At 45.8% G+C, this 283,442-nt stretch overlaps 1 protein-coding gene across 3 annotated transcripts; it reads right to left on the bottom strand.

Moving 5' to 3' along the window:
• Positions 1–147,530: 147,530 nt before the first annotated feature.
• RAB17 (RAB17, member RAS oncogene family) lies at positions 147,531–261,710 on the bottom strand. Of its 3 annotated transcripts, none has more exons than XM_085645084.1 (6): positions 261,579–261,710; positions 198,974–199,181; positions 198,194–198,345; positions 185,012–185,137; positions 171,061–171,154; positions 147,531–149,482 (listed from the first exon to the last, which is right to left on the bottom strand). In XM_085645084.1, the coding sequence occupies exons 2-6, from the start codon at positions 199,146–199,148 to the stop codon at positions 149,364–149,366; spliced, it is 666 nt and encodes a 221-aa protein (XP_085501210.1). In that variant the 5' UTR covers positions 199,149–199,181; positions 261,579–261,710; the 3' UTR covers positions 147,531–149,363. The 3 variants fall into 3 exon arrangements, with proteins under 3 accessions (XP_085501210.1, XP_085501208.1, XP_085501209.1); XM_085645082.1 differs by having other exon boundaries at positions 261,191–261,664; XM_085645083.1 differs by lacking the exon at positions 261,579–261,710 and adding an exon at positions 237,729–237,952.
• Positions 261,711–283,442: the final 21,732 nt, after the last annotated feature.

Genomic DNA, 283,442 nt, shown 5'->3' with positions numbered 1-283,442 from the left:
AAACAGGCATAAGTGAATGGAATTCAGTAAAAAAATTAAACTGTTGTCTTAGCCCCTAATTTACGTATTTAGTAAATAAGTGTAAAATTTGGGATTAGAAAATGCACACATTTTTAATTTAACTTTTCAACATTTTATATAACTTAAATATATTATTCCATATTTTCTCTAATGTAATTTCTTCTTTCATCCCCTCTGTGAAATTATGTCAAAAAGCACTAGACTTGTATTTCAGATCAAAAAGTGGCAATGCAATCTTCCATTCCTCGCCGCAATCACTATTGAATACATTTAAGATGAAGTGGGCAACAAGTAGTAGAAACAGAGAACAGGATAAAAGGGAAAACTGAGACAATGGACATCACTTCTCTTCCTCATCACTCTGCTGGGCGCAGAAGTCTGCAGATTCAAATGGATATCTAAAAATAAATTGGATATCCTTCATAATCTGTCATGAATGTTCAGCATATAACTTTCACAGTGACCGCAATAGGCCTTAAAGCTATCTCTGAATAACTAACACTCTGAGTTCTTGATATCAAGGCGACTCTGCTTCAAACATAAAAATGCCTTCTGCTATTGATGTGCTTTAAGTTCTGATTTGCAGGATAACTGAAATAATAGTTCACATTCATTAACTTCCCAATACCGCTAGTAACTTAAATGCACATCATATATATATATATAGATACATATATATCACGCTCCTACTTCCGTCTTCTCTCCCTTCACTCACGGTTGGGTGCTGTGCAGCACGGAGACATACGCCGTGCATTTAACTAAGGCTCCTGGTAAAAAGAAAATTTACCAGCGGTCGTAGGAATAGTTAAACCCCAAACTTTATTGGGTCAAAACAAACACGACAAGACGAGTTTCAGCAACCACCTTTATCAATAGTGGCGGGCGCCGGTTCAAAGCAACATTTAAATACCATGTCTAATGGACATCAACAAAGGACACCGGACTTGCTTCAGTCACTCGGTGTCGGCCATCTTTAAACATGCAAATTCACAATCAGGTGTAAGTGCAAATCCGCTCTATATGAGCAATCCCACCAACATTACTACATACCAATATGTTCTCAATTACGTCATTGAATGTAGGATGTAAGAATTAATCTTGAAAATATGCAGCCCTGAATGGGCATTACAGGTTCATATTCTAGCCCACAGATGGGCAAAAACCACATGACCAAAATCAGTCTCTTACACTTCCGATAGCATATGTTATATTTAGGGTACTTTCAATATACCACCCTGAATGGATCCTGACACATAGATTCAAGATACTACTTTTTCGCAGCTACACCAACTCATCATATTACTTGATGTCACAAAGAAACAAAACTCCCCATTATGCAGCAGTTCGCACCTTCTACTACCCAATTCCTATAAGTGGATCGCCATTTCCTCCCCGCTATTCAAACCATTCCGCACTTTTGTCTGGTTGTCAATGGTATGACTAGACTCCAATATGAGGAGCTGCAGTTGCCTATCTCCTCCTCTCACATTCGGAGGTACATGATCCATACAAAAGAATCGCAACAGATCCCTGTTGCTTTGATGGTATGCCTCAAAGTGCCGAGCCACCGGATATGTAACATCCCTATTAGCAATGGCTCTAAAAAGCTCCAAAATGCGTACCTTCATCTGATGTATGGTACTGCCAATGTATCTCAAGCCACACGGACATACCAAACACTACACCGTGTGGCTTGTGTTACAATTCATGAATTTTTTTATTTTTTCGGTTTTGCTAGACCTGGCACCTCATAGGTTAGAACCTTGTTGCTATTTTTACATGGCCTATACTTCGAACAGGGTAAAAATCCAACTATTTTTCCAAAGGCAGATGGTCTGCTCTCTGAGGCATAGTGACTCTGGAGTAAATAGTCTCCTAATGTCCTCGCTCCCATGAATGACATTAAAGGTGCTTTTGGCAAATCTTCCCCAATAATGGGGTCAGATTTCAAGAAATGCCAATTACTTCTCAATGCCCTCCTAATATAATTACAGTCACTCGAATAGTCCATGACTATCCTGAAATTATTCAGGGTATTTCCCCTCTCACTTCTTCCCCTAGTAGATGTCTCATCACTGATTAGTTCAAGTCTCGATTTCACTTTGGTTTTCGCCTGATTGAGAGTCTCTCTACGATACCCCCTCACCTCAAATCTTTGCATACTCTCCTTGGCTGCTGTTTGGAAGTCGCAATCCCGTGTGCAATTTCTTTTTATCCTTAGCAGCTTGCCATAAGGAATACTGGTAATAGTTTTTTCCAAATGGCAACTGCTAGCATGCAGCAGGGAATTCCCGCAGTTGGTTTCCGGTGCAAGGAAGTGCATAGTCTGCCTTCCGCATGGAATACTGTGAGATCCAGGAAATTCACAGATATCCTGCTAGTCTCACCTGAAAATCTGAGGTTTAAGTCATTCCTGTTGAGCACCTCCAAATATTCACTAGCTGACTGCTCCGAACACTTAAAGATAATGAACAAATCGTCCATGTACCTGTTCCAGCTCATGACCCTACAGGTCCATTCCTTATTGGTCTCTGCCCAGCCACCCCGCTTTTCCCACCAGCCTACGAAAAGTTTTGCGTAACTGGGGGCGAAGCAGGTGCCCATAGTAGTACCGCGTATTTGCCTGAAAAGTTGGTCCTGGAACAAAAAAATATTGTTACACAGACAGTAGTCCACAAATTCAATCAGCATGGTGTTGTGTTCAACCAATGTTATTGATCGTTCTCCCAAAAAGTGGTTCACAGCCTCGAGTCCCTTCTTATGCTCGATACTGGTGTAAAGACTCGAAATATCCAGTGTCATCATCACTAAGTCATCTTCCTAGACACATTTTTCCATCCACTTTAAAAAATCCTTCGTGTCCTTGACATATGAGACCAGTTGTGTAACAAATCCAAACAAAAAATGATCTACAAATCTGGACATGTTCTCCGTCAGACTGCCCAGAGATGAGACTATTGGGTCACCAGGGGGCACGTTGCATTTTTGTGTATCTTAAGGAGGTGATAAAAGGTTGGAAGATGCGGGTATTTACATTCCAAAAAGGCATACTCCTCCTTCTCCAACATGCATCGGTGATACCACTTATTCAGGAGTGTTCGATAGGCCCCAATGCTGTTTTCAAATTCTTTCCGTGCAATCTTCACATACCTCAAGTTGTCACTGAGTTGTTGTAAGGCCTCCTCCTTATAATACTCCGCAGTCAGCGACACCACATTTCCTCCTTTATCAGACGGCTTGCAGACAATAGTATGGTCTTTTTGCAGGCTCTTAATTGCCTTCCTCTGTTCTTCAGTAATGTTGCTTCTTATTCTGCCTGTGCTGTTAATATTGTGTAATTTAATCAGTTCTTTATTTACTACCTCCGTAAATACATCAATGGAGTCCATAGACATCTGAGGAACAAATCTAGATGTTGGTTTAAATGGACTGCCTGGATTGAGTTGAGCAACTCCTATCTGATCCATCCTGAACCTGTAGGCCGGAATCAATTCTCTTGAATCTCCCTCCTTTTGAAGATCCTCCAATACTGCCAATGTCTCCAAATCATTGGCTGTGAGAGTGCAGTTATCTATATCTACAGTGTTCCTTATTCCCCTATGCGTCTGTCTGTTATTTAAAGTATTTCTGCAGTTTCATTTTTCTCGAGAATTTGAATAAATCAATCTTGGTCTGTGTAAATTCATGTCAGGCTGGAGTAGGCAGCAGCAGTGCCTCGCCACAAGTGACCCCGAGCAAGTGAGGGACCAAACGCTAACCACGGAAACGCTTACCATTGTGAACTTGACCCCGAGAATATTAAATCGAGTAGAGGAGACCATATTGCGATTGGGACTCACATTTTGCCCATCCAAAAAATTTGAATTTACCCAGACGAAGATTGATTTGTTCAAATTCTCAAGAAAAATGAAACTGCAGAAATACTTTAAATCACAGAGACAGATGCACAGGGGAAGAAGGAACACTGTAGATATAGATATGGGCACTCTCACAACCAATGATTTGGAGACATTGGCAGTATTGGAGGATCTTCAAAAGGAAGGAGATCCCGGAGAATTGATTCCAGCTAACAGGTTCAGGATAGATCAGATAGGAGTTGCTCAAGTCAATCCAGGCAGTCCATTTAAACCAACATCCAGATTTGTTCCTCAGATGCCTATGGACTCCATTGATGTATTTACGGAGGTGGTAACTAAAGAACTGATTAAAATACACAATATTAACAGCAAAAAGGAGAATGAGAAGCAACATTACTGAAGAACAGAGGAAGGCAATTAAGAGCCTGCAAGGAGACCATACTATTGTTTGCAAGCCATCTGATAAAGGCGGAAATGTGGTGTTGCTGACTGTGGAGTATTATAAGAAGGAGGCATTAGAACAATTTAGTGACAACTTGAGTTATGTGAAGATTGCACGGAAAGAATTTGAAAACCGCATTGGGTCCTATCGAATACTCCTGAATAAGTGGTATCACCCGGCATGTTGGAGAAGGAGGAGTATGCATTTTTGGAATGTAAATACCCGCGTATTCCAACCTTTTATCACCTCCCTAAGATACACAAAAATGCAACATGCCCCCTGGTCGCCCAATAGTCTCATCTCTGGGCAGTCTGACAGAGAACATGTCCAGATTTGTAGATCATTTTTTGTTTGGATTTGTTACACAACTGGTCTCATAGGTCAAGGACACAAAGGACTTTTAAAGCGGATGGAAAACTTTGTCTGGGAAGATGACCTAGTGATGATGATACTGGATATTTCGAGTCTTTACACCAGTATCGAGCATAACAAGGGACTTAAGGCTGTGAACCACTTTTTGGGAGAACAATCAATAACATTGGTTGAACACAACAGTATGCTGATTGGATTTGTGGACTTCTGTCTGTGTAACAATATTTTTGTTCCAGGACCAACTTTTCAGGCAAATAAGCAGTACTGCTATGGGCACCTGCTTCGCCCCCCGTTACGTAAATCTTTTCATGGGCTGGTGGGAGAAGCGGTTGGCCTGGGCAGAGACCAATGAGGAATGGACCTGTAGGGTCATGTCTGTACATAGATGATTTGTTCATTATCTTTAAGGGTATGGAGCAGTCAGCTAGGGAATATTTGGAGGTGCTCAACAGGAATGACTTAAACCTCAGATTTTCAGGTGAGATTAGCAGGATATCTGTGAATTTCCTTAACCTCACGGTATTCCCTGCAGAAGGCAGACTGTGCACTTCCTTGCACCGGAAACAAACTGCCGGGAATTCCCTGCTGCATGCTAGCAATTGCCATTTGGAAAAAACTATTACCAGCATTCCTTACGGCGAGCTGCTATGGATAAAAAGAAATTGCTCACGGGATTGCGTTTTCCAAACCGCAGCCAAGGAGAGAATGCAAAGGTTTGAGGTGACGGAGTATCGTAGAGAGACTCTCAGTCAGGCGAAAACCAAAGTGGATGTGGAATCGAGACTTGAACTATTCAGTGATAAGAAATCAACTAGGGGAAGAAGTGAGAGGGGAAATGCCCTGAATAATTTCAGGATAGTCACAGACTATTCGAGTGACTGTAATGATAGTAGGAGGGCATTGAGAAGGAATTGGCATATCTTGAAATCAGACCCCATTATTGGGGAAGATTTGCCAAAAGCACCTTTAATGTCATTCAGGAGAGCGAGGACATTAAGAGACTATTTAGTACAGAGTCATTATGCCTCAGAGCCTTTGGAATAATAGTTGGATTTTTCCCCTGTTCGAAGTGTAGGGCATGTAAAAATGGCAACTAGGTTCTAACCTATGAGGTGCCAGGTCTAGATAAACCCAAAAGAATAACAAAAATCATTAATTGTAACAAAAGTCACACGGTGTACTGTTTGGTATGTCCGTCTGGCTTTAGATACATTGGCATTAGCATACATCAGACAAAGGTATGCATTTTGGAGCATCTTAGAGCCATTGCTAAGAGGGATGTTACATATCCGGTGGCTCGGCACTTTGAGGCATCCCATCAAAGCAACAGGGGTCTGTTGCGATTCTTTTGTATAGATCATGTACCTCCGAATGTGAGAGGAGGATATAGGCAACTGCAGCTCCTCATATTGGAGTCCAGGCATATCATTGACAACCAGACAAAAGTGCCTAATGGTTTGAATAGCGGGGAGGAAATGGCAATCCACTTATAGGAATTGGATTGTAGAAGGTGGGAACTGCTGCATAATTGGGAGTTTTGTTTCTTTGTGACATCAAGTAATATGACGAGTTGGTGTAATTGTGAAAAAGTAGTATCTTGAATCTATGTTCCCTCTAATTTCTTTCCTGTGTGTGTGGCAGTGCAAGCTCCCTCTGCACTGCAACCAAGGCTATGTGCGCCAACCAACTGGACATGCAAGCGAGTGCTGCGCTCAGCAGTATAAATCTATGGCAATTACCACTTCAAACTTCTGTTTATAACGAGAGCGAAAACAGGTGCATTACACACGCATATAGCTCTATATAATAGGGTCTTTAGACAGTTTTGCAATGTACATACATACCTTTGTGACATGAATTGTTTACTCCTGTAGCACCTACACCCCAGGTTTAGAAAAGGGCTGAACATAGAAGGTTGAACCATTATAATATTTTTTCTGAACAGCAGGGTTGATGCAAGCAGTTAGAAGGAGCCAGTTATTACTGAGTTTGAACCCAGATCCATGCTGGTCATATCTGTGAAATATGCTGACATTTTTCCTAATGTCAATTACCGACACCAAGGCACATTGAGCAGCTCCCGCAGGTTGTCTGATTTATTGTTATGAACAAGAATATGCAGACTGTGAATGGGCTCTCTTATTTACAATTTAAGTTGGCCCAAAACAAAGCCCTCATTCAAAGGGCAATCAGCTCTACTTTTATTAAAAAATAAGCCTGGCTGGGGGTCACTCGAGCCTAATACATATACACAAAGCAATGGAGGGGAAACAAAGGTACATAACTTATCACTTTACAAGTCAAGTATTTAAGAGGAACATTTTGGGCAGGCTTTTGACTTTGTTTTCCCCTTGTATAGGAACTCCTATGCAGGTACTGTAAGAAGGTAGGCATATGTTAAGAGTGCATAGCTGGGAGAAACAAAAAGTCTGGATTTAAAATGTAACAGTGCTGGGGCTATGTCTGTATTTATAAGACTTTACTACTATGCAATTGAACCCTTTTTAGCAGCATTATAAGACAAATTGATAAAGAAAAGTATAAGGTTCCAAACCCATGCCTTTCGGTTTGCAAGCAGCTTCTTTATGATGGTTCATAGCTTACTGAGCTATATTATATGGGTTGCAATTTACGAACTGCAAGTAATAAAGGATATGTGTCAAAAGCAAAAACCCACTTACCTATTTACAATTAATTTTGTAATTTGCATGTCACATAGTGTGCTTCACAGGAGATGCATTAGCCCTCTATGCAGCATAATGCATTAAATCTGTAACTAGACAAAACACAGATCTCTCCAGCAACTGCATTAACCACTAGAGTTCTCCTACCGTTACTATTGCTCCCTGAGATCTTCTGAGCACCCAAATATCTCTGCAGAAGGTGTCTTAACACAATAAGATATTTTAAATTTCAGCCTTAGTAGTCAGTTTAGCCAAAACAAATTTACTGTCACATTTGTCCTTTTAGCCAATTTCTTTGCTGCAGAGTTTGAAAAAAGTAAAGGTATAAGTTGACAGCCAGACTGATTTTCATGACTCCGTTTCTCGAGACTGCACCCCCTTTCTGTTGTCACGTCTTGACCACCAATTTATAGATTGCCACATCTATGAAGTCTTTGTAGTGGGTTCATGGTGAATTGGCAAAAAAAGTGCATGCTGTTCTAAGATCAGCACCCACAGGATAAAAGCCTAACAGCCATCCATTCCCCTACCTCTCTAACAGTAAATGGTATGACTTGGAAAAGGGTTGCACTCTGTATGAGCTGAGTCTTGAAAATATTTGGAATGCAAAACATTCAACAAACATGTTAGAAGATAACAAGGTTGTATATGATAAAGTGGACCAGGTGAGAGGAACCCTTCAAATGGCATGTGATACAAGATGAGCCTTTCACTAATTCAAGGAACTGGTTATGGTCTACCCTATTTTGAACGATCCAGATGAAGGCCTGCTCCTCATTGCTGAACTGATGCATCGTTGCAGTACATCCAGTGGTGTTATTTTCACAAACCTTAACTACTGTAGAGAATAATTTCATAATTTAAGACACTGAACAGCTGATTATCAAGGGTGACTTTTCCCATTAATGACATTACCTTGATGGGGCACTGCATACTGTGGCTGTGTGGAAACATTTGTATAGCATGGCCTTTTTGAAGTTCACAATGTGTCCTAACTCCTGGGGTGCTCAGTAATCTGTTTTTTGTAATATGGCATCTGCTTTGGCTTAGGCAGCAGAGGCCTGCATGGATCTGGGGTGGTAAGGATGTATGATTATAAAAAAAAGAAAGATTCACTTACCTCTTCGCCGCTTTGTCCCACTTTGTTTCTCCTCCACCGAACAGGAAGCAGCTAGGCTCCCCTGAGCCAATCCCAACTCTCCAATACAGTGTTGTGATGGACTCCCCTAAACCAATCACAATGCTGCAATGCAGCGTTGTAATTGGTCTGAGAGTCGTGCTCGGCACTCAGACAGGGACTGGGGGCCTGGGCATGGAGAACATGCTAAAGTGCGCATGACTGTTTGGCCAGCCCGAGAGGGCCGGTCAAAGCATCATGCACACTTTAGTGTGCTCACCACTCCCCCCTGCTCTGTCAGCAAAGCAGACCCACCCTGCCCTCATGCTGCTGCAGCAGGGAAGAATAAAATGATAATAACATCACGTTATTAGCATTTTATTTTTCCTTTCTTTTACTGCTGCACAGCAGCACTGAGGTGAGGCTCTTCCGCCTTGGCAGAAGAGCCGCCACTGGGCTCAGGACAACAGCATGAAAAGGCTGTTTCTTTACCTTTATCTCATCATGAGGACATTGAAGAAGCATACACCACAGCAAATAATTATTAAAAGTAAGTAGTTAAAAACATGAACTGAGAAACATGTCAGTCACATAACATGAGCGACTGTGCGTACTATGGATGAAATATAAACTGCAAAAAATAAATGTTGCGTACAAAAGATTAATGAATGCTTTGTGCCCCCAAATGCTGCTGATAGTTTAAAAAAAAGTTTTATATAACATAAACCTCAGAGTGTTTTACATGAGCACCAGTTTCATTACACAAAGACACATTAATTTTTTTAAATATGGGGGGGATTAAGTGCACACTTTGGCAACATTTTTCCTTGGAGACTAACCCTGCCTTTGGTGATTCTAAAGGCTTTTCAGAAGCTTTTCTGGGGGGGAAGCACCAAAAATAAAATTTGATGCAATCCTGGACTTGAACTTGGCTCCCCTGTTCCAATGACGGAAGCACTGCCACTACTCCACACTGTTGCTGCAAGTGCAAATAGTACCTGACATTAAGTATGTGGTTTCAGGAAAGGGCTCGTTGTGACCTGTGCGCTTTGGAAGTGTGAGCGCGCTGGTGGAAAGCCCTGTGCGCGCACGCACACCCGCGCATGTTAGAGGGAACTATGGTCAGGACCAATTCAGGGAGGTATATTGAAAGTACCCTAAATATAAGATATGCTATTGGAAGCGTAAGAGACTGATTATGGTCATGTGGGTTTTGCCCATCTGTGGGCTACAATGTGAACCTGTGATGCCCATTCAGGGCTGCATATTTTCAAGATTAATTCTTACATCCTACATTCAATGACGTAATTGAGAACATATTGGTATGTAGTAATGTTGGTGGGATTGCTCATATAGAGCGGATTTGCACTTACACCTGATTGTGAATTTGCATGTTTAAAGATGGCAGACACCGAGTGACTGAAGCAAGTCCGGTGTCCTTTGTTGATGTCCATTAGACATGGTATTTAAATTTTGCTATGAACCGGCGCCCGCCACTATTGATAAAGGCGGTTGCCGAAACGCGTCTTGTCGTGTTTGTTTTGACCCAATAAAGCTTGGGGTTTAACTGTTCCCACGAGTGCTGGCAAATTTTCTTTTTACCCGGAGCCATAGTATATATATATTACCTACTGGCGATAGCCAGTAGGTAGTTATAGTTAGGACCACGTTTCCATAGGAAAACCTCAACATTCTATTTTGAATAACTTTGGCGCCGGTCGACGAATCCTCGCGAATTTCTCAAAATAGGTGGGGCGCTACGCTCCGCTCCTACCCTGAAAGTCTCGGGGGGATTCGTCAAGCGGGGGCTGAGATAAAAGGGGGGTCCCAAAACGCGTTTTTCCCATGCATTTTTCCATAGGACCTTTAGAACGAGCTACAGCCCGAATGGCTGAACAGAATTACTCAAAATTTGGCAGAGAGGTAGTCCCTAGGTCAAGGAAGTGCCTTTTGTAGGTTTGGTGTAAATCTGTTCAGTAGATTCTGAGAAAATAGCCTTTAAATCAATATATATATCTGAGCCAGCTTACGGTACGCTTACCGTACGCTTACGGTAAGCGTACGGTGGCGTGCGCGAGCGCGATTCTGATTGGCTCTTAGATCTTAGTAAACATTCGAATCGGCCGAAACCAGGAAGCGGCGGCCGCCATTTTGTCTCTCGCACTGAGAGAGATTTTTAAAATCGGAAGCCCAAAAACATGTAAAGGGGCTGTTTTGACAACTCCCTCCCACATAGTCATGTTGAGGGAGTCCCCAAACATCCCCCAAGTGCAAAAACGGTTTTATTTTTTTTTCGGCAATTTCGCGGGGTACGCTTACCGTACGCTTACGGTAAGCGTACGGTAAAAAAATAAAAATAAAAAAAACACTATCCACACTTACCCCACCCCCTGTGCTTTTGGTGGCCGAAGGCCACCAAATGTGCTGGGCTTATTACAATGGAAAAAAACACTATCCACACTTACCCCACCCCCTGTGCTTTTGGTGGCCGTAGGCCACCAAATGTACAGGGCTTATTATAAGGGAAAAAAACTTAGCATTTAAAAAACCGTACTAATTCACTGAAAAAACCATAGGTTTCACACACGTTATAGTTAGGAATTAGCATTTAAAAAACCTTGCAAATTCACTGAAAAAACCATAGGTTTCACACATGTTATAGTTAGTGGAAATTTTACTGATAAAAAACCAATGAAATTGCCCCGTTATAGTTAGCGCAGGCAACTATAACTCACGCGACCGCAATCCTCTGCTGATGACATATGTGTCTTTATGAAAAAAAAATATTTGTAATATATGTATAGCTAAAAATGTATGGAAGAAGACATGGGCAAATAAGTGTCTAAATACAGTATTAGCATCAGCAGAGGATTGTGGTCGCGTGAGTTATAGTTGCCTGCGCTAACTATAACGGGGCAATTTCATTGGTTTTTTATCAGTAAAATTTCCACTAACTATAACATGTGTGAAACCTATGGTTTTTTCAGTGAATATATATATATATATCGGCAAAGCACTCTCCTCTCTCGTATCCGACCAGCTGAGCAGAAGGGAGCACGGACCACAATGGCATACGGTATATATATATATATATATATATATATATATATATATATATATATATATATATATATATATATATATATATATATATATATATTACAACACCCTCTCCTTGCGGAAAAGTAATGAGCCGCACTCCTACGGTGAGTTTTAAACGTTCCTTTATTTCTGCACATGCTAATTACTTCCGACGCGTTTCGGTCAACCTTTGACCTTCTTCCTGGGTGAGCCTTTAAGCATCCAACACCACATCAAAACATTTGCCTGCATTTAAAAGTTTGTGACCTCTAGTGGCCGCCCTTATGGGACATCCTTTTCTGAAGCATGCTGGAACTTGTGGTGTGATAATAATTCAATCCCTTCGGTGGGTGATGCTTTCGATGTATTTTAAAATAAAGTCAGTTGCTGCTCACCGCTGCTCCCTCGCATCCCTACTATCGAGGTTGCTGGAGACCACACCAGAGACAGTCTCTGGTAGCGCGCTGCTGGACCCTTAACGTTTTCACGGACTCCAAAGGCGGTTCAGGTTTGGGCAGCCATGGCGCATTTTCTGGCGGTGCGTCGCTCCGCGGCAGAACCACGCCGCTGATACATTACAACACCCTCTCCTTGCGGAAAAGTAATGAGCCGCACTCCTACGGTGAGTTTTAAATGTTCCTTTATTTCTGCACAGGCTAATTACTTCCGACGCGTTTCGGTCAACCTTTGACCTTCTTCCTGGGTGAGCCTTTAAGCATCCAACACCACATCAAAACATTTGCCTGCATTTAAAAGTTTGTGACCTCTAGTGGCCGCCCTTATGGGACATCCTTTTCATAGGCATGCTGGAACTTGTGGTGTGATAAGAATTCAATCCCTCCGGTGGGTGATGCTTTCGATGTATTTTAAAATAAAGTCAGTTGCTGCTCACCGCTGCTCCCTCGCAACCCTACTATCGAGGCTGCTGGAGACCACACCAGAGACAGTCTCTGGTAGCGCGCTGCTGGACCCTTAACGTTTTCACGGACTATATATATATATATATATCGTCAAAACAACTCGGCAGAAGTTCCCCAACCAGAGCATCCACGGCACAGAAGGTGTCCACAGCAGTCAAATTAAGGTATTTTTTAATCCTTTAACACATGTGCAAACAAAAGAGGACGGTCGACGCGTTTCGGCAGATGCCTTCAACTGGACCATAGAGTCCCCACCGTCTAGACTGTCTATTTAAAGTGACTAAGTGCAAAGATCCCTTGTTTGTTTCCATTAAGAAATAGACTGCGCTGTCACGTCTCCATCTGGGCCAATCGCATTTCCCCACAAAAGTCCAATTTGGAGATCTCTGTGTCCTTGTCTGCAGAGCTCAGGTCGGAGCTATCATATGTGCCCTGAGTGTCATAGCTAATGCATTTCTCCATTACGGCTCTGTTCCTCAGGGAGTCATATTTCCTTGCGAATGTATAAATTCGGCCATTGGCATAATCTATATACGATCGCGATTGAACTTGCTGGCTATCCTTTTTTCCACATCAATTTCATGTTTCGTTATCTTTTTCCCCATAGCGTCCATCAGCTCTTTTCTCTCATCATTATTCGGTAGTTTATCCAATTCATCCTCCAAAGTTTTAATTTTTTCCAGGATACCTTCTAGTTTCCGCTCAGCATGCAGGATTAATGTTCTCATTAATTTACAGAGCATTCATTTGTGTCCATTTGCCACTGTTTTATCAGATCCAGGTCTAGATCGTTTAGTGTGGGCATAATTAAAATACGTAGACCCCTGGACACTCTTTTAAACTCGATATATTTTTCCAGGGTTGTCTTTTCCCACCATTTATTAATTTCCACTATTTTTGCCTGTTGTAGCTCTTTGATAAGGCTCTGTACAGTCTGTCTTCTCCCTTCCGAATGTATGCTGCTGGAGCTAGGAGGATTCATAGACACCATATTGTCATCCAGGAGCTCATTGGCTCTCTGCGCCCGGCTAGAGTTTCTTTCCGCCATGTTTTAATGTTTATTTTACTGTTTGTCGTTCTATACCTGCCTTTTTTCCCCTTTTTTTCCTTCTCCTTTTGTTTCCTTTTTCTTGTTATATTCTTCTAGAAACCTGTTCACTATTTTTTTTAATTATTTTTTTTAATTTGTGGGATTGATTTCTGTATTGTATTGCACAACGTGTTAATTTCTTTACAGGAGAGATTTATCTCTGATTGTGTGGAAACCCTCCTCTTAGTATCGCTCGTAATTTTCGAGCGTTTACTGATCCACTGAATGCCACAATAAATAATTTTGCAGAGCGGGGAAGCGAGACACTACACGGAAGACAGTTTCATGTTCAAATCCCATCGAACAGGCTCTTCCAAGCGGTTACTCGCTGTAACGGCTTTCTGGCGCAGACAGAGTCGGCTATGCGATACAACTCCCCCGCTGCACCCACAGCGTGGTCGGAATCCGCAGCGCCTCCCCCAATCCCCCGTACTCAACGCACAGTTTTTCACCGCCGCAGCTGTCAGATTTTGTCTCGTCTCGTCCCGCAGTTTACCGATCTTCCTTTGTTGTTTATTTACTGGAAGCAGAGACGTCGATCCAAACACTCCGTTTCTCAAGGGCGGGGCTGAGTCAATGGCATGAAATCGCTTCACCTCGGTAGTGGAGTGCGCGTGGTGTGCAGATCAGCCGCTGCACCAATATCGTCAAAACAACTAGGCAGAAGTTCCCCAACCACAGCATCCACAGCACAGAAGGAGTCCACAGCAGTCAAATTAAGGTATTTTTTAATCCTTTAACACATGTGCAAACAAAAGAGGACGATTGACGCGTTTCGGCAGATGCCTTCAACTGGACCATAGAGTCCCCACCGTCTAGACTGTCTATTTAAAGTGACTAAGTGCAAAGATCCCTTGTTTGTTTCCATTAAGAAATAGAGTGGACCAAAAACCCACACATAAAGGTTGGTAGTTAGTCTTATACTAACTGCCATTTTATATTTTTATTTACATTTTTTTCATTTTGATCAAGATGTTTACTTTTTTATATAATAGTGAACACTTTTTTACAACATATATATATATATCTTATGTATCTTATGAATTGATGCTTTATGATGTAATTCCTTCTGTTACTTCACAAAATAATTTAAGTTCACTAATCAATGCAATAGTCCCAAAGTGTTTGACCACTAAATTGTAACTCCAAATAACATTTCAGAGTTTGCTTTCCATTTGACTTGATATTCCAGAATACCTTTCTAAAAACCTAAAATGTCTCTAAGTGAACCTTATGTAAATGATAGTTCATCCAAAAAATAGAATCACTCATCTACAAAGCAATGTCATGGATACAGCAACTTTAAAATTCAATTATACTCGACTGTTCAAGATGGCCGCTGCGATCACCAACTCTCATGAGATTACAGAGGATTCTAGAGATTTTAGTTCATTGTCAGATGGCTCTGCATTTAAAAACCACCGTGAGCCCACAGCATACCTCCTCCCCATGCTGGCGCCTGCTGTGCGGTGCCAACCTCTTTCCCAAGAATAGCACTTAGCACAAGCAGTCTCAGCATGTCACCCTCAATTCTTGCCTCACAGCTAACAGTAAGGGCTGCGTCTTGTCAAACTCAGGGTTATTGGTGATGCTTCCAACTGTGTAGCGAACAGTTAGATCTGGAGCTTCCAGGTGTAACTTAAATTGAGGCCAATGAATTTACATGTTTGTGAATGTCTTAAAAGTGACAGCAAAGTGGGTAGGTAGCCCATGTGTATGGTATTTCCCTAATCACTCTTCTAACACCCCTCTCAGGATGCTAACAACGTCATATTTCTTAAATTACACACTGCCCAGCCTATTTACAAGGAAAAAACTTGCTCCTTGTAATTCACAGTGTTGTACAATTGCTTGCAACATCTCAAAAATCTTCTTATGAAAATGCATATTGTGTTCGTTTGTCACATCACCTTTGCCAAGAATACAATCAAAGTCAAGAATACACATGCAACAAGTACAGTAGAGAAGTACAGTAGTAGTCAAACCTTTTAACCAAACGTCCAAATCTGTAGATTCCTTAGAAAACATTATCCAACACATGCAAATGTATATGAAAGATATGTAGAGTACGTACCTGATATGTGCCTAATTTACTCATGAGCATGTAAGATATGCTGCTAAATATTAACTGATATGTAATGTACAAATGAGGCATAACAATAGAAGTGGTCTGTCACAATGGAGCTCTTCATATGCACAGACCTGCTAGTTATGAGAGATATTTGGTGAAGTTATGATTATGTGCTGAGAGAGAATAGATTGTGTTGTCTAAATGTTGTGACACAGCCAGAAGCAGGATATAGCCACAAGATCTTAACCTCAGGGTAATTCACAAACGTTTTCAATATGCATCTGGCACCTTACCTAGTCCTAAGGTAAAAGTGTAAATTGGTAGGGTTACGTGAAGGTTACCATGTGTGAGGAATTGACTTCAACTCCATTTTCATAAGGTGGGTGGGGGAAGAAAAGGTGTTTAGTGAAAAAATAATTCTGGGTTTTATCATTTTCAGTTTCATGATTGTAATGTATGCTACTGATGCAAGTTACACATGCCATTAGTTAGGTCACTTTTCATCAGTTGTTATTAATGTACACATGCGCATCATTTAGGGGTCACCAGTTGTCGCAGGTGCTACTCCTAGCTTGCCCCTTATACAGATAAATAGTCGCAGGGTAATGTTCCACCTTACTATCCAAACTTGGAATCGAATAGAGGAATCAATGTCACTCACTTGTCACAGGGAGTCCTATTAATAGGCTGCAATCGTTTTCATCCACCTAGGTGTCATGCTTGGTCATAGAGCTTCTTCTTCACTGGGTGTTCACCCCATCATCCAGTGTGCCCCAGAGGATTTATTTGAAGGGCTAATTCCTTCCCCCAGAGATTTGCTAGGCACAGTTATAATTGGCTTGTTCTGCTCTGTACTAGTAATAGCTTACTTGACTCAAATGATAAACGCCTCTCTGCTACATTAATGACCCCCATGACCCTAATCAAGAAAGAGATTAGGTTGGTATTACTCCATTGGGGGGTATAGTACTTGGGAGCTTCCTCTTTCCCATGTTATCGAAGAAAAGAATCCGCAATTACTGGTTTCCCAATGGGAGTGAAGTAGAAGAAGAAGTAGTAGCTGCCCAACACAAAACACAACTAATTGTACCTTCCATCCAGAAGTGCCCAAGAGGATAAGTGACCCCTTCAGAGTCCAAAGCCAAGAGGGGAGGCCCAGCCTGGCTTCCTCCGAGCAATGAAAGGCGAAGACAGGCCTGGCTTTGGCCGACCCCTGCGAATGAAGAGTCATGCTAATTAGCGCTTCGGTCCCTCCTCCTGGCTGCCACAGGGGAGTCTGGGCTTTGTAGTCCTGGCGGCCCTGCTCCTAAAATGCTTATGGCGTCCCACGCTGTGAGGGAAAGAGCCACACTAAATAGCACTCAAGCCAGGCCTCCTGGCTGCCACAGGGGAGCCTGGGCCTTGTAGTCGTGGTGGCCCGGCTCCCAAAGTGTTTCTGGCGTAATCAAAAGTAAGAGTAAAACGTAGAAAACGCTGCATGTCTAAGGCATGAAACATGTCGACCACAGTGTGAAACCAAAGTCTCATCACCATGCCTGGTTGGTTCACATTTGGCTCTTAACTTTAACACGGACACTTGCCAGGAATAAAATTGAGTCAAACAGGGATTGTCCATAGACAATTTTACCTTTATCCTTACCCAATCTACCTCTCCCTCCCTCAACCCATATTGAAGATCAGTCACTTGTGCTTTGGCACGTACCAGGTCATAGGGAGAAAAAAAAGATCTCCGGTAAAGAGCCTCACCTTTGGGGGCTTGCTGGGTATTGCAGCACCCACACATCGAAGAGCAAGCCCGAAGATGAAGCATGCCACCTAGGTATGGGAGGCTATTGCATCCTATTTACAGGACTCTCCATGACAAATGGGTGACATTGGTTCTACCATAATGATTTAGAGTTTGGTGGAAGGGCAGAACAGCACACCAGGACAATTTATGAATTGATTCTTGCAGAGGATGTGTACTGGACCGCACCAAAGATTTCCTCCCCTTCCCTTCCTTGGTTATTCGAAGACACAGGTACAGCGGTTCAGATGTGGGGATTTTTCTTAAAATAAACTAGCATAGGTGTTACCATCCATCGTAACACCAACACCATGATGGGTGAAATGCAAAGATTCATTTATGACGATCATCTGGTAGCAGCAATACTTCGAACACCCGCCCATGTGGGGAAGAATAACATATGTACTCTATAAGAAATACTAGAAGGATTGAAAGTTGATGTGTTGATGGTGAGACTCTCCCCATCAGCATTAGTCAGGGGCCACTACATAAAATGATATCTCTCCCCATATTTCTGTACACATGACAAAATATCCCCAACTGGGTGCCTCATACCTTCTGCTCATAAGTCAAAGATACACTTTATTAATCAAAATTATGATGGAGCACTTCTAAATCAATGTAAAAATTTCGGGGCTGTCCAACTAATGATTGAGGCATTTTATCCAGGATGAATTTTCTCTCCAAATCAACAGACACACTATGGGGAATTGGGGAATACACTACAATGATATATGGTAAAGAGCCTCCACTCAACTAAATGCAAACAAAAAGCATGATGAGAGCGGCTTGAAAAGCTGCCACACAAGCATTGTTCCCTGTAAGGTGCGTGCTCGCACGCGTGCACACCTCCCTCTCCTCGTGCGCGCAGTGGGGTGTCTGAAGCGCGCACATCGGCAGGTAAGTTCAGCAGAAAGTGCCTCCTGCATTTGCTGCATTGCTTTCGTTAAAAGGGCGCGGCTGCTGGGCATATTGTAAGCCTTTGTGAAAGTATTCATGTTAATCGCAGTGCTCATCATGCAGCTGCAATTAACATGATATCTTTCGCAAAGGCTCAAAATCTGCCCCACAGCCGCACCCTTTTAACAATAGAAATGCAGCAAGTCTACAATCACGGCGTGTGCTTTCAGAATGACCTTAAAGCACATGCTGTGCTTGTAGACTTACTGCATTTCTTTCATTAATAGAGCGGAGCAAATTGTGTGCTGCGCTCTATTAACAAATGAAATCCAGCATGACAACAGGCTTTGAAACACAGAATGTTTAGCCAACGTGAGGCTAGAAGCTGCTTTCTCAGCTCGAAAGTCGATACCACTAGCCTTATGACACAGCCTCGCCCACAAGAATTGAAGCATTTTCAATATTCTATACAACAAAGTCATATTTGTTGCTTATTTATCTTATGCAATTTACAACCATTGACAAAGCCAATAGTCCTGGCTTGTTGTAGTTGTAATGTTACTTGTGTTATACATCTGAATGAATGGACAAAAGCAGCAAAGTACCACTGGGGCGGCACACTATACTAAGTATAGATTTTTCGCTTAAGTGTTTTATGCCACTCCCTTAATTACATTAGCCATGCCCCTATGAGAGACCCCCCAGTTTTTTCATCCCACTTAAAGCCCTGACTACAAGCATGACGTGCTTTGATGTGCTATCCATGGTGTCAAAGGACTTACCTCGTGCCTGTGACTCGCTGCGACAGAGAGCGGACAGACGCAGAAAATAACACCAAACCCAAGGCTTTAAGTGGGCCAGGTCCTGCCGGTGCTCAGCAGGTGCCCCCACCGGTCCCTATCAGGCACTCCCTTTTGCCCTCACCCTCAGGGTGAAAAAACAAAAATCTTAACTCTGTGGCAGTACCACCCTTCACTGCCTTTTATGTAACTACAAAGAGACTCGTTATAGTTCTTTCAGTCTCATCATGTTCATGAATCATTGACAAAGTTAACAGTCCTGGCTTGCTGTAGGTGTAATGTTACTTGTCGTATTTATCTAGTAACAGTACTGCTAGGGATAGACAAGACTCGAACCCGGTTCCCCAACTTCAAAGAGTACCTTCCCATTGATTGCATGTTTGTTTATGATATGCATCCTCCTGGAAAGAGGGGGCGATGGTCGGGCCATGTTAGTCCGGAACCTTGATTATCGACTTCTTCCAGGGAGCTTTGGCTGCATCAAGGGTGCTGTACATTTTATTACATGTTATTGTAGCCTCAGCACCAGGTGTATTGATTAAACAAAGGCTCTTTACTTTCAAACAGTTTGTGGCATTCAGATGTTGATAAAAATTAAAATAGATTTGCCTGGCTAAAATCAGTTGAATTATTTAATAGAAATAATCATGTCAATGCCCCCTGGCATAATCCACCATGTCAATTGGTAGTTCTTTATGGCGTCTGATACTACTGCATCTTTTACTGCTTCATCATTCGAGCACTATATTAACCAGAGAAATAAATGTGTTGATATGGGAAACATACTTTATGATGAAAAGTTGCCCATTGGTAGCTTGCCTACGAGCAGGCAGGCTTAACTACAGAGACAGGTATGTAAAGCATTAAAAACACCAATTCATTCAATAATTAAGACACAATACACAATAAAAATCCAATTTATCAAAATATGAAATATTTTTTTTATATAAAATGACACCAAAATAAAAAAAAATCCAATGTGGGTAACCGCAGATATAAATTTTTTAGGATTTATCACTGTGTAGCACATAGAAACCTATAGCACCTATTAGGACTTCTAGTCACGCTAGACCGGGACACAGTCAAAGTTTCAGGCCAACCGCGATGGAGCCCTGCGTGGCTACCCCTTGCAGCAGGCCTCGGTCAAAGTTTTTACCATCTGACTGGAGCTTTTTCTGATCAATGCTCTTCACCAGTCCTCCAAAGCTTTTCAGTGGGACGAACCAACAGGGCAGGTCGGCTCACGGTTGAGGGTTACCGACTTGGCTTTCCAGGTTGAGTCGGTCCACTTATGAAGTTTTTTTTTTAAGTCGCTAAAAACTTTTCCAAACTTCAGGAACTTCTTCCTGATGTTCTTCTGGGGATTCCAAAGTGTCCAAAACACAATCCAAGGGTCTAGAAGCTCCAAGATGGCCCTTGAAGATTTGGGACTTCAGTTCCCACAATCCAATTGGACAAAACCTTTATAAATCTACTGCATGCACTCCAGGCTGGGGATTCTTTGTGGTGATGGTCCAGGTGAGCTCTGTTAACCTGTAGTTTGCAAAGAGACCACTCTTTACTCCTCGTGAAGCCAGTTAGATCCACAGGGCTGTAGTTCCACATTGTGCAGCAGGCGTAGTCAGTCAAAGTGCAAGACCTGTTTGGTGTATATCAAACTTCCAGCATGGACCCTTCTGCTTCTCTTAGTTTCAAGCAGCAGATCTGAGAGGCTCTGCCCCTCTCCAATACATATTCCGTGTTCTCTAGGATCAAGCAGGAGGGCACTCCTGTCCAATGAGGTGCAGAGCAACACCCCAGAGCATGACTGCTTCCTCCAAAGTGTGGCACAATGGTCTCCCAGAGAGCACTATTTTTCCAAAATTCAATATGGCTGAAATCTTAGTAGAGGAGCAAGTACTAGCTACACCAACCTTCAGTATGGCTCATTTCCATAGGTCTCCTCCTCCTGGCGTCAGCAAATTCCTTTCTTCAGCCTGCCATCTGGCTGGGTTCAGAGGGGATGGGGGTAGATGGGCCTGGCTGTCGCTGCCTGTTCCTTTCTGCCTTTGAAGCTGATGCTTTACCCCCTGCTCTAGCATCCCTGTGTAGCAGAATCTTCTTACAAGAGAAAGCCTTTCTGCCTGGGTGCCACCTATCACTTCATCAAAGCAGCCTGGTGAATCCTCTTAACTTTGACCAATCAGGGGAGACCACAGGAAGGCTGAATTTTGGCTTACAGACAAGAAAAACTTATAACTTCTTTTCTGCATATTTTTGAATAAATTCAACATAGCATATTGTTGGATTTATCAATACCAATCTCCTAAATCCTTGAATCATATTTTTCGTTAACCTCTAGTGGTAATTATGATTTCATAAACTAGTGCAATGTTAACCTATGTGGTTGGGGATCTACAGTGGGGAAAATGAAATGTTCAACACTAGGACCTATAAAACATATTTTATAAGGACCCTGCTTAATTCTACAGGACCACCACCCCTGGGACACCTAGAGAAGACATTAGGGGTTCTGAATATGCAAAAGTAATGTAGATCTTCACTCCAATGTTCTCCTAGCACAAAAGTCGATTTTAGGAAGCACTTTACTACAATGATTGAAGTGAAATGTGCAATTTCTCTATCCCCTAGGGCATATAAAACTTCTTTTATAAGGGTCATCCTTATAAGAACCTGACCCCCCACTCCTGGGACACCTGGGGGAGACCCTGGGGGTACCTAATATGCCAAAATATTGTTGTTTATCAATGTGTAAGTGAACCAAACACGAAAGTTGAGTTTGGGTACAATTTACATTTAAAAGCAGTCCTGCAATACTGGGCTGCTTTTTAAAATGACCTCAGGCTCTCAGCAGTGCACACATGCAAGTGCAGAAAGGGCTGCTGGCCTCTAAACTGCCATACCCTATTATTCTACTAGGGATTTAAAGGTAGTTTTAATCCCCCTGCCCTATTACTAGGGACTAATTGGGTAGGTCATGCCAATCATAGGTGTGCCCTAACATATAGTGTACCCTAATGTGTGTGTTTTCACTGTGTTTTCACCATAGCACTGGACCTGGACCTACTGAAGCAGATCCCAGGGACAGTCAAAGTCAGTTGCCACAAGTACCAGTCAGCAAAAAATGGAGGTGCCCAGGGCACAGGATGACTTTGCAAGATACCAAGCCCCTCCCCCAACGAAAGGCGATGGGTTACTAACCTACATCCTGGTAGTCACATCAGCTAAGTGGGAAAACCTGGAAAGTCATGGGCATCCCCTGGTCTGTGTTCCACTGTAAAGTCCATTTCCTGCATGGAATTGGACCACCCCAATAGCTTGGGATTCTCTCCTCTCATCTGCATGAGTCATCTAAGAGGCCTGTGGTCCGTTGAACACGGAGGTGAGTCCCAAACAAATAGGGTCTCAGGTGTTTCAAGAACCAAACCACAGCAAAAGGCTCTCTCTCTCAATGGCACTCCACCTCTGCTCTCTGGAAAGAAGTCTCCTGCTAATGAAGGCAACTGGCTGATCAAGACCCTCCTCATTCACCTGTGACAACACTGCCCCCACCCATTGTTCTGAAGCATCTGTCTGAACCACAAATTCCTTTGTGTGGTCGAGGGCCAGTAAGACTGGTACTGAACATATAGCATCTTTCAGAGTGTGAAAAGCCTTCTGACACTCTGGGATCCAATACACTTTCTTGGGACTCTTCTTAAAAGTCAGTTGTGTCAGGGGAGCCACAATGGTCCCATAATTCCGAACAAACCTTCTATAATACCCGGTCAGACTAAGGAATGCCCTGACCTGTGTCTGGGTAGTAGGAGCAGTTCAATCCAAAATAGTTTGAATTTTGGCCTCGAGAGGCTGTACATGCCCTGCATCTACCAAGTGGCCCAGATACACCACAGAACTCTGCCCTATTTGGCCCTTACTTGCCTTAATAGTCAGGCACTTCCCTCAGGTGGTTTAAGTAACCCCCCCCCCCAGGTAGAACTGTATGCCGCTATATCATCCAGATGTACTGCGCTGAACTGCTCCTACCCAGACAAGACCCTGTTTACCAACCTCTGGGAGGTGGCATGTGCATTCTTTAAGCCAAAGGGCATTACCTTGAACTGATAATGCCCATCTGGTGTGGACAATGCTGACCTCTCCTTTTCTCCATCTGCGAGGGCAATCTGCTAGTAGCCTGAAGCCAAGTCAAAAGTACTCAGGTACTTAGCAGCCACTAACCTGTCAATGAGCTCATCAGTTCTAGGTATAGTGTGAGCATCGGTCTTTGTGACTACATTAAGTCCTCTGTAGTCCACACAGAACCTTAACTCTTTTGGTCCCTCTTGGGGATTAGGTTTTGGCACCAGCATCACTGGGCTGGCCCATGGACTGTCAGAAGGCTCAATTACCCCCAACTCCAGCGTCTTAACTACCTCAGCCTTAATGCTGGCTCTGACATGGTCAGACAACCTGTACAGTTTGACAGGAGGGCTGTCACCAGTGTCAATGAGGTGCACACACCACCCAGTGATGCCTGGAGTCAAAGAGAACAGGTCAGCAAATTGCCCCAGCACCTGCTTGCAGTATCTGTGCTGCTGGGCTGTCAAGTAGGGAGAGAGAGTAACTCCCTCCACTGACCCATCTTGCACATTGTTGGAGAGGAGGTCGGGCACAGGCTCAGTCTCTTCCTCCACTCCCTCATCTGTGACCAGTAACATGGTCATATCTGCCCTGTCGTGATGAGGTTTCAATATATTCACATGCAGGACCATATGAGGGTTCCTGAGGGTGCCACGGTTAACCTCACCCTTCCTTTCAATGATTGGATAGGGCCCACTTCCCTTGTCATTGAGTATACTCAGGCATAGTAGCTTTCTGATCATACCAGTGCTTCAGGAGCTCCTGGCTAGCCTCCAGTTTCCTGCCTGCCTTAAACATGTACTCTGCCATTCTTGATCTCAGGCCTAGCTCATAATCAAGCACATTGTCCTTTGCTTCTTTGAGAGGCTTCTTCAAAGACTCACTCGGTAGACACAATGGCCCTCTCACAGGGTGTCCAAACAACAGCTCAAAGGGACTGAACCCAACCCCTTTTTATGGAACCTCCCTGTAGGCAAACAGTAGGCATGGGAGGAGAACTCCCATCTCCTTTTTTTGGCAAACAACCCATTGGTCATGCCCTTCAGGGTTTTGTTGAACCTCTCCATCAGACCATTGGCCTGGGGGTGATATGGGGTGGTGAACTTGTAGTTGACACCACATTCATCCCACATCAATCTCAGATAGCTGGATAGGACTTTTGTGTCCTAATCTGAAACAGCCACTTTTGGAAAACCCACTCTGGTGAACACACCAAGCAGTGCCCTAGCAACTGCACGAACAGCTATTGTCCTGAGAGATATTGCCTCAAGTTACCAGGTGGTGTGGTCTACTACCACCAAGATATACCTATTCCCTGATGCAGTAGGTGGGTCCAGGGGACTAACAATGTCCATCCCCACCATCTCAAAGGGAGTTGCAACCTCAGGCAATGGTATCAAGGGAGCCTTTGACTTGCCCCCTGCCTTGCCAATGGCCTGACAGGTGACACAGGAGCTGCAAAACACCTTTATCTTTACAGACATATGGGGCCAGTAGAAATGGTTCACCAACCAGTTCCAAGTTTTTGTCTGTCCCAAATGTCCTGCCAAGTGGATATCAAGACCCAAGATCAGAATGTACTCTCTGTACTTTTGGGGTACCATCGGCCTCCTGGTGGCCCTTTCCTAGAGGTTTCTGGCCTCAGTATAAACAGTCCATTTTCCCAGTAGATTCTGAGAAATCCACTGTCATCCCCCTCCTCTTGCTTAGAGGCAATCCACCTCAAGGTCTCAAGGGTGAGACAGTCTCTCTGTCCATAACAGAACTCCTCTTGAGAAGGTCCTCCTGCTCCTGTCAGTTCTGCCAAATCTGACAGATCTGGCAGTGATGGAATCCCTTCCCCAGGGGTCAGATCCTTCTGCCCCTCTGAAATTCCCTGGACTGGCTCTCCAGACCCAGTGCCCTTGTCCTTGGATGCTTGGCCCCTTCTTCTAGGGTCCAGGCACCAAACCTTTCCCTTCTGGATAGTCTGTGAACTATTCACCGCACATAACCACTCAGGGAGCTCCAATATTTTCATATGGAACCCTCTCTCCACCTCTGACCACTTAGATGCTTCACGATCATTGCCCAGTAAACACTGGACTGGGAGTAGAGGAGACAGCTATTTTCATAGGACGTGTCACTCCTACCCAATCCAAATCCACCATAGCCATAGGATGGAAGTTGGTACCAGGGTATCTGGGACCATAGTCATACTGGCCTCTGTGTCTCTTATAGCCCCAACATCAGTCATATTCACTTGTGGCCTCTGCCTGTACTTATCCATGTTTGGAGGAAAGGCGGCCAGGGTTGAAAAATTCACCTCACCCAGGCACACTAAGGGTGCCTCGCCACTTGCCTACCCCTCTCTGGGCCACTCTCCACCCCCACACTTACACTAGCAATCCCTGTGGATGGCCCACCAGTAGGGGGCTTCTTTGTGCAGACAGCGTCTCCCTTCTTATGCTCTGGCTGATTACAGTCAAAGTACTTAGCCACGTTTGAGGGATCAAAGAACCTACCATTCTTTCCCTGATACTCCCTCCCTTTGAATTTGGGTTGGCTCGCAGCCCCCCTCCATGTTCAGGCTTTTGTGTGTCTTTGGAGGATTCCTGTTTTTTACCTTCTTTCCCTTGGACTTTCCCCTGGGGAGGGGCCTTGTCTTCCTTTCTTCTGGTCACCCCCCTGGCGCTGATTGGAAACCCGGGTTCTCATCCACTCATCAGCTGCTTCCCCCAGCTCTCTGGGATCTGTCAGCTTAGAGTCCAGTAGGTACTGGCATAAATTCTCTTCAGCACAATGAGTCAAAATGTGTTCTTTTAACAACAAATTACACATCCCTTATATGTGACAGCTTGGTTACCAACAATCTAGTCTTCTAGAGCCTTCACTGAGACATCCATAAAGTCCACCCAAGACTTTGCACTCACTTTCTTGGTGTCTCTGAACTTCAGCCTGTACTGCTCTGGAGTCAGACCAAATATCTTGACTAAGCAGGCCCTCATCTGCAGGTTGGAAAGCATAATCCCCTCTCAGGGTCAAGAGCCTATCCCTCCCAGCTACTGAATCAACTCCCACATGAGTGCACCCCAATACTTAGAGTGGGCCCTACTCATCCTAAGGGTCCTCTCAAAGGCTGCTAGCCACTTATCAATACACTTAAGGAATTACGTCCAATGATGATGGCCAGAAAGGACGTGATGTATTTTTTGAAAAAAGAGAATCTGACCACCTTAATTTATTTCCTGCTATTTATTTCAGCAGAGTAAGAACCAATGTAAACCTATTTGTATTGGTCCTGGCAATTTTTTGCCATGTATTTAACATTCAAAAAAAAATTTTTTTGTGTTTTTCAATGTTTGCCTGAACACAAAGCGATACATATAATGGTTTTCACAAATAAACATAATTTGTACAAATTCATAAAACAATACAACTTTTCACTGTTGGTCAAATTTGACAATAGGTACGTTAATCACAAACTGTTATTTAATGTTACACCAGTGTTTTCTCAGACCATTAATCACAAGGAACTCCTTGGAAAAACTATTCCTCTTTCTTTTTCTGAGTTCCTTTTTCCATTGGGGGATTTTCTTCAGGGCAAATGGTGCGCATTGAGGCAGTGCAACAACGCTTTACCAAAAACTTGAACCTATACGAACATAAAAAATTCATTAATAAGAGTCTGACAGAACAAGCTGCCCCTCAACTAAACTCCAGATCATAAAATAAAACAGAATATCGCTTCAGATAAGCTCGGCGCAGATATGAATTATTTTTTTTCCACCAGAAATAAATGCTAAATGCCGCTCGAAATAAATGAAATGAGCTAACATGAGAATACACAAACAGGACCCGAATGCGGCTCCAGCAACTTACGACATTCAAAAACTAAATTGTCAAAATCCTGAGCCCCAACTATAAAAAACAATCCAGATTACACCGCACTATTTGCCCTGAAGAAAATCCCCCGATAAATCTAGGGATTTGAAACGTGTCGGCACTTTTCAAGTTACTCCATGAGGGTGACTAATATAGTCCAATTGGCATGATAGGCAGACCAATTCAACTTTATATCCCCTAATGCCCAGAGCTTAACCCCATGGAAAAAGGAACTCAGGAAAAAGAGGAATAGTTTTTCCAAGGAGTTCCCTGTGATTATTGGTCTGCGAAAACACTGGTGTAACACTAAGTAACAGTATGTGATTAACGCACCTATTGCCAAATTTTACCAACAGTGAATTTTTTTATTGTTTTATGAATTTGTACACATTATGTTTATTTGTGAAAAACATCATATGTATCGCTTGAATGTTAAATACATGGCAAAAAATAGCCAGGACCAATACAAATAGGTGTACATTGGTTCTTACTCTGCTGAAATAAATAGCAGGAAATAAATTAAGGTGGTCAAATCCACTTATCAATGTCACCCCCCTCTGTGTACTTGGGTACTATACCCTTGGGAAGCTCGTGCTCAAATTCACCACCCCTGGACATCTCAAACTCTTCATCATTTTCACCGCCACCATTTCTCCTCCTCCTTATGCCACATCTACTTAAGTAATCCCAGTTTCTCCCTTTCCAAGGCAATGGAAGCTACCTGGGCCTCAAGCTGCCTTTCTGCAAGGGACAGTGGTGGTCCCTGGGTAGGAGACACAGCCCTCCTCCCTCCATCTGGAAATACATAGCTACCACTGGAACTAATGGGGGAGGCATCATCTTTGACCTCCTCCAGGGTGACGTTGGGGGGTCCACCTCTTCCCACCCTTCAATCTCTTTGCTACCCTAGCCCAGGCCTTCGGGGACTTAAACAACCCTGCCTTCCTAATCTTGTTAGATGCAGGCAGCCCCCTGAGCCTTCACTGTGTCCTAAGCTCAGCCATCTTGAGTTTAGTTTAGCTAGGTCCAGCTCCATGGTATCCCTAGTTTTGGCACACAACAACTAGCAAAACAGACTTAAAACAATTTTGGAAATATCAAAACAATGGACTAAAACAGTTTACTCCATATTCCAAAAATCAAACTCAAAAGTTTTGTTCTAAGATAATTTAGAGGATTTTAAGTATCTTAATTCACTTTACTGAAAGGTGTACTTTTTAAACACAAGTTCTCATCCAAACCGCTGAACACCAAATGTTGAAAAGTGGAACATTAGTAGTGGTAAATATTTATCTACCAATTGGCAATTAGGCCACTAACACAGTCTAGGGCTCAGAATAGGTCTCCGCAAATTATTCCCATGCCCACCCCTTGGTAGCTTGGCTGCGAGCAGGTAGGCTTAACTTCAGAGACAGGTATGTAAAACATTTAAAAACACCGATTCAGTAAATAATTAAGACACAACACACAATAAAAATTGAACACCAATTTATAAAAATAGGAAATATTTTAGTCTTTAACACAACACTAAAACGAAAAAAAAAATCCAATATTAGGAACAGGATATGTGGATTTTTAAAGATTTAGCACTATATAGCTCATAGAAACCTATAGCGCCTTTTGGGACATCTAGTCGCGCTGGACAGGACAAAGTCAACTTTTCAGGCCGACCACGATGGAGCCCTGTGCGGCTCCCCCTTGCGGTAGGCCTTGGTCAGAGTTTTTATCTTCTGACTTGGAAACTTTTCTGGACGCCAGACGCTCTTCATTCGGATTTGGGCTCTAGGTTCGGTGAGAGTTTGCCAGCTTGCTTTCCAGGGAGCTCCTGTCAAACTCTGCAAGTCGGTCCTCCAGAGGTTTTCAGAGGGACAAACCAGCAGGGCAGGCCAGCTCGCAATTGAGGGTCGCCTGCTTGGCTTTCCAGGTTTACTCGGTCCACTTATGGAGCTTTTTTCCAAAGTTGCTTCAAACTTCTTGAACTTACTTCCTGAAGTTCCCTTTGTGTCCCAAAGTGTCCAAAACACAATCAAGGAGTCTTGAAGCTCCAAAATGGTCCTTCAAAATTTAGGACTTCAGTTCCCACAATCCACTTGGTCAAAACCATTACAAATACACTGGACACACTCTAGGCTTGGTATTCTTGGTGATGATGGCCCAGGTGAGTTCTGTTAACCTGTAGCTTACAGGGAATCCACTCTTTATTCCTCTTGAAGCCAGTTAGAGCCACAGAGATGTAGTTCCGTATTGTGCAGCAGGTTCAGTCAATCAGAGAGCAGGGCTTGGTTGGTGCAAATCAAACTTCCAGCATGGACCCTTCTTCTCTTAGTTTCAAGCAGCAGATCTGAGAGGCTCTGCCCCTCTCAGATACTTATTCCGTGTTCTCTAGGGACAAGCAGGAGGGCACTCCTGTCAAAATGAGGTGCAATGCAACACCCCAGAGACTGACCACTTCCTCTAAAGTGTGACACAATGGTCTCCCAGAGAGCACAACTCTTCCAAAATTAAAAATAGCTAAAATCTCAGACAAGAAGCAAGAACTAGCTAAACCAACCTCAAGTATGACTCATTTCCATAACTCTCCTCCCTCTGGAATCTGCAAATTCCTTCCTTAAGCCTGCCTTCTGGCTGTGTTCAGAGGGGATGGGGATAGATTGACCTGGCTGTCTCTGCCTGTCCCCTTCTGCCTTCGAAGCTGATGCTTTACAACCCCTCCCCCCTGCTCTGGGATTTCTGTGTAGCAGAGTCCTCTTACAAGTGATAGTCTTTCTACCTGGGTGCCACTTATCACTTCATCAAAGCAGCCTGGTTAATCCTCTTAACTCCGACCAATCAGGGGAGACCACAGGAAGGCTGGAAATTGGCTTACAGACAAAAAAGTCTTATAACTTATTTTCTGTATATTTTTTTATAAATTCAACGATAGCATATTGTTGGATTTATCAGTACCATTCTACTAAGCCATTGAATTATATTTTTCGGTACTCTCTATCGATAGTTATGAGTTCATAAACTATTGCAATGTTAACCTATGTGGCTGGGGATCTACATTGGGGGAAATGAAATGTCCAATTTCTCCATGGGCCTATAAAACATCTTTTTTAAGGACCTTGCTAATTTCTACAGGACCCCCCCACCCCTGGGAAACCTATGGGAGATTTTAGGGGTTCTGAATATGCAAAAATAATGTACTTCCTCACTCCACAGTGCTCCTAGCACAAAGGTGGATTTTGGGAAGCACTTTACGACAAAGAGGGAAGTGAATTGTGCAATTTCTCTATCCCCAGGGCATATAAAACCTCTTTTATAAGGGTCCTCCTTATATATACCTGAACTCCCTCCCACCCCTGGGACCCCTATGGGAGACCCTGGGGGTACCTAATATGCCAGAATATTGTAGTTTATCCATTTTTAAGTGCCCCTATCACCAAAGTCAAGTCTGGGCACAATTTACATTTAAAAGCAGTCCTGCAATACAGGGCTGCTTTTAAAATGACCTCAGGCTCCCAGCAGTACACACATGCAAGTGCAGAAAGGGCTGCTGGCCTCTAAACTGTCATGGCCTATTATATACTAGGGACTTAAAGGTAGTTTTAATCCCCCGGCCCTATTATGTACTAGAGACGTATATGGTAGGTCATGCCAATCATAGCTACCCAAATGTGTGTGTGTTTTTCACTGTGTTTTCACCATAGCACTGGCCCTAGGCCTGGTTACACAGAGCCGAGGGACAGTTAGAGTCAGTTGCCACCAGTACCAGTGTAACCGTAGGGGAACAGACCCAATATACCCTTGAGGGCTTGGGCAGGTTTAAACAAAAAGGTAATGTGCCAACAAGGGATTTCGTTTGAATAAATTATATCTTTTTTGATTTTAGAAAATTCATTTGGAAATGAGTTCAAAACAGATACTCAACAATATATTAATTAGCTGAATTAATCAAATATGAAAAACACACACACAGGGTAGCTATTTCGTGAAAAAATCACAGATCATTTTATATATTCAATCAATAAAAAGGAGTACAAGTAGACAATTGCAGTGTAACATGAAAAGAGACAGAAGTGAATGTTATCCACATTTCATGACACAAAACATCAAATCCAAAAGAGAATACAGAGATCTATCTCGTATTAAGAGAGCAGTCAACTGTACATAAATGTTATGGATATAGATGATAAAGTCGACGTTTCGGTCTGTGGTGGTGTCAATCCGTCAGACCATCTTCAGGACAGTAGAGATTTCTAAAAGACTCCTGTACAAACATAGTATCAATTAGTTACAACAAAGTAAACATAATTGTTCTCTTCTTGCTAATACAAAGAGAAAGAAGATAGCCCGTGTGTGAAGAGCACTCATTTTAACTTTTTATCGTGAGGAAATACCCCAGGAACCAACAATATCTACAGCATACAGATGTCTGCATAATTGAGGTAAAGGAGTGAGAGCATGCTATAGTAAAAATAGCTGGCTGAAGTCTGACGTTTAATACGTTGCTTACTTAAGACTTATTGAACTCAGTCAAAGAAGAAGCAATTTCTTCTCCTTGTCGAATGGATTATGCTGGTTCTATAAAATCAATAGAGAATTGCAGCATATAAAAGATTCAAATGGTGAAAAATTATAATGTGGTAATTTATAAATGAATCTCTTATCAAAACCTACCCGATCCTAGTTGGATGAAGATAATCCTTCCTAGTGTCTATGGAGGGATATAGCAACACTGCAGGGCAGCACCATGAGTGAAGTACTCTTATGTGTCGAAAGGAGGAAACTATCCTTCCTGATTTGCGGGTCTTTATTTGGAACTCTGCAGTGACACTGAAAAACAACATCGTATCAATTTATGTTGTCAAAGCTAAGAGTTGTTATCATAGTGTCAGGAATAGCTGATTACATATGATTTTAGCGAAACATTAGCATGATGTAGTTAGAGTAGTTCGACACTGTAACAGGGAGAGGCAGGACAATAATTTTGATCGTAACTCGATGTCACCTGTTATTGTTTGAACATTGAACCGATCTTACATATGATCAGAAGGGGAATTGCTTAACACAATATCGTTCGACACTGTAGCAGAGAGAGGCAGGACAATAATTTTGATCGTAACTCAATGTCACCTGTTATTGTTTGAACATTGAACCGATCTTGCATATGATCAGAAGGGGAATTGCTTAACACAATATCTGTATTCAGTCCAGTCAATAGTTAAAAAATATCGAGCAATCAAGGTTCTGAGACAAACTTAATCAATCCTACCAAATTTAAATTGCAAACGAAGAAGGGGAGCAACTAAATGAATCCCAGCGTACAACTAACAATCCTCCATGATGATGTTAGAGTTGTCTGTACCCCGGGGGGGGGGAAAGAGAGGGCGTAAGCAGCTTGTCGAAAGATTATTTAAAACCACAAAGACCCGTTGCGTGAAGTAAAACACGTGGAGTCTGAGTTTTACTTACATTTCTGTCCAAGAGTAAGGGAATTTAGCAACCGTCCGCAGGCAGGAACCCGAACATAAGTGCGAGGTTCGCAGCGTTTATTTAAAGGGCAGTGTCAAACTAGGGACTTAAAGGTAGTTTTAATCCCCCGGCCCTATTATGTACTAGAGACGTATATGGTAGGTCATGCCAATCATAGCTACCCAAATGTGTGTGTGTTTTTCACTGTGTTTTCACCATAGCACTAGCCCTAGGCCTGGTTACACAGAGCCGAGGGACAGTTAGAGTCAGTTGCCACCAGTACCAGTCAGCAAAAAAGGGGGATGCCCAGGGCACAGGATGACTTTGCAACAGTTTAGAAAGTTAAGGTAATTTTAAAACGTTTTTAGTTAACGTGAGGAGGACATCTAAATTAGGTAGCATTTCAATGGACATCGATTAACCAAAATACATGGCGTAGCTCCCAAGGCCAGCCTTTAGCATGGCAAACTGGGCCGTTTATAATTAGAGGCGTGCCGGCATCTGTGATTGACTCCGCAGATGCCATTATTATAAGTTCTCAACTGTGCCAAGTAACGGTCTGGCTGTGTAGCTAGTCAGACTCTGCAGGAGTGGACAATGTTAGAGTCCAAGGGTGAGGGATAAGCATGTTGTTGCTGGCAAACCATCTTTCAGAGCACCACTTGTAATGATTTTCAGCTATTAAGGCATTGCAATAATCTTGTATTTATGATTAACAAGAGATATTTTTTTGATTTGTACGAAAACTAAGCCTTTACATTACAATGTGTTCAAATGGTAACTCTCTCCTTTTAAACATGATATTTGTGTTGGTCAATTCACAGTGAACCCAGTAACATAGTAAATACTTACTGTACCAATGCATGCATTAACAAGGCTTTCTCTCGCGTGCTGTTGTTTTTTGGGTTTTTTTTTGAGGGAGTTCCTTGTGAGAACCCTTCGCTGTCAATATTCTGAGGGACGCATGGAGCTGGGGTCATTGAGGTTATTTCAACAGCAGCACCCCGATCATCTTGCTCCAGCCTTGTCCAGGTCCCTGTGTGCTCGTTACTGTCTGATTTGCAAGTTTAAAGCAGTTTTAATCCTTCATTATACCGTGGGCGATTTCTTTAACACCCCACTAGCCCCCTTCCTTGCCCTTCCTTCATCCTCTTACCCCTGCTGGCACACGCCAACAATACCATCATCAGCCTGAGGCAGCTAAGCCATCAGAGATTTAGATGATCTGGGGGAGGTCCGGAGATGTTTGTGTTCAGGGGCCAGTTACTGCTCAGCCAGGGACTGACCAGTGAACAGAAAAGGGGCCCCTGCTGCCTCATTTAGTTCACTAGCATCCAAGGGAGCCAAATCTTTCTCCACCCAGGGCGGTATCTTAGCAAAGGCCAGCTCTGGTCACACCACACACATTTTGTCCTCCATTGTGACATCGCATGAAATGACATCACAGGTCCGTTGGTCACAATGGCATCACAGGACAGGGAGTTTAGTTGATGATGTTTGACACTTATGGCACCACATGTAGCGTCTAAGCGCTATAAGGTGCTATAATGTAGTCCTGGGTGTAGTTTACTATGAGTTAAACTTCTCAGTGAGGAAACCCTTTCATTTTATATTTGACCACATTCTTTTGTTAGGGATTCTGATTAGTAAATTAATCACATAGGTCGCATGGTATGAGGGGTTTTCATTTTATTCGAAACACATCATATGGTCTTACTGTTAAAAACAGTATATTGATCATTGTTATCTGACCGATTTTTTGATTTTGCCTGCACAGCGCTTGCGCCATGGTTGTTTGGTTTGTCCTGTGTCCTTTATCTAATCTCCCCCTGGCTGCACACACTTCAGGTGTGCTTGTTGGTTGCATGTTTTTTTTTCTGTGTCCTCCGCCCTTTACCTAATCTCCCCACTTTATATTACCACCAGTTACTGCACAAAATATTGTCATTCTCAATAAACAAGTCCTAACGCTATTACGAAGTTTCAGTAACTTATTTTACACAACTGCTCAACAAGCTAAAATTTACAACAACAAAAAAAGTATTATTCATCACAGGCGAAACCTGTTGCATTTGCCAATGCTTATTTTAGAAAAGTGACTCTGTGCTCCTTAGTCCGAGACTGAGAGGTGTTGCTAAATGGTCTGCACATGTGCAGAATTTTTTTACTTTGCAGCTAGCTAAAGAACACCAGCAGGAAGTAAATATGCATTGACTGCAAGTTTAGTGTTTAACAAAATATATTCTAAGCACCTTTTGGTTCATCACTAAAAGCAGTTTAAAATTGTAATTTACAAGTTCAACATTTCTGTTTAAAAACAATTGTTGCTTTCAACTATTTCCAAGCAAAGTTGCACCTTTGATATGTGGAAAAACTAAATGTGATTTTGAAAGTAAAGCCAAAAATGTCTTCGAGTAGTTTTATGTGATTATTTAAGTTGTTGTTTCTGTTAACTAGGCCAGTTACCTTGTAAGTAAGGATTGTTATAAGGGCGTGTTATCACTACTTGGCTTGTCACTTCCTGTGTTGTCATTTTTAGGTCTCGCCTGACCCAGCGCATGCGCTGGTCTGGCGAGACTTATTGAGAGGGCTCCAAAAAAAGTGCTACCAGGCCAGCCTAAAGCTACAGTGCACGGGCGCGCGCGCAGCGCTTTACCGCGATTACTTTCGCGGTAGCACAGCCGCAGGGCCGCTTTTTGATGTGTGATCGCGATCACTTTCACTTTCCGCTTTGCATAGCCAATAGGTCTCGCTTTTGGGACCTTATAAGTATTTAGTTTTGCAACTGTTGCATGGCTAAACACTTATAAAGTCCCAAAAGCGAGACCTATTGCCTATGCCAATGCTTGTTAAGAGCTTGTGCCCAGTGTTTCTACGTTGGCGAGGTTGTCAGTTGATTAATTCCGAGCTCGCAATTGTTGAGGCAAATTTGTAACCCTACTTCTGTGTCTGAAGCATGTTCCAGTTTTTGGTTTTCAAACTCACTCTGCACACTCCTGCCACAAAACTGCATGATGCGTTTTCATGGCCTGTGGCACCCTCAGTACTGGAGCCCACGAGCTTTGCACTACCTACCTAACGCACACATCCAGTGACGCATGTCTATACTGGGTTCCGAAGGACACAAATTCAGCAGACGCCTGTCTACTGCAGACTTCTACGAAGCGCCTCCAAATCGGTGGGTGCAGCGAGTCTGCAACACGCTGCTTTCGCAGGGGTCATCGCGTCCATTGATATCGACCACAAGAGAAGGTGAATCGTGAATTATCTCGCGCCGAGCGCGTGCCGTCCCATGATCGTTTTCAATGTGCTCCTCCGCGGGGCGCCACTCTACAAACCCAAACTAACGTGCGTTGGTCAGACTACGCGGACCGGCCACTGGGGGGGGTCTCTAATATGTAGGCTTTCACCATTACTGACTCCATGCAGAGTTAAGATTGTCACTGAAGGGAAACAGTCAAGTTTGCCCCTATGGGGATGAAGTGAACGGAACTGCAAATAATCCCCGCAGGGGGCCGTGTCGAGAGCCGAAGCAGAAAGCGTTCACGACACCTTCGGAAGTGAGAGTGTGCCATCCTTCCATCAGTGTGTATTCATTTCAGCCAAATGCCTTGCCCTTTCTCTATTTCCCACTCTAACTCTTTCTCGAATCTCGCATTTTTTAGGTCTAGCCAGAAACAGCTTTAGTTATCTCGCCAGACTTATGTTTTCAGAAAAATTCATAAATAGCAAAATACACGAGTACCTACATGCTTACAGGAGCTTTCAGTCAGTGGTCTTCTGAACTGGTCTGTTCAGCTGTCATTTGCATTTTGCCTCTGCCCACCGCCAGTATTCAGCATGGGCAATGGGTTAGCCTACTTTAGCTACTGGCTGTTCCCACTGTGAGTGAGTGCATTTTGTCAACTTCCAAAAAAAGCTAGACCGACGGACTTACCCACTATTGTGACCGCTGAAAAAACCTCTACCAATTAATGCCATAATATATTTGCCATATACCATAATAGATTCTACCACATCGTCCCTTCTGATAGCTACCCCCTCGCCAACACTCCTTCTCACTACCCCCAACGCCAAAAACTCTGTCCACACGAGTCCGTGCGCTCGCAGCATAGACTCTGACTGGGAACCGACCGATGATAAGCTGTATCAAGCGATCCCTCCGACTGACCACAACTGAACTGGCATCATCGTCTTCCTCTCCTCCCCCCATGGTGCAAGCCCATGGAACCTCTGCCTCTGGGGACAAGAGAGAGCATAAGCAATCCCTGCAATGTGTCACGCTGTGTGCATCACATTCGATCTCAGGCATTCCAGGACAAAAACTAGCAACAACTGCCAATTCTTTGGCTCTCTCGCTTGTTAACTATATTCACTACAGCCAGGTTATCCACATTGAACATTATGGACTTGTTGGCAAAATGCTGCCCCAGTAGGCACACTGCCACCACCAAGGAAAAAAACTCCAAGAAAGCTGTACTCCGTCCCCCTCTTTTCCAGCCCTCTGGCCACTTTTCCGCACACCACTGCCCTAGCCAAAATATGCCAAATCCCTGTCCCCCCCTGCTGCATCTGAGAAATGCTATAAAGGCCACTACATATGCGCTCCCAAACCCGCCATAGGAATCCCATTGAAGTCTCTCAAATAAGTCTGCCACACCTTCAAATCCACCTTCACCCCTGCCTTCCAACGCACTCTATGATGCAGCTGCGATGTTCCTGACAATGCCATCCCCATACGCCTACAGAACGTTCTCCCAGCACGCACAGCCCAGCAAGCGAAATTAAGATGACCTAGAAGAACCTGAATGTCTTTGACCTGCACTTTGGATTTCAACAACATCCTGTCCAGAAATGCCATCAACTTCTGTTTCTTATCCACACGAAGCCTGACTTCCATGCGCCTTGAATCCTGTTCGATTCCCAAGAAAGTGATCATTTCAACAGTCTTCTCCTGTGCCAACCGGCACACCAACATCCTACATTAGCTCCTGTAACAGGCCCAGCGAATCCACATTCTTCTGAACCATGTGAGCCTACTATGAAGAAATCATCCAAGTAATGAATCATGATGTCCCTCTCCACTGTGTAGTGCAAAAACCTCTGCAAGAAGGAACTAAACATTTTCAACAGTGAACATGAAATATAACAACCCATTGGCAATGCTTTGTCCTCAAAGAAATATCCCATGAACTGCATTGCTTAAAAACTCTTAATCTGAGGAGTGCACAGGAAGTACGCGAAAGGCTGATTTGATGTCACATTTTGCCATCAGCCCCAACTTATTGACCAGGGTAATTGCTGAATTTACTGAAGCATAGTGAACTCTACTGCATGCCTCCGTAATAGAATCGTTGACCAACATACCTCATGGCCATATATCGAAAGACACAAAAGCGGCTGACCAAATGTCCCGCACATTAATCCCTATTCAAATTAAATATAAAGTTCTGTGCAAAAACACCTCCGGAACCCGCCACAATATGATTTTACTGACATCCAGAGCCAAGCAATTTTTCACAAAGGAGGGTGCACCAGAAACGAAGTCACAGTTATCCAAATGAGTCCTTGCAATTTCTTTTATTCGTCAAGTGTAATCAAAACAGGACATCAGCCAACGCATTTAGTTCCATACAATGGAACTTCGTCAGGGCAATGGAATACGCAATGAGCGATGCAAGTAGTCTCCAATTATCAAAGGAACCCGAATCAGTTTAGGCAGTAAGACTTCACTGACCTTGATATATATACACCCAAGCAGTCGGAATCCTCAATTAGTAATCCCTGAGAGAAATATAGAATTTTCCTGACACAAGATGATCAAATCAAGCTGTTCTTGAGAATCAATAATGAAAAAGGTCCCACAATCAAAGGTCCAATATTGTAACGTCCAGCCTTGCAAGTGATCTGTGTGAAGGGACTGACACTTTACTGTCTGCGGGGCACTAGCCTGGAGGTTGAACCATTTGCCTGCACCCTCTTCTTCCACAATTTCCTGTTCGCAATTCCCCTTCCAAGACTGATTAAAGAAAAAGAGTATCAAGGCTGGACGTTACAATATTGGACCTATGATTGTGGGACCTTTTTCATTATTGCTTCTAAAGAACAGCTTGATTTGATCATCTTGTGTCAGGAGAATTCTATACTTCTCCCAGTGATTACTAATTGAGGATTCCGACTGCTTGGGTGTATATATATCCAGGTCAGTGAAGTCTTACTGCCTAAACTGATTCGGGTTGCTTTGATTATTGGAGACTACTTGGATCGCTCATTGCGTATTCCATTGCCCTGACGAAGTTCGATTGTATGTAACGAAACCCGTTGGCTGATGTCCTGTTTTGATTACACTTGACGAATAAAAGAAATTGCAAGGACTCATTTGGATAACTGTGACTTCGTTTCTGGTGCACCCTCCTTTGTGAAAAAAAAAATACCTTATGGCCATGATAGGTGTTGAATCAGACAGAATTCACCCAGTTCTTTTTGAGAGATGGCTCCAATCCGTTATACCATCACATTTTCTAATGGGCAATCCTCAAATGGGCCTTCCATACACCCTTCCGTGACTTTTTACAAATGTTTCTTCAAAACCAGCTTTTCGTGTCCCCTAATAGACTTCAAATTCTCCACCTATCTTCTTTCTCATGGCCCGTCATACCACAACATAAAACCATGCTCGAAATTATCCAGCAGCAACTCCTACTCATCCTGCATCCTAAACTTTGACAGCCAGTGACAAGTAAGTTTAAAGGACAAATGTGGAATCTGGGGGATTCTCTTCCAGAGAAAAATTGAAAAAGGTTTGGCAATTGTTGCATTTTAAGCAAATTAATTTAGTGAGAAAGCAAGGTTTATAAAGCAGTGCGACCATATAGCAGCATCCACTCCTGTTAAGGAGGCAAGGGTGATGGCCCGCTGCTTTCCATTGTGAATTACAATGTTTTTTTGGTATAGCAGGGGCATATAAAACTGACTGCATGCTGTTTGGTGGATACTGAGGAAGGCTGGACTGCAATTCCTCGTAGTTGTGGCATTAATAAAGAATCAGGGAGTGTCAAATGTGTTGTGTCTCTAGGAGTCATAGGGTGCATGTGGTCACTCCCTCCTGCCTGGTGTGTCGGTCAATGTACATCCATATGCAAGGCTGAGCCAACCAGTTCCATGAACCTCTTACTCCACGAGGCATAGCCTTTAATCAGTCTCCATCCAGCTATCAATAGGTTTTCCATTCAGGGGTATTCTTTTATGTAGCAAACAGGATGACTGAGTGAGAGGAGTGTTCATCACTGAATCATGCAGTCATCTGAAAGCCACAAATTCATATCCTGCAAAGGCTGATAATCTGTCTTTCTGAGGTAAACTGAGTGCCATTTAATTGGCTACTAGTCGCACCTGTTGTTTACAGTGCTTAGAAGCAGCAGGTATAAAGCGCTATATAGAGACAAGATATTATGACAGAAAGTAATGGTACAGGTTGCGACTGTGAAAATGTCTTCTCTGAAGTGAGTAGTTATGAGAGACACGGCTTCCATAACAACTTAAATACTAGGGCTGTGATGAGATGCTCTTATAATGAGAATGATTTTACACTAAGTCTTACTGCCAGTGTAGGCCCTGTGGAAATGAAGCACTTAGGAAATATTTAGGGTGGATTCTCCATACCTATGAATCGATGGCGGGCCAATCACACTCATACCTCGTGACTCCACTTTCCCTTCACACCAACCAATGTTTTACTGCCCAGTACCAGGCAGTGCCTAGAGTCAATGGCATCAATTTGCAGTCTCTGCAGCTTCTCAGCTCTGATGGGCAGGAAGAAAAGCAATGGATCACCTATTAACCTCACTCATATCCAGGCCAGAGAAGCTGAGAGCCGGCCGGAACCCACGACCTATTCCTGGGCCATTGCTACTTTTCTAGGACTCGATGTGGGGTCAAGACTAGGCTGGAGGAACCCACCCTTTCTTATTCTCCCAGAGATGGCCTCAGCCATCCTCGTGGGACTTCCAATGTTCCCAAGATGTCGTGACCTTCCAGTAATGGTTTTCTGTGTGTTATCGGTGACACCATCCCATACACATTGCACAAACGTTTGCCTGGAGCTTCGGAACGCTGCCAGTGTTTCCTTGGGAGCACCGGAAGCTTGAGGGCAGTTTTCAGTATCTGACCCTGACAACTTCTGAGAATATAAGGGGCATATTCTCAAGGACTTATCGCCGAGTTATCACACTTTATTGCAGCCAAAGTGGTGATAAATTCATCGCCCCATTCACAAGCTGGTGCTAACAGCTAATATCACCATTTAACCTACGATAGCAGCCGTAAAAAACATCACCACAGATGACACCGGCAACTAACGCTAATGAGTTGCAGAGTAGGCGTTCCCATGCAAAAAGCCGCGACAACACCACTTCAAAACATTCACAAAGACCAGGCAGATCGGCGATAAGATCACAAAACAGGCGATAAGGCGCGTTAGCAGCAGGGATTTAACACCTGCTCTTACCTGGTGTAAAGTCGGACGACAACCTGCACCATAAAAAGGGAGCCCAGCCCAGAGCCACACCTGAAGAACAACAGATGCCATGGAGCTACTGATCATGCAGCTCGGAGCCCCAAGAGGGCAACAATACCCACTGCCACCACCCCCAGGCCTGCCCCCCCCGGACCTCCATGTTTCCCCCCGGACTACCACAGAGGCAGCGCAGACAAAGACAGCGGACCCTCAGAAAACGCACCAGTCTCACAGACTTAACACAAGAAAATGTCAAAGCCCACTACAGGCTCAAAAGGACAACCGTCCTCCTCATCCTGACCATCATTGCCCACAGGCTGACGGTACTAACACAGCGGACAACCAACATCCCACCTCAGACAAAGCTGCTGGCTGTGCTGCACTTGTTGGCCTCTGGTACCTTCCAACCTACAACCGCCAGAGTCGGAGGAGTCTCACAGCCAGCCCTATCCAAGTTCCTCACACCTGTCTTGGATGCCATCATCAGCTTGGTACCCCAGTACCTTTACTTCCCCCATACTGCACAGGAACAGCTGGAGACCAAGCAAGGCTTCTACGCCATAGCAGGCTTCCCACACATGTTGGGGGCAATTGACTGCACACATGTCCTACTTGTGCCCCCTGCCGACACTGCTCACAATTACCGCAACAGAAAGCACACGCATTCCATCAATGTGCAGGCAATAGTGGACCACCCAGGACTCCTCACCAATGTCGTTGCCAACTACCCAGGCAGTGTGCATTATTCCTTCATCTTCCGACAGTCCATCATCAACCAGCGCTTTGAGGCGAACACCTATGGGAATGCATTGCTTGTTGGCAAGTACCAAATGAACACACCACACACCTCAACTCCACAATCATGCAACTCACTACACTGGAAATGCACACATTACAAACTCACATACAACATGCCAAACAACATGCACACCTACCAGACACAACAGCACAACGTACTGAGGTAACCTTGGTTAGCCATGTACACAAGCCATCAACGGCATGGCACCTCAACCATACAATAGCAGAATGTGTGGAGAGGTGGGAACCAGGCATGTGTGAAGGAGGCAAGTGACACACAAATGAGAATGAGCGCAATGTCAAGTGTGGCGTTGATGTGCTGGCCAGACTGCAGTATGCAGACCACAGATATGCCATGTCGACACATACTGCTGGTGTCTGGAGTGTAGTGAACAGTGGATGCAACCATGTAACCCCAGGCAGTGGGGAAGATCGCAGAAATGTAGCTTGTTACGTCCCCCCTTGTAAGCGTGATCGGAGTGGGCTGGCCCAGCGTACGCTCTGCCAGCGTAGGGGTGTGAATAAGAAGCACGTTGCACTAGGCGTGGTTCTCTTTCGGAATGGCCAATGTGTCTGCCAGGGTGGCGCCTCCCAGCCCGCCACGAGGCTGACGCCGTGAGCTGCGGTGCCTGCGATAATGTGTGCCTGCTGCGCCCCAGGCTGCAGGTCTCCAGACCCGTCTTGGCCGCCCCTGCTCAACCAGGCCACACCACTCACCTGCCGACACTGGCGTGTGTAAAAGAGGGCCTACCACGTGCCTGTGCAAGCCCCAAGCCCGAGGCCCACGACCTTGTCAGCCTCCTCAGACCATCACAGCCTCCGTGACACAAGGCACCCAGCACTCCTTTTTCGTTGACGTACACTGGCCTACACTGCGGTCAAGTAGGTCACACATCTGCAACTGAGTCTTGATTATATGATGGCCGAGTACACATTTTAAGGCAGAGTTTAAATCACTGCACTCCCTTCGATGTGGTGCCACCAACTCTGTGCATAGCATTCGAACAACACCTGTCTGTGGTCCCTTGCTGACTACTGCCTTTGGCCTACAATGTGGTCGAGTAGGTTACACATTTGGAACGGAGTCTTGATTTCTTTATGGCAGAGTTCATATCATTGCACGCAAGGAGAGGGGTAAGAGGGCGACGCGGTTCAGTCCGGAGGAAAAAAGGATCATCGTTGCGGAGGAGATCGAACACTACCAACAACTACTCTGGTGCCACTGACTCTGTGCATTGCAAGCCAACGACACGTGGCTGTGGGCCTCTGCTGACCCCTGCCTCCAGCCTACACTGCGGTCGAGTAGGTCACACATTTGGAACTGAGTGTTGATTTCTTCATGGCATAGTTTATATCATTGTACAGGCATCATCGCAGACTGCATCCCCTTCCAGCTCTGGTGCCACTAACTCTGTGCCCCGTACTTCATGGGCACTCTCTGGTTGAACTTTGGTGGCATCTGAGTATCTGGCCAGGGGGTTGTGTTCATCATCATTTAGCTGATACTGACTTGGTGTTAAGAATGAGTCTGTAGCATTCACCTCCTCCATATTGCCTGTTTCTGCTCGGTTCTGCCCTCTGCATCATGCGCTGGAAGCACACCTTCCTCTGTCCCCTGAAACCGTCCGCGACATTCACCTTGGACATCGACGAGGACCTGCTCAGCTCTCGTGGTCCTACCTCAGTGCACCACAAGTCACTGCCCCGCGGCGGTGTGCCTGTGCCGGCCGCAGTTCATCCCCGGCCACTAACTCTGTGCACCTCAAGTCATGGACCCTGTGAATATTGGATGGCCTCTGGGTCGATGGCCTGGGGGCCCTCAACCCCATGTGTCTGTGGCCCTCCGCTGGCTGCTGCCTCCGGCCTCAACTGTGGACCACCAGGGTTCACACATCAAGTCTAGTCCTAACCTGCCCGGACAACGCATCACCGCAGGATGCACACGCCACCACCAGGACCACCTCCAACCAACAACTGCCAGAGTCAAAAGAGTCTTGCAGCCAGACTATCAGCGTTGCTCACACCTGTCGTGTATGCCATCATCAGCTTGATACCCTGCTCAGCTCTTCAGGTGCCACTAACTCAGTGCACCACAACTTATGGACCCTTTCTGATTGAGTTTTGTCCTTTGGACAGCTCACTCAGCGATGTCACCTCAGGGAGGGCGGAAGACCTGGGATGATGATGAGAAAGATGATGCATGTGTAACACACCCCACTGCAGCTGCTGCAGGTGTATCCCGAAGGGAAACAATCCAAGACCATTTATTCACATGAGCACGCACAGCTCTGGTGCCCCAACCTCAGTGCACTGCAAATCACGGACCCTTCTGCTTGCATATTGGGTGACCTCTGTACTTGCTCCGGCTACCACCATTATGACTCGCAGTTGTTTGTGTTATATTGGTGATTTCTGTTTCTGCTTTAATAGTGATCAATGTTCAAGTTGTTGCCAGTGCCAACCACTCCATGAGGGCTGGCTTACACTCACCCCACACCCATCCAGCACAGGCGTCACTGGACATGTGACCCTGGCAATAAAAGGGGCCGGGCGCACGTGCCCGTAGCAAGTTCCACAAACAATCTAAGTGTGTCTGTGTGGTCATTATGTATGGATGAGGGCCCCGGGCCCTACCACATAACATAGTGCTGTATACAGCAGACGCAACCATGTCACCTCAGGCAGTGGGGAAATCCTGGGACGATGATGAGGAAGATGAGGCAGGTGGAACACACCCCACTGCAGCCGCAGCAGGAATAGCCCATAAGAACACCATCATTGACAATTTCTTCACATTAGCACATCACATTGTCACAGTCCTTATCAATCATGGAACCGTCCAAAATGACCACAGGCACAGCATGTGAAAATAAATGAATTCCAACACACATTCCCTGAGTGGATTTCACTTCTCTGTACAGGCATGTCACTCTGACAAGTGTAAGTGCAACATGTAGTGCTAACAGTCTCATTATTTGAAAATAGATGGTGGGTGCGTCACCTCTGTACAGAGAGGTTGTTTGGGGTGTCACGTTTTTTAAATGCAATTTCTGTGTGTCAAAGATAGTACAGAATACCACTAAGCAGCGTTTCACATGTGTCCAAAATGATTACACAGAGGCTGTCATTTGTGACCTACAGTTGACAACAGGCCTTCTTTTTGGGTCAGGTATGTACCACCATGATGCAGGGATGCACCCTGTGACTCAAGTCCCACGACATGAGCAACATGGACTTAAGGGTGAATCACTGCCCCTACATTCGGCCCTACTTGATCAATCATAGGCATGACACATCTGTGTGTATAAGTATGTCTTATTCACCTTCAGTGGAGTGTTGTAGCTGTCTTAGTGCAAACAAAATATGGCAGTCCATGTCGAGGTCCAATGTTAGTGTCGCAGAGTGTATGGGGGGGACGGTGGAAGGTGTACTGCCAGGGTATGATGCAGAGGGCAGAACCAAGCAGAAACAAGCCATATGGCAGAGATGAGTGCTACTGCCTCCTTCTTACCACTAAGGCAGATTCTTCCTCCTCTTCGTCCTTTTCTGTTTCATGTGCCTCACATGTGGGTGGTGGTGTTTGGTCTGCAGCAGTGTGTAACACTGACACGTCAGGGACCGGAGATGTGGATATAGAAGTAGCAGCAGCATTCATCTGCGCACTGTTTTGTGGCATAACTCCCATTATGGGGAACTGCAGGGCATGGAGGATCCCATCTACAGCTTTCTCGTGTGCAACCGTGGTGGCCATTCATTGCGCCTGCATCCGCTCCATGTTCTCCATGGGCCTCCTTCTGTTTCCCAAATCACAGATGATATCGCTGTAGCCACTCTGACTGGACAGTTGTTGTTGTCTCCGAGTCATGACTCCAGCGACGCAAGACATGGATTTTTGGAGGGCACGGGGTGGACTGTGGGTGTCCGTTAGGGAGTGTAAGTGGTCCCTGATGGGACTTAGAAACCCAGACATGGAATCAAGTTTGCCTGCCATGAGGCCGAAAACCACCCGCACCTGTTCAGCCAGCTCCTTTTGGCGGTCTGACACACGGCGTTGGAACGCCATGTGTTCTTAGGTGTTGTGCTGGGAGCCAGACGTGGTGGTGGGTGCTTCCTGCTGTGTGGTCTGTACAGGGGGTGGGCTCACCTCGATGGTGCTGGGCTACCCTGCTACTGGAGGTGGGGTTTGGAGGTTGTCCATGAACCGTTGGTTATGTTGTAGTCATTGTCCTGGGGGTCGTCTACAACATCCATGATGTGATGTAGGGTCTGCTCTGCAGGAGGTGTTGATTGTCCCACTGCAATGTAATGGGGAGATGCAGTTTCACAGTGTGTTCCATGTATTTTTACGCATTGGCGAAGTTTACATACGGACTGCATGACGATGTACATTGTGGCTGTTTGTGAGGAGATGCCTTTTTGATGCGGGACAGTGGACATTTGTACTACATCACGGATGTGAGGTTGTACTCGTACATTGTCATCTCACATTTTTTTGCTCTGCTATTCTGGTGCATTTTCCTGCATGACGCGTGGGAATTCCAGTGCTGTCGCTGGTTATCGCAGAATTTTGTATTGCGGTTTGGCACATCGCCGCTTTTTTCGCGTTCGTGTTTCACATTTTATTAGGCGTCTCCTTGATTTTACCACGGTCATTTGACGCATTATCGTGAGACTATCGCATGGTACCGCCGTGTTGGGAATACCACATTGACACGGCGTTATTTTCCCGCGATAGACTGCGATGTTGAAAGTTGCGTTAAGCTAATTTTGCGGTAATTATCACACGTTCTTGAGAATATCCCCCTCAGTTTTTGGGGAGACAGAGGACCTTAGCAGAGCCAGAAACACAACTATTTTCTACGTTTCATAGTTTACGTGTTCGCACCTGCAATATCTGCTATTTGCTGTTATCCTGACTTTTGTGTGGGGATTTATTAAACTGATTGGAGCAGTGGTGTGACATATGGAGCTGGAACCTCTGCGAGGCAGGGAGGCAAGTCGCCACGCCTCTCATATCGCTCTGGTCAAATGAAAGCTTTGCAAAAAATAACTGTGATAAAAAAACGAACCTCTCACCAAAATTCAAAGACATACAGTGTGATTGACAGTGAACAATTATAAGCATACACACGCCGCGCTGTCTGGCTCTTCTGTGCTTAAACTTGGAGCTTCCTGTGTGCCAAAGAGCCAATGCTGATGAAGCTCTTATAATATTTACTATGTTAAATACCATGAGAGCTGTGCCGGAATTGCACAAGGCAACACAGCACCCCCCTGAAGAAATAAAGGGCTGTGCTAGCTAGCCCAGCCCCTGCCTTCTAGGGAGAGTGGATTTTACCTGAAAAGCCTGAAGTGTGCATGTCAGGCTGGTCGGGTCCAGAGACCAGCCAGTCTGTCATGCGCACTTTAAGTGCAGAAAGAGCCTGCAACTCACCATGACAACAGCCACGCCCCTTCATTCGTGAGGGCACAGTATGAGGAATTGCAGCTCAGCCTGCCTCAGTATCCACCAAACAGTTTTATATACACCAGCGCCACCAAAAAACATCAGAATACACAGTGGAAAGCAGTGGGTCAACACCCTTCTGCCCCTTAAGAGGAGCCGCTGCTGGTGCCCTATTCCTTGCTAGTTCCCTCCCTGCTAGACCCACTCCTGTTTGGCAAATCACCGAAAGGGCTTGTATAACACTGGCCACCCACTCGCCGTGTAAACAGATGGAGCCAGCCTCTCTGGTGTCATTGTAAGAAAAGTTCATTGTCAAGCTGCCCCGACAGCCCATCTGCGTCTTCCGCTAGCCTGGTGCTGAAATCTTCATCATACCGCACCCAGGTCCATCTGCCAAACGTTTTCTGCGCTTTCCTCACCCGATCAATATATTTGAACAATGCTACACATCGTTCAGTGAATTTCTTGCAATACACACTAGAGTAACATTTTAAAAACCTGCATATTGAGACAGGAGTAACAAAGAGAAATGATTTATTTCTCCTTGTTTTTTCCACTTCGCATGTGTGATGCATTATATACATACAAAGTGGGAAAGCCCTTAAGCACAGTTTTTGTACTAGGATGGACACCTTCTACTACAAAAATATGCTTCAGACAATGAAAACACCTTTGCACAATGACGCAAGGGTATCTGAATTAGTGCATAGCAGCCAAAAGTGTGCCAGTGCAGGAAGAGAGGAGAACAGCACTACATCTTAGCAGATATGGAGCCGTTCTGCTCTCCGCCTTTTATGCAATGCAGCGCAGCAACTTAACTTGCTGCCCTGTATTGTGTAACTTCTATGTAAATCTGGGCCTGACTGTGTTTTGGGTGAGTAACTGTGTAATTATGTTCACAATTTTATCCTCATCACATCACAATTGCAATTAGAGCCCACACACCATAACAATCTTAAACTCATTATAAAGCACTTATTTTTGAGATGTTCTTCTAATTTTCCTTAGTTCTAGGTCTATACGATATTAGATAGGTAAAGAGATACCCAACTCCTAATATGCTTCGTCCTCACCCCGCCGATACGTATTATACACCTCTCAGACCCTTTAGTCCTCATTAATACATGGCCAAATTGTTGGATAATTGCCTATAGAGTTAATGAGTGATTTCCTAATCAGTCATTCATTAATCTATCTTCATCCAACTATCGCCCCCTTATCCTTTCAGTAATTTGTTTTTCAGAAACTTACCTCTGACTATAGCACTTCCACTTATTAAAAAAAAGTTTGAGTATTGACTTTGCCAATGCCTGTTTTTAATTGATTTCGAACCCACCTGGCCCTACCAGGTATCAGATTGGTGAGTCCGCTCTGTCTTTAGCTTTTTTCTAGCTCTTTCATTCTGTATCTATTTTACTTACCCCTTCCCTTCTTCCGTCTATTTCACTACATGTCTCTCCCTCCTCCCTTTGTGTTCAGTGGAGTAGCAAGGGCGACATGGGCCATGATATAAGTAAAGAAATTGTGCCTAGTTAGGAAGTACCACAACGCCACTAATTGGGATGAAGTGGGGCCCACACCCCTTGGAGCTGGTGCAACAGCATTTGCTGCACTATTGATAGCTACAACCCTGTGGTTTTTGTGTATGTTATCATGCATGCCTGTTTGCACCTTATTGGCCCAACTTATTGCTTTACATGTATAGCTAAAGCTCTGCAGTTTTTTAGTAGTTGCAGTCTAGGGTTTCCTGTTTTCAGATTCTTTTTGTCGTGAATTCAGATTGTTTTTTTCATTGTTTTGCAGGATTTTTAAAAATCACTGGCTATTGATGTTTTCACATTATGCTTTACAAAAGCCACAGTGATTGTAGGCTCAATTCACAAAGAGTCTCCGCACTCGTGACGGGATCTCCGCACTCCTTGAAGGATCTCCGCACCTGTGGTGGGATCTCCGCACTCATGGTGGGATCTCCGCATCTGTGACCGGATCTCCGCATTCATGGTGGGATCTCCACACTCGTGGCAGGATGTGGGATATCCACACTGCAGTTTCTCATTACGCCAATTCAGCCACAATTGTGGAGGCTCTTTGTGAATCGGGTCCTCTGTTTTGTGGTGCTTATAGACAATTTCCTGTTTAGTTTGTGCACCGACCTTGTATAAGTGTGTGTCTTTGTATGAGAGAGAGTGTGTGTGTGTGGTGTGTGTGGTGTGTGTGTGCATGCGTGCGTGCATGGATGTGTGTCTGTCTTTCTATCCCTTTAGCTCAAACAGTTGCAGTGGTTTTGTCTTTATGCCTTTATTTGTAATTTTGGAAACCAAGCATAAACATTTCTCACCGAGGATTTATGAAACTAGAATTAAGGCGAGAGAGTGGGTTTGAGATCTTGAGCAATTGAGGGCAGGATAGAGGATGGGTAAGAGGTCATTGGAGAGAGCTAGAGAAAACGAGAGAGAGAAAAATAAAATGTGACGGCTAGAGAAAGAGAGACTGCGATCCGAGGTAGAGAGTGAGTGATATAGAGATTAAATAGAGAGAAAGAGAGGCAGTGAGAGTGATAAGGCCGGGTTCCGCTACTGAAATTTTAATGAGGAACCCTAGGTCGATATCTCTTTTTACCTGCTGAAAAGTGTAAAGGGGAGAAACAACTCAATTTAAGCAATTCAACTTTCAGTAGTAACTATAGCTCAACAGATCACAGACTCCAACTTCAGTTTAGGGGGTTTATTACAAAGCCAACTGAACAACTGAATATACAAGCACCTCAAGACGAGGTTGTAAAAATACATGGGAACTAATACAAAGCCAAACCTACGAATGAGTCTACTCCGATGAATCATGAAGAGGATGAAAAGCTCCAGAAATAAAACACAAGCAAGGACTGCTCCAACATTTAATTCAGACTTCATCTGTGGCTGAAAAGTGAAAAGCATTAAACTATCCCTACTCTATCTCTAATGTGACATCCCTACTTAGCATTTCCCAGGCAAAGTCATTTAAAGGTGTCAGCACGTGAAGACTTCCTAAAAAGCACATTCACGATGTAAGTCAGGTAGCCAATGCTACAGAGCTCGTTCTAAGATACTCTTCCCAGATCAATCGTCTAACCCCTTCTCCTAACTCATCCTCCCCCAGGGCACTTTCCCTAATACAAAATAAAAATATGTAAAACACGCCCACAGATCACCTCATGCTAATGGACACCTCTCCTAGGTAGTTTTCCACCGACTTCTCCAAGTGTAGTCCAATTACCTTGGTTCCAAGGCCTCCTCAGCGAGAAAGAACACCGGCTCCCAATTATCGACCTTCTATTTAATTTGTTTCACTTCTCCTCCATGCCTAACTCCTAAAACAAACAGCGTTAGTTCTAACTAACAAAGGCAGCTTCTCCACCTGCAACTGAAAACGTGAGAACGGAACATCCTTGCATGCACATGAAATTAGGGGTGGGCGGAATTTGCGAAAGTGCCTTTCGCAAAATATCGCGAAACGGCAAAAAATCTCCACGATCACGCGAAATTTCGGGTGATCGCGGAGATTTTTGTGTGCTGAATTAAAGCGTTACTGAATTCCTGTTGGGGTTTCATTTTTGTGACAGGAGCATCGTGCCAGAATGAATCCTGCCCTGCATATTTACCCAAGAAGATGCCACCATTTTGTGCAATACCTCTACTCAACTGGAGTACTTTCTACTGGCTAATCAGTAAGTGCTACCTCGTTGGGTAAATGTATAGTGCTTTTCCCACACTACAGCTGCATAAAGGGCCAGAAGAGTTGTCTACAGTGACCATGTGTGTCTGTAACGTTGCCGACGGGCCCGGGGTCCCTCGAGTCAGCTGTCCATCATAGTGGGGAAAAGGGAGGTAAGACGTTGCCCACCGCAGTTCACATGCCTCTTGTTTATAAAGGGCCAGAGGCCAATCAGAGCAGCAGGTGAGGAGACAGAACCTCCTGGCGTCAGCAGCTACACGGGGATTGCGCTCGAGAAAGTCGTGGATGCACAGAGCTCCATCAAGGATCATAGCTAATTTTTGACGGTAGATGTGGGGAGAAAAGCACACCTGCCCAGCCTCGACCTAGCTCCCGAATGTTTTGTGCTGATTAATGCGTTACTGAATTTGAGCTCCAACTCAGGCACCTGCTTTATTTATATCTGTAAGTGCTTCCTGTTGAGGTTTACGTTTTGTGACAGGAGCATCGTACCAGAATGAATCCTACCCTGCATATTTACCCAAGAAGATGCCACCGTTTTGTGCAATACCTCTACTCAACTGGAGTACTTTCTACTGGCTAATCAGTAAGTGCTACCTCGGTGGGTAAATGTTTAGTGCTTTTCCCACACTACAGCTGCGTAAAGGGCCAGAAGAGTTGTCTACGGTGACCATGTGTGTCTGTAACGTTGCCACCACGCCGACGGGCCCCGGGGTCCCTCGAGTCAGCGGTCCATCATAGTGGGGGAAAGGGAGGTAAGACGTTGCCCACCGCAGTTCACATGCCTCTTGTTTATAAAGGGCCAGAGACCGATCAGAGCAGCAGATGAGGAGACAGAACCTCCTGGCGTCAGCAGCTACACGGGGATTGCGCTCGAGAAAGTCGTGGATGCACAGAGCTCCATCAAGGATCACAGCTAATTTTTGACGGTAGATGTGGGGAGAAAACAGCACACCTGCCCAGCCTCGACCTAGCTCCCGAATGTTTTGTGCTGATTAATGCGTTACTGAATTTGAGCTTCAACTAAGTCCCCTGCTTTATTTATATCTGTAAGTGCTTCCTGTTGAGGTTTAATTTTTGTGACAGGAGCATCGTGCCAGAATGAATCCTGTCCTGCACCTGCATATGTCCGTTCCGGCCGCGGATCGCGGAAGTTTCGACATATTCGCATTCCGCGCGGAACGCGAAAATGTCGAAATTTCGCAATTTCCGCAAGCGGAACGGAAATTGTCGCCCACGCCTACATGTAATTCGCTCACTACTTCTAAATGCGAGAGCTTACCAGAGAAATTACATTTCCAGGCCTACACAATTCGGCCAACATAAGAATAAACGAAAAGGGCTTTCATAGCACAACGTGAACAGTTCATTTAGGCCTTTACACATCAGGGTTTACACACATGTTAATAGTGCTTCTTGTTGCAACCATCTACAATTATTACATGTTAGGCATAGCACATTATTTCTTCGTGCAATTTTCATCATGGTGCACATCTAAATCGAAAATGCATTAGATTACGCATAAGCTTTCCGTTAAGCAGCTGCAATATACTAAAGGTTACAATTTCAAATACAAACATCATTTCGTTTCTCTTTTGCATAGCACAAAATACTTTTCTATTATTTCACTTGCAAAACTTTGTTATCACAATACAATTTTACTAATCAAAATAAATACAACACAAAAATATATGCGGCTGCAGACTAGCCATGATTATGATGCACCCCTACAATTTTTAGAGCACCATCGCGCTCCATCAGTTCCCCCCTCTGATGACTAGTGTCATCACACCAAATCCCACTCCCTGGAGAAAGAACCAACCTAAACAGAGCTTGTAGCCATCCTTCCCTGTTGGGACTTCTCTAGGCTTTTAATATTCTCATAATGACTGTCCTGCAGCTCTCTAAGAGATCTTTCAACTATATTTGCCTTATGCCACTTATAGATCCTCACTAATCCCCACAACAGAATTACACAAACCACCACTATAATGATAGGTTTCAAGATGTAACCAAAAATTCCCTTTCCTAGGGACGTGAACCAACTCCCTACCTTACCAAATCCTTTTCCCACCTTGTTCCAAATTCCTTCTGTGGCTAAATCATGCACTTCGTGATGTATCTCGGTAATGTTGCTTATATACCGCTTCAGATCTTTACTGTTGTCAGGTATATAAGTGCAGCACTGTTGGACCTTCAGCATTTTACAGACTCCGCCCTCCTTTGCCAGTAAAACATCTAAGGCCAGACGGGTCTGTATCACCATAGCCCTTATTGACACCATCTCTCCATCCACAAGCAACAACGAATGAGCTGTATTTGCTGACAATTTGTCCACAATGGTTGACAACTTCCTACTCTTAATATCATTCAACACCACTCCCAAACTTGGTATCAATGCTCCAAAAACATCTCCTACAATTTCTCCTGCACTTGCACCTCGTTTCCTTTTTAGGATGTAATCCACCAAAGGGAGATGATGGTATCGAATACCTTCCTCCACAGACGCAGGCAACTGCATACACACATAACAGTCTCTCACATCCATTGTGTTCACATACTCATATAGCAGCTTCGCATATGCATTAAGCGTGTAATCACCTCTAGACAAATCTACATGCAATATGCGACTAGTTTGATCTATCAGCTTTTTCAGCTCCTATGATACCCTCTTTTGTGCTAGAAGTAGTAGGTGTGGACGTCCCTTGTACTCCCACTTCTCCAACTTCTGCATCGTGTGAAATGGTTTCAGATACAACAATAACTACTGCTATTACTACTATCACTCCCACAATAAGTGTACCTATCACATACATAGACCTACGGTTCGATTTCCAGACTCCATCTTTAGCTTGTCGGCTCAGTTCAGCAAGAGGATACACAAAGGTCTCTTTTTCTGCACCTCAAATTGCTGCTTAAATGGTTCAAACACAGTTCATTGAAGTTCTGGAATTTCTTTCAAAATAGTTTTTCCTGATTTTTATTTACACAATCCAAAGAGATTTCCTTAGCCCTCTTTCTTCTTCTATGGAAAAACACTAAAATTCTTCTTCTTCCACTCGGACCTTGGTTATCTTCCTTGAAACATTTATTTACAGTTCACAGTTCATTCACAGTCTCTTACAAGCTCAGAACCAATTTCAATTAACACACGCTGCAAAATCTCATGACGAACAGCTGCAATCTCTTGGGCTGGTGGCTGATATCCAAAAGTCGGAAAGGACAATTCCTGAAGGATCAGAATCTGCACTCTGCTCAATACTGGAGGTCTCGGAACTGTTATTGTCAGTACTCCCTCTATTTCCATTCCAGGAATTATCAATCCCACATAGATTTTCAACTCGGGTGTTCTGCTGATCACTTGTGAAGACCTCAGTCTTCCGGTCCCCACCACTCCTGGCATCAGTTACCATATAAGTCCACCCTGGGCAACGTATTTTTAGCAAGGCACTCTTACTTTCCTCGACCTTCTTGGACCCTTCTGAGCTTGCTCTACTTCACTCAGCTCGGATTCAGATGTCTCTGACACAGGAGCAAGATCTCTTTCAGGAGCTAGTCTCAGATTTAACATTCTTTGTCTCCCAGGCCATGATTCCTCTGCAGCATCAGCTTTTCTTCTCTGCCCCGACTACCTTGCACAACAGTTACTTCAGATGAGCCTGACTCTATACCATTCGCAACGTTACCTTCTCCCTCAGAGTCAATATCTGGGTCTTGTGTAGCGTAACCCTCCTCAGCTTGTTCTGGTGGACCAGCTTCGTCAGCAACCCCCACAGCTTGGCTTGCCCTCTCGAGTGGCCTTGCTGCCACAGCTGGATTTCCTTCTACGAGAGGAGCTGTTTCTTCCAGGGGTTCTGAAACTCTGCGAGTATGGGAGGCATGTATCCAGTTCGGCAAGCCTCCGCACTTCACCACTGTATTTGTCACCAGAATCACCTGGTAAGGATCTCTCCAATGGGCATCAAGGCAACTTTTCCGCACATTCTTGTGAACTAGCACCCAATCACCCAGACACAGATCATGGCAGAGGTCCCTCGAGGTCGGGGCAGTTGCAGCTTCCACCTGGTGAGACACAGAACGGACCGCATCAGGCAGTCTTTTGCAATAGTCAAGGATCAAATCATCTCTGATGTTTATCAAGGCTGTGGATGGCACTGCTGGTAACCGCATAGCCCTCCCCATCAGGATCTCGAAGGGTGAAAGACCAGGTCTTTTATCAGGGGTACTACGAACACTCATCAACACCAGTGGCAATGCATCTGGCCATTTCAAAGACTTAGACGAACACACTTTTGCCATCTTCATTTTCAAAGTCCTATTAATCTGTTCCACGATACCAGAAGCCTCTGGTCGATAGGTACAATGCAGTCTCTGGTCAACATTTAAGGCAGCACAAAGTAGCTTCATGATTTCACTTTGGAAGTGTGTTCCTCTATCCGACTCCAATGAAGTTGGAAAACCGAACAGCGGAATCAATTCCCTAAGCAACAACTTTGCTACAGTGAGGCTATCACACCTTCTTGTTGGATACGCTTCCACCTATCAAGAGAAAACACACACCACAACCAGAACGTACCTTAAACCATCGCACCTAGGCATCTTGATAAAATCGAGCTGTATTCTATTGAAAGGTCCTCCAGACCTTCCAATATGACTCAATGCAACCACAGTTTTCTTTCCAGCATTCATTTGCTGACATGTTAAGCACCGATGACACACTGCTTCAGCAAACGCACGGAACCGTGGATTATACCACATCTGTCTGAACACTCACACCATAGCATCCCTTACAAGGTGCATTGCTCCATGAATCTGTCTTGCCACAGGACTTAATACGTCATCTGGTAACACTGCTCGACCATCACTTGAAACCCAAATCCCTTTGTCTTCTTTCTTACATCCTGCTCTTATCCACACAGCTTTTTCCTCTTCTGAAATCTCTCCCTGCAGACGCTTGAGCTCATCCCAGGTGTCTGCCATGGCTAACATCATGCTGAGCTCAGTTCTTTCTGGGCTCTCTCCTGTATAATCTCCAGTAAAAATGCACCCTTGTTCAGCGCAAAAACGTGCAACTTTGTCTGCATATCTATTTCCAAGAGAGACAAAGTCATTTCCCCTACCATGGAAAGCACATTTTACCACAGCAATTTCTCATGGACGCTGTAAAGCTTCTAACAATTGTCTCACATATTCCCCATTCCTAATGGGAGATTTCAGCTACCTGTGCGGAGTATACTCCCTGTAGACAAGCAGCTTCCACAACTCCATAAATGGTACACACAGCAAATGCTGCTCTCAAATGACCTACATTGTCTCTTAAGCATGAACCCTCTACAAAAAAGATTTCATCAGACTCAGGTAGAGGTTCGTCAACAATGTCAGACCATGGTTTGGTGCAGAAATCAGTCACATCAAGACAGTCATGGTCCGCACAATCTTCATCATCAACATTTGGCAAAGGCATTAAGGTAGCAGGATTCAGGACAGAACAAAGTTTCAAAGTCACATTCTCTGAAGCAAGTATAAGCTGCTCATAACGTGTAAGTCTTCTCTTTTTGTCATATGTTGTATCTTAGTTCTCGTCATCAAGAGCTCAACTGAATGTGGAACAAAAACAGTAAGTAGATGACCCATAACAATTCTCTCACATCTCTTGATGCTGACACAGGTTGCAGCAACGGATTTGAGACATCCGGGCAATGCTGAAGCTACTGGATCTAAAGTAGCTGAGAAGTAGGCAACTGGTCTACGGACTCCCCCATGACTTTGAGTTAGTACAGACAAAGCACATCCTTCTCGCTCATAACAGAACAATGAAAAGGACTTGTTATAGCCTGGCATCCCCAGAGCTGGAGCACGACATAGATCCTCTCTCAACTCCAAAAACATAACCAGACAGTCATGATCCCACGGTACTGGATCGCTCACATCCTTGTGCGTCAGCCTCTGTAAAGGCTTCACCTTCAAGGAAAAGTTTGGGATCCACTGACGACAGTACCCAACCATTCCCAGAAACATCCTGACTTCCTTCTGTTTGGTAGGCACAGTCATTTTCATAATCGCCTCAATTCGATCTGGTGACCCCTTCCTCCTGCCTTTCTCGATTCGGTGACCCAAATACTGAACTTCAGTCAAACAATACTGTAACTTGTTCGGTGACACTTTGTGTCCATTCTCCGCTAGATGGTTCAGTAAAGCTACAGTATCGATCCTGCAAGCATCCTCCATCCCGGACCCAATCAAAAGATCATCAATGTACTGCACAAGAATTGAATTCTGTGGCAGTACGTGACTCTCAAAATTCTTCTTCAAAAGCTGATTAAAGATCGATGGACTCTCTGTATACCCTTGAGGGATACGACACCATGTTAACTCACGATCTTCCTGCCGGAAAGCAAATAAAAATTGGCTCTCCTCATGCCGTGGTATCGAAAAGAATGCTTGACACAGATCAATCACTGTGAACCACTCAGCTTCACATGGGATCTGGATCAGCATCACTGATGGATTCGGTACCACGGGACAACATGGAACCACAATCATATTGACCGTGCGCAGGTCCTGCACAGTCCTATTCTTTCCACTCGGTTTCTGCAATCCCATGATTGGTGAGTTACATGGACTTCCCATTATTTACTTCAGAATTCCCTGTTCAATCATAGACTCAATCACAGGCTTGATTCCTGCAATCATCTCCGGTGACAGAATATACTGAGGTGTTCTCGGAAACTCAGCATTGGGTTTAACATGGATCTTAACTGGCTCAACTCCCTTGATCAGTCCTATCTCTTCCCCTGTGAAATCCCACACATCCAGAGAGACAGAGTCCCTCGGGTTGAGGGGGAGAACTTCAACCGTTAACATAGGAAATACCTCTGTACATAGACTTTGATTCACTACTTTAAACACGGCATCATCATCATTTGTCTGTAATTCCACTCCCTTGGACGTGCAATAGACGGTGCAGTTCAATTTGCACAAAGGACCACAACCCAACAAACAGACTGGACTTGAGTCACATACCACAAATTGGTGTCTATCGTAAAAAGTCCCTATTCTCACGGGTATTGTCTCAGTCAATGGATTAGTCATTCTCTTATTCGCCACTCCTACAGCTTGAATTGACTGTCCTGAAAGGGGTAAATTAGGAACTACTGCAGATCTCACAGTAGAACGGGTAGCACCAGTATCAACCAAAAAGGTAGTTGGATGACCGTCAACATCCGCCTCTACATAAGGTCCTCTCCGGTCTACCTCCAAAACTGCTCCAAGGGTACAGTCTTCCTCCCCCCTCAGACACCGTCGTTGCAATGGATCTGAACCAAGTTCATCAAAGGCCTCGATAAAGGGCATCTGTTGGTATGTTCGATTTCCCTGTGGGATTCTAGGTGGCTGGGGAACTTGTACCTGCGGACCTATTGTCCCCCCCCGTTCAGATCTGGGTCTCATCACTGTATTGATGACCTCAGGTGTCTGCACCACTTCTTCCTCTTGAGTCTGATTAGCTGAATTCGATCTACACTCGCGCTTCCAATGCCTGATCTTGTGACAATTATGACATGCAGAAGTCTTCTTTAGCATGGCAACATCTATTCCTGTCTTAGGATCTATGGGTTTCCCCCTTCCCTGACCTGATGTATTCTGAGTCCCTCCTTGGTTATTTCCCTGTCTTCTTCCTAACGTTCCTCCTGTGTCTGATCTTCCTTTTCTGCATTCTGCATTTGGACCAGCATCAGCTTATCTTTAAGCTTATTATGCTTCAAGTCCCCTTCGTCACTACAGTACCTAACATACTGTAGAATCTCATCCATGGATTTATTCTGCCAGCAAATCAAATGCTGTTGGATCATAAGGCTAACTTCTGGTCTCAATCCTAACATAAATTTGGAGACAAACTGTCCCATATCCTTTCGGTCAAGGGTATCCAACCCACTGTACTGGTTGAAGGCTTGCAAGAGCCTCTCATAATCGGCATGTACAGTCTCCTTTGGCTCCTGAACAGTTCTGTCCATGTTAACCCAATCAATATCTTGTGGCGAAATCTTAGATTGCAACCATGTGATTACCTGCTTATACTTTTTCATAACCACAAGTGAAGGACCATGTGTAACAGAATCTCACTCAGGCTCCGAAGGCGGCCAATCAACAGCAATTTTACAGGCTGACCACAAATCACTTGGTACCACAATATCAAACAATGTATTCAAATCAATCCACAGCACTTTTGAAATTTTGACAAATCGATCAACTTGTTTGTACCACTCAACAGGTTTTTCCCTCAGCTGAGGAAAATCATTGGTAAACGCTGCCAAATCATCTCTACTCCAAGGCACATGCACATACCCTCCACTCAGTACTTCTCACAATGGAAAAGCCTCTACTCTTACTGTTCCTCCTCCTGGAGGAGGTGTTTCTCCTGTGCTCCTTCTAGCACTCTTCTTCTCTGACCATCATTGCTCCCACTTGTCAAGCATGCTCCACGCATGTATACCTACGATCAATTCTCGAATGTGCATTTTCAAATGTATGACTCTTTTCTATTCTAGTAACTGATCACTGTAATTTAACCTATGATTCCCCTGTAACATTTTTGTTTTGGACAAATCCACATCATACCTCTGTGCCAATTCTGTCAATTTCTCATGTGCTTTCCTCTGCTTGTGAGTTACATCCTTTTCCACAAACAGCAATTCATCTGGCTCATAGAGCTCGATCCTTTCAAAAGGCAAATTCCCACTGATTATCTCCTCCACTTCTGCCTTTAATCTCACCACAACCAACACATTGGCCCTCAGATCAGCTTTAATTGTCCCACGACTCAACACACTACTCGACTCTCCACTCTCACTACACTGATCTTCCCGCTGATTCCCTTCCATTAAGTTCTGTGAGACAGAGTGACTCCCCAAAACTGCCTGACTATTACCATCTCCCGTCATTCTTCCACTAGGGCCTCTCACTGGGGGTTCCCACATCCTCAGGTCAGAGCGCGAATCAGCCGAGGACCCCGTCCTCGCTGCTCTCTGCTCCACCTGTTCTCTAGAAGAATCTGCTGTGGCTGGCAACGGGGTACTCGATTCTATGGGCCTCGAAGGGTGACCACTTCCACTCGCTGTCCCATTCCCTCCAGAACCAGTACCTTCTCCCATTACCGATCGTACCAGACTTCCATTTCCTTCCTGATCTGGATCATACACTGACACTATGGGACCAAAGAAGACCGGTGCTGTAAGAGCTTCCGGTAGCCTGGTAATTGTGTTAGCTTCATTTGCTTCTATTCCTGTTTATGTTTATATAGCGCTCGATTGCCATGGCGTCTTGGCGCTGGGGTGTGTGAAAAGGATCAACGCACTGTGTTAACCCTGGACCTATGGGGAAGTGAACAACCATGTTTTCAGACCCTTCCTGCAAAGCTGCAAATTGGGTTGAAGTTTCATGACCATAGGCATTTTATTCCATAGCTTTGCAGCACATTGTGATATCGCCCTGCCTCCCCATCGTGCTCGTCTCGTCTTTGTGGTCCTAATAAGACCCAGACTAGCAGATCTGAGAGTGCGTGGAAGAATATAACGTGGGAATAGTCTTTGAATGTCCTCAGCACTGCCACCATACAGTGCCTTATGCACAAGGTATAAGAAGCCAAATTCCACCCGCTGTAAGACAGGGAGCCAGTGTAGTGATTTAGTTCCTGCTGAAGTTGACTGTCCTCTGGGTATGCCCAGAAGTAGTCTTGCTGCAGCGTTCTGTACAGATTGTAATTTTTTCATTTGGGACTTGTCAATACCCAAGAATAGGGCATTGCAATAGTCTAGCTTGGACAAGAAAAGTGCTACCATCACCGTCTTTTGCAACTCTTGTAAGATGAATGAATAATTTTTTCTCAAACTTTTTAGTAGAAAAAAGCAGGAGGAGGTGAGAATATTTACCAGGGCAGAGAAATTCAATTGGTCGTCAAAAATGACCTTTGGGGACAGGGCGTGGGCATTCTCCAGCCTTGGTTGGCCACCAGGACTTATTCCATAGGGGCCGGCCCGGACCAAACTCCATCACCTCCGTTTTGTCGGTGTTAATTTTCAGGAAGCTATGGTTCATCCAGGTCATGACCTCAGTGAGACAGACATGGAACCTGGCAGCTGTGTTCTCAGGCTGATTAGTAATAGAGATGACAAGTTGAGAATCATCAGCATAAGAGACCAGGGCGAAACCATGACTCCTGATAGTCTAGCTAACGGGGTGACGTGGATGTTAAACATTGTCGGGGATAGGGTGGATCCCTGTGGGACGCCGCATGGAAGTTGTAAACTATCCGATTGCAGTCCATCCCAGAACAGCCTCTGTTCTCTTGCCGCCAAAAAGAAGGATAGCAGGGCCAGGGCAGAAGCCTCCACTCCCACATCCCTCAGCCGCTGCACTAACACCGTGTGGTTCACGGTGTCAAAAGCGGCCGATAGATCCAGGAACACGAGAACCTCATCCACCACCCTGCGGATCTCTTCGGTTGTGATGATCAGGACTGATTCAGTGGAATGGCATGACCGGAAGCCATGCTGTGTAGTATCCAGTAGGTTGTCTGCGTCTAAATAGTCAGTCAGCGCTGTGTTTAGTGATTTTTCCAAAATCTTTGCCACTATTGTTAGACCGGCAATGGGACGATAATTTTTTGGTTTGTTGGATCCAGGTTTTTTTTTTTTAGAAGAGGTCTAATAGATACTTTTTTCCAGGTTTCTGGATAATAGCCTGATTCCAGAACTTGGTTAATAAGAAGTGTGAGATTATTACAGATCTTCTGGGCGGCCAGATGCATAATGGTAGGGGGGCAGGGATCTGTGGGTGAGCCAGATTTTACGGAGAGAAGAAGTTTTTGTACTTCGTTGTTTGTAACTGTCTGGAAACAGGATAGTCTACAATGAATTGGACATATCGGTTGTTCTTTTTTATCCTGAAATCCCGGAGAGCTCAGGAGGCCGTTATAGATTCCTTGCACCTTATCCTGGAAGAATAAGGCAAGTTATTACACATAGCTTGATCAGGCTTATAAGCATTGTCCTGTTGCGGTTTAGCCAGCAAATGAACGGATTTGAATAGTTCCTTGGTGGAGTTTCCTGCCTCCTTTATTTTCGTTGTGAAAAAAGACTTTTTTGCGGCAAATGTAAATGTAAATGTAAATGTCAAGGTACTTATAGAGCGCACTGTCACCAGACGCCACCTTGCGGTGTCGCCTTTTGCGGTTTCCTGGTGCTGATACTCATACCGCTGTGGAACCCCTCCTGGCTTTCCCTGTGAAGTGTCCACTCCTGGGCACCCCCAGGGTGAAGCCAGGCATCCTTAGCGCTGTTGGGGCCGGTGTGGAGGCTAAGCAAGCTATTGCCCAGAGTTGCAGCGTGGGGCCCGTGATTAGAATAGGCACCGAAGCGTGAATAGACAGGTCAGAGGAAATTGAGCCCAAGCCCCGCCGAGGCGGGAATCGAACCCTGGTCCCTGGCCAGAACTCTGCTTCAGGGTCTGCCGCTCTAACCATTGAGCCACACTCCTCCGCAATAATTGCCTCCTTACATTGTTGGATAGCTAGGTTATACATTGATTTCATTTGATCACTATAGTCTTGTCTCCAGAGACTCTCAGCTCTCCTGCAATTAACTTTTAGGCACTTAAGCTCTGGGGTGTACCAAGGTGACGATATCTTGGCTCTCTTTACCATCAACAGCTTTTTAGGTGTAATACGCTCGGCTGCTGCCAGTAGCCAGTCGTTAAACTGCAAGGCTGCTTCATTATTATCCTTTCCTAATGGGGCAGGGAGGTGACCAAGGCCCGACTCTAGGTCGCTGCCTTTAACTTTATTCCAGCGCCTAATTTGTACCTTGGATGGCTTAATCTGTGTGCGATGGTATGGCTGCACAACTTTAATGTTAAAATGGACAGCCTTATGATCTGTCCACGGCAGGGCTAGTATTTTGGTCAGATTAATATCAGGATTATTTGTAAAAATACCATCTAACGTGTGTCCCGCCTGATGGGTAGATTCAGTTATGAGTTGATTTAGGTTAAAAGCCTCAAGATTGTATAGCAATCTAATTGTGTCTGAGTTGTTTTTTAATTCTAGATGATAGTTAAAATCACCCAGGATTGTAAGGGAGTGGGGATCAGTGTAGGACTCCAAAAGCGTCAAAAGTGTTTGGGAGAAAGCCACTTTGGGTGGGCGGTACATTAATATCCCCTGAAAGATCGAGAGATTGTTTAATTTTACACAGAAGTGCAGTGCTTCTGCAGGTAAAACAGAAATAACTTCTACACGCACATTTAAATAATCTCGCTAAATAATTGCTATACCCCCCTCTGCCTTTGTCCCTGTCTTGTGAGAAGACCGCGTACCCTGTTGGTAAAGAAATATTCCAATCAGGACATGATGTACTATCTGTCCAGGTTTCAGTCACAAAGACTATATCTGGGGTGGAAAGTTAAATTAACTCTTCCAGCTGATATTTGTGTTTTACCACAGAACGGGCATTTAGCAGAAGACACTCAACATACGCCTTTTGTGTTGCCTTTATATCTCTAGCAATCTCATTTGTATCATTGTCCCTACGCCCCCTTTCCCTGTCTCTATGAGTCACCGGCTTTCTAGTTTCCAACCCTTTTCCTGTCCTGTTAGTAAGGTTAGAAACATTATAGAGGTCAGGATTGACCCGAAATGAGCATTTAGAGCAGAGGGTCTCTTTCCCGTGTAAATGTTGCAGAGATATATTGTATGAAATGCATGTACCTCTTCCCAGATCAAGCAATTGTTTCCTACTGTAGGTTTGGGACACATTTGCCAGGGGTTCTGGCGCTGGTCGGGCTCCGGGCGCCGACGGGTGCCGACGGGCGCAGAAGGGCTTGCCTTTGGCACACCGGTGCGCCAGCGGCGTGCCCGCTGCGCGCACCGGCTGCACAGACGCTCCAGCGTGATTGAAATAGTGGAGGAGAGAAGAAAAACTAGAGCGTCAACCCCTGTGCAATGCGGTCCCGTTTAACATCCGGGTGCCGCGGGGGTCGAGAGGGAAGCCCACTTATAATATCCCAAAAGATTCCAGGTATTTAAAATGTTTAAAAATCAATTTCATAGAATTCAGAGCCGTAAAATCTAACTGTGCAACAATGCAGTAAGTTTAAAATGCAGGGCAATGATCTCACACAGTTTAGCATGCGCAATATCCTGCCATCCACACGCTGCGCGGTCGCTCCAGCACAATTGAAATAGTGGAGTAGAAAAGAAAAACTAGAGCGTCAACCTCTGTGCAATGTGGTCCCGTTTAACATCCGGGTGCCGCGGGGGTCGAGAGGGAAGCCCACTTATAATATGCCAAAAAGATTCCAGGTATTTAAAATGTTTAAAAATCAATTTCATAGAATTCAGAGCCGTAAAATCAAATTGTGCAACAATGCAGTAAGTTTAAAATGCAGGGCAATGATCTCACACAGTTTAGCATGCGCAATATCCTGCCATCCACATGCTGCGCGGTCGCTCCAGCACAATTGAAATAGTGGAGGAGAGAAGAAAACTAGAGCGTCAACCCCTGTGCAATACGGTCCCGTTTAACATCCGGGTGCCGCGTGGGTCGAGTGGGAAGCCCACTTATAATATCCCAAGAAGATTCCAGGTATTTAAAATGTTTAAAAATCAATTTCATAGAATTCAGAGCCGTAAAATCAAATTGTGCAACAACGCAGTAAGTTTAAAATGCAGGGCAACGATCTCACACAGTTTAGCATGCGCAATATCCTGCCATCCACACTCTCAGTGGTTGTGTCCCCATTCTCTCTGTTCTTGCTGAAATCCTTTCTCTTACTCCCACACTAGAGTTTGTCTGCGGCGCTCCAGTTTCCTCTGTAAGTGCTTTATCATTCCCTCTTCCGAACTTGGGTTTTATGGAGGTAGACGCTCTGCCAACAACCTCTCCAAAAGACTGTCATCTGTGTCGCTATCATCTTCCTCTTCTCTTCTCTTTTGGGCATCTCCCACTTTTACTAACAAAGGAAACAAGCTATCTCCCTCAATGGTTTCTACCCTCCATCTCTTCGCCAATGCATCCCACCGTGCATCTTGAAACGCCCTGATCAACTTCTTCACCCTTTCCTGACTTCGATCTCTTTTTCTTACATGCGCTGCTCTTATCCATGCATCCAGTGCCTCAAACTGATTTGTTCTGGGTAAAGGTCGTAATGCAGCCATCACTGACTTCAAGTGATACAACACATCAAATCGAAATGAACCATAACGTGGGAAAGCCAAATCTCCCTCCTTTTCAGTCATCTTTTGCCAATTCTTAAGCCAAAGTATAGTATGGAGCCCTACATTCGTGGCCATGTAATGAGCTGGCGTATCCTGGGGCGGTGCTTCTTCCCCCACTCGGGTTACCACTCCTCTATCTCCCCTACAAAGATCTCGCAATACCTCAAAACATTTCATGATGAAATCAACTCTTTTACCCACAATGTTTTTGTTTTACTTCCTGATGTCAATCCACCAATACCAGCACGGCTTTACACTATCTGACCTATCACAGCGAGGCACACTTCGACGTCACTCTTCCTCCTCATTCAGCAGCTCCGCTCCTTCACAATTTGTCTTGAACAATCTCGCACTTCTCACTCATACTTCCACTAAACCACCAGACAATCACTTTATCGACTGTCTGTCCACCAACCGACCGGACAGTCACTCGTAATTGTCTACCTCAATATGACAATTGTCTGACCGGACAACTGCCCTCGACCATCTGCCCACGAACAGCCGGACAGTCACATAAACAATTGATAGGATCCAATCACTCGATTTTACAAACACAGTTACCCACGACCTGCTTTGGTCACTCAAACACTCACTCTTTCGTTCCCTATCTCGGGTGGGGTTGTCAATGACGTCTAACAACTCCCACAATCAATGGTCGACAATTACGACTCTGGGTGTCTTCTACACCACAATCTATCTATCCCGGATATAGGCTACTCATTGAGCCTGACATCATAAATGACATGGACCACGCTCGCTCACAGTCCGAAATCACAATCACTCAACTACCATTCCAACATCACACAATCATCACCGCAATCTAACAAACATCCCTATTCATACTCACTCCTACGCAAACTGCTGCTTCCGCCTCACCGTCGCTCTCCGTCGGTCTCCGCCAAACACCGTTATTCTCCTCTCTCGATCCTCTGGACAACCATCTCTTGGGATCTATGGGGTTTCCCTAACGTTTCCTTAACTTCTCCCCTTACTACAGAGGTAACCGTCCTCTCGCTAGCAACTGATAAGGCCGGGTTCCGCTACTGAAATTTTAACGAGGAACCCCAGGTCAATGTCTCTTTTTACCTGCTGAGAAGTGTATATGGGAGAAACAACTACATTTAAGCAATTCCACTTTCAGTAGTAACAATGGCTCAAAAGATCACAGACTCCAACTTCAGTTTAGGGGGTTTATTACAAAGCCAAAGTCAACTGAATATACGAGCACCTCAAGACGAGGTTGTAAAAATACATGGGAACTAATACAAAGCCAAACCTAAGAATGAGTCTGCTCCGATGAATCATGAAGAGGATGAAAAGCTCCAACATTTAATTCAGACTTCATCTGTGGCTGAAAAGTAAAAAGCTTTAAACTATCCCTACTCTATCTCTAATGTGACATCCCTACTTAGCATTTCCCAGGCAAAGTCAGTTAAAGGTGTCAGCATGTGAAGACTTCCTAAGGAGCACATTCACGATGTAAGTCGGTTAGTCAATGCTACAGAGCTCGTTCTAAGATACTCTTCCCAGATCAATCTTCTAACCCCTTCTCCTAACTCATCCTGTCTCCTTCTGCCTCTCCTCCCCCGGGGCATTTTCACTGATACAAAATACAAATATGTAAAACATGCCCACGGATCACCTCATGCTAACGGACACCTCTCCTAGGTAGTTTTCCACCGATTTCTCCAAGTGTAGTCCGATGGTTCCCAGGCCTCCTCAGCGATAAAGTACACCGGCTCCCAATTATCGACCTTCTATTTACTTTGTTTCACTTCCCCTCAATGCCTAACTCCTAAAACAAAAGGCGTTAGTTCTAACTAACAAAGGCAGCTTCTCCACCTGCAACTGAAAACGTGAGAACAGAACATCCTTGCATGCACATGAAATTCGCTGACTACTTCTAAATGCGAGAGCTTACCAGGAAAATTACATTTTCAGGCCTACACAATTTGGCCAACAGAAGAATAAATGAATAGGCCTTTCATAGCAGAATGTGAACAGTTCATTATAGGCCTTTACACATCAGGGTTTACACACATGTTAATAGTGCTTCTTGTTGCAACCATCTAAAATTATTATATGTTAGGCATACCTCATTATTTCTTCGTGCAATTTTCATCATGGTGCACGTCTAAATCAAAAATGCATTTCATTACGCATAAGCTTTCCGTTAAGCAGCTGCAATATACTAAAGGTTACAATTTCAAATACAAACATCATTTTGTTTCTCTTTTGCATAGCATGAAATACTTTTCTATTATTTCACTTGCAAAACTTTGTTATTACAATACAATTCTACTGATCAAAATTAATACCACACAAGAATATATGCAGATGCGGACTATCCATGATTATGATGCACCCCTACAATTTTAAGAGCACCATCGCGCTCCATCAAGAGTAAGCCGTGGGGAACTAGGGAGGGAGAAGTGTGAGAGACATAAAGAGTGAGAGAGAGGAGGAGTGAAATTTAAAGAGAGTGATATAGAAAAGTTTGCCTACAGGGGGTGTCTTAGTACGGAATGGCGATTTACAGGGAGATAAAGTGTTAGAAAAACACTCCCACACCGGAAGGGTGGTGGTGTTCTCCCAGACATACACTGTGGTAGCTTGGCTCGAGTGGTCAGGGATCAGTCACCGTGCTAAGCATACGTCATACCCACACAATAACCATGCGTGCATCCGTTCCAAAAACAACACTACACCTTAAAAATTATACTGAAAATATATCTCTTTATCTTCTTTTCTCTTAGTTGCTGATTAAATAAATAATAATACAATCACAGTACACAAGGCTTTTCCTGTGGAAGGGTAAGTCAAATAAATAATACTTCAACGATTCAATAAATAAGGTCGATCATAAATAATCAAGGCATAAATATAAGTGCATTACATAAAAGGCAATTAAATATTACGAGGCAATAAATACTGCGAGACAATAAATACTGTGCGACAATAAATACTGTGAAACAATAAATACTGTGAGGCAATAAATAGGATGAATACAATAAATACAGTGCTCTCAATAAATAATAAAAGCCAACAGTGACACTTGAAAATCAGTTCACATTCCTGAGGTACTATGGGATGATTTGGCCCAATCCCAGCTTGTAGAGTTTTGGATGACCTGCGGGATGTACTACCTGGCTTGGACAAGGCTGAGGCCTAAACTGAGGTAGATCAAGGGGGAATCTAGAGATCTGGCTCTCCCACACTACACAACCCCTCTGTATTAGTCTCAGCTCACCCCTGGCACTATCAAGCTGGTTCCAGCACCTCTCTAGCCTCTAGGATGGTCTCTTAGGGCTTCACAGGGCCTTAGGCGCCCTCTATTCCACTTACTGCCCTTTTTATGAAGTTCCGACGCCGCTGGAGTCGTGTCGACGCCGTGAGGCGGTTCCGGTTCGATGTCGGTGGCCTCGGCTCAATGACAGTTCTTGTCGACGCCGGGAGGCGGTTCCAGTTCGATGTCGGCGGCCTCGGTTCGATGACGTCGGGCAGTCTTGGCTCGATGTCGACTTCGGGCGGCTCCGGTTCGATGACGGCGGGCGGCCTTGGCTCGATGTCGACTTCCGGCGGCTCCGGAGTGCGATCTCCACTCCCGACCTCCGGTGCTCCTTTCCTCAGGTTCTGGCGACTCCGGAGTGCGACCTCCACTCCCGACCTCCGGCACGATTCTCTTCAGGTTCCGGCGACTCCGGAGTGCGATCTCCACTCCCGACCTCCGGCCCGCTTCACCTCGGTCTCCGGCGACTCCGGGGGGCGGACTTCACTCCCCCGTCGACGCCGCACACTCGACCTCAGGTGACTTCCTCCTCGACCTCTGGTGTCTCCACGACCTCCGTCGGCGCCCTCTCTCGACCTCTGGCGGCTCCGGGTACGACGTCTGCTTTCCAGTCAGCGCCGCTTCTCCACCTCGGGCTCCAGGTCTCCAGGCTTCTCGACGTCGGACTTCAGGAAGTTACCAGTAACCAGGTCAGGAACTTGCTGTTCTTTACTTTTAAGGCCTGTTCCGGCTGTCCAGGTCCTTAAGATGGTTGTTCTTGCTTTCTCCCACACAGGGCTCCAGGCTGGGCTCAGTCAGCAGGGACTAGTATCAAGGGTGGGTTTCTGGACCCCACTCCAGGCACAAGTTTCCACCCCTGTTGCCTCACTCCTTCCTCCTTCAGTTCTGTGCTCCTCTCTCTTCACCAGTCAGGTGCCAACTGCCAACTCCAACTGCCAACCTGGAGATGCCTTCCCAACATTCTAAACCTGCCTCACACTGTCACAGGGTTCTGGAATGTTCTGGAAGGTGCTGGTAGGTTCCAGTGATGTCACAGGTGACAATGGGTGGCCACCATTTTGTGTTTCAGGCACTCAGACAGAAGTTCCAGGGGTAGATAAAATGGCTCCCTGAATCTGCATCAATACTAAAAAGTCTGGTGGTTCCCAAAAAGGAAAAATACTAACAGGGTTTGAGGCAAAAGTGGGACAAAATAAATAATGATGAGGAGGGACCACCCAAAGGGCTGACAGGTCTAACACGCGTCCCCCCCAGCTGAAAGTGGGGAGAGCTACCCAACCCCTTGGGAGTTCTCATCACTAAGGCGGAAATACCTTGAGATACCGTCTGCATTGGCGTGGTCCACTCCAGGCCGATATTCCACCTGAAAGTCCATTCCCTGTAGGGAGATAGACCACCTCAACAACTTGGGATTCTCCCCCTTCATCTGCATCAGCCAACGAAGGGGTCTGTGGTCGGTCTGAACTAGGAAGTGCGAGCCAAACAGGTATGGCCGCAGCTTCTTCAGAGCCCATACCACTGCAAAGGCTTCTCGCTCTATTGCACTCCACTTCTGTTCCCTGGGAAGTAGTCTCCGGGATAGGAAGACCACGGGTTGATCCAGACCCTCTTCATTGAGTTGCGATAACACTGCCCCAATGCCATGTTCTGATGCATCTGTCTGGACAATGAACTCCTTGGAAAAGTCTGAGGCCCGTAGAACCGGGGCCTCGCACATGGCTTGCTTCAGCTTTACGAAGGCCTGCTGACAAGCCTCCGTCCAGACTACCCGTCGAGGTTGCTTCTTGGACGTAAGCTCCGTGAGGTGGGCCACGATGGTACCGTATCCCTTCACGAAGCGGCGGTAGTATCCGGTGAGGCCCAAAAATGCTCGGACCTCAGTCTGAGTCTTGGGGGGTTCCCAGGCCATGATGGCCTCGATCTTCGCCTGGAGGGGTTGCACCGCTCCCCTACCCACCAAGTGTCCAAGGTACACTACCGACCCCTGCCCGATCTGGCACTTGCTGGCCTTGATCGTTAACCCAGCTTGTCTCAGGGCCTGGAGAACAGCTTGCAGGTGACGCAAGTGATCCTCCCAGCTGTTACTGAAGACGGCTATGTCATCCAGATAAGCAGCAGAGAAACTCTCCATTCCGGTGAGGATCTGGTTCACCAGACGCTGAAACGTGGCAGGGGCGTTCTTGAGCCCAAAGGGCATCACACAGAACTGGTAGTGACCCTTGGGTGTGGAGAAGGCTGACCTTTCCTTGGCTCCATCAGTCAGAGAGATCTGCCAGTACCCAGAAGTAAGGTCAAAGGTACTTAGATATTGGGCAGCTCCCAGCCGGTCAATCAATTCATCCGCCCTAGGGATCGGATGAGCATCAGTTTTGGTTACTGAATTCAGTCCCCGGTAGTCCACACAGAACCTCAGTTCCGGTTGGGCACCCGGTGGTGCAGCTTTTGGTACTAACACCACCGGACTGGACCAGGGGCTGCTGGAAGGTTCGATCACTCCTAGCTCCAGCATCTTAGTGACTTCACTGTTAATGCTGGCCTTCACCTTGTCTGACATCCGGTAGATCTTGGACTTCACAGGTGGGCTGTCTCCTGTGTCCACATCATGGACGCACAGGTGAGTCCTACCCGGAACAAGGGAGAACAACGAAGAGTACTGTCCCAGGACCTGGCGGCAGTCCTCCTGCTGTTCAGGAGTTAGAGATGGGGAGAGAATCACTCCCTCCACCGACCCATCCTTCTCTTGAGACGCAAATAAATCGGGTAGAGGCTCGCTTTCCGCGTCCTCTGCTCCGTCAGTCACCATCATCAAAATGACTTCGGGCCTCTCGTGGTGGGGTTTGAGGCGGTTGGCATGCAGCACCCGTAGGGGCTGAAGAGGGGTCATAAGATCCACCAAGTAGGTAGCCTTACCCTTCTTCTCCAATACCTCAAAGGGTCCTGACCAGCGATCCTGGAGGGCGCTAAGCTCTCCTGGTTCGATCACCCACACCTTCTGGCCAGGCTCCAATTCCACCGGGTGAGCGTTGTGGTCATACCACGCCTTCATTACTGCTTGGCTGGCCTCCAAGTTGTCAGAAGCTTGCTTCCACAACTTAGCCATTTGGCTCCGGAAGGCCAGCATGTAGCTCACCACATCCTGGGGAAGCTTTCTGGGAGTTCTTTCCCATCCGTCTCTCACCAGGCTGAGAGGTCCACGCACAGGGTGCCCATACAAAAGCTCGAAGGGGCTGAAGCCCACTCCCTTCTGTGGCACTTCCCTGTAGGAAAACAATAGACAGGGTAGGAGGACGTCCCATTTCCTCCGCAGGCTTTCAGGCAGACTTCTGATCATGCCGTTCAAGGTTTTGTTAAACCTCTCCACCAGACCATTGGTCTGGGGGTGGTAAGGAGTTGTGAACCGGTAGGTCACTCCACACTCCTTCCACATGGCCCGCATGTATGCTGACATGAAGTTGGTCCCCCTGTCGGACACAACTTCCTTGGGAAAACCCATTCGGGTAAAGATTCCCATCAGGGCCCTAGCCACAACAGGTGCTGTAATGGTCCTTAGAGGTATAGCCTCTGGGTACCGTGTGGCATGATCCACCAAAACCAGGATAAACCTGTGACCAGCTGTAGTAGGCGGATCTAATGGACCCACAATGTCGATGCCCACCCTTTCAAAGGGGGTGCTAACGACAGGAAGTGGTTCCAGGGGAGCTTTCAGCTTCACCCCTGTTTTCCCACTGGCTTGGCAAGACACACATGTCCGGCAGTAGGTGTCGGACGACACTTTCATTTGAGGCCAATAAAAGTGTGGGACCAGACGGGCGAAGGTCTTGTCTTGCCCCAGGTGTCCTGCCAATGGGATCTCGTGAGCCAACTCCAGAAGGAAGGCTCGATAACGTTGAGGGACTACCAAGGCTCGTGACGATCCATGTAGGGGTGCCTTGGGTTCACTGTAGAGGAGGCCATCCTCCCAGTAAACACTGTAGTTCCCTTCAACGTTCCCTGCTGCCTGGGCTTCGGCCTGACGCCTCAGTCCCTCAAGGGTAGGGCACTCCCTCTGGCCCTGGCAGAATTCCTCCCTGGTCCGGCCTCCCTCCACGTGCCACTCGGCCGGGATGGGTAGGTCCTCTAGTTTGGTAACATCCCCCACCGCGGACTCCTGGTCCACCACCTCCGGTGGCCTATCCGTCACACGGGGCGCGGATGCCGAGGCAGGCTCCTCCCGTCCTCGGTTCTTCCCTTGATCGGCAGCTGGCTGGGCCTTTGTTCCAGGCTCCAGCCTGAACGAACTCCCTCTCCGGGTAGTCGCGGACCCTGTGCTCACACAGGCCCAGACAGGTGTACCCAGCATCTCAGTGTGAGTCCGGTATTCCACCTCTTTCCAAGCATTGTGCTCCATGTCATTCCCTAGCAGACAATCGACTGGCACGGCAGGGCTTACGGCAACTCGAAGTGAACCTGCAACCCCTTCCCATTCAAAGGGAACCTCGGCCACCGGATAGTGGCCCATTCTGCCGTCAGCCATCGCGGCAGGGTGGAGTACATCGGGAATCACCTGCTCTGGAGACACCAGTTGGCTACGCACCATAGTCATACTGGCTCCTGTGTCTCTCAGAGCCTCCCCCCTTTGGCCGTTGATGGTGACCCACTGCCCATACTTTATAGTATTTGCGGGCACCTGGATCTTAGGAACCATCTCCCGTTCTCCCAGGGACACTAAAGTGACACCCGCCCACTCCCTTCCCTTAATTAAAGGCATCTCCTCCCCGAGCACTACACTAGCTACTCCGGGGGCCTTTCCTCCAATGGGAGTGGGTGGTCGTTTTGGGCACTTCGCATCTCCCTTATAGTGTCCAACGCCACCGCACTCGAAGCAATGGACAACCCTTGGCTGCTGACTCTGGCCGGGATTAGGGTTTCGGGGTGGGTTAGCCCTAGGGGTGAATCCTGTTCCCTTACCTTGGAAATTATTTTGGGGGCCTTTGGAGAACTCCTTTTTCTTTTCCCCTCCCTCTTTCTTCTGGGGGGCGCCCTGTCCGGCCTTTTGAGTATCCCCTCCAGTCCCCCTTGTGGACACCCGGGTACTAGCCCAAATGTCCGCCTCCTCAGCAAGCTTCCGGGGATTGGTCAGCTTGCTATCCACCAGGTGTTGACGCAGTTCAGGGAAACATTTTTCGAGCAGGTGTTCCTTCAACATCAAATCAAACAACCCCTCGTAGTCCCTCACCTCGCTGCCCTGAATCCAACCCTCTAATGCCTTCTTTGCATAATCCAGGAAGTCCACCCAATTCTGTGTGCCCAGTTTGTGGCTACCCCGGAACTTCTGTCTGTATTTCTCGGGTGTTAGTCCAAACTTTCGTATGAGCGCCACTTTCATGGCGGGGTAGTGGGTCTGCTCATCCTGCTCTAGGGTCAATAATGCATCCCTACCAGCTGGAGGCATGTACCTGTACAATCCCCCTCCCCAGTACTTCTCTGGAACCCCATGGGCCCTTAATGAGACCTCATAGGCCGCTAGCCACTTGGCAATATCGTCGCCCACACCATAGCTAGCCACTATGTCTTTCGGCAAATAGGTTTTGGGTTCCCTGGTGAACTCTCTTTCTTCGCTGCCACCATTAGGAATAGGGTGTGCCCCGGCTCGTGGGATCTGGAGATCTATCTCCCTTAACCTCAGCTCATGAGCCATCCTTTGTTCCTCCTTCTCTTTCTCCAGCCTTGCTAAGTCCCATGTGAGCTGTCTTTTCTCCCTCCGGTCTGTTAACTCCACTTCAGACAAGCCACCGGTAGAGGCACTGCTGCCCTTCCTAGAAAGTGTCCTGGGCCCCGCTAACAGGTTCCCCACCTCAGGTTGGTACAAACCAGCTCCCTCACTGTCGGGCTCTCTATCCCTGTCCTCCTCCTCAGCCTTGCTTTCTCGTCGTGCCTCCCCCCAAGCCCTTAAGCTGGTTTGGAGTGCACCCTTCTTTGCTCCTGGGGGACAATACACCCCCTCCCGCTGACAAAACTCCCTGAGTTGGGCCACAGTGTACGTTTCTAAATTCTCCAGTACAAACTCCATCTTGCCCACTCAGGTCAGAGGACAGTTATTTGCAGAAGCTATGCAGGGGGGTACCTTTTATAATACCTCCTCCCACCACCAGAGTAAATTTGGAAAAAACAAAAACTCACAATTAGGAAGTCCGCTTGGAGAAAACTCCCGGTGTAGGCCTATGGACTACCCACAGTTATTGTCGAGTATACGTAGGCACAGCTCTATCCCACCGCTGAACACCAATTATGTTAGAAAAACACTCCCACACCGGAAGGGTGGTGGTGTTCTCCCAGACATACACTGTGGTAGCTTGGCTCGAGTGGTCAGGGATCAGGCACCGTGCTAAGCATACGTCATACCCACACAATAACCATGCGTGCATCCGTTCCAAAAACGACACTACACCTTAAAAATTATACTGAAAATATATCTCTTTATCTTCTTTTCTCTTAGTTGCTGATTAAATAAATAATAATACAATCACAGTACACAAGGCTTTTCCTGTGGAAGGGTAAGTCAAATAAATAATACTTCAACGATTCAATAAATAAGGTCGATCATAAATAATCAAGGCATAAATATAAGTGCATTACATAAAAGGCAATTAAATATTACGAGGCAATAAATACTGCGAGACAATAAATACTGTGCGACAATAAATACTGTGAAACAATAAATACTGTGAGGCAATAAATAGGATGAATACAATAAATACAGTGCTCTCAATAAATAATAAAAGCCAACAGTGACACTTGAAAATCAGTTCACATTCCTGAGGTACTATGGGATGATTTGGCCCAATCCCAGCTTGTAGAGTTTTGGATGACCTGCGGGATGTACTACCTGGCTTGGACAAGGCTGAGGCCTAAACTGAGGTAGATCAAGGGGGAATCTAGAGATCTGGCTCTCCCACACTACACAACCCCTCTGTATTAGTCTCAGCTCACCCCTGGCACTATCAAGCTGGTTCCAGCACCTCTCTAGCCTCTAGGATGGTCTCTTAGGGCTTCACAGGGCCTTAGGCGCCCTCTATTCCACTTACTGCCCTTTTTATGAAGTTCCGACGCCGCTGGAGTCGTGTCGACGCCGTGAGGCGGTTCCGGTTCGATGTCGGTGGCCTCGGCTCAATGACAGTTCTTGTCGACGCCGGGAGGCGGTTCCGGTTCGATGTCGGCGGCCTCGGTTCGATGACGTCGGGCAGTCTTGGCTCGATGTCGACTTTGGGCGGCTCCGGTTCGATGACGTCGGGCGGCCTTGGCTCGATGTCGACTTCCGGGGGCTCTGGAGTGCGATCTCCACTCCCGACCTCCGGTGCTCCTTTCCTCAGGTTCCGGCGACTCCGGAGTGCGACCTCCACTCCCGACCTCCGGCACGATTCTCTTCAGGTTCCGGCGACTCCGGAGTGCGATCTCCACTCCCGACCTCCGGCCCGCTTCACCTCGGTCTCCGGCGACTCCGGGGGGCGGACTTCACTCCCCCGTCGACGCCGCACACTCGACCTCAGGTGACTTCCTCCTCGACCTCTGGTGTCTCCACGACCTCCGTCGGCGCCCTCTCTCGACCTCTGGCGGCTCCGGGTACGACGTCTGCTTTCCAGTCAGCGCCGCTTCTCCACCTCGGGCTCCAGGTCTCCAGGCTTCTCGACGTCGGACTTCAGGAAGTTACCAGTAACCAGGTCAGGAACTTGCTGTTCTTTACTTTTAAGGCCTGTTCCGGCTGTCCAGGTCCTTAAGATGGTTTTTCTTGCTTTCTCCCACACAGGGCTCCAGGCTGGGCTCAGTCAGCAGGGACTAGTATCAAGGGTGGGTTTCTGGACCCCACTCCAGGCACAAGTTTCCACCCCTGTTGCCTCACTCCTTCCTCCTTCAGTTCTGTGCTCCTCTCTCTTCACCAGTCAGGTGCCAACTGCCAACTCCAACTGCCAACCTGGAGATGCCTTCCCAACATTCTAAACCTGCCTCACACTGTCACAGGGTTCTGGAATGTTCTGGAAGGTGCTGGTAGATTCCAGTGATGTCACAGGTGACAATGGGTGGCCACCATTTTGTGTTTCAGGCCCTCAGACAGAAGTTCCAGGGGTAGATAAAATGGCTCCCTGAATCTGCATCAATACTAAAAAGTCTGGTGGTTCCCAAAAAGGAAAAATACTAACAGGGTTTGAGGCAAAAGTGGGACAAAATAAATAATGATGAGGAGGGACCACCCAAAGGGCTGACAGGTCTAACACGCGTCCCCCCCCCAGCTGAAAGTGGGGAGAGCTACCCAACCCCTTGGGAGTTCTCATCACTAAGGCGCAAATACCTTGAGAGACCGTCTGCATTGGCGTGGTCCACTCCAGGCCGATGTTCCACCTGAAAGTCCATTCCCTGTAGGGAGATAGACCACCTCAACAACTTGGGATTCTCCCCCTTCATCTGCATCAGCCAACTAAGGGGTCTGTGGTCGGTCTGAACTAGGAAGTGCGAGCCAAACAGGTATGGCCGCAGCTTCTTCAGAGCCCATACCACTGCAAAGGCTTCTTGCTCTATTGCACTCCACTTCTGTTCCCTGGGAAGTAGTCTCCGGGATAGGAAGACCACGGGTTGATCCAGACCCTCTTCATTGAGTTGCGATAACACTGCCCCAATGCCATGTTCTGATGCATCTGTCTGGACAATGAACTCCTTGGAAAAGTCTGGGGCCCGTAGGACCGGGGCCTCGCACATGGCTTGCTTCAGCTTTACGAAGGCCTGCTGACAAGCCTCCGTCCAGACTACCCGTCGAGGTTGCTTCTTGGACGTAAGCTCCGTGAGGGGGGCCACGATGGTACCGTATTCCTTCACGAAGCGGCGGTAGTATCCGGTGAGGCCCAAAAATGCTCGGACCTCAGTCTGAGTCTTGGGGGGTTCCCAGGCCATGATGGCCTCGATCTTCGCCTGGAGGGGTTGCACCGCTCCCCTACCCACCAAGTGTCCAAGGTACACTACCGACCCCTGCCCGATCTGGCACTTGCTGGCCTTGATCGTTAACCCAGCTTGTCTCAGGGCCTGGAGAACAGCTTGCAGGTGACGCAAGTGATCCTCCCAGCTGTTACTGAAGACGGCTATGTCATCCAGATAAGCAGCAGAGAAACTCTCCATTCCGGTGAGGATCTGGTTCACCAGACGCTGAAACGTGGCAGGGGCGTTCTTGAGCCCAAAGGGCATCACACAGAACTGGTAGTGACCCTTGGGTGTGGAGAAGGCTGACCTTTCCTTGGCTCCATCAGTCAGAGAGATCTGCCAGTACCCAGAAGTAAGGTCAAAGGTACTTAGATATTGGGCAGCTCCCAGCCGGTCAATCAATTCATCCGCCCTAGGGATCGGATGAGCATCAGTTTTGGTTACTGAATTCAGTCCCCGGTAGTCCACACAGAACCTCAGTTCCGGTTGGGCACCCGGTGGTGCAGCTTTTGGTACTAACACCACCGGACTGGACCAGGGGCTGCTGGAAGGTTCGATCACTCCTAGCTCCAGCATCTTAGTGACTTCACTGTTAATGCTGGCCTTCACCTTGTCTGACATCCGGTAGATCTTGGACTTCACAGGTGGGCTGTCTCCTGTGTCCACATCATGGACGCACAGGTGAGTCCTACCCGGAACAAGGGAGAACAACGAAGAGTACTGTCCCAGGACCTGGCGGCAGTCCTCCTGCTGTTCAGGAGTTAGAGATGGGGAGAGAATCCCTCCCTCCACCGACCCATCCTTCTCTTGAGACGCAAATAAATCGGGGAGAGGCTCGCTTTCCGCGTCCTCTGCTCCGTCAGTCACCATCATCAAAATGACTTCGGGCCTCTCGTGGTGGGGTTTGAGGCGGTTGGCATGCAGCACCCGTAGGGGCTGACGAGGGGTCTTAAGATCCACCAAGTAGGTAGCCTTACCCTTCTTCTCCAATACCTCAAAGGGTCCTGACCAGCGATCCTGGAGGGCGCTAAGCTCTCCTGGTTCGATCACCCACACCTTCTGGCCAGGCTCCAATTCCACCGGGTGAGCGTTGTGGTCATACCACGCCTTCATTACTGCTTGGCTGGCCTCCAAGTTGTCAGAAGCTTGCTTCCACAACTTAGCCATTTGGCTCCGGAAGGCCAGCATGTAGCTCACCACATCCTGGGGAAGCTTTCTGGGAGTTCTTTCCCATCCGTCTCTCACCAGGCTGAGAGGTCCACGCACAGGGTGCCCATACAAAAGCTCGAAGGGGCTGAAGCCCACTCCCTTCTGTGGCACTTCCCTGTAGGAAAACAATAGACAGGGTAGGAGGACGTCCCATTTCCTCCGCAGGCTTTCAGGCAGACTTCTGATCATGCCTTTCAAGGTTTTGTTAAACCTCTCCACCAGACCATTGGTCTGGGGGTGGTAAGGAGTTGTGAACCGGTAGGTCACTCCACACTCCTTCCACATTGCCCGCATGTATGCTGACATGAAGTTGGTCCCCCTGTCGGACACAACTTCCTTGGGAAAACCCACTCGGGTAAAGATTCCCATCAGGGCCCTAGCCACAACAGGTGCTGTAATGGTCCTTAGAGGTATAGCCTCTGGGTACCGTGTGGCATGATCCACCAAAACCAGGATAAACCTGTGACCAGCTGTAGTAGGCGGATCTAATGGACCCACAATGTCGATGCCCACCCTTTCAAAGGGGGTGCTAACGACAGGAAGTGGTTCCAGGGGAGCTTTCAGCTTCACCCCTGTTTTCCCACTGGCTTGGCAAGACACACATGTCCGGCAGTAGGTGTCGGACGACACTTTCATTTGAGGCCAATAAAAGTGTGGGACCAGACGGGCGAAGGTCTTGTCTTGCCCCAGGTGTCCTGCCAATGGGATCTCGTGAGCCAACTCCAGAAGGAAGGCTCGATAACGTTGAGGGACTACCAAGGCTCGTGACGATCCATGTAGGGGTGCCTTGGGTTCACTGTAGAGGAGGCCATCCTCCCAGTAAACACTGTAGTTCCCTTCAACGTTCCCTGCTGCCTGGGCTTCGGCCTGACGCCTCAGTCCCTCAAGGGTAGGGCACTCCCTCTGGCCCTGGCAGAATTCCTCCCTGGTCGGGCCTCCCTCCACGTGCCACTCGGCCGGGATGGGTAGGTCCTCCAGTTTGGTAACATCCCCCACCGCGGACTCCTGGTCCACCACCTCCGGTGGCCTATCCGTCACACGGGGCGCGGATGCCGAGGCAGGCTCCTCCCGTCCTCGGTTCTTCCCTTGATCGGCAGCTGGCTGGGCCTTTGTTCCAGGCTCCAGCCTGAACGAACTCCCTCTCCGGGTAGTCGCGGACCCTGTGCTCACACAGGCCCAGACAGGTGTACCCAGCATCTCAGTGTGAGTCCGGTATTCCACCTCTTTCCAAGCATTGTGCTCCATGTCATTCCCTAGCAGACAATCGACTGGCACGGCAGGGCTTACGGCAACTCGAAGTGAACCTGCAACCCCTTCCCATTCAAAGGGAACCTCGGCCACCGGATAGTGGCCCATTCTGCCGTCAGCCATCGCGGCAGGGTGGAGTACATCGGGAATCACCTGCTCTGGAGACACCAGTTGGCTACGCACCATAGTCATACTGGCTCCTGTGTCTCTCAGAGCCTCCCCCCTTTGGCCGTTGATGGTGACCCACTGCCCATACTTTATAGTATTTGCGGGCACCTGGATCTTAGGAACCATCTCCCGTTCTCCCAGGGACACCCGCCCACTCCCTTCCCTTAATTAAAGGCATCTCCTCCCCGAGCACTACACTAGCTACTCTGGGGGCCTTTCCTCCAATGGGAGGGGGTGGTCGTTTTGGGCACTTCGCATCTCCCTTATAGTGTCCAACGCCACCGCACTCGAAGCAATGGACAACCCTTGGCTGCTGACTCTGGCCAGGATTAGGGTTTCGGGGTGGGTTAGCCCTAGGGGTGAATCCTGTTCCCTTACCTTGGAAATTATTTTGGGGGCCTTTGGAGAACTCCTTTTTCTTTTCCCCTCCCTCTTTCTTCTGGGGGGCGCCCTGTCCGGCCTTTTGAGTATCCCCTCCAGTCCCCCTTGTGGACACCCGGGTACTAGCCCAAATGTCCGCCTCCTCAGCAAGCTTCCGGGGATTGGTCAGCTTGCTATCCACCAGGTGTTGACGCAGTTCAGGGAAACATTTTTCGAGCAGGTGTTCCTTCAACATCAAATCAAACAACCCCTCGTAGTCCCTCACCTCGCTGCCCTGAATCCAACCCTCTAATGCCTTCTTTGCATAATCCAGGAAGTCCACCCAATTCTGTGTGCCCAGTTTGTGGCTACCCCGGAACTTCTGTCTGTATTTCTCGGGTGTTAGTCCAAACTTTCGTATGAGCGCCACTTTCATGGCGGGGTAGTGGGTCTGCTCATCCTGCTCTAGGGTCAATAATGCATCCCTACCAGCTGGAGGCATGTACCTGTACAATCCCCCTCCCCAGTACTTCTCTGGAACCCCATAGGCCCTTAATGAGACCTCATAGGCCGCTAGCCACTTGGCAATATCGTCGCCCACACCATAGCTAGCCACTATGTCTTTCGGCAAATAGGGTTTGGGTTCCCTGGTGAACTCTCTTTCTTCGCTGCCACCATTAGGAATAGGGTGTGCCCCGGCTCGTAGGATCTGGAGATCTATCTCCCTTAACCTCAGCTCATGAGCCATCCTTTGTTCCTCCTTCTCTTTCTCCAGCCTTGCTAAGTCCCATGTGAGCTGTCTTTTCTCCCTCCGGTCTGTTAACTCCACTTCAGACAAGCCACCGCTAGAGGCACTGCTGCCCTTCCTAGAAAGTGTCCTGGGCCCCGCTAACAGGTTCCCCACCTCAGGTTGGTACAAACCAGCTCCCTCACTGTCGGGATCTCTATCCCTGTCCTCCTCCTCAGCCTTGCTTTCTCGTCGTGCCTCCCCCCAAGCCCTTAAGCTGGTTTGGAGTGCACCCTTCTTTGCTCCTGGGGGACAATACACCCCCTCCCGCTGACAAAACTCCCTGAGTTGGGCCACAGTGTACGTTTCTAAATTCTCCAGTACAAACTCCATCTTGCCCACTCAGGTCAGAGGACAGTTATTTGCAGAAGCTATGCAGGGGGGTACCTTTTATAATACCTCCTCCCACCACCAGAGTAAATTTGGAAAAAACAAAAACTCACAATTAGGAAGTCCGCTTGGAGAAAACTCCCGGTGTAGGCCTATGGACTACCCACAGTTATTGTCGAGTTTACGTAGGCACAGCTCTATCCCACCGCTGAACACCAATTATGTTAGAAAAACACTCCCACACCGGAAGGGTGGTGGTGTTCTCCCAGACATACACTGTGGTAGCTTGGCTCGAGTGGTCAGGGATCAGGCACCGTGCTAAGCATACGTCATACCCACACAATAACCATGCGTGCATCCGTTCCAAAAACGACACTACACCTTAAAAATTATACTGAAAATATATCTCTTTATCTTCTTTTCTCTTAGTTGCTGATTAAATAAATAATAATACAATCACAGTACACAAGGCTTTTCCTGTGGAAGGGTAAGTTAAATAAATAATACTTCAACAATTCAATAAATAAGGTCGATCATAAATAATCAAGGCATAAATATAAGTGCATTACATAAAAGGCAATTAAATATTACGAGGCAATAAATACTGCGAGACAATAAATACTGTGCGACAATAAATACTGTGAAACAATAAATACTGTGAGGCAATAAATAGGATGAATACAATAAATACAGTGCTCTCAATAAATAATAAAAGCCAACAGTGACACTTGAAAATCAGTTCACATTCCTGAGGTACTATGGGATGATTTGGCCCAATCCCAGCTTGTAGAGTTTTGGATGACCTGCGGGATGTACTACCTGGCTTGGACAAGGCTGAGGCCTAAACTGAGGTAGATCAAGGGGGAATCTAGAGATCTGGCTCTCCCACACTACACAACCCCTCTGTATTAGTCTCAGCTCACCCCTGGCACTATCAAGCTGGTTCCAGCACCTCTCTAGCCTCTAGGATGGTCTCTTAGGGCTTCACAGGGCCTTAGGCGCCCTCTATTCCACTTACTGCCCTTTTTATGAAGTTCCGACGCCGCTGGAGTCGTGTCGACGCCGTGAGGCGGTTCCGGTTCGATGTCGGTGGCCTCGGCTCAATGACAGTTCTTGTCGACGCCGGGAGGCGGTTCCGGTTCGATGTCGGCGGCCTCGGTTCGATGACGTCGGGCAGTCTTGGCTCGATGTCGACTTCGGGCGGCTCCGGTTCGATGACGTCGGGCGGCCTTGGCTCGATGTCGACTTCCGGGGGCTCTGGAGTGCGATCTCCACTCCCGACCTCCGGTGCTCCTTTCCTCAGGTTCCGGCGATTCCGGAGTGCGACCTCCACTCCCGACCTCCGGCACGATTCTCTTCAGGTTCCGGCGACTCCGGAGTGCGATCTCCACTCCCGACCTCCGGCCCGCTTCACCTCGGTCTCCGGCGACTCCGGGGGGCGGACTTCACTCCCCCGTCGACGCCGCACACTCGACCTCAGGTGACTTCCTCCTCGACCTCTGGTGTCTCCACGACCTCCGTCGGCGCCCTCTCTCGACCTCTGGCGGCTCCGGGTACGACGTCTGCTTTCCAGTCAGCGCCGCTTCTCCACCTCGGGCTCCAGGTCTCCAGGCTTCTCGACGTCGGACTTCAGGAAGTTACCAGTAACCAGGTCAGGAACTTGCTGTTCTTTACTTTTAAGGCCTGTTCCGGCTGTCCAGGTCCTTAAGATGGTTTTTCTTGCTTTCTCCCACACAGGGCTCCAGGCTGGGCTCAGTCAGCAGGGACTAGTATCAAGGGTGGGTTTCTGGACCCCACTCCAGGCACAAGTTTCCACCCCTGTTGCCTCACTCCTTCCTCCTTCAGTTCTGTGCTCCTCTCTCTTCACCAGTCAGGTGCCAACTGCCAACTCCAACTGCCAACCTGGAGATGCCTTCCCAACATTCTAAACCTGCCTCACACTGTCACAGGGTTCTGGAATGTTCTGGAAGGTGCTGGTAGGTTCCAGTGATGTCACAGGTGACAATGGGTGGCCACCATTTTGTGTTTCAGGCCCTCAGACAGAAGTTCCAGGGGTAGATAAAATGGCTCCCTGAATCTGCATCAATACTAAAAAGTCTGGTGGTTCCCAAAAAGGAAAAATACTAACAGGGTTTGAGGCAAAAGTGGGACAAAATAAATAATGATGAGGAGGGACCACCCAAAGGGCTGACAGGTCTAACATAAAGATACAGTTAGAACTCCTGTATCACGTGGAGAGGCCTTCAATAAGCACAGCACCAGGAAGCTATAGCTAGAATCATGGAACAAATTGTTCTGATTATTATTTAAATCCGCAAACACGTCACGCTTGTTATTGGGATGAGATTTTGAGTAAGCATTATAGAAAAAATATTTCAACCCTTCCCCTACAGCCCTGATGCACAGCATCTGTGACCCTCTGAAGGGAGTGGAAAGTTGGAGGGGTCTTATTGTTATTCCCAGTTATTGGGTTCACTCCCAGTGGATTTCCTGAGCCCCAAAAGGAAACTGCAACCTAAGACAAAATAACTGTCACATATTTCTCTCTCTTTCTCCTACTGAGATTTGCTCAGGTTGGTGAAAGTGTTCGTAGTCAGACAAAACCAGAGAATCCCTTTTCAGCAGTTGGTACAAAGAACCCCTTGAAACTATAAAATAAGTACACAAACACCATGTTTTACATTGAGTGATTATTTTGCAGTCTACCTGCAGATCATGCGTATGAGAATGAATGGGAATATTAGGACCATCTCAGCAATTGTTAGGGAAAAGGTTAGTTGAGCGCCAATCAAATGGATTAGCATGGGCGATAATGAATAGAGCTTAATAGGGGTCAAAACGAATTTACATGCCTTAATGACTCTGCCTCATCTCCTCATCTTAATAGGGAGCATCAACAGCTGACCAGATTGTGTCTCTCGATGACCTACGTTGTCACCCCAGATGTATAGCCACCCATTCCCAACCTTAGAATTGATCAATCTTTCTTCAGGGTATTCTGCAGTTCCATTAGTGAGAAACTGGAGTTCACCTGTCATAAGACACCTTCTGCTGTGATCTGCAAAGTGCCACAGCTAGGTATCTGCTTAAGTGTTTGTACTCCTTAAGGAATGGATTATAAATAAATATCTGTAGTTGCAATAAAATATTGGACTTCTTCAAAGCTGCAGACAGAACTGAATAAAGCCTATTAGAATCAGAATGCAGATCAATGCCACAATACTTTTTGTACTGCGCTTGGCACTGACAAGGTTTAAAAGCACTCTAGTATTATAAATTTTGCTATTAACACATTTACTATTGGCGTTGAAAATTCAGCCCCTCCCATTGGGGACTCAATCAACATAGCACATACAATCTCATAGAACTTCCCATCCGTTTCCTATCCATACTTATCTGTATTTTCATTCACTTTTCGTCTAACTTCCTTTTTGCTTTTCTTTCTTGCTACAGGCACTTTCTCTTTTCTGGCATTACTTTTTCTTTTGTCCTGTGTCTCTTCTTATCTTCATTTCTTTTATCCTTCCTTCTTCTACCCCTTCTTTTCTTTTTTGTAGGCCTGGGTAAAATTTTCAGCAGTCTGGAGGAAATTCCCGAAATGACGCGTTGCTTATTTACATGCTTTTTGCTGCAAATATTTAGAGCAAGTGTACTGGAGTAACAAGAATGATCAGAACACGAGTGGCTGTTGTTTGTGATACTTTTGTTTTGCACTATGTTTTCAGCATAAAATGGGTCGTTGCCTCCAAAACAGTAATGAGATTTAATTTGGCACAAAAATATAACGCTAAATGCCGGGTTTGCGTTTCGTGTAATTACATGTTATATCGCTAAAGTTTATCAAAATTTTGCACATTTACACAGAAGCAAATTACACAAATTTCACTCACCTCCCCTCCGCAATACTGCACTCATGACTGTAAAGTGCTGCTGCTGCCCCTCCACATTCTCAAGGATATCCCTGCCGCCACCTCACATCGAAGCCAAAGTCCCCTGCCTGGTTCCTAAATGTTGAGGGAGCTGCTGAGACCATATAATAGCCCTTTTTAGGTTGAGCATTCAAGACCTGTTGTAATTTCTCTTACTGGCTTAAAGCCATCCCCCTGCTTTTGATTTGTTTGTTTCAGTGTCCTTTAAAAATCCTTGCTTGCTAGTGGTCGCCCTGCCTCTTTGTTCCTCCTCTTTACTTTCTGATTCTCCCATGCAGCGGGGACTAAGTACTCTTTTATTCTGCTATGGCTCTTGATGTGTACTTTGGAGGACTACTTTTTAGATCGCGTCTAGCGTTGCAAGACGCATGCGCTGCCCGCTCTGCAAGGCATATTGAAGTAGGGTATGTTTTAGAAGTGGAGTGGGAGCCCTGCCCATCTTTTTCATTGGCTGGCATCATCGTCCATGGTAAATGCTGGCTTCCGATTGAAAATGAGGCTTCTTAGTCCCTCCTTGTTACCGCCCTGTCCCCTTTTGGGACCACCCATCAGGACAGGATCGTTTACTTGCAGCATTACACTATCTCCTTCAATTAGTCTTTAAGCACCTTTTTTTTCATTTGGCTTTGGCAACGGCCTCGTGTTTATTTTTGTATCCCGCTTTCACTTTAACTGCTATTGTTAAAGTGAAAGCGCGATGCAAAAATAAACACACAGCTGCATTCGCGCATTGGTGACAGCTTGTTCTATTTAAATCGCCCTTGCATCGGGATTAAGGATGGGCAACAAATTCCGTTCTGCTCGCGGAACTTGCGAAATTTCGGCATTTTCGCATTCCGTGCGGAACGTGAAAATGTCGAAACTTCCGCGATCCGCGGCGGAACGGAAATATGCAGGGCAGGATTCATTCTGACACGATGTTCCTGTCAATAATCCTCAACAGGAAGCACTTACAGATATGTAAATGTAAATGTAAATTGATACTTGTATAGCGCACTACTCACCTGCAAGGGTCTCAAGGCGCTTGTACGAATACCGCTGTGGAACCCATCCTGGCTTTCCCTGTGAGGCGTCCACTCCTGGGCACCCCCAAGGTGGAGGCCAGGCATCCTTAGCGTTGTGGGGGCCGTTGTGGAGATTAAGCAAGCTATTGCCCAGAGTTGCAGAGTGGGACTCCATGATTGGAATGGCACCGAGGCGAGAATTATCAGGCCCATGGAATTTTTGAGCCCAAGACTCGCCGAGGCAGGGAATTGAACCCTGGTCCCGGGCTAGACCTCTGCATCAGGGTCTGCCGCTCTAATCATTGAGCCACACTTCTCCACAGATATAAATAAAGCAGGTGCCCGAGTTGAAGCTCAAATTCAGTAACGCATTAATCAGCACAAAACATTTGGTCGAGGCTAGGCAGGTGTCAGTGGCGGCTCCCCCATTGGGGCGTGGGGGCGTCGCCCCACTGCTTTCTCGCGGTGCGAGAAGGCAGAAACATAAACGGTAAAAATGACCATTTATGTTCCTGCCTTCTCGCATTGCGAGAAAGCAGAAGTGCCTCTGTGCTTGGTTGGGGGCGGGAGGGTGGCCGGTCCTGCTCGAGGGCAGGGGGGAGTGGCTTACCCACTGTTGTGGGGACTGACTGTTTGGTCGGCCCTGAGCCGACCAAACAGTCAATACCCACAATAGTGGGTAAGCCACTCCCCCCTGCCCTCGAGCAGGACCGCCCACTCTCCGTGTTTCTCTATGCAGAGAAAATGTCCCAGCCGGGGCGCTCGCCTGCTGCGCCTACCAGCGCTTAGATTGGTGTGCGTAGTGCGTTGCGTAGGGGAGGGAAGCAGGAAGCTGCCTGCTTCCTGCAGCAGGAACACGAGGACTCACCAGTGACCGACGGCCTGGAGCGGAGGTGGTGCGGTACCCCGGCACTCACTCAGGTAGGTTTAATCATTAATGTTTGATTTCAATTGTTAGTTTATTTCCCCCCACCCCCTCCCCTCCGCGACCCCCTCCTCTCCCTCCCTTGAGCATTTCGGCCGCCGCTGCTCTGAAGTAATGCAGAGCGGAGCAGAATTCTGCTGGAAAACCGACAGGGTGCCTTAAATACAGGATAGTTTGTCATCTTATGCTGTGGACTAGTATTCCTAATCCTTATTGGCAGAGGACAACTCCTTAAGTTGACTTTTTGTATTTACTGTTGCCAAATTATGGAGAGCTAAGACCAGATACGAACACATGGGACACGTGATATTAGGAATATTTAACAAAGATGTTTGTTAACGCGGTTGAGAGTTACCAACCACTTTCGATATTTCTGGAAATATTAATGGTTTATGCTCTGTTGGCCTGGTGACTCATGCCAGCCATTTTGTGAGTATGAGCAAATCCTAAACGTTACAGCTGACAAGAGAAGGTGCCCCTACTGAGCTCCATGATTCATAAGCATACTATGCGGTTTCCTACACCACATATAGGCCGCTCACTTCAGAGATAACAGTGGGGTAAACAGCCAAAATTCAAAATATCTCAGACAGATGGTCGACTTCACACTTGCAGGCCCAGCGGAGGCGGCAGAAGTGACCCTCTCGTAGGTGTTCAGAGTGACACCAGTGGAGGTGATGTTGTGAAGTGACACCAGCTTATCTCCCGAATGCCACAGCAGAGGGCGGTTTAGCACAAGCGTGGTTCCCATGCTCGCCACAGTTGCACATTTTGTATTGCTTTTCCTGGGGGAAAAGTGGAGTTTTATTTCGTGTGTTTGTTTTTTGTTTATTTTGAATGTTTTCAAAAGGAATTCAATCTTACATTTGTTTTCTCCAACTCCGTACATCCGTATGAAGGTGTGGAATTAGAGAGAGAGTGAGAAAGACATTGGGAGAGAAAATAAGACAGAAGGACACAGCCAGAATGATAGAGAAAAATAGAGGCAGGCAGAAGCAGTGTGAGAGAGTGTTGGGGAGTAATGTAAAAGTGAGTGGGGCCGGAGAGGCGGGGGGCCATTAGGGGAATGCTAGGCAGAGGGAAGTGGAAATGCATCAAACTTTAAATGAATGCACTTGATCTGATTTTTCTTCTACCACCAGCGAGAAAGCTAAGTAAAAAAATTGCTTTCTGTGCTCAAATGCAGTGTCACCAGGTAAGCAAGCGCAGTCGGTGATGCTAGCAAGCGTAGGTGGTCCTGTCATTCTAAGTTACAGTAGTGGAAATTCCTCACTAAGTCTTGGGGGTTCCTCTGAAGTTTATACCGAACAGCCTGCCCACCTGTGGCTCTGTACTGGACATGTCTTTGGGAGGGATCTTTATTAATCTAATAACTGCACTTTCACCATTGCTTTATTAACCTTCCTGCTTTCTCAAATTTGCTTGAAAATGCACCATTTGTCCACTCTTTTATCAAACCCACCGTAGGTTGTTCCAGCTCGCTCGCTACGCTCGCTCGCTCGCTGTGGTGCAGTATGAAAATAATTTTACGCCTCACCACTTTCAAATGTCACCAGCCACCACTGGCAGGTGTGCTTTCTCCCCATATCTACCGTCAACAATTTGCTGTAATCCTTGATGGAGCTCTGTGCACCCATGAGTTTCTCGAGCGCAATCCCTGTGTAGTTCCTGACACCAGGAGGTTCTGTCTCCTCATCTGCTGCTCTGATCGGTCTCTGGCCCTTTATAAACAAGAGGCATGTTATCTGCATGGAAGCCCCGACCGTTTGGCCCCAGCCCACACACCAGCGGTGTGCAACGTCTTCCCGCCATTTCCCCCACTATGATGGACAGCTCACTCGAGGGACCCCGGCATCGATCGGCGCGGTGGCAACGATACAGACACACATGGTCGCTGTAGAGAACTCTTCTGGCCCTTTACGCAGCTGTAGTGTAGGAAAAGCACTATACATTTACCCAACAAGGTAGCACTTACTGATTAGCCAGTAGAAAGTACTCCAGTTGAGTAGAGGTATTGCACAAAACGGTGGCATCTTCTTGGGTAAATATGCAGGGCAGCATTCATTCTGGCACGATGCTCCTGTCACAAAACTTAAACCTCAACAGGAAGCACTTACAGATATAAATAAAGCAGGTGCCCGAGTTGAAGAAGCTCAAACTCAGTAACGCATTAATCAGCTCAAAATCTCCACGAGCATACGAAATTTCGCGTGTTCGTGGAGATTTTTTGCCCACCCCTATTTAGGATCCGAAAATCAAGCAGCCTAACCGGCTCGATTTATGGGAAGTCACCGCGCAGCTGAGCTCCAGTCCCGCTGCCTCCGTTCCTGTATTTTCAATTCGTGACACTCTCGGAACCCTCCACTGTGTTCGACAAACCCCATTTTCCAGTGGACTGGAAAAGCTGTTATTCTTCCCCGAAAGCGTGGCGAGTTCCCCCTTTTTTTATTTATTATTTGCAGCGCGGTCCTCTTTCACTTTAGGGACCGGGCTTGTTTATTTAATTGATTTGCTGCACAGGCTGCTTTTACTTTTGTGGCCGCGCTAGTTTATTTATTTAATTAATTTGGAGCACGGTTCGCTGACTTTAGCGGCCGCGCTTGGTTTATTTACTTGTTTGATTAGTAATGGCGGCCACGCGTGATATTTTACAAATGTGCGGCTCGTCCGACTTGCAACTTTTCAGGAACATTATTACTTTGTTATTTTTGGCAGCTAAAGCAACTATAGCGAGCGCGCACTTTCAGTTCTTTTTTTTTGGCAGCGCGGCTATAGCGGTATCGTGCCTATCTTGCCTTTGTTTTTATTGGAGTACAAGGCTTTGGCGGCCGCAGGCCTTCAGTTGCCCTCTGTTTCAGTAACAGACGAGACAGGCCTACCACCACTGCTTCCTCCTCGGCCCAGGGGACGGCAGAGATGGCGGCTGCAGCGTGCTCTTCTCTGCCTGTAGGGCACTAAAAGGTCAACAAGAAAAGCTTAGAAGTCTCAGGGAACGAAGGGATTGCTAGTAGGCTTTCTAAGTTTCTATTTTAGTAGGGACTTCTTAGTTTAGGTCATGCGTCCCAATGTTTGATCTTTATTACTTAGCTATCCATACCTCCTCCTCTGCTCACCAGCCCCCTCTTCCTCCGCTCACCCTCTTTCCCCCTGCTCCCCCCTGCTCCCCCCTGCTTCACTCACATTGTGATGTGCTTCCTGGAGTTCCTCTTGCAATGCCTATGAAAATATTATAGCTTCCAAGGCATACAATGGGCTAGCTTCCTAGGGTGTCTTTAGCCGCTTCCACTCCACCCCTTTGGTGTGTATGCCTTTCTCACCTTTGCAAAACAATCAGTGCGTGTGTGTCTCTTTGTATGTACATATTTATTACCTTCTCTGTGTGAGCGTATATATCATTTCCTTCAGTCAGTGTGTATTTTTGGTTTATGTGAGTGCGCTTCTATGTGTTTGTCTGTGCTTGCATTTGTGCTGGGAGTGGTGTGTATCTTGTTGGTGTGTGTTTATATGTACTGTTAATTGTATTCTGTGTGCATGGAATGATACGTGAGAGTCCTTCTACAAGGGTAGGAACTCCCACCAGAGAACTGCATCGATAAAATTGCAATGCACCACTTAGTTTATGTGCGCAATGCATGCCTGCATGCATGTGTGTCTGAGTGTCCATATATGTGTAGTTATGTAGGAGTGCCTGTGTGTGCCCTTGTATATGGGCATGCGTGGAACTGTGTAAGGGTATCTCCTCTTGGTAATGCTGTATATGTATGTGCATGCTTGCTTAAGTGCATGTCTATGTGCGCGTGTGTGTCAGTTTTTGTATGTGCTTGTGCCTACATGTGTATGTGTGTGTGTGTATGCTTGTGTGGTTGCACCTATCTATGTATGTGGCTGCAGGTAGCTGTGTGTGCATGTCTGTGTGTGCAGCTGTGTATGCGTGTCTCTTTGTATGTGTGTGCAAACATAGATGTGCTTTTAAATAAAGTTGGAGTAAGTGTACAAACATAGTCTGGATTTTAGCTTTCAGTGATGAGATTTCTTTACATAGGCACGTTGCATGTGATATTTAATCCAGCAATACTTACATCTGTGCTCCCCCTGTGCTCACAAGGGTAAGTGTGCTGGAGAAGGGATATGCATGGAGATCTGATTTATGTAGATTTCTACGCATAGGCCTGTAGATTTTTGCAGCTCCTCTAAAATGTGGAAATGTATGAATCTCGTAGAAGGAAACATTTCTTGAATGTCTCTGAAATGAGCTGGGTGGAACGCAGGTCGAACATTCAAACTTTCAACTGCAAATGTTATATGGCAAAAGAGCTTATAGTGCAAATGGGCCTACATTGCATATGTAGGTAACGTTACCTTGATACTCTGTTTAGGTCCCCATTTCAAAATCATTCTGATTTGCACGGACAGCTTTATTGATCCAGCATGAAGCAAAATATTAGTTGGTAGTTCAAGATTTATTTATTAAAAAGTGCAGGCCTGCTCGTGCAGTTGTTTATGAACATCAGTCTGACCTACCATCACATAAAAGCTGACCGGCCCTTAACGGCCTCGCGGCTACTGCTCTCGTCCATTTACTGTGGAATGGAAACCAAAGTCAGCCCTTGTAGGGTAAAAATGTCCAGACCAGTCTCAGTTTGCAGACGCTGCAGCAAAAAAACAGGGCTGGGCGTCGGGGTTGGTCATGGCAGCCCAAGCAGCTCTGAAAGTAGCCTGCACCTTACCAGGAAAAAGCCACAGTTACTTAATGATCGGTCCATTTTTAGGTCTAGCTTTATTCAGGACTTTAAGCTCCGCCCACTCTCTGCCTATATTATTCATTGGCTTGTGTCATTGTCCACTGTAAAGGCTTAGTAGTCCCTCCTTAGTACAGCCTTGTCTCATTTTGTAACCACCCCCGGTTACGTGTGTTGTTACTCGGTAGGCTTTCATTACGGCCTCCGAGCACTATTTTCTCCAATAGCTTTGTCCTGCCTGCTATTACAGGCAGGACACGCTCTCGCCCAATGCTTTTTAAAAATGTTTATAGCACGGGCGCTGAACTCATTTGCAATGCAATAGGTCTCACATTTGCAAGAGTTTAAGCTATTGGCATTGTAAATGACAAAGCCTTGTATTTATCGGTTTCAAAAACAACACATAAATAAAAGGCATTGTCATTTACAATGCCAATTGCTCAAACTCTCGTAAATGCGAGACCTATTGCATTGCAAATGCTTGTTTTCTTGGTTTCCTGGTCTGTTACTGTTTGCCTGTTTTTACCTTCAGAGGCAAAGCTGCTTACATGTAAATATATAATTCCTCCCTCCCATCTCCTCTTAGTGCCACACTTGTGTCAGTACTGCCTCCCTCTCTGTTCCTTCCGCTCTGTTGATTGTATTTATTCAGCCTATTTTGGACTTTTTGATGTGTACGGCAGTTGGGCTTTTTTTTGGTGGCATATTTATTTTGTATTGGGCTTCTTTTTAAGGGGCATTGGGATTGTTGAAGTCTTGTATTTGTTTCTTGCTCGTATTACATTGGGTGAGTGTATGGTCATCTCCCATGTCAGGCGGCTTATCTGGGGGTTGTCAGGCATCAGGTGCAATAACCCCCTAAGAACACCAAGTTCTGCGTGCGTGTTCAGTTAAAGGATCCTTACAGCGCTCATGAGTCCTTCATGAGGATAATCATGCTCCCCGCAATTCCACATTACTTGCTGAGGTTGCGTGATCTCGCGAGAGACGCTTTCCGTGCTCCTGGGGCACCCGCCACGGACTATGCACTGCCGATCTGACTTTGCAGCTGAGGACGCGGTGCAGACTATTCGCAGAACGGCGTGTGTGGAGATGAAATAGTTGTTTAATGCTTCAAAAGCTTGCCGTATTCCCACTACTCAACCTTGACTTGTGAAATGAGGCAGGAGGAATACTTAACCTTAAAAACATGTACCTAGAGTGTAAAGCAAGCCTTAGGTGTCAAAGAGCAGAGTCAGCTATGGTAATGTGGTTAACTTCCTTCTGGGAAAAAACACTGCAGCAAAAATGAAAAATGTTGCTATTCCTCGTCACAAATGCAACTGCGCCAAATAGTTCATGCCTACTTAGTAGGGGGCAGATTTACGTTTCCTGGCGCATCCCTGCAAATCAGCAGGGAGGCGCCAAGAAACGAGCGACACGCAATGCCATCGATGCGCCACCACAGATGCGTTGCATTTACAATGCGGCGCACCATGGCACAAGGATAGGCAGGTGCGTCACACCTTACGCCTGCTTCAAGCAGGCGCAAGGTTTTGACGCAGCGGGGTTGGAAGAGTGACTGAGTGAAATCTTGTAGATTTCACTCAGGCACTTTTCCGAGGCGTTCCTGCACCAGTACGCCCACATGAAACCTGACGCAGGTTTCATGTGGCGCAGGGCTTTACAACGTGACGCATCTCCCTAGATGCGTCATGTTGTAAATCCCCCACAGCATGGCACTAGCTTTACGCCGCCGCTGCGTCACAGAAGTGACGCAACGGTGGCGCAAAAGTGGCGCACGGGGCTTGTAAATCTGCCCCTGCGTGTTTATATTCGCTCTCCAACAATGAGATCGGCTTGCTGCAGCGTGGAACATCAAATTTCCCCCTTCGTCACATACCAACTACTTCAACATCAAATTCACTCATATACATTCATTGGTGGGGCCCATAACACCAATATTTACACTCAGTTGATCTGTTTTCCTAGGGAAATAAGCTTCCAAACGCTGACATGAAAGGAATACCTTTACTTTACCCTAAACACGTTGACTTCAAACCTGAGATATCCCTCTCATAAGGAGATGGATCATTTAGTTGTTTGCAGGTTTAGTTTCACAGTCATTTATCTAGTCTTTAAATCCCATTAAATTCTCTTCTTAAAATATTCGACACAACACATTTGTCAATTAATCAAGTATTCTTTATCTAAGAAATATTGCAAGAAACGTTAGAGATCATCATCAGCATTTCAGAGCATCATATTTACCTATTCTGGCTAAAGTCGTCCTCTAAGTCAGTCAGTCAAGAAGAATTTTATTCAGCAAAGTTAGGCCGCAATTCAGTCTCTCAAAGATTCAGGATAACAGCTGTCCAGCAGTGTCACCGTCCTCTCCGTCAGCATAACATCAGGAAATCGAGTTCGTCAAAGAAGAGCAAGCGATAATAGTTCAATTCCCTACCTACTTTTATAATGAAAATAATGTCAAAAAGTATCAAGATCGAGGTTTAGGAAGTCCTGATTGGTCGACTTGGGGTCGTGAGATGCAGTTCTCAGGGTGTCAAACGATAAACTCATCGTACTTGCTGGTTCCGGTTTTTAAATCGAGCATTGTTTTTGGTTTTGGCTAGGTTCCCGGACCGTCCTTGAAGGGTACATGTTCTCCCGGGGTCAGGTCCAGGCCACTGCTGCTGGCGGTGACGCCTGCGCACTTCACCCAGAACCTCATGTTGTCAGGGCAGTCACGTTTAACGTCTCGTTCAGCCATCTTGTCTTGGCCGAAATGGTCAACTTAAGCAAAAGAAACACAAAAACGTAATTAAAACATAGAAATGGCTAATGTGGGTGTATTTATCTAGCAAAAGCAACACTCAGAGCGATTTATACTTACGAAATAAAGCACAAATCACAAATATATCACCAAAGCAACATATAACATGCAATATTCAAATTTTCTACTATTAATATGCGTACTCAAATTAGTTTACAATTAGTATAGCCATGCAAGGTGCAATTCCCACGTGTAATTCTTTTGTTAGTATGATTGGTAAATGTTTTCACTGCAAACCAATTAATATGATTACTATTAGTTAATTATTCAGATTAATATAAACATGCAGAATGGGGGGGTATACAAAATTTTGTACTACCCGCTCCAGCAATCCCCCCTTTGGTGGTTATATCACCACACTAATCAAAAAATTTGTATCCCTTTTACGGAAATTTAAATTGATTTCTTGTTTCGTTCATATTTCAGTTTCCCCTGTTTCTTCTCTTTTTGTTGTTTTATACATGCTATCCTTTAACTCTTCTAGTTCTATTTCTTCAAATTCTCTTTCTTGTTTCTTATCCCTTCTCCTTAAGTTTTCTCTTTTTATTCTTTTCTGGTTTTTATTCTTTCTACAACAAATACAACCTAGTCTAATTATTAATACTAGGGTAATCACACATGTTAATGGAAATAATATCTTACCTATAAATGTACTACCTAATTTTACTACAAAGTCCTTAATAGCTGATATTTTCTTACCAATCGTCTCCCAGACACCTTCAACCTCCACTGGTACAATTTCGTCATGCAATTCTGTAATATTCTTAATATAAATTTTCAAATCTCTACTTTCGTCAGGAATGTAAGTACAACAATGTTGAACTTTCAGCATTCCACAGACTCCACTCTCCTTTGCCAATAATATGACAAGGGCAAGTCGATTTTGCATTACCATAGCACGCATGGCAACCATCTCAGTATTCACCAATAAGAATCCTCCAGCGGTGCTTGTTGACAAGCAATCCACTACTGTTGAAAGTTTTCTAATTTTATTTGCATTCAGAGATATTCCCACTGCGGGTATCAGTGCTCCAAAAATGTCACCCACTATTTCAGTCCAAGATTCTCTCTTGTTACGTGCTAAATAACTACCTAGACTATGTACACCATCTTCTCCTCTATCCATGTGAAAAATCTTTGGAAAAACCAGGCCAACATAACATGTGCCATACCAATGGTCTGGCAAACGATAATATGCCCTGTTCCCACAAATGAAATACAGTCCTGGAAAGACTGGATCTCTTCCACCTTTAAATCCCCATCCTCCCATGATTCGGTATGTATCATGGCACTCACTATTCCCTAGAAAATAATTGTCATACGCCGTCTGATTCCTTCTTATACACAATTTCCCTTTCTGAGGCCAATCTAAAGCCATAGTTGGACTCGTTTCCCCTCTCAAGTGCTTCTCCGTTTTTACATCCCAAACTGTTTTCTCCACTTTCCCTTCTGAAGCCTTTCTTTGCATTTTCAATCTCCTTTCTTCAACCATATCCAAAAATGTCTTCTCTTCTTTCTTTAAACTGCAAGTCAAGTTATTTCTAAATATATATTCTAAGGTTAGTTCTTTAGTCTTTAATAAAAATTCATCTAATACCTTTGCAGGTTTTACCTTGTTTAGTTTGTTAATTGCTGGTACTTGTGAAAATATAGTATCTACATCTGAAAAATAATACTCTAATTTACCTGTTTGATAAAAGAAACTAGCTATTACACTACATGTTATTCCATATGTTACTGGAAGGTGATGATAAGTCACTCCTTCAGATACAGATGCAGGTGATTGCATACATACGTAGCAATCCCTTACGTCCATTGTTTTTACATATTCATACAACAACTTTGAAAACACATTGTTAGAAAAATCTGTTATTGACCTATCTTTATGTAAATAGTTTTTATCTATTCTAGTTGGAACTACCTTTTGAACTTTCCCTATATTAGTTATGTTATCACTATGTCCTTCTAATGTATCTACAGTAACTTTAAATGAAATTAGTAGAGCAAGAATAATCCAAAGAAGCATTAATAATCCTGTACAACAACAACACATTTTTCACCATCTTCTAAGGAAGGTACATCTACTTGTGCTACTTTCTATGTTTGCCATCTTTTCTACAATGAGCCGTGTCTTTTGACTTAGCCTCTTCTACTTCACAACTAGCTTCTAACCCAAGGCTTCTAAGCACCTACTTGGTTCTACCAGTTTTTGTCTTTTTCAATATTTTATTGTTTTTCAATCAGTATCTTTCTTGTCTCATTCAGTTTGGCATCTCATCATCTTTCACTTTCCTTTCGTTTTCAGCATACAGGTTGTCCTGAACATCCGCTTCTTCTCCAATATCGCACAAGATAACTCTCAGGATTTCCGATTCTTCGTCTTCCTCAACCACTTCCGGTACAACCACCTCTGGATTTCCTTGGCTATCCGCCTCTTCCTTCACTTCAGGCAGGGCCACATATGTCCATTCCGGTGATTTATACTTCTGGTTAGGTTTTCTTGTTCGTTTGTTTTCTTTGACTACTTTTGTTCTTCTTCTTTCGATTTTTCCTGACTCGTTACTTCATTCACCTGTTCAGCTCTTGGCGAATTTACACGTGTCAGTCGATATCTCAGTCTCTTTATTTTGTTTGGCCACACCTCGTCTTTTGCCGCTCTTTTCAATTTACTCCCTTTATCATTCTTTTCAGTTCTCCAAGCTCTCTTTCTCAGAACTCGGCATTCTGGTATTTCATCTTCGCTTTCCTCAGACTCTGTTTCAACTTGCTTTTTACCTTCAACGAGTTCTTTTTCCACCACTTCTTTTGTTTTCCCTACTTCTGTCCCTCCTCGAATCTCCGTCACGCAATCTTCCTGCTGACTACTTGTACCTGCTTCTAACTGGTTGTTGGAGTTCAATACGCCTCCTCGGGGGTCTTCCGCAATAATCTTTCCCTCTCTCTCTGTATCTGGCACCAGTCCATCTAAAGGTGTTGTTTCAGGTGGAATTTCTCTCAATCTTTCATCTGGCACTTCCTTTTCACGGATTTATTTTATTGTCTCTCCACTGTCCTTTTCTTTGTTCTTCCTTTGTTCTTTCTTGGACGAATGTGCTCTTTGTTCTGTCTCTGAGTCTGAACTGGTATCAGAAATCTGTAACCTTTTCCTCAGGGAATTACTTCTGGGGACCAAAGTTAACCTTGGCTCTGTCTCCCCCCTTTCAGGGTTTCTTCTTTCTTTGTCTTTTGGCTCTCCGTCATCTGACTCAGTACTGGATTCTGACTCATCAAAGTACTCTTTTTCTTTACAGTCAACTGGATTTGGAATTCTCAAAGTATGACTTGCATGGATCCAGTTCTTCAATCCAGCACACTTCACAGCTGTTGTTGTAGTCAAGATGACTTGCCTTGGTTTTCCCCACCTGGGAACCAAACAGTTTCTTCTTCTGTGTACTTTTATCCTTACCCAGTCCCCTGGGCTTAGATCATGAGCTGGCTTCTTTTCAAGAGTGGTGGCATCCGCTCCAACCTGATGAAACACAGAATGAACTGCGTCAGCCAGGCTTTTATAGTATTCCAATACCATGTCATTAGTTATTGTCATCAGCTTGTTGACTGGTATAAATACATGTCTCATGGCGCGTCCCATGAGGACCTCATGCGGACTAAAACCAGTAGTTCTGTCTGGTATTGATCTAATAGTCATGAGTACCAGAGGCAAGACATCGGGCCTTTTCATACCTGTGGCTAAACACATTTTCCCTATTCTGTTTTTGATAGTGCCATTCATTTGTTCGACTACACCAGAAGCCTCTGGTCGGTAGGCACAATGCAGTTTTTGTCGTACATTCAATGCTTCACAAATCAGTTTTACAATTTAATTATGAAAATGTCCTCCTCTGTCTGATTCAATTATTACTGGGAACCCAAACCTAGGTATAAATTCCCTCAACAATAATTTTGCCACTGTCATTCCATCATTTCTTCTTGTTGGGAACGCCTCTACCCACCTGGAAAATAGGCATACCATCACCAAAACATACCTCAACCTGTTACAAGGAGGCATTTCAATGAAATCTACTTGCATTCTGGTGAAAGGCCCTCCCTCTCAACCTATTGTTCCTAGACTCACCACTGTCTTTGTCCCTGGATTGTATTGCTGACAAATTAGACATCTTTGACAAATACTTTCCGCCACAAGCCTGAACTTGGCATTATACCAAGTTTGTTTAAAATACCTAATAATGGCGTCTCTCCCTATATGTCCCTGTCCATGATACGTCCGTGCCATGGCAGACATCATGCTATAAGGCATAACTGGTCTTCCATCTCGATAGACCCACACATGATCTTTTTCTCTTGGTGCACATCCTGCTTTTACCCACTGTTTTACTTCTTCCTCTCCTGCTTCTTCCTGCAATTGTCTTACCCCATCCCATGTTCCCACAGTGTTAGTAAACATTGGGAAACAAGAAATCAACTCCCTTTCCTTTGCCCGATTGATTGAATTCTGATTTTGTGCACAATATTGCGCCATATCATTGGTGAATTTATTTCCAGTGGCAATGTAATCACCACTGCGACTATGAGCAGCACATTTTACCACAGCCAATTGCCTAGGCAGCTGTATTGCCTCAAGCAACTTTCCAACCACTTCAGCATTCTTAATGGGAGTTCCACTTGAGGTCAGGAAACCTCTTTGCAGCCAAATTTGGCCAAAATCATGGACCACCCCGTTGCCATACTGGCTATCAGTTATCACAGTCACTCTCACACCTTTCCCAATCTTGCATGATCTGGTCAGGGCAACAAGTTCAGCTACTTGGGCCGACCTTACTCCTTTCAAATAGGATGCTTCCATCACTGCTGCTACTGTACATACTGCATATGCTGCACTCAGCACTCCATCATCTGTTCTCAAACAAGATCCATCAACAAACATGACATAATCACTTTCTGGCAAAGGTTCATCTTTTATGTCAGGTCTTGGTTTTGTACAAAAATCAAGTACATCCAAACAATCATGATCTGCTTCATCTCTTACCTCCACATGTTCCACATCAGGCAACAATGTTGAAGGATTTACATTCACACATCTTACAAGACTCACGTTTGTTGCACCCAAAATGACCTTTTCATACTTAGTCAGTCGGCTGTGCGTCATATACTGAGTACGACTCCTTGTTAAAAGAATCGCCACATCATGAGGCACAAACACTTTCACAGAATATCCCATCACAATTCCTTCACTCTGTTCCAAACTTCGACATGTAGCAGCTACTGCTTTCAGACACCCAGGAAGGGCTACAGCTACTGGGTCCAACATGGATGAAAAATATGCAATTGGTTTCCTCAGTTTTCCATGCTTCTGTACTAGAACAGAGAGCGCACATCCATTTCTCTCACTGCAATACAACTCGAACTCCTTATCATAGTCAGGCATACCTAATGCAGGCGCTTCACACAATCCTTCTCTCAACTTCTTGAATGCTGCCAACTCCTCTTTGTTCAAATCAATTGGATCTCCCACATCATTTCTTGTCAATCGTACCAAAGGTTTTGCAATCAATGAAAAGTTTTCTATCCACTGACGACAATATCCAACCATTCCCAGAAACATTCTCACTTCTCTTTGGGTCATTGGTGGACTCATTCTTTTTATGATCCTGATTCTGTCTATGGTTGATTTCCTGTGCCCTTTCTCAATGCTGTGTCCTAAATACTGGACTTCTTTCTTACAAAATTGTAATTTCGATGGTGACACTTTTAATCCTCCATCTGCCAAATGTTTCAGCAAAGCTATCGTGTCTACCTCACAAGCTTCACGATTTTTCGATGCCACAAGTAGGTCATCGATATAGTGGACTAGTACTGAATTTTCAGGCATTTCTAAACTCTCCAAAGACTTTTTCAATAGCTGATTAAATATTGAGGGGCTTTCCGTATACCCTGTGGAATTCGACACCACGCCAAGATACGCTCGCCGAAACGAAATGCAAAAATTTGCTGACTGTCATGATGCAATGGGATGGAAAAGAAAGCATGGCACAAATCAATCACTGTGTACCATTCTGCGTCATGAGGGATCTGATATAAAATCACAGATGGATTTGGTACAATGGGACAACATGGTACAACAATTTTGTTTATCTTTCTCAGATCTTGCACTATCCTGAACTTCCCATTAGGCTTTTTCAGTCCCATTATTGGTGAATTACATGGGCTACTCATTATTTCTCTCAAAATTCCTTGTTTTATCATTTTCTCAATCACAGGAGTAACTCCTTCAATTATTTCAGGGGTCAATTTATATTGTGGGACATTTGGGTAACATACTCCTTCTTTTACAGTTATTTTTACTGGATCTACATTCCTCATCAATCCTACGTCTTCTCCTGTAAAGTCCCAAACTTCTGCCTTTACTGATTGTTTTAATTCTTTTGGTAATTCGTTAGGGTTAATTACAGCATAGGTTCCTGTAACCTCTTTCTCTCTGTTTGCCGTTGTCATTTTATACAACACATCATCATCTGGTGTTTCAAAGGCTATTCCATCTGGAGTACAAAATATAGTGCAATTCATCTTGCACAATAAATCTCTACCTAACAAGTTCACAGGACTGGTGTCGCACACTACAAATCTGTGCATTTCAGAAAATTTCCCTATACTAACTTTCACCGGATCTGTAAGGTAAGTTTTAATCTGTCTGTTGGACACACCAACTACTTGGATCGTTTCATCCGAGAGAGGAAGATTCTTGACATCAGCTGATCAAACTGTTGATCGAGTAGCACCAGTATCAACTAGGAAAGTAATATTTTCATTATTAACTTTTCCATCTACAAATGGGCCGGTCTAGTCTACTTCTAGAGTTGCGCCAAGTACGCACTCTTCTTCCTCCCTTCGGCACCGTCAATAACCCTCTTCTGAATCGCTTTCATTGCGTTGCAGCCAATACTGCAAAGCAGTGCTAGCGCGTTGCGGCTTATTTACCTGTTATTCGTTGTAGAATCCATTCTCTTTAGTATACTTCTGGCAATTTTTGCTCTGTGGAAAAGGTGGTTTTGGCACCTGATTCTGTTGTGTTACACCCTGCTGTTGACCACTCACCTCATTCTGCACCTGTGGATTCAAGGATGAATTTTCATCGTTAGTACTTGGTGGATTCTTACACTCGGATTTGCAATGCCCTATCCTACCGCAATTATGACACGGAAATTTCTTCTTAGCTTCCTCAATATTTCCTTTATTTTTCCCAGGATTAAATCTCTGTTTTGACCCAGCTTGTTCTGCTATTTGTGCTTCCTGTCTCTCTGCTACTTTTACTTGTGCCCACATAGCCTTTTATTTTAGTTTCCGCTGTTTTGCTTCAATTTCATCACTGAAATATTTAGCATGTCTCAATACTTCGTCTATTTTCTTATTCTGCCAATCTACCGTATGCTGTTTTATCATTTCACTAATTTCTGGACGAAGACCATATACAAACCTGTATACGAAATGACTCAAATCCTTGTCACTCAAATTTTCATCTCCCCTGAATTGTTTAAAGGTTAAAATTAACCTCTCATAATAGGCATGTACTGATTCTTTGCTTTCCTGATGTGTTCTGTCAATTTTCACCCAATCTGTCTCTTTAGGGGGTACTTTGTTTTTCAAAAATGCCATGACCTGTTCGTATTTCTTCATTACCTCGGGGTCTGGAGCTCCTGTCTTTGGATCCCTTGGGTATTCCTGTGTCGGCCAATCTATTACTATTTTGCATTCTGTCCATAGATCTGCTGGTACTATTATGTCAAACAAGCTATTCAGATCAATCCACAATACTTTGGATAGTTTCACAAATCTGTCTACCTGTCTATACCACTCGACGGGTTTTTCACGCAGTCGAGGGACGTCATTCGTAAATGACAAAATATCCTGTCTGGTCCATGAGACATGTACATATCCTCCTCCCGGAATCTCTCTCATAGGACATTCTGTCACAACCTTCTCTTTCTCTCTCATTGGATAAGCTGAAAACGTTTTGTCTGAAACTTCGTCTCGCTTACGATACCATCTGCTCTTCCATTTGTCCACATCTCCCCATTTTCTCAACAAAATAATTATTTCCTTAATCTGACCTATTCGCCCTGTGGTATTCATGTTTTCAATATCTTTTTCAGTGAAATCTACTCGATAGGGTTTCTGTAGGGCTTGTACCTTTTCAATATCAATACCCATTTCATTTGCCACTTCTTCTAATCTTTCATGAAGACTCTTCGCTCTCCATGTTACGCTTTTGCACAAAAATAACAACTCCTCATCTTGGTACGTTTTTAACTTCTCTGTCGGGATAGTTCCTACTATTAATTCTTCCAGTACCATTCGTAATTTTGCCACATCTATTGACTGAGATTCCTTGTCTTTCTTTTGCAAGCTTCTCAACCATTCACTCAACTCCTCTGTAGACGGTCCTTCTGGCTTCTCTACATTTCCTTGTCCAAAATCTTTTTGAGTGTATGACATTGTCTCTATCATGGTCATACGTTTTTCAGCACAGTTTTGACCTACAAACGGGTTATTTGAAAAATTCGGTTCAATCATACTCATAGTCTGTCTCCATGGATTCTCACTCTGACTCATTCTTGGTTGTTCAACCGGTTTATTACTTTTATAAGGGACTGTCAAACAATGTTCACTGTCTTTCTGCTTGTCAAAAATAGGCATTACTGGACCTATCGTTACTGGTACAGTTACCGCTTCCAAATTCTTAGTCAACTCTCTTATTTTCTCCGTTAATTCTAGTGTTGTATTTGCTAATTCTGCTGAATTTTCTCCATCCAATTTTCCTCCAGACTTCTTTTCTACCTCTCTAATGGAATTGTTTCTTCCCAAATCTTGGAACTCTGGTTCCGATTTTATGATTCGTACTGTTTCTCTCATTGGGGCGCTTGGGGTTAATATTTCTGGTTCTGGTCAGTATGGTGGTGGATTCTTATAGAACATATCATCAAGTACATCATCCTCTGATTCATTCATTCCATACCCTCTCGATTCTACATTATGCCTCTTTTCTACACACTTTCGTCCTTCATTTTCTCCTGCAGTTCTTACGGGAAACAAACCCTCAGTCATACTCGCATTCCGCCACCTTCTCATTCGATCATCATGCGTCTCATGTCCCTATGATCTGCCAAGCAGGTACCTATATCCTCTACCATTTCTCTGTCTTTCTCGGTCATGCATTTCGTCTTCCAACTCCGTCAAAGCCTCAAATTGTGTCGGTCTAGGTCTCGGTTCTAAATTCATCATTTTCTCTCTCAAACTTCTCAAAACAGCCAAATTAAATGAACCATGCTCTGGAAAAGCCAACACTCCGTCCTTTTCGGTATATTTTACCCAGTTATCTAACCAAATACAGCTGTGATATCCATATTTCGCAACCATGAAGGATGCAGGGGATTTCGGTGGAGGAAGTAACTGTCCTTCCCTAGTTATGATCGGTTTGTCCTTCTTAAACCACTTCTTAATTCTACCAAACCAAGACTTTTTCTCTTTTTCTGGTGGATCGTAATGCATTTTCCTTTCTTTCGTGTCTCACTAGTCTCCTTTACAATTGTACCGCTATTCTGTCCAATCACAGCGTGACTCACACTAACGCACCAATCCGGAGCGTCTACGTCACTGTCACAATCCTCAAATCCCAGCGCGACTCACACTAACGCACCAATAGGGAGCGTTTACGTCACCCTGTATTTCTCCACTCCTAGCGCGGCGCACACTAACGCACCAATCCGGAGCGTTTCATGTTTCTGACCGTCTGTCCAATCCCAGCGCGGTCGTTCTGACGTCAGCAGCCGCTGCGGCAGCTCCTGCTCCTGTCTACCCCTCCTTTACAAAACCACTCGGTAAGTTTTTGTTTCAATTTCTACAATTCTTTTAGTAACAACACAAAAACACCACCATTGTCGGCTTTGCTAACCAAGGAATAGCAATAGACCTTTCTCACGAGAATTCCGTCTTTCCCGAGAGCAGCGCTTACTTCTGCCCTACTCCGGAATCATTACTTCCGTTGATAAAGTAGCACATCCCTCTACTTCACCCTACTAACAAGCATTAGCTAACAGTTTCTCCAGAATTAAGACACATAGTTGGAGACCCAATGCTCCGGAGAAATAAAACTAGAGTTTCACAATTAACTCGAATGCCTTTACATCCACGCACTTTCACACAAGAAAAAGTAGTACATTCACACAGAATCCTGTCTTTCCCGAGAACAGCGAACAGTCTGTCCTACTACAGAATTATGACATACGTTAACAAAGCAGCGCTTACCTCTCCTTTGTCCTTCTAACAAGAACAGAGAGTACCTATTACCTTTCCAGTGATAAGCGTTCTCGGAATGCCAGTTGGATCCCTGGTACCTAAGACCAGAATTTCACAGGTAACCTTCGCTATCATACACACTTTTCTCACACAGAAAATGTCTCTAATGGCAACACACGGCGATGTCACCGAATCGAACCCAGACTATGCGTTGTGCAACTTCAATCGTCCCACGTTTCTCCTGTGTACCTACAGGATAACAACATTTCCATCTTTCCCGAGAACAGCGCTTACCTCTGCTCTACTACGGAAACGTTAAAAACTTCCTACATCCCAGAAGCCGTGCAAACAACATAAAACTCAACACAACTCACCATAGAGTGTTAGTACATAAACCAATATCAATAACCAATAATCAATAAGCTATTTACAAGCAATAATCACCAAACCAAAACAATAAAAACCATCATCTTGCTACCAGAAAAACTGCTGCAGCGTGGAACATCAAATTTCCCCCTTCGTCACAGACCAACTACTTCAACATCAAATTCACTCATATACATTCATTGGTGGGGCCCATAACACCAATACTTACACTCAATTGATCTGTTTTCCTAGGGAAATAAGCTTCCAAACGCTGACATGAAAGGAATACCTTTACTTTACCCTAAACACGTTGACTTCAAACCTGAGATATCCCTCTCATAAGGAGATGGATCATTTAGTTGTGTGCAGGTTTAGTTTCACAGTCATTTATCTAGTCTTTAAATCCCATTAAATTCTCTTCTTAAAATAATCGACACAACACATTTGTCAATTAATCAAGTATTCTTTACCTAAGAAATATTGCAAGAAACGTTAGAGATCATCATCAGCATTTTAGAGCATCATATTTACCTATTCTGGCTAAAGTCGTCCTCTAAGTCAGTCAGTCAAGAAGAATTTTATTCAGCAAAGTTAGGCCGCAATTCAGTCTCTCAAAGATTCAGGATAACAGCTGTCCAGCAGTGTCACCGTCCTCTCCGTCAGCATAACGTTAGGAAATCGAGTTCGTCAAAGAAGAGCAAGCGATAATAGTTCAATTCCCTAACTACTTTTATTATGAAAATAATGTCAAAAAGTATCAAGATCGAGGTTTAGGAAGTCCTGACTGGTCGACTTGGGGTCGTGAGATGCAGTGAGATGCAGGGTGTCAAACGATGAACTCATCGTACTTGCTGGTTCCGGTTTTTAAATCGAGCATTGTTTTTGGCATTGGCTAGGTTGCCGGAGCGTCCTTGAAGGGTACATGTTCTCCCAGGGTCAGGTCCAGGCCACTGCTGCTGGCGGTGACGCCTGCGCTCTTCACCCAGAACCTCGTGTTGTCAGGGCAGCCACGTTTAACGTCTCGTTCAGGCGTCTTGTCTAGGCCGAAATGGTCAACTTAAGCAAAAGAACATAGAAATGGCTAATAAAATTAATCCCCTTGCTAATACCCATATGTGTGTGTATTTATCTAGCAAAAGCAACACTCAGAGCGATTTATACTTACGAAATAAAGCACAAATCACAAATACATCACCAAAGCAACATATAACATGCAATATTCTAATTTTCTACTATTAATATGCGTACTCAAATTAGTTTACAATTAGTATAGCCTTGCAAGGTGCAATTCCCACGTGTAATTCTTTTATTAGTATGATTGGTAAATGTTTTCACTGCAAACCAGTTAATATGATTACTATTAGTTAATTATTCAAATTAATATAAACATGCAGAATGGGGGGGTATACAAAATTTTGTACTACCCGCAGCAGCAGGCTCACATTAAAGAGGTATGTTGAGGTGTTACTGATGCATCGTACTGCGATAACGAGCGATTTTTACAGCTCCAGACATATATAAATGTCCTGCTGCGCTGGCTCCAGACGCTTGCTCTTGGGTCCTGGGACTGAGCCCCCTGCTCCCAGTAAACGTGAGAGCAGCAGCGCTGCGGGTTAGGATTCAAGCGCCTACTGCACTGGGCCACCAACAATAATACAAAATTACAAAGGCTGATAGCATCATCCCGTGAGTGGAAATTAAACCGCTCATTCATCACTTGAAGCTGTTTAAGCCTTGTGCAGCAGAGAACAAGCATTTGATTTCCGCTGAGCTGTGAAGGGCCCACGGAGGGAACGACTGTTTTAATGATGCACTCTGCATTTCACAGTCAACAAGAGGTCACTGCTCGATACTGTGCACACGAATGCAGGGATTTTAATCAACCGACGTTTCTTATATATATCTATCATAGCAGCTGGCTCTGGTATTTTATGTTGTGTGACAAAATCAGAGACCAGACGTCACATTGGCGAAGTTTTTATTTTTATAACAGGCAATTCATTGTCTCATTGTCTCCAAGTATACTTGAAAATGGCGAAAGTTGCACACAAGTGCTTTCTTACACACTACACACATTAGGATGGCACCGAAGATCTGGCTACGCCTGCGCAAAACGTTTCAGGAGGCAGGGCCAAATTACAAAGTGCTTTTCCCATGCTCGGTCTCATATATAATAATCATATTTGTAAAGCGCGAACAATCACCTGTAAAGGTCTCTAGGCGCTGGGTGCCATCAGGAAGATTAAGCAAGTTATTGCCCAGAGTCACATTGTGCTGGGCTAATCTGCCGCTGGGGATCAAACCGTGATCCCCAGATTCTGGAGTCAGTCGCCCTGGCCGCGTGCGCCACACCTCTTCCCTTACACCAGGCACTCTTTCCAAGCAAACCCTCCACACTCTCTCTCTGGCTGTGGTTTTATCTTTTCCTACCAAGATTAAAAGAGTGAAAAATACTAGAAACAATCATTTAGATTGTGTAAAAGGGGAGCAAGAAAGGCCTGGACTAACTGTCCCTATGAACCGTAACCAGTGGCAACAACTGAGCTTTCTCTTCAGTACTTTTATTTTTGCACTTAAAACAATTCGCCAAAGCTGAAGAATCCTGAATAAGCAGACTTGTGTTTGATTGTGCAGTAATCAAATGCCAAGGTGTATATTTCAAAGAAAAAGAAAATGCACCGGTTCCAATTTACTTTATAATCTACGGTTGCCCAAATTTACTGTTGCCTTTAAACGAAAACATCACATAAAAATAGAAAAAGCCTTTAGTAAATACCAGGGTTCAGAAGAAAACAGCAGGGTCTAAAGATGTTGGGAGAACTACATTCGCAAAGACCCCCCCTACCACCCCTGCCCTCCCATCTCCCTGAAGCAACTCACACAGCAGTGTTTCTAATCAAGGTTTTCTGTGCAGTGAGATCAAGGCCTCACTTTCTGCCGTGTCCTTAAGACATTACTTAAGGGCACTTAGGGCCAGATGTACGATGGGATTTTGCATGCGCAAGCAGGTTTGCAACCCGTTTGAGCATGCAAAATCGCTGTGGGCCATGTACTAACACTATTTTAAATAGTGTTTAGCGACTCGCAATTAGGAAGGGGCGTTCCAAGGGCGTCCCTTCCTAATTGCGACTTGCAGCCCTATCTATGAATGTTTTGCGACCGCAATTACGGTCGCAAAACACTCGCAATTCCCCGCCCTCTTCAAGAAGGTGGTAATGCAGTCGCAAATTGGAAGGGGTCCGCAGGGGACCCCTTCCCCTTTTCAAAAACCAGGAAAAATATTATTTAGGAGCAAGCAGTGGCCCCAGGGACTACTACCTGCCCTTAAAAAATGAAACAAAAACGTTTCATTTTTTTTTTTTAAATGCATCCCGTTTTCCTTTAAGGAAATAGGGCTGCATTTAAAAACAAGCATTTGCAATGCAATCGGTCTCGTCTTTGTGACCCTATATGTATTTAGCTATCCAGCACATTAGCCTGAGTGCTGAAACATCTACTGTTCTTTAACATAGAGGGAAAGTAAGCACCAAACTGCGTGACACGCCAGGTATGGGAACACATGGAGAGAAATATTGCCTTTCAGCAGGAAATGGTATAGTCTAAGCTCTGTTTTTAATATAAAATCAGGACCTTCGGTGGTCATATCACTGAAAATACAAGATTTGAAAAAAATAATATTGTCTACGGGTGCTCGTGGAAGACAATTTCTATGGACTGGAATCTAGAGAATGCTAAAGTGATTCTGGTATTTTACTGACATCTGCTGGTCGTTTTCTATCAAATAGAGGCAGTTGCCACAAAAATAAAAATAAGAAGGTCCCTCAGAAGAAAGCAATTCTGGTATTTTACTGATCTCTGCTGGTCGTTTTCTATCAAGACAGTTAAATAAACGCAGTTTAATGGAAAAAAAAAAGTCCCTAAGCAGATGCAGACCAGTCCTAGGGCTGATCTCCAGAGCCCACAAAGTACATACACATATAAGTATATACTAAAGTATATAAGTATATACTAAAGTATATACAAGAGGTCTCGAATGCTCGACCTAAAAAAACTGCTTTATTTAAAAGCAGTCTCAGACATGGAGGTATGCTGAGCCCAGCACGCCACCATACCTGGGAGGGCCTTCCACTCTTAATTGGGGTCGCAACTTGCGAGTGCCTCATTAATATTCATTGAGCATGCAATTTGCAAGCCCATTGAGAATCGCAGACAGTTTCTCAGACACTGTTGTACATTGGAAATTGCAACTCGCAATTTGTGACTCACAATCGAGTGCAAATTGCGAGTCACAATTTCCAATGGTCGTACATCTGGCCCTTAAAGTGTTAAAAATAAACGTCTTCATAAGTAACAAACATTTCCTTGACAAAGCCAGTAGCTCCAACTTAAAAAAAATGCTATATCGATTGCATTGCAAAAGCTTGTTGCACCTGCTCTGTCCCTCTGCAATTTGAGCCTTTATCAGTTGGAAGGCTGATAACTTCGGTTTGTTTTTTAAATTACGTTTTAAAATAAATTATTGGCAGACCGATAATCATACAATTGTGTTAGCAAGAGATCCATTCACAACAAACCACGCAGCAGGGTAACACGTTTTGCAGTGCACATTGAAAGTTGCTGACGTTTTCTAGCCACAGACAAGTTCTTAGTCGCAGATAGATGTGCAGCTTCAGTCTGCATGATGTGAGGCTCATGACATTACACAGAGAGCTTAAGTGAATGGATTGCACCGCTCTGTAACATGTATATAGTTCTTATGTGGGGCGCTGAAGCACTTGTCTATGTGGATAACAGGCTACACTCCGGTTGGAAAGGTCTGTTTTTTGAACCTATATGAAAAGTGTTTCCATGTCGTCATGCACCCAGAAGCTCTGTGGAGGCAGAAAAACACAAATGCAATTGCCAGTGATCAGTGCCGCCTGGCCTTATTGCATCCGGCCTTTTCCCAGTGGGCTGGGGCTACTAGAGGTCGGTTTTGAAGGCACTGTGCTGCAGTTGGTGCCTCTGTCACTTTCCCTATATCCCAGAAATTACTTTAGCCGGCACAAAAGGCCTCTCGAGAGAAAGAGGTGGAATGATAGAGAGAGAGACAGACAGAGAGAGAGAGAGAGACAGAGAGACAGAGAGAGACAGAGAGAATAAAGGAGAGAGGATCGCAGGATGTAAAGAGAGAGACAGAGTGAGGAGAGGAGGGAGGTAGAGAAGCGCGGCTGGTTTGAGCATTTCTGCAAGTCTGCTTTCGTTCCCCATCCCAGCCCTGCCAGTGATTTATACATAATCGCACCCCAGGACAGAAATATGTCCTGGGAAGCAAGATTTCTTGATTGTCAACTCAGACGTTTATCTGGAGTCTCATTCCAGGAGATGGGCTGTGATGGGACAAACGTCTCCTGATGGTTCTGTTCAGCAGGCCAATTCCTCTACGAACTTCTCTTTATTAACAGTGTCATATGAGGGAAGACAGCCGGTGCAGCATGCTTCGTGTGCATCCCATGCATGGCTATCGGTATTGGCATGAGAGGTTTTGCAATATTATAGCTCGTGATTCATGTACCCCTACCCCCATGGTGTCTGAGGCTAGCAGTATATGTTCACTTTGCTCTTCATCCCCAGGTCTAACTGCATGAGCCACAGCTGCTGGGATCCAGTCTCTATTTCCGTGGCCTGTTGTGCCCTGTAACCTGAATACAGAGTGCAGCTCACGTGTTCGTGATGGAGCGGGTAGTACAACATTTTGTATACCTCCCCCATTTCTGCATGTTCATACTAATTAGAATAATCTATTAATTGTAATCATATTAATGTGTTTTGAGTGGTACCTAACCAACCTTACTAATGTATGAATTACACGTGGGATTTGCATTTTGCATCGCTAAAAAAAGTTGTAAACTAATATACGAACGCATAGTAACACTAGAAAAATAGAATATTGCATGATATATGTTGCTTTTGTGACGTAATTGTAAGTTGCACCAGATTACATCATTGGGTGAATATAAACGCTTTAAATGTCGCCATTATGCTAGATAATTACACACACATAGGGGAATTAGTGAGGGTTAAACATTTTACTAGTTATTTCCATGTTTTAATTACTTTTTGTGTTTGTTTCGCTTAAGTTGACCGATTGGGCCTATGACAAAATGGCCGACCAACGTACACGACGAGACAGCTACCATTCCACGAAGTTTCAGACCAAGTGCGCATGTTCCAGGCTCCTGAACATGAGGCCTCAAGATGACCTACACAGCCTGTTCCCAAACAAGGTCACGACTGGACTTTTGCCTAGAGCTTTAACAATGGACAACTTTTTGACAACCGGATGGATCATGTCTGACGGAGTGACATCATAGACTTTGGGAGATCGAAACGGATGATCTTAACAAACCAATCAGAAGTGCCCAAAACTGACTTTCGTTACATTTTGTCATTACTTTCATTATAAAAACATGATAGAATAGTGAGTTGCGCAGACCTTTTCCTTTTTCCTGACGTTATGCTGACGGAGAGGACGGTGACTCTGCAGGACAACTGTTTCCCTGAATCTTTGAGAGACTAAATTGCTGCCCATTTTCCTGATGAACTGAGGACTCTCAAACTGATGGGCATTGATTGATGCATACACGCTTATGGTCCAGACCCAAATTTGGGACTGTAGCGTGCTGCATGACGACTTGATTGACTTAGAGGACAACTAATAGCCAGATTAGGTAAATATGGTGTTCTGTGGTTTGATTAATGTTTTATTAAAAATTTGCATTAATTAGATAAACAATATTATTGCTTAACAAACAAATGTGTTGGGTTATTTATTGAGAAGGAATAGATTAAGATTTGAATATAAATGAAAAAGGATTCAAATCACTTCTCCAACTCAGCTAATTTGATCCATCGGCTAAGTGGAAAGAATATCTCGAGGTTTAGGATTAAGATGTGCTGGGATAAGGATATTTAGGGTGTGTTTATGTAAATAAAATTCCTTTAGGTTATAAGGTATTCTTTTCGCGTCAGCGTTTGGAACACTTATCTCTCCTGTAAGAGCAGACCAATGAATTGTGAGTGTTGGTGTTATGGGCCCCACCAATGAATGTACGGAGTGAAAGCGTTAGTATGATATCTGGTCTGTGACGAAGGGAGGATTTAAAATTCCACGCTGCAACATTTGTGCTGTGCAACAACCCAGTGCGCATGCAGATTCTATAGGTGGGGCATTGCTGCAAGGAGATGCCTTACTGTGAAGAACTGCCCTTGAATGTGCACTCATAAAGTCATAATGCTTTAGAACCATTTGGTGAAAAGATGATAAATGTCCCAAAAATTTTGTTTTCAGGCTTCAACCAAAAAACTGATTTTCTAAGTTGGAGGGCATAACTCAGGATACTTTTAAAACAGAACCAGAAGCCACAAGTGTTTTAAGGTGCGATAGCGCAAACAATGAAAATGCACTTTAACCATAATACGGTCCCTGGGCCTTTTTAGGTCTCGCCTAACAACACAGCGCAAGCGCTGCTTGCCTTGGCGAGACTTATTGTTGTCGGTTTTGTGTCCGAAGGGAGACAGGAGATGTGCACTCCCGGACAGCAGATTGTGCATGCGCACGTCGTCTCGCCGCGTCTCTTCCTACTTGTTACTTTCTCTAGTGAACAGACTCGCGCATTAGCCTGAATGGATTGGACACTGCTTGACAACAATGCTGATACCACGCACGCCATGCCTGTTAGCGTCCGTATAAAAATGCCCTCCCAACATCAATATTCAGGACAGGGAGGACGCCATACACAGAGCATGAGCATTGATAGATCTAGTAAGTGAAACTGAACGCATTTTCCAGTGACTAAGTCATATTATTGTTAACAACATTGCAGCATTAGATAACTTTGTTTAAATGAAGTGCTGCATTAGTAAACCACCCGCCTCTTCCCCGCGACCTATGGGGCTCTTCCAAGCCCTCATTAAGGTATGCCTGCATTTCTTTTGAACTTATAGTGTAGTAGTCATCTCCACTGGAACAAAAGGCGTTTACCTTTATTGTACTTGCACAAATGTGTACCCTTAACACAATCTGCCTTTTACCATGCCGTTCACTATTCTAGTGTGTCTGTTTAAGTATATCCTTGCGGTACTATATCACCCAACCATGAGGGCTTACACGAACTGGACTACCGTAAGAGCAGACCAATGAAGTGTGAGTGTTGGCGTTATGGGCCCCACCAATGAATGTACGGAGTGAAAGCGTTAGTATGATATCTGGTCTGTGACGAAGGGAGGATTGGAAATTCCACGCTGCAACAGTTTTTCTGGTAGCAGAATGATGGTTTTTACTGTTTTGGTTTAGGTGATTATTGCTTGTAGATTGCTTATTGATATTGATTATTGATTGGTATTGGTTTATGTATTAACACTCTATGTTGAGTCGCGTCAAGTTTTATATTGTCTGCACGGCTTCTGGGATGTAGGAAGTCGGAAGTTTGTAACTGTTCCGTAGTAGAGCAGAGGTAAGCGCTGCTCTCGGGAAAGATGGAATTGTTGTTGCCCTGTAGGTACACAGGGAAAACGTGTAACGATTGAAGTTGCACAACGCATTGTCTGGGTTCGATTCGGTGACATCGTCGTGTGTTGCCATTAGAAATATCTCCTGTATGAAAGAAGTGTATGGTAGCGAAAGTCACCTGTGAAATTTAGGTCTTAGGTACCAGGAGTCCAGAAGGTACTCTGATCACTGGAAAGGTAATAGGTGTCCCCTAAGCTTGCTAAAAGGATAAAGTAGAGGGAAGTGCTACTTTGTTAACGAATGTCATAATTCTGTAGTAGGACAGATTGTTCGCTGTTCTCGGGAAAGACAGAATTCTGTGTGAATGTACTCCATTTTTCCGTATGAAAGTGCGTGAATGAAATAGCATTCCGGTTAATTGTGAAACTCTGGTTTTATTTCTCAGGAGCATTGGGTCTCCAACTAGGTGTCTTAATTCTGGAGAAACAGTTAACTAATGCTTGTTAGAAGGGTAAGGTAGAGGGATGTGCTACTTTACCAACGGAAGTAACGATTCCGTAGTAGGGCAGAGGTAAGTGCTGCTCTCGGGAAAGACAGAATTCTTGTGAAAAAGGTCTTTTGCTATTCTTTGGTTAGCGAAGCGGACAATGGTGGTGTTTTCATGTTGTTACTAACAGATTTGTAGATTCGAAAAACATAAAAAGCTTACCGAGAGAATTTTGTAAAGGAGGGGACAACAGGAGCATGAGCTGCGGCAGTGGCTGCTAACGTCAGAAAGACCGCGCTGGTATTGGCCAGTCAGTTAGAAACGTAGACCCTCCTGATTGGTGCGTTAGTACACGCCGCGCTAGGAGTGGAGAATTGCAAAGGTGACGTAGACGCTCCGGATTGGTGCGTTAGTGTGAGTCGCGCTAGGATAGGTCAGAATAGCGGTACAGTTGTAAGAAGAGACTAGCGATACACGGAAAACAGAAAGGATGTATTACGATTCCCCAGAAAAGGAGAAAAAGTCTTGGTTTGGAAAAATTAAGAAGTGGTTCAAAAAGGACAAACCGATTGTAACTAGGGAAGGACAATTACTTCCTCCACCGAAAACCCCTGCATCCTTTATGGTTGCGAAATACAGATATCATACTTGTATTTGGTTAGATAATTGGGTAAAATATACTAGAGATGACGGAGTCTTGGCATTTCCAGAGCATGGTTCATTTAATTTAGCAGTTTTGAGAAATTTGAGAGAAAAGATGATGAATTTAGAACCAAGACCAAGACCGACACAATTTGAAGCATTGACAGAATGGGAAGATGAAATGTATGACAGAGAGAGACAGAGGTGTGGCGGAAGATACAAGTATATGTTTGGTAGATATGGGCATGACACTCATGATGAGAGAATGAGAAGGTGGCGGAATGCAAGTATGACTGAAGGTCTGTTTCCCGTAAGAACTGCTGAAGAAATTGGAGGTAGAAAATGCACAGGAAAAAGACATAGTGTTGAATCAAGAGAGTATGGGGTGAATGAGTCGGAGGATGATGTTCTTGATGACATGTTTTATAAAAATCCACCTCTGTATCAACCGGAATCAGAAATATTAACACCAAGTGCCCCAATGAGAGAAACTTTATGAATCATTAAGTCAGAACCAGTGTCCCAAGATTTAGAGAAAAGTAATTCCAATAGAGAGGTAGAGAGAAAATCAGAGAGTAGGGTAAATGGTGAAGGTACGGCAGAATTAGCAAAAACAACCTTAGAATTAACTGAAAAGATACGAGAATTGACTAAAAATCTAGAAGCTGTGACTGTTCTAGTGACGATAGGCCCTGTGATGCCTATTTTTGATAAACAGAAAGATATCGAACATTGTTTAATAGTTCCTTACAATAACAATAAACAGGCTGAGAAGCCAAAGCAGAGCCAGAATGAAAATCCATGGAGACAGACAATGAGTATGATCGAACTAAATGTTTCGAGTAACCCTTTTATAGGCCAAATTTTAGCGGAAAGACATGCAATGACAGTGGAATCAATAATAGAAACGCAAAAGGATTCAGAACCAGGTAATGTAGAAAAACCAGTAGGTCCATCTAGGGAAGAATTAAGTGAATGGTTGAGAAGCTTGCAGAGAAAAGACAAAGAATCCCAATCAATAGATGTGGCCAAACTACGAATGGTACTGGAAGAGTTAATAGTAGGAACTGTCCCCATAGAGAAATTAAAAACTTATCAAGATGAGGAATTACTATTTTTGTGCAAAAGTGTAACATGGAGAGCGAAAAATCTGCACGAAAGACTAGAAGAAGTAGCAAATGAAATGGGTAAAGATATTGAAAAGGTAAAGACCTTACAAAAACCATATCGAATAGATTTCACTGAAAAAGATATTGAAAATTTGAACACCACAGGACGGATAAGTCAGATTAAGGAAATAATTATCTTACTGAGAAAATGGGGAGATGTGGATAAATGGAGAAGCAGGTGGTACCGAAAACGAGATGATGCCCCAGATAAAATGTTTGCAGCATTCCCTGTAACAGAAAAAGAAAAAGTAGTAACAGAATGCCCCATGAGAGAAATTCCAGGAGGAGGATATGTACATGTTCCATGGACAAGACAGGATATTTTGCCTATTACAAATGATTTCCCTCGATTAAGCGAAAAGCCTGTCGAGTGGTAGAGGCAAGTAGACAGATTTGTAAAGTTGTCTAAAGTACTATGGATTGATCTGAATAGTCTATTTCACATAATAGTACCAGAAGATGTATGGATAGAGTGCAAATTAATGATCAATTGGCCAACTCAGGAATACCCTAGAGATCCAAAAACTGGAGCTCCTGATCCTGAGGTAATGAAGAAATATGAACAGGTTATTGCCTTTTTGAAAAATAAAGTACCTCTCAAAGAAACTGATTGGGTAAAAATTGACGGAACTCATCAGGAAAGTAAGGAGTCGGTACATGCCTATTACGAAAGATTAATTTTGGCCTTTAAACAGTTCAGCGGTGATGAAAATTTGAGTGAAAAGGATTTGAGTCATTTTGTATACAGATTTGTATATGGTTTACGCCCAGAAATTAGTGAAATGATTAAGCAACATACTGTAGATTGGCAAAATAAGAAAATAGATGAAGTATTGAGACATGCAAAATATTTCAGTGATGAGATTGAAGCCAAACAGCGTAAATTAAAAGAGAAGGCTATGTGGGCACAAGTAAAAGTGGCAGAAAGACAGGAAGCCCAGTTAGCGGAACAAGCGAATAATACAGGCCCCAGAAAATTCACTCCTGGGAAAGGTAAGGGAAATTTTAACATAGAAGAAGCCAAAAAGAAATTCCCATGTCATAATTGCGGTAGAGTAGGGCATTGGAAATCCGAGTGTAAATTTCCCCCAAGTACTAATAATGAAAATGCATCATTGAATCCACAGGTGCAGAATGAGGTGAGTGGTCAACCGCAGCGATAGCAGCAGGTTGTTACCCAACAGAATCAGGTGCCAAAACAGCCTTTTCCTCAAAGCAAAAATTCACAGAAATACAGTAATGAGACAGGATTCTACAACTATGAACAGGTAACTAAGCTGCCGCTCGCTAGCTCTGTTTCGCAGTATTGGCTACAATGCGATGAGAGTGATTCAGAAGAGGGTTATTGACGGTGCCGAAGGAAGGAAGAAGAGTGCGTACTTGGCGCAACTCTAGAAGTAGACCAGACAGGCCCATTTGTAGATGGGAAGATAAATAATGAAAATATTACTTTCCTAGTTGATACTGGTGCTACTCGATCAACTGTCAGGTCAGCTGATGTTAAGAACCTTCCTCTCTCGGACGAAACAATCCAAGTAGTTGGTGTATCCAACAGACAGATTAAAACTTATTTTACAGAGCCAGTGAAAGTTAGCATAGGGAAATTTTCCGAAAAGCACCGCTTTGTTTTGTGCGATACCAGTCCTGTGAATTTATTAGGTAGGGATTTGTTGTGTAAGATGAATTGCACTATATTCTGTACCCCTGATGGGATAGCCTTTGAGACCCCGGATGAAGATGTGTTGTATAAAATGACAATGGCAAACAGGGAAAATGAGGTTACTGAAACCTATGTTGTATTTAACCCTGATGAATTACCTAAAGAGTTGAAACAGTCTGTAAAAGCAGAAGTTTGGGATTTCACAGGAGAAGATGTGGGATTAATGAGAAATGTAGATCCAGTAAAAATAACAGTGAAGGAAGGAGTAAGCTATCGAAATGTCCCTCAATATAAATTGGCACCTGAAATAATTGAAGGAGTTACTCCTGTGATTGAAAAAATTATAAAACAAGGCATTCTGAGAGAAATAATGAGTAGTCCATGTAATTCACCAATTATGGGACTGAAAAAGCCTAATGGAAAGTTCAGGATAGTACAAGATCTGAGAAAAAATTTTTTTTTGTTGTGCCTTGCTGTCCTATTGTACCAAATCCATCTGTGATTTTGTATCAGATTCCCCATGATGCAGAATGGTATACTGTGATTGGTTTATGACATGCTTTCTTTTCCATCCCATTGCACCATGACATCCAGCAAATTTTTGCGTTTAGTTTCGGAGAGCGTATTTTGGCTTGGTGCCGAATTCCACAGGGGTATACAGAAAGCCCCTCAATATTTAATCAGCTATTGAAGAAGTCTCTGGAAAGTCTAGAAATGCCTGAAAATTCAGTGTTAGTTCAATATATCAACGACCTTCTTGTGGCATTGAAAACCCGTGAAGCTTGTGAGATAGACACAATATCATTGCTGAATCATCTGGCAGATGGAGGACTTAAAGTGTCATTATCAAAATTACAATTTTGCAAGAAAGAAATACAATATTTAGGCCACCACATCGAAAAGGGACTGAGAAAGATAACAATAGACATAATCAGGATCATAAAAGGAATGAGAGCACCCATGACCCAAAGAGAGGTGAGAATGTTTCTTGGAATGGTTGGATACTGTCGTCAATGGATCAGCAATTTTTCGTTGATTGCAAAACCCTTGGTACGATTGACAAGAAGTGATGTGAGAGATCCCATTGATTTGAACAAAGAAGAATTGGCAGCTTTTAAACAATTGAGAGATGGGTTGTGTGAAGCACCTGCATTAGGTATGCCTGATTATGAGAAAGAGTTTGAGTTGTACTGCAGTGAGAGGAATGGATGTGCACAATCTGTTCTAATACAGAAGCATGGAAAACTGAGGAGACCAATTGCATACTTCTCATCAATGCTAGACCCAGTAGCTGTAGTCTTACCTGGGTGTTTGAAAGCAGTGGTAGCTACCTGTTGGAGTTTGGAACAGAGTGAAGGAATTGTAATGGGATATCCTGTGAAAGCTTTTGTACCTCATGATGTGGCAATCCTTTTAACAAGGAGTCGCACTCAGTATATGACACATAGTCAGCTGACTAAGTAGGAGAAAGTCATATTAGGTGCAACAAATGTATGTCTTGTGAGATGTTTGAATGTGAATCCTTTAACATTGCTGCCTGATACTGAGAATGTAGAAGTCAGGGATGAAGCAGATCACGACTGTCTGGACGTACTCGATTTCTGTACAAAACCACGACCTGACATAAAAGATGAACCTTTACCTGAAAGTGATTTCGTCATGTTTGTGGATGGGTCTTGTTTGAGAACGGATGATGGAGTGTTGAGTGCAGCATATGCGGTATGCACAGTTGCAGCAGTAATGGAAGCGTCCTATTTGAAAGGAGTAAAATTGGCCCAAGTAGCTGAACTTGTTGCTTTGACTAGAGCATGCAAGATTGGGAAAAGTGTGAGAGTGACTGTGATAACTGACAGCCAGTATGGCTTTGGAGTCGTACATGACTTCGGTCAAATATGGCTGCAGAGAGGGTTTTTGACATCAAGTTGAACTCCCATTAAGAATGCGGAAGTGGTTGGAAAATTGCTTTAGGCGATACAGCTGCCTAGGCAATTGGCTGTTGTAAAGTGTGCTGCCCACAGTCAAAGTGGTGATTACATCGCCACTGGCAATAAATATGCCAACGACATGGCTCAATACTGTGCACATAATCAGAATTCCATTAACAGGGCCAAGGAGAAAGAGGTGATTTCTTGTTCTTTGATGTTTACTAACATTGTGGGTACCTGGGAAGAAGTGAGACAATTACAGGAAGAAGCAGGAGATGAGGAAATGAAGCAGTGGGTAAAAGCAGGATGTGCACCAAGAGAGAAGGATCATGTGTGGGTCTATCGGGATGGAAGACCAGTTATGCCTGATAGCATGATGTCTGCCATGGCACGGATGTATCATGGTCAGGGACACATAGGGAGAGATGCTATGATCAGGTCATTTAAGCAGACCTGGTACAATGCAAAATTCAGACTTGTAGCAGAAAGTCTTTGTCAGAGAGGCCTAATATGTCAGCAATACAATCCTGGAAGAAAGACAGTAGTGAGCCTAGGAACAATAGGTCAAGAAGGAGGGCCTTTTACCAGAATGCAAGTGGATTTCATTGAGATGCCTCCCTGTAAAAGGTTGAGGTATGTTCTAGTTATGGTCTGTCTGTTTTCTAGATGGGTAGAAGCATTCCCAACAAGGAGAAATGATGGAATGACAGTGGCAAAATTACTTTTGAGGGAATTTATCACTATATTTGGATTCCCAGTAACAATTGAATCAGACCGAGGAGGACATTTCCATAATGAGATCATAAAATTGATTTGTGAAGCATTGAATATACAGCAAAAACTACATTGTGCCTATCGCCCAGAAGCTTCTGGTGTGGTGGAACAGATGAATGGTACTATCAAAAACAGAATAGGGAAAATGTGTTTAGCCACTGGTATGAAATGGCCTGATGTCTTGCCTCTGGTACTCATGACCATTAGATCAATTCCAGACAGAACCACAGGATTGAGCCCCCATGAAATCATCATGGGTAGAGCGATGTGGCATGTGTTCATATCAGTCAACAAGCTGTTGCCTATAACTGATGACATGGTGTTGGATTACTGTAAAAGCCTGGCTGACGCAGTTCATTCTGTGTTTCATCAGGTTGGAGCGGATGCCACCACCCTTGAAAAGAAGCAAGCCCATGATCTGAGCCCAGGAGACTGGGTGAGAATAAAAGTACACAGAAGAAGAAATTGTTTGGTTCCAAGGTGGGGAAAACCACGACAAGTCATCTTGACCACAACAACAGCTGTGAAGTGTGCTGGACTGAAAAACTGGATTCATGCAAGTCATACATTGAGAATTCCAAATCCAGTGGATAGCACAGAAAAGGAGTATTTTGACGAATCAGAATCTAGTACTGAATCAAATGACGGAGAGCCAAAAACAAAAGAAAACCCTGAAAGGGGGAAATCAGAACCAAGTCTAACATTTGTCCCCAGAAATATTTCCCTGAGAAGAAGGTTACAGATTTCTGATACCAGCTCAGACTCAGAGACTGAACAAGGAACTCAATGTTCTAAGAAAAGACAAGAAAAAGACAGTGAAGAAACAATACAAGAAATTACTGAAAGAGAAGTTCCAGATGAAAGATTGAGAGAGATTCCACCTGAAATAACACATTTAGATGGACAGGTGCCAGATACAGAGAGAGAGGCAAAGATTACTGTGGAAGAACCCCGAGGAGGTGTAGGGAACTCCAACATTAAGTCAGATGTAGGGACAAGTAGTCAGCAGGAAGATTGCGTGCCGGAGATTCGAGGAGGGACAGAAGTAGGAAAAACAAAAGAAGTGGTGGAAAAAGAAGCTGTTGAGAGTAAAAAGCAAGTTGAAACAGAGTCACAGGAAAGCGAAGACGAAGTACCTGAAGGTACAGTTCTAAGAAAGAGAGCATGGAGAACTGAAAAGAATGATAAAGGAAGTAAATTGAAAAGAGCAGCAAAAGACGACGTTTGGCTGAATAAGATAAAGAGACTGAGATATCGACTGACATGAGTGAATTCACCAAGAGCTGAACAGGTGAATGAAGTGACAAGTCGGGAGAAATTAATAGACGAATAAACCATTGTAATCAAAGAAAGCAAAAGAATAAGAAAACCCAACCAGAAGTATAAGTCACCAGAATGGACGTATGTGGCCCTGCCTGAAGTAAAAGAAGAGGCGGATAGCCAAGGAAATTCAGAAGTGATTGTGCCGTAAGTGGGTGAGGAGGACGAAGAATCGGAAATCCTGAGAGTTATCTTGTCCGACATTGGAGAAGAAGCGGATGTTCAGGACATTCTGTATTCAGATCACGAAGGAAAGGTGAAAGATGATGAGATGCCAAACTGAATGAGACAAGAAAGCTGCTAATGGAAAGACAATAAAATACGAGAAAAAGACAAAAAACTGGTTAAACCAAGTAGGTGCTTAGAGCCTTGGGTTAGACAAACTAGTTGTGAAGTAGAAGAGGCTAAGTCAAAAGACACTGTCCATTTTAACAAAAATGGCAAACACAGATAGTAGAAAAGGTTGATGTATATTTTTGCAAAGATGGTGTAAAATGTGTTGCTGTTGTACAGGATTACTAATGCTTCTGTGGAGTATACTTGCTCTACTGATCTAATTTAAAGTTACTATAGATACAATAGAAGGACATAGTGAAAACAAAACTAATATAGAAAAGATTCAAAAGGTAGTTCCAACTAGAATAGATAGAAACTATTTGCATAAAGATAGGTCAATAACAGATTTTTCTAACAATGTATTTTCGAAATTACTGTATGAATATGTAAAGACAATGGACGTAAGGGACTGCTATGTCTGCATGCAGTTACCTGCATCTGTATCGGAGGGAGTGACTTATCACCACCTTCCAGTAACTTATGGAATAACATGTAGTGTAATAGCTAGTTTATTTTATCAAACAGGGAAATTAGAATATTATTTTTCAGATGTAGATAACATATTTTCGCAAGTACCATCAATTAACAAGTTAAAAAAGGTAAAACCTGCAAAGGAATTAGGTGATTTTTTCTTAGAAACTAAAGAACTAACATTAGAGTATATATTTAGAAACAATTTGACTTGCAGTTTAAAGAAAGGAGAAAAGACATTTTTGGATATGGTTGAAGAAAGGAGATTGAAAATGCAACGGAAGGCATCTGAAGGAAAGGTGGTGAAGACAGTCTGGGATGTAGAAATGGAAAAACACTTGAAAGGAGAAGCTAGTCCAACTATGGCTCTAGATTGGCCTCAGAAAGGGAAATTGTGTATTAGAAGGAATCAAACTGCATATGATAATTACTTTGTAGGTAATAGTGAGTGCCATGATACATACCGAATCATGGGTGGATGGGGATTTAAAGGAAGAAAAGATCCAGTTTTTCCTGGATTATACTTTATTTGCGGGAACAAGGCATATTATCGTTTGCCAGACCATTGGTATGGCACATGTTGTGTAGGCCTGGTTTTCCTGAAGATTTTTCATATGGATAGAGGAGAAGATGGTGTACATAGTTTAGGTAGTTATTTAGCACGTAGTAAGAGAGAATCTTGGTCAGAAATTGTGGGTGACATCTTTGGAGCATTGATACCAGCAGTGGGAATATCTTTGAATGCAAACAAAATTAGAAGACTTTCAACAGTAGTGGATCGCTTTTCAACAAGCACCATTGGAGGATTTTTATTAGTGAACACTGAAATGGTTGCCATGCATGCCATGGTAATGCAAAATCATCTTGCCCTTGATATATTATTGGCAAAGAAGGGTGGAGTCTGTGGAATGCTGAAAGTTCAACATTGTTGAACTTACATTCAAGACGAAAGTAAAGATTTGAAAATTTATATTAAAAATATAACTGAGCTGCATGACGAAATTGCACCACTGGAGGTTGAAGGTGTTTGGGAAAAGATTGGAAAGAAATATTAGCTATTAAAGATTTCTTAGTAAGCTTAGGTAGTACCTTTTTAGGTAACATCTTATTTCCATTAACCTGTGTGATTTTCATAGTATTAATAATAAGATTAGGGTTTATCTGCCGTAAAGGGAATAAAAGTCAGAAAAAGATAAAAGGAGCAAATTTAAGGAGAAAAGGAAAGAAACAAGAGAGAGAATTTGAAGAAATAGAATTAGAGAAAGTTAAGGAGAGTATGTATAAGTCAGCGAAAAGAGAAGAGACAGGGGAAACTGAATTATGAATAAAAATAAGAAAACCACTTTGAAACTCCATTAAAGAAATACAAAATTTTGATGGTGTGGTGATAAAATCACCAAAGGGGGGATTGATGGAGCGGGTAGTACAAAATGTTGTATACCTCCCCCATTTCTGCATGTTCATACTAATTAGAATAATCTATTAATTGTAATAATATTAATGTGTTTTGAGTGGTACAAAACCAACCTTACTAATGTATAAATTACACGTGGGATTTGCATTTTGCATGGCTAAAATCATTTGTAAACTAATATACGAACGCATACTAATACTAGAAAAATAGAAATTTGCATGATATATGTTGCTTTTGTGACGTAATTGTAAGTTGCACCAGATTACATCATTGGGTGAATATAAACGCGTTATATGTCGCTATTATGCTAGATAATTTCACACACATAGGGGAATTAGTGAGGGTTAAACATTTTATTCGTTATTTCCATGTTTTAATTACTTTTTGTGTTTGTTTCGCTTAAGTTGACCGATTGGGCCTATGACAAAATGGCCAACCAACGTACACGACGAGACAGCTACCATTCCACGAGGTTTCAGACCAAGTGCGCATGTTCCAGGCTCCTGAACAAGTGGCCTCAAGATGACCTATACAGCCTGTTCCCTAGCAAGGTCACAACTGGACTTTTGCCAAGAGCTTTAACAATGGACAACTTTTTGACAACCGGATGAATCATGTCTGACGGAGTGACATCATAGACTTTGGGAGACCGAAACGGATGATCTTTACCAACCAATCAGAAGTGCCCAAAACTGACTTTCGTTACCTTTTCCTTTTTCCTGACGTTATGCTGATGGAGAGGACAGTGACACTGCAGGACAGCTGTTTCCCTGAATCTTTGACAGACTAAATTGCTGCCCATTTCCCTGATGAACTGAGGACTCTCAAAATGATGGGCATTGATTGATGCGTACACGCTTATGGTCCAGACCCAAATTAGGGACTGTAGCGTGCTGCATGATGGAGAAGTGTGGCTCAATGATGGAGAAGTGTGGCTCAATGGTTAGAGCGGCAGACCCTGATGCAGAGGTCTGGCCCGGGGCCAGGCTTCAATTCCCCGCCTCGGCGGGTCTTGGGCTCAAAATTCCACAGACCTGACAATTCTCACCTCGGTGCCTATTCCAATCATGGAGTCCCACTCTGCAACTCTGGGCAATAGCTTGCTTACTCTCCACAACGGTCCCCACAACGCTAAGGATGCCTGGCCTCCACCTTGGGGGTGCCCAGGAGTGGACACCTCACAGGGAAAGCCGGGATGGGTTCCACAGCGGTATTCGTACAAGCGCCTTGAGACCCTTGCGGGTGAGTAGTGCGCTATACAAGTATCAATTTACATTTACATTTACATGACGACTTGATTGACTTAGAGGACGTCTAATAGCCAGATTAGGTAAATATGGTGTTCTGTGGTTTGATTAATGCTTTATAAAAAATTTGCATTCATTAGATAAACAATATTATTGATTAACAAACAAATGTGTTGGGTTATTTATTGAGAAGGAATAGATTAAGATTTGAATATAAATGAAAAAGGATTAAAATCACTTCTCCAACTCAGCTAATTTGATCCATCAGCTAAGTGGAAAGAATATCTCGAGGTTTAGGATTAAGATGTGCTGGATAAAGGATATTTAGGGTATGTTTATGTAAATAAAATTCCTTTAGGTGATAAGGTATTCTTTTCACGTCAGCGTTTGGAACACTTATCTCTCCTGTAAGAGCAGACCAATGAATTGTGAGTGTTGGTGTTATGGGCCCCACCAATGAATGTACGGTGTGAAAGCATTAGTATGATATCTGGTCTGTGACGAAGGGAGGATTTGAAATTCCACGCTGCAACATTTGTGCTGTGCAACAACCCAGTGCGCATGCAGGTTCTATAGGTGGGGCATTGCTGCAAGGAGATGCCTTACTGTGAAGAACTGCCCTTGAATGTGCACTCATAAAGTCATAATGCTTTAGAACCATTTGGTGAAAAGATGATAAATGTCCCAAAAATTTTGATTTCAGGTTTCAACCAAAAAACAGATTTTCTAAGTTGGAGGGCATAACTCAGGATACTTTTAAAACAGAACCAGAAACCACAAGTATTATAAGGTGCGACAGCGCAAACAATGAAAATGCACTCTAACCATAATACGGCCCCTGGGCCTTTTTAGGTCTCGCCTAGCAATGCAGCGCAAGCGCTGCTTGCCTTGGCGAGACCTATTGTTGTCGGTTTTGTGTCCGAAGGGGGACAGGAGATGTCCACTCCCGGACAGCAGATTGTGCACGCGCACGTCGTCTCGCCGCGTCTCTTCCTCCTTGTTACTTTCTCTAGTGAACAGACTCGCGCATTAGCCTGAATGGATTGGACACTGCTTGACAACAATGCTGATACCACGCACACCATGCCTGTTAGCGTCCGTATAAAAATGCCCTCCCAACATCAATATTCAGGACAGGGAGGACGCCATACGCAGAGCATGAGCCATTGATAGATCTTGTAAGTGAAACCGAACGCATTTTCCAGTGACTAAGTCATATTATTGTTAACAACATTGCAGCATTAGATAACTTTGTTTAAATGAAGTGCTGCATTAGTAAACCACCCGCCTCTTCCGCGGGACCTATGGGGCTCTTCCAAGCCCTCATTAAGGTATGCCTGCATTTCTTTTAAACTTATAATGTAGTAGTCATCTCCACTGGAACAAAAGGCGTTTACCTTTATTGTACTTGCACAAATGTGTACCCTTAACACAATCTGCCTTTTACCATGCCGTTCACTATTCTAGTGTGTCTGTTTAAGTATATCCTTGCGGTACTATATCACCCAACCATGACGGCTTACACGAACTGGACTTGAAGGCCTCAGAGCACTTAACATGGCCACCAGTTGCATTACAAATGGACACATTCAATTTACAGCCAAGGTCAATGCCAAAACTCAAACCTGGTTCCCCAGCTTTAAGGTACACCGCTCTGACTGTTAGGCCACATACGATTGCTGCTCCCTCCTCTTCTGTTCCTCCCACTTTCCTCCTCACATAGCACAATGTTTATGTGTCTGATTGGTCAGTTGGTGACCTATTTTTACCCTGTTTACCTATTTCAAAAAATGAGAAATCAGGGCTTGGAAAATAACCTGACTAATGAAAATTAATTTGGCAGGATACAATTTGCAACCCCCTCTGATTGGTCAGTTACTACCAGCAGCCAAATGATAAGGAAACTATTTTTTTCTCGTGCAGTGTTTCCGTTTTGCAGAACTTTAGCTTATGTTAACTACCAAGATGTGTTTGTTAGGTAGTGAAGGGGTACAGGAGATGTGCACGCGCCCGGACAGGCGTAGCAAGGTATGAGCGAGAGCTTGCTGCAGGAAATGTTTGTTTTAATATTAGATCAATGAACAGTAAAGCTGACCCCAGCAGACCATTAACAGGTCCACAGACAGCCAGAACACGGGCCCACACTCGATCTGTCAGGTCAGCTCACTCAGCGCTGCCTGGTAGCCCTGTAGGCCAGCCCGACCCTGCCCCCTCCCCTCCAGGGCAGAGTGGAGCAGCCACCATAGACACTCTTTAGGGCTGAATGTGGTAGCTTCTGGGTGTGGGTGGGAGGGGGTCTGAAAGGTTCCAACAGCAGGGTGAGAGGGGCTCAGAGAGTGCTTAGAGTCCATTCCCTGCACGGCCAGTCGGTGAAGCTGCAGCAGCTCAGAACACAGGAAGAAAGGGCAAGCTCCCCAGCGGTGCTCGCGAGAGACATCTCTCCGAAGGGTGGACTCCGCCTGCTCATAAATCCGCACATCACAGGGTAAAGCAGGCAGCGTTATCACCCTGTGGTCAGTTTCCCGGTATTCAACCCAGGATAGGCGCACTGCGCCCTGCAGTGGAAGGTACTGGGGCACCCCGAACCAGCTGCCCAGGTCTGCGTGCATGTGGGTCACTGGATGGGGGCTGGGGGCGCGATAGGTGCCCCATCAGTGTGTGAGGTGAGAAACATGGAGCAAGGGATTCTGAATACGCCCAGCTGGGCATCTTCAACCGGAGAAACCAAACTTCAGCACTGTCTCATCCCCTGCTGTGGGCATGGTGAGCACCCCTGCAACCCACAGGCACGTACACTCAGACACTACACACAAGCACACACTTCACTGACACCACCCACGCAGGCACCCACACCTATAAACACACAGGCACAAACACTTCACCAACAGTGACAGCCACCTACACACACACACGTTGGCACAGTCACGCACACACGTCAGAGACAGTGGCATTCACCTACAAACACACACGCAAACACACATACATCCAAACACGTTGGCACAGGCATGCACACACGTCACAGACACTGGCCCCATCTACACAGAGACACACACAGAGATACAGGCAATCGTAAACATTGGCAAACATATTCACCCATAGTACCCCCAGGGGCACCCGCTGTCCCCCCACCCCCATGGTAGGTCACTCAAATGACACACACAAGACAGTTGGTGTTGGGTAACAATGCTGCAGGTTTATTACATAATTCCAGAATATGTACTGGGTGGGTTATTTTACGGGCAATCCAAGGGCAGGCAACCAACTGGGTCGCCTGCCCGCCTGATGAGCCGGGCAGTGCGGGCGCGATGCCCGCTGATGCTGCCATCCATGTGATTCTTTCTAAGATCACGTGCCGTTGGTAACTTCTACTCACGCCTCCCTATCGGGGCGGAGCGTCGCTTAGCAAGCCCCCGGTTGTTCAGGCCCACAGCCGCCCGCAGGACTAGTGGGGCGCCGACACGGCTTCCGGGACCCTCCCATGAGGCTCCTCGGTTTTGGCTCAGGCACCCCCAATGGTGCCGCGCAGAGGTACCCTTTGTACCGGCCTGCTTCCAGATCGCCCTGTAACTCCGCCTGCAACGAAAAAGGAAAACATTACAACAATCAGAAAACCCCTCCCACCCAACGCCTACGCCGGGTAAGCGGTAGGGAGGGATATGGCGAGGTGGGCGACAAAGAGGTCGCCAGGAGGGTGGGGGAAGGCTAAATAGCCTCCCCCTCACACAAGGGCCAGGAAGTGACACGCATTGCGCGTCACTTCCGGCCAACCCGAGGAGGGTGGCTCCGGTCGGCGTCCCCGCCCCCTCCCTGTGGGAGCGGGTGGGGAGGGGTGACCGGTGCCCCGGGGCACTAAGGCGCCGACCGCTGATTGGCCCCCTGTGGGGGCCGCAGTCAGCAGCATAGTACCCCCACGGGCACCCCGCTGTCCCCCCTCCCCCATGGTAGGTTACCCAAATGACACACACAAGACAGTTGGTGTTGGGTAACAATGCTGCAGGTTTATTACATAATTCCAGAATATGTAATGGGTGGGTTATTTTACGGGCGATCCAAGGGTAGGCAACCAACTGGGTCGCCTGCCCGCCTGATGAGCCGGGCAGTGCGGGAGCGATGCCCGCTGATGCTGCCATCCATGTGATTCTTTCTACGATCACGTGCCGTTGGTAACTTCTACTCACGCCCCCCTATCGGGGCGGAGCGTCGCTTAGCAAGCCCCCAGTTGTTCAGGCCCACAACCGCCCACAGGACTAGTGGGGCGCCGACACGGCTTCCGGGACCCTCCCATGAGGCTCCTCGGTTTTGGCTCAGGCACCCCCAATGGTGCCGCGCAGAGGTACCCTTTGTACCGGCCTGCTTCCGGATCGCCCTGTAACTCCGCCACAGCCCTGGAGGCGGCTCACCGTCGCAGCCAGGGCCCCCCACCAACCCGCTATAGTCTTACCTGCAACCTCTCCTGTCTAGGGCTTCCTGTAACTAGCTGGAAGGGAACCATCCCTGCAGGAAGAGAGTTTGAAATTCTGCCACCTTATGACAATATGACAGCGCTAGCGGGACTCAAACCCTTGTCCTGTGAGATGCTTTACAACCACAGGCACAAGACTTACCAGTGAGCTATAGCTCTTGTTGTTGTAGATGGCCCCATCTATGTCCCCAAAGGGTTTTACTTAACCTTTGGACAGTCCCCTCTGATTGCTAAAACCTGGAGCACAGGAGTGCTCCTAGCTGGCAGCGCGTGACCATGGGCAAGGGGCGACTCCTGCCCCTGCCCACCATCCCTTATTCCTTATGGGAATTGTGCCCCCACAGATCTCTCAGTGATGAAACCCCCTAGGTATACCAGCTTCGGGAATCTGTCTGGCGTAAACCTTGCGCGCTGTCTGTAAAGTTCAAGCATTGAGGATTGACTAAGTCCTACTTCGCCCCTCCCATCATGCTTCCCAGTGGAGGGTGGCAGGGCGGTGCCAAATTCCAGCTCCATTGAAGTAGAGTTTTAGTGACACCCAGGGCGTGACAAATGTTCTATCGACATAATGTCCCCTTGTGTTTGCCCCGCTGGCACCCCAGTTATTGGGACGGCAGCACCATATGTCGGCTGGCCGCGTCCCCTAAGCGAGGTAAAAGCAGTACGCGACCAGTGATTCCGCTGGGGGGTACCAGCTGCAATGGTCCTCCGGACATTAAGAAATGCCCTATTGTTACCTGGGCCTAACTCTAAATGATGGTGATTTCACACAGCTGTAAGGCCAGAGGCCCGCCTATGAGACCTATTTACTTGCTGTTGCTACTTGGCCCCCTTATGGTTAGGCCTCCGTGTATGGGCAACACGCGTGCTCCCAGGGCATGGTGCTGCTGGAGAGGCGGAGTCTGTTACCCACTCGCTGATAATTTACCTGTTGCTAAATGCCCTACCACTGGAAGCTACCCAAGACCCGTTGACTTCGTGGTCCCACCTGGCTTGATCCCATCGCCTGTGGGGAAACCCCGTGGTGGGCAGGACCTGCATGGTACCTCCACCCCCGCAAAGCTATCGACTTATTTGGGACGCCGGAGCAGGAATTGTCCCCTCCGCCTCAGGTTCTAACCCATAGTGGATAAACCTGGGGGCAGACAAGTCTGTGGGAGCCAACAGGAAACTTTGGTGCAGCACCGGCCCTACCTGAATGTTGCGAATGCTGCATGGTCAATAATGCCCTGATGCTGATGAGGCTCTACGGTGTTTACCCAACTTTTGGACGACCGCACACTTGCTATATAATAACTGTACCACCCACATGCCGCCCTGGCTAAAACGCGGGTGGATAGGTCATCATTGAAGTAACCCGAAAACTGCCTTTGGTTGCAGAGGGATGCCCCTCAAGTGTGTAACTGGACCAGTTTCTATATGGTGCCTTCAGCTGATCCTCCTGCATGCCTAACCCTTGGTTTTGGTGCCCAGCTCAGTGTGCTGTAGGCTGGTGTCTTGCGGCTTCTCACATGGGCTCCAAATGTATATTTCAAGATCACACTACCCCGGCTTGTGAGTTGGAGAAGATGACCAAAGCCACAGTTCTGGCTTCGCTTCGTACCATATCAAAATTGCTTCCATTCTGAAATGGTGGGACTGTCACCTTTCTGTGTTGACTAGCCTAGGTGTCTCCCTTCAGTGAATAGCAAGCTCGCCCCTGGCATGTGCCGCGGGCACCGTGTCGCCATTCGGCCAACGTTATGCTAAGCAACGTGGCCTGTGGGTAGTCCCATGCTAATGTTCTCTGCCTGGCACCCCACAGGACAGTGTGCTTACAGCCTGCCCTGTGCAATGTCGTGCCTTCTACAATTCTAGGCCGCATAATCTAGTGTTCGTAAAGCTTTGCTTGACTATCAAGTGAGGGGCTGGCGGCCCCTTACGCCCCCGCATGGACCGTCTGCACGGCAAACCCCGCAAGTCCCACCCGCTGGAGAAGAGATAAACCTCTCTGGAGGCCCCTCTTATTCCCACTGACCTGCACGGATGCTGGGGCGGGGGGCCTGGGAACAATGACCAACTGAGTGATCACATGCAACCCGATCGGGCTGATTGCCCAGACAGAAGTTGTATTGCATAATTTCAACCTGCATGGTCCAAGATTTAACTCGGACGCCAAGAGGTGGTCTGAAACACTGACCGGCGGCCAGCAAGTAATCGGCCTGACAACGAACTATTGGTGGGTTTGAGAATAGTTCTGTGAAGAAAAAGCCTTGAATGAATCGCTCCTCAAAGTGAAGGGACAAATACCCTGTCCAGTTACCCCAAGGCAGGCGCACTGCAGTGCCAGCTGCAGGCAGAGTGACAAACAACCACCGACCTAGAGCTATTCACGGAGAAATGTACCTAGAGAACCAGGTACGCAACTAGAAATTGGCATACGCACGCTCTTCCTCCTCAAGGCAGTTCTACGGAACCCTGTATACTTATTCAGCTGGCAACAGTGAGTTCCATCCCAAACGCATTGATCCAAGCCTGTTGGGTCATCTCTACTATCCGCACCAGCTTGTTGCAGACTATCCCCAGCGCCAGCTCGCAATTCGCCCGCGAGCGGCGCACCCGAAGACAAATCACACTGGAACTTTGTGTCGTGATTTGGGCCCTAGTGATGTCCTAGCTATGTGTGATTTCTCCCACATCGGTGCAACTCGGGGTGGCAGGTGAAGGACTAAGACTGGCCCCTTCTTGCGAGCACCTCCACACCATGCTAAGGTCAGGGCCCGCATAAGCACATGGGGGGGGGGGGTAGAGTTGCAGCTATAGCACACCTCTTTAGCCTGTAGGCAGCGTTACATGTTTAACGTTACTAGCCCAGCCCAATGTACCGTTTTACGTTAGGACTATCCCCCTCTGGTCCGCCCTGCCCAAGGATTACTGCACCTGGGAGCGCGAGGCCCTAAGCAATGGGGGATTGGCTGTCAATAACAGCCTACCCATGGCCCTATTCAGCAAAATGTTGGGGCCGCGGGACCCGTGATGCAATCTGCCGGTACAGTCCGAATTCTCTTGATGGCTCCAACAGTTAACTCGCTAATTGGTGACAGACTCCCACTTGGCAGGTGTGAAGGCGTCTGCAAAGCAACATTCCTGCCGCCGCTGCTAAAAACATGCAGTAAACTGTGCTGACATCGATATTGTGGGACTGTTGTCAATTTAGACATGCACATCTATGCTTAATGTTAGTCAACAGTGCCACCGTTGGCGTATCGATTGCAACATGGGCAAGCCTGTAACTAGTGACTGTCTTTCTAGATTTAGACAGACATTTAGTCAGCAGGTGGGCGGACTCGCCCGAAGGTGTTGGAGCGCAGTGCATGAGCACCGTATTTATATACATATTCAGGTACAGGGGGGGGGGGGGTGAGTGATGACGGATGACGTTTACCTATTCAGGCGCGGGGAGCTTAGTGTTATAGGGGGGGACCTTCTCCCCCCCGCAATATCTAGCCGCGGCACGCACGCGACTGCTGCGGCGTAGAGGGGTCACTTCACGCCGGCTCGCGCACCTCTGTGGCCCACCTTCCAGCTTCCGGTCTGTGGGGAGGGAAAAGACAGCATTTAGCACTATGCTCCTCCCCTGAGGCACTCGGAGCCTTGCTCCTAGGACAACGGATGCAGCTCCGATTCCCCCCGACTAGCCCGTACTTACACCCTAAAGCGATGGGAATTGCAAATGGACATCCGTTGTCGTTTGCAGGTCCCTCAGTTAGCCGTTTCCAACTGTAATCTGGCGAGAACGATGCTGTAACAACAAACCATTGTGAGACAAGGAACACACATGCCCAGGAACACACATGCCCAGGAGGGGGGGGGGGTTACCCTACTCCCCCCGCAATGTTTAGCCGCGGCACGTACACGACTGCTGCGGCGTTGGGGGGTGAATTTGCGCTGCTTGCGCACTCCTCCGCCCCACTTCCCTGCCGACCGCTACTCAGCTGTTGGGTCTAGACCTACACCTGGATGCGCGCTCTTGACCACAATGTTTAGCCTCCCTGCTGACCGCTGCTCCGCTGCCTGATCTATACCTCCAAGCAGCAAGTCACGTGCGTTTATTCGCACTGTATTGATTGACACCCTTCACTACTTTGCATCCTTATTTATCAGGAACAGTTCGATTTTTGGGTGATTTGGTATGCCTGACATGATAACCAAGCACGGGCCCTGAAGCCACTATACCCATCATCCACTGTATGGTACCTCTACCGCAACACCTGCGTGGTATTGGTGTGTGGATTGCCGTGATACCGACCAATCAAAACTAGGGAGCCATGCACTGGGGCTCTTAATTGCATATTATCTAGCGCGGCACAAGGTATTGGAGCGCTTCACAGGGAGCCATGCACTGGGGCTCTTAATTGCATATTATCTAGCGCGGGCACAAGATATTGGAGCACTTCACACAGCACACCGCTTACATTACCGATCCAGGCACAGGGTAAATAAAATGGCTCTTCATTGCCTGTTATCTAGCGCGCGCACGACCCGAAGGTATTAGAGCGCTTCCCCGGCACAGCGTGCACATTCCAGCTTCATGCGCCGTGTAAACGAAGGGCTCGTAAATGTATGTTAACGAGCGCGACCCAAAGGTATAGGTGCGCTGAACATAGTACAGCGATATCCGACGATTAAAACAGCTCAATCATTGGGTGAATTGGCTTGCCTAATTGCCGTAATATCGACCAATCCTAAACCAGGGAGCCATGCACGAGGCAGTGGCAGCAGAGCACGCAGTTCGTTCAAAAACGGGAATCTTAACACGTACATGTCGCAGGCAAAGGAGGGAGAGCCCGCCCGGGTTCCCGCCTCACTGCAAACACATCGTTCAACTCCCGTCCTCTCAGAGTCAGGATAAAGGGAGGGCTCTTGATTACCTATTATCTAGCGCGTGTGCGACCCGAAGGTATTGGAGCGCATAACCCAGCACAGCGTGTGGAGCTGGAGCACCCTATCGTGTTACAAGCTTATCTGCATTGTTGTGAAGGTGCTAATTTTAGGCTATCTTTAAAGTGTTATAAAACCTTATTTCATCATCCAAGCACAGTGCGAAATTGATGCTCCCCCTCTTTTGTAGCTCAACATATCTATATCGTGCGAACTCGACCCGCAGGTATTGGCGCGCTTTACATGAGCCCCGTATTTACATTACCATTCCAGCACAGGGAGATAAGTGCTTTGCCCCTCCAATGCAGCGGTGAATGAAGGCCACTTCTATCAGCTGTGGAAGCCTTATTAGTTCGCTGGGAGCAACTAAGACTACAAACCCCAGAATGCCTTGGGTTGCCAAGGGATGGCATTGCAGATGCTCGATGTCGTGTAATGTTAACACCCATGGACAAACCGCTCTGTCACTTCAATTCAGGTATTTGGTCAGGCGTCAAAAGGGCTTGCGAGTCCATAGCCAATCGGATATTTGTAATCTAGCTTTTACAAATATACGGGTAAGTCTACCCCGCCCTATAATCAAAGATACATCATCACCGATTGAGCTACTCAAGCAAACAGTTAACCCAAAGCCCATCTGCCGATGCCGGGGATTGAACCCGGGCCTCATACACGCAAAGCATGCACTCTACCACTGTGCTACATCCCATCCCGAAACTGGAGAGCTCTTAAAGAAGCCACGGGTTAGGCGGTGGATCCCTGGTGTTACGGTGTCCCAAACTCAGGAGTCGACCGGACCCAGAGTGAATGGTCGATCTGACCCGGGGAAACCTCGATGAGGAAGTGGTGCCTTCGAGGGAGGTGCCGATGCCATGATGGCTGTGTCCGGCGACAGTCGGATGCTGGGTTCTCAGTGCTCTTGATATTAGTGCCTGGATACTCATGCGCTGACTGAGCGCTATGGAGTCCCTGTAGTTGACACAAAACTCCCCACACCAGCCTTAGGTGGCGGGGGGTCCTGTATCTTCCCCTCGGCGCCGCAGGTCAGGTGCCGCCCGGACTCCCCATAAAACCAGCATGTGGACGCGACCACGAGGCCCGGAAATCGACTTGCCACCCCAAAGACGACCGCGCAGCAGCCAGCCCACACACGCACAGAGGCCCGATATCGCCCACTACCCCAACCCCACCCGGACCAACTGAGGCATGGGGGGGGGTTAATGCAATCGGCCAGGATCCGAGGACACTGCCTCACGGCTTAAGGCTACTTCACCGCACCGTAGCGGCAGCGAGGACAGTAGGACCATTTTGCCCAAGAGTGCGGGCACCGCTGCCTCGACCCCCCCCCAACCCTAGCTCGAGGCGCGTGGGAGGGTGAACCATTAACCCGGGATCTAACAGCTTCAAGGCCGGCCCCCCTACGGAGATTACAATAAAGTGGGGGGTGCGGGCCTTGATCCCGCTACACTTTCACGCTCTCTACTAATAAGGCTACGTTCCCTGCTGTACTGCTCCTAGCCGCCCTTCGGCATCGCCGCCGCAACCGCGGCAACCGCCCATTAAACTCCCCACCCATGCCTAATCTTGCGCCCCCTCCGCCCGTGGCCAGCCGAGCCACAGGGCCCCGTCAACCTGGTCATGCCCAGGGACAGGGCCAGGGTGGAGTGGGTGCAGCAAGACTCACTGTGAGATACAAGACGGCGAGCGATGCAGCGTGGATCCGAGCGACGAGACACGACCGATGCTGCATGTGGCGAGGTGGGCGACAAAGAGGTCGCCAGGAGGGTGGGGGAAGGCTAAATAGCCTCCCCCTCACACCAGGGCCAGGAACTGACACGCATTGCGCGTCACTTCCGGCCAACCCGAGGAGGGGGGCTCCGGTCGGCGTCCCCGCCCCCTCCCTGTGGGAGGGGCTGGGGAGGGGTGACCGGTGCCCCGGGGGCACTAAGGCGCCGACCGCTGATTGGCCCCCTGCGGGGGCCGCGGTCAGCGGCAAATACACATACTTCACGCAAAGACACACTCTGACTTAAACCCACGTATACATGCACACATGGTCACACGCGCGCACGCGTGAAACTCTAGCACAAGCACTCTTTTTGAGAGCCACGTTCTTATGTCAGAGCCACAACACGCACGCCTTCCGTGCACACCCACTTGTGTAAGTGAGCGTACTTCATGTAGGCAATTTGTACCAATCTGCGTAGTCTGTCGCCGAGGAGTGTCTTTGTTGTTATTTTACAATTGTGAATAGAATGTTGAATTACTGCTCCTTAGAGTGTAATAAGCATACCCTTCTCTGGAATGATGTAAATGACTTGCACAGAACTGAGCAAACACCTGTCAATCTCAGCCTGAAAATCAAGTTCCAGCTGGAAGTTTCTGACCGACTTGGACTGCGGGTTTGACCCATAAATGGTGGATGCCCTCGAGCTACAGCCTAGTATAGAACAAGCATTTGCAATGCAATAGGTCTTGCATTTGCGAGATTTTGAGCTGTTGGCATTGTAAATGACAATGCTTTTTATTTATTTTATTTTTATTTATTTAGAAAGTTTTATAGAGCGCGAACAAGATCCTTGTGGATATCAGAGCGCTTTGTGTCGCTTTTCAAAACAGATAAATAAAAGGAATTGTAATTTACAATGCCAATAGCTTAAACTCTCGCAAATGCGAGACCTATTGCATTGCAAATGCTTGTTTGTCTTTGATGTTGTCACAGGTTGACAGGTAGTCTTCGGTCTTTCTGTCATCTTTATTTCTTCACCGAGGATGCAGATCTTCTGTTCTTCGCCTTTGAGACATTATCGAGGGACCTATGTCATATTCTATTCCCTAATGCCGAGTTGGCATTGACATATTCAGCCTGCTTGTGTCACCCATCTAGGGTCCCAGGCTTATTAGTGATGTTCCTGTATTTGGTGCTTAGCAGCCTGTGTGTGGGATCCTTCACTGTGAATACTTATTCGGCTAAGCAGCAATTCATGTCCGGTAGTTTGTAACCCTTTCCTTTGCTCTGCATGGAGGATCCACTGAGTTGGTTACCTTTTGCTTTTCGTTAAATATTAAATTCAGGCACTGTTGCTTCTGAGAATTAGCATTTATTGCAGGGGCTTAAAACTTCTCTTCATGTATACGGAATTCTTCTTCGGCTATTAAATGTGGTGTCTCATTTTCTAAGACTTGTGCTGCTTTGTAATAGCTTGAAAATTTGTAATTCAGGGATACACAAAGGACTTTGGGCCACATGCATCAACAAGAAAACTGCTCGCAAACGGGCAGATTAGCAGAATCTGCCCCTTTGCGACCGGTATTTTTGCATTTGGGATGCATCATCCCAAATGCAAAAATCGCTATTTAAGGAATCTCTAAATAGCGATTCCTTAAATTGCGATTGCATTTAAGGAATCCCAAATTGAGATACCTTAAGTGGAATGCATGAAAGTTTAAAAATTTGCGATTTCGCTAATAGGGGGAGCAAATTACCATGAAGTTGAACTTCATGGTAATTTGCAAAAACTTTGAAAAATGCACTAAAGTGCATTTTTCAAAGTTCCATTTTAATAATAATAATAATATAATAATAAAGGAGCTTGTAAAGCGCATGGTGACGCCATCTCGGCGTGTCCCCGCGCTGTGGAGAAAAGTCAGAGCCATGATATGGTAGTTTAAGAAGAGAACAGATAAGTTTTTAAAAGTTTCCTAAATAAGGGCTCTGAATCCGCTTGCCTGATATTCATGGGGAGAGAGTTCCATTCTTTGGCAGCCATAACACGAAAGGAACATCCGCCCATTCTGGCTTTCTTGACGCGGGGAATTTTAAGCAGTCCAGTTCCCCCAGAGCGAAGAATTCTAATAGGCTCGTATGGAATAGCCAGATCTGTCATATAAAAGGGAGCTTTGTGTGAGATAATCCTATAGCAGATTAAAAGAGCTTTAAATAGGACTCTCTTTTTTATGGGGAGCCAGTGCAGAGTGGCTAGGGCTGGCATAGAGGCTGACCTTTTCGGAAGTCTAAGGACTAGGCGTGCTGCTGTATTTTGGAGTACTTGAAGTCTCTTGAAGTTTTTTTGCGAGGTACCGAGCAGGAGCACATTGCCATAGTCTATCCTCAAGGTCACTAGAGCATGGGTCATAATGCGCCTGGCTTCCAGAGGGAGAAGATCTAGGGTGCGGTTCAAGGTCTTCATTACCCCGAAACATTTCCCAACCACTTTATGTACATGGTTGTCATAGGAAAGTCTGGGATCAACCCAGATCCCCAGATTCTTAGCTTCTTTACAGGGAGTAGGTAGCGGTCCCAAGCATGATGGCCACCACTCCTTGGTCCAGCTCGCATCCCTTCCTCCAATTACCAGAACCTCCGTTTTTGAGCCATTAAGCTTCAGGCAGTGCTGGGTCATCCAGCCTGCCAGAGCCTGCATGCAGGTTTTAAAATTGTTAGCATCAGTGGAGGGTGCTTGAGACAGGGAAAGGAGGAGTTGGGTATCGTCGGCATATGAGACTAATTCAATGCCGTACGATTCAACCACTTCCGCCAAGGGGGCCATATAGAGATTGAACAGGGTGGGGCTCAGGGCAGAGCCCTGAGGTACCCCCTGTTCTAAGGTTATGCTATTAGAGCGATGTATGCCTCTCTGAACCTGGAAGCATCGGTTGGTGAGAAAGGCTTTAAGCCAACCCAGCGCTTCCTGGGTGACCCCGGCTTTGTTCAGACACTGCAGCAGGATGGAATGTGCCACAGTGTCGAACGCGGCACTAAGGTCAAGCATAATCAAAGCCATAGTCTGGCCCTCATCCGCACCTGCACGTAGAGTTTCGGTTGCTCTCAGAAGGGCGGTTTCTGTGGAAAACCCTGCCCTGAACCCAGATTGAGAGCTATGGAAGGCCTTATTCAACTCTAGATGGGCCATGAGTTGACTGTTAGCTATTTTTTCGGCCACCTTCGCCAGATACGGTAGCAGCGAGATTGGCCGTAAGTTTTCAAGGATATCCTGACTTAAGTTGGGTTTCTTTTTTATTGGAAGTACAATGGCTTGCTTCCACTCCACGGGGAGGATGGCCGTAGAAAAGGAGAGTAGGAGAATATGTCTGAAGTGTTGTTCTAAGACTTCAAGGCTAGCTGCTAAGATCTTGGGAGGCGCAGGATCTCGAGGGGACCCTGATTTAATGCTTTTACAGATGTTAATTAAGGTATTAGTACAAGGAACAGTAAAGCGGTCAAGGCATGCCTTATCATGAGTGATCTCCAAATTCTCAGTGAAAGCAGAGCCTGAGGGCAGATCCTTTGAGAAATTAGCATAGATGTTAGTAATTTTGCTAGCAAAGTATCTAGCAATATCATTACATGATTCAACAGAGTCATTCTGGGTATTACTCTCACTAGATACTACCGAGATTTCTTTAAAAATTTTAAAGAGCTCCTTTGAGGAGTTCTCAGCCTCTCCAATGCGGGTCTTGTAATACAGTGCTTTAGAGGAGCGAATAAGTTTATAATATGCTGCTTGCGCTATTTTATATTGAGTTTTGGCTTTGGGGCAGAAGTTAATGCGCCATTCTCGTTCCAGTTTTTTACAAGCGGATTTTGCCACCTGAAGTTCCGAAGTAAACCACGGGGAGGGTTTTCTGGTTTGCCTGGTGGTTACTGATCTGCGGATAGGAGCAGTATTATCTAGGGCAGTTAGGACACAGTTCTTCAGGCATGAATAGGCGGCCTCACAATCTGACCCTCCAGGAGGTCCAGCCGCAGCAAGAATGTCGATGAAGGTATCCAAGTTGAAGTTTTTCCACTTACGACATTGGTAAATCTGCGTACTATCACTCCTGGTTTCAGGCTCGGACAGCCAAATTCGTAAGGGAATGACAAAATGGTCCGACCAAGGCACGGGTATTGGAGGAAGCGTTTCTACTCCATTCCAATTACCAAATATGGGGTCGATCAAATGACCTTGTCTGTGAGTAGGCTCTTGGTTCTTAAGAGTAAGCTGCAGGGACAGTAATTCATCTTTTATATAGGAGGCATCCTTGTCTTGGACATCATCAAAATGAATGTTCATGTCGCCCAGTACCAGGAGTTTGGATTTCCTCAAGGCGAGATGTGCTGTCGCCTCTACTAGACTAGCTGTAAAATCAAATAGTCTACCTGGGGGTCTATATATAAGAATGCCTGATAGGGAATGTTGAGGTCCCAGTGAGATACTAAACGAAGCAGCTTCACAGTGGTCAATAGTTAGGGGGAGTAGGGAGCACTCCAATGGGGCTCTAACAGCAATAGCTATTCCACCACCCCTACCTTCCTGCCTGTCAAGCCTGGCGAGAGAGTATCCAGGAGGCAACGCCTCTATGATGTCTGGGTCAGAATCTTCGCCAAGCCAGGTCTCAGTTAACAGCAGTATATCCAGTGCCTCATCCTCAAGTAGGTTGTAGACCTGAATGCAGTGCTTACTGAGAGATCTACAGTTAAGCAGTGCGGCTTTTATCAATTTTTTGGGGGGGACTGTTATGGAGCCCGTTTCAAGAGTAAAAGGGCACATGGAACAGTTATGTGGTGATAAGGCCTGCATAGAATGTAAGCATGGTAATATTATAGTAGGGCGGAGATTCAACAAGGTTTGTTTATCATACCGTCTGTGGAGGGGGTTAGGTAGGCCAGGGTGTATGGCCCCGCGCCCCGTCCGGCCGCGGACGGGCGCAGACGGGCTAGACTTTGGCTCGACTTTGGCTCGACTTTGGCTCGACTTTGGCTCGACTTTGGCTCGACTTTGGCTCGACTTTGGCTCGACTTTGGCTCGACTTTGGCGCGCTTCAGGCGCGCCCGCTGCACGCGTCCGCTGCGCGGTCGCTGGCCAACACACATTTATAGGCAGTAGGGGCCACTAGAGCGCTAACCTGGCCGCTCGAGCCGGAAGTGCTGGCTCCTCCTCACCCTCCGCATCAATCGCCCAGAATGGACGCGGCGGACCGGGGCGGGAGTTTACAATGAAGTGGGTGTCAGGAAACAGGTAAAACACACAATGATTTTAAAAAAAGTAGCCACTTGCACTGTTTTAAAATATCACGCTGTGAAGCAGCGTTAGCATTGTGAACTCACAGATTCGAAAATACCACAGCGCGAGCGGATAGAGCCTGCCACTGCCACCGGCAAGACTCTTCTCCACAGCGCGACTGCGTGAGACAGAGAGTTATATACACTTCCCTAATAATGCCACTAGAGCGCTAACCTGGCCGCTCGAGCCGGAAGTGCTGGCTCCTCCTCACCCTCCGCATCAATCGCCCAGAATGGACGCGGCGGACCGGGGCGGGAGTTTACAATGAAGTGGGTGTCAGGAAACAGGTAAAACACACAATGATTTTAAAAAAAGTAGCCACTTGCACTGTTTTAAAATATCACGCTGTGAAGCAGCGTTAGCATTGTGAACTCACAGATTCGAAAATACCACAGCGCGAGCGGATAGAGCCTGCCACTGCCACCGGCAAGACTCTTCTCCACAGCGCGACTGCGTGAGACAGAGAGTTATATACACTTCCCTAATAATGCCACTAGAGCGCTAACCTGGCCGCTCGAGCCGGAAGTGCTGGCTCCTCCTCACCCTCCGCATCAATCGCCCAGAATGGACGCGGCGGACCGGGGCGGGAGTTTACAATGAAGTGGGTGTCAGGAAACAGGTAAAACACACAATGATTTTAAAAAAAGTAGCCACTTGCACTGTTTTAAAATATCACGCTGTGAAGCAGCGTTAGCATTGTGAACTCACAGATTCGAAAATACCACAGCGCGAGCGGATAGAGCCTGCCACTGCCACCGGCAAGACTCTTCTCCACAGTCTCCACAGTCATTTTACACACACACACATGCCCTTGGGGCATGTGTGTGTGCAAGATGTATTCATATGCAGATTTCAGGGGTGCAACAGGGTGTCCTTTTTGACGCCCTGGCACCCTTGAAATAGCATGAGCAATTTGCGATTCTCTAATTGAGATTAGCAAATTGAGAAAGTCCTCCCATTCATTCCTATGGGCCTCTAGGCCCATAGGAATCAATGGGGAGGTATTCCTTAATTGCGACTCGCAGTTTGCGAGTAGCAATTAAGGAATGTTTAGAAATCGCTATTTTGTAAGCGATTTCTACATGCATAGCCTTTTGCTATTCCTTATTAGCGAATCCTTATTTTTCGCTATTAAGGAATCGCAAATGGCATTGTTGATGCATGTGCCAGTTTATGCCTTGGCACTGACATGTTAGTAGATGTTTTTGCGGGTCCCAGGTAGAACATTTTATGGAGTGCCTTTCATAAGAGGAGCATCTTTTTCGAAGATTAAAAAAAAATCTTACAGGAAAGAGGAAAGCTGGCCACTCTAAAATCTGGCACCATTGAGCAGTGTATCCATATTAGCTTCCTTATCATTAATAAAGTGGATGCTTTAAATGCATAAATACATTTTTTAATACACGTGCAGGGCACTAAAAAAAAGTACAAGATTTGTGAAAGAATGCACTCCCGTCCCCACACTTCTGCCAGCCCTGCCTTGGCATTTATAGCACAGAATATGTGATTGGCTTTTTGTTAAGGCATTCCCTCATAAGGATGAAGATGAGCCGAATATTAATTTTCAAAAGGGAGTCTGCTTCATTGGAATTCCTTGATATGTCCTCTCCTTCTAGTCTCTAACCAAGAGGGCTTCCTGTGTATGACTAACATCGACCCTGCAAGGAAGGCCCTGCCTGCAGATTTTGCCCACAGGCTACAGAGAAAGTGACCTTTTAGGTTTCTCTCCTCCAGCTTTCCTCTTCTCCCTGTGGCTTTCCACACTTGTCCTGCTTTCTTCACGCCCTCATGCTGCTTCCTTTCTTCCCTCTCCTTTTTTTCTCCCGCTGGATCTTTTTCGTGCATACTTGCAGTTGGTTAAACTGCTCATAGTTGGTGGTTATCCGGCTTCTTTTCTAACACTTGGTATCTTTGATGAAACACTGATAGCTTTTTGCACATAGTGGACAAGAATTTCATTATTATGTGTTTCTGTGGTTATTAGTTTTAAAAAAAAAATATATTGCACCTCATACTGTGCTTCAGCCATGTCCAAGCGTGACAAATAACAGGTGTTATTATTAGCATCCATAATGTTATAGGCTTACCAACTGCAGATGGTTGGAAGGCCGAGTTGTTTTGGCGGGTTCAAACTCAAGACCTGCAGATTGCAGCATGTATTAGTGGCCAGCATTTATCTCATTGCACCATCTTTACAAACATATTGCCCCACTGGGTGTAAATTTTCTATTATTTGCGCCAATGATCTAGTGTTTTAGTAAGCACTATTTGATGCAAGATACTTATGTCACACAATATTCTCATAATGTTGTTCTGGTACCATACCACGAAAAATGTGACCTTAGGGTCAGGGTCTTGAATCTCCAGGATGAGGCTCACGAGGTTCCGTGTTTGCCGCTGTGATATATGTGTAACCTCTACTCCACAGGTTCTATTACCAGCAAGTTAGCTTGGTGAGTAATGCACCTGCTGCACAAAGGGGGCCTTACCATACGGTTGTCTTTAGTTTTTGTTGAGTATTTGATATATTGTGACTCAAAGGAGCGGTGGGACACTTTCGAAAGAATATTTTAATGTAAACAAAGTATCTCAATCTTGTGGTGCTGCAAACTGGAACTCAAATTAACCACATTATAATGTGCAAACTAACTCTGGACTGCAGTATCTTGGCACAGGCCTTGGAAGGTCTTTTGCTAAGGTTAGAACAGGTACATTTTCAGAGACTTTAAAAAAAAACAAGAGTGACTGGGAGAAGCGTAGCTCTATCAGTGAAGTAGTCCCACCAACAAGTCTGAGGTGTTGTTGGTGGGAGGGAACCATGACTGCTGGAGTGAACTGTGGTAGCCCAAGAGTTTGGGTGTGGCCCCTATCCCTAAGCCTGTAGTGAAGAACCTGGGGGTTTGATTGGACAACTCACTTAGCTTCCAGATTCAGACAAAAAGGGTGGCAGGAACCTGATTCGGTCTGCTGCGCGGGCTCAAATCTATTCTTGCCTTTTTTGATGCTCCGACCAGGCAGATCATTATTCAGGCCCTGATTTTGTCCAGGCTGGATTATGCCTGCTCGCTGTACCTGGGAGCGAACAAATCTGAAATTCAGAGCTACAGAGAGTCCAGAATGCGGCCGTAAGATCTCTTTTGGGCTTGCGCAGGACCTGTTCAGTGACCAGTGCAATTCGCCGCCTTCACTGGTTGCCTGTAGTCAGGCGAATTGAGTTTAAGGCATTGTGTATTGCCTTCAAAATTCTGAAATTGGCATCTCTCGAAATTTTGTCTGACCTTCTTCTACCTTACAATCCTACACGATCACTTCGATCTATGGGATAATGTCTGTTAGTGATTCCCCGGGTGAGAAGAGTCCGTGCACGTGGGCGCTTTTTTCGCAATAGAGCTGCCATTCTGTGGAAGTCTTTGCCAGCCCGCATTCGTGTGCATACTAACTACTTTCATTTTAGGAAAGCCATTAAGACATTTCTGTTCCCTTCTCTGTAGGCCTTTAGTGTTTTATGCGTGCGGCTCTTTTGTTGCCCAGCGCCGGGACGCCTCTTAGCTGAGGCAGCTGTCGCGCTCTATAAAACCCGTTAACATAACATAGTGAGGACTTTGATAGAATAAAGCGCTCCCGCCTTTGGAAGAAAGTTTAACATACAATAATCAGGAGGTCATGATCACTGCTTGGCAGACTTATGATAAGACTGTGGGGGTGGATTCTCTCCTCTCAGCTCTCTGGGACGAGGGTGTTCTGACATTCTGTACGTGATACAATTAAAAGAATTCTCTCCTGCGCTGGAGCCACTGGAAAGACATTTTAGCTAAAAAGATTTGGCTCCTTCTGGAAAGGTTCTTGACAAGGCAAACTGCAGTATTCTGCACCCGCAGCAGCTTTCACATCTGATATGATGGAATACATGTGTAGAATGAGTTTGCGTTCCATACCTCCAGGTAATGTCTACAACCATAGATCTCAATTCTGAGAACCTTTGAGGCATGAGGGACCTCGGTGTGTCAATATAATAGAAGTAGCTGATTAACAGAGGACCGACTTTTCGAATTAATGGTAAGTCAGCTTCACAATCAAGGGGCTTCTTTCTTATTTTCTTGGAACCCACTAACGTGAACAAATATATCTAGACTGCGATGGAAGTCCAAAAAGGATCTCTTACAGGCAAAGCATGACAGTTCAGTTTATAGACAACTGTACTGTGAAGCCTGTTACAGGCCATCCGATCCTCGCCTCCAGTAAGAACCAGTTGAAGGTCTTCAGCAATGTCCTAACGTTTTAAGAACTGCAGTTTGTGGCTGAAGTCTAGGTAAAACCATATTACAAACTCTAGAATTTGATTTGAAGTTGATGGATATACATATGTTATGGGGACAATTAAGGAATTGGGATAAATGCAGCAGGAGAGCTTATGGCCAACTCCCATGCTACCATCTCACTCTCCCATAACAGAAAAAGGTGCATTCCAAATTGTTAGAAGGAAAAAAGCAAACTAAGTATATATATTTACAAATATCTGTCTGAAAGTCAAGATTGCCTTGTTAAAGCTCATTTCGAATGTCTTTAAAGCATCAGTTTCTTGGAGAGATATGTCTTAAGAATTGTCAACCACCAGCTTGTCAGGTGTGGAAGAAGGAGGAGGATTGGTCTATAGTGGATGTTTCAAAGAATCCAATGGAAAGCTATCCCTCAGAATGTGTTTACACTTTTCTGACTTTCCTCACTTGACTGAGAGTCCCTAGGTCCTACTGCTAACTGCAAATCCAATCATGCAAGGACTGCGACAACTCCGCTCTGAATTGAAATGCCTGATTCCACAACAAAATGCAGTTTCTACCTCAAACAGATATCGCATTACTAAAATGCTGAACACTGAGGGCAAAGCAATGCGAAACACTTTGCAAACATTAACTGTTGGTTTTTCACACGATGATTGTGGTACTCAGGCATTAAAGAGGTGAGAATCATAACCCGCAGATTTTAATACCCTTGCCACTCCCTCTTGACTAACTCGGGTAAGGGCTCCTGTGTGAACCAGAAAAGAAAAGGCTGTGTCTTTAAAAGTAATTTAAAGGGGATACGCTTATTGACTCAGTCATGAAAATGCTTTGTTCACTATTAAGCAAATTCATGATTACATAAATTATTTTAAGACAATCACAATTCAGAAGAAACTGAAACATTTTGCTTCCATTTTAAAGTCTGCAACCATCAAGTAGCCGCCATTAATGTAGTTTTATGATACATATACAATGTTGAATATCGGTCTTTAAGACAGTTTCGTGTTAGAAAGGGAATCTTTCTACAGATTTTATGTTGTGAACAGAGATTCAACCTAAAACTAAAGACAAGATTGATGGAAAAATGACTGGGACGTGTAGGGTAAGAGTCACCTTTATCTACAAACATTTTGTAATATATACTTATTACCAGCTGAGTACAATATTGTATGTTTTACAAAATTGGTTTCATTCTGGGTGTAGAAAGGAAGTGTTAATACAATGGCGTTCTATGCAAGGCAAACTAATTAATTGTTTGTGAATAACATTTGAAGAAAGATCTGCTAAATATGTACACATTTCTTTCTTAATACACTTTTACATCTTGTAGAGCTATGGGATACCTTATGTGTTCAAAATGTCCAAATAATCATTTAATAATGGTACATATTGTGCCTTTCCTAAATTAATATGCAGCATAATTCTCGTTCCCTTACTGCATAATTTGCGTTTTCATGTCACATAATTCAATCAATACAACCACATAATTTGGATCTATTCTAAAAACAATCTTTAGAGATGAAGAACCCTTTTTCGCAACAATTTCCTCTGACAGGTGATTTACAATCTAGCTTAGGTAGAGCTTTAACCCGAATAAACAATTTCACCCAGAGTGCTAAAGGCATGGATACCCTAAATACCAAGCACTTTCTGCAGGCTAAACGCACACCAGTCACTCATCTGGCACAATTCAGTTCGTTCACAGCCCTCTGGGCAAACGTCTCCAGCATTCACAGGCTCGACCTCTCTCCCTGGTGTTCTTCTGTGTATTTTCCAGTTGCAGGATCTGTCCTTGTGGTTGTCTTTTCCATCACTGGAATTTCTCAGAAGGTAAAAAAAATAGAGGCAGATTCCTCACAAAATGAAAGACCTAGTTGGGGCATGGACGAGCGACGACATGATTTGCTACCTGTTAGAATGAGGGAATTTCATGTGCTGCAGTTTAACTGGGACAGAAAATAGGCCCGGTCACCAAAGTTAAAGTAGCCCCCATTAATGAATTAGATAGCTAAAAAAAGTGGCCTCAGTGTGGAAAGTGGGGCATTTTTTAACTTGTAAAGAGAAGCTGTATAGATGTTTTGCAAGGTATAGTAGACTACATGGATTCTAGCTTGCTGCAGGCAAAGTTTGTGGTAATAGCTGGTAAATCAACAATAAAAACAGGCGTGCCAGACTATAAACCAATCCCATAAAGAGCCAAAAATTGGCCCGCCCACTGACCTGTCAGACCAGCCCTTTGGGCACTGCCTAATTGCTCTATAAGCCAGTCAAATCGGAGGTGACTGACCTAGAAATCGGGAGCAGGCAGGGCGCAAGGTTGGCAGAGGAGCGTTAAGGACATCTAAGAAATGAAAATGACTAGACTGCCAATTCAGGGGCTCGCCGGAGGGCATTGCCGACTAACAGTCATAGGTTGTGAGAAAAGCTCTTGCTATGGTGAGCCTATGTGTGTGTGTGTGTGAAAAGAGCCTTCTGAAAAACTGTTTATTGAATCATCTGAGGAGGCAAGGGGTGGGGAGGGGGAAGAGAGGATAGGCAAAAAGGGCAAACGGAGATTTAACTAGCCTGCTTCATCTCTGCCCGTAGTCCCACCCTCAACATTTAGGAAGATAAAAACACACTTTTATGTGCAATAGTATGTGAGGGATCTGCAGAGATGAGCTCAGTAATCCCCTAAAACAAACAATAACAATTTATAGAGGACCTGGGGCCGACACTGGGCCATAAACCTGCTTCAACCAAAGATCAGAGTGGACCGTCTCAACTCTCGCATCATTCTACCTTGCATCCTCTTTAGAGATGCTGTAAAGGCTGCAGACTTCTCATACAGTCTTGTGTACCCCAACCCTCCGAAGCCCCCGCCTGGCAGCCTCCCATTGATGACAGCCTTAAAAATGTAGCTCCAAGAGCCATACATGTTACTATCCTTCCAGAAGCGCTTCTGCTACTGCCACGTCCCAAAGGAGAGGCAAGCACACTGCTGCAGGGGCATGGCACCCTCCCCTAGCTGTGGCAGCATGCTTGGTGCCCTTCTGCCAGGCTGGCCTCTTCAGGGTCTGCACACGAGGAGCTCCACAGGCTGTGCAGCTTCTTCTGCTGCTCTTGTTTCAACAGCTCCTGAGCTGTGGATGAAGGTGAGAAAGCGGCAGTGAGAAGGGCTGCGTCTCAGAGGAGCACTTCACCATAGAAAGCTGATACATAGGTAAAACGATAAAGGGATACTATGATGCATCAATGCATGCAGAAGATACATAGATACATACATACTCGGATAGACATCGACATGTATTAAAACAAATATTGAAACATAGATGCATTGACCCATCCTTTCTCAGCACTCTGTGATGTAGCGGCATCTCAACTCAGATAAATCAATACACTGATACAAAGATACATTTGTACATAGACACAGAGATGTATCAATGCAGAACACACTGATACATGGGTACAGCTCCATGCAGAATAAAAGATTCACGCGGACATAGATAAATCGATACTTACACATAAAAATACATAAATTACATAGATATATAGAAGTATAGACACTAGGATGTTAGATACATGTATCAGTAGAACATAGTTACAGATACACAATAAAAACATAGAAACACCTAGTCACATACATGGATATTTTTAAACACAGTGATAGATACATGAATTGTAAGATACACTGACACATACATACAGATATATAGTTGCTACATAGAATTATCAGTAAGAAGAAACATTTATAAAATGATCAATGTTAACTAAATCCATTGATCCATGTATGTATAGGCAAATGCATTCATCAATGTGAAGACAGTTTGATTTAAATTGACCAGAAGGAATAGTGTCAGGGGTACATCTTTGCATAATGTTAGATGTAATGAATTATAGATAGACTATGCTTATAGCATTATTTTTCAGGTCAAACCTCGTCTCTCAGAACACTCCTCAGGCGCCTACTTATCTGTGTCTTCTTGTGTGGATCACTACGTAAAGTGTTTCTGGTAGAAATAAAATAACTCAAAAAAGAGAAGATTCAATATTGCCCAGTTGTTTTAGTAAATAAGCCTGAGTTGTTACTCAGGTAAAAGAACAATTATAAATATATATACACATATGTACACACAAACGAAAAAGTGTACAATAGAAATCATATAACCAACTAAACATACAAACTATACACAAAGAATATGAAATAACAGCATCAGGTACCCAAATCGAAACCAAAATGTACAATTTGCAGTAATTTAAAAGCCTTTTCCGAACTATTCATAATCAAGTTGTTGGGACTGAAAAGTTCTCCACATGATAATGGACATTCACAGCTGCCCTGAGTGCCCAACTCTACTCATATCTGGCTCCCTAATGCTGATATTTGTTATCGTAGGTAAATGCAGGTCATGCATGTGCGCCATGACACAGGCCTATCTCACAGATTGTTGTCTTTTTTGACCGGGAGGGGTGTCGAAAGTGCTACCCTCAGTGTAGTAAAAGGCTACTGCATTTAGGAGTTAAGCAGGGCGAGGGCAGTGGTGGCAGCATACCGTGTTGTGATCAGTGGGAGTAAACAGTGCCTTGTTAGGTTTCGCCTGAGCCAGCGCATGCGCTGCTCTGGTGAGACATTTAGTGAGTGGGCTTTAAAAAGCCGACCACAGCTTTTTGTGTGGCCTAGAGCGTGCGGTTATGCGCACAGTTACGAGCAGAGGCGCCATCTGGCTTTCCTCTCTCATCATGGCTCATTAAGTGCATCGCTCGCGGGCACCCTTACAGCCCGCAATCGCGATCACTTTCACTTTGCCGGCCACGCCACTTTTCACGGCCGCGTGGCCAATGCTTGTTTTTATTATCTCCTCGGTGCACACAAAGCCACACTCATTGCTATCTTGAATTTGTTAATGAACCTGTGGACACAGTCATAGCAGTGCTTGTTTTGAGAGGCGGGAAGGCAAGAGAGTTTGCTTCTCTTGGTGAGTGAGGCGCTTCGAAAGAAGTGGGTGTTTTAACATGCATCTTATGAAGCCTCCGACCCCCGGGGGCTGCATGAGGTGCTTTATTTGGGCAGGTCGGTGTGGTATTCTCACTCACTCCTCTTTTCTCTGACGAATCGGGCATTTTGTTCTTAGGAGAGGTAATGGAGTCTCGCATCTTCTCGAGGCGTTGCATTTTGCATTTGATACTCGTTTCCTATGCGTGGGACTGTGGAGTTTCTCGCCTTTACGTTCTCAGGCTTGCAGGAACGTAGCATTTGTTTGAGAGACTGGTATGAGATCGCACTTTTCCTAAAAATATCGATTCCCAAGGAGGTTAGTGTTATTTCCTACGGACAGTAGGATGTCGATTCCCTCCTCCTCCTGTTTTCTACCAAAGACAACACTGCACTAGGAAACCGTTGGGACGCGACAGTTCTTTCTCTCCTTCGAGCGATGATACAAAAGCTTATCCCAATAGGGGAAAATATGCTGTCTGTTATTACCCTGGTGTACATTACCCACTTCTATTTAAGTATATAGTGGCACAGGAAATACACTCAAACCACAAACTTCGTTACTATACAACAGTGAAAGAGCGCCCATATATATTATTAACAGTAACGCTCTGATCCACATGGAAAGCACTCTGATACCTCTGGTCTAGCCAGCGCTATATAAAACTTCGCAAATAAATAAAATAAATAAATAAAAATAAAATAAATATATATTATTAGTAATTCACGCTGTAGCTCTACATGGATGCAGCGCAACACAGCAAAAAACAAGCCAATCAGAGCAATGCATATATTTTTTTTAACTGTGGACTCCCTACACAGCCAGCCAATGTATTTACTTTAATGTTACATATTTATACCTTGTTTTTTTTGAGGCCTCACAATTTGGCAAAAAGACCACAAAAGCTGGGGGTTAAATGTAGGCTTGCTTTCTATGTGTTAAACTGGAGTGGTAAGTGACTCGCCATCATGAGCACTGCCACGTCGTGCTGTTCTTAGCATAATGGGTGCCACTCACTGTGCTGGGATTCTTTATAACCACCGAAGCATGTCTTACCCGAAACTCCTCCTTTCATGTGCCACGGCTGCTGTGACCTTCTTCGTCTATGGTGTTCAACGTAAAGTTGCTGATGTGTGTTAGCACAGGTCGTTTAACCAGTGGAAAATGGTTGGTTGATCTGGTTATGCACTTTGGATTTAGAGTCATTAATACTGAGAATGCGACCCTCATGACACTCTAACCCCCTGGCCTGTGTTGTACGTACCAGGAGTGATTAATGTTCCCAGTGATTTTCCAACGCTGTCATTGCATCACATCTCCAGCGCCCCATACATACAGGTCAAACATTAGGCTGCAGTCTGTCACATTTGGAAATGGGTTCATGCGCTTGTCGGCCATAATGCTTCTCATTGTATTTGTTGAGGTTCCTTAACTATAATAGTGCATAGTGCTTTCTTGCCAGTGGGTTGCAGCATGTCATTTAACACGCTTAGCGTTTATAAATAATCAATTGTAAGTGCAAAGCAGATGAATGAGTCTTCCTTTCATTGTAAGTTATAAACCAGCTGCACGTGTTGTCAGGGATTTTTTTTCTTAAAATATGCATTTTGACATCCACATAATACATTGAAAACAGTAAGCAAATGTTACTAATGTGGCTTGACAAGCATTTGCAATGCAATAGGTCTCACATTTACGCGAGTTTAAGCTATTTGCATTTTAAATGACAATGCATTTCAAACACCAAAACATAAAGAATAAGTATTTTCATTTACAATGCCAATAGCTCAAACTCGCGTAAATGTGAGACCTATTGCATTGCAAATGTTTTTTACCTGTGTCATTGGAGTGAGGCTTACAGGCTCATTCAATTAAATGTCTGCTGCTGTGTGCTTAACTCACCCTAGGCCTGCATCGGTTTGGTGTGTAGTGCTGAGCAGAGCATGTGTGATGTACATGTGCTGGATGTATGTGCGCCTGTGAATGGTACAATACAGGGCTAAAGCAGTACTGTCCAGTGCGTGTATCTTATATGTATGTGCTGGGTGTATGTGTGCCTGTGAATGGTGCAATACATGGCAGACTCTGAGTTCGATTTTGGGAGATTCTGGGCTGCATTGTGAATACATGAGGTGGTAGAGGAATCCCCCAGACAGATTCCTGTGTTGCTGCATTCCTGTAAGATGGGTGGGACACACCAGGGAGAGGGGGAGTGCCAGACTCCCCAGTAGACTTAAAAGGGTGCTCATTGATTGAGAGAGGTGACAAGGAAGGGCCCTGGACACATCTCAGGAGTGAGATGGGGCTGATAAGAGAATCATAAAGAGTGGGGTTGAGGCCCTGGACTAACCGTTTTATACCCACATCACTGTGGCTGACATTGAGGTGTAAACTCTTAGTCACTCCCATGGACTCTGTACTGGGGCTGTCAGCTTTGGAATCACTCCTGATGTGACAGACTGGAGCAAAAGAGAGCAGAGGAGTGGGCACTTCAAAAGGAAGCAGACCCCTAACATCAACTTCAATGACTCAGACTCTAAATCACATTTGGTGCCTGGAAATGGACTGTAAGAAGGGGAGCTTGAGACACCAAGAACTGTCAACTGTCAAGCAGCCAGTCAGGCTGTGCAAGGAGGAGAAGCCCTGCAAGACTTCTGTCTATGAACAGGAGTGGGGTCCGAGGCCTGCTAGAGTCCCAGCTTGGTAAGGGGACATCCCCCAGGGTATCCAAGACCACCTGCCCTGGAGCTTGGAGCACCAGCTCGAGCCTGCTTGTCAAGCCCAGTGTGACCTGTGAGGAAGATGAGAGCGTTGGAGGGAGCAAGATCCAGTGGTGATTCATGTTGAAGGAATTCCCTTAGCTTGGTGTGAGGAGACGGCTGCTGCACTGATCGTGTCATTGTTATTGCAGGGAAAATTGGCAACCCTTGTATGTCAGAGAAGGGCCGCTGCAAAGTGAGCCGTAATCATCGCAGTGCTGAACAGGTCATCACCCATGTGATTTGACAAAGTGCTGATCCCGCATGCGAGGAGGGACCACCAACAAGAGATTGCCACATGGAGTGGGCCATCGCCTGTGTGCCATGGAAAGCCAGCGATCCTGTATGTCAGGATGGGCAGCCTTGAGGAGAATGCTGTGCTGAGATGGTCTTGGCCATTGTGCGGTGGTGAGACGGTGACCCCGTATGCCAGGAGGGGCAGCCATGAGGAAATCTCCTGTGCTGAGTGGGTCAAAGCCCATGTGCAGTGGAGAGACTGTGACCCCATTTGCCAGAAGTTGCCACTGGGACCAAGCAGGAAGTGTGACCTGATCAAGATCATCACGAGAGGAGTGAGGCAGCCGCGGGGACCTCTACAGACCTATACCATGACTGGGGACCAGCTCCAGGACCTTCACGCTACTCCCCCTTCCACTCATAGTGAGAAGGATAAAAGATCTTACCCAGCCTGGAGGAGCCATGAAGAACCTCCAGTCGCTGCAGCAGTGTGTGAGGAACTTGAGGACCACTGAGCGCAGCCTGCCTGGGCTGCATGCTGAGAAGTTACCAGAGACAGGCGCTGCTACTCCTGCACCAGTGGAGGGGGCACGCTCAGAGACTCTGGTCGCTCCAGTCCTGCAAGTGTGGGTGAGACTGATTTCGGAGCAGAGGACTCCTCTGGGGAAACCTACTGCAAGGTAGCTCTTCAGAGTGGAAGCCTTTTGACTTCAAATACAGAGTCAGAGTGGGACTCTTGAGACTCAGACTACTAGTGAGGCTTCACCTAAATGTTGCCTATAATGAATGGGGAGTAGCCATTACCGCTAGTGCGAGGAGGGAGTGGGACTCATGGAACCACCCAAAGAAACACTAGAGCCCTGACCTCAGGGAACTGTGGAAGTTGTTTGTGAATGTCGTATTTCTCTTTGTGTTGATAGCTGTAAAATAAAATACTTTTTTCATAAAAGGAAGTATTTATTGCTGGACATATTTTGAGGTGTGATCCTGTGTTCAACCCATCGTATCTACCTTCCCCCAAGAAGCCTTGGACTGCTTGACCTGCGCTACTACTGACAGTCAAGTGCTGAAGAGATACTTGGCCCAGTTGCACAGATCCCATAGTATGCGGGCCTCAGAACATCAGTAGTAAAACCCACACAGTTGGATCCTGTAGCTCCTACTTGCCCTGTGGCCCTGTAAACAGGGTTTTGATTCAAGTTTTCACAAATAAAAAGGAAATCAATCCTTAGCACACGTATTGATTCTGAACAACTGGTACGTATAGTATGTTAACACAAATAGACATATACATAGAGCAGAAATTAGTCCTTTCTTCTTGTCAGTAGTTCTTTTATTTATATGCACTTCTCCTTAGTCAGTCTGTTTCAGCCACAAGCCAACACGTGTTTCGTCGCATGAGGGAAAAGTAGTCCCGCGACTTTTTCAAGGCTGTTTTACATGAAATAAAGAAATAAAATAATATTTGTAATGTTCAACGTTGTGTACTATAAACAGAAAGTTCACAGTACCCAAGTGATGGAAATACAACCTTTAAACCAGGTGAGATGTGTAAAATTATAACTTGTCAGGTTGCAAACAGTTTTCCAAATTGTTAGGGTAGAACGACAAGGCACAAGTTGAAATACCATGAATAAGTAAATACGGTCTATGATCCTAATAGAGATGGAGAGAGCTGGTAGTAGTGGTTGTGAAGTGAGGTATTGTGTTCTAAGCGTCATTTAGAGTGATGAGTAGTGAGTCATTTAAGGTAACACTACCGGGTGAAGTGCCACACTTATATGTGTCTAAATGGCCCGAAGTGAGTTACTAAACAAATATAGTCAAGTGAGACTATCCTTCCCATTGATTGTGCAATATATGATAAAATTGGATATATATCTACCTATTTTCAGATTTTATGGATAATCTGAAATCATAAGAACCACAAAAGGGAAAACCGTAAATAGAAAGATACTAAAAGTATCATCTGTCTTATATAGGATGGTGTAAATATCTAAAAGTTCACATACTTAGTCAGCGGTGATACTTCCAAACCGCAGATGGTTTCAGTAATCTCGGCGTTTCTTAATAATGCTCACGCCGTCTTCACTCAGTGCTAAGAATAAACACAAAAAGACGGCCCATATGTAGAGTAATATAAGGCATATCTTCGTGAGAGACTATAAATTCCATATGGGCAATTGTATCGTATATTGCACAATCAATGGGAAGGATAGTCTCACTTGACTATATTTGTTTAGTAACTCACTTCGGGCCATTTAGACACATATAAGTGTGGCACTTCACCCGGTAGTGTTACCTTAAATGACTCACTACTCATCACTCTAAATGACGCTTAGAACACAATACCTCACTTCACAACCACTACTACCAGCTCTCTCCATCTCTATTAGGATCATAGACCGTATTTACTTATTCATGGTATTTCAACGTGTGCCTTGTCGTTCTACCCTAACAATTTGGAAAACTGTTTGCAACCTGACAAGTTATAATTTTACACATCTCACCTGGTTTAAAGGTTGTATTTCCATCACTTGGGTACTGTGAACTTTCTGTTTATAGTACACAACGTTGAACATTACAAATATTATTTTGTTTCTTTATTTCATGTAAAACAGCCTTGAAAAAGTCGCGGGACTACTTTTCCCTCATGCGACGAAACACGTGTTGGCTTGTGGCTGAAACAGACTGACTAAGGAGAAGTGCATATAAATAAAAGAACTACTGACAAGAAGAAAGGACTAATTTCTGCTCTATGTATATGTCTATTTGTGTTAACATACTATACGTACCAGTTGTTCAGAATCATTACGTGTGCTAAGGATTGATTTCTATTGTTCAGGGCTTTGCCCATAATTCTAGGAAGTCTGGTGGTTCTTCCTACCTTTTAGCACCGTTAGAATAAGTACTCAGATTACTATACATGTGAATTTTCTCTTGGCGCCATATACCTATAACCAATTCCACCAAACAGGTTTTAACACAAATAAAAAGGATCACAATCCTCTCTCATGGAAAACAATGATCAACATCACCTTAATGTCATGCGCCTTAGAGTATTTGTTTAAGAAGTTTTCCCTTAAAACTAGCTTTGTCTCCAGATTTAGGAACAGGTTTTTCACTGTTTCTTCAAATAGGATTTCTTGCGACATAAAGGTTTTCACAACACTTTTCAATGGTTTTCTGTCCATGGTGGATTGACCTTGACAATGACAGGGGTTACAAGGTCCTGATCCTTTGGGGAAAGGGAGGTGTAACAAAAAAAGGCCAAGGGAGGTATACATGAACTGCTAAGGACATTATTTGAAATTTGAATCTGACTAGGAACCAAGCAATAAGCATATCACAAGTACTGCTCTTATTAGAGACTCAATCAACCAATCAATCGGGGATCCCAACGCTAGAAGTATACATTTATATACCTTTTATACTCTGTACCTGCACTTGCACCTTAGCGGGTATGACTCCGGGGGCCGGCACTTGAACGCGGTACCAACATCTTAGGAGGAGTGGGTTTAGCGGGCTAGTGTTTACGGCCCGGGGGGAGATAAGAGGAGGAGTGGCACAAGCGGGTTTCCTGTTGACCTCCTGAGGCTTGAGCCGGGAGTGATCGACGGTAAGGAACTCTGCTAATTACGATAATTTTGCTTACACACAAATATTTTTAGACGGTTTTAAGGAAATAACGCATTTTATATACCTTTTATACTCCGTACCTGCACTTGCACCTTAGCGTGTATGACTCCGGGGGCCGACACTTGAACGCGGTACCACCATCTTAGGAGGAGTGGGTTTAGCGGGCTAGTGTTTACGGCCCGGGGGGAGATAAGAGGAGGAATGGCACATGCGTGCAGCGGACACGCGCAGCAGGCTCGCCACGGGCGCGCCAAAGGCACGCCTAAGGCAAGCCCGTCTGCGCCCGTCCGCGCCTGGCCCGCGTCTAGCGTCATGACCCCTGGTCCAATTCTTAAATGTTACAGGCCACTAACGTATTCACGAGAGGATCTCCTAAGGCTGAATACTAATACTAATTCTCTCTGCGGCATACCAATAGACCTTAGGCTGCAGCCAAGGAGGTGCCAACACTGCAAATTGAATTTCAGTTATATTAAGGTGAAGGAAATCACCAGTCAAGATGTACAAAAAAATAGGTCAATTGTGAAGGAGTGGAGAGCAATGTTAATCAATGCACGTTCCCTGATTCGACATAACACTGAATTGGCGGATCTGATTGAAAGCCAGAAACTAGATCTGTCATTCATTACAGAAACGTGGGCCGATGCCGCCTCAAATGCAGAACTGACGTCAGCACTCCCTATGGGTTACTCTATTGTCAGAACAGACAGAGAGCATAAGCAGGGGAGAGGGCTTGCTATTTTTTTTAGAGAAGAACTTCGAGTGACAGGATGTGCTAGAGGATGCTCATCAGAGTGTGAGACACTAGCTATTCAGATAACACTCAACAATAATTATACGTTAAATGGCCTTCTCATTTATCGTCCACCAAAAGCTCATACCCCCCTGATGGAGAATATAAGTCCCTTTTTAGAGGCAAGTATAAAGCATTCAGATTTTACAGTATTAGGGGATTTTAACTTTCATTTAGAAAAAGGAGAGGATAATAACACGGTCGCACTTATTGACTCAATGGCAAACTTTCCCTTAAAGCAGATTGTCAGACAAGAGACTCACATTGCAGGACACACCCTGGATGGAATTTTTACGTCCAATCCAAGAATAAAAGTGTTGGAAGTTATACCAGTCATATGGTCAGACCATAAAGCCATAGTATTCACCATACAGGATATTGGGCAGTCAAGGACACCCACTGATATCCCGGCCAGAACGGTATATCAGGACTGGGCCAATATTGATATCCCTATGCTACAAGAGGTACTAGGAACATCTAAACCAAATTTAGAGACTGACTTGAACGGTATGGCCAATAGAGTACATTCCTGGATCAAGATGGCGGTAGAATCAGTAGTCCCAAAGAAAACCCTCTTGTCCAAAAGGAAGCGACCTTCCCAACCATGGTTCTCGGAGAAACTCAGAGAACATAAAAAGGCCTGTAGAAGGTCTGAAAGAAGGTGGAGAATGAATTATGATGATGGGAGGAAAAGAGAGTACGCACAGACGCTGCTTGTGTATAAGGAAACAATTAAAGAGGAAAAGAGTAAATATTTTACTAATAAGATTTTAGAAGCAAAAAATACCTGCAGAGAATTGTTTGATACGGTGAAAAAACTCACTAACCCTCCAGGGAGCTCCCAGAAGCAGAATGACCCAGAGTTTTGCAATACTCTGGGAATTTTTTTTATTGATAAAGTAGAGACAGTCTACAAATTACTTAAAGATAGTTCAAGGCTAGCCTCTGAAGATAGCAAGTCAGGAATTCGCACAACAGGATCTAGTCCTGGATTCCTTTTTCTTCCGCCTTCGGAGGAACAGGTTAGACAAATAGTAATGTCAACCAAGTCTGGAGCTCCATCTGATCCTTGTCCCCCTAAAATTTTTCATATAGTCACAGATATGATTAGCAAACAACTTACAACAGTATTCTCAGAAATAATATTGTCAGGGATGTTCCCAGAATCATGGAAAATAGCCTCAGTTCGGCCTATATTGAAAAAGATTAATCTTGATCCTACTGAGCCAAGTAGTTATCGGCCGATTTCAAGGATCCCCTTTTATTCTAAGGTGTTGGAGAAACTAATTAATAAGCAAATTACAACCTTTATTATGGAGAAAGATCTTTTAGATCATTCACAATATGGCTTTAGAGACGGTCATGGAACAGAGACAGCACTGTTAATGGCAGTAGAAGAACTTAGAATAACTTTGGATGAGGGAAAGAAGGCCGCCTTGATTTTGTTAGATCTGTCGGCGGCCTTCGACACAGTCAATCATGGAATCCTAATTGAAAGATTAACAGAGTCGGGACTCCAAGATACTGCCACCACACTGCTATCATCATATTTAACGAATAGATCGTTTGTTGTAGAAATGGATGGACTAGTCTCTAAATCCTTTAAATGGTCATGTGGAGTGCCACAGGGCTCTTCCCTCAGCCCCACTCTTTTCAATATATATGTGGCACCTTTGGCGGCCATAATTAGGAAATCTGGTTTTTCGGTGGTCTCCTACGCCGATGATACACAGGTAGTGGTCTCGGTGTCCAATAACATAGATGAGACAGCAGACCGTTTTAATACTTGCATGGTACAGATCAACACTTGGATGCAGAGAAACTGCCTCAAACTCAATGGGGGAAAAACAGAGGTGCTGTTATTAGGAGCTAAGACACCCTTTTGGTCCCCAAGATGGTGGCCGGTCGACCTAGATGAATGTCCGGTTCCAGTCACGAAGGTGAGGAACTTAGGGGTCATTATTGATGAAAGACTAACATTCGAATGTCAAATCAAGAAACTGGCCTCTGTCTTTTGGGGCATTTTGAAAATGATTAGGAAGATCCGTCCTTTTATTCCGTTGGATGCCTTGAAAACAGTGGTTGTTGCCTTGGCCTTATCACGATTATGCCAATGCCCTATATGTGGGTCTTCAAACACAGTTTTTAGTTAGACTCCAAAGGATGCAAAACGCTGCGGCTAGAATGATTTTAGACATTCCCAAATTTGAGTCGTCTCTCTTCGATTGAAAGAACTACATTGGCTTCCAGTGGCCAAAATAATTATTTTTAAGTCACAATGCCTAGCATTTAAGGCATTACATGGGAATGGATCACTGTATCTTAGAACACACCTTAAAAAATACATTCCAGTTAGGAACCTAAGATCATCACAAGCATTTCTTCTATCAATACCCAGATATAAGCAAGCTCGATGGGGGGGTAGGAGCTTCTTTCTGGGAACAGCAAAAATCTGGAATACTCTACCTATGTCAATAAAAAACAGAAATTCATTAATGACATTCAGAGGGCTGCTGAAAACATGGTTATTTAAGAATTAACACTCTAAAGTTTAGGTAATTTAAGCAAAATTGTGAGGATCTTTACTTGTCTATTATAGCGCCAAGACGCCCTTGGGCATTCGTGCGCTTTATAAGTTTTTAAATCAAATCAAATCAAACTGTTGGCAAAAAGGAAGCAAACTATTACAGATCAAATAGCCATGTTTTCAGAGGTCTTCTGAAAAAGCTTTTGCTGGCAGTGAGAATTATATATGTCCCCTCTAGAGTAGAACTGGGAAAGAGGAAGTGGGGACAGGTTTTTTCTGTGGTTTCTGTGAGCAGCAACCATCTTCCACCTTGTACTTATCATTTTCATTTAAAAAGTCAGGTACAGCTAAACCTACCAACAGGTTTTTAGGCACTGGCCATAATTACTTCACCATTAGCCCATATTGCAATTGTTCATGATTGCTATTGTTAGCACAATTAATGTAATGATTGTAAACATTAATTCTCATAAAAAATGGTTCCCTGCAGCCAGAAGTCATAGAACATAATTTACCTGCAGTCAAGTAGACATCAATCCAAGCTTCAGCTATGCACCCTGAAAAGTTGCTTTCACCCACCAGGAGGTTCTCTTCTTGATATTCGGGCTGGAGATATCAGTTTACATTAATACCTGTTCCAGGGGGTTACATTGATTTGCTGATTGGGGGAATAGAGGAGTGGGGGGTACAATTTAAGTCCAGACAAACTGACTAAAAACAGGAAATCTACTGGAGAAAAAAGAAAAAATGTTGGGAGGATGCAGATGGTACATTTAGCTATGACTTGTATCTTCACAATGTGTTTGGAAGGTCATCACAAAGTTGCTATGAGGGTGGTGGAGGCACTTCAGGGGTTTGAATCAGCTTCCAAAATATGTTGCATAATTTCTTGGTTGACGTTTCAGCATTATTCGCACAGCTCCTGGCATACGCTTGCACTGCCTAGAACACATCTATATGCATAAGCGGCATACTTCAGGGCTGCATGGTGTTTTTGGAAAGTTTCCAAAGTCTTTCCATCACTCTTTTATTAGGTGTCATTTTCAGAAGTTCTTCAGTAAGCTATTTATCAGACTCAACTTTGTTCACTTTGGTCTTGTGATGCTTTGGCAACAAAATCAAAGGTTCGAGACATATCTTGTTTTGTTCCGCCCAGCAGAAAAGATGATGAACAGACAAGGAATGGCAACAATGAGGAAAGTCCAGGTAAAAACATATGGATGAAACAGGGAGGAGTTTCATTGTGTCAATGGGTTTGGGCTAGATATGGAGTTCATTCTGTGTGGAAGAGGAGTATTCTGAGATAATGGTGTGAGTGCAGATGAAGTATTGCTGCTTAAGCATGTGGTTCCGATCGGCCCAACATCCTTGATCACTTGATTTTGTATGGTGCAGCACTTCATACCCCATTCCAAGGGCGCAGGACTGTGTTGGCACCACGTGGCAGGGCAAGACTCTCAGATGGCAGAGTCCAGGTGCTGTTTGTGGAGTAGTTGGATAGCTTTTGTGTCCCTGAGACTTCAAACAGGAGGCAAGCAGACAAGCCCTTTCAGTCAATCTGGGTTGAAGTGGTGCAGGTCCAGTCCTTCTAACCCAGGCAAGGAGGGCAACAGGCAGAAGGCAGCTCAGCACAGCAGAAAAACAGTTCTTCCAGAGCAGCAGTCCAGCAGAGTGGCAGTCCTTCAGCAGCACAGCAGTCATTCTTCCTGGCGGAGTATCCACAAGTCCATAAGTGTACTGAGGTGGTATAGTCAGAAGTCCAGTTTCTATACCCAGTGATGCCTTTAAAGTGGGGGAGATTTCAAGAGGGACTTTGAAGCACACAGAGATCCTCCCTTCCTGCCCTGGTTCCGGACTCACTACAGGGGGATAACCCGTCCTTTGTGTGGGGACAGGACACAGCCTATTCAGGTGCAAGTGTGAGACTGTGCCTAGCTCCTCCCTTCCATCCTGCCCAGGATGGCCCATTGGTATGTGGTTGGCTCATCAGTCACACCTAAGCTCCCTTTGTGTGTGGCAGTCTAGAGGGAATGCACAAGGCCGAGCTGTTACCCACCTCAGACATGTACTGAAGACAGGCATGCGGGGCTAAGAGCAGAAAAATACCATCTTTCTAAAAGTGGCATTTCAAAAAGGTTAATGATAAATTCGACATTACCATTCAAGAGGGTTTATCATTACAATTCCATAGATAGGAGGGGTAGGCTTCCCAGTATTAAAAAAGGAATTTGGGAATTTTTCACTACCAGGACATGTAAAACTCAAAAGTATATATATATATTTTTGGCGAGTTTTATATAGATCGAACTCGACCCAAAGGCATCAGAGCATTTTACATGAGCACCAGTTGCATTACAGACCGACATATTATTTTTTGTTAGGCACAGGGAGATTACATTATGTGCCCAGAATCACAGGGCATTGAGCATCCCAGCTGAGACTCAAACCTAGTTCCCCAGCTTCGAGGTCAATCGCTCTAGCCGTTAGGCTATATCCTGCCTTTTATTTACACAGCACCTTACCCTATGGGCTTCCTAGGGCCTACCTTAGGGGTGACTTGTATGCAATAAAAGGGCAATTTAAAGCTTGGCAAGGGGTTTTAAATGCCAGGTAGACATGGCAGTGTAGACTGCACACATAGGCTCTGCAGTGACCAGACTGAGACATATTTTAAAGGGCTTCTTAAGTGGGCGGCACAATTAGTGGTGCATGTCCACTAGTACCATTTAATGTACAGGCCCTGAGCACATTTAGAGCACTTTACTAGGGACTAATAAGTAACTTAATATGCCAATTGTGAATAAGTCAATCAGATCATGTTTAGGGGGAGAGCACATGCACTTTAGCACTGTTTAGCAGTGGTAAAGTGCCCATAGACCTAAACCCAGAAAACACAGATCAGCTAAATTGGAGGTAAACAGGCAAAAAGATTGAAGGAAGATCCCCCTAAGGCTGACAGGTCGGACACACATGCTCAACCTCAATATATAACGGAAACTTCAATATGTTGTGGACAGACCCTCAGGACTAGCGGATGAACAACTGGATATACCAGAGGGGTTCGACAGGGCTGTATTCTGGCCCCTCTGCTTTTTACGTTATATATCAACAGGCTAGATTTAACCTTAGGCAAGGCCAGTTTGGACATCCCGCGTATAGGGAACAGTACCTTACCTGTTCTGCTGTACGCGGATGATGCTGTCCTACTGGCTCGTACCCCTTTGGGACTACAGAGACTACTGAACTCCTTTGGGGAGTTCATGAGTTCTCTAGATGTAGTGGTGAACATTTCCAAATCGCATGTCATGTCCCTGGGCTCTCGAAAAAATAAAGCTAAACATTTTTATTGTAATGGAGCGGAGGTTACAAAAGTAAAGGTTTTTACCTACTTGGGGGTCCTGTTTGATGACAGATGTTCATGGACCCCGCAGCTTACAGCAAAGAAGAACAGTGTTGGTAGAGCCTCCTCTGCCATATTAAGCTTTGCCCGACGTTTGGGTGGTAAACCTTGCAAGGCAGTCCTTGCGATCTACAGGGCGAAATGTTTGGCCATAGCGATTTATGGTGCTGCCATTTGGGGGTATAGAAAAGCGGAGGGAGTCCAGACGGTAGAAAATAATTTTTTTTGATCACTGCTCTCCATCCCCAAACATCCCCTTCTTTCTCAATACATCAAGAACTGGGAATGGATTACGTGTCTGACCATTTAATATTCTGGCTGAAAATATGGTTGAACCCTGAACTCTCCCTAAATCGATTAATTTTAAAAGATTGTATTGGTTTAGACAGAGCGTCCGATATCCCTTGGCTCTCGTACATTAAGAAGATGTTTTATAACCTAGGGCGCCCAGAGATTTACGAGAACCCGGATGTGATCACCAAGGGTGAGATTGCTTGGGTTAAGATTCAGTTCCTGAACCTAAGGTCTCAAGAGCGGGAGGGAGTGGAACTAAATAAAGTGTCGGTAAGGGCCCATTTCTTATTTTTAACTTCTCCCCAGATTGAGCCTTATCTCACGTTGGTTACGAAGCATTATCACCAGTGGTTGTTGACTAGATTTCGTTTTAATCCGATACATTTCAATTTAGAGAGTTTTCAGGGTTTGAGTAAACCTGAGGATGCTGCTCTTTGTAAATGCGATGATAGCTCAGTTCAAGACACTGCGCACTTTATTCTATTTTGTTATTACTATGTAGAAAGTAGAAAGAAGTACATTTTACCACTGTTTTATGGGAAAGGTTTTTATCAGGTTAAACCTGCTCTGATGTACTTGCAACTACTTCATTGCCCATGGATTATTTTTAATACTGCTAGTTTTTTGATTGCTGCGGTGCGGACAAGGAAAAAACTTGATGCCCAGCCTGGTCCATGATCTCAATGTTTTATTCATTATTCCCGATGATCTCTATAGGCACTGTTTATTATACTGTATTTTATAATGTATTTAATCATGTGTATGAACTATTGTGTTGTACTTTTATGATTTTAATTAATCGATTAAAGTGGTTTTGACTGACTGACTAACTGGATATACCTTAATGCTACCAGGAGTGAGATTCCCTTACTTAGTCTGGTGACACATTCCCTTCTCTACTCCACCACTAGGAGCCAGCACATAATCAGGGTGGCACCTTAAATGAAGACCTGTCATTTGATTGACAAGTACACAAGGCCCACAAATCTTATGTAGCTCAAAAATGTAAAGACTATGCGATCATTTCACCTGATGGAAAGGATGTAATTGAAGTTAAGGAACATTTTGACTCTGCACTTAAACCACAATGAGAAACAAAGTACTTCTGCAACTAATCTTATGATGTGCATCACATAACATACCAATGTAAGAGTTTCTTCTTAATCATTTACAAGTCCATTCTCTTGGGCTACAAACAGTGGTTTACTTTTCCAACATTTGATTAATTCTTTTGGAAATAAAACATGGTCAAGATCAAAGTGACCCCAGTTGAAATATCTTTAACACTAGTAACCTTAGCTTGCCTACTAGGGAATGCTATACTGCGAAGTAAAAATGTAGATGTCATTGAATTTGAAAACTCAAAAATTATCAGGACTCGTATTAAATCTTCCAGGTAGTGAAGTTTTGATTTGGAAAATCAAAATTCGATGAGGATTTCCACTAAAACTTTCAGGAAGTGATTAGGAATCCGACAAGAACACATACATATTTCCCATTTGAGCAATATCTGCATCAAGAAAAACATGATTTTTTTTGTAGGGGACAAAAATTGATGTTTTAATTGCTCAATATGTTTTAAAACTGCAGTATCTGCCGTAGCTGGCAGTTCCTTTTTATATTGTTCGTTCATGACTTTAACTAATCCTTTCAACACCTTAGTATCCATGAGCGAGCTCAGAAGTTTCAGGATTTCTAGCTTTGCAAAATGTGAGGGACTGGACACACAGAAGCTGAGTTGACAAAGCTGTCTCAAAGCTGCCTACTAAACACTCAAATAAAAAACACTTTCTAGAGGTCCTTCACAAAGAGAGTTTAAGGCTTAAATCTTTAATGGTATTCCCCGTACAGCAATGAGAACAATTACTGAAGGTATCAACATAAGCAAACAGATAAAGGGTTGTACTAAGGAGAGCATCTGCTGGGGCTGAAGGGACTGCCTGAAATCTAAGGGGTTTATTACCAGCCCTTGCGCCGCCAGTGCGTCACTTTTTCCCATATTAAAAGTCGCGCACCGGCAGCGCAGGGGGCTTGTAAATAAGCCATTAAGTATTTAGCATTCAGTAGTTGTTTATACGGAGCAATGACATGAAGCCTGACTTGCAAAACAATGCAATACACAAGTCTTTCAGCCTATTTATGTACCCCTGGCCCATAATGATGACATGCAAGTCTTTCCAAGCTCAGCATCCTCAGAGCATTACATTTCAACAATCATCCTTCCTAAAAATGCTCAAATGAAATTCCTGCAAGGCACAGCCATCAGCAAATGTGTTGTTGTTGACCCTGCTGAGAGGCCACCTGAAAAGCTGTCACGCAATGCTTCAACCTTTTGCATCCCAGTATAGCGGTAACCAGCATCCTCTTCTGCCACATCCACTGAGCTCTTGTTGCATTCCAGTACATGCTGCCGATTTCCTGGCACTATGAAATTCACATATTCTCTGTGGGCATATGAACTGAAAACTGACTTCTTGGCAGTAGGTGCACTTGATCTGTACTTAAGTGGATTTAGGAATGTGAGTTCTCCCCTGCCTCACCAGTGCTCTCAACCACCTGTAAACAGTAAACTGAGACTATGAATGAAAATTGATTACGCTTTAGGACTTGCCTGCCAAGCAGCTTTTAGCTGTCTGGTTGCACAAGGCCTCTTGTAGACCATAGCCAAAACTTACAGTCAGCTTAGAGCCTGCCCATTCCTCTCCTTTGGTTGGCTTTAGTGTCACTCTCATTTGCTTGCCTCTTATTCTATTCTGTCTGTCCCTGCTCTGGAGCATAGCCTCTTTACCATCCTTCTGACTGGATAGCATGTATTCTTCCATTGTCATTGCTCACAGTCAGGGAAATACGTTTTGCTTTTCTTTCAGCAGTCCATGAGAGTGCATGTGTTTTCTAGCTTCTCCATCATGTTTTGTAAACCTATCAAATAACCCTACTTATCGCCCTCAGTGTTGGTACTCCTCACTCCCAGCTCATCTGTAAAAGCACAGCAACAGGTTTACTTTTGACAGGGTTTGACTAAGAGCATACTTTAAGGGTTGTTTTCTTGTATCTCCTGCAATCCCAATATTATATGAAACCACATGCCTTGGAGCTCAAAAGACTTTTATTGCACTGTGGGAAGGGACACTCAGCTGGAGTTTGAGACAGAGGGTGTATAGCAGGACTTAAAGGCAGATGTGTTTACCCTGGAGGCCCATAAATCTGCTTCCTGGGCTACTGCAGCGAACCAAACGGCCCTTGCATTTGTTTCAGTTCTGAGTCTAGTGAGGGGTAAATTAGGCCTTGGCAAGCATTTTCGTTTAAAATCTAACACTTCCTTATTCTTTTTTCCGAGAGAAAAGTATTTAAAACATGAACCATGCCATTTATAATAATTGAAAATATTGAATTCATCGTACAGTTCTGAGATACATTAAGATATCTGCTTGTTTTTGGCCATTATTTTGAATTATTTTTTTATCTTTAACTTTTTTTAATGAATGCTTTATAGATAAACATTGGTACAGCCAATAGGCTGTATAGTAAATTTGTGACTGATTGGTTTTGCCAATGTTGTTTTACATCATTTTCACCAGCATAGTGTAGTACTGGTTTGTGTATCTCTTTTTCTGAAATGAACTCTGCTTTCATGCAATGGCCCAAAATAACTTGGAAACGCAATAAATTAGAAGCAACCAACGTTGTGACATGAGTTATGAGGACACTCTAATTAGCTGGCACAGCACTCACATGAGTTCATAATTTGAATGGCACTGAAATAACATGACATGCCTTTGACATGGACTGGCAGTGTAACTGTAACACCACAATGATGTCAATTGACAAGATACTGACAGAACACTAATATGACTGTATAGCAAAACTCTGACACTGACTGGAGTGTAACGAAGGGCCCTGCAGCCCCTGCAAAGCAGGGTGTCCCCACCCTTCAGGGGTGCCCCCATTCATTACCAGCCTTATAAGTATCTGTGAGATATTGGAGTGCCTTGGGCGTCTCACCATAATCTGCAGGAGGGCCCCATCATTTTGCGTTACACCACTCCACCCTGACAATTAAATGAGCAGATGGAACAGTAACTTGAGAATATTATGTTGTGTTGTCTTTTTGTCGCATTTGTATAGTGCTTGCTACCCCAGATTAGGCGCCAAAGCACAGTAGCAAACGAGTAGCATGCTATGCTTTAGGAGTGGTGTGCTTGGAAGAATGTGTTTGTTGTGTGACCTGCATGGTTAGTGTTTCAGTACCAGGCATGATTAGATGTGGGTGAGCCACAGAAAGCTCCAGCCAGACTCGAGCCTGAAGCTTTGTTCTGGCTCAGCTTGAGGTCCTGTTGGAACCTAAATCCATAACAAGCAACTTCTCTACCCAGGAAACTGAAACGTGAAAAACAGGATTGTTCGCAGCCTCCCTGCTTACATTGTGTTACCTTGTCATCATTGCATATGAAAGCACTTTCCAATATGTCAGTTCAGAATACCAACTGTATAAAAACCTATTGGGTTTGATTTAATAGACTATAGTTTTGCTCTATAATAACTTGGGCCACATGCAAGGTTTACATGACAACTGTCTTGCCTTTTACTTCACTAATGGTTCATGTTTAAAAACAATCACTTTTAATAAGTACTTCTCAGTGCAGTATTATGTTTTAATGTCAAAGCTTCCACATGTTAAAGAAATGAACTCTATTGAATTTTGAAGAGACATTATCACGTTTTACGTGATGTTTGTTGTATGATTTACATAGCAAACATTTTCAGGGCTCGCCTCATGCATGGCTCTAAGAGCCGAGCCAGACCCATGGCTCAACTATCCCTGTTCATTTGTTAGTTCGCCCACCTCTAGGCATGATGGCCAGAGTTGCACTTTTATTTGGATTTTTCGCGGTACTTAGGCATTAGGCTGTTGCAAAAAGAAGTGAGAAATGGGACCATAAAACATTAAAGCCAGTGATAGGATTGGAAGAGAGCATGAGGGCACTGTCTTCCTAGAAGTGTTTTCATGTTGTGTGAGTATAGTTGAGTAAAGCTCAACCCATCAGCGGCGGTTTCTTCACTTGAGCTTAGGAGCGACACACCCCCGCCCACTGCGAGCTGTACATGAAAAATTAAAATGTCAATGAAAAGATTTCATTTACATTTAGTTTTTTCCGATGTGTGCACTAGCAGCAGCGCATTCCCCGAGCCCAGAGACATGCAGGGCATGTCCTCTGCTGCCTATTGGCAGCAGAGGACCAGAGCAGTGGCTGGCTGGATGCTCCAAAGTGTGCATGTCAGTTTGGCCGGCTTTCTTGTGCCAGCCAAAATGACATGCACACTTTGAAGCTCTCCACCAAGCAGTCTTAGACAGCTGGGTGGAGACCAAGCACAGGCCTACAGGGCCTGATGGAGCGTCCAGCCAGCCCACTCCATCCAATCCTGGAGCTGCTCTTACAGCATGAGAGCAGCGCCAGGATTGGTTAAGTGAGTTTGCTGGGCCCATGCTGGAGGAAGAAGAAGATCTGGACCGGCGAGGAAGTGCAGCCAGGTAAGTTACTTTTTAAAAAAAATGTATGTGTTTTTTTTTCCAACTCACCACTCCCCATAGCTGGCAGCCGCCACTGAAACCCATGTCACCGCAAGTGTGTGCCTGGGTATACACAAATGTTTTAGGAAATGTGTGAAAATATATACAGTCCTGCAGCATGCATCTTGGAGTGGTCTGCATCAGGCATTTAAAAACGCCTTTGAGGTGAGGGCTTGTGTTGATCATAGAGCAGACCTGTGATTGGTTGGGGGGGAGGGGCACCAAGTGGCAGAGGATCAACACATTAAACTGCCAGTCAGGGTCATCCTGGGGGTTTCCCAGGGGATGGAGATGTGGTAGACATACTGGCACAGTAACATGAGGTGAAGGTCAAATGCTGACTGTGCCCCAAAAGGACCTTATAGCTAAACTCTGATAGGACAACGACAAGAGCTGACGGGTTATTAACAAGCGGTATTATGACACACTGACTCTGACATGACTTGAAGGAGAACTGCTGGCGTGACACCCACATGATAATGACAGTGAGCTGACAAGTTTGAGCTTACCCACAGCCAGGAAGGCTTCTGTCACATTGTGGTTGTCCTTGGCCGACGTCTCCATGAACAGGACGCTCTTGTCCTCAGCGAAATTCCGAGCCTCCTGTTGATGTAAATTAGAAAATGAAATGCTTTAATTCAATTCTGAGTGCGGGACGCTCTCTTGTGGTGAACTTGGGAAACTGCAGATGAAGATGCACAGCCCTCTCATGCACTGTGCTGATACCTAAACGCTTCCTTTGTTGCTCAGGGGCCTTATTATGGGGTAAGAGCATTTCCATTGTTTGCACCAGGTTCGCGCAGCGCAAACAATGAAAATGCACCCTATTACCATGAATGTGCTGCCCCCAGTGCAGCCACGAACACGCGGTGCCCTGGGGGAGCGCATTCAAGTGAAATATAGAGCGGCTGCTTTAACTCCTTGTATGCTCATGACGGCTCCCAGCCGTCATGCATCACGGTGGGCGTGTGCGCACAACGGCCGGGAGCCCTTCCGAATCCCGCCCACCGTTTATTTCTCCCGCACAGCGCGGGAAATAAACCCGCGCCCAAGGGGTTAAAGCCGCTCCGTGTTTCATAGGGCAGGCGGCAACCCCCCGCACTTTCTAAGAGGATTGACTGCACCCCCGCCTGCACAGGGATGTCTACACCTGCAGATGGCTGCTCTCAGGAGGAGCACTGACAGTGCGCCACCCTTTAAATGGCACACTGTTAGTATGCTTTCTGAGGGCTTCTTTGCCTCTGCGCCCGTGTCGGTAATATGGCGCGGGCGCAGAGGCAAAGGGATGCCCTCATTTGCAAATGAGGGAACGTCCCCTTGAAGATAGCGCTGGTGCTTTATGTGCGTCAGCGCAATCGGTATTACAGAGGGGGCCACACAAGTGTCTGCGGCTCCATCTTTAATACCAAAGTGCACAGGGGTTGCGCATAGCGAGTGCAAACGCCCGTTGTGCCCCCAGGGCACGTTCTGTAATACGGCCCCAGGACTCTTGACCAGAAGTACAAAGATATTGGTCACACAAACTGTTCACAATTGGCGATCCGACTTTATGCGACCAGTATCTAATTTGGAGAATGGGCTTTAGTACCAATAGGTTGGTTCTCAAAATGCCGAGCCCAAGGGGCATTGAGAATGAGCTGCCTAATTAAAGATCATTAGGCACATCACAAATAGTAACTCCTTCCCACTGGCTGCAAATACATGGATACTGCCCTGCAAGGTACAGCAGACCACCAGTCATGTTTTTGCATTTCAAAACTGGAAAAAAAAAAAAAGCTGTCCTTTTTTCCTTAAAGAAAACAGGGCTGATTAAAAAAAAAGTATTCATGTTTGAAATATATTGGTGAGAGTTAGCATTGGTCCCCCAGACCACTGCCTTCTCCCCCTGAAGATGCACCACAATTCGCAAAATAGAAAGAGGGTGATACCACCCCAACTTGGACGTCAGTTAGTTGCAAATGGGTTTGTGACCGAAATTACCGTCGAAAACCCATTGATACTTAGGACACCAATTCAGTATGTGGAAGAAATGCCCAAACATGCCCCTTTCTAATACAAAAACAATAATCATTTTTAAACTCATTTCTCAAAGTGTGAAAACATTTCTGACTTATAAAATGGTTTAGAAAATAAGAGAATACTTTTTGCTGGTAGCAAATTCTCTGATGTAACAAAAAGGAGGGGTTCCAACCAGTAAAACGTTTAGTACATCTGGCCCTCAGTTGCCAGGCAAGAAGTTTGCCCTTGAGTCCCCTCCCCGGAAGTTTAAGAGTGTATCACCATCAGCAATAGAGGTCGCAGACTGGGTTTTAGATGCATCAAGACCCACCTATACTTGGAGGTACCAAACAGAGGCCTCTACATGCACAAAAGATGCGTCCTAGACGGGCACTGGATCCTTAACTCCTATTTCACATAGAGCAGAACCTTCGATCTAGGTTATCTGGTGGTTGGTCACAGGACTAGCCCTCCTGGAGATCTTCACAAAAAAGCAACAAAGATTACAGACAGGGTGACAGGGAACTGTCAAAAGGTTTGAGGAGGCACGAACCCCAATGACCCCTAAACAACAGGCACAAGTACACACACGGCTAGGGTTTTCCAAAGTCGGTCCTGGATGGCCGGATTCATGCCTGATGTTTTGCATATCCCCATTTGGATAAATGTCGTTATCTTAAAAAACTGGCATGGATCAGGCCTTCCAGGACCCACTTTGGAGAACCCTGCACTAGACCAACAGGCCCCTATGCACTCTGGAACAGCCTATACAACTATAATTCAATTGAGGGTATGAACACTGATATGTCTTGAGACTCCCTTTTAAGCCAAACCATTACATGGACATTGACATCACACAAAGCCAATGCACCATTGGAATGATGAACTTGTAGGGTGGCCCTTTAGAAAGACTCTGTATAATTGTAGAACAACTTCTTCACATCACTGGCCTCAAGAATATCATTCGAATTGAAGAGAACTGCAAAGCACTGGTCTCGTGCACTTGTGCAGAGTCCTACTCCTCACATTGTTCATATCATACCCTTTAATGAATTATAACTCAATCCCCACATCACTGGTCTCACACAAATTGAGGGAAACTCTTTGATTGGTCCATCGCTCCCATCTCGTTCATAGTCTCACTCATTTTACCATCACAGGCTGTAACACGTGAATGAAGTCTCGCACAGCTCCCATCATTAGACTCACCCACTTCAATGGGGCATCATTCTTTCCCATGTAATGAAATCATACAATTCATTGGGCTCTCGCTCCTTCCCCATCTGTGCCCCCGCACACTTTCAAAGAGTCTCACCCCTTTCCACGCCAGTGGCATCAGCAATGTGAAGTGGCATCATTAACCCCACTCGCTCCTGACAACAACTGTCCAAAATCACCATCGGTTCTCGCATCCTTCACTGGAGTTTCAGTGGCCTCACTCACTTCAGCGACATCACTCATGACTCGACATCTGTTTACTTTGCATTCCGTTCCTGCCAATGGCTGACTTCCCCGGTCGTTCTCGCGGCCAACTGGTGCGATCTCAAGACTTGACCTTCAATGAGGATCAATTTTGAATCAACCTTTTGGAAGGTTTTTCTCCTCTTACAGATGAAGTCATGTTCTGATCATAGCACCACCATTGGCAACACTACCCACCCCACCACACATAGCATGCATGCTAATAAATAAACACACCACACAATTTTTGTTTGGGTAAAACTGCTGCAGGTTTATTACATACACCGTTATGTAATATGGTGGGTTATCTTACGGGCGATCCAAGGGCAGACAACCATCTGGGCCGCCTGCCCGCCTGATGAGCCAAGCAGCGCTGGGGCGAACCCCATCTGTGCTGCCTCTTCTGGTGATCCTCTTCCCGGATCACGTGACATATGGTCCCTTATTACTCACGCCCCTTTCAGGGCGGAGCGTAGCAAGGCACGCCCCTGGTAGTTCAGGCCCACAACCGCCCGAAGGACTAACGGGGCGCCAACACAGTTTTCCAGGAACCTCCCATGAGGCTCCTGGGCTTTGGCTCTGGCACACCCTATGGTGCCGCGCAGAGGTACCCTTCTGTACCCATTTGCTTCCAGATCGCCCTGTAACTCCGCCACAGCTCTGGAGGTGGCCACCGTCGACGCCAGGCCCCGCAAACTCTGTCTAAAGTCTCCTGCAAATCTAGATGAAAGAGAACATCCCTACTGGTTATGGATGCCCCATCTATATCCCAATAGCCCTTGACGTTAGCCTGGATCAGCTAGTGTCTGATGAAACAAAAGGCCCTTTTGGCCTGTGAAGTTGTGTCAAGAACTATTCAACCCGTGCGGGAAAGTTCCACTGCATCACATGACTCAGCCCAGTGCCAACTCTGGGCGGGACGATTGCAGACACCATGGCTCACATTGCCCCATCAATTTGCTGATCTCACCTAGCTGCCGTCCTTCAAGCATAGTGTGTGCTGGAACCTCTTCGTGCCCCATCTATGGGACAACCGCCCACTTGCTAGGTGACCGCTCCCCCAACCCGCTTGCCTACTTTGGCTATTATGGCGAGAAGGATTGTACTTAACCTTTGCACAGTCCCTTTGCTTGCTAAATCATGACGCACAGGAGTGTTCATAACTAGAAGTGTGTGACAATGGGCAAGGGGCGTTCCTGCCCTTGCCATGTATCCCTTATTCCTTATGGGAATTTGACCATTCAGTTCCCCCTGTGGTGGAACCCCCTAGGCATACGGCTCAGAGAATCTGTCTGATTTAAGCAGTATGCCCTTGTTGTTAGCTTAGATCAGCTAGTGTCTGATGAAACAAAACGCCCTTTAGGCCTGTGAAGTTGTGCCAAGCACTATTCACCTCACGCAGGAAAGTTACACTGCGTCACATGACTCAGCCCCGTCCCAACTCTGGGCGGGACAGTTTCAGGCACCCTGGCTCACGATGCCCTACCTATTTGCTGATCTCTCTGGCTGCCGCCCTTCTAGCACCGTGTGTGTCTGGACACATGTGTCTCCCAACTCTGGGACAGCAGCTCACTTGTTAGGAGACCGTTCCTACCCCCGCTTGCCAACTTAGGCTATTAGGGCGAGAAGGATTATGCTTAACCTTGGTACAGTTCCTTTACTTGCTAAATCAATGCGCACAGGGATGTCCATAATTAGGCGTATGAACAATGAGCACGGCTGCCCTCCAGCACTTGCCCTACATCCCTTATTCTTTATGGGAATTTCGACCTCTCCGCTCCCTCTGGTGAAGCCCCCTAAACATACCCGCTTAGCGAATCTGTCTGATTCGATACAGGGTGTACTGTCTGTCTACTACTGCCTAACATTTGATGTGGGAGATGCCACACACCGCCTAGGTCATGGGAACCTAAAGGAGCACACCATTCTCCCCCGGGCGTACCTCTAAATGGGACTGGCTCCACCCAGCTGTGACGCCAGAGACACACATCTTAAACCTCTTTACTGTTTTTTTGCCACTTGGCACCCTTCTGGTTGCAGCTCTGTGTATTTGTAAAGCGCGCATTCCCCCGGGGCACGATGTCGCTGACTAGCCAGTGTATGTTACCCACTCGCAGATACTTATCTATCGCTAACTGCCCTCACTTGTATTCAAGGGTTGCTGGATGCTACCCAAGGACTGAAGACTTAATGCTCCAACCCAGTTCGACCCCAGGACTTGGGACAACCCAAGTAGTGACCATGCATTTCATGGTACATCTACCCCAGCACTTGACTATCAATGTGTTAGGGACCCCAGTCCCAAAAGATGCTCCTTCTATTGTCTGGTTCTGGGGAGCAGACAAGTCTATTGAACCAGAGGGGAAAGTTATGGGCAAATACCTGCCCTTTCCTGAATGTTGGGACGCCAAAAGTTCGATAATACTCTGTCGCCATTTGGCACTAACGCAGTGTTTACCAAACTCTTCTGCGCCACAGCACACTTGTTAGCTGACAACTAACACCACCCGCCTTCTGCCCTGGTTAAAGCGCGGGTGAATATGTCTTACCTGAAGCTACCTGATGCCGGCCCTTGGCTGGAGGGGAATCCCCACCCAGTGTACATGGTACCTGATTCTATATGGTGCCCGCAGGTGTTCCCCATGAAGGCCCTCGTAGCCAATTGCACAATGCAGTCTCAGTATTTCGCAGTGCCTCTCTTTGCGTTGAAATTTCCTGAGTAAGTGTAAAATTATACTTTCCCACCATTGGGCTGGTAACCAGTGGCAAAGGCAGACTGTTATTTTGCGGGTTCGGACATTGCCTCCGGATATATACTACAAAACCACAGTACCTACAACACGCCAGTACCCTTGGCTTTAACAATGCTTGTTAGTTGTATAAGATAACTGAAGCCTGGCTTCCCTGTGTAGCATCTTGAAAATGCTTCCATTCTGAACTGGTAGGACTGTCACCTTAACGTATTGAACATTCATTAAATGTCTCCCTTCGATGAATAGCAAGCTGAACCGCAAATTGGACCATTACACTAATCAACTTCCGCAACAGCCAGACAGATCACCTGCACGTAAGCCAGGTGCCGAAAGCGGAAATCGGGAGCCCTTTGGAAACGGAATAGCAGCGCACAAACCCCGCGTTGGAGACAAAATGGACCTCGTTGTACTGCGAAAGAGGCACATGCGGAGACAAAATACTATTCTTTGCAAAACAGAGCCTGACCGTAATTTTTGTCTATACTGGGACAAAGGATGAACCATGATAATATCACTGATAAAGTCTGTGATGTCATATACGCTACCTCTGGCATATTTCTCATAATTCGCCATATATGACTGACACCGCACTCTCCTCCTGTTCTTTGTGTGATCTTGGCCCACTTTGGTGTGAGCAGAGCCCCGTGAAATATACTTGGCTTCTAGGCCGATAATGCACAAGTGTTAGGTGAGAAAGATGAAACCATACTTGTAGAGCCCCGGCCAAAACCGACAACCATTTAACCATTTGTCAACAGTAGCACATACATCAATAAGACATTGATAAGGGCCACATGCATAACTCCTGGTGGCCAAAGGACCTTGTTGGCCAAGCAGCGAAATCTTCGCTCAATGCAATAATACGAAACAGACTTCTCATGGCGCACGCCACCCAGGAGCCAGACAGGACACCGAGGTTTACACCGAACATCCCAACTCCAAAGGAAAGGCACCGCAAACCCAACCCCCCACGCAAGTCACTCACCAAGGCACCGCTGAAGGATCCACCCCTGAACAACGCCTTTAATGAATAGCAAGCTCAACCGCAAATGGGACCCTTACAATAAGCAACACCACCAATCAACGGAAATCAACGATACCCCCCGTGTAAAACAGGTAAAATGTGTGTGAAACCCCGCCATAGCCAGATGAAACCATAGAAGCAGTTTATCTGGGGTATTGTAGAGAGGTAACTGATACTAGACAACCTGTCCCTTCTGTCTGCATGGCTGACCCGTACGCTGGCGTTTCGTGCTAAGCTTAGTGTGCTGCCGGCTGGTGTTTTGAGGCATCTGACGTTGCCTCTGGATATATACTACAAAACCACAGTACACCTACAACACGCCAGTACCATTGGCTTTAACAATGATTAAACATCCAAGCTGGACCTCTTTGCTCAGCATGGTGTGCTGCATAGTTCTGTCTCTTCTACCCTTGTGTCCAGATATATAATCCCGTAACATAACCCCTACAGCAAGCCAGGACCCTTGACTTTCAATGGGTGATAGTTGCACAAGGTAAATAAGCAACCACTGATGGCTTCGTTGTAACCATGCGCACAAGAGAGGCCCTATATGAAACACGGATGCAGCAGAACCCGGCCAGTTATAAAAGACACCAGCAGCACAAAAGAAGCCATGATTAAGCTTCTGGAGTGCTACTCCAACCAGATGCATCCCAAGTGTTGGGTAACAAACCGAACATGAGAGACCATAATTAACTGTACAGATTAAGTGAATGAATCATGCCTGACCATTGCCCGCGAGCACAGTGTCAGTCATCAGTGCCTCGCAGGCGGACCACGGGCAGAGCCACCAACCCGCAGTGCACCCCGTTCTGAGGCCGGGATAATTAAGCAGTCCGGAGCCCCTGCCAAACAACACTGGGAGCAACGGACCCCACCGCGCTCTGCACTCACAAGCACAGACGCCCGACGCCAGTGGTTTTGTAAACATCTTGCCCCACTCTTGGTGTTATACCAAAACATCCCTGCACGTGGTTGTATGTCCTAAAATTGCAAGTATCTTTGCACATTGTCAACGTATTGTCAAATATTAGTGACCCCTGCCATTGATAATTATGTGTAAATACAAGGCCTATGAGCGCCCGTCTCAAACACCAAAACGCAGTGCACCCCGCCGAGGCGGCCCCACTCAAAGATTACCAAGTCAGTCAATGCCCCCCGCAATGGGGGATTCTCAAAGGGGGGAGGGATAAGATCGTGCCCTGCTCTGGAACACCAGCAATGGCTGGTCTCTCTCTGCGTCTGGCCACTGTAATTAAGGTTGTGGCTTACACCCGTGGGCTAAGAGTCTGTGCTTCGACTAGCGTCCTGCCCACTTGTATATGGCTGATTCATTCATTGCATCTGGGGTGTGCTATAGCAAGTAACATCAGTCCTCCCCAATACAGTCCTGTCAGCTTTGTCATTTGTTGCCTAAGATAATAAGCAGCGCTCGAGATAGGCCGAAATCCTGACTCCCGCCAGAGCAGACCAGGGCTGGGACAGGGGCCCTGTGGGGGAAAACATGAAAACAGCTGGCCAGTGTGAACCCTAATGAAAGGCCAGGATAATTGTGAGCAGTAAGAACGTACATAAAATGGAACTCTGAAACCCAGTAGCTTGCCTGTTAATCAAATTGCTGTCTTGAAACAACTGCTAACTATCCCTGCTTTGCAAAACACAAAAAAGCACCTCCCGCGGTTTTCAGTCGACTCTCCTTAAAAACCGGGACATGAGCTACATTTTCTGAAATCCGCCGGGACCGCCGGCGAAAACCCGGGACCGTCCTGGCAAATCTGGGATGCCTGGTCACCCCACCACAACAACACCGACGCCCCACGCTGGTAGGCCACCGGGCACGAGGCACCCTGCAAAACCACCACAGGGCCATTGGATCTGTGGCTTCCCTGGTACATCGCGCCAAGCACCACAAACTACCTAGCACTGCGGCGCGCTAAGCCGTCCCAAACACCCCCAAACCCCAGCCCAGCCTTTCGTGAAACACCACCAATCCCGTCGCACTCCCCAGGCCCCCCAGCGCTCGGACCCTCGACCCGGCAACCAGCGTGCCTCGCTCCACGCTCCCGGGCCATCCCACGCGGAAGGCCAAGCGATTCAGCATGCGGCACACGTAGAGCACCGGCCCAACGTAGACCCATAGCGTCACCATAGCAATATGGGCACACATGAACCACCAGCGCACTTTGCCATACCAGGCAGCAACCACGCAGTCAAACCCACCGGCGTGCCACGATGCTCCGATCCCCGCACCCGGGGGCAGAGGAGGGGGTAGCGCCTAAGAGTTCCACGCAGTATCTCTTTTATCAAATTCATGCACATTGGGGAACTAGAAGCGGGCCAAAACCCTAGGTATACAATAACGTGCCATACGAGGGACCCTAGCGGGGGGTCGCGGTTAGCGCGCTACGTGTGGACCTTAAACCACAATCAAAATCATGTAATATGCAGTTGATGATAACTATGCTGAACGCACTTCGTACCCTCGGTTTAAATCGGCATCCAAATGACCCCGACCACTCAGGCCCGGGGTAGGAGAGGGGCAAAACAGTGCGAGTACCGAGGGGAACTGCCCCAAATGGCCAGACTCACCGCAAACAACAGCGACACCATCTCCAGCCAAAACACCACGAGGACCAGGATACGACCGCAAACAAAGTGAAGCTGAAACCCGAAGACGTTGATACCGGCGAGACAGGACAGCGTGTCCCACGGAGCACCCAGATGGCGTGCCCCAGACAGCGTGTCCGGCGCGCAAAAGAGGACGTCCAGATGGTGGGGAGGCATATATACACCTCCCCCTGTCCTCGCGCACAGGAAGTGATGCTCGCATAGCGCGCCACAACAAGGCTGGGGGGGGGGGGGGGGGGGGGGGAGGACTCCTCCCTGAGTCCCTGCCCATAAGGGGGTGTGGGGTGCCCCGGTGGCACTAGAGGGCTGCCCTCCTTAGTGGCACCCTGCGGGGGCCTCGGGCAGCTGCAGTCAGGCCGGCATGACTCACGGGTGGGGGTTGCCGGGGGAGGGGGGAGTTTGCGGGGGGGTTAATTTAAAAAAAAAAAACTTACCTTCAGGAAGCAGGCAGCCTCCCTCCCCTAAGCCAATCACAACACTGCAATGGCAGCATTGTTATTGGTGGGGACACCGACCAGCTAGGCGTCTATGGGGAGGCCATTTTCTCCGTGATGAAGAAAACGGAGAGTGCGCACGACTGGCTTGGCCACTCCTCCCCTGCCCTCCGGCAGACCCGCCCATCCGCCCGCCCCAACCAAACCCTTCTGCTTTCTTGCAGTGTGAGAAGCAAAAACATAAAATGGTAGTTTTACCATTTAGTGTTTCTGCTTCTCGCACTATGAGAAAGCAGTGGGGCAACGTTCCACTGCCCTAATGGTGGAGCTGCCCCCGGTTCTGATCTTATTCCTACCTCGCGTAGAAATTCTGAATACCCGCGCCAAAATGTCTGAGCGCCAATGTGTTTATGGGTGCACCACGGATGTGGTTCCCTAGAGTGCACCAATCCCCCAATATCTACAGCTCTTCAGGTGGACCTGCGTCTCTTAGAATTGCAAGTCTCTGGTCTTAGTGTCCTATGATGTATGAACGGGCCTGGGGTGCTCGTTATTTGATTTATTATTATATATAAAAGTGTAACCGATTGCCCAGGGTCGTCTTGGCGCTGCTCATGACAAGTAGCTGGAAACAGCAGTTTAAAGAAAAACTAGTCTTGCCTGGAAAGCCAGGTTTTTAAGGCTTTCCTGAACCTAAGAAGAGAGGTGGCTATTTTTAAGGCAAGGGGCAAGAAGTTTCACATTTAGGGCCGTAGAAAGCACAATGCTCCTGCCACCCAAGGTGCTCAATCTGTGTGTGGGGATTGCCAAGTCCTTAGCAGACCTGGACCTGTCTTTCAAAACCACTGATTACCCACCCCATTCAACTGGTCTTGATGACAAAGAACAGCCTAGTGAGGAGTAAACTGGTCCTCCAGTTACCAAGGATTAGCCTCAATAGACTGCACGCTCAATGCATTTTGTGTTTTTACACACAGTAAAACTATCAAGGTAAGAACGGACAGGAAAGTGTACAAAACCCATAAAAACCATTGTGTCTGACAAGATGCTAAGACTGGCAGTTGAAGGATTGTCGAAAGAGGTAAACCCCCTGTCCCTGTCAGAAGGGTGACTTTCAGGGAGAGAGGATTCAGATCACCTGATCCGGGAATTTCCACGCTCAGTCCATTATACCTTTTAACATCATACATTTCACATAATAGGTTATTAGTTTGGTCTTCAATAGATGATTTCTTGTGTCAGGTAAGGACACACTACCAGAGCAATTTTGTGAGGAGATGCTGATGCCATGAGACTAGGGGGCACATGCATCAACAATGCCATTTGCGATTCCTTATTAGCGAAAAATAAGGAATCGCTAATAAGGAATAGCAAAAGGCTATGCATGTAGGAATCGCTATTCAAATAGCGATTCCTTAACTTTCCTTAATTGCGACTAGCAAATTGCGAGTAGCAATTAAGGAATGCCGTCCCAATCATTCCTATGGGCCTCCAGGCCCATAGGAATGAATTGGAGATTGCATGAGCAAATTGCGAGTACCAGTAGGTTCTCGCAAATTGCTCATGCAATTTCAAGGGTGCAAGGGTGTCAAAATTACACCCTATTGCACCCCTGAAATTGATATGTGCACATATGTTGCACACACACATGCTCTAAGGGCATGTGTGTGCGCAACATGAAACTTTGAAAAATGCACAAAAGTGCATTTTTCAAACTTTTAGCAAATTACCATGCAGTTCATCTTCATGGTAATTTGCTCCCCCGATTAGCGAATTTGCTAATTTTTTAACTTTCATCCATTGCATTTAAGGAATCTCAATTTGGGATTCCTTAAATGCAATCGCAATTTAAGGAATCGCTATTTAAGGATTCCTTAAATAGCGATTTTTGTATTTGGGTTGATGCATTGGGATTAGGTTTTATTTACTCGCTAACAGGTGTTATTAGCGATTCGGTATTTTACCGACTGGATTTTGGCTTGATGCATGAGGCTGTAGTTGAGGATGTTCTGCCTTTTCATTGGTCATTGGTTTGGCTGAATACCCTTCCTCTGATCTTTCTGATTCCTATGGTCTTAAATCAGATGCAACTGGAAAGGGCAGAATAGATTCTTGAAGCTCATTAGTGCCCGCCAGTCGTCCTTCCAGTTGTTGAGGTTGTTGGCAATGCAGGCCCGCTAGGGTTGCCACTTGTTCCATCACCATTTCACCACCCTGTTCTGACAGCTTCAGCTTTTCACTATCCCCACGTAGAGGCACAGAGAATTTAGAGGTCTATAGTCTAGGCAGATATGGTGGATCTGATGGTACAGCCTGTGTCAGCTCGCAGCTGACCAACCATCTGGCCAAAAATGGAGGCACACTGGCCACCCACTTTGGGCGCACTGCTTGGCACCATTTTTAGATGTGTGAAGGAAAACATTTAAATGTTGCCGACATGCTAGAAAAACTCTCAGAATATTAGCAACCTTGGAAAGGTAACCCAACATGAGGGTACATTTCAGGTACCCATATAGGAATTGGGGGCAGAGGCATGGTGGATAGTGTCACATGATAGTGTCACATGACGCAAACCTTTGTGCAGGCAGGAACCAAATGTATTCAGGCCATACCAGCAGTCCAGTAATAGTCCTAGGACCAGCCAATCTCCAAACTACTGATTTTCAAACTCCCAATGCTTGTTTCTTGGATCACAACTTACCTTCATAAAGTGAGATTGTGATGAGTAAGACTTGGACTCAGAGTAGTAATAAGGGCCATAGTGTGTATTTTTGCTACAAGGTTTTCCTCAATGTAACTTTCAGTGCTGCATGTCTCTTGGTGTAACTTGTAGTTAAGAGTGTTGCACATTCCTCACTGTGACCTCCTGCTCTGAGTGGTGCTCACTCCTCAGATAAGGCTAGTATCTCGGATTGCTGCAAGTACCGAAGTGTGATGTGTTGCTCTGGGTGCTTTATATAGTTCAGCGTACTTATCACTCTTGGCTGCTGCTCGCCTCTCAGATAAGGCTTACTGCTTTAAGTGTCCATGCTTTAATAGAGGTTTTCACTCTAACAGCTGCACAGTCCTTAACATGAGCTGTTCGTGCTGCACATGCCTTATGCAAGCCTTACGGCTCTCAGTGCTGAAAGTACTGTGATGTGACCTGTCGCTCTAAGTGTTGCATGCACCTGGGTTGTGACAACTCACTCTGAGTTCTCCATGAACTTTGAGTCTGACTTTGTGCTGCATACATCTTTGTTTGAGCTGTAGCCCTGATTGCTACAATTACCTGAGAATGACCTGGTGCTCTTAATGCTGCAGTTGCCGATGTATGGATTTTTCGTCTGACTCTATACATACATCCTTATAACGTACCACTCCAAGGGGTATATTTACAAGCCCACTGCTCCACCGGAGCGTCACTTTTTTGACACTCCGGTCGCACACAATGCTGAGTCATATTTACAAGGCCACGCAAAGCCACCCTGCATGGCTTTTCAAGGCCACGTAAATATGCCCCCCTTTCCCGCATTACTCTGCGTGAAAGGTGTGTTCCATGGGTGTTGCTCTGGGTGTTCCCACACAACATCCATGGAACCTGACGCATTCCCAGATTTATAAGGTTTTGTGAACTTTGCAACAAGGAGAAATACCTATATTTCTCCTAATTGTTTGATCTTTCTATGTGTGCTAAATCTGCAGCACAGATAGATCAATGATTGCTTTGTGCAGGATGGTGTCTCTTCCTGCAAAAACAATCATCCCTGCAACGCAGGCACCCTTGCACCATGGTACAAGGGTGCCTGCATTGGTGCTAGGCAACCAATTGTGTTCCAGCACTTGGAAAGCACAACACGATGCATCCTTGCGCTTTCCTAATGATGCAGCACAACACAGCAAGATGGCTTGCAGCTCCTCACAGTGTCATTTTCTAGTAATTAACCCGGTTAGTGCTGAACGTGCCTCAAGTGTAAATACCTGAAATTAAATTGCCACTCTGAGGAATGCATATAAATCTATGTAAATTGTTGCTGTCTGGGCTCAATGTCCCTCTTAAAAGTCTTGTATCACTGCCTTGCACAAGTGCACCAATGTGGCTTCTCACCTGTGATACTGAATGTACCTTGCATGCACCTTTTTGCTCACATTCGTGTAATACCAGTCTGAAAGCTGCACACACCTCAGATGTGACTTCTCGCTCCTCTGAGAGGTCGGTCTTGTTGCCAATCAGAGCAATTGTTATTTCCTCTGCCGCAAACTCTCTCTCCAGCTCCTTCAGCCATAGCTGTGCCCTGAAGAAGGTCTCCTGTAAAAGAATGACAAAGGCAGATTCAGGAGCCAGGTAAGACTTGAGAGGTTACCGGAAGACTAGCAGAGAAGTCGATGCAGGCTAGAAATCCCAAAGGCAAGGGCAGGAGACAGAGGAAATAACAGTCAGGGCACAGCCAGGAAAAAAGAATTAGGTGAAAAGGCTCATGACAGGGCCATTAGTTAAGAGAAGGAGTGAAGGTCAAAAGATAAGGTAAAAATGAAACAGGAACAAATACATGGGAGAGAGATAGACGGAAGACCGAACCAGGGTCCCAGGCTTTGAAAGGGGCAGTCCTTAGATCCAGAGCATACAGTCAGGAAAGAGACTGCAACAAGACCAAGAGACAGAGCCAAACAACAGAGGTCAAAACAGGACAGAAGAGTCACCTTTAAACACATCGCTCTATGGTTCGTCGTAAAAGGAAAGGATACGAGAAAGAACCAGAGCACAGATTGTCTTCATCATCCACATAAACGTCAGCTAGCTACACATTAGGATTCTAGCACAGTGGTCCAGCCTTCCATCCTTCCAAGCAGGGTCAGACTCATTAGGGACACTGAGTATTTGTTCCAGACTCATAGATTGGAATGGTTCTCAACAACAAACAAGCTAGGCAGAATGTTAATAACAATTACTGAGCATAATTAGTAAGTAAACATACATTATGAGTAGCTAAGTTACATCAGTGGCTAAATATGATCTTTGCCTTGTGCGAGGTTGCTCAGTTTCAATGGTTGATCAGTGTACCAATGACTCTAATATCAATGACTAACCAAGCTCGAATTCAAATCCAAGGGAGTAGCCAGAAAATGTAAATCCTCCTCACTTGAAACATATCTAAAATCAGACCAAGCGCACAAAGCGAGCCAATGCAAGCTTCCTAAGAAGAGTTCCTTTCACTCGCCATGCATCTATCCATCCATTTATCTTTCTATCTATTCATCCATCCATCTGTCCATACTTTCACCTTCACATATACCCCATCCATCTTTTCACCCATCCACTCGTCAATATGTCATGTATCCATCTATCTTTTAACCATCAAATCATTCAGTCTTCTTTATCTGTGCAATTTTCAATACTCCCATACATGCACACTTTCGCGGGTCAATCCTCTCACTCCGACCAGTCATTCATTTACCCTTTCATCCTACCTTTCACCTTTCTTCCATCTTTCCCTTCATGTTTTATTCCTTCCTGTCACCCTTGCTTTCACCTTCCGTTTTTTTCCCTTTGTATCCACCCATATTTTTTCTCACATCATCACTTTTTCTTTCATACCTTTCTCCGTCATGCTCATTGTTTTCCAATGTGTTCCTCTCGCTGCATTTTCTACTATTCAACTTGTTTTCTTTATGTGTTCTGTTGTACTCTGTGGTAGAAGTAGCCACTGGTAGCCAAGTAGATTTAACATGTACCTTTAATCTGTAGTCGGTTCAAGTACATCCAGTTGGTTGGTAAGTACATCAGACAGGTAGTCCAGGTAACAGGTGAAGTAAAAGTAGATTAGCCTAGTCAAGCCATTAGTTCCAGGTAGTAGGTAACCCCTTGTAGTAGCAAACCCCACCAGGAGCAGCCTGCCTGCTGCTCAACCCCTCTCTAACTGTCATTCCTCACTCACACAGACACCCAACATTCCATGAATCACTGCATTCCCAACATTCTACAGTAAACATGCACATTGGCTGAGCAGCAGGAAGAAAGGGTGAAGTGTGGAAAATAGAATAACTATGCAGGGCATAACATGTTCCCTTCTCTGAGATGCCATCTGAAAGCTCTCATTGTGTTTGGTAGCAGCGCTATTTATCAGCATTTTATCTGCAGACCTAAGAGGCCCATAAATAATTAATTAATGTTTATGTGAACCCAGTTCACCAGCTGATCAGGTCCAGTGGGAGCCCCAGTTTAAGCTGCTAAAGCGGGGGGTTCCCTACGCCGCTCTTCAAATCAGTGCTCATTGCTAGCTGCACCTTGCAGAGAACAATTTCAACAACCTCTTCCTTCTGCAGACAAAATATGTTTTTTTTTCTTCAAATCAAAAGATAATTTTCTAAAATTCTATACTCTTAACTACATAATTGTTTTCTGTGGCAGTTGATCTTAAGGACTGGACAGCATGGAAAAAATTAAAATTTCCTCTTGCAATATCCCATGCTGAATAATATAATTTCAAGAAACAACACAACGGATTGGACTGTGAGTCCATGCAATATATTATAAACCTCTGAACGAATCCAAACTACCAGACTGCTAAACTGCACTTGAAGAACCGGGGCCACATGTCTGGTTTGCACTAGTGAGTGAAGAGTGCTGCAAAGAGTCAACCGGAGAGGCTGGGTAAGTGCAGTGAGTGAAGAGTTCTACAAAGAGTCAGGGGAAGGGGCTGGGGAAGTGCAGTGAGTGAAGAGTTCTGCAAAGAGTCAGGGGAAGGGGCTGGGGAAGTGCAGTGAGTGAAGAGTTCTGCAAAGAGTCAGGGGAAGGGGCTGGGTAAGTGCAGTGAGTGAAGAGTGCTGCAAAGAGTCAGCTGGAGAGGCTGGGTAAGTGCAGTGAGTGAAGAGTTCTACAAAGAGTCAGCGGGTGGTGCTGGGTAAGTGCAGGGAGTGAAGGGTTCTGCAAAGAGTCAGCGGAAGAGGCTGGGTAAGTGCAGTGAGTGAAGAGTTCTGCAAAGAGTCAGGGGAAGGGGCTGGGGAAGTGCAGTGAGTGAAGAGTTCTGCAAAGAGTCAGCGGAAGTGGCTGGGTAAGTGCAGTGAGTGAAGAGTTCTGCAAAGAGTCAGCGGAAGAGGCTGGGTAAGGGCAGTGAGTGAAGAGTTCTGCAAAGAGTCGGCTAGAGGGGCTGGGTAATTGCAGCATGTCAAGTCTTGTGTCAGGCCCCTGCAGCCCCTGAAGAACTTGCATCTGTTGCTGACAGATCTTCACTGGTGCGTGTGCAGTAACAAACTAATTTACCACTTCACCAAAGCCATAATGTAAAGTCAATGGCGTAGTGCAATCATTCGCAAAATGCAGTGGCACTGAACGATGACATCAGGACTCGCAGCACACTGCTAAAGCTGCCTGAAGACTGATGCTAAAAATGTCAGCACAGAAGGTGATTATTTGAAAATGCAACAACATAGATAATGAAAACATTATGTAATTAATCTGTGAGGCACTCCTGCAACAGGCTTACATTTTAGAATATGCTTTGTGAATCTATCACATACCCAAAGACAAATAAAGTTCAGTGACTGCATTCTCAACTGCCCTTTGACAAGAGCAGTGAACCTTTCCCTGCTTGGATGTTAACTGTTCATCTTAGTTGATTACTGGTTAGGAAAGAATGTGCTCTCAGCCAGTGTCGGATTGGGAACAAAATTAGGCCCAGGCATCAAAAGAAAAAGTGGCCTACATTTGTGGATAATGACCTTTCATAAAACTTTGCTTAGTCTCAAGGGTTATTTTGGGATAAAAATGATAAATTAAATTTACTAAGCTCGTGGGGTCAGTAGTATTGGCCAACACTAGACGCACCACTAAACACCCTACTATTCCGCTGTGACTTACCCACAGGTCTCCTCACCTGATTTCAGGCCTATACATTTCTCTACTTTGGGTGCCTGAATGTGTCAGTCACCCATTGGTCTCTTAATCTGTGCCCTCGCCCCCAAAGATCCCTGAATACCCTGTATTATATCAGGCTGTTAGGCAGAGAACCATGAGCATCCTTCGTGTCTGGATGCTTCTATTCACCCTCAAAGAACCAGGGGTCCTCCTCTTTTTTTTGTCACACAGGAGCCTCTCTGCAAGAGACGTCTTAGGGGATGGCATACAACTTCGCACTTGATATCCTTTGTATTGTGAGCAGAGAATTAATTTGAATCTAGAAAAGCTGCAGGAATTCACTCCAAATGCCTTTCTTTCTCTCTTTCTATATAGCCCTTTCCTACTTGCTATGTGCACCTCTCTCGTTCTCCCTATCACTTTTCCCCCCTCTCTAATCCTCCCTTTTTCTCTCATACTCTTTTTCCTTTCCTCTCCTTGGTGTCTCTCATTCTACCTATGTGCTTCATTCAGCCTCTCACATTTCCCCTCTCTCTTTTCCTATCTTTCTCTCTGTCTACAAATCCCCCTCTCCTTCCCACTCCTGTCTCCCCTATATCTCTCATGCCCTTATTCCCCTGTCATTTTGTATCTCTCCTTGAAGTTTTATTTCATTTCTCTGTATTGCAAACCTTCCCCTTTTCTCCTGCCTTGCTCTCTCCTGTCAGCCTTTTTCATGTTCCTCTGCCCCTTGAATTTCTTTTGTACTACACCTAGGGTCAGATGTACGATGGATTTTTGCATGCGCAAATGGGTTTTAGATCCGTTTGCGCATGCATAAAACCTATGGCCCATGTACTAACCCTATTTTGCGAGTCGCTAATTAAATAGCGAGTCGCAAAATAGGGTTAGCGACTCGCTATTCGGAAGGGGAGTTCCAAGGGCGTCCCTTCTTAATAACGAGTCTGAACCCTATGTAAGAATGTTTTGCAACCGCAATTGCAGTCGCAAAACACTCGCAGTTTACCACCCTCTCCAAGAGGGAGATAAATTATTCGCAAACCGGAAGGGGTCCCCAGGAGACCCCTTCCCCTTTGTGAATGGATGCGCAAACATTTTTTCAGAGCAGGCAGTGATCCCAGGGACCACTACCTGCCCTTAAAAGATGAAAAAAAAGTTTCTTGTTTAAAATTTTAAATGCATCCTGGTTTCCTTTAAGGAAAATGGGCTGCATTAAAAGAAAACCTGCTTTATTTAACAGCAGTGACAGACATGGAGGTCTGCTGACCCCACCATCACTGGGAGTGCCAGCCATTCCCAATGGGGTCACATTAATATGCATGAGGCATGCATTTTGCGACCCCATTGGGAATCGCAAACAGTGTCTCAGACACTGTTGTACATTGGAAATTGCAACTCGCAAATTCCGACTCGCAATTTGTGAGTCGCAATTGCCAATGTTCGTACATCTGGCCCCTAATGTTATATTCTTATGTGTACCCTTTATTGGCCTGCTGCAGACAATAACTGAAAGTCCTCCTCTGCCTGGAGGCAGCGTTTAACTCAAATGAGAATTCAAGGGTGGAATTTCCTTTACCATTCCATCCCTTTGATGAAGGAAATTCAACTGGTGGATTGTAATCTACATTTAGCACTACCCCCTGGAATGCCAACAACCTCTAAACTAAGCCCTAGCCTGAGGGAGAGAATTAGGATAGTGCCAGTGAAAACCATCCTTCCTTTTTCCTCATAGATCAGGAAATGTTTGACATCCTATTCTGCCTTCCGCTCCATCACTTTCTTCGTCATTCGCGTTTTTGTAGTAGTGGTTTTATATAGGGAAAACTTAACCCAATGGTATTGGAGCGCTTTACATAGACACATTATTATTATTTTTTGCCATGGGGAGATTAGGTAGTTTGCCTAGACTCACAGGATGTTGAGACTCAAACCTGGTTTCCAGGTTTGCAGCTCTGGTCATTAAACTACATCCTCTACCACTTTCCTCTCTCCCTCATCTCCACTTTCACTTTCCAGCGTTCACTCTATGTTTAACAATGTCTGCCCTACTCTCTACTGCCTTCCATCACTTCTTCTTCCTAATCTCTTTCCCCCTCCATCTGTCTGCATCCCAAGCACTCTTATTCTCTCTCCTCCAGGCGCAGCCCATAGAGGTAAGAGTGGTGGGGCGGGGTGTGGGGGATTCGACAGATGATGACGAGGGAAACTTAAAGAAAAAAAAGAAAACCATTTATCTTGTGCTTGCCGCATTGCCGACTTGGCGATGCCCCAAGTGTAAGGTAAGTGTTTTTCTTTTTTTAAATTAAAGTTTCCCTTATCATCGTCTGTCAACTTCCCCTCCACCCTGACAACCCCCCCCCCTGCCCCACCACTCTTACTAGCATGGGCAGTGCCTGCTCTCTTCTACCTTTTTTTTCTTCCTCACTTGATTTCCTTTTCCTCTTCCCATATTTTTTGTCATTCCTCTCCACTCTGCTGTCTCACTTCTCCTTTTTTCTCTCTCCCCATTGCTCTCATCGCTCAATACATTTTGTTACTGTCCTGCCATGCCTATTCTCCCCTTCCTTTGTCATTTTGGCCCCAAATTAAAGTTTTTCACAGAAATATTTTGTTGAAAAAGTTGTGTTGTCAAAAACATTTTTCTTTTTGCTCATTTTAGTTGTGAGCATGTTTTTTTTTTTCTGTTCATTGGTGAACAAGAGTCCCCTCACTGTTTTTAGGATGACAAGGTGGGAGTGGGCACCTGGGGGTCATCTGACTGCTGCTGGAGACAAAAGTAGAGCCTCCTGGACGGTCAGCACAAGCAGGGGCGTAACACAGGCCCCCGCATCCCCCGCAGTGTGGGGGGGGGACCCCCTCGGCACAGTACTTATGCCTGAACGCTCCGGAATAAATCTGGAGCGGGGGCCCCTCCGTGTATATTGCAGGTGGGTCCCTTGAACTTTCGTTATGCCACTGAGCACAAGTAATCTATCTCCCTGCACCACCCGCTTTCAGCCCACCCCCAGGTGACGTTACTGTCAGCTGTGATTTTCAAAAAGAGCACATCCACTCCCAGTGGCCTCACTGTCGCGCTGAGAGACTCAAGACGGGAGGGAATCCACCAGTTCAGTTTGGCTCAGTCTCCTACGGCACAAGACAATGAGCCAGCCATTATCTGTACTAAGTTATAATGGGCTCCGATCTTCCCTCTAAGGCTGCTCGGCCTTTAGTGTCAAGCACCAGCGACCAAGCCGACCCAGGCAAATGTGATTTCATCTACAGCTGAAACAAGCATTTTCAATGCAATAGGTCTTGCATTTGCTAGAGTTGGAGGTATTGGCATTGTAAATGACAATGCCTTTTATTCATTTGTTTTGGAAACCTGCAAGCGGTGCATAAACACACACTTTGTACGTATAGTCCTTGCTTACGAGAAGCAAGGCTGTCAGTAAAAGAGACTGCCAGCTTTGCTTCTTATAAGCAAGAGCTAGAAGTACAAAGTGCTTGTTTATGCACAGTGTGCAGGTTTTCAAATGCATAAATTAAAGGCATTGTCATTTACAATGCCAATAGCTCAAACTCTCGCAAATGCGAAACCTTTTGCATTGCAAATTCTTGTTCTGTTTTTCCCCAAAATCCAGGAATCCAGCAGTGAGAAGACGAATAACAACATCCACTACCGCCTGCAGCTCAGTGGTCGAAGTTGGGGACCAAAAGTTGGGGAACTGTGGGCGGAGAATCAGAGGGCAGGAATAACCCACGGATTGGATCAATGGGAGGAGCCAGAGGTGTGGCCAGAATGCGCAAACATCCCAATTTTTAGTATTTGTTTGGCATTTCACTGCCCAGTTTAATGAACCAATGGAGACACATGATTATTTAAGGTTATAATGAGTTATTGACATTAAAATACATTCACAAAGTGGGATATGCTTCTAATCATAGAATGTTCCAAATACGATGAAATGTGGAATCACAAGCCATTTGTCTCTGAGCCATGGAGTTGTGTCATCTGCACTTCTCCCTTTTTCCACAACATCAGTTCAAACATGAATGGCAAAATATTCTAGTTTGCAAATGTTTTCTATATAATTATGGCTCTGCCATATTTGCTTCATAATGCAAGATCTGCTGCATGATCTGACCATTTAAACTAATAAATTGTTTATAGCTCAAAAGTATCAAAAGTTAATAAAGATTTGACTTGTGTTGCTGCGAAGTTGATGGCTTATTGCAAAGGTTAACTGATCACCTTTCTCACTCCTGCATTTGTATGTTACACTGGTCCTAAAAAGGCAAAATATTCCCAGAGACTGTTAGCATGTGTACACATGTCAAAATAATAAAATAGCAGAAAATATACTACATTACGCTGCAGCCTTTTTTTAATGGATAATTTAGTCAACACTGCGGCATAACTTTGTCCTGCTTTGCTGCATAATTAATTCCGGTGGCCCCACAGCAGCAGCACATGTTGAAAGTGCTTGTGAATGAAGCAGAGAGACTTAGTTTGGTGTGCGTGCAAATCCTGCATTTCCAATCCCTGGTGAGTTGCACTACTACTTCTGAAACAAGGCCAATGGAGGTAGCTATGGGTGAGGCAGACTGGCCTCAAGGGCAGGCCTTCGCACTGGTGGTGCCCTGTGTATTAATGTTTGTTTGTGCCCCCCAATGACCACCTCTGCCATGGATTCCCTCACTACCACCGTTTAACAGTGCCCCTCAAGTCTCCATAACCACACTTTCTCTCAGATGCATTTAATTTGATGTGCAACATGACTCATACCATTGTAGGGTGTCGGAGCACTTACATCACACAAATTACACAACGACAATCAATATGTGTGTAAATCACTGTATAGAAAACGTTACATAAGACTAAGGACTACAAGGTGTAGGAGCCACATGACAACCATACTAGTAGGCCATATAGTTTAATAGTGATTGGTCTGGAGAAACACAAACTCAGAATTTAAAACGTAATACCATGGTTGGGGGTTCTCTTTAATAATCAGAATTGATTTCTGTCCAAAACAACACATTTTGCAAGATTAGGATAATCAAAGACTGGGAGGAAAAACATAACGCTCTAATTTATACCTTGCAGTTTGTATGCAGCTCTTAGATGACAGTTAATAGCTCACTGTTCTATGTTAGGATTTTAACTTATAAACTGCAAGTAACAAAAGGATCTCTCTGACAAAAGCAGTAGCCCACCAACCTATTTACATTATGTGCACTTTGTGATCTGCATGGCACATGTTCTTTGCAGCAGGCGCATTAACCCTCTGAGCTAACTTTCCACTAGACAAAATTCCGATCTCTCTCTAGGAAGAGTCATCATGACATTTTTATTGTTGCCGAACATTGCTGGAGGCCAGGAAGGAGGCAGCAAGCGCTTTTAAAACCATAATATACTTGCAAACATAATGCCTCCACCCAAAGTCAGCACCCGGTGCGGTCACACCGGTTGCGCAGCCCTAGAGTTGGCCCTTCTCAAGGGTCCTGTGACCTCAGTGACAGAGTAACTGTTGTTCTTGGGTGTGCTGCTTCATAGGCCTGCCCGCAAGACTGGAGGTGAACTTCAGTATGGATTGTGGTGGACAAGCCTTGAAGGTTAACCTCCACTTTTCATGCCAAGGTCCACCTGCTGGGCCAGGGCTTCTAAGGTCTGGCGGGGCCTTCTAAGGTCTAGCATGGGATAATGCTCTCTCGGGAAAGTGGTCTGGTGGACTGGTTATTAAAGCTGAACCTGGTTCCCCAGTTCCAAATTCAGCAGCTCTGGCCATAGTGCCACTTCCTCTCCCCCACTGAACACTATACTGCCCCCTGAGAAAAACTCACACTGCCTTCAACTACAACCCAATTGTTGCCGGCTATAAACACCTGGATGCGTCTCAATTCAAATTACACACTAGACAAGAGCAATATGCAGCCTACAAAAAACGAGGACGCCCCTGGTATCTCCATTAGGTCGTCTCGTCCACCCGTCCGGGCCCTGGCACAGAGCCAGGCATTCACGAGTGCCTCTGGGAGATGATGTCATCCACGAGGGCAGTGCCAGGTGACTGCAGATCATGTGGCCTCATAGCTGGCAGGCTGGTCTAGGGTACTTAAGTGGGACACTGCAACTCCCTGGCACTGATAGGCCCCAGGCGAGAGGTTCAGGCTCCTGGTGTCTAGCTCAGCAGAAGAAGAGGTCCCATGGCCTTACTTTACACTCCTCCCTCAGGGCAGCAGCCCCAGACTTTATATAAGGCCCCCCTCCGTTGCCCCAGGCATTATTGCATTAGATACACCCAGCTGCCAGGTATGGCCCCCTAAGGACAGCAGAGTGACACTCTGCCTCTCCACAGAGCCCACAGCACCCGCTGGCATTGGGCCACCCCCTTTAGTACTCTGCCCATGGTGTGAATAATGTCTCCCGGTCCAGCACCGCGTGGCATTAAATACAGCCACCCCACACACCCCACAGCAGCCTTAGCACTGGGGCTCCTCTGCCCCAGTGACGTCAAGCCTGAAATACACTCCTACCGCCCCCACCATACACTGATGCCCCTTCCTATCCCTTGACCTTTCACCCGGGGTTAGAGGGTTACTATGCTCCGCACAAGCTTTGTTGACCTGGTTGTTGAAGTTGTGACGAGGAAAACAGGTCCAACCCCCTTCTTTACCGCCCTTTTCCCAGCGCATGTTTTCAATCCGCCCTACAGCAGAGAAACCGGCCTCACCTGTTGTACAGACGGTGCAGCCAAGCCCCTGAACAGGCCTCTCCAGTTACAGAACAGGTGCCACTGAAGGGATGTGCACGCAGAGTCAGACACAGACCACCAGGGACACCCTGGCTCTCCCGGCCATGCGCGCTCTGGCTGCCCCCAGCTCTGCCCACTGACCCCGCCTGCTCTCCAGATTTACCCCTGCCTAGTTCGTGCCCCTCCCCCGTGTCTGCCCCTGGCCTCTGTGAAACCTACCCCAGAACAGTCAAGCTTGCTATTCCTGTGCGTGAGTATCGCTCCAGTCCAGTTTTTACTTCGAAGTCCATGACGTGTAGTTTTGGTTTTGTTGTGAGTTAAACAGGACTACAACTCCCAGTAGGCAACAAAACGAGTGACAGCAGGCAGCCCCGGACCCGAGTGACAGCAGGCAGTCCCGGACCCGAGTGACAGCAGGCAGTCCCGGACCCGAGTGACAGCAGGCAGTCCCGGACCCGAGTGACAGCAGGCAGTCCCGGACCCGAGTGACCAGCCTTCTTAGGCTTGAAGAGTCCCGTTGGTAGCCTGGATAGCGCCAAACACACCCTTAGGCTGCATCTGAGCGCTGCAGAAGGACAGAACAGGAAAGAAGGGCTGGGGAGAGAGAAGACTGTTCTGATGATTTATTTTTGTGTGACTTCTGCTGTGTCCTCTAAATACCGCTTCGTTCAATGCTGCTGATAACACACGATCTTACCATACACAGTGGTGCTAATTTCATCAGCAAGTGAAGTGTGAGGGCTTAAATTCCAACCTTTGCTTTGGTTGCGATGAATTGAATTGAATTGAATTAAAATGTATAAAGCGCAGCATATACCTGAAGGCGTCTTGGCGCTATGCATGATCTGAGAACAGTGAGAACACACGTAAAAGGCCGTAATCATGTTGAGCGATTTAGGCGGTTTGTGCAAACAGCCAGGTTTTCAGACCTTTCCTAAAATAGATCAAGGAGGGAGCTGATTTTAAGGTGATGGTAGTGTATTCCACAGCATGATCTGAAAAGGCTCCGGCCTCCCCAAGTAGCCTTTTTGGAGGGGGTAATTACCATGTTCCTAGCTGTTCTGGACCGTATGGTTCTATTGGGAACATACCATTTTAGTTTGTTCCTAAACTGTGTTGGTCGCAGATTGTGCAATGATTTAAAAGCCAGGCATAGGACTTTAAACTTACATCTCTGCCTGACTGGGAGCCAATGTAGTTTTTTTTATGGCTTCTTTGGCCGAGACGTTTTTAGGAATATTCAAAATGAGGCGAGCCGCCGCATTTTGTACAATCTGGAGCCTGTTGATCAGGCCTGAATTAATGGTAAGGTAAGGCTATTGCAATAATCTAGACGGGAGAGGACCAAAGCCAGGGTCACTGTTTTTAAAAGATCCTCTGGTATAAATTGCTTTATTTTGTTAATTAGTCTAATAGCACAAAAAGAGATGGCTGTGATTCCTAGGTCAGCATCTGAAACCCCATTTTTACCTACTAAATATCTCGCGCTGCGCAAGCAGTGCTACACACTGCAACGCTAGACGCGAGACCTAAAAAATGGCCCACCACCATCTGGCCTCGGTCTCACACCCCTCGGGCAATGGCCAATTGACCGCTGTGCCAATCGGTTGCTGCTTCCGGTTTACCATGTGCACATGTATAATGTGAAAGCAAGAGAAAAGCCTCTCACCTTTCCATGTACACAGAAATCGAGGCGTCTAAGCTTTGACGGGCAGGCCACCAAGCAGCTGAGGCACCAGAGGCGCTGCCACCACCACCTCAGCATTGATAGGAAAATTGATACTGAATACTCACTATGATGATTAGGCCATAATGGCTGCAAGGTGGTCCAATTGCCATTTAATTTGTTTAAAAAAATAAAACGAAATCAGATTTCTTTTGACAAAAATTGAGAATAAAATTGCCTCACATGCTGTAGAAAATGTATGTTTTTTCCCTGCCTGTGAATGTCATTCTATCCATGCCATGCATGATGGTCCTGGAGAGAAGAAAAAATGGTGGACATGGTTTCGGAAGCCCTAGAATTCCGAGACTAGGATAGCCACAGGGTACTATTAATTCTTAATTCTCCAGTAGACCAGGCGTTTCCGATGGCACAGCCTACTGTCGCTCTGTTGTCGGAAACACATGGATTCCTCCACCTCCAAATTAGGCAGAGACTGACAGCTAAGGGATGGACGGGCCCGATATCCATCAATATCCATTTTGCCTGGTGTGCCGTTCCACCTACCCCCTAAATAAGACTTTTAGGGCTATATTATCAAGGACGGCGTTAAAATTATCGCTGCTTTAGCGGCAGAAAACTGCCGCCAAAGCGGCGATAATGGGCTTGATAATATGCCCTTGTGAATTCCCATAGAAGCCCATGTTCTGGTGTGAACATGGGCTTCTATGGGAATTCACAAGGGCATATTATCAAGCCCATTATCGCCACTTTAGCGGCAGTTTCCTGCCGCTAAATCGGTGATAATTTTAACGCCGTCCTTGATAATATGGCCCTTAGTGTTTTGTGTTTCCAAAAAGACATTGTGTTTGACTGAGAAATAACATTGTCTTGTGTTCTAATGAGAGTAAATAAAAAGTGAACAAAGAAAAAGCATTAGGTGGCTTGAATCTCTGCAGCTGGAGGTGGCCATCTTGGCAGGTAGTAGAAGGAGAGTGAAGAGTTGAGATGGAAATGCATACATGAGCACTAGGTGGTTCATAACAGTAAATATGCTAGCTAGCATTGCAGAGAATACCTCAAGAATACCTCAAGAAGTTGCGCCAATCTTACCTTGCTGGTGATGTCATACACCAAAAGGGCAGCATTGGCTCCCCGGTAGTACAAGTGGCACACACTGTGGTATTTCTCTTGCCCAGCTGTATCCCAGATCTCAAACTTCATGGTCGCTTGGTCCAGGCACACTAATTGCGTGAAGAAAGCACCTGCAAGATAAATCAGAGGCTCGTGGGTATCTTCCTGGGCAGGGAAAGCAGGAAAGACCTTCAGAGTAGAATACAGAGTGACCTGCACTGATTGCTCAAGTCTTTTTATTGATTAACCAACCATACATGTGAATGGATCACCTACATGTGTAAACAAGTTGAACCAAACGTGCATGCAATTAACCTCTAAATCCCACGCTATTAAATATGTACAGCGACCCGCACCATTTAAAAATTATGTTGACACTTCAGAAATGCCCAAAATAAAATAAACAATAGACCGCCCCATATTAGCTTTGCATTTACAAATAAATATGCCGTTATACCCCACTTATAAGATTGCTTATAAAACTGACGGCCGTGTGTGCCACCACCAGGCTGCTTGAGAGTGTGTCGAAAAAATGTAACAGTATTCCATCCAGCTCACACATCTCTTTGGCTGCCTCTGGGATGGAAATATTGGGCAGCAGTAGTAAATATAACCTAAACAAATGCCCAAATATTCTGCCTGGAGACATTAGGGCTACAACTCATGTACACATTGCTCACCCAAAGGATTTTGCCTGCATGAGCTTCACCAGATAAAACCTGGCATTAAAAATGTCACCGCCTCATCGCTAGTACTTACAGCCGACTGTCACAGGCAGATCCCTGAAGTCATCCTTTACATATCTCAGCACCAAGCTGGACTTGCCGACACCACTGCTGCCCAGGACCACCAGCTTGAAGGCGTAGGATGTTCTGTGGCCCTCAAACTCCATGATGGCTTCTGGGTTCTCCTCCGAGGTCTCACTGCTCTCCATTTATCCGTGTCAAGAAAGATTCTGGCGGAAATACTGTATGGAAGGAGAAAAGGGAACCACTGGAATTATGCAATTATGCAGCCGTGGGCGTTTTTTGCATAATGATAGATTTGCTACATGTTCCATCATCTGCTGCATAATCTGCAGACTTTAACAAAATAAAAATAAATAGTTTCTAGCTCAGATGGATTACAAGTTTCTAAAAACACAGCGACCTGTGTTGTCTCGCAGTGGAAGGTGCTTTGCAAATGTTGAATGGTCACCTTCCTGTTATTTATTGCTAAGTTTGGATGCTGATCTCGTACTAATGAGGTGCAACCAATTCCCTGACAGGGTCAGCAAGTGTAAAAATGGTAAAATATTGAAGCAATACGATCACAAAATGTGCTGCATTGGAGCAAAGTGTACAGCCTGTGCCATGGTTGTGGTTTTGTTTATCTGTATTTTACAGTCTCATGTTGATGCTTGCTATACTGGTACCTTGCTGTAACAGATTTGTACTTGCCTCTCTGTAATCGGCTCCGGCTGCTATGTACCACAAAAACAAGCCAATAAAATGTGTGTTTAAAAAAAAAAAAAAGTGCTGCATTAAGCCACGTAATTCGCCTTTTCCTGCCACACAATTTGCTCAACTTTGATGCTTAATTTGGCCCTTGCGTAATGCATAAATCAAGTGGCCATGCTCATGACCTAGGCAAGTAGCCTTCAACATCTCAGCAACCACTGTAAAATATATACCTCTATAATAATCCCGAATTCACTTACGTAGACCCTAATCAACGCATCTGATTTCAGTGCTTCCTTCTTTAATTTACAAACCAGATACCCCAATGTTAAACAGAACACAGTAAGCAATGACACCCTTCTAGGTGCCTTATGTCACTGCTGTGCAACTATGGGTTTTGCATTTGTTGTTGCTAGTTTACTGTAGTTAAGAAAGTCACAAAATGTGAAAGGTGGCATAACATAAGATTCTAATTAAGATCATAGCACAAGCCGTGTCCTTCCAACCTAGTCATTTCCTCACTGCTCAGTTCAGCTGTAGAAAATAGTTTGTGCATTCTCACTATTAAATTATTGCATTTGTTTGTATTATTAATTTAGCATGCAAGGATATTGAAAAGGGTGTAAAGGATGTGTGCATTTCAGAAACCACAAATCCCCTACTCAAGAAGGCCCTACCATCACACAGAGGAGGTCCTTTATTTTGTATTTGTGTATGTCATTTTTGTAGTGTTTTCTCAGCGGAGGTACCCACCAATGACTAAGCCACACACGGAGCATAACAATGTATGTCCTTATTCATCTGCGTGTAAATGCAAACTCAAAATTCTAAAGCAGCCTTCACTATAATGCACTCTATTCATTACGTCTTAGCTCTACTGAGTTCATCAGGAGCCAAAAGGGTTCCGTCATTGTTAATTCGCAAGACACTACATCTCCCCCTCTGTTGAATGAAAAATATACACACATACATACATTTAAATCTCTTCATTTAGTCTCTTTGGCACTTTCTGGAAGACAATGTTTTGTACATGTCATTGGTCAGCATATGTATTCATTTTTTGTTTCTGACCCAAGACCCTCGTACGAATGGCACTCTCATCTTTTTCTCTCTGATTATTCCACTGGGGTATCTTGGTTGTCACTGCTCTCCTGAACATCAACGATGCAGGACTTTCAACGGTGGTCGAGTGAGGTGTTGAACGGTAAGACCACATGTAGAGTTTTACACAGTTTGGAAATTGAGCTTTTCAAGTGTAGCACACGGCGCTGCTTTTTTCAGTGCACTCATAAATCTCTCAACCAGCCTGCAGTCTGTGGCCAGAGGGGAGTGCTCTTTTGATGCGTTATACTCAGATGCTCTAAAAATTCTTTGAACTCCCGACTATTGAACGGTGGGCCACTGTCGAATTTTAGTATGGCTAGAACACCCCATGTTGCAAAGATGACATCCAGTCTCTCAATTACTTATTTTTGAGTGGTGGACGAGAGATTCTCAATTAATGGAAATCATGAGTATTCATCCACAATCATTGAGGAAGCTGGTTCTGTATATACTATACCGAAGTAAGGTAAAGTGTGCATAAAGTCCAGGGAGTCCCCAGCGGAATAGCAGAGGCTAAATTAGGTAAGTATCAACAGCTCTCTTTGTGGTAGTGTGGGCAAGCAGTTAGGCTGATCAGAAGGTGTGTTAAGCATTTATTGTATGTACTCACTCAAGAACTGATTACACACACTCAGAGACAGAATCCAGACCAATTGGGTAAGTATAAAAAAAAGATATACTTGTATTTTATTTCTAGCACCATGCAGTACTTGGTACAGGTAGTTCAAATATACTTTCAATTGTAAACCTTTACACAGACATGCATTTGGGAAGGGATCTGCAATAGTTTCAGATTGGTATGGTTTCAAAAAGCAGTTGAAGTTACACAGTAATTACTTTTAGAGTTCTTTTAGATTACTTTTAGATTGCTGAGGTGGTATGACTCGATACCACACCTCAGGATCTCACAATACAAGGTTAGTAAGACTTTTTTGACTTGAGTTTTAGTTACTGTTTTCCCCATACAACATACCAGTTCAACACAACATTTTAGGCCGAAAATCTCATAACATAGGTTCCTATGGGAAAAAATGGTTATCGGTTTCATGGGCAAGTAAACGCCTTACGAGTGGGAGTTTTGGGGGTTAGGACCAAGGTTCCCCATGGTCTAGGTAGGCACTCAAGCTGCACCACCAGCAGCACTGGGGCAGCCAGGTGCAGAGTGCAGGGGCCCAATAATAACCAATGGGGCCAAGGGAGCCTTTGGTTAGGGACTGCTCACGAGCAGGCCACTCTGGTTTGGGAGCAAAGCTCCTGAGGATAAGATCAGCACTGAAGGGGCCAACAATCAGCACAGGAGCTGCACCCCCAGCGGCACAGGGGCGGCCGGGTTAAATGTGCCAAGGAGACATCGGGACCCTGTGATTCTCAAAGGAGACCTTCGGTTCGGCAAACTTGCTGCAGGCTTGGGCAGGGAGACTTCCTGAAGGCAACCACCACCTAGAGAGGTAAGCTGGGTTCTTTGAGGATGCCTGGACACCGTCGGTTGGGCCACCCAAGGCCGTGGGACGTAGGGTGCAGGGGTGTATTCTAGTGTCTGATTTTTCTTACCAGCTTCGGTCGAGGTCGGGGGGACCCTTCAGGTTGAGACTGCAGTTGTAATCTCGAAGCTCGAGGGAGGTCGGGAATCACCAGATCCCAGATCAGGAGCACTGGGGAGACCTTGTTGTGTTAGGCCACTTGAACTGTGGCCATGGGCGTCGGGTGCAGAATCGCAGAGTAGCCTGGATCCGGATTCTATGGGTGGGTCTTTGCTTGACCAAATCCGGTGCTCACAGGAGACAGAGTCTGTAAGATGGTTGCATGGCAAGTCCTCCAGGCTCTGGAGGGCTGCTGACTGCTGGATTCGCCGGGATCTTCGCTGAAGGCAGGTCAGAGAAGGGACAGGCAGGTAGGGCTGGGGCCAAAGCAGTAGGTGTCTTCTTCTTCCTGGGTCAGCACGGTTCTTCTGTACTTCTTCTTTCTTCCTCAAATCTGAGGAGGCAAGGTTCAGGGTGGCCCCTAAATACTAGATTTAGGGGAGTTAAAAAGGGTGGGCAGGTCAGGACCAATGGGTCCCATACTTGGGGTGGGTACACCCCCTATTAAGCCAGCCTCCTAATTGGTTGAGTCCCCTCATCTTTAAGATCGAGGGGACTACGTTGTGTGCTTCACCTCGCTTCCCACACCTGAGGGGTGGGGTTGGAAAAGGTGGGCACACCTCTCTTCCTAGCTTGGTTTTCCCACCGATTCTCCCACCCAATGTGGGGCCATATGCTGCAGGCAGCAAAAAGCAGGGACAGTTTCCAGAGGCGGCAGGCCTTTGAAGCTTCCCCTTTGTGGACACAGCCCATCCTGGGGGAGGAGCCATGACACCTCTGCCCAGGATCGGCTTTGCTTCTGGAGACAGAGAGTAGATGTTCTCAACCCAGGGGTCCAGAAACCTGACTGGTGGTGGCAAATGACGGGCAGCCATTCAGGAACCACACCAGGGCTAGTCGTTTTTCAGGGGGCATCTCTAAGATGCCCTCTGAGTGCATTTTACATTAAATCCCACACTGGAATCAGTGTACGTTTAATGTGCTGAGAAGTTTGCTATCATATTTCCTAGGTTTTAGTAAAGCCACTATGGAGCTGTTGAGTTCATAATGACCAACTCCGAGACCATATACTCTTTATGGCTTTACTACACTTACAATGTCTAAGAATAGCCTTAGACACTGTAGGGGTACTGGTCTCCTGCCAGTGTACCCTCACCTGAGGGCTAGTGCACCTTGCTAGTAGGGTGGCTTACCTAGGCTTTAGGCAGTGGGTTGTAGGCATGGCACACAGGAATGTGCGCCATGTCGACTCTTCACTTTTCTCTGCACCAAAACACTCAACCTGCAATGGCAGTGTGTGGGTGTTAAGGTACAGGACCTCTAAGGAAGACACAATAGGTGCTGCAGCCCTTAGAAGCCTTTTCTGGTCACAGTGCCCTTGGTACCCATGGTACCTTTTACAAGGGGCTTACCTGTGGTATGGGATGTGCCAATTATGGGTACAAAGGTACAGTTTTGGGAAAGAGCACAGGCCCTGGGAACCTGATTGGCAGTGACCCAGGGCACATCAAGTCTGGTTGCATCAGTGGTCAGGCAATAAGTGGGGGTAACCATGCAAAAAGGGGCACTTTCCTACAATCACCATCAGGTGATGTCTGTTGTCGAGTGGACCGAAAAATCAATGACTATTCTCTCCCAGGCATGCTTTAGGAGTTCTGACATGTTTATTGTGGGTTGAGTAACTTTGGTAGACAAGCAGTTGCACAGATGAAAGGCCTTTAATTGCTTCTCAACTCGCTCATTGAGATATGGAAACCAGACTCGGTCTTGTAGAGCTCATTTCATGGCAATGATTCCCCTATGTCCTTTGCAGACTACTTCGATAATTCTTTTGCTGCAGACACACTGGAATCAAGATTTTTGACTCTCGCAGGATAGCTCCCTCTTGAGTTATGAGTAGCGCGTAATATAAGGAGGCTTCTTAGCCTTTGGATTGCCAAATATTGTTAGTAAAGCTTGATGATGACACCAGCTTAAAAAGCTTTCCTTAAAGGAATACATGGATGTTTTCACATGTTCACACCAGGGTTAAACATTCTTTCTCAGGTTGTGAGTAAGCACATTCTGGTTGGGATAAACTCCCACTAGCGTATGCCACAATATGCATTCGAGCATTCGGGTGTCTACTGTGCTGTGCAAAGATAGTACCTAACCCAACTGGGCTAGCATCTACTACAACCTTTGTATGAAGTTTCGGATTGAAGTAAGCCATTTCAGTAGCATTCTCAATGGCTTGTTTGATTTTCTTAAAACTGTTCTCACATTCATGTGAACCCTGAAGTAAAACATTTTTTGTCAACTCTCTCAATGGAGCACTTACAGTGGCAAATATATATCTAGAACAGTAGCTGGCAATGCCAAGAAATGAATGCACCATAGAAACATCTTGTACTTTAGCAGGATCCAATGTCATGCTCCCATCAGAATAGATATAGCCAGAGAATTTTAGCTTTGTCTTATGGAATTCACATTTGTCTGCATTCAAAGTCAAACCTGCTTCAGCAAGTAACCAACATACTTTTGTAAGAGCCTTATCGTGTTCTTTTTCTGTAGCTCCGAAAATCAATACGTCAACGATGTAATTGAATGCATTCATGACAGCTGTATGATACATCGAATGACATCTTGAAACAGATCTGCAGTGGATAATACACCAAAACTTAGTTTTTTGTTTCTCAGCAGACCAACATGTGTAGAAAAGCTTGTAATGTACCTGCAATCTTCTTTGTGTTCCAACTAAAGATAACGTTTATTTGAATCGAGGCGAGAGAAGAGCATAGCACCATAGTTACATTGTCATGTCAGTAATGTTTGAACCTGGATGTCTCTCTTGTTCAATTGCCTTGTTTGCCTGATGCATGTCAACGCATAGGTGTCCCGGTCCTTCACTGTCCTTTTTGGCCACTACCATGAAGGGAGAAACCCAAGGCAATGGACAAGTCAAATGCTCAATGATATTATGCTCAAGTTCTTTTTCAATAGTATCTGGTAGATGAAAAGCAATTTGCCTATGTCTCTGAGCAACAGGACATACGTCTACATTAATATGCAACTTTACTTTCATAGTCTTAAGCTTTCCCGAACCATGAAACAACGAAGGGAACTGACTTACTATTTCATGAAGAGCATTCATATTCTAGCTCACAGAAATCAGTCCCACATCAGCAGCTGTGCTAAAACTGAGTAGACAGGCGCTTGACGCTGTCCCTTGAAGCACATCGATGATTGCTTGCATCTTCGTTTTCTTGTGTTTTAATCATTGCTACTAATGAACCTTGACTTTTTAAGGGTGTTGATGCAGCTCAGGTGTACATTTTGTGTACATTTTGTTTTTTAATGTGATAAGTTGGGCTAAGGGATGCAATTCATTATATTTCTCCTCAGGCATAATGTTTATCGACGCACCACTGTCGATAGTGAAAGGTATCAAACAACCATTTTCTTTGTGTAATTTTCGGACAATGTTTGAATGACTTTTTTGCTTTGTCATGTTGACTGTTCTTTGACTGTCATTTTTCTTCACATGCTGCCAGTCTGACATGTGCTCGCTTTTCTGAAATAAACATCGACATGGCACAACCATCTTCTTCACTTTCACCTTCACTTGATATTGATATGGATGAACTGTTTGATGATAAATTAAATGACAATCGACTTCCTTCAGTGTTGATTTGTCATACCCGACGCCTCTACTGGGTCTTGTGGGTGCGTGTCGAACGTTGTTTACTTTTCACATTCATGACTGATTCATTTTGGGCACCTCTGTCCTCCATGTCAGCAGCTTGTCGTTCGGCATGTTCTTCAGCTCTAGCAGCCATCAACATTCGTAACAGACTCAAAGTTTCTCTCAGCATTCGCCATCTGAATGAACCGAACAAGCAACCAGCAATGACCCTGAGACGTAAGCCGTCTTCATTATTAAATTCATTAAACTTACAGTGTTTGATGAGTGTGTGAAGTCTCTCTACAAATTCATCGATGGTTTTGCTAACTTTCTTTCATTCTTTACTGAAAATATATCTTTCATAATCAACATCTGGCATTGGATTGAACTTGAGATTCCAGGTTGCTTTAATATAACGGTATGTGATTTCTTTGTCAGTTTGTGGCATTTTCTTTATGACTTCCTTTACGCCATTACCAGTAAGATTTTTGAGGAAGTTGATCATCTTTTTATCAGTCTCTTCAAGTGTATCTTCAAATGTCTCTATCCACGTAGTCCATCAATCGCCAGCATTTCGCTTTTTGGCTGTTTCGAATGATGATGGTGGTTAGAAAGCAGCAGCATTGTAACCATTTGTGGGAGTGGCTGACTGAGTGTGGAGTTCTCTCTGACATTGTCTGCAGTCGGCTAGGACCTGGCTCATCGGCACCATCTCAGAGGCTCTGTGATGTTCTGGCTCTAGGTAGTCATGGACAGTAGGTGGAATAACCTCTCTCTTGGTCTCCATTGGAGCCCTTCACTTTCTCAAAGACCTTTGGTGTTGTTCTGAACCACCACCCAGCAGCTTTGGTTGGGTGCTAGACAGCTCAGTAAGCACAGCCCCAGTGTATCTTCTTGGGTCTCTTCGCTCGCCACTGAGGTCATACAGCTCTTCCTTTTTCAAGGCTCTGGCAAGTACATGGATAGTATGTGATTGTCTGCTTCCAACCACTGCGTTCTCGTGCACTTGTCTGTCGCTTTTTATATATTTTTTTCACCTGGTTGATCTATGGTTACCAGTCCTTGTAATCGCAGTGTTTTTACTTAGTACTAGGTATGGCTGTATGTTGCGCAGTAACGCGGTAACAATATCAATGGCTTGACTGACAGGTACTTGACCAATGACATGTAGATTCTCTGTAAATACTTTCATTTTCAACTGCTTCACAACAGCTGGAACTGCTCTTTGACTCCACATCCATTCAACATCGATTCTGTACTTTGACGACGGTACACGTGGCACTCACAGGCAGTTTGCTTGGACCATGGCAAACTCTCTGAGAGAGCACAGTCAATCTTCGGGTTACTTATCCCCTGTCTCTTTTTTTTCTTTTTAAACAGATTTTATTGGCATTTTACTTATACACATTTTTGTTATCACAGTGTCAGGATATAAATGCACATTCCTACCTTGCATTTCTAACTTTCATCTCTATTGTAACAAGAAATCAACTCCACCCCCATCCCTCTGACTAGTCGTTTAGGTGTTGTTTAGTGTCTTTAGCAGTATATATTCATGTCTTCTGTTTTTTTAAATTTTTTGTTTTTTTTAGTCTCCTTTGGGGTCTATATGTGGCAGGGTAGTTTGTGTGCTATTGTCTCAATCCTATTCTCTTGGGGCCATCATACCGTTGCCCCTGTCTGGTGATGGTGGGTTCGATTGGGCGTCTGTTGTGTCGTCTAGGTCTGGTGTCCACATCTCATCCAACAGCCTCCCCCAAGCTCTCGCAGTTTCAGGGTCCCCTATACCTCGCCTTGCTTCCCTCAGTAGTATTCTACTTTCTGCACCCACCCATTTCTCTAATTCTCTTTTCCAGGTGTCTATTCTCGGTCCCCCTGTCGACTTCTAGTTCCTGGCGATTTCCTGCTTAGCTAAAACATATGCAAGGTCCTCAAACCTCCCAGTGACCTTCGTTTTGGCCGTGTGCGGGAACCAGCTCAGTATGCAGTGGCCCGGTGTATGTGGTACCTCTTTATCAATAACACCTTCCACTATGTGTATCACCTCCTCCCAAAAGACCCGCAGGCCAGGATAGTCCCAGAACATGTGCAGTACATGTGCCTCTTTTTGCCTGCAAGGGGGAAGGCCGCCTTCTCAGCCTGGAAATATCGTCTGATTCGCACTTGTATAAGATACGCTCAATGTAGAACGTAATAGTTTATCAACTTAAGTCGTGCATTCCTGGATATCTTGAGGGTTCTTTCCACAATGGTTCCCCAATTCCCCTCTGTAATTGGTACTCTCAGATCCTCTTCCCAGTGAAGCCTCAAGCACTCCATGGGCTTCTAGATGTCGCTCCTGATTGCCCTGTAAAAGCAGGTGACTGTCTTAATTCTACCCGCCAACAGGGCCACATACCTGCCGCAGTCCAATGCCCTGGGTTCAACCGATCCAGTGCCCCAATGTTTCTTGAACCCCATGGTGAGGGCTCTATGCGTCAAGAAGTGGCCCCTAGGGAGGTCAAACACCTCTCGAAAGTCCTCGAAAGGAAGCAGCTGGGAGTCTCTGAATAGGTCTCGAACTACTGTCGCCCCGCTTCCCTCCAGTCATCTAGCCTTGCCTTGTTCCCTCCATGCGGCAAGTACCTGAGCATTTCCATGGGTAGGTCTGGGGAGTAGGGGATTCTGCATCCGGCCCTTTGCAGACACTTGGCCCAGCACCTTGTTGCTGTTTTCATCTTTTCGGTTCCCCTGTGCGGCCATCGCTACAGTCTCAGTAGGTTTCTCACTAGGTCTGGGGTCTCTGGAGCAAATGGGCAGTGTGCCCCTCCCAGGTTCCTACAGGCCAGCAGCCACCTCAGGAGCCATTGGAGCTGTGCTGCAAGGTAATATGCCTCAAGGTCCGAAACCGCCAATCCCCATGTCGCTGTGGCGTGCTGCATCATGCTTAGGGCTACTCGCCTGCGGCTCGTCCCCCATATAAACGTTATTAATTGTGAGTTCAGGTCTCGAAATGTCGTGCTCGGGGTCCATATCAGAAGAGTCCCAAAGATATATAGTAAACACGGAAGCGCAACCATTTTCAATAGGGCCACTCTGCCTGCCATGGACAGCAGCAGGGAGCCACAAAACTCCATAGAGGAGCGGATGGATCTTAGTCCCCTTCCTATATTTCCATCTACTAAGTCTGTAGCTCTGTGCTATATTTTCACCCCTAGTCTCTAGGCATGTGGGCTCCCATTGTAGCCATCCCAAGCCCTCCGGGGGAGGCCTATCTGGCGTCATGTGGAACAGTCTAGATTTTTGCCAATTCACTCTCAGTCCCGAGAAGTGACCGAATTCTTCTAACATACTTTTGGCACCGCCTAAGTCCACCTCTGTATTTCAGAGAAAGAGGAGTAGATAGTCCGCATACAGCGCAATATGGTAGCGGGTCTCCTTTACCTCCAGCCCTATATAGTCCCACTCCAGCTGGGCCCGGCACGCCAGTGGCTCCATGGCCAGGGCAAATAGCAGTGGAGACAGAGGGCACCCCGGTCTCGTACCCCACTCTATCCTTTGACTCTGAGATATAACCTGCCCTGTGCGCTCTCCGACCCTCGGGTCTGTATACAGTAATTTTAACCATCTCACAAAGCCCTCTCCCAAGCCCTTCTGCTCTAGTACTTTGTACAGGTGTTACCACTCTAAGCTATCAAATGCATTTTCTATAGCCACCACAAACTCTGCAGCGTCTTCTTTTGGATAGTCTTCTGCGTCTAGAATGGCCATGAGGCGTCGGACGTTATTGGCAGTGTTCCTTTGTGGAATAAAGGCCGCCTGATCCGCATGCAGCAGCTTGGTCATATGCGGTAACAATCTGGTCGCTATTATCTTGCTCACTATTTTATAGTCCATATTCAGCATGAAGAGCGGCCTATAAGCTGTTCTGTCTTGAGCTGGCTTCCTAGGTTTAAGGACCGGGACTATAAGGGCCTCCCTAGTGGTGGGCGGCAGCATTTGATGTTCTCTAGCTGTGTCGCACAGCAAGACCAATCTAGGGGCTAGCTATGCCACATATGTCAAGTAGAATTCGGAAGGTAATCCGTCCGTTCCTGGCGTCTTGTTATGTGCCATGTCTTGCAATGAGATAGCCTCCCCCAGGTCCTCCGCCTCCTCTGGTTCTAGTTGTGGCAGTCTCAGCCCCTCTAAATATTCTCCTATTGTCTTGTCCTTGCACTGGGAGGCCCTGCGGTATAGTCTTGTGTAGTACTGGACAAAAACTTTATTGATCCCTTCCTGGGAATATTGTCTGTTCCCATCTACATCCTCCATTTCCACTATTGGGGACCCCCTGTTATTTGGATTAACAAGCCATGCCAGCAGGTGCCTGACTTGTCTCTTTCCGCATGCGTGCAGCCAAGGTATTGTCGGTAGTCAAAGCAGCGCATTCTCTCAGTCTGTCACGTTACCATCTCCCACGCTTCCTGAAGTTCCACCTGCAGCTCTCGGTGTCCCAGTCACCTTCGTTCCACCTCCCTAAGCTACCTAAGCTCCTTTTCAGCTGTCAGAACTTCTGTTGTGAGCATACATCTAACCCCTGTCGTCTCTGCTATACAATGGCCTCTTAGCGCAACTTTGAAAGCATCCCACTCTGGCAGAAGAGAGGTTACTGTCCCATCATTATCTTGGAAATATTGTGTGATCTTTTCTCGGATTCCTTCTCTAAAAACCTGGTCTTCCAGCGCCTCTGGGCGGAGTCTCCAGGTAGGGATTACAGGATTAGGGCCTGTCCACCTAAGCCCCATGAGGATGGGGTTAGGATCTGGGATCATCCTGGCTGTGCGTACATGACCATGCATATCTGGAGTGCATAGGAATGTGTCCAGTCACGCATGTACCTCATGTGTCTGAGATGAATGAATAATCCTTGTCCAAGGGATGTAGGGTCCCCCAAGAGTCCACCAACCCCCCATTGTCCTTGCCATTCTCTGAACACTCACTCATTACGTCGACGGGGAGTCCCGCATTGGCGGGTATGATCTGTCAAGGGAGGTGTCTGCCACAATATTTAAGTCTACACCTAGGAAATCTGGGGAAGTCAACTATGGGGCTAGTTGTCGGGTCAGTTGGGCCAAAAAATGTGCCTGTTCCACATTTGGGGCATATATGTTTATCACACTCAATGCTCTGCCTTCCAGTCTCCCTCGCACTACAGCATATTTGCCTTCAGGGTCAATCAGCGTATCTGTTACCGGGAAAGGCACTCCTGCCCTTATCCAGATCAATACTCCCCTATCATAGACCGAGTATGTGGTGTAAAATGCCTGTCCTCACCATCGCTTCTGAAGGGCCTGTCCCTCTTTAGCTGTGAGATGAATTTCCTGAAGGAGTGCAATTTGCACTTCCCTTCTATTAAGATGGGATAACACCTTGCCACGCTTGGCCATGGTATGCATACCCCTTATATTCCAGGTTAGGCACTTATATCTTATAGTGTCTGCCATGCAAAAGTCTCCACTCCCCCATGTTTCTCCAGGTCCTCCTCCCTGACCTGCTGCTTCTACTTATTGCTTCTGATGTGGACATGTGATGTGACTTGTGTTACTCCAACATGCAAACTAGTAACATTACAACAATTTTCCCAACGCCCCTTCCCCAGGACAAGCAGGTAGTACCCTCCAAACCAAACTGATAGTCTGTGTCTGTGAAGAACTCGCTCATGGGGTGTGTAAGTGAGGACGGTGATGCTTCAGGTGCATCCTCCCACCAGCACGCCGCCCGGCTCAGCTACTACATCCAATGTCATTTAACATTCCCCGCTATAGTTGGGTTCGGCTTTGTGTCCTATTTTCCTGCTCCTGTTCTCTGCATCTCTCTCATTCCCCTACCTGTCCTTCAGATCAATCAATCAATCAATCAATCAATCATGGAATTTGTAAAGCGCACTACTCACCCGTAGGGTCTCAAGGCGCTGGGGGGGGGGGGGGGGGGATAGGGGGGAGAGGAGGAGGGGTCCGCTATTTCTCAAAGAGCCAGATGATCTCATCAGCTGTTCCCAGAGTCACTTTGGGGAGTTCACTGCTTGGGCCTCAGAAAGACTCGAGTCCCCCTCCGAGCTCGAGTCCGCTCCAGATCCGCCAGTCTCTGAATTATCGCAGTCTGGTCCTTTGCCACTGATTAGCACCGCCACCTGCATTTCGCTTTGGTGCTCCATCTGTGCCTCTGCTTGTGTTGGTGCCAGCGTGCCTCGTTTAGGCGCTCTGCTGCGGGATCTTCTACGACGCCTTTGGTCTCTGGGTGGGGATACTCCGCAGTGTTGTTCCACTGAAGTCCAAGCCTCTTGTGAGGTGGTAAAAAAACTCAGTTCCATTGAGTGTGGACACCCATAGCTTGGCCGGGTATTGCATTGTGTATTTGTAGTCGAGTTGCCGAAGTTTGAGCTTGACGCTCTGGACGGTGCTTCTCTGCCACTGCACCTCCCTGGAGAAAATTGGGAATATTCGTACCACCACATTGCTGACTCTGATTTCTCCTTGCCGTCGGGCTTGCACCAGTAGATGGTTTCTATCCCAGTAGTGTAGGAGCCTTGCTATCACCGGTCGTGGAGGGGTTCCTGGGGCAGATGGTTTTGCCAGGACTAGGTGGGCTCTCTAGAGGGCATAAAACGGTGATAGGCACTCTGGTGCCACTGCGGAGCCACTCCTCTAGGTAACCTATCATGCTTGCTCCCTCCCCTTTCTCAGGCAGGCCAGTCACAATGATGTTATTTCTTCTTGAGAGGTTTTCGGCATCTTCAGCCCCGAGCTCCAGCACCCACACTTTCGATTCCAGCGCATTGAGTTGGGCCTTCATGTCTGTCAGTGCAGGGGCAGATTCAGAGATGCGGCGTTCATTTGTTGTGACTCTCTCCATTAGGCGTCTGTGTTCGTCCCTCAGCAGGCCCTAGTCTTCTCCTATGGAGTCGATTTTAGTCTCCAGTCTCTCGCTAGAGGCATTAATGGCTTGTAAAATGTCTTGGAGGGTCGGGATCCAAGAGACGTCAGTTGTGGAGGTTTGCGCTACATTCTCCTCTGGGGGTTGTCAGTCTGAGCGTCCTCGAGTTCTCTTCTCTTGGTCTGCTTTGTCATTCGTGGTGCCTCTGCCGTTCCTGTACGTCGCCCTGGTACAGTTGCCCGCACTTGCAAGCAGGTTTCTCGCGCTTTCCTAGTGGACGCTTAATGTCGTGCTAGCGAAGCTTCAACTGTTCAGTCTGCCCTGGGTTCTGGGGGGAGCTCCAGCTCCTCAGTATGCTGTTTCCCCACCTCTCAAAATGTCCATTCCCCGTCAGCGCCTTCCTGCGCTGTGTCCAATGTGGGGGCTCACCTTTATATTCCTCACAGTTATGAGCTCCTCGGCTTCTCTACTAGTGTCTTGGGCCATGCCTACACATGTAGAGTCTCACCCGGCGTAAATCTAGCTGGGTCGGGCTGTGCTCCCACTCCTGCCCTCTCTCACCTCCTCAACGTGAGGTTACTTCTGGTGCAGTAGGGCGATGTCTTTTCGTAGGGAGCCGGGCTCCGATCAGCGGGAGTCCGTAATGCACTTTATGCTATGCGCCTTGAGGCGCGACCACGGTCCTAATGTAGTATGGTGACCCGGGGGGGGGCCCAGGGTGCAATGTCCGCGCCTTTGGCTCGCACCTTGGGGGCAGCAGCACGGATCATAGGCCGCAAGGCTCTCCCTTCCTCTCATGTGCCTTTCCGCGCATCTGGGATTTGAGGGAGCTCAGTAACTGGGGGCCCCCTGTTTATGATAGGCCCACAGGTAGGTAGGCCCCTATCACAGCACGCCAGCCAGGGCCGCCCGTTTCCTCACAGCTCCTTCACTGCGCAGGCCAAGGAGGGGGAGGAGGGTCCGGGTCGTCTCCTGTCCCGTCTGCACTCGCAGCTGCCGAGCGCCCAGGCCGTTCACTTCCCTTCGGTCGATCTTCTCAATCTTCTTCCTGGCGGCCGACATTCAGTCTGCAGCCCTCACCTCAGTCGCCAGGTCGGGTCCGGGACGTCCCTCAGGGCCTCACAGTATACAGGGGCAAAAAGAACAATTGATGGACAAAATGCAGAACAATGTCATACATTCACCCCCGTACAGAGATCTAGGCCTAAATCCATCGTTTTTTTGCTCACCGGGCAATTCCAGTTTGGACCCAGCCATATGCAAATCAGTCTTACCCTGCACCCAATGGGAACAGTCCAGCCCGACTGTTCCCATGAGGCACAGGGTCAAGACTGATTTGCATATGGCTGGGTCTAAACTGGGGTGGCGTAGTAGGCAACAGAACAATGGATTTAACCCAGATCCCTTGACTGGGGGAGAAGGTTTGAATCATTCAGCATTCCGTCCATCATTTGTTGCAGTTACACTTCTCGCCCTAAGTGGGACGGGTATGCCCAGACATGGGTGCCTTGCTCACTGTGCCACTTGATTCAAGCTAGCCTGGCTGATGAAGGGTGACATACCCCGAAACCGGTCCCAGGATGCTTGTTTCTGGTCCAGGGAGGACCTGGGTTGGCAGTTCGGTCTGGACTGTTCCCATGAGGCATAGGGTCAAGACTGATTTGCATATGGCTGGGTCCAAACTGGGGTGGCGTAGGGAGCAAAAGAACGATGGATTTAACCCAGATCTCTTGACTGGGGAGAAGGTTTGAATCATTCAGCATTCCGTCCATCATTTGTTGCAGTTACACTTTTCGCCTTAAGTGGGATGGGTATGCCCAGACGTGGGTCCCCTGCTCACTATGCCACTGGATTCAAGCTAGCCTGGCTGATGAAGGGTGACATACCCCAAACCCGGTCCCAGGATGCTTGTTTCCGGTCCAGGGAGGACCTGGCTTGGCAGGTCCATCTAGACTGTTCCCATGAGGCACAGGATCAAGACTGATTTGCATATGGCTGGGTCCAAACTGGGGTGGCGTAGTGGGCAAAAGATAGATGGATTTAACCCAGATCCCTTGACTGGGGGAGAAGGTTTGAATCATTCAGCATTCCGTCCATCATTTGTTGCACTCACAGTGCACAGGGTCCAGCGGTCTCGGCCACCATGCTGCGGTGTTCTCCAGGTCTAATTGGAGCCGCCATTTTGTGTCAGCTTCAGCCCCGGCCGCTCGGACCTTTACCTGGTCTCTTCACCTGCAGGCTTATTCGCAGGGCTTCCCTCCAGTCCGTTCTCTTCCCAGGGTTGCAGGGCTACACTGCTGGCTCGAGATGTGCAGTGTAGGGGATCAGGATGGTGCCAAGCTGAGATGGAGCTCGCGGGCCCTGCTGCTCACTCCATCGGCGTCAAACCCTTATCCCCTATCTCATTTATATTTGTAGCGTTTTTCAAGCAAGGGTACCTGTCAATGACTATGCCACACTGTGGCGTAGCGAAACTTGAGGGATGCCACACATGGAGCTTAGTAATGCACGTCTTTATTTGTTTGCGTGTAACTGAGAACTCAACATTCTAAAGCAGCCTTCACTACAATACACTCTATTCATTACATCATAGCTCTACAGAGTTGATCAGGAGTCAAAAGGGTTCTGTCATTGTAAATTGGCAAGAAACTACAATTTTGTTTAAAAGTGTCTCGTAATAGAGTTCCTTATCTCTGAAATCATGTTCTGTGAGGGTTAAAGCATTCCAACACCTGTGGAAACAATTGGGTGCAAACATGTAGTATAAGCTAAATTTACAAACACAAACATTTTCAAACAATTGCAATGCCTTAAAGTTAACGTCTATATGCATATTTTCTTAAACTGGCTGAATTGATTCCTGCAAGGACACTTCTAGGGTTTAGGGCCTGCAAACTTCTGTGTGCATTGGTGCATTCTTCTCTTGCAATAGGTATCACACTTTCTATGGAACATGCAAGTAAAACAATAATTTTGTCAATCCAAGCATGCATAGTATTGCATTGTAATTGAGTTCCTATAGTACTTACTATTCCTGGCGAGGCATTGAAGCGTTTAGCATCGAGTAGTGCACCACTTTGGAACCTAAGATTAGTGGTTAATGCAGTGGTTTATTGGGATTCGATGAAAACATTCACCAAATGTCCTTCATAGCCCTTCAAAGCACATACTTTTGAGTTCAGCTTAAGAGGACAAGAGTTCAGCTTAAGAGGACAAGCACATCTCTTAAGACTGCTGCTCAGGACACGAGCAGGAGTTCACTCTAAGGGGACCAGAGAGCATATTGCACAGCTGCTTGTAAGCAGACATGGCAGTTCACACACAGAGAGCCAAACATGCGTTCACACAGCCGGTCAGAATACATATCTTGGAGTTTATGTACATGGAGTGCAAAGAACCTTTCTTATAGTAAAGCAGAATATTTAGGGTACTCACTCTAAGGGGGGAGCTTGGACCTTTCTCACAGCAGCACAATGCATATTGCTCATCTCGAAGGGACAAATATCACTGAGCTGAGCACGTGCTGAGTGCATGTTAGAAGGGGCAATGGCTACTTCCTACCACCACTTAGAGCACACAGTGGCGCACTCTCCATTGGAGGCGCAAGCATAGGTCTCCAAACCAGAATGAACAGGGAGATAAGTATAGAGGGACGTCGAGTCTCCCTCACACTCATTCTGGGAATAAGGGTGTTCACTCTAAAGGTACGAGGTAAGAATCCATCCTCCTTATAGTCACTCTGGGCATGTGGGGTGTGCGCAGAGGGAGCCAGGGCAAGAGGCTCCTGCAGAGTCACTTTCTCCGCATGCGTACTAAGGAGAGGGGTTTTAAGAAACTCCTTCACAGTCACTCTGAACATATGGGAAGTCAAGTCTAAAAGGAGAACAAGCGGAATCTCCCTCACAGTCACTCCCTGTGTTCATAGGAGGAAATCCCTAGAGGCGAGGGCAAAAAAACTTACTCAAAGTTTCTCTGGACATATGGGCAGCTGACAGAAATAGGAGGGAGCTAACTATTTCCCTCACAGTCACTCTGGTCATATAAGAAGTTTACTCTAAAGTATGGTTGGGTGACTGAAGATTAAGAGTTGCCTTGTATGTAGGTGTGAGGAGGTTTCAAATACAGGGATTGATGCAGCAGTACTAAAGCTTTGACAGCCCCACACTTCCCTCTCTCACAATACCTTCATAGTGCTCTCAGTTCAATTTCACAGCATTACATCATTCTTCCCCACCTATTTTAGACTCCCCTAACTATTTCTCCTCTTTTCTCCTCACACCCTCACTCTCCCACTGCCCAACATACCCCCCAGCCACCCCATTTCTTATGCATAAACCTTAAATAACCACTTTTAACGTCCCCGGATACCATCTTTCTCTAACCAACCCGCTACACCACCCCCCTGCCATATATTATATATGCTTTCTTCTTCTTTCCTCTACCTCGCACTATGGTTTCTTATAGTGACCCAACAGTTTTCATTAACTTAAACATATGCCCTGGGTTAGGATGTGAGGGTTTTATGAGCATGTGCATTAGTAAAATGTTGTGCATGATTTCTTTTCCCAACAAACAGCCCACCATAAATAGAAGTTAGCTAATTGCTTTAAGACCTTCCCTGCCCTGCTGCCTCACCCAATTCGAGCAGCACAGAAGGTATAAAAGGTTATGCTTAATGTGTGAGGGTGTCATGAGCCTTCTTTTGGACTTCATCACAGCATGGTTGAGTTATTTTATAAAACAGTTTGGAGTGTTTCATCAACCAGATTTAACAGGCCATGGCACAATTTTAATGTTAAATGAAGTCTGGAAAAGGGGGCCTGGATGTTTTCTATTTGTATACAGTTGCATTTATTTGCATTCTTACCTTGCAGAAACCAAAATTAAAGTTTTGCCAGTCCTGTTTTTAATATAATGTATTTTTGGGTACTTGAAGCTTTATTTATTCATTCGAAAAGCGGGAGTACACGCCCCAAAATGCAACCTAAATCATATTGAGAGGGAGAAAACAGTGTTGCACAGGAGAGCCTAATTATCTTTAGGTCTTGCCTAGTGCAGCGTGAATGCGCTGTTCTAGGAGAGGGCCTCTTGGAATCACTTAAGACTTCTAAGAGACTTCTCTGTGTGGATCTGCCTCCTCCCACACAACCCATTGGTCTTTGCATGTGGCTTTCAAAAATGAAAGCACGCAATTGGCCAAAGGCGGGTGCATGTCATCCTTTTCTGTAAATGTTCACTCCCGCGGCCTACAGCTGTCGGGAGCGAGCAGCGGCGCGCAGGGTGCCATCTGTTGTGGATCATGTTACTTTCCGCTCTGACATGTCGCTTTCACTTTCGCGACTGCACGGCCGCGGTTGAATCTGCTTTCCTATCCCGCCAGCATTATACACTGCTTCCTATTAAGGGATGAAAGTGAAGCTCTCGGGCACGGTGACAGAGATGGATGCTTTACAATCTACTAAACGCTGTGCGCTGATCTAAGACCCCCCCCCCCCCCCCCCGCTCCAGCGGCACACAGGAAGAACATTTGCTTAATAGGAGCGTAATCAGGGCACTTTAAATTGTACCCACACAGTCAAAGGCTGCCCATTGAAACAATTAGGCAGCAATGCTGCGCGCGGCCACAGCTAATTAAAGCTATCAGAGGGCAGAAGCTTGGGTAAACAAAGGACACGGCGGCAGGCACCGGAGTCCAGTGTGCCAGCTGGGAAGAGAGCAGGCTGGGAGGGACGTGACGTTTGCTGGGCACCACCTGTGCCATTAAAATGCAACATTAATTTGCATTGAATTCTGTGTGTCAGTGGAAGAATCAGAAAATAGAAGCACGATTCCCCCGCCTCGTGTGGTCTCGAGAGGGAGTATTAGCCACCACCAGTCGCCCTGGTATTCACACCGATTCATAGCTCCCTGAAGCTGAGAAACATCCTTGTAAATCAATGCAGAGACTCCCACCTTTTCCCTGAAAACGCAGCCGCTTTTTATTAGTAAAGAGTTGTACGTTATTATATGTTATTTTTACACAGGATTTAGTAGAGCGCTAATGTTAAGTTAAAGCCTGTTGTATAATGCAGTGCTGCTCGCTGATTACTTCACCTCTTGGCGCTTTTTGTTGTCTGACCAAATTCCGTATTTTTCATTAATAGTAACACAGCGAAGCAACGAAAAACCTCCCTATCGCTTTAGGAAATCGCCATAGACCAAGTAATATTAACAGTTTTACCGCCCTGTAATGTGACATGATTTGTAATACCACTGAGCGTTCACATTCTCAGCGAAGTGTCCCTTTATTGCCAAAATGGCTGCGGCTGGCCGGTTCCTCTCAGACACAGCCCTTGATCGGAGGCGCAGCTGATAGCTAGACACAAGCATTGGCAAAGCACTTCTTACGTGCGAGTTAGTGCACATCAGTATATACCAACGAGCCTGATGGCTTTGCTAATGCTCGTTTCTCCAGCAGCATAGGTGTTCCATGATGTTCCTCTCCCGCTTACTATGTACGCGAGCCCCTACTTTCTGCGTCAGTACCCTCAATTTGAATCCGTGCTCCTGCTCACAAGCTAGTCTACCTCTTCCCTACCCTCCCCGAGTAGAGTACCTGAGCACACTGCCCCAGTTCTCTCCTACCCTCGCTGCATGACTAACCACTTGTAAGGTCCCAAAGGCAAGACCTATTAGCTATGCCAATGCTTGTTTTTTTAAGCTGTGAAAACCTTCCCAAAGTTAGCAGAGTGTACAGCCTCTAAGACACTTGTCTTTTTAGGTCTCAGCTAGACAGAGCATGTGCAGTCTCGAAGAGACATGTTTACAATCCAGTGGGCTTCGGCTCGCCCATACGCTTACCATTTGTTTGCTCCACCATTTGTTTGCTCCATCGCTCTTATATCCTTTGTTCCCATTCATCCATAGCATGAATGTGTCATGCCTCTTCCTGTGTTTGGCCCTACCCCAGAGCATGGACCACTTACTTGTGTCCATCCAATGAACCCGTTTTAGGAGATCCTTTTTTTTGTGTGTTTGATCACTCCACACGAGTGCTTTTGTTTTCACTTGCTCCATCTCCTGGCACTTGCAGGACCTGACTCTCCTACGGTCTTGCTTCCAAGCATTTTGATTAATGTGTTTTTTCCTTCTTCTCTCTGGGCAGCTGTGAGAAGTTGTCCCGGTATATGCTGTCCACTAATTAAAGTGGGCACCTTGCACCAGTCCAAACGACCCTTATGATGTATGAGGTCAAAGATAACCTTTAGAAAGCAATCCTAGTGGTAGCTGTGGAGAGCAGCCTTCAGGCTTAATCTTGAAGGAATATAAAGCAGCTTGTTTTACAAGAATATCACCTCATACATTAACTAAATGAAAGGAGAACCACACAGTACTTATATAAAAATATGTATTTAGTGATATAACACTCTCTAGTATCCTCTACCCGAGGATAGAACACAAAGCACACAATATTAAGTCAATAGAACAGCTGTAAGTAGCACAATACACAGTGGGTTCCAGGGGGAGACCAAACCATATACTAAAATAGTGGTATAATAACCACGACTAGGGTTAAGACAAGGTCTGGAGCACGTAGAATCATTGGGACCCCAAGGAACCACCCAAGGTGAGTAGGAACCCCCCTGAGGACGGTTGCAGTGTGTGAAGATTACCACGGGCTCCATATTATTCTATGGGGAAGTCACGGTTGCAATTTTACAGTTTAAGTATCCTTCTAGGTGGACTTTGAGAAAACTCTTCAGAACTTAAGAGGTTGGAGAGCCACCCCACCCGTGAATACCGAAATACCAGAGTTACCTATCCCAGAGGCGTCGGAAACCGCCGTAGTTCTCTATGGAAGGCTTAGAAGAAGTGCCGCTGCCATGAAGGTGAAAAGGGTCCGGTGGAATCCAAGGATGGATTCTTGAAGGAAGGAATCTGAAAGCAGAGGGGAAGGAGTCTGGGTCACTTCAGATAGACCAGGGGCTCGGGAGACGAATGCCCACCGATGTCAGGTGTGATGAGGGGATGCTTGACTCTGCAGCCACGAGGACCAGATGTTGAAGATGACCAGGAGCCAGATGCGAGCTGTCCCATGGAGGATGTTGAGTGCTGAGGGATTGATGTCCGGCTGGAGCACCAACAAGCCTTGGCAACAGCAACCCACACAGGAAGGTCAAGCAGGTTACGGTGAGGACCAGCAAGGTTCTGGGGACTCTCCAAGCAATGGAGAGTCAGGGCACATAGGGAGCAACCAGGAGAGCCCAAGAGAAATCAAGATGACCCTCAAGAGGACACACAGACCGAATGACCAGGAGTCACGAGGGGATCTCCAGCAAAAACACAAAGTACCAGGCCGCGGTGCACTCGTTGTGCTGAGGCCAGAGTTCGTTGGTGGAAATACTGCTCGGGGTCAGGACTACACGGAGTCCAATGCACAAGCTCGGGAATCGCCAACAAGCATATGCACTTGCGAATAGACACGGTGCACAGGGGTTCAGGTTATGCAGTCCCCACCAGGGATGCTGGCCTCAAACTTGCTGAGAGGGCAGATCAACCTCAAGGACCTTTGAAACACACCTCCAATGTTGCTGGAGTCTTCAGAGTCCGGAGGAGTTTGGGAGCAGCAGACCAATCAGTTGCATTGTAGTGCCTGCGAATGCAGGGGAGTAACTCCTTCACCCCAAGGGAGATTCTTCAGTTGTCCTTAATGCTCCACAGGTCCTGCACAGAGCCTGTATGGGGCAAGGGGACGGACAAAGCTTTGGATGGAGAGGGAGACGAAGTCGGGCCCAGTCGAAGTCCAGCGAGGTCCAGAGTGTCCAGATGAACGAAGGTCAGTGGTTTCTTGTTGCAGAATCTTGTCCACGGAAAATCTAAAGAGCTACAGTCAGGTAAACCCTTTTGTACCCACAGGAGAGGGTTGAACAGATTCAGGGGACCCACCCAGAGGAAAGTCTGGACAATGGGGAGGATACTCCCCTGTCCTTTGTCCAGTTTTGCGCCAGAGCAGAAGCCAACGGCTCCCAGAACTGGTTTGAACTGAACTATGCATAGGGACACCAAATGTGCCCCAAGTGCAGACTTTCTGGCACTCTAAGAGTGCAGGAATACAAGAAAAATGACAAAGCTGTTCCTGGAAGTGGGTGAAAAAGGACAATGTGGTGTTCACGGACAGTTGAGGTATTGGATATTGAGGCCCTCACACAACCTGTAGGGTGTCGTGAATCACGTACCCCTTAGGATGTATCGCGTCATCATCGGGCTGCTCCTGCGTCGAGTCGGCTGGTGCAATACCCGACGGGCTCTTGTTTAAGGAGCACTCTTGTGGAGATCTTTTTATCCAATGAAGCCGATAGGTGAATGGATGTGTGGGGCTCTAGAGTGATGTAGATGAAGAATATTAATTGTTAAAAATAGGGGTCGGAGTGCTTTCTCAACCAGTTTATTAGGAAGCCTCCTCCCCTAATTAAAAAACTATGAGGTTGAGTGTTAGTAACTTATGGTTATAGACTAGGTTATGTACACTGCCTCAATCGGGTCGACATGTTTCTCGCTCTGTTAGAGAATTGCTCTGGCGATTCCTCAGGACCAAAAGATGATTTCTATCTACATCTAGAATCTATCTTAATATCTTAATTAACAGTGAGCATTCTTAGTCACAGTTATAGTGTTACCTGCAGCTCGGTCTACCCGAAGTAATCCAAAGGCTAGCCCACTGCAGTTCCTGGTAGCTAACGCAAGGAGTTCCTCGCGTTTGACACGCCGAGTCTGTGTCTCCAATACACCTACCCCGTTCTACCAGGACTGGGTGGCCAGGAACTCCTTGCGTTAGCTACCAGGAACTGCAGTGGGCTAGCCTTTGGATTACTTAGGGTAGACCGAGCTGCAGGTAACACTATAACTGTGACTAAGAACGCTCACTGTTAATTAAGATAGATTCTAGATGTAGATAGAAATCATCTTTTGGTCCTGAGGAATCGCCAGAGCAATTCTCTAACAGAGCAAGAAACATGTCGACCCGATTGAGGCAGTGTACATAACCTAGTCTATAACCCTAAGTTACTAACACTCAACCTCATAGTTTTTTAATTAGGGGAGGAGGCTTCCTAATAAACTGGTTGAGAAAGCACTCCGACCCCTATTTTTAACAATTAATATTCTTCATCTACATCACTCTAGAGCCCCACACATCCATTCACCCATCGGCTTCATTGGATAAAAAGATCTCCACAAGAGTGCTCCTTAAACAAGAGCCCGTCGGGTATTGCACCAGCCGACTCGACGCAGGAGCAGCCCGATGATGACGCGATACATCCTAAGGGGTACGTGATTCACGACACCCTACAGGTTGTGTGAGGGCCTCAATATCCAATACCTCAACTGTCCTTAACACCACATTGTCCTTTTTCACCCACTTCCAGGAACAGCTTTGTCATTTTTCTTGTATACTTTGAGGACACACTTAGCTGGACCTTTTTCACAAAGCCCGTTTACGCCCCCCCCTTGTTCATTCTTGATATATACTCTAAGAGTGCACCCACCCAGCTCCAATACACTAAATCCCATCTGGCAGGTGGTCACACCTCCCTGTGACAGGATGCCTATTGTGTTGCCTTCCTCTGCTCGAGCTTGGCTCAGCAGCAGGAGGGCAGAAATGTGTCTCTGGTCGGCAGCATCCATTTTGTGCTGACCGGGTCGAGAAGGCTGGCTCCGGATAGACCACTGACCCCACGAAGCTCGCTCAGAAGAGTGGAATCATACCTCGCACACCGGTTACCGGTGTGGAGGAATGATTCCGATGTGTTTTTTGTTTTTTAGAGTTTTATATAGCGTGAACTGGACCCCAGATATTAGGTATCAGAACGCTTTACTTAGCACCAGTTTTGTTACAGAAGGACACATTCATTTTTGTTAGACACTGGGAGATTAAGTGATTTGCCCAGAATCACAGGATGTTGAGCGTCGTTGCCAAGACTCGAACCCGGTTCCCCAGCTTCGAGGTCGACCCCTCTAGCCGTAAGGCTACATCCTCTCCCCAAACACTACATGTTTCAATGCAGCCATTTTCGAGATAGCATTTTCAGTGAGGCTATAATGCACCTTTACCTATATGTCTAGCTGCGTCAAAGACAACCCATGGGGAATGGTCTCCGAAAGCTGCAGAAGGGCTCTGCACATGCAGCTCATCTCACCTAAAACCCAGCACCCTGCCTTCAGGATTGTTAAGGCCTGCTATAGGGGTGACTTGTACGTTTTAACTGTAGTGACCTATAGATATAGTGAACCTATATCTAAAGTAAGTGGTGCGAGCACCAGCTTACACAGGCTGCAGTAGCAAGCCAGTAGTTCCATTTTGCATGGCCTCTCATGGGTGGCATAATACATGCTTCAGCTCATGGGAGGCCTCTGGGGTACCTATGCCCTGGGTACATGGTTACCATATACTTGGGACTTATAAGGGTACCCCAGTATCCAATCTGGAGTGTACCAAAGTACATGCATAACAATCTTAAAGGAGAAAGCAGATAGACTGGGGTTCTGATTAGCAGGATCCCAGTCTGGCTAGTCAAAACAGTGTAACATCAAGCAAAAAGTGAGGGTAACCATAAGAAGCAGATCCTACTTTCCTACAGCAGCACACCACATCTGAGGTGAAAATGCTTCAATAAACATTGTTGCACACACAGTGCTCTGTGGCCCATTGGAAGTATGGCGTGTATATGTAAAATTCAAACATATTTTTATTTTCCGTTATGCTGTTACAACAGAGCTCAGGCAGGCTGAAACAGAGCTAAGCACCGCCGCAGCTCTTATGTGGCATAAACACACTGCATACTAAGCTCGCAAGTGCACGGATCATGAGGCATAGTGAAAACATGGATACCTCCCAAAAGGTGCCTGGTGGTGCTGCAAGCTCCCCGGCATCCACTCGCTTTAGGAGTAAGAATAATGTGTAATTGTAACTACCCTTGAACTTTTCAAACATTTCACTCAGCGCTCTACATATGCTAGAGCTGCGAGGCAGTCATGAAGCTAAGGACAGCGCCATGTAAACTCATTAAACAAATAACGATATTGGACTTTTTTTGCTAAACTCAATAGACCTGGTTAGGTCAACCTCAATAAAATAAAAGCGTGATTCAGTCCTACCGGGATTCTTATGTGTGACTGTGAGCTCACACACAGATGAGTGCAGCAGTACATTCACTGGATGATCATAGCAGTTCATTTACAAATTACAATTCTGTTCAATTATCATACCTGAAAGTCTAATTGCGAGTCAAAGCCTAGCCAGCCAGACACCATGCCCTTTCCAATGATGCAAGAAAGTAGCTATCAAAGACACACTTATCTGAACAGAATTGATTCAACTTTGCGCACAAGCATTCCACTATGTACCTTAAGACTTCAAAGTATCTCAAGGCGCAGCCGCAGGGAGGAGCTATACAAAAAAAATAATAAATCAAGCAAATAAAGATGAAAGGAGTTTCTGTTGCCCAACTCAATGGAACTCGTATTACCTTCAACGTAGTAAGTTACTCAGCCCTGCTGAGATTTCTATGTGTAATTTTAACTTCCCCATAGATGACTCAAGCATTCCCAGTCACTGAAGGATCACACCAGTTTAATTGCAGTAATGTTCGATTACCATACCATTTACTATTTACACATTTAACTATCACACGGCGCAGTACAGTAACATTGCACGATTGCCCTGCACCGTGTGGTGCAGATGTACTGGGTACAGCTGGCAGCTTTCAACAAGTAAACATCTGTAGAGTACACTTTTTTCAGGTCCATGCACAAGTAGCTCACTGAGTTCATGTTCAACGTTTGCATTCTGGGGCCTCCAGCCTGTTTATTCCATTTTAACCAATAATAAATACTACAAGTATAAGAATGCAAAGAAAAAGCTGGAGTTAGTTAACTGTCCATGCATGAACCTGGGAATAGCCAAGCTCCAAAGACGTGAGCAGATGTACCAACAAGGGCAGACGTGCATGTGCTGGGACAGCTTTGAGGTGGTTGATCATGTGACAGAGGTCTGAGTGGTCTAGCCATACCTTTATTGAGCTCAATGATGTGAGGGGCGCATCAGCAAAATATGCTGGATGTGACCCTAGGAATGAGATGAACTGTGGTGGTGCCAAACCTTGAGTTGGTTGTCAGTGGCAGTTGGTGACATTTGAAAGTGGTGAGGCGTAAAATTAGTGGTGGAGCACAACGCGGCAAGCGAGCGAGCCCAAATGACCTAAGGAGGGTTCGGGGGGTTCTCCCCCGAGAAAATGTTGAAAAATGAGTGGGCAAAAGGTGCATTTTCAAGCAAATTTGAGAAAACATGCACTTTACTCTTCACAGTCAAAAACAAGGTGAGGGTTGTTCTAAACTAGTTAATAATTAGTCTAGACCAACGCTCCCCTCCTTTTTGACTGTGAAGAGTAAAGTGCATGTGGTTATGTTAGCCAGGCTGAGGGACCCTTCTTCCTAAAGGGGCGCGCGCTTCAACAACAGGGTCGACACACAAGCAAAGCATGGGCTGAAAGATACCCAGGTTTAATGAAGAGTCTGAGAACATCAAAAAACTATTTTAAAATGTACCTTAGAGCAGAAGAAATAGACTGGAAACTTACTTTCAAGGCAAATGGATATTTTTCATGTAAAACCAAACACACACCCACCTCTGCATTTTCGCTTTCAAATCCCAACAAGAATGAAAAGGAAAGATACAGCCAAGAGATTTCTTCAATCTAACAACCTTATTAAAGCCAGAAATTCCTCCTTATGCCTGAGAACGCATGCATACATTCTCCCTTGCCTCCTGCAGTACTACATATCAACAAAGGCTCCTCACACTGAGCTCACAGACATCATTTGTAGTCAGTAACTCAACAGTCAATCCTGTCTGAAACCCGCAGCAGACCAAGTCACAAACCATTATGGCGTCTTTGCATCCTGCAGCCTCCATTTTGTTTCCTTTTCAGGAATGTAGTTATGAAAAAATAATTATCCATGGTATTTATTGTAAACCCTTGACTGTTTAGTATTTGGATTCAGACATCTCCCTTTGAAATATAGCCTCACATCAGGGAAATATGTTTGTCACTTGCTACGTTACAATAAACATAACTCTTTTAATCAGGGTGTCCCGGCGGACTGGGTTTGCTGGGACTGTCACGATTTTCCACACTCAGACCCATCATATTTCAATACATTTACCACATGGCCTGGTGGACAGTCGGCCGAACTCAGAGGGAGGCAAGTTCTCATCTGTTCCATCGCAGAATCAAGCAGCAGCCCAGTGGAAAGCAATTTAGTTAACACAAATGACTCTGTGTGTAAGAGTTTTATTGTATACCCCTTATTGACTCATTGAATGTGCTTTCTGTGGTGGCAGGCTGTGTCAATTGTTATTCTGTGCCCTTCTGTGGATCCACAATTGTATTCCTACTTCTGTTTGTGTAATGTCTCAGTTTTTGTGGTTTTACACAATATGTTCGCTCTTCTATGAATTCCCTTCACCTAGCAACCTTTATCCCACCTGTCATCCCCCGATGAGCTGACCAACACTTAAGCAAGAGTTGTGAGAGTGAGGGTGAAAAAGGATAAGTGGGGGAGAGCAGGGGGAGGGGGCAGTGTTTGTGCATGTATGTGTGCGTGCGTGTTTGGGTGTATTTATGTGTGTTTTTTGTGACTCTTAAACCAAATGATTTGCTTACTTACTAAAAAGAGGCATAAAGCAGGTGTGTTGTTTTTATGCATCACACTCTCCTCTAAGCCTTTTTCCTGTTTTGTGATCATGTCCATCTCTACTTGACGAGGCTGTTGTTATATTCTGATGTTTAGTTCCTAGGACAAACCCGCTGCAGTACAGCTTAGGAACGCTTAAAAGGGTGCTTGCCCTGTGGTAGGCGCTTTATAGAAAGCATGAATGTCGACATCTTCAAATACAGGCCCTTCCTGGACGCTAGATAAGTTTTGATAAAGTGTAAAAGAAGTGGGATTTCGTGCAGAAATTACAACTTTCAGAAAAAAATTTGCATGTGATAAAGTGTCCCATATATTTTTTGACAATTGGCAGAGCATAATAAATAGCGTTCCCCTAGAGGTCCTATTTAGGGGGAAATACAAAAAATGACTGATGCACAATGTACAAAAAGCATCTCAGTCTAATTTTCTACATAACTACAGGACAAGAGACAGTCACGCACAACTCATAATACCATCAAAAATAACAAGCATTGGCATAGCCAATAGGTCTCGCCTATGGGACCTTATAAGTGTTTAGCCAGAGCTATTGGCTTTGCCAGTGTTTTTAAGTTATGTTGCAGGACTGTGTGGCTGCTGTGCAGCATGCTGAAAAGTTATAATAAAAAAGTGTTAAGCATTTGTGTTACTTTAAATATAACCAAAAAGAGTAAAATGTACAACTGGACAACCATATTAAAGAAAGAATGAATGTAAAAATGTCTTCTAGTTTTTTTGTCCTTTGTTGGCAACTTCTTCCTGCTTTTTCTAATGCTTGTTTGTTATAGCTTTACTTTTGTTATTGGCAGGTGGGGGGTGTTGGGAAATAGCATCTGAATTACAACACGAACAGTGGATGGACACCAGGGGAGAATCAACAGATGCCAGATTCCGAGGGCAGATTGAGGTGATGCTGAGGTGGTTGTGTGCTGGTGCAGAGGTGATGCTCAGGTGATTCAGTGGGGAAGTGCGTCACAGAATATAGTGGAGTTAAGTGGCATAGACAGAGTTGAGTGGAGTAGTGTCGTAGAGTGGAGTAGGGTGTTGTACAGTAGAGTAGAGTTTAATGGAGTAGAGCATCATAAAGTGGAGTATCGTGGAGTGTTATAGAAAAGAGTGGACTAGAGTGAAGTGGTGTAATGTACACTGGTGCAGAATAGATTGGCGTAGAGTGCAGTGGTTTTGAGTAGAGAGTGCAGAGTAGATTGCAGTGGCGTAGAGGGAATGACAGTGGTGTGTCACAAAGTGGTGTAGAGTGCAGTGGCATAGAGTAGATTGCTTCAGAGTAGAGTGAAGTTGAGTAGAGTGGAGTGGTGCAGGGTAGAGTGCAGAGGTGTAGAGTGGCATACAGGGCAGTGGCATAGAATGGCATACAGTGCAGTGGTGTAGAGTTGTATAGAATGCAGTGGTGAGGAGTGCAGTGGTGCAAAATAGATTAGAGTGGCACAAAGTGGAGTGATGTAGAGTAGAGTGGTGTAGAGTGCAGTGGTGTAGAGTAGAGTGGCGTTAAGAAAGGCAGCATGTGAGCGTGTGAGGGAGGAATGAGAGGGGGCAGTGGGAGTGTAAGATGAGAGGGCAGTAGGAGTAAGAGTGGGAGGGAGAGATTAGAGGGGCAGTGAGGGTGTGGGGCGGAGATGCGAGATCACAAAAAGACAATTAAGCACACTTAAAATGGTCCTAACTAGGAAAAATGCTCAGCGAGTTAAATGCCCGCTGCTAACATCTGCTATGGTCAGCTATGTCTCAGTGCAAGAGCAAAACGAACCCAACATTTCATCTTTCCCAGGTCAGTGAAAGTACTGTTAAATTGGGTAAAAGAGACTGCAGTAGTTTAAAGAATAGCAATAGTCAGATACAGGTGCTCTAGTAAAACAGTTGCTGTAATGAGGCACTCTAATAGGTAAGATAGCGTTGGTTACCTTTTTAAATCATCCATCAGATCACCTCGATAATCCTAGTGTAGTAATAAAGCCTTGGTAATGAAGAGACACCAGCATTAGCTGCCTGACAGCTGCCAGGCTGGAGTTCTTTATGGCCCCTTCAATGCAACAGCTATAAATGTAAACACATTTGTGCACATTCTTACAGAACAACATGGGCGCATAAGCCATGAATTTTCACTCTTACAAAAACTGAAGCAAATCAAGTGCGTGCTGTTTTTGCATATGTATAAGGAATGGAGGAAAGCGAGAGTTGAAGGAGAAAGGTGACAGGCGGATTCAGAAAGACTTGTACATTTCTGCACAGGGCAGATTTGCTGCGGTCAAATCATACTGAACACAGGCATCCCAAAGTTTACAGTGGGGGACCCAGATTGTAAAAATCAACAATAAATCCTACAGAAATGGCCAAGCCAATAATACTGTTACCGAGAGTCATTTGTGCCGTATTTACATAATTGGGGGCACCATGAGTTTTAACGCTTTACTGCCCGGCAATCCCGAATCAATTTTGCTAACGAGGCTGTGTTGACAAATGCCAAATCACATTATATTTCTTCACTTCTCGCTTTTTATTTCTGGAGTTACATGAAGGGGTAAGACAGGAAAAAATGATGTACGGATACTGAGATCAAAGAGATGAGAGGCTGGTTTCCTTTTAATGGCAAAAGGGGAAGTACAAAATAACTTTAATTACAGATTATTTGGTAAATCAAATTGGGGTCTTGAGCCAGTTCATAAAACCCAGTTTGTGCTTTACAATAGTCCTAGTTTTTTGTTTTTTTTTAAAACCCTTTTTTTTTATTGAGTTTGTTTGCAGATTTACAAGCATATTCAGTAAATTATTTAGCACACGGTATAGAGACATCTTAATGCAGCAGTACATAAATGTATATCTGGCACTGTGCGCACAGAGCCATGGGAGCAATGAGGGAAACTCAGGTTCTCTTTTTAAGTGAACCACATATCTCAAAAAACAAAAAGCAAAACAAAATAATAATTAGAAAAACCCCACGCAACAAGTCGCCCCTCACTTCCCTGATCCATAGGTCCACACAATACAGTAGGGTTTAGGAAAAAAAGTTGCGTACACCATCTCAATTGTAAAAAAAAACAAGCATTGGCCGTGAAAGTGACACGACCGCGCGAATAAACAAGCCGAGGTGACAAGAAGGGCTGGGTGAGAAGGGAGGGGGGAATGCCAGCATCAAAGAAGCCTGATTAAAGCTGACGAAAAGGGAGGGGGAGAAGGGAGGAGGGAGTGCGAGCAGCAGCTGTGCACGTGCACGCCATCGTGCACTCAAGCGCTATAGGCCTGCCAAATCATGTGGGTAGCACTTTTGAAAACCCACTTACAAAATGTCTCAAAGAGACAGCTTGCGCTGTCTCGGCGAGACCTAAAAACAGGCATTCATGACGGTTTCAACATGCAACCCCTTTGTAAGTAGGATGCACAAACTGCCCTATTGAGAGGAAGACACATCTGCATGGACACTTGTGAGTAACTTTACACACACGAAAGTTGCCGCTGGCTCGGAATACTCGCAGGGGGGGGGGGGCAGGGAAGTTTCAAATTAAACAAAAATAATAAAAGAAAATGACCAGTTTGCGTCGCCTCTGCTCGACTGCCCCTGGGCCGGGGTCCTGCGCTCGCTCTTCAACAAACAGGAACAGCCACGACGTCACTGCCAACCCCTCTACTGATGCTGCTCCAGCAGCGCCAGGATTGGTTGAGGGCAGAGATACTCCCTGCCCATTAGGAGACCGGGGGCTGCGGCATGAAGCAACCCTCGGTCTCTTAAGGGGAAGGCTAGTGCGCATGTTTGGGCTGATAATAAAAATGATCAGCCCAAAAACGGACAAGCGCACTATTGCTGTGACTGTAGTGCGCTGCTGTTACTCAACTCCCTGAGTGCTGCCGCAGCCCGGCCACCCCCGCCCCCTCCCACCCCCTTCAGCGTCCCTCCCTCGTTCTACTTCTCCGACGCTAATTCCAATCAGGAGTCCTGATTGGAATTAGCGTTGGAGAAGTAGAACAAAGAATTTGAATGCCGTGGCATTTGTCGGGCAACACCCCAGCACCCCCAATGGATGCACCGCCACTGTTGGTTGTGCTTTTCCACCACAATACTAAAGTACATGCAATCTCTATGGGCATCATGGAGCAGAAAGCCATGGGGAAAAATTGCAACAGGCTAATGAGAAGGGTTACACCCCATAACACACAATCCCACTCCACAAACTTCCACTACACTCAATACCACATAATTACTATCCACATACTTCCACTACACAGCATGCCACATAATTCCACTACACATAAGTCCACTCAGCACCACACAGTTCCACGCCACACAATTCCACAAAAATATTCCACCCCAACCCACATAATTTCAATCCACACTAGACATATACTTCACTCCATAACACATGACTAAAAAACATTGACAATGCCAATAGCTCTTGGATTGGCGAGACCTACTGGCTTTGTCAATGCTTGTTTGTTTTTCTTATGTCTAATGTGCTTTATGTCTGTGGATGTGCAATATTATCCTTCTACCAAGGTTTTGTTCTACAGCTGTGCTCCTTCGATGTTTAGGGCTAGGACATTTTAGTCCTATTTCTACGTTCATTGTCTATCTCAGTTTTGACTTTGGACATCTGGTCACTCTGCATGGCCTCTCTCCACCTCTTCCTCTTTTATTTCTAGGTGTAGGGTACTCACAAATATTTTCCTGGGGGCTGCAAAGTTTGGTCTTTGGTGTGACCGCGGGGGGTGTAAAGTCAGTGTAGGAGAAGCAAAGTATGTACATTTTAGTGGCTGAACTCAGTTGCGGAATGTGAAACCAGAAAACCTGGGATGAATCTCTGCTTCCCCACTTGACCAAATTGTGTGACCCTGGCCAATTGTTTTTTTCAATTTCCCTCCTTGTTCTTCATTATCACATATAAGAGTAACTCGAAATACATGACTTATGGTTGCGTGCTGTTCAAAACCATCTCCTGTGCTTTGGTTTAATCACTAATGGCATTGTTGTCAAGGGTGGGGGGAGATAGGAGCATGTATGTTTCTAAATTCATGTTGGAAAAACATCACTTTAAGAAAAATCCTTCTGAATGCACTGCTATAATTTGATTTACTAAGGTGAAATAGTTCTACAGGTAAATAAAATACACTTTTTGAATTTTGAAAAGACTATCCTATTTGTACACATTTGCTGTCTTTAACAAGCATTTGCGAAGCAATAGATCTCACATTAGTAAAAGTTGGAGCTATTAGCGTTGCTGATAATAATGCAACACCAATAACAAACATTTAGTAATGCGAGACCTATTGCATTGCAAATGCTTGTTCTTCTTTTCTCTTTCTTGGTTGCCCCTATGTAATCTACTCACTGGTTAATATTTGACTTGACTTTTACTATACCTGTTTCTATTATCAATATTAACAGTAATAATGATAACTCCCACTAGTATAAGTAGATGATGCTGATAGATCACCACCATCATCATCAGAAAATGCTAAATTTACCCCAAAGTTGCTTGGTGCGAGGAGAATCGTACACGGCCGGGCACCACCTGTGCTTGTTGCAGTTCAGCGCGCGTGTGATGCTGCTCACGTGATACTTAATTAGTAATAATCATAAAACATGATTCTGTAACAGTTTCATTCAGGTTGCTTGGCAACTTGTTGCTTGGTAACGTGGGGAAAAGTTACCTTTTCAGTTCGTTCTCGAAACGAGACTGTTCGTGGCGGGGCACAGAAGAAGCGCTGAATGGTGTCGGGGGCCCCCCATTCTGTTATAAAACTTAAATGAAGGTTGGCCCTGAGTTGACCATGTGCCTTGACTCAGAAGCAGGGAATGTGGAAGTACTAGGGGCGTATTCCGCAATCTGCTCCCAGATCTCAGCAGATCTTCGGTGTCCAGTTAAAACAATGGACAAGGCAGAGTTAGGTTGGTTTGACAAAAACTGTTCATTGGCCAACAGAAAGCTGAGGGCGGCCTTGAGCAGCAACCCTTTGAATCGGTCTAACATAGCCCAACTCAGGAAAGAATATATTAAAACCTTGGCAACCAGGAAAAAGGAGATCCGGTAGGACGCGTGGGAAGAACTTTCTTCGGTTGACGTCCTTCGCAATAGTGCAAAGTTCTGGTCTGTCGTCAATAAACCCTTCTTTCGTGATCCCTGTAATAATCAATTAGATTGCGGTATCGGGGTACACCAGTGGTACTCTCACTTCAAGTCAGTCTACGAAGTGGGTATGAATGGTGGATCAAATCCTCCTCTTCCCACTGTGAAACAATATACTTTATTCGTAACCAAGGGCGAGGTGGCTGAGGCCATCGGCAAGATGACGAGCAATAAGGCTCCAGGACCCGATGGCGTCCCATCGGACCTTTTTAAATCAGACATTGAGACTTGGTCCACAGTTTTAACAAATATTTTTAACAGGGTCTGTGTCGCAGGCATTCCGGACACCTGGTCCGAGTCCGTGATCATTCCTATTTTTAAAAAGGGTAATAGAGGGGACCCTAGTTGTTACCGCCCTATCTCACTCATTGATTCCGCAGTAAAAGTCCTGGGGCGAGTAGTTTTGGGTAAATTAACAGAATGGTTGGAGGATACCAACACCCTTTCGTGCCTACAATATGGGTTTCGTAAGGGCCGTGGCACTATAGACCAAAGCTTGAATCTTTACCTTTTAATAGGTAAATACACTATAGCTAAGAAAGGGACGTTATACCTGGCCTTTATGGACTTATCCTCGGCCTTTGACCGAGTGAACCGGTCGAAACTGTGGGAACTTCTTCTCAAGCAGGGAGTAGACGAAAACCTCGTCTATTTTTTAGCAGATCTTCATAGAGATCTCTCTGCTACAGTTAGATTCGACCGATTGGGCAACTGCACTGGCAAGATCGGAATCTCTAATGGTGTTAGGCAGGGCTGTATTTTAGCCCCCCTGCTTTTTACACTTTATATCAACGACCTAGCCACTGCCTTAACTGAGTCTTGTAAGGATATTCCTAGGGCAGGGAAGTACCAAATTCCAGCATTATTATATGCAGACGATGCTGCACTGTTAGCGCGTACAGCAGTAGGGCTTCAAAGTCTTTTAGACACATTTGCTGATTTTATGAAAAGACTTGACTTAAGCGTGAATTTCGCCAAATCTCATGTTATGACTATAGGTTGTAAACCCAAGAAAATCAAGACTATGCTTTGTGAGGGCCATGTCCTATCTAGAATTACCAGTTTCCCATATTTGGGGGTTATTTTTGATGATAAGTCATCCTGGGTCCCTCAACTAGCTGCAAAACGAAATGCCTTTGCCAGATCAATCATAGGTGTGTTGGACTTTGCTCGCAAACTGGGGGTGAAACCCATGCAAGCTATATTGAACATTTATGCAGCTAAATGTATCTCTATAGCTATGTACGGTGCGGACCTGTGGGGATTTAAAAATGTGAAGGAACTTCAGGTGGTAGAGGACAAGTTCCTAAAAACCATTCTATCACTTCCCCAGGCAACCTCTGGTTACATTGTACATCAAGAATGTGGGGTTGGTTTTTAACTGACCGGATAGCATTAGCCCCCCTTTTAAAATGGTTATCAATCTGGCAAAATCCGGAACTCGAGCTAAATCGTGAAATTATAATAGATTGCTTATCGCTCGAGTTCGGAAAGGCTATTCCTTGGCTGCGCTATGTTAAGAACCTAAGTGACGAAATAGGTCGCCCAGACATATTTGATAATCCCAACAATTTATCAAAGGGAGACTTTAAATGGGTAAAAGACACACACAAGCTTAGAATTACTTTAGCCAGAGAAGAAAAGGAGCTAACAAAACCCACAGTAAAGGCCCATCAGCTATTAATAACTACAGGCAGCATTGAACCTTACTTGACCATAGTGAATAACATGAATCATCGCTTTTTATTGACAAGGTTTAGACTGAACAAATACCATCTTTTGCTCACTGATTCTGTTGGTTGGATGAAGGACAGGGACCTGGAGATCTGTTCTTGCGACAGATTCTCCCTCAAGGATACTGCCCACTTTATTTTCTTTTGTAAACATTTGTCCCCTCTCCGCAAAAAGTTCATCATCCCTCTTATTAAGAACAAAGGATTCAGACAAGTCAAACCTGCTCTTTTGTATCTCCAGCTGCTAGGTACTACTTGGGAGATTTTTAATATAGCAAATTTTTTGGCTATTGCGATGAGATTAAGGAAAAAAATCAAGTGGACATAGTGTTGTTTAAAATTAATTGTGAACTTTGATTAAACCCGACCTAGTCTTATTTTAAGTAGTGTTTTAAAATCATGTGTAAATGCTTATTTTAAATGTTATTTATTGTATATATTGTGATGTTTTGCACTTTTATGGTTCTTGATTTGAGCCGAATAAAGTAATTTTGACTGACTGACTGACTGGGCGCACGTGCACATGTGTGTGTGGCGCGTGCCATGACACTGGCATGCTGAACATCGACTGTCATCATTACGCCTCATGCCGACCCCCACCAAGGTTTACTCTATCTTATAGTAAGATCTTAAAAGGCAAAAGTGTATTTACAATTATCCGTGACACATGCATGTTCAATAAAAATGGTTTACATACGATATGCAATACACAAATTATTAAATTATACAATAACTATTAAATTATACAATAACCGGGATAGAACCTGGCACGGAGGCGAGATAAAAAAGATAAAAGAGAACAGACATCAGAGGCGTCAGCACATTAACACACAGCAACCAAAATGTTTGTAAAGTTCCGTTTTCGATACTTGACACAATAGCAGTTTCACTGAGTCACGTGGGAAACACGACATAAATGTCACACCTTCAAAAATCTCAAATGAGAACTCCAGCTACAATGTGTGTATTTTGCTACTACAAATGTAACTGCCTGTCCAGTTCATTTCATATCACTCTAAGGACATTGTTGGTAAATATTGGCAGAAACTTGTGTTATGTAATTCTGTGGCATCTACATTTTCCACACATGCCACATAATCCACCATGTGCAACATTTCTTTTCTAGTTTAGGCAGATCAGAAGTTACTGAAAACACTAAGAAGACTTCTTACCTGAGACAGCTAAGGTGCCAGGTTACGGGAATGTTTTGACTCGCTAGTTAGAATGTTCTAGTTAAAGACAGACGTTGACTACACTTTGGGGGCGAGGGGGCAAATACTTTTTTAACTAAAGCACTACCATGAACGCCTTCAAGACCACCAGGCAAGAACTACGGTCCTCAGTAAAAATATAAAATACACGGCAGATCGTGCCAGACAACCAAATCACTGAGAAAACCGAACAAGGCTGTAAAGAAAGGAGCACATTACATGCACCACTATTTTGCCCCACGCTCAGCTACAACGACCATAACCACCATCCTCGGCGTAATTGAGGGATGCAGAGGGGGAACCTGCAGGTCCTCGTGCTGTCGCGAGCATCCTCAACCCGGCGCTTCCTGCACAAGGAAGAGGGTAGAGAGTACTTGTGTTCCCTGAAACGGCAGAGTTGTGCGTCGCAGCAGCTGCGTCAGAGGAGGCCTTGCATGTGTGTTTGATTTGTGGCCACTCTGGCAGGCAAACGAGAGAGACTGGGAAGTCAACTAATGGTAAGCATTGAGCAGCCTCGAAGCCCCTGTATATTCTTGGTAAGTCCGCCACAATATGCCTTTTGAAACCTGACAGACAGCTGTACTTTCTGTAACGCTCGACCTAGAAAGGAGTTATTCAGGCTAGCCTTTGACTAGACCACAGAACTGATGGTAGAGAGTAAGAAACATCAGGCAGGGGGATCCGGCCGCACAAGTGACTTGATTCATGCTTCAAAAATCTGTTTTTCATTTTTAACTGTACAGCGCACTGAAGTAAACTTTGAGGCAGCGCATAGCACTATGTATTAAGCCAGCAGGGACTGTTGGGTTTGAGGGAGATCGTACAAATAACTGACGGGAAAAAAATGTGTCAACAGCACCATGACGTGGAAGGAAAAGTGAGTAGCACATTCATAGAATTATCCTGGTTTTTAACAGAAATTGCAGCACCAGAAGAAAAGCAAAAGTCTCTGGGGTTAGGAATACACCTTGTCCCTCGTTTTAATGTACTTCTGCAGCACCCTGCAAAGCTCTGTGTAGTCTACATACCACTCGAAGCGCGTGTACAACGGCGACGGAAAAATCGCTCCCAGTATTGAGGCGAACTTCTGCGAACTCCGTGGCAGCAACTCCATAGCGGGACACAGAAATGGGCAAGGGGGCCATCGAGTACATTTAATCCAAGCACGGAATCGAAGCCAGTGGTGGAGGAGCGGGGGCGAGGGAGCGCGGCAGCGAGGCGAACGCGCGCTGCTGCGCGTAATAGACACCAATGGGAATGGGCGGAGAAAAGGTGCGACATGCGCCCACCTTTGCCCAATTGCATGCCTTATTTTTTTTAAAAAAACACTCTAAAGCCAATTGCAGCCGGCGAAAGCAAAACCACACGCACGAGTGTGTGGTTAGCTTCAGATCCCCCTACATGAGGTATCGCGCTGCGCGAGCTGTGCGAGCCCTAAAAATGAAGGTGTTCCTAAAGTTAATAGCCTGGTTACTTACTTTCCCTAACTGCAACTAACCTTTAAATTAGCGCTAGCTTTATATTTAACATTTTTTTCATGTTAGTGGTGAGTCCAGTAAACAGCAGCCCAGTGCTGCTGCCCAGGGGGCCGCACGTAAAGGTCAGGAGGGCCGCCTGGGGGTCGCGTACGGCCTGGGGCCCGCATGCCGCTCTCCTGACCTTTGAGTATCACTGGTGTAAGGCTTCGGTTTATAAAATAAAATGGCTGCAATTCTAAAACTAGCCACAAGATGGAGAAAGAGACTAAAGATGGCCTGAAACAGCATAGCTCTGACTTCGTACAATACTAGTCCGTAACTAACAACAGCCAGTCAGCCTCCCCGATAAAGCCATACAATGCCCAGAATTTCTGGCTTCCTATATACAACTAAAATGACCTCCCTTCCAGTTCACTGCACACAGTCCATCCTGCTCCTACCCTATCGACCCTCCCAGGTCCCTGAAAGCATGCATTAGGGAGCTGAGAGGGTCTCTCTTGTTCCCTTCTAGATTTTCAAAGGAAACAAGCATTTGCAATGCAATAGGTCTCGCATTTACGTGAGTTTGACCTATTGGCATTGTAAATGACAATGCCTTTTATTTATGTTTTGGTTTTTAAAACATAAATAAAAGGCTTTGTCATTTACAATGCCAATAACTTAAACTCGCATAAATGTGAGACCTATTGCATTGTAAATGCTTGTTAAAATATTGAAGTCACGACTCAAAACGCAAGCCACACCTGTAAGCTTTGCCAATCCTTGTTCAATCCGGTGCCAATGTACCATGGCAGGGCTTGTGGGTCATGGCCTATATTGCCCACTCTGGGAGCATGTGGGGGCAGTGTTCTGAATTCACCATAGTAGATTAAGAAGATTTAGCCACATTCTCGGGTATGTGGCATTGGTGTAGCCAAGGCTTATGTAAACACTTGCTATAAATAAGAGATACCTGTTTCGGTGCCTCCTTTAATAGTTTGAGGTGAACAAATCTGGATTTTGTAACCTGCATTTCCTGTGGAATCTTGGTTAACTGGTTGTCTAAAATAAGTCCGAGACCTCTTAATTGTTTGAGCTGGGACAGGACACTGGCCATGAAATCAGATCAGAGGGGATGTTTTCAGAGTTCCTCTCTCAACCCAAACACTATTAACTCAATTTTACAAACGTTTTATAGTCTATGGCACCTGTCATACAGCAGTAGGGATATCCGTCGTGTGTGTGATAGAGTAATCCATCCTACAACAACTAAATCGGGCCCTTAACCCCTTTACTGCCCTATATACGTATACATACATTATAAAAGTGTGTTCCCAATAAGCCACAGTGATGTACATATGCATATTATGGTCACGTGCCTCGTATGCTATACGAATTCACCCTGAACCTGTTGCACACTATTGGTGCACACCTTGGAAAGACGTCTATTGTAACAATCTGTGCAGAGCTGGGCCATGTCATATGCCACCTGGATAAAAACAAGTGAAGCCAGTTACGAATTCTGTAAGCCCTCTGGTGTGTAAGCCGGTCGTATCATTCATCTGGGCAACATATAACTAACAAGACTAGGCCCAACAGATTTGGCTTTCAGGAAGCTAAGGCATATTTTACTCTCAAATGCGCTGAAAGTGATAAAGGACTCAACATGCTATTATTTACTTGTTGTCTAAAACCACTTAGTAATGCACTTAATAATGTCACAGTTTTGAAATATATTTTTACACAGAAAATTCTAAAAGCCATCATCACTGTTTTTAAACATGCTTCTTTATTTATACAGTTCAGCTGTTTATTAAATTGACACATTGGTTGTACCTAAACAAATAAGTAACTTGTTTCTAAATAGTACGTCATACTAGAGTTTTTTCATTCCTATGCTGCTCAATTTATTGAACTCTGGAGGATGAAAGTCTCCGTTCGTGTTGTCAGGACTGAAATTCATGACTTTCCTGGCACATCAGATGTCAAAAGCAAGCACTTCAGAAGAACGATTGTAGCTAACCCTGGCTGAAATGTGGCTTACACTGGCGTAATCTCATGTGATTTTCAGCATTTTACATTTTGATTGTTAAATGAAAAGCCAGAGATTACGCTACTATGCCACGTTGCGTAATTTAGCTTCATTACAGTAAAAATCCCTTCCCTTTGTCGCTCTGTTTTATTGATAGAGTTGCTGCAGCCTCTGGTTTCATTGTATATATGCACGTCAGGTATCTTCAGTTTTCGAGCTAAGTTGTCTCTAGGCTACTATAGGCAGTTTACCACACAAGAATCAACCCAACATTGTAAACAAGCTGTCGCCATTGAGAGGGAAGTGGGATAAGGGAGGGGGTGGCAAATGGTGAGCACTTTCGGCAGCTTTGATGTTCTCATCAAAGCGGCCGCAAAATGAGCTTTTGTAACGGGGGGATTTGAAAGTGCAAACTAGTGCTTTCAGGCTGCCAAATGGTGCGCGCGCCTGGCGCACATGCACTGTATTTGGAGGCCTGAAAAGCACTAGTTTGCACTTCCAGATCCCCCTTTTACAAAAGCTCTCGCGAGAGCAGCGCTAAAGCGCTGGCTCACGCGAGACCTAAAAACAACTCTCAGCAGCCACAGCGCCACCCTGCTCTCAGTATGCATGTGAAAGGTGTCAAGTGTCTCATTAACGTCCAAGTTAGGGGGAAAAAGCAACAAAGGTCCTAAAAAACCGCCATGACAATATTGGTAGTTCTTGATTGAAAATGATTAATTATACAAGTGTTGAATTGCAAGGCACCAAAACGAGGCTGAGACAGGCATGCTAAAGAGCCCAGCGTGTGGTCTTTGACAATGGAAATCAAGCAAGGAATGCTGCTGCAAAAAAAATGAGGGACCAAAATAGTTAACAAGTGGGTGACAAACATGATGAAAAATAGGGATACTAGAGTTTTGACCCAACCTTCTCTAATCCAAACATCCTAATACATGGTTTAGATAGAAATCACAGGAAATAAGACTGATTCTATCCTGGATTGGAAAACTCTGACAACAAACACTGGGAAAGTGATCATTGTGGATAGGAGGAGATCTAAAGATAGCTATGCTTTCTCCTTCAGAATAATGATGCTTTCTCTGGTCAGCCAATGTGATAAGAAACTCCTGTTTAATATCCTTCCTTCCAGCCGGGCACCCTGCATCACCCTCTGAAACTGGTGCCAGAGGCGACATTCTGAAGGGGCATAAGATCTGACAGCGCTGAAGCCAAGCGGATGGAACAAAAAGAAAGGAAGAAAGATGCTCCGCTTGACCAAGTACCCATGAGGTCAAGTGACCAGACTGCTCCTGCTGCTGAGTTGTACTCCCAACTGTAACCCCCCTTAATCAATTCCGAGTGTAGTGAAGGGTTATTTAAACAAGCATTTACAATGCAATGGTCTCGGCATTGGTAAAGTTAGAGCTATTGGCATTGCTCATGACATTATTTTTGTTTATGTTTTTGTTTTTAAAACATTTAAAGAAACGGCATTGTTATTTACAATGTCAATAGCTTAATCACTCTCAAATGCGAGACCTATTGCATTCGCACCCACACACAGAGCCACCTACACACACACTGACTAAGCTATTGACATTGTAAACAACAATGCCGTTTCTCTACATGTTTTAAAAACAAAAACATAAACAAAAATAATGTCATGAGCAATGCCAATACCTCTAACTTTAACAATGCCGAGACCGTTGCATTGTAAATGCTTGTTAGTTCTTGCCTAAGACAGCGCATAGTTTTCTGCTACGAGACATCTCGTTAGCTTACACTAGGCTTAGAGCACACCAAGTGCTTGCCATTGGTTGGCTTCATTGTCACTGTAATTTGATAGCTTCTCATTTGTAAGCTTTTGTAGGCGTTTTCTTCCTCCTCTTCTGTTGGTTTCTCCCCTGGGCACAACTTGTGTCCTTCCACTGCTTATTTTTCAGGAGCTACTTTGTACTTTTTGTTTAAACACTATCCTCCCTTGCCAGCCTGCTTCCTCAGTCCCACCCACGATCCGCTGTCAGCTTGCTTCCCCGGCTCCACCCACCCACAGTTGTCAGTTTGCTTCCTCAGCCCCTCTGGCCCAATTTCTGCAGTCAACCTGCTGCCCCTACCCCTTCCGTCGGATCTCCGTTCCGCTTGCTACCTCAAACTCTTTCCACTGTCCATTTGCCTCCCTCGCTCTTGCGTCTACCTTCCGTTGTCCGTGTGCTTCCACATTTTGTATGTCCTAATCCCATCCACGTCCTCCTCTCCAGCCCTGCCTCTGTTGACTTGTCCCCCAACCCACTCCCGTTTGTTCGTTTTTATAATATTAAAAAAGTGCATTAGAGCACAGCAGCTAAAATCCATTGCCAAAGGCGCTCATGTGAAGGGGCCTATTGGCTTCGTCAAGGCCGGTTAATAAGGGTTTTGAAATGACAACCGTTGCTAATCACTCGCAATGGAGTGACTCAGCACTTGATTTGGAACGGATCATCGCTGTATCTGGAAAATATTAATTTCAACGTCTACAGAGGCGGCAAACAACACAAGAAATGAGATGATGCAACAACTGGGCAAAGTATGTCAACGCTTGGAGGCGTGCAGTAATTATTTCCAAATACTCCTTCACAAACACTGACAGATTTGAGCCGCACACCGCTGTCACCCTGCAAGATAACTATCGGGGCCCTGGCTCCCCTCCCTCTTGCAGGACCGCAGGTTAGTGTGAAACGGAAGCATTCCCTTGAGACGCTCAAGAGAAGATACACTTATTTAATAAAAAAATCGGCGGTTATACTTGATCACTGGGGTTTGTATACCACATAAACACAGCCCTTCAAAATCAGTCAACAGGGATTACGATTAAACTAATTCTGGGAAACTCCCAGCACTGCCACGAGCTCACGTTAATGCGATGAGCCACAGTGGAGAACGGGCTCTTTCCGTGATTAGAGTTTACCCCTGGCTCTCGTTGGCACAGACAGCCAATTGGGAGGGAGATTATGGCTTCTATGTGAGGCAGACCAGCATCTGCGAGAGTCCGACACTCCTATTGGTTAGAGTCTAGCGTTTTTTTTGTTGTTGTTGCATATTTATATAGCGCAAACTCGACCCGAAGGTATTGGAGCGCTTTACACGAGCACCGTATTTACAGTACACATTCAGGCACGGGGAGATGAAGTGATTTGCCCAGAATCACAGGATGTGGACGCGACCCATAGGCTCGAACCCGGGTTTCCAGCACCAAAGTCGGCAGTCTAGCCGACGGACCATATCCTCTCCCAAATGCGTAATGTGAGAGTGTAGAGGGGGGCTAGTGCTAAGGAGCAGTTGGGGAGACGCAGTCCGGAAATTAGCGGGTCCCTTGTGACTGGAGTGCGTGATGGGCTTCGGGCTGTGGCTGCAGGGCTGTAGTTTGCATTAGCTGATGGCGGCGACTGCCTCTGCTTCTGGTGCAATTAGAAGAAACCCCTCTGGCAACAAACACCATTTGAAGCCGAGATGTCAACAGGTCAGTGCTGCCGCGGAGTCCAGCGGGGCAGCCAGACGCCACCAGAGTAACCTTAGTTTACCTGGACTTGGGGAGAGGTTGAGAGTAGCAGCACCGCAGTGTACAGATGTGAATAAGACGTGTACCCCCAAGCCCCTAACAGACACGTAAAGCCCACACAAGCAGTCGAACACTTAATACATTCTCTAAATCGTTTATGAAAATACACAGGCTGATCAATGCCCTGCTTAAAGGCTAGCCACGATCAGCCTATGTGCCAGGGCTTTAATCTTCTACAAAGATCGATCTCTTCAGCCCCGCCACTTCCTAAGTGAGACAAATTAGCACACTTTTGCCTGGCCTTGTTCGAACCCATAAGTGAACGAGGCTGCAGCACCTCAAAACATGAGTAGTGCAGACGCACGACAATGAAAAGCACTCGTAGTGTCGCATTGTCTTCCGTGTGCTTACTTACTTTCAACGATGGCGCGCGTAGCCCTTTCATACCTGTAACATTTGGCCACCGGACGCAGGGGGAGCGGACGAGCACACGACTGCCTTTCTCCGAGGCAGAGCAGAAATGCCTCGGAGAAAGGCAGCGGCATTTTCGGATTCGGGGGCGTGTTTTGCTGTTGTCTCCTCCTTGAGACTTCTTGCAAAAAACACGCCCCCCGATCCGAAAAGGACGGGGCCTAATCTGAATGACTGACCTCTTCTCCAATGGCTGGCCAGCATTCAAGAGGCCAGCCAATGGACAACAGGGGAGAAGAGGGGCGGGTTCAAGCCCCTCTTCTCCAAGTCATTAAATCTCGGAGCGAGACTGCGCAAGCGCAGCCTTCGCAGCCGAGACCTAAAAATAGCACACCAGTACTACCTAGTTAGGTGCATCTTCTTCATTCTCCAACCATATCACATTTTGAAAGCAGTGATGATTTTTCCACTCAGATGCATTCCCAAACACCCAATGTTCTTTGTCATTTCCACTAACATTACCAGCTAGAATTTGCTGCTGACTTCAGCAATCACTCTCCACAGTATTACCCATCAGGTGGCAGCTAAATAGAGGAATCTTTTTTTATCCAGATTCCAAGAGAAATATCAAGGCATTCGTTTTAATAAAATGTTGAATCTCGAAAACAAAAATATTGATAATCAAGAACACAAATTTTGAACCCTACCCCTTCCTACATAAAGGTTCAAGAATAAACTATAGATGGAATTGGTTTAAAAAATTGATAGAAATGCAGTTGAAAACATAAACAACATCTGCTGTAAAAGTGGTCACTCATCCAGGTCGCTCCTATGTTACAATAACTTCTTAGGGGGTAAAATGAGTGATGTTTAAACGTCCTCTGATGGCCAACAAATTGCACTATATATTCTAAAATGCTAAACCCATATTTAATCAAAATTTACAAATATTTTTAGGTTCAAGAATGAAGCTCCTTGGAATCTGTTAGGAAAGTAAAAATCGATTTACAGACAAGAATGATTATGGCTGATTCTTTTAACATGCAAAAGAAAACTAAGGTGACTATTTGCAATATAGCTTCTATCCAAAACAATGGAAATAGAATTAGAGAAATCCATTTTCCACCTCATTTTACAAAAATAAGACATTGCCTAAAAGGGGATCAATATTGCCTATGGCTAACAGTCTAACCAAAGTACCAGATAAGGGCAGTGTAAGCACGCTGAAGGACAAAACACTTCACATCAAACGCTCAGCAGTCTGCACAGGACACACAAATATTTTTATATGAATTGTAGAATGGCGTTCTGCTCCATAGGAAGCTAAAGACGAAAGAACTAGAGAGGGGTTTTAAGATCATTGAATTTAAAGAGAATGAAGGTAGGTCGACTATCTAATGGGTTGGGCATATATAAATGATTACTCCTGTTACAGACATTTGTAGAGAGAGGTGGAAAACTTAAACTTGCAATTAACACTTTAATAAAAATAGAGAGCTGAGATTTCCTGGATAAGGCCTTGACCAGAAAGATAATTATAGAGTTACCGAAATTAAATCATTTGAAAGTAAGCTAAATAAGTGGTTTGCTTATATTACCCAGTAGATGCTGGCACGTGGTCAGACAAAAGGAAAACTGGCTTTAGGAACTGAAAGCCATTGATATTCACAATGAATTGTCGAAAATTACACATTTTTATCCCATGATCGACTGACGCCCTTACTTGATTCATGGAACAACAACAAAGTGATGGATTGAAGGCTTGACTTAATCTCAGCCACTGATAATCGCGTGGGTCGTGTTCCAGTCCATCATTTTTTGACCCCGCCATGCCACTCTAACCAAAGGCCTGACTTATGCAAACAAGTACCGGTCCTATTTCGGTTGGGAACTGTATGTTCCAAACTGCAAGGTCAACCCCCCTCAGAAGGGACCAGAAGCAACCCCAGACCGGTTTTGACTTGTTTAGGCCTCACCAGGGAAGAACAGCTTGAATGTGATGACACAGTGAGCGCTCCACCCACGTCTGGACACAGCCGTCACACTTATGGCATGAACTGTAACAATAAAAAGGTGATGGATGGAATGCTTGAATTAATCTCAGCCACTGGTAATCACTCGGGCCACATTCCAGTGTGCCACTGTAGACAAAGGCCCACCTTATGCAAAGCATTACCGACCCTTTTTCTCATAGGAAAAGTATGTTCCAGACTGCTAGGTGATGCCCCCCCAGAAGTGACCACAAGCAACCTCAGACCGGTTACAGACTACTTAGTTCACATCAGTGAGGTACAACTTGAATCCTATCACTCAGGTAGCACAGGACTGTTCCTAATAGAGCAGAATCAAGACTGATTTGCATATGGCTCGGTCCAAACTGAGGTGGCATTGTGTGCAAAATTACGATAGACTGGATGCGGCCTCGAATAATTACCAATGGCTGAGATTAATTCAAGCATTCCATCCATCACTTTTTAGTATACTACAGTGTGATGCCCTTAGTGGGACTGGTAGGCCCAGAACTGGGTCTCATGCATAATGTCCAACTGAAACAAAGCTAGACCCGACTGATGAGCCCTAATAAGGAAGACACTGGTCATGTGTTGCTTAAGTTCAGGGAGGACCTGGCCGTGCAGTTCGGGCTGGACTGTTCCTATTGGAGCAGGGTCAAGACTGATTACATATGGCTGGATCCAAACTGAGGTGGCATGCTGTGCAAAATAACAATGAACTGGGATGTGGCATCGAGGAATTACCTGTGACTGAGATTAATTCAAGAATTCCATCCACCACTTTTTGTATACACCAGTGTGACGCTCTAAGTGGGACGGGTATGTCAAACATAGAACCTGTGGGTACTGTGCCACTGGAACTAATCTATACCCAACTGATGAGACCTAACAAGGGGTAAAACGGTCTTGGGTTTCTTGAGTTCTAGTTCAGGGAGAACCTGGTATGGACGGTCAGACTGAACTGTTCTCATGAGGAGCAGGGTCAAGAATGATTTGCATATGGTTGGGTTCAAGTTGAGGTGGCATGGTGTGCAGAATAGCAACTACCAGCGGGTGAGATTAATTCAAGCGTTCCATCCTTCACTTGTTTTTAGCCTTCTAACTTGATCCATGGCCCCCTTCACCCATAAGACATTCTGACACATAGTTGAAATATGTCAGGTAGTCAGATGAAATCTTTCTAGCTAGTAAGAGGAAAAAAATGCTATTTGGTGGGCTTTGCCTTTGAGGAAGAACAGACTGAAGCCTAGCAATGTCAAAAGGTATTACTGTTTGGGGTCAATTAACAGGTCCATCACAAATGAATGGTTCAAGGGATTCTGGACTGGTACTGCTAGCACAGCCAAGAAGTAGGTGGGATTACAAAAGTGTATGTTTGTTGAATTATGAACCTTTGGCTTTTTCACAGAAATGTTGCTTTTGGGGGATCCCGTGTCTGTTAGCCCCATAATTTACAAAATTCGATTGGTTCGGGGCGTGGCTAAGCGAGCTGCAATGGCGGACGCGAGTTAGCTGAGCTTCGTCCAGCCCGCGGCAATATCCTCATATATCCTGGTCCCCCCGGCCACACATTGAGTCGGAAGGGGGTGTAGGGGCATCTCCCCCCCGCACAGCTGACCGACGGAGCTCTGGGTGCCCGGGTGCGCTACCGGCGGTGGAGTCGCGCCGCACGCGGCCCGGACCTAGGGACGCTGCTGCAGCAGGGGACTCGAGTGCTGCCTCCGGGCGGCCCCTGGCGGCGGCGGATCGCAGTGTGCCCGGCCCTGATCGGCGGCGAGTGACGCTGGTGGCCTGAGATCCGCAGTGGAGGAGGTGACGGGGCCGATCGCACCACTGGGGGTCGGGTGCTCTGCTGAGAGGGACCGGCCTGACGACGAGAGAGTGGTGACGGTAGCGGAGGGCCTGATGGCGGGGACTGGCCCTGGCGCCGCGCACTGAGGCGCAGCGGACTAGCGGAGAAGCAGCGCTGCGAGTCATCACGGCCACCAACGCGGGGCCCATTGGCTGAGAGTTGGAGTAGTGGAGAGACGGCCTGGAGTAACGGTGCTGAGGGGCCCCCTGGACGTGGTGGGCCACGGAGGCGCTGCCTGACTGGGTTCTGATCCGCACCCGCCTGCAGGAGGCTAACTGCGTGTGGACAGATACTCGCGGCAGACTAGAGGCGAGGGCCTACCTCTGGAGGTGAGTGCCGGCCTGGGCGGAGCAGCGATCGCTTTTGCGGCGGTCAGATCAGGCCGCGGAGGTAAGCAGGGAGGAAGAGTGATGCCTGCGATGGATCGGGGGGCTGCCCCTATAAGGAGGAGCGGAGTGTGATGGTATCGGGGCGCCCGACACGTACGGGGCAGCGCCTGGGACCCTGCGGACTGCCATAGTGGCGCGCCATTGCTGGTGAGATCGGCTGAGTTGCGGTGGCGCATTGTGGCCCTGGGCCTGGGGGACGGCCTCGTTGAAGGCGACCGGTCTGGAGGATCCTGGTCGATCGTTGTCCGGGAACTCGGGGAGGTCGCCCAAAATCTGGCAGGACTGTACCGATTCTGTGAACCTACCTCCGCGTGGGTCCGTGGAGCTTGGCCCCCTGGAGGGAACTTCTTGAGCCTGGGGTGGCTGTTCCGGCGTTAGGCCCCGCTGTGACTAATTTGGTTGGAGATCCCCAGAGAAAGACATGCCGAGGGATAAAGGTGGCGGCTCCACGCACCGTGGCCCAATTGATAAATTCACTGGTCCCGGGGCGGTGGCTGGCGCGGCCGGGGGCCCATCGGAGACTATTCCGGATAACGTGGCCCTGATGGCGGCCATAACTCAATCCAGAGATATGTTGGATGCCAAGATCGGGGTGGTTGGGTCGGATGTTACATTGCTGCGCCAAGATTTATGCAATGCAGTGTGTCGCAACACAGAGGCGGAGACCCGGATCTCAGGGGTTGAGGATGATGTTACCACGCTGAAGCAAAAAATGGCATCCATGGAAAAGATGCAGCGGGGATTGGCGCTCCGGGTGGAGGACGCAGAAGGACAGGCCCGGCGGAACAACCTGAGATTCGTGGGCTTTCCGGAGGGATGTGAGGCGGGTAATATGGAACGCTTCCTTACACACTGGCTGGAGGGTTGGCTCCCGCCAGACGCGCTGTCACGTTGCTTCGTGGTGGAGCGGGCCCACCGGGCGTTAATGCAGAAGCCGCCGCTGGGGGCACGATCCAGACCTGTGATAGCGAGATTCCTGAACTATATGGACCGGGATGCCATTCTGAAACAGGCCCGGGCTAAAGAGCCACTGCACTATGAAAATGCACGCATCTCGATATTCCCTGACTATACCCGTCTGGTGCAGCAGCAGCGGCAGTCCTTCATGGCCGCGAAGGCCCGCCTGCGAGACCTTAAGCTACCATATGCTCTGCTGTTTCCGGCTCGCCTGCGGGTAGTGTATCAGTCCCATACTCACTTCTTCGATACTCTGGAGGAGGTCTTCAAGTGGGCTGATGAGACTGCGCGGAAACGAGTGCATACGCCTCCTGGCAGGGAGTCGGACTCCTCTTCCGGAGAGGCGGCCCGCAAGGATTCGAAGAGACGGCAGCGGTTGGGGGACAGACGGTCGCGCTCCAGGCGGCGCTCGGGGTCGGGTGGGGCCGTGGCAGGAGATGCTCCAGGGCATGGACATTGATGTCTGTAACTCTGCTGCTTGGGGCTGGAGTTGGGGGGGTGGGGCTTTCTTGGGCCCCTAATGTGTTTCTCATAGTGCTTGAGAAGTTATGGTCGGGGGAACAATGGGGTGGGCTGGTGTTCCGCCGGGGCTAGTCCGGGTCGGGAGCTGGCCTGAAGAGCATGGGCTGGGAGTTTGGGATCCATTGGATGGGTCGGTGCCGCTTCCCCGGTTGGGAGGTGGGTGCTTGCCCTGCCGCGACAGATGCTTCAGTGTTATTGAGGTATGGGGTGGGGGGTTTGTTTGGGGGGAATAGTTATTGGTTCCACGTCGCACTTTCATGGTGGGTTTCCGACATTGGTCCTACATCTAGCTGCAGTTTTCTATGGGGGAGGGAGATGAGGTTCATTCCCAATGGCTAGCGAACAGGTTGGGGTCACAAGAGTCCCGGGTACCCTCCGCATAATAAGCTGGAATGTGAGGGGGGCACTTGATAAAATTAAGCGAGGGGCAATACTACATCAGGCTAAGAGGGCGCGGGCGGATATCCTTATGCTGCAGGAGACGCACCTCTTGGGGACGAAGACCCCATGTTTGCAAAGATATGGCTATCACCAGATATTTCATGCAGGGTTTGCGAGGGGGTCTAGAGGGGTAGCGATACTGGTTCATCGTAGGGTCCCATATGTGCACACGCAGCAGTGGATTGACCCACAGGGCCCCTATATATTCCTCAGGGATACGATTGGGGAAGTCCCCGTGATCTTGGGTAGTGTGTACGCCCCCCCCCCCTTGCAGTGGTCCTTTGTGGAGAGGCTATTGGCCCTCTGGGCAGATATGCCAGATGTGCTCTCTATCGTGGGAGGGGACTGGAATGATGTTATGGATCTGGCCAGAGACCGGAGCGGGGGGGACGGTAGTGAGCGGAGAGGTGGCCCCACGAAACTCAGTTCCCTAGTGACTAGTCTTGACTGGGTTGATGTTTGGCGATGGACACACGGAGATAGGCGGGAATATACATATCTTTCGGCGGTCCATGCCACCTTCTCGAGGCTGGATTATATATTTCTTCCCCGGGCGCGAGCAGGTGGAGTGGTACTCGCGGAAATTCTCCCCCGCGGCCTATCAGATCATTCTCCAGTGTCCCTTGAGCTGGCCATAGGCAGAGGGCGGCAGCCATTCAGATGGCGTTTATCACCATGGCACCTACAGAATCCAGCCTATAGTACTCACATGAGGGAAGCTATTGCCCATTACTTTGATTCTAATGAGGGATCGGTGTCAAGGGTGGGATCTCTGTGGGAGGCCTTGAAGCCAATCGTACGTGGGTGGACATTTCCTTGAGCTCGGCGGCTCGCCGCAAGCGCAGGGACGAACTGATGCGAGCGGAGGCCTCCGTTGAGGCACTCGAGCGACAAGCTAGAGAGGATGGAGGAAGACGGTGGGTGAGGCACATGCTCCAAGTGCAATGGTCATGTGCAGCCCTTCTTATGGATGAAGCCCGACAGCTTTGGCTGGCGACGCGTAGCAGGATTTATCAGTGGGGGGACAAGTCCGGGACGATGCTTTACAGGCTATGCCAGGGCGCCTTTCACGCTCAGACCCTTCCGGGCTTACTAGATGATACAGGAGCTCCGATCACGGACCCACCCCTCATAGCCAACAGTTTTGCTGCCTATTACACGGAGCTCTATGCTCCCCGGAAGTGCCTGCCGGCGGCCACCATAGAGCAATTCCTAGCTGACCTACCCCCTGTACAGATATCGGATGAGACAAGGGACCGTTTGGACCTTCCACTGACAGAGGAAGAGCTCAGCACGGCCTTGGGGGAACTTAATTCTGGGAAAGCGCCTGGGCCCAATGGGTTTCCGAGTGAATTCTTCAAGCGCTATAACACACAACTGGCCCCTTACTACCAAGCTGTAGTGGAAGAGGCCAGGGAGAGGGGCATACTTCCCCCAGACTGGAGACAGGCAGAGGTGGTGGTGTTTCTTAAACCTGGCCGGCCCCCAGATCAACAGGCCTCGTATCGGCCTATCTCCCTCCTCAACGTAGAGGCGAAGATCCTGGCCAAAGCACTAGCTATTCGTCTTTTGCCCCATATATCGGCTCTTATACATCCAGATCAGGTGGGATTCATGCCTAGGAGGGCCACTAGACACAATATAAGGCGGGCGCACGTGGCGGTGGCGGCGGTTCGACAGACTGGGGAGGGGGCGGCATTACTGCTGGCGGACATGGATAGGGCCTTCGATTCCCTGAGCTGGGTATATCTGTTTGCCTTATTGCGCCGACTCAATCTGGGTCCGAGATTTCTGTCTTATCTCCAGCTCCTCTATACAGACTTGACGGCGGCGGTGCGGGTGGCGGGGGCGACATCTCCTGTCTTTCCCATACAACGGGGCACGCGACAGGGATGCCCCCTGTCCCCGTACCTGTTTGCGTTGGCCATGGAGCCATTGGCGGCGTGGGTGCGTATCGATGCACAGATCCGGGGTTTTGAGTGGTCTTCGGAGGTGTCGGACAGAATCGCATTATATGCTGACGATGTCCTGTTCTTCCTCACGGAGTTAGACACATCGGGGCCGCGACTCTTACGAATCATGCAGATCTTTGGAGAAACATCGGGATTATATATGAATCCCTCCAATTCCACGCTGTGGAAGCTGGGGGACTGCCCGGGGCCCGGTGCGTGGGCACGGGATATTGCGCTGGCGGTGGGAGGACTGAAATACTTGGGGTTGTTCCTTTCAGAGACCCTGGAGATCTCTTGGGCCCGCAATGTAGCACCAGTATGGGAAAGGATTCGCACGGATCTTAAGACCTGGTCTCGGATGCCTTTGACGTTGTATGGCAGGTCGGCAATCTTTAAGATGGTGGCACTATCCAAGTTGCTGTATCAACTGCAAAACTATCCATACCCGATCCCGCCTCGATGGTTCCGACAGGTGAACTCAGTGCTGGGGCAGTTTCTGTGGGAGGGAGGCAAAGTGCGAGTGGCACTCAGAACGTGTTTTCTATCCTCGTATTGCGGAGGACTTGCGTCAATACACGCTATCCAGTACTCGGGATCAGTGTGCAATAGCCTACCATCGGCCACACGTGTGGTTTTCCTGATTTGGCGGCAGGCGTTGCGTCGGATGGGCTGGTGGAATGTCTTAACTGAAGAGACCCCCCTCTGGAGTAATCGGCGCTTCCCAGAATTGATGGCGCTGAGAGGCTTCCGTGGATGGGACGATATAGGCATCTCGACATTGGGAAATGTCATGAGTGGTACGACACTTAAATCATTTCAAGATTTGCAGAGGGAATTTTCTATGCCCCAATCACAGTTCTATAGATATCTGCAACTGCGGCATGCATTGTCCCCCAGCCTAGAGGGTCTGACGTCGCTCCCAGAGTTTAGCCCGTTTGAAGCGCGGCTTTTTATGGGAGATCTGGAGACCAAACAAATCTCCAGGATCTATCAGGCCCTGGTGATTCACTGCTCCACAAAGCTTCAGAAGTTGCGGGGAGATTGGGAAATAGATGTGGGTGCCCTAGATGAGGATGACTGGAGGGAGGCCCTGGTAGCCCCAAGGGAGGCAGCTATAGCAATGAGATTGCGCCTCATACAATTTAAGTACTTACACAGGGTGTACTTTACCCGGGTCAGACTGTACCGAGCGGGCTTGATTACTGCTCCGGACTGTCTTCGGTGTGGTCTGGAGGAGGGGACATTTATACACACTACGTGGAACTGCCCAGTGCTGGATCGATTCTGGAGGGGGGTACTGGCCTGTCTGGCCGAGGTGCTGGGGTGGGAGATCCCGCGTACGCCACGATTTGCATTGCTACATGTTATGGAGGGCATTGGGGGCAACATATATAAGCGGCACTTGCTACGGCTGGGCCTTACGTTGGCAAAGAGGGATATCGCCAGGGCATGGAAGGCGCCTAGGGCTCCATCGATCACAGTATGGAACAACGGCCTAGATTTTTGTATGGGGCTGGAACAACCCATATATGTAGCCCGAGGATGTCCACGCAAACACTATAAAATATGGAAACGGTGGGCGGACTACCGGGGGCTGTGGTTGGAGCCGCCAGTGGAAGAAGAGGATTAATTGTGGAGATGTGTAGGAAGCCTGGTCGAGAAGGAGGGGCGCTGGGCAAGACGGGAGGCCCGGGGGACTTAGCTTAACACAATGGGATGTGGCTGTGGGATTCTGGGGCTGTGGTGGGGAATCCAAAGATGTGGTGCGACGCTGGGGATGGGGTGGGGGGAGTTAGGGGGGGGGTTGTTCTTATACAAGATATTTGCATGGCACATGTACAAATAGATTGCTATAGAGATATGCTACAATGTGAATCTGTCGTCGACCCTGATATTCAGGGTCCTGTAACACCTGTGCAATCGATTAATAAAATATGTTTTTTAAAAAACTCGATTGGTTCTAAGGACTTGGAGACCGACTGGATCTATGAAGAGTGGAACAGCACTATTATTTTGCATACTTAACTTAGACATTTATAACTGGAATAGATTCTGCAAACTGTGAGAGACAGCAGTCGCGTGAGAAATTACATTTTTAGCATATTTAGTTAGAAAACATCATTCGCTAATGTGGCAGTTGCCTCAAAGTGAAAATAAATGTATTAACCATTAATGGTTCCCATGAATCATAATTAAGGCTCCCTGTTTTACGTTTTTACTGATTTTTACAGATAAATATAGACAGAAAACCATTTATTTTCTTGTCTGTATTTATTTTTAAATGCGGATAAAAATGGAAATTGGGTCTTTATTGAATGATTCTAAATACACTTTGCCAAGACCACCAGGCCAATAACTGTGTGGATTGATAGGTAAGGGGTTAAAAAAGAAAGTGTTTTTAGTAAAAAGGCTTAAACAGCAGTGCTTATGCACAAGGGTGATAGTGAAAAGTGCATATTTTCATCTAAGTGCATTGATTTATCTTCTGAAAGGTGTTCATATCACTGAAACCTTGCAGGCATTCAAGCATGACTGCATATTTATTGGTTGAATAAATGTGGAAATATACCAGTTTCTGCGTTACTTTTTTTTAAAATGTGTAATAAATATGGATAAATACAGATAAAGTTGACAAAAAATAAATATGGATAAATACAGACGGAAATGACAAAAAAACAAGCATTGGCATAGCCAATAGGTCTCGCCTTTGAGACCTTGTAAGCAAAAATAAAAACTGAAGTATAAGACTCCAGGTTTACATTTACTTTCTTAGTTAGGATGCAGTAAATGTAAATGTGAAGTCTTACAATTCAGTTTTTTTTTTTTTACTTACAAGGTCCCAAAGGCGAGACCTATTGGCTATGCCAATGCTTGTTTGCACACAGCTGTTGAAAATGTTAAAAAAAAAAAAGCATTTGTAACAACACATGAAACTGGATGTAAAAACAGAAGAAAACTACATTACTGGGATAGGCCTGGAGCAGCGAAAAGTGCCCCAACCTGAGGTGTTGTGGACAAGAGCTGAGTGAGGTGGCAGTTAGTCTCTGATATGTACAGCCTATTTGCGTGGAGTTTAGGGCAGGTCAAACAGAGCAGTTTTGGCGAGGGATCAGGAATGTAAGTAGTGCTCGTGTAAATGATGACGACGGAGCAGCTGTGGCGAGGGGGGAGGGTGATGTAACTGGTGCTGGTGTAAAACACTCCAAAACCTTTGTGTTGATTTCACGCTTAAAAAAACCTCCCAAAAACAAATCAACCCAAGAAAAATTGACGGAAGTAAAATTTAATGAAAATCCGACGGGCGGAAATGCTTTCAGGCAGTGGAGCAATCACAGGCAGCCTTTTGAAGGTGCCTGCGACGGAGTTTAAGTAAGGCGCCTGCTGCCTTTTCACTTTTTTAGTAAAAAATTGATGGCAGTAAAATTTATTGAAAATCCGACGGGCGTAAATGCTGTCAGGCAGTGGACGAATCACAGACAGCCTTTTAAGGTGCCGGAGACGGAGTTTAAGTAAGGCGCCTACTGCCTTTTCACTTTTTTTAAGGTGCCGGTGGGCGAGTCTAAGTAAGTAAGGTGCCTGCCGCCTTTATAAAACTGAAATCGCGGTGGAAACGAAGTGTTTATAGTGCCGGTGGCAGAGTATAAGTTAGGTTCCTGCCCCCTTTATAAAAGTGAAAGGGATTGACAAGATAACTGCACAAGGAATGTGCAGTATGCCATTGACTAAATCAGGGCGTACCTTGATGTTATCACGCGCTGTATTTGTGTGGGGGGGATAGCAGAAGCAGTGATGCGCGCACTCTGTTTAAAGGAAACGCTGCATTTGTGTCAAAGGACAGAAGCAATTTAAACAAGACAAGCCCGGCGGAGCGTGGCGCGCGCGCTTGTCAGGGGCGGGGGAGCGCATTCCAGGCGGGGGAGCGCACCCTTTGAAGTAGGATGCCAAACGGATTGCATGACGGTACGATGCACGTGATTGTGCGCATGCTCGCCATGCAATCCGCTTTTGGGAGCACTTTTGGGAGCCCCTTTACTAGAGTCTCGCTGAGCGATCGCTTACGCGATAGCCAGCGAGACCTAATAAATACCATAAAACCGGGAACCCTAATCATAATACCAAGATTATTCATTGTTTGGGAGTGTGTGTCATGTTGTACATAGTCAAATAAACGTATGATGCTGCCTTAAGGGCTGCTTCGTGTGAGTTTGCATTAACAGGTCTAGCATGTTTTCAGAATTAATTCTGACACACGACCAAACTCAAATAGAGATCGAATTAGAAATTGTATTCATCTGATGTTGAGTATCATTTCTGTGTCTCCACAAAACACCTCATACCTGCAGAGGAGACGCTCAGGGCCCCCGCGGCAGGGGACCTGAGCTTCTCGGCAGATATAGGCTTTTTGAAGGAGGCCCCGCCTCCTTCAAGACCCCTCTACTCCTCTGCCCTCCCCCCAAACCTCCCGCAGTGCGCAGCGGTTGTCACTTTGCACATCTGGCTCAGGCGCTCAATAGTGCTCTGCAGTTCCTGTCGGTGCACTTGTGAACAGTGGTTGTGGCCACTGTAGACATCTGGTCCAGGCCGGCCCAGATGCTGCTAGTGAGCAGCGTACGGTTGCTATGGACACCCTGACCGGATACCACCAGTGTGCAGCCGCTTCTACTGTCACTGCACACACCTAATCCGGCCACCTATTAGTGAGCATCTGTTGTTGTTGTGTGACCTTGGCCAGCACTAGTGAGCATCACTTGCTTTCACTGCACCCACCTGACATAGCCACTCACTAGAGTCTAGTAGATCAGGCACTCCCTAGTGAGCAGCGATTACTTTCACGATGCCTATCTGACACTCACTAGTGGATAAGAAGCTGTTACCGCCCCTATGCCTGCTGCGCGCCCTGGAACATATTTCACTGTCACTGGGCACACCTGACCAAGGCACTCACTAATTAACAGAAACCGGTATCACTGTGTACACCTCGCATCGTTTAGTGAGCATTGCCTTCAGTGCACTGCACACATCAGGCCCACCCACTCACTAGTGAACAGTGGCTCGTGTCGCCACTCACACCTATCTACCTATATATATGACTGTTGTCACTCACGCACATTACCCATCAGTGCTGGAAAGTAGGTGGACCCCGCCGGATTCCGCTTGAAGCACCTATTTCTAGTCCCAGAGAAATATACTGAATTGTGTCATTTTCCGACAAGGGACACAATTCCGCCGGAGATTTAATTTTTAGATCTCGCCTGACCCAGCGCATGCGCTGGACTGGCGAGACTTTTTGTGAGGGCTCAAAAAAGTGCTACCACTGTAGCCTAGAGCTACAGTGCAGGTGCGTGGACCTTTATAAGTATTTTGTTATGCAACTGTTGCATGGCTAAACACTTATAAGGTCCCAAAAGCGAGACCTATTGGCTATGCCAATGCTTGTTTCACTTCCGGCTGGGCCCAAAACATCAATCTTTCTTTTGCTCAAGCATCACTGTGCTGACAGCGTCTAGCGCCTAACACCTAGATGCCAGTGCAATGGAAGGGAACAAAGGCGCACAGTTGATCATTTTACAAGTACTCTAGAGAAGCTCTGACTTGGAGGTCTGGTTTTAATTGTGTTCAACGCCCCATGTAAGAAATGTGCATAAAAAGTAAGAATGCAGGGGTTTTGTGTGTGTTTGAGTAAGTATACAACTAATGATTTAAATGGCACCTACTAAAGTAATTTTTTTATTTGAGTGTGAAAATAAATGTACAGGAAATGTTACATAACATAATGAGGCTCATAAGCAGTAAGAATCACATTTCGTCCATACTAGTAACATTATAAAGCCCTCGCAGTTGCTGGGCGTATAAAGAACTCAGCGGCAGCCTGCCAAATATTTTTAAATGCAGTCCCTTTGTGACTAATTAAGTAAACTACAACAGATGTATTGTCACATTAGTCCCTTTCGCCAGTTTCTTTAAGCAGATCTTTTTTGAATAAATGTATAAGTTGACTGTGGACTCTGCTTTTCAAGCTCCGCCCTTTGTGACTCCACCCCCTTTCGTCTGCCACACCTTGACCCCCAAGGTATGGGCAGTGCTTTAAATGGGCCGGTACTCACCGGTACTGAGTACCGGCACTTTTTCATTTTCTCCCCTTGAGTACCGGCACTTTTCCTAGAACGAAGAGAGTACGGGTACTCATGGGGCCTGACTTCAATCCAGGCAGCGCTTCCTTTATCCCTCCACTGATACATCTGCAGCACCTTTAACAAGCACTGCACGGAATTAATCATGGGAGCTCTTGTCACCAGGAACCAGTGTGAGCTGCTTTGGAAGTTTGGAAGTCATCAGAGTGGGGTGGTGGGGGGGAGGGTTTGAAGAGTGGTTATCTTATCCATTGTTCTTTTCACAGTGGGGCTGAGAGGGTGCTGTAAAATCAAATGGGTGTCGGTGACACGCACTGTTCAGGATTGAATATTCCAGCAGCATTTCACTTAAAAGCTGGTTTATGGCTGTGGGAGTGATATCCACTGAGTGTTATTTAACAGCGGACCATTTTTAAGCGCATCTGAGGACAGGCGCCAGCTGGCCTGCCCGTCTCGGCCTCGGACCCCTCCCGGGTGCAGGCCTCGCTGGCCTGCCCTGGGTGTATGATCCACCAGAGGGCACCGTTCTTCAGCTCTTATTAAGCAAGTTTTTCACTGGCTACCATTACTACTTGATCTATATTTCCAGTGTCCAGGACCGGACTGGCCGTAGCGGGCACCGGGCAATACCCTGGTGCGCCGCACGGGTGGGGGCCGGTTTTGGGCCCCTGGGGGCCGGTTTTGTTACACGGCCGTTTATCGGCCCTGTAACAAAATAGGTCCAAAACTGGCCCTGGCAAAGAGCTCTGCGGCACCCCCAACAGGGGGGGTGGGGGTGGGGGGGGTGGTTGATGGTCAGCCGAGCACTTTGTCAGGGCCAGTTTTGGTTCCCAGTCCGGCCCTGCCAGTGTCCCTCTTCATTCTAAAACTCTATATTGTTGTGAAATGTGTTCTTTCTGTAAAGTATAATAATGCCTAATACGAGTAACAGTAACTCCTTCCAGAATGTGTACACTCACGTAGAGGGACGACGAGGCACGGCTTTCAAAATTACGAAACGTGTTTCTTTATATCGGATAAGTGCCAAGTGTTTGTGCACGTGGTTGAGAAAACAAGTAGGTGCTGGAGGAAGGCACTGAACTCTGGCTGCTGTTTCAGAATGAGTCACAGGAATGAACACAGCTCACTGGGAAGAAGACACTCTTCGGATACCCTTCAATTTTACTAACATTTTTTTTAAAATAAATGTTCATGAAATTCTCGATTTTACTGTTGCACAAATAAAACACACACTCCACAAATAGACACGCACCGTAGGCAAACACAGTGGTGACGCACACAACGCAGTAATGGATACATGCACACAGACCATAATGCACAGACACGGATGAGTACATTCTGCACAGCTGTACATGCACCAAAGATTCATGCCCAAGCACGCACACGCAAACACTTGCGAAAACCACCCGCACGGACACACAGCACACACATTCCATCGGTAGACACACACACACACACACAACATGCAAACATACAATTAAACACATACCAAACGCATACGAACGCACAAAAGAAACTATGGAGCTTCTACTGGTCACCTTACAGTATCTTGCTGCGCCTTTCTTCACAGCATGACATTTGATGACGTCACATTTCCTTTATGGTTATCGTGATAAATAGCTAGTGTGTGCTGTACAAACTGAGCTGAAGACACACAATTGATGGACGGAATGCAGAACAAATCAAAACATTACTGTTTTTGTTGAATAGAGCCTTGTGTTACCTGCAGGTCAAAAGTTAAGATCCATGTAATATAGCTTAGTGAGTTATGACCCTGCAGCAAGGACCTGCCTACAAACAAGAAGGCATATATTTAGAACCTCGCTGTTATTTCCTCAATCTTTTCTTATTTTAAGGATGCTAAAAAAAAGGTTACTTTGGGTAGTAAAAAACACTTATCAGTAAGTGCCATATATATAGTTATTAGTGAGATAACTAATGGACAGATACATCCGACTTTCTAACAAAGCATGCAGATTTTGTGCATACAACCTTGGCAAAGTCACAAAGCTAACCCCGCCCATTGTCCCACCTTAGCTCCTCCCTAAACTCCGCCCACTGCTCCTTTAGGTGAGTACCTGCACTTATTTTTTTTCCATTTAAAGCACTGGGTATGGGGTCCGGAGTGAATTGTTTTCCAATTCCTGCACTGTTGCCAAGAAATTCTCAAATGCGAAACTACTTACCTGCGTGAGGAATAGGAGCTTAGCCGTTACCAGGGCTTTAAGTGGGCCGGATCCTACCGGTGCTCAGCACCAGCAGTTCTAAAAAGCAGATGCTGAGACTGGTCCCTATCCAGCTTTCCATTTTTGCCCTCACCCTCAGGGTGGAAAAAAAATCTCAACTCTGCAGCAGTGCCACCCTTATAGTTCTTTCACAGTCTCATTTCAGAACTGAAGCATTTTCAATATTATAAACAACGAAGCCATTGTTAGTACTTATTTATCTTACGCAACTAACAACCATTGACAAAGCCAATAGTCCTGACTTGTTGTAGGTGTAAAGTTACTTGTTGTATTATTTATCTAAGTGCAATAACAAAAGCAGCAAAATACCAGTAGGCGGCACACTCTGCCTGCTAAGCACAGGTTTTTAGCTGAGGTGTTTTTAATCCACGCCCTTAATTACATCGGCCACGCCCCTTTGAGAGACCCCCAATTTTTTCATCCCATTTAAAGCTCTGGCTATTCAAATTACTAATCACTCCTTATCCAGGCAGCCTACTAACGATACAGGTAAACTCTCCCTTTTCTCATTCAGTGACTTACTGTCCTGAAAGAGCAGTGGGAGGGGTTCAATGATCCTAACTCGCCTTACCTTAAAGTCCAGGCTCCTGTCACACATATGGAAAGAACTCTTTCAGCTTTAACCCTTCATGGACAACAACAGTGCCTGTCCGCCTTCAACAAAAGGGAACACCCAGAGAGCCCCGGGATGGACCCAGCCAGGCAGAGGAAAGAACAGGCCAGGAACGGGATAACCCAAGCACGGCAGGAACAAAGGACGAGGGAGGCCAGGCACAGATGTCCAGGCAGGTCAATGGCAGGGGCAGGCCGGATATAGGTCAATCAGGTCCAGGGCAAGGAACAGGGCGAGCAAGGCGCGTGGGCCTGCATGGCACAGGGAAGAGAAGTGCGGGGGAGGGGCTAGAGACAGACTTCCGGGCACAGGGAAGGTGATGCCACTTAACCAACAAGCAATATACCGCAGGCCCCGATCGACGCCTACTGGCTCCAACTGCACCTCGGACGGGGTCCCTCCAACCAGGAGATGGGCCGTATTCGGGCTCAAAGTCCTTTCATCAACACGGAAGGGAATGAGGTGCCCGCAGGGCACGGGCTGGGAGCAGCATTAATCCGATTCCGAAAGCAGATAATAAACATGTTGCTAGGCCAAGAATGCGGGCGAGGCGTGGGGCCTGACAACAGGGCACCATTGTCCTCAGAGCCGTAATCTCTACTCACAACATTATTATCTCAAAAAACAAACAGACGCAAAAGGACCCCCCAACGGTGCTAATAGTGAGCAGGAGGCAACTGCTTCTAGCAGTACTGGGTAGTTAGCTCTGTGGGTTCAAGGCCTCCTGTGGAGTTATTTCTGCAACGTACGTTTTAGCTGGGTTTTAGTCTTACAACGATTACAACATAAGTACCCCCGACCTGCGTTACGTAATATGCAGGGTCTATGTACTGACTGAAGCTAAATGGGCACTGTTGACATTTTAGTGGGAAAATGTGACATTTGAGTCTCCCACATAAACGTATACATGTTTTACTAGAGTTGTCTGCAGATTTCAGTGTCATTTGCTAATCAAAATGCAAAAGGAGAATTCCTGCAATATTCTTAAAAGCATTCCACAAAGTTCGATACAAAGTACAGAGAGTTTTTAGAAACTGCTTATAGGCGTTTAAAACAAGAGCGCGGATCGCGCCTTAAAAAAAAGACAACATTCTTTTATAAATTACTTGCATTGTTTAATACAAAAGCCAAGAATGTCTGTGAAAGTGCACAATTCTATGAAAGGGCACATCAAATTATGTTAAAAGAGGCCGGAGCCGGTGAAAGATATACAGAGAATCCTTGAAACCCAATGCCCAGAATAACGCAGAAGAGTTATGTTATACTAGAGCGAAACTATATTTGAAGTAATAGCTTATGTGTATTACCAGGACGGTTTAACCTACACGGAGTTATCAAAAATAAACAAATACTCACGTAGTCTTAAACTGACGGTTTGTGAACATTTATGACATTTTTTTTAATGTACACAGAATTCCTAAAATAACCGCAGCTTCCCAAGCGTATACCCAGGTGTGAGTATTCGCGCAATAATCAGTCCACGCCAGGTAAGTTAGCGTAAAAGTCCATTTTATTAGGACAGGGTTGGACAATCATAACCAAACATAACACAAACCCCCCAACAATCCCCAACAACATAACTTCTCACTTTCCATACTCTCCCAGACTCCAATTACTCACACAGCACCTCCTCACCTATCCCATTCGCTTCCTCACTTCTCTTCCAAACTTCTCCATCATCTCCATTCATCGTACACTGATCTGACGCACCCCCACCTTTCACCAGTATTCCCCTCCCCGGAAGGGTGAGTATGCCCGTCATGGACTCCTCCCCCCTCCCCAATTCGCTCCTCACTCTCCCAACCCGTCCTAAACTGGCACGCTGATAAAACTTAACACCCGAAATCGAGTCCCACGACTGCAGGGTGGGCGGGTGGCCAAAGCTCGCCTAACTGCTCCCTGAGGCGCTGGGGAAGGAAGAGGAAGGACTTCCTCTCCCAGCCCCTTTAACCTTTCCCTGCTGACCCCACCCCTAATCCCACCCCTTCATCCCCTGTCCTTTCATTGCGCGAAATCCCCGGGGGAAGACTAGTCCGTTGACCTTTCTTCCCCCGGGGGCCGCATCGCGCAATAATCAGTCCACGCCAGGTAAGTTAGCGTAAAAGGCCATTTTATTAGGACAGGGTTGGACAATCATAACCAAACATAACACAAACCCCCCAACAATCCCCAACAACATAACTTCTCACTTTCCATACTCTCCCAGACTCCAGTTACTCCATCCCCACTTCACACAGCACCTCCTCACCTATCCCATTCGCTTCCTCACTTCTCTTCCAAACTTCTCCATCATCTCCATTCATCGTACACTGATCTGACGCACCCCCACCTTTCACCAGTATCCCCCTCCCCGGAAGGGTGAGTATGCCCATCATGGACTCCTCCCCCCTCCCCAATTCGCCAACCAGGGAACCCCCGGAGGGCGGTTACCTGCCCCACCCCTCACAAGTGCACCTTTCGCCCTCACTCTCTCCGACACCAAATCGACTCATTCCACAAACCACTGATGAAATCCCTCAACTCCATCATATAGTACGCGTTGCCTATGTGCGAAAGGTGCACTCCATCGTCCCTAAAAAGCAAGGGCTCTTCGAGCCGCAGTCCGGTGTGCGCCAGCACTTTGACCCCAGTGTTCTCACAATAAACCCGTATTGCCCTATTCAGCTTCCTCCGGGCTCGTTCCACCGCTGCGGGCTTCAATGCCCCCCTCCAGATCCGTCGAGGAATGAACTCAGTCCACACAATACAGGCGCCAGCCAGATTGCGTTTCATCGCCTCCAAGTCCCGTTGCATCAAATAAAGCAGTGACACCCCCGATTGCTTCACTAGGTCGTTCTCCCCCAAATGGATGACGAGCATGTCCGGACAGCCTCTCTGTGAAACTTTCTTGGTCAGCCAGGGCAACAACTCTCCCCAGCGCATCCCACTCCTGCCCCACCAAAATACCTTGTGACTGCTGCTTCTCAGGCCCAGGTTACGACCGTACACCTGCCTGTCGGAATACTTGGATGCCCAATGCACAAACGAATGACCGACGATCCAGGTAACCGTCTTGGCTCCCGGACCCCCAACACAACCTGCAAAGAAAAATGAAATTAGAACACGAAATACAACAGACACGCGCCAACAGCCAACGCGCCCCCTCTGCCCTACTTTCGGACGTACCGCTCACAACAACGCGACCTCCATCTACCAATCCTACGTATCTTGTCCCAGGACCACTCCAACCGCGCCGCTGCCGTCGACGCGCCGATCCGGAAGGAGTGCGTCCCATACCCAGCCGGGTCTTTACCGCGGCGCCGCAAGGCCATGCGCAATACCGCCAGCAGCTGGAAAGCCGTGACCCTCCTCCCGGAGGCATGACAGAAAATCTCACCCTCCCTCCGGCCGGCCTGCCCACAAAAACTGCCCCATTCACGCACCGGGCAAACTCCCACCCCCCCCCGACTCACACAACCACACCCACACTCCCCTTCCAGCCTGGTCCGTTTTTGACCGTCCCAGCCAGATTCCCAAACGCGTCCCGTCCAAACGAACATCCTCAAACCTCATCCCTGTCGCACCCCTACCCCCCAACACCTCCGAAACCCGGAAAGCCCCAAAGAACATCCAAGTCATGCACAACCGGAACAACGCTACCTCGGCTGTGTTGTAACAACAACCATTCAACTCCGCCAGGATATCCTCCAGCAACTCAAAGGTGATCGCCTCACGCACAGGCACACTCCCCCGCCCCCCCCGCTCCCTGACCCAGCCCTTCAGCATCCTACTCAGCAACTCACTCCTGGCTGGATCAAAACCCAAATAAATCATACCATAGAAAGAAATCCCGCCAATTTCCCTGCAATCGTCACCTGCGACAAACCCCTGGCCATGCAATGCAACACGTACCGCATCACCCCCTCCTCACACTCCCTTTGAGACATACGCCAAGCATCCCGCGACCATCACAGAAACGCCCCCAGTTCCACCCAGGCCAACCGATACGCCCGCCGTGTGGACTCTGTGGACTCAGCAACAGACTTCTCCACCAAATTCACCACTCTCCCTCCCCCCAGCTCCAGATACCCTCCGGCACCTTGGTCTTGACAACCTCCGCTCCGGGCGCCAACCTTCGGAAACGCTGCCACTGCGAACGAGACAATGCATCCGCAATGTCATTGCTAGTGCTGGAGCAGAGTTTTCAGTTTGAAAATTCTGGGGTTTTTGAAGCTCTGGCATGTCTATTCGTTGTATTAATTTATTAATAATTAATAATTAATTATTTGTCTTGTGCAAGTGCGTTTATATTAATCAATCCGTTTGTCCTAACAAGAGAGAGTTACACGTGAGTGTGCATAAATATGCTGATTAAAAATAACGTGCGTGTTTTCATGTTTAAACGTTGCTATGTGCTGTTTATTTTTGAGCACAAAACGCTTTCTGAATTAATGCTTTTCTATGTTGCAAGTGCTAGATAAATGCATACACATAAGGGTATTAGTGGGGTTAACACTGTTTAATCACTATGCTGTGGTAACGTTGTTTTTGTCTCTTTTTAATTAAGATGGTCTATTAAGGCCTATGTTGGCCTAAGAAAAGATGGCCGAATTATGAGCCTGGCTGTGATTTATAATATGAAAACTGTGACGAGGGAGACCCCTGCTGGAAATGGTTCTGAAGCTAACTGACCATGGTCCTTGTTGAAAAACTTTCCATGAGGACAGCAGCAGTTTTTGGGAAGTCTCCAAGAGAAGTGAAAGTGTCCTTGGCAGCCTTGGGAAACAAAGGAGCCTTAGAGAGAAGCTCTGAACTGTGGCTCGATGGCCGAGGAGAAGCAGGATAATTGCGATACATGTTTTATTTTCTTGGTTCCTGTTCCGTAGTTTTCATTATGTGTATTTTTCCTGAGCGGAGATTCTCAAATGTAGCAATGTTACATCCTTTCCTTCTCGCTCTGCTCAGCAAGTCCGGCGGACATTATAGTTTTTTTTCTATGTTCTCAATGTATCTTTCTATTGTTTAGAGACTATAAGAGATGTTAGCCTAGAGAGGGTTTTTTGCCACTTGCCATTTTGCCTTTGCCGCGTACCGAATCTGCGTTGCTGAGGATTGATGCTGAAGGGACTTCGTCTTGAGAGACATTTACCGAGAGACTTGTCCTGACCCGTTCTGACATTTAGCTAGAATAGGTAACTATGAGAAATGATTTACTCTGATTGATTTCCTTTGACTAATTTAGATAAAGCAATATAATTTTAAACATGGTGTTGGATATTCTTTCTTGTCAATTATTGGGTTTGCATTATTGATCATTGTTATATATATTGTATAGATTATGCTTAAGGACAGTCACAAAAACTAGGTCTTATCGACCTCGGTATAGATGCAGGGTGTTAGGAGTGTTTTCCTTCCACAGGTTTATTGCTGGTAGAGTATTTGAGCGTATGTTAGTGAAATGGGCCCTAGCGTATGATGTATACATGTGCGTGTAACTGTGAGATTACTCTATCCGTGGTAGTGGGAATATTGTACACACCCTGATCTCTATCAATTTCCTGGTAGCAGAGATTGATGGTTTTTGATGATTGTCTTGATTAGATAAGATTGTTTTTATTGATTATTGATTATTGGTTCATGTTGGTATATGTACTAATACTATATGTTGGAGTCGTAATGTTGAGTTATATGTAGTGCTTCTGGAACTTGGAAGCTGTAGCAGTTCCGTAGTAGGGCAGAGGGAAGTAAATGCTGCTCTCGGGAAAGACGGAATGGTGAGGAATAACGTGTGACAATTGAAGTTGCGCGTCACATTGTCTGAGTTCGGAATTAGTGACATCGTCGTATGTTACTATTAGATATTTCTGGTCTATAAGGAGTGTGTATGATAGTGAAGGTTATCTGTGAAACTCTGGTCTTAAGTCCCAGGGATCCGTAAGGATTTCCGTTAAAGCTTATCGCGGGAGGAGTAATAGGTATTCTCTTAGCTTATTTGAAGAACTGGGCAAAGAAAGCTTGCTTAGTTAATGTGTGTTATAATTCTGTAGTGGAGCAGATTGTCTGTTCTCGGGAAGCAGGATTCTGTGTGTATGTACTATATTTCCTTTGTATGAATGTGCGTGAATGTTTGTACATTTAGTTGATTGTAAGACTCTTTGGACAAGTCCTAGAGGAAACAGTTAATGAATGTATGTTAGTAGGGCAGAGTAGTAGAAGTGCTACTGTGTCAATGAAAGGTTTCTTATGAAATAGACTCTCTTTTACTATTCTGTGGTTAGCGAAGCAGACAATGGAGATGTTTTTATGTTGTAACTAATAGATTTTGTAGAAATTTTGACACAAAGTCTACTGAAAAGAGTTTGTAAAGGAGGGGTAGACGAGTGACAGAAGACAGGAGACAAACTGCAGCGACTGTTGACGTCAGTAAGACCGCGCTCTGATTGGATAATAGATCAGAATAGTGCTCGCGCTAGGATTGGTGCGTTAGTGTGAGCCGCGCAAGGATTGGAAGAGTTATTTAGTGACGTAGACGTTCCAGGATTGGTGCGTTAGTGTGAGTCGCGCTGCAATTGGTTGAAAATTCGTATTGTATATTTATAATACGGAAAGAGTAGAGAGTTCTTTGTAAACGCTAAAATGTATTACCAGGAAGAGAAAAAGAAGAAAACATTTTTTGGTAAAGTTAAAAAGTGGTTTAGCAAGGATAAAGATGTTAAGACAAGAGAGGGCGAGTTGTTACCTCCACCGAAAACACCTGCATCCTTCATGGCTGCAAGACATGGGTTTCATACCTGTATATGGTTGGAGAATTGGGTTAGGTATACTAAAGAAGATGGTGTTCTAGCTTTTCCAGAACATGGTTCATTTAATCTGGCCGTGTTGAGAAATTTACGGGAAAAGATGCTATGTCTTGACCCGAAACCGAGACCTACACAGTTCGAGGCTTCAGTGGAATGGGAAGAGGAAGTACATGAGAGAGAGAAACAAAGATCAGGAGGGTACTATAGGTATATGTTTGGGAGGAGACATGATCGTGAGACTCATCATGATCGAATGAAAAGGTGGCGAGATGTTAGTATGTCAGAGGGATTATATCCGATGAGAACAGTTGAAGGAGGAGCAGAAAGGGTTCCTGAGTCAGAAATAAGAAAATATGGAGTTAATGAGTATGAGGATGAGGTCTTGAATGACATGATTTACAAAAGACCACCTCCATATAGACCAGAACCGGACAAAAGTACACCAGTTGTTTCCCCGATAAGAGATACAGTTTGTATTAGTGAGACAGAAAATGAGACACCTGAGGTGAGAAGTGATCATTACCTTGATGAGAATGCCAGACAATTAGCCAGAACTACAACAGAGTTGACTGAGAAGATTAGGGAGTTAACGAAGAATCTAGAAGCTGTTACGGTGCCTGTAACAATAGGTCCAGTTATGCCTGTGTTTGACAAACAGAGGACAGGTGAGAATGGACTGGTGATTCCATATGTTGGGAATAATCTGACAAATTCAGTTGGTCCTTCAGGAGATTCAGGCAAAAGAGCAGAAAGAAATGACCTGAGACAATCAAGACATGACACATGTAGTGAAATATTGGATGCTAGTGAAGCTAGTTGTTCAGGAATGCCGATTTTAGAACCGCAAAAAAGAGTGGTTCCAGTGAGAAAAACTGCTGAAATAACAGTTGATGATTTGAATGATTGGATGAAGGTTCTACAGAAAAAAGATAAAGATTCACAAGTAATTGATGTAGCTAAGTTACGTGTAGAACTAGAAGAGCTTGTCACAGGAACAGTTCCAACAGAGATTCTGAAGAGTCATCATGATGGTGAACTAATGTTTATGTGTAAAAGTGTTACCTGGAGAGCAAGGAATACACATGACAGGCTAAGAGCAATAGCGAATGAGCAGGGAGTTGACATTGATAAAGTAAAGGCTTTACAAAGAACTTATAGGATGGATTTTACAGAGAAGGATATTGAAAATTTGAATGCTACTGGTAGAACAGGACAGATTAAGGAAATGGTAGCATTATTGCGAAGATGGGGTGATGTTGAAAAGTGGAAGGATAGGTGGTACAAGAAAAGAGATGAGACTGAAGATAGAACAACTTATTCAGCATTTCCAGTGAGGGAAAAGGAGAAACCAGTGGATAATTATCCTATGAGAGAAATACCTGGAGGAGGATATGTACATGTTCCATGGACTAGACAGGATATTTTATCATTTACGAATGATTTCCCTCGATTGAGAGAAAAGCCCGTCGAGTGGTATAGGCAGGTAGATAGGTTTGTGAAATTGTCAAAAGTGCTGTGGGTTGACCTGAATAGTCTGTTTGATATAATTGTTCCAGCAGACTTGTGGACTGAGTGTAAAATAGTTGTGAGTTGGCCTATTGAGGAATATCCAGGAGACCCAAGAACAGGGGCACCAGATCCAGAGGTAATGAGGAAGTATGATCAGGTGATGGTATACCTGAAGAGTAAAGTACCTGCAAAAGAGACAGACTGGGTAAAGATAGATCGAACACAACAGGAAGCGAAAGAATCAGTTCATGCTTTTTACGAGAGGCTGATACTGGCATTTAAACAATTCAGTGGAGATGAACACCTGGGTGACAAAGATTTGAGTCATTTTGTATACAGATTTGTATATGGCCTTAGACCTGAAATTGGTGAAAGAATTCGTGAGCACACAGTGGATTGGCAGAGTAAGAAAGTAGATGAGATCCTGAGACATGCAAAATACTTCAGTGATGAAATTGAAGCAAAACAGAGAAAGCTGAAAGAGAAAGCAATGTGGGCACAAGTGAAAGTTGCGGAGAGACAGGAAGCACAGTTAGTAGAACAGGCGAATAATCCAGGAAATAATGCAGGGAATAGACCTAGATATGCAGGGAAAGGAAAAGGAAGTCTTGAGGAAGCGAAGAAAAAGTTCCCTTGTCACAACTGTGGCCAATTGGGGCATTGGAGATCGGAGTGTCCTAATCCACCATTAGTGAGTAATGAAAATAAAAATTTAAATCAACAGGTGCAGAACGAAGGAAATAATCAACAGCAGCAACAACAGAAAGTTGTGAGACAGCAGAGTCAAGAGCCAGAACCGCCCTTGCCGCAGAATAGAGGGTTACAAAAGTATAATCAGGATTCAGGATTCTACAATGATGAGCAGGTAAACAAACCAAGACGTTCTAACAAAGTACAGCAGTACTTGTTAAAGAGTGAAGGGAGTGAGTCTGAGAGTGATTATTGACGGTGCCGAGGAGAGGAAGAAGAGTGCATACTTGGTGCAACTCTAGAAATAGACCAGGCAGGACCATTTGTGGATGGGAAAATAAATGAAGAGAGTGTTACTTTTTTGGTAGACACAGGTGCGACAAGATCAACTGTCAGGTCAACAGATGTTAGAAATCTTCCTCTCTCGGATGAAGCAATCCAAGTAGTTGGTGTAGCCAATACACAAATCAAAACACGTCTTACTGAACCTGTAAGAGTACAGATAGGGAAATTTTCAGACATGCATAGATTCATTGTCTGTGACACGAGTCCAGTGAACCTAGTGGGTAGGGACTTGTTGTGCAAGATGAACTGCACAATTTTTTGTACACCGGATGGAATAGCCTTTGAGACACCAGATGAAGATGCTTTGTACCGAGTGACTCTAGAAAATAGAGAAAGTGAGTTAATTGGTGCATTTGCTGTGTTTAATCCGGAGGATTTGCCTCAAGAGCTGAGAGACACAGTGAAAAGGACAGTTTGGGATTTTACTGGAGAGGATGTGGGATTGATGAATAATGTAGATCCAGTGAAAATTGCAGTGAAAGAGGGAATCACATATCCTAACATTCCTCAGTACAAAATGACACCAGAAATAATTGAAGGGATAACTCCTATAATTGAGAAAATGATTCAGCAAGGAGTCCTGAGAGAACTACTGAGTAGTCCGTGTAATTCACCGATAATGGGACTAAAAAAGCCCAATGGGAAATTTAGGATCGTACAGGATTTGAGAAAAGTTAATCAAATTGTGGTGGCATGTTGTCCTATTGTGCCAAATCCATCAGTGATCCTGTATCAAATTCCACATGATGCTGAATGGTATACAGTGATTGATTTGTGTCATGCGTTCTTTTCAATTCCATTGCATCATGATAGCCAGCCGATTTTTGCATTTAGGTTTGGCCAGCGTATCTTAGCATGGTGTCGAATCCCACAGGGGTATACGGAGAGTCCTTCGATATTCAATCAGTTATTGAAGAAATCGTTGGAAAAGTTTGATCATGCCCGAGAGTTCAGTGTTAGTGCAGTACATTGATGACCTACTGGTGGCATCAAAAACACGTGAAGCTTGTGAAGTAGATACTATAGCTTTACTGAATCATCTGGCAGATGGAGGGTTAAAGGTATCTCCAGCCAAATTACAGTTTTGCAAGAAAGAGGTGCATTATCTTGGACACAATATTGAAAAGGGTCTGAGAAAAGTGACTACTGACAGGATCAGAATAATCAGAGAAATGAAAGCTCCAAAAACCCAGAGAGAAGTGAGAATGTTCCTGGGTATGGTGGGTTATTGTCGTCAGTGGATAATTAATTTTTCCTTGATAGCAAAGCCACTGATTAAACTGACAAAAAGTGAAATGACGGATCCATTGGATCTAGATGCAGAACAAATGGCAGCATTTGAAGAGCTCAAAAGTAAAATGTGTGAGGCTCCAGCTTTGGGTATGCCTGACTATGAGAAAGAATTTGAGCTGTACTGCAGTGAAAGAAATGGATGTGCACTTTCAGTGTTAATTCAGAAACATGGATTACTGAGAAGGCCTATTGCATACTTCTCATCGACACTTGACCCTGTAGCTGTGGGTTTACCAGGTTGTCTGAAATCTGTGGCTGCAACATGCAGGAGTCTGGAACAGAGTGAGGGAATCATAATGGGATATCCTGTAAGGGTATTCGTACCTCACAATGTGGCAATTCTTTTGACAAGAAGCAGAACTCAGTACATGTCACATAGTCGATTGACTAAATATAAAAAAGTGATACTGGGAGCATCAAATGTGACTCTCGAAAGATGTGTGAATGTGAATCCAGCGACGCTTTTGCCAGACATTGAAAATGTGGGTGTGAAGATGGAAGATGATCATGATTGTTTGGATGTGCTTGAGTACTGTACAAAACCAAGACCAGACATAAGAGATCTACCCTTGGATGAGAGTGATCATGTGTTGTTTGTGGATGGATCATGCCTGAGAAATGATGATGGTGTGCTATGTGCAGCATATGCGGTATGCAAAGTTTCAGAGGTCATGGAAGCATCACCATTGAAAGGAGTGAAGTCTGCGCAAGTTGCTGAATTGATAGCATTGACAAAAGCTTGTGAAATTGGGAAAGATTTGAGGACGACTGTATTGACTGATAGTCAGTATGGATTTGGAGTTGTGCATGACTTTGGCCAACTTTGGCTACAAAGAGGTTTCTTGACATCGAGTGGAACTCCAATAAAGAATGCTGAAATGATTGGTAAATTGCTTGAGGCGATACAGCTGCCTAAGGAGTTAGCAGTTGTAAAATGTGCTGCCCATGGACTAGGGGAGGATTTTATAACGGTCGGAAACCGTTATGCTAACGATGTTGCACAATATTGTGCAAAAACAAATCAGTCCATCAACAGGGACAGAGAAGGGGAAATGTCTTTTACTCTCTGTGATGTTTACTAATGTCTTAGAGACCTGGGATGAAGTGAAACAGTTGCAAGATGAGGCAGGAGAGGAAGAGAAAAAAGATTGGATTAAGGCAGGATGTGCTCCAAGAGAAACAGACCATGTTTGGGTCTACAGAGATGGCAGACCAGTAATGCCCAACTCCATCTTGTCGTCAATGGCAAGGATGTATCATGGCCAGGGACATTTGGGGAGGGACGCGATGGTTAGGTCGTTCAAGCAGACCTGGTACAATGCAAAGTTTAGGACAATTGCAGAAAGCATCTGTCAGAGGTGTTTAGTTTGTCAGCAATTTAACACTGGGAAAAAGACAGTGGTGAGTCTGGGAACAATAGGCAGAGAAGGAGGTCCTTTTACAAGAATGCAGATTGATTTCATTGAGATGCCCCAAGTAAACAGACTGAGGTATGTTCTAGTGGTAGTCTGTTTGTTTTCAAGGTGGGTGGAAGCTTACCCGACTAGAAGAAATGATGGATTAACAGTGGCAAAATTACTGTTAAGGGAGTTGATTCCTAGGTACGGGTTTCCAGTAACAGTTGAGTCTGATAGAGGTGGACACTTTCAAAATGAACTCATGGGTTTGATTTGTGAAGCATTGAAAATACAGCAGAAGCTACATTGTGCATACCGACCAGAGGCTTCTGGTGTGATTGAGCAGATTAATGGCACAATCAAGAATAGAATTGGAAAAATGTGCTTAGCCACTGGCATGAAATGGCCAGATGTTTTGCCTCTAGTTCTGATGACTATGAGATCTACTCCAGATAGAACTACTGGTTTGAGTCCGCACGAGATAATCATGATTTTGGATTACTGTAAAGGCCTGGCTGACGCAGTTCATTCTGTGTTTCACCAGGTTGGAGAAGAAGCTACCACACTTGAGAAGAAGCAAGCCCATGATCTGAGTCCAGGAGACTGGGTGAGGATAAAAGTTCACAGAAGAAGAAATTGCTTGATTCCAAGGTGGGGAAGGCCAAGACAAGTTATTCTGACTACGACGACTGCAGTAAAGTGTGCTGGAGTGAAGCACTGGGTACATGCAAGTCATACTCTGAGAGTTCCGAACCCGAAAGAAGGGACTGGTAAAGAGTATTTTGAAGAGTCAGATTCCAGCGATGATGAAGATACAGAATCAGTGGGGAAAGAAGTAAGGAGAGCTTCGAATGAACCACTGCGAGTATCAGAGAAGAGATCAAATTCTGTAAAAGAGCCTGAAGTTTCAAACAGCAGTGAAGGAAAAAGAAAAGAAAAGAGAAATCACACAGAGACTACTCCTGAATCAGAAGAGGAGGAGATTGAAGAACCACTTGAGATTATACTTGAAGAAGTAGGGTCAGAAGAAGATAGAGAGGGACAGATTGCGGAAGATCCCCGAGGAGGTGTAGGGAACATTCTTGATGAGCCAGGTGAAGGGACAAGTAGACAGCAAGAAGATTGCGTGTCGGAGACCCGAGGAGGGACAGGAGTAGGGAAGTCTCAAACAGTGGTGAAAAAATCTGTGGAAAAGAAGAGAGCTGCAGGAAAGCGGAAACAAGAGGCACTTGAAACAGATGATGAAGATGAACAAACAGAGGGTCGAGTTCTGAGAAAGAGAACTTGGATTGGAGAAAGAAGTAATAAAGAAATAAAGCCGAAAAAGGTGTTAAGAGGAGACCGTTGGCCTAACAACAGAGTTAAGAGGCTGAGATACAAAATAATAAGAGCAAATACGTCGAAAGCTGAACAAGTGAATGAAGTTTCGAGTCAAAGTTCAAAAGCTGAAGGAGAAGAATCAAAGGAGTCAAATGAACCAGTGGAAATAAAAAGAGTAAGAAAACCCAACCAAAAGTACAGATCACCGGAATGGTCTTATGTGGCACTGTCTGAAGGAGGAAAAGAAGAAGCAGTGACTCGAGATAATCCGGAAGAGATCTTGAGAGAAGTGGTTGAGGAAGATACTGGTGAAATTCTGAAAGTACTCTTGACTGACATTGGAGAAGAGTCGAGTACTGAAGATTTTGATGTTGGAGATCTAATACAATTTGATGTTGAAGAAATTGAAGTGAAGAATGACAAGTATCCAAACTGAGTAAAAGAAGGATTCACTTGGATTGAGTGAACAAAGACATCATTTGGATAAACTGAAAGCTGAAGAATTGCTGAAGAATTGAAATTGAAAAAGTTCAAACAGTAGTGGAGTAGTAGAGGCTAAACTAAAATGGCTAACATAGAGGATAATAGAAATAGATGTGCCTTCTTTAAGAGGTGGTGTAGGATGTGCTGCTGCTGTACTGGATTATTAATGCTTCTATGGGGTGTTTTAGTTTTATTAGTTACTTTTAAAGTAGAGTTTGAAATGCATACAGAGAATGTGACAAATGTAGAGAAGAATTCACAAAAAGTACTTCCAATTAGAATTAGTAATACTTACATACACAAAGATAGGTCAATTAATAATTTTTCTAGTAATGTTTTTTCGAAACTGTTATATGAATATGTGAAAACAATGGAAGTAAGGGATTGCTACGTCTGTATGCAATTACCTGCATCCGTTTCAGAGGGTGTTACTTATCATCATTTACCAGCTACATATGGTATTTCTTGTAGTATTTTAAGTAGTGTTTTTTATTTGTTAGGGAAAGTAGATTATAAGATGTCTAACAGAGATAGTATTTTTGGGCACTTGCCAATGAACAAAGAGCTGAATCCAGCTAAAGAAGCTAATACTTTTGGTGAGATTTTTATTGAAGAAAAAGGATTGACATTAGATTACATTTTTAAGAATAATTTAACTTGCAGTTTGAAAGGTGAGGAGAAAGCTTTCCTGGATATGGTAGAGGAAAGGAGATTGAACATGCATGAGAAAGCAGGGAAATATAAAGTGAGTGAGACAATTTGGGACATTGAGATGGGAAAAGAGTTGAAGAATGGGGCTAGTCCAACTTTAGCTCTAGATGCACCACAGAAGGGTAAACTTTGTATTACAAGGAGGAAATCCCAATATGATACATATTTTGTCGGGACTAGTGAGTGCCATGATACATACTTCATTGCAACAGGTTGGGGTTTCAGAGGTGGAGAAGATACAATTTTTCCAGGAGTATATTATGTTTGTGGGAATAAGGCTTATTACAAGTTGCCTGACCATTGGTATGGCACATGTTATGTGGGCCTAGTTTTTCCAAAGATTTTTCATATAGATAAAATAACAGATGTAGAACATATTAACTTACTAATGCGTTTTAAGAGAGAAACTTGGGCTGAAATAGTGGGTGATATTTTTGGGGTTTTGATTCCAGCAGTGGGAATTTCTTTGAATGCTTATGGAATTCGGAAACTGTCTACAGTGGTTGATCGCTTATCGACAAATACCGCTGGAGGGTTTCTTTTGGTAAATACGGAATTAAGTGCCGTACGTGCCATGTCTATGCAAAATCGACTTGCCCTTGATATTCTATTGGCCAAGGAGGGTGGAGTCTGTGGAATGCTGAAAGTTCAACATTGTTGCACTTACATTCCAGACGAAAGCAAAGACCTAAAGGTCTATATCAAAAATATTACTGATTTGCATGAAGAATTAGTACCACTTGAAGCTGAGAGTTTATGGACTAAAATAGCTAATAAAATGATAGCTGTTAAGGATTTTATTACAAAAATAGGTAGTACTATTATAGGTAGAATATTGTTTCCCTTGTCTTGTATAATTGTGGCTTTATTAATAATAAGATTGGTGTGTGTGTGTTGTAAAAACAGGGGAGGGAGGAAGAAATTGAATAAAGAAAAGAAAAACAAGAGGTTGAAGAGAGAACCTCAAGAAATTGAACTGGAAGAATTGAGGGAGAGTGTTTACTTAGAGACAAAAAGGGATGATGAAAGAGTGACTGGTGTTTAATGTTGTGTAAAGGGGAAAAGACATTTCCAATTTCTCCTAAAATGGGGCTAAATTTTCACTAATTTTTTTTTGGGTTTATTTGGTGATAAAATCACCAAAGGGGGGATTGCTGGAGCAGAGTTTTCAGTTTGAAAATTCTGGGGCTTTTGAAGCTCTGGCATGTCTATTCGTTGTATTAATTTATTAATAATTAATAATTAATTATTTGTCTTGTGCAAGTGCGTTTATATTAATCAATCCGTTTGTCCTAACAAGAGAGAGTTACACGTGAGTGTGCATAAATATGCTGATTAAAAATAACGTGCGTGTTTTCATGTTTAAACGTTGCTATGTGCTGTTTATTTTTGAGCACAAAACGCTTTCTGAATTAATGCTTTTCTATGTTGCAAGTGCTAGATAAATGCATACACATAAGGGTATTAGTGGGGTTAACACTGTTTAATCACTATGCTGTGGTAACGTTGTTTTTGTCTCTTTTTAATTAAGATGGTCTATTAAGGCCTATGTTGGCCTAAGAAAAGATGGCCGAATTATGAGCCTGGCTGTGATTTATAATATGAAAACTGTGACGAGGGAGACCCCTGCTGGAAATGGTTCTGAAGCTAACTGACCATGGTCCTTGTTGAAAAACTTTCCATGAGGACAGCAGCAGTTTTTGGGAAGTCTCCAAGAGAAGTGAAAGTGTCCTTGGCAGCCTTGGGAAACAAAGGAGCCTTAGAGAGAAGCTCTGAACTGTGGCTCGATGGCCGAGGAGAAGCAGGATAATTGCGATACATGTTTTATTTTCTTGGTTCCTGTTCCGTAGTTTTCGATATGTGTATTTTTCCTGAGCGGAGATTCTCAAATGTAGCAATGTTACATCCTTTCCTTCTCGCTCTGCTCAGCAAGTCCGGCGGACATTATAGTTTTTTTTCTATGTTCTCAATGTATCTTTCTATTGTTTAGAGACTATAAGAGATGTTAGCCTAGAGAGGGTTTTTTGCCACTTGCCATTTTGCCTTTGCCGCGTACCGAATCTGCGTTGCTGAGGATTGATGCTGAAGGGACTTCGTCTTGAGAGACATTTACCGAGAGACTTGTCCTGACCCGTTCTGACATTTAGCTAGAATAGGTAACTATGAGAAATGATTTACTCTGATTGATTTCCTTTGACTAATTTAGATAAAGCAATATAATTTTAAACATGGTGTTGGATATTCTTTCTTGTCAATTATTGGGTTTGCATTATTGATCATTGTTATATATATTGTATAGATTATGCTTAAGGACAGTCACAAAAACCAGGTCTTATCGACCTCGGTATAGATGCAGGGTGTTAGGAGTGTTTTCCTTCCACAGGTTTATTGCTGGTAGAGTATTTGAGCGTATGTTAGTGAAATGGGCCCTAGCGTATGATGTATACATGTGCGTGTAACTGTGAGATTACTCTATCCGTGGTAGTGGGAATATTGTACACACCCTGATCTCTATCACTAGCGCCCGGCACATGCTTCGCGCGAAACAGCACATTAAGACGCAAGCACAGCAGCATGAAACTTCGCAGCAAGCGCAGCACCCGCAGGTCCCTCGCCCTCTGATGATTCACCAGGTCAACCACTGTTCGGTTATCCACATGGAAAAGCACAGATCTGTTCTGGAATTCCTGTCCCCACACCTGCAGCGCCACCACCAGCGGAAAGAACTCCAAAAACGCAATACTCCTGCCCTGCGACAACCAGTGCGCCGGCCACTGCTCCGCACACCACCTTCCGTCCCAGAAAACTCCAAAGCCGCGAGCCCCCGCCGCATCCGAAAAGATCTGCACCTGCCACACCATGTTGTCATCCGCAAAATCCAAGGAAACCCCGTTGAAGTCGCTCAAGAACCCTCGCCAGACCCGCAGATCCGCCCGGACACCCATGGAAATCCTCACCCTGTGGTGGGGCAGCACCGCCCCCGACATAGCCAACCCCAGTCGCCTGCAAAAAGTCCTGCCAGCCCGCACCACTCGGCACGCAAAATTCAGCAAACCCAACAACCGCTGGACGGACCTCAAATCAATCTTGCGCTGCAACACCACCTGGTCCAAAAATTCCTGCATCTCCTCCGCCTTCTGCTGGGGCAGGCGCGCCACCCACGCGACGGAGTCCAATTCGATCCCCAAGAACGCCAGACAACTGCTCGGCCCAGCCGTCTTCTCCGGCGCCAACGGAACCCCAAACTCCCCCGCCATCCTCTGAAACTGCCACAACGCCTCCCCGCACTCCCCCGATTGTCCGCGCCCGACGAACAAGAAATCATCCAGATAGTGGGACACCAGCCGGTGCCCTGTCAGTGAAGGCCCATTGCAGGAAAGAACTAAAAGTCTCGAACAACGCACAGGAGACCGCACAACCCATGGGCAAAACCTTATCCACAAAAATCGCCCCCCCAAACTGCATCCCCAGCAGAGGAAAGTCAGCCGGGTGAATGGGCAGAAGGCGAAACGCCGACTTGATGTCACACTTAGCCAGTTCCGCCCCCCGCCCACACACCCTCACCAGCGTGATCGCATCATCCACCGACGCATACAGCACCCGGGAATCCTCCTCCGCGATGAAATCATTCACCGACAACCCCTCGGCCCACGACAAGTGGTGGGTCAAGTGAAATTCCCCTGGTTCCTTTTTTGGCACCACCCCAAAGGGGATATGATGAGCTCCGGCAATGGCCACGTGTCAAATGGGCCGGCGATCCTGCCTTCCAGAACCTCCTTCCGCAACTTCGCCTCAACCACCCCCGGCAAATCCTTTGCCGACCTCAAATTCTCCGCCCATCTGCACTCCCGCGGTCCCTGGTAGCCCACCCGAAACCCTTCCGTGAACCCCCAAAACAGCTTCAACGCCGCCTCCCGATCAGGATAGCGGGAGAGCCAAGGACCCATGGCCTCCACACTAACCGGTGTAGGAGCCCTTTGGCCCAGCCTGCCCTCTGCCCTTGGTAATCCGCCACTGTTCGGAGGGAGTGGCCAGTGTAAAACAGGTTGTGACTGGGTGCCGCCCACCACACTTAGAACACTCGTGCTTGAACTTGCACGGGTGGCGGGTGCAGAAACCCTTGTTAAAATTCCAGCAGGCCCCCGTGATGGCTCCCCCGCTCTTGGCCGGCTGACCTGGTGCGCCTGCAGCGGCAGCCTGCCCGCCCGCTCCCCCGGCTCCACTAGATCCGCCTCCCGCCCCTGTCGAGGCGGGACGGGACTGAAAAGGCCGATACGACACCGGGAGCCCGCTAGCCGTATGCGTGGACGCGGAGGACTGCGTCGAAGACATCCACTGTACCCACAACTCCTGGTCTACCTCACCCCAGGGCTTGTCAGGGTTAACGCTGATCCGAGCCCGAAACTCCTCATCGTAACTGAGCCACGCGAAACCCCCAAAGTGCATCTGCGCCTTGCGGATGATATCCATATATTTGAACAACGCAATCGCCCTATCCTGATGTTTCTCACAATAGATGCTCGCGTAAATCAAAAAGGCCGACGTCCAATTCTCCATATTCACCGGCACCCGCGGCCGCCTCGTCAACTCCCACTCCTCTTCCTTAGACCCCTCCTTAGCCTGTATCTCCCGGTGCAACAGCTTAAACACATCCACATACTCATGTTTCCAGATCCTCGCCCTTGTTTTTTCCGACAAGTGCGACCCCAAAGGCATTGCCAGGCCCATAGAGGGCAACTTCTTCTTATGTTTCTCCCCCCCCTCATCTTTCCCCTCTTTCTCCCCCTCTTTGTCCGTCTGCACACCGGCCCCCACGAGCCGCTTCCCTTCCCCCTCCAGGGCCGCCGTCTTAGCCGGAACCGTTTGGTTCACAGCCTCTCCCTCCTCCCTCACCGACCCATCCCCAACCCCAACAGACCTGCAGGACCTCCTACGCCCCCCCTTGTCCCCCCCCGTCCCACACCCCCCACCACGCTCCCTCACCTGTTAGAGTGCGTGACACCACCTGGGCCCGTCCGCCGGGAGTCGGGGCTTTCGTCTTCACCGCTGGCGTCGTGCTGCAGCTGGCTTTTTGCGCCTGTAACACACCAAACCTCCGCGTTGCCTCCAGCCCCAGCTCATCTCGCACTTCACCTTCTTCCAGCTCCTCACTTTCCGACTCGTAATCCAGCTCTTCATCCAAGTCAACCGCACCAGACTCCATCCGTACCTCTCGCATCACTCTTTTCACACCTTTGCCTTCCTCGCCCTGCACAAACTCATACTCCGGCGCCGATGATACCCGCTCCCTCGATGGAGGGCAGGCCGCCGCGGACCCCCCTGCTGCTTCGCCCCGGCGTATGGAGGCCATTGTGTGCCCCGCCGGCCCACCCTGGCCTCTGCCAGCAAACAGCGCTGGCTTGGATCCCCCCCCCCCAGGACCAGCATAGACCGAGGGGGCCCCAGCGCCACCAGGTCTCTGAGACGTCAAGTCAGTCCCTGCCTCATCCACCCAGATCCACCGCCCGCGTCCCGCCGCCGGCCCAGCACCCCAACCGCGCGCCGCTCTCCGTCCACCGCCCGCGCCCCCCCTGGGTGCCCCCATCCCTGGCCGCGCACATCTCCTCCCACCGACGCTCCGTCTCCTCAATCAGTCTGCGCTGTTCCCGTATGCGCTCCTCCAGCGACATCCCATCCCAACGGTCCTCCCACCGGACCTCGCCCCTGCCCGCCACCTTCGCCCCGCGGCCGCGCCCCACACCCCCAGAGTTGCCCGGCACCTCTCGACCTCCCCGGGCCCCCCCACCACCTTCGCCGGGCCTTTGCCCTTGCCCCCCCGCCCCCCAACCTTCCCCTTACCCCCACCCGAGCCACCCGGGGGCTGTTCCCCATCCCCCCCTCCCTCCCCCCCAGCCGACTCACTGCCAGATAAGTACAGGGAAAACTCCTCCCCCACCGGCTCCTCAAAATCCCCCTCCGGCTCACTGTCGTCGCTATAGACCACCAGGACCGCCCCACTCCCCTGCCCAGTTGCCACTGTCCCCCCCCGTGCCCTCCGTCCCCCCGCCAGGGCCGCCCCCGCGGAACCCCCCGCCGCATCCGTGCCCGCGACAGCACCCCCCGCCCCTCCCCCCCACAACCCCCCACTGACCCCAGCGCAGGGAGGCTCAGACGCCTATCCCCCAGCTTGTCCCCCGGGCCCACCCTCTTGGCCCCCCCCGTGCCGACGCTGCAAGTCTCTTAGGAGGGGGTTCCTGCTGACATGCTGCCACTGCCGCCGCCACCCCTGCGGATGCCGCTCGCGGTGTCCGGGCCACGCCCACCCACGCCTGCTCCAACACCCCCGGCCTCAACAAGTCAGCCCTCCCCGCGCGCCCAAGGAGCTGCAGCGCTGCGCGCACCGCAGCGTCATTGGGTACCTGACTCCCTCCTACCTCCATTGCCACCGGACCACCTCCGCCTCCGCCCGCTCCTCCCCCGCCGACACCTCACCGCAACTGGGCCGCCACTCGTCGCCTGACGAGGCCGCCTCGCGTCCGCTGCTCCGCTCCCGCAGACCCGCTGCCAACCGCCGCTCCGACGCCGACAATCGAGCCCCCCGCTCATGGGACAACCAGGCTCAACAAATGCCCGCACAGCCGTCGCGGACCCCCGTAGAGGCCCGTAGAAAATACCCACCCCACCAAAGCTCGCCTAACTGCTCCCTGAGGCGCTGGGGAAGGAAGAGGAAGGACTTCCTCTCCCAGCCCCTTTAACCTTTCCCCGCTGACCCCACCCCTAATCCCACCCCTTCCTCCCCTGTCCTTTCATTGCGCGAAATCCCCGGGGGAAGACTAGTCCGTTGACCTTTCTTCCCCCGGGGGCCGCATTTTGTGTATAGAAATGAAAATGTTCACATGGCGAAATGTCACACTGGAGCTCATTAGCACTTGCTAACGTTTTTTGTTTCTGATAATATATCTTACCCTCTGGGGAAATCTCTTTTCATACAACCCTAACATTTTTTTAGAGGTGTTCCTACCTTCTCCCCTGTCCCACCATGAAGGCATGAAGGTATATCTTCCTTTGAAAAAAGTAAATCTTCAAAAGTTTTTCAGGGTTGTAAACTGCCAGCAAGAGGTTAATGCACAACCGAAAACTCTCAAGTTTGTGGCCTTTCCCTGTTGTCTCCACCCTCGAACGCCTAGAATCCTGCAGCAATGCCAACATTTAAATACTGACGCATTTTCTGGGGGAAGAAATCCATTTACGAGTGTTAATTCACCTTCTCTGAGTCCAGACAGTGGGTTTGCGCTAAAAAATTATGAGCTGCCCAGCCAATCACAAGTTAGGTTGGCAAGTACCTTCAGGGTCGGACTTGGGCCGAAAATAGCCCCGCCCACCCACATAACAGCAGCCCACATGAGCGCACTAGATAACTAAAAACGCCGCCCACATGTGCAAATTGTGGCAATTTTGATCTCGTAAAGACACACAGTAGGGGTGTGTTGCAAGGTGTGGGAGGCGGCATGCGCGTGTGCTTGCTACGGGCAGCTTTTGTAGTAATATCATGAAAATCACCAGTAAAAACCGTCGGAACAGACCAGAAAACAGGCTGATAAACAGCCAAAAGACGACCCTCACACTCACCTGTAAGACCCGCCCTTCCGGTAATGTTAGATTGCTGTCCAGCGGCACACAGTCCGACACTGAAGGGCCTACCTA

This window comes from Triturus cristatus, chromosome 3_1 (genome assembly GCF_964204655.1).
Source record: "Triturus cristatus chromosome 3_1, aTriCri1.1, whole genome shotgun sequence".
Classification (NCBI taxonomy): Eukaryota; Metazoa; Chordata; class Amphibia; order Caudata; family Salamandridae; genus Triturus; species Triturus cristatus.
This window is presented reverse-complemented; position numbering and strand designations above follow the sequence as displayed.

Coding starts and splice junctions, on each gene's coding strand:
- RAB17 (XM_085645084.1), bottom strand. CDS start 199,148: ATGGAGAGCAGTGAGACCTCGGAGGAGAACCCAGAAGCCATCATGGAG. Junction 198,346..198,973: donor TCTGCCTGTGACAGTCGGCT/GTAAGTACTAGC, acceptor TTTATCTTGCAG/GTGCTTTCTTCACGCAATTA. Junction 185,138..198,193: donor TGTATGACATCACCAGCAAG/GTAAGATTGGCG, acceptor ATTCTTTTACAG/GAGACCTTCTTCAGGGCACA.